The sequence below is a fragment of the Mauremys mutica genome, chromosome 2, assembly GCF_020497125.1.
Source record: "Mauremys mutica isolate MM-2020 ecotype Southern chromosome 2, ASM2049712v1, whole genome shotgun sequence".
NCBI classification, from domain to species: domain Eukaryota; kingdom Metazoa; phylum Chordata; order Testudines; family Geoemydidae; genus Mauremys; species Mauremys mutica.
Window position 1 is genome coordinate 170154647 of NC_059073.1, and position 288358 is coordinate 170443004.

Below are 288358 nucleotides of genomic sequence, written 5' to 3' on the forward strand. Positions count from 1 at the left end.
TACTGAATGACACGCCCTGGGAGCAAGTCACCGGTGACCCAGGGCTGGGGCAGAAGGAGGGTGCAGGTGTGGGAGGGTGGGGAAGAAAGCCCAGGGCTGGGGCGGCAGGGGGTGCAGGTGGAGGGGGCAGAGCCCAGGGCTGGGGTGGCAGGAGGTGGGGGGACACTGGTGGGGGAGAAGGGGGGTGCCCAGAGCTGGTGCAGCACGAGGTGTGTGTGATCCCAGGCCTGGGTGTCAGGGGGTATGGGGGAGAGCCCAGGGCTGGGGCAGCAGCGGGGTGTGGGAGGGAGCCCAGGACTGGGGTGGGGGCAGCCAAATTTTATTTTGCTTGGGGTGGCAAAAAAGCTAGAGCCGGCCCTGCCCAGGACACTTGAAGGATGGCTGAATCAGCATCTCATCTCACTCAGCCTGTGACCCAGATTTTGAGAAGGAACTGTGTAACTGATCTCCTCGAGGGGAGCAATCACACAACTAACTTTTCAGGGATAGAGAAAGAGGTGGCGGAGGGTACCCCAATCCAGGTCCCATTTTTTCAGGATGCTATTTCTGGTAAGTTTTTGGAAAGTAATTGTCTCTTTAAATCAAGTTGCAGCTCCAATGCCTTTGACAACAGAGGAGCTGAGACCGGGAAATTGCCAGGTGGTAGTTTGTGAGAACACAAATGACCCAACTGACAAAGAAAGGGGTGTTCTCCCCCAGGCTGGTGAGAGACAGGGAGCAGTTATGGCAAAGCTGCTAGGAAAAGATGCATCTGATCAAAGGGTAAACACACCTAGCCCAGAGAGCACAGATCACAGCCCTCTAGGGGGCAGGGAAGGACTCAGTGCTGGGAGGGGGAGACACAGGGTAACCCCAAGAGGGGAGCTGGGTTTTCTGCATATGTACAGTCCTGGGGTTGGGAGACTGCTCCCGAAAGGGCCAGCCAACGTGCAGGATCCCCATGAACAATTATCTTGCCAGACCCTGAGATATCAAAATACCAGAAACATGATTAAATTAAGAGCCCATACAGAAGGGAACACTGGATGGAAAGAAAAGCCAGTGACTGATTACATGGGAGAGAATCAAAAGACACCATGAGTAATGAACAAACTTACCTCCTACTACACTATTTGAACAGAGAGCATGGTATCATAGAGATACTTGTAAACACCCATCTGTGATAAATTTTTTTGGTATTAATGACAAGTTTTGGGATAAGAATTTTGTTACTTATGTTAAACCTTATAATAATGCTACTTTTCAATTAATATCTATAAACAGGTTTAAAGCTTATCATAGCAGAGAAACCATAAAAAAAACTGGTTTGCTGTGTGTGAATGGGGAAACTGAGGCACACCACCTATTAGCCTTAATGGCTGGATGCCAAAAGAACCATAACACAAACTGCCTTCAAGATAGTCAGTGGCTAACCCTCTTGCAGTAAACTAAGGGGGGATATGTGACGTCTGTACCTCGGGGGAACACCCAGAACCCACATGTTCATCCTTGTAATATGATTGTGTGATATCTAATGCAAAGGTTGTCATGTCGGGTGTCTTTGGAAGACTCATGATGCACTGAGCATTGTTGTTATAATGATGTTATAGTAATTGTTGTTACAGTAATGTTATAGGTTATAATTTCATGTATATAGTTATGAAGCTCAGAATGTATCCTCATGATTTAAAGCAAGGCCAGACAAAAATCTATCAGAGGGGTAGCCGTAAAAGCAGCAGAGTCCTGTGGCACCTTATAGACTAACAGACGTTTTGGAGCATGAGCTTTCGTGGGTGAATACCCACTTCGTGGGATGCAAAAGTATGGGGCAGTTTACACCTCATCAGGGCATGTATAGAACAAACCCAGCTCAGCCTCACAGGAACAAAGGACGCTGGCCTAGGCAGCAACAAAAGGATTTGTTGGACTCTCAGAGTGAGTCACCTCCCTTCCTTTGGTCAGTTTGGGACTGACTCGGGGGGGGGGGGGGCAAAGCCAAGAGGGAAGAAAGAACATGATAAAAGGGAGAGATGTTTGCCATGCTCTTCCTCTCTCTTCCACCTCTATCTACAGACATCACCACCAAGTGACTGAAGCACTGATCAAAGGGGAGAGCCTGGCTGAAGGACAACTAGCCAGCTTGTGGTGAGAAGCATCTAAGTTTGTAGTTAATAAAGCTGTTTGTTTATTCTACCTGAAGCAGTGCATTTGGTTTGAAGCATGTCAGAGACTCTCCTTGGGATAACAAGCCTGGTGCATATCAATTTCTTTGTTAAATCAACAAACTCATATAAGCTTGCAGCATCCAGCGGGCATAACTGGACACTGCAAGATGGAGGTTCCTAGGGTTGTGTCTGGGACCGGAGATATTGTCTAGTATAATTTGGTTGCACAATCCAAGGAGCAGCTTACATGTCAGAGGGTTTGTGTGAACAGTCTAGAAGTGGGGGTTCTAACAGCAGAGCAGGGTAAGCCTGGCTCCCAGAGTCAAGGACTGGAGGGACCTAGCAGATCACCAGTCCAGATAACACCAGAGGGAAATGTCACACACACATTGAGGAATGGAGAGGAGCCAATCATGAGGAGATTCCGAGACGATGACCCCAGCACACACACGATTTGAACCTGCAAGGCTGGCAGCCTAACCCCCTTTATCTACACCTGCTGGGTGTAGTTCTACCTGGCAGGGGGAAGGGAGATCAACACACACACACAAAGGGAGAGAAGCGACCCATGAGGATATTCTGAGATGATGGCTATCCCAGCACACACGTGATATGAACTCGTGAGGCCAGCTGCCTGATCCCTGTGCTGCGACACCTTGACCTACGCCTGCAAGGTCTAATTCTACCTTGCAGAAGGGGGAGGAAGGGAGGTCTATAAACACACACACTGAGAAAGGGAGAGGAGCCACCCGTGAGGAGATTCTGAGACTATGGCTAACCCAGCACACAAAACCATTTGAACCTATGAGGCTGGCAGCCTGAAGCCACTGCTGTAACCCCTTAACCTATACCGGCAGGGATAGTTCTACCTAGCGGAGGTGGAGGGGGGAGGAGTACTAGTACATGCACAGACACACACGAAGGGAGAGGAAAGCCACCCATGAAGAGATTCAGAGACAATGGCTATCCCAGCACAGACTATTAGAATCCGAGAGGATGGCAGCTTGACCCTGTGCTGCGACCCATTGACCTAGTTGACCCATTGAACTGCAGGGCCTAGTTCTACCTGGCAGAGAGGAGAGGGAGGTCAACAAACACACAGACACAAACAAACACACTGTGAGGAAGGTTGAGGAGCCACCTGTGAGGAGATTCTGAGATGATGGCTACCCCAGCACACAGATGATTTGAACTTTCAAGGTCGGCAATCTGAGCACACTGCTGTGACATCCATTGACGTATGCCTGCAGGGCCTAGTTCTACCTGGCAGAGGGGGGAGTGAGGGAGGTCAACAAATACACACACACACACAGAGGAAGGGAGAGGAGCCACCCATGAGTAGATTCTGAGATGATGGCTACCCCAGCACACAGACAATTTTAAGCTACAAGGCTGCGACTACTTGACTTATGCCGGCAGAGCCAAGTTCTACCTGTCTGAGGGGGACAGGAGGCAGGGAGGGAAGTCAACACACACAAACACACACTTTGGAAGGGAGTGGAGCCTCTCGTGAGGAGATTCTGAAACGATGGCTACCCTGGCACACGCGATTTGAAGCAGTGAGGCTGGGAGCCTGACTCCACTTTTGTGACATCTTGACCTATGACTGCAGGGCGTAGTTCTACCTGGCAGAAAGGGGAGGGCGGGAGGGAGGTTCACACACACACACGAGCCACCGGCAAGGAGATTCTGAGATGATAACTAATTGGGCACACACACGATTTGAACCCACGAGGCCGGCAGTCTGACCTCACTGCTGTGACCCCTTGACCTACACCTAAATGGCCTAGTTTTACTGGGCAGAGAAGGGAGGGAGGGAGGAAGGTCAGTGAACACACACACACATACACAGACACACCCATGGAAGAAGGGAGATGAGACACCCGTGAGGAGATTCTGAGATGATGGCTACCCCAGCACACAGATGATTTGAACCCACAAGGTCAGCATCCTGATCACACTGCTTCGACCCATTTAATTGCGCCTGCAGGGCCTAGTTCTACCTGGCAGATGGGGGAGGGAGAGAAGGAGGGAGGTCAACAAACACACACACAGACACAGCCATTGAAGAAGGGAGACAAGAAGCCTGCAAGGAGATTCTAAGACGATGGCTACCCATGCACACACACAATTTGAAGGCACAAGGCTGGTAGCCTGATCCCACTCCTGGCACCCCTTGACCTATGCCTGAAGGGCCTAGTTCTACCTGGCAGAGGGGGGAGCTAGAGCAGGAGGCAGTGGCGACCCCGTCCTCTGCTGTCCAGGCAGGGCCACGCTACCGGTTCCTGCCTGGAGGGTGTGGGGGGGGAGGTGGCCGCTGCCCACGGGATTGCGGCGCGAACAAGCTGAGGAGCGGCCTCTCCTCTGCAGCCGGGGAAGGGCCGCGCTACCAGCTCGCGCCGCTCTTCCGCAGTAAGCGGCCACCCCCCGCCCTCAGGCGGAGCTGGTAGCGCGGCCCTGCCCCGGCTGCAAAGGAGGGGCCGCTTCTCGGAGTGCACCGGCCGGGACAAGCGGAGGAGAAGCGGCCCGTCCTCTGCAGCCCGGGCAGGGCTGCGCTACCGGCTCCCGCCTGAGGGGGTGGCCGCGGCGCGAACAAGCTGAGGAGCGGCCCGTCCTCTGCAGCCGAGGAAGGGTCGCGCTACCAGTTCCCGCCTTTCCGCGGTAAGCGGCAACCCCCCTCCCTCCCCCCGACCCAGGCGGAGCTGGTACCGCGGCCCTGTCCCGGCTGTAGAGGACGGGCCGCTCCTCAGCTTGTTAACTTCGGGCTGCACTCCCGCGGTCAGCAGCCACCCCACTCCCACACCCCAGGCGGGAGCTGGTACCACGGCCCTGCCCCGGCTGCAGAGCAGAGGCCGCTTCTTGGCGTGCACCGGCGGGGACAAGCCGAGGAGCGGCCTGTCCTCTGCAGCTGGGGAGGGGCCACGCTACCAGCTCCCGCCGGTTTAGCTGGTGCCTGGAGCCGCCCCTGGCGTAGTCAGGTGGAGGGAAGAGGGGGAGCAAAAAAAGACGCTTTTACTGACGGGGCAGTGCTACGGGTCTTTGGCGGCACCTCAGCGGTGGGACCTTCACTCACTCCGCAGGTCTTTGGCGGCATTTCGGCAATGAAGCTTCAGTGCTGCCAAAGACACCTGAAGCGAGTGAAGGTCCCACCACCAAAGTGCTGCCGAAGATCCAGAGTGCCTCCCCATCAGTAAAAGCGCCGCAGTGGGTGGCGCCTTTTTTTTCCCGCTCCCAGGTGAGTAAAATTAAAAAGGTGCCACTTGTGCTGGGAGGGGCCGCTCCTCCACTAGCTATGCTACTGGGAGGAGGTCAACAAACACGCATACTCACACACTGAGGAAGGGAGAGGAGCTATCTGTGAGGAGATTCTGAGACGATGGCTAACCAAGTACACATATGATTTGAACCTGCGAAGTCAGCAGCATGACCCGACAGATGTGTTTCCTTGACCTACACCTGCAGGGCCTAGTTCTACCTGGCATAGAAGGAAGGGAGGTCAACGAACACACGCACACACACACTAAGGAAGGGAGGGGAGCCACCCGTAAGGAGATTCTGAGATGGTGGCTACCATGGGATACACAGAATTTGAAAACATGAGGCCAGAAGACTGACCCCACTGCTGCCACCCCTCGATGTACACCTGCAGGGCTTAGGTCTACCTGGCAGAGAGGGAAGGGAGGGAAGAAAGAGGGTCAAGAAGCACACACGCACACATACACTCAGGAAGGGAGCAGAGCCACCTGTGAGTAGATTCTGAGACAATGGTTACTCCGGCACACACAATTTGAACCCATCCTGCATCCTGACCCCACTGCTGCTAACCCTTGACCTATGCCTGCAGGGCCTAGTTCCATCTGGCAGAGGGGGAGGGAGGGAGGCAGGGAAAGAGGAGGTCAACAAACACATACACACACAAAATGAGGAAAGGAGATGATCCCCCGGAAGAGAGGCTTAGACAATGGCTACCCCGGTACACACATGATTTGAACCTGTGATGCCGGCAGTCTGACACGCTGCTTTGACGCCTTGACATATGTCTGCAGGGTCTAGTCTACCTGGCAGGGGGAGGAGGTGAACAAACACTTTAAAAATAACACAAGAAATAGTTAGGGTACAAACAAAACAAGGGTTTTATTTATAAAATACTTGGTGGTTAACACCCAAATAGGCATGGAGCCCAGACCCAGAACTTAACACATGTGGGTTACAAAAGGTATTAAGCAAATAGTTTACTTCACCAATCTTTTGCATAAACTATAGGGAGCCAAAACCGGAACCAGGGAAACACACAGGACCAGTGAAACAGGAACCACAGTGAGGAGCACCGTGAAGACGACAGGGACAAAGTAGGTGTCAGGAACAGGTATTGTATAAATAATTAAACAGGCATTGGAGCAGGGGCATTGGAACATATATCTCAGGTGAGTTCCCTAATCACTAGGGTGCAGTCACTCTCCCTCTCCCTGGACCAGTGTATATTTAATTAGTTATAAAAAAGTGGAACAGCTTCAGCAGAAGAGATTGAAAAAGACCTGCCCCAGAATACTCCACTGCCCAGTGGTTATGGCACTCTTCTGAGAGGTGGGAAACAAGTTCACATCCTTTTTCCACTTAGGAAGAGAGGGGAATTGATCCTGGAAGACTGCCCTAACAACCGGGCTAAAAGTTGAAAGGGACAGAATGGGGGACAAGGGCACCTGCTCTTCCTGCATTTTTTGTGAGAATTGGCTTAGGCACCTAACTCTGAGAGTTCACAGCTGAGAAAAGACAGGCACTTCCATCTGGCTCACACTTACGCATCTAACTCCCTCTGAAGGGTGGGGGTTAGGACCCACCCCTCACTTTGGCATATCCTATTAGCTATCTTAGGTGGGTTCCTCCCTTAGTATTCTGGCTTTTGTGGATCCCATTCGTATGCAACTGACTCCTCACACCCTACATGTATTGTATGAGGAGCCTGGGGCGCCTAACCCTGAACAGTGGATTCCACTGCATGGCAAGATGGCTAAAAGTTAGGCATTACAATGCTGAGCCCAGATCCTCAGAAGGTACTTAGGCACCTAACCCCCATTGATCTGGATCTTAGACTTCTCCCTCCATTTGGAAGTCTGAACCATGAACCCTCTCCAGGAGTTAGATGCCTAAGACAGGCAGGGCCAGATTTACACCATGGATGCCCCTAAGCACAGCATCTTCAGCTCCCCTGCCTACAGCTGACCTTTGTGTTTTCCAGAAAAAATGACACGAAAAGAAATATAAATGATAATTTAAATATTTATACAATTAAATAACAAAAAATACATGTAATTAAAACAATCCCATAGGTAGCAGGTAGGGTCCCCTGCCATCTGCAGCTTGGAGTTGCAGGGTATCCCCACCACTGGGCCGGGAGCTGCAGGGTGCCCACGCCGCCTGAAGCCCTGCCCCATGTGAGTTCCTTGATAACTAGGGGCTAGATTTACAAAAAGACTTACATCTGTATCCTCTTTAACCATGTACATCCAACATTTAGGTGCCACTGACATTCTCAAAACCCCTTCTCAGCTGCCACCTAAACCTGTTGGCTCCTAAAGTTGCAGTGCAGTCTAGGTATCTGCTGGTAGGCATGCACAATGCCAGATAAGTAGTGATGTTGCCTCACAGCTAAGAAGTTGCTTAGAGTGCCAGCCAAAGCCCCAGTGGGATTCTGAAACTAGGCATTCCTTTGCCTATCTCACCTGCAGGGCTGATATGATTTTGGTTCTGCACATAAAACAGCCAAGGGACAGCATATCAGGAAAAAAATTAATGGGTGCTTAGCACCAGCTCCTCCCCCTCCTTCCTTCCCTCCCAGCACTTCCTGCCCGCCACGATCAGCTGTTCCGCAGCATGCAGGTGGCACTGGGGAAAGAGGAGGAGCGGGGATGGGGCATAATCAGAGGAGTAGGTGGAACTGGGAGGAAAGAAGTGGGGCAGAGCACGGGTAGAGTGGGGTCAGGATTTAGGGTGGAATGGGGGCAGGAAGAGGCAGGACAGGGCCTGTGGCAGAGCAGGGGGTTGAGCAACCCCAAAGCAAGGAGGAAACTGGTGCCTGTGGTCTGTACCTGGCCAAGGTTGTCACGCAGTGTTAGGGAGAAGATTTAGTTTGGGATAAGATGAGACAAGTTTGGAGTGAGCTGTTGTATCTCCTTCCTAGGTGAATGCTGTAGAGGAGCCTATGAACTTCTCCCCCACATGGAGCACCTTTCCTCCTTAGCCCTCAGCAGTGCTGCACAGGCCATTTATACCAACTAGCAGCTTCTGCAGGATCTCCTGAAAGGAAGCATAAATATAAGTTAATTTTGGTAGCAAACCTCTAATAAGCTCTCCTATGCATGTGCAAACTTTTGTGTGGGGGGAGGGATAGCTCAGTGGTTTGAGCATTGGCCTGCTAAACCCAGGGTTGTGAGTTCAATCCTTGAGGGGGCCATTTAGGGATCTGGGGCAAAAATTGGTCTGCTAGTGAAGGCAGGGGGCTGGACTCAATGACCTTTCAAGGTTCCTTCCAGCTCTAGGAGATTGGTATATCTCTAATTATTACCTTTACCTTTGTGTCTTGTAACATAGCCAAATGGATTTTCATGGAGAAGGCAGAAGGAAGCATGTTGAGTTTAAGACTCTCACTGATTTTGAAGTTTCTAACCCAACTCTGGAGCTCTTTACAAATTGGTTAACATTAGCAAAACTACATACTTCCCTAACCTCATTCTCCAAAGTAACTGAAACATTCATGCTGATACTCTCCAAAAGAGCCCCGCCTGACCCAAAGACCAAACAGAAAGCTTCAGCTCAAGTCTTGGAAGTCTGGCAAAAGCATAAGCAGTTGAAAGATAGTGGTTAGAAAAGCAAATGTTTGATAGTTTTTATGTGGAGTCACCACCACCAGTTCCCCCAGTGGGGTCAGGCTAACATATAGATACCTCTCTCATTGAGTCCAGCCCCCTGCCTTCACTAGCAAGACCAAGTACTGATTTTGCCCCAGATCCCTAAGTGGCCCCCTCAAGGACTGAGCTCACAACCCTGGGTTTTGCAGGCTAATGCTCAAACCACTGAGCTATCCCTCCTCCCACCTCACAGACTTCTAGCCCTCCCACAAAGCCAGGGGTCACCCTGTGCAGATATAAGGGTGGCGTTTACATTCTGGGTGGTGAAAAGACAACACAATATTGTTGAACTGCCACGTGAGTCCCCGGAAAGACGGGAGACCGCGGGGCAGGAAAGCTGGGAACGGCACCAAGTAGCTCCAGTAAAGTTGTCATGAGCATTTATTTGGTGAAAAGTGGTAAAAGTCACATGACATCAGTCAAAAGAAAAACAACAGGGTAAGTAAAGAAGAAACCACCAGGCGGAGGGGCTCCCGGGGGAAGGAGTCCCAGCCAGGCCTCCGCCCGGCACAGAATACTCCCCACGACAGCGGATCAGGCCACGGGGAGTGGTTGTTTCCGTTTGCGCGGGTGCCGGCCGGGTCGGGGCTCGCGCACACAGAGCTGGCAGCGGCAGAGAGGAGGCGGGAAGCTGACGTCGCGGCGCCTTCCCCCGCGTGAGGACTGTGAGCGCGAGAACTTTCCTCTCCATTTCAGCTGTGAAGCAAGGCCAGTGCGTGGGCGGCAGGTATCACAGGCAGCGGGAGGCTGAGCCAACCCCAGCGAGCAGGTGTCGCCCCACCCACACTCCGCCACTAGTCCCCCTCTTGCGTCTGTGTCTCTTCCTCTGTGCCCTGGCCCTGCACGCCAGGGCCGCCACGCTCGCTCAGCCCTCCGAGTTTGGGGGCTGGGGCCGTGCCTCCGGGGCTGAGGGGGGAGGGCTGGGACCGTGCTGCCCACCCTTCCGGGACTCTGGGGCACTAGCCTAGGAAGGGGCCGGCGGCTGTTGTGTGTGGTGCCAGGGGCGGCTCTAGCCATTTCGCCGCCCCAAGCGCGTGCTTGGGGCTGCATGCCGCGGGGGGCGCTCTGCTGGTTGCCGGTACCGCGGCTCCGGTGGACCTCCCGCAGGGAGGTGCCTGCGGGAGGTCCACCAGAGCCGCCTGCCACTGGACCGGTGACCGGCAGAGCGCCCCCCGCGGCATGCGGCCCCAAGCACGCGCTTGGCGTGCTGGGGCCTGGAGCCGCCCCTGTGTGGCGCCCATGGCTGGTTGGTCTGATTTGACTGGCGCCACTGCAGTTGTAATGTAGGAAACTGCTCCCTGTAGGAATGTGCAACCTGTAGCAGTTACTAATATGTAATGGCGTGTAAGAAACTGCTATTGTAAAAAAAATGATGTAACAAATTCCTACAGATAGCAGTTTGTCCCCTGCACTCATGGCAAGACAAAATTGTCTAGACCATTCCTGACATGTGTTTGTCCACCCTGTTCTTAAAAATCTCCAATGATGGAGATTCCCTTCCCTGGGCAATTTATTCCAGTGCTTAACCACCCTGACAGGAAGCTTTTCCTAATGTCCAACCTAAACCTCCCTTGTTGCAATTTAAGCTCATTGCTTCTTGTCCTCTCCTCAGAGGTTAAGAAGAACAATTCTTTTCCTTTTTCCTTGTAACAACCTTTTATGTACTTGAAAATGGTTATCATGTTTCAGTCTTCCCTCACAGGTCACGTTTTTTAGATCTTTAATCATTTTTGTTGCTCTTCTCTGGACTTTCTCCAATTTGTCCACATCTTTCCTGAAATGTGGCGCCAGAACTGAACACAACACTCCACTTGAGGCCTAGTCAGCACGGAGTAGAGCGGAAGAATTACTTCTCGTGTCTTGCTTACAATACTCCTGTTAATATATCCCAGAATGATGTTCCCTTTTTTTGAAGCAGTGTTACACTGTTGACTTATATTTAGCTTGTGATCCACTATGACCTCCAGATCCCTTTCTGCAGTACTCCTTCCTAGGCAGTCATTTCCCATTTTGTATATGTGCAACTGATTGTTCCTTCCTAAGTGGAGTACTTTACATTTGTCCTTATTGAATTTCATCCTGTTTACTTCAGACCGTTTCTCCAGTTTGTCCAGATCATTTTGAATAATAATCCTGTACTCCAAAGCATTTGCAACCCCTCCCAGCTTGGTATCATCTGCAAACTTTATGAGTGTGCTCTCAATGCTGTTGTCTAAATCATTGATATTGAATTGGTATTGAATAGAAACTTATCCAAAACTGATCCCTGCAGGACCCCACTCATTATGCCCTTCCAGCATGACCGTGAACCACTGATAACTACTCTCTGGGAATGGTTTTCCAACCAGCTTTTCATTCACTTTATTGTAGCTCCAGCTAAGTTGCATTTCAGTAGTTTGTTTATGAGAAGGTCATGCAACACAGTATCAAAAACTTTACAAAAGTCAAGATATACCATGTCTACCACTCCCCCCCCATCCACAAGGCTTGTTACCCTGTCAAAGAAAGCTATCAGCTTGGTTTGACTCAATTTGTTCTTGACAAATCCATGCTGATTGTTACTTATCACCTTATTTTCTTCTAGATGTTTGCGAACTGATTGCTTAATTATTTGCTCCATTATCTTTTTGGGTACACAAGTTAAGCTGACTGGTTTGTAATTCCCAGGGTTGTCCTTATTTCCCTTTTTATATCTTGGCACTATATTTGCCCTTGTCCAGTCTTCTGGAAGCTCTCCCGTCTTCCATGACTTCTCAAAGATAATTGTTAATGGCTCAGATATCTTCTCAGTCAGCTCCTTGAGTATTATAGGATGCATTTCATCAGGCCCTAGTAACTTGAAGACATCTAATTTGTCTAAGTAATTTTTAACTTGTTCTTTTTCTATTTTTGTCTCTAATCCTACCTCATTTTTATTGGCATTCACTATGTTAGACGTCCAGTCATCACTAACCTTCTTAGAGAAAACCAAAACAAAGACGTCATTAAGCATGAATGAAGAGGGGTAACTAGTGGTGTTCCCCAAGGGTCAGTCCTCGGACCAATCCTATTCAACTTATTCATAAATGATCTGGAGAAAGGGGTAAACAGTGAGGTGGCAAAGTTTGCAGGTGATACTAAACTGCTCAAGATAGTTAAGACCAAAGCAGACTGTGACAAACTTCAAAAAAGATCTCACAAAACTAAGTGATTGGGCAACAAAATGGCAAATGAAATTTAATGTGCATAAATGTAAAGTAATGCACATTGGAAAAAATAACCCTAACTATACATACAATATGCTGGGGGCTAATTTAGCTACAACAAGTCAGGAAAAAGATCTTGGAGTCATCGTGGATAGTTCTCTGAAGATGTCCACGCAGTGTGCCGAGGCGGTCAAAAAAGCAAACAGGATGTTAGGAATCATTAAAAAGAGGATAGAGAATAAGACTGGGAATATATTATTGCTCTTATATAAATCGATGGTATGCCCACATCTCGAATACTGCGTACAGATGTGGTCTCCTCATCTCAAAAAAGATATACTGGCACTAGAAAAGGTTCAGAAAAGGGGTTTGGAATGGGTCCTGTACGAGGAGAGATTAGAGGCCAGGACTGTTCAGCTTGGAAAAGAGGAGACTAAGGGGGGATACGATAGAGGTATATAAAATCATGAGTGATGTGGAGAAAGTGGATAAGGAAAAGTTATTTCCTTATTCCCATAATACAAGAACTAGGGGTCACCAAATGAAATTAATAGGCAGCAGGTTTAAAACAAATACAAGGAAGTTCTTCACGCCACGCACAATCAACTTATGGAACTCCTTACCTGAGGAGGTTTTGAAGGCTAGGACTATAACAGCATTTAAAAGAGAACTGGATAAATTCATGGTGGTTAAGTCCATAAATGGCTATTAGCCAGGATGGGTAAAGAATGGTGTCCCTAGCCTCTGTTTGTCAGAGGATGGAGATGGATGGCAGGAGAGAGATCACTTGATCATTGCTTGTTAGGTCCACTCCCTCTGGGGCACCTGGCATTGGTAGACAGGATACTGGGCTAGATGGACCTTTGGTCTGACCCAGTACGGCCGTTCTTATGTAACTCTTCCCTTTCCACATTTTCTGTTATCCCCCCACCACGTTGAGTAATGGGACCACCCTGTCCTTTGTCTACCACTTGCTTCTAATGTATTTGTAGAATGTTTTCTTGTTACCCTTTATGTCTCTAGCTAGTTTGATCTCATTTTGTGCCTTGGCCTTTCTTATTTTGTCCCTACATACTTATGTGATTTGTTTATAATCATCCTTTGTAACTTGACCTAGTTTCCACTTTTTGTAGGTCTCTTTCTTGATTTTTAGATCATTGAAGATCTCCTGGTTAAGCCAGGGTGGTCTTTTGCCGGACTTCCTACTCAGTGGTATAGATCGCTCTTGCATCCTTAATAATGTCTCTTTGAAAAACTGTCAGTTGTCTTCAATTGCTTTTCCCCTTAGACTTGCTGACTTGTCCTAATTTGCTAAAAACTGCTATATGATGTAGCTAATTGCTACAGACAGCAGTTTCTTACAGTCTAGGGTGTGTGAAACTGCTACCAGTAGGAAGTTGCTACCTGTAGCAGGGAGAGGTAATGAATTGTTACCATTATCAGTTACTGATACATATGGTTGTATCGTGCTGTTCTTACGTGCTGACTTGTCCTAATTTGCTAAAACTTGACAGTGGTATGGGATGGAAGCATAAAGTGTTCAGCTTCCAGATGACCCTGCCTGGATTCATGTTAGTGGGATGGTGAACATGGAGGATAATTTAAACTCTTAATTTCCTTAGAGTTCGCCTTCAGTATACTTCTGTGTTGGTGCGATCTCTGACCATTTCAGTTCATCAACTCAGCAGGTAGGCAGAGGCAGCAATGCACTTGTCCTGTTTCCTTGACTGAGAAAGGTTTCTGATCAAAGAGAGCATAGATTCCAGCAAGCTCTTGTGTTAATATCTCATTGGAGATGAAAGGGCTTGTTCAGAAATAGATTTTGAAGTCTGTAGGGTAAAGATGAGCCAGATGGGTTTGTCTCCATGCAGCTATATTTTATTCTCTGGGGGCTGGGTAGAAAGGAGAGAGAAGTATTTTGGGTTTCCTATTTCCCTTACTGAGGACCAGCCATGCTCACCTGAAATTTTTCCTGGCTGAAGCAGTTCCTATCTGTTTATTACAGGGTCAAAATATGGCTGCCATCACACAGAGACATTAGTGGCGGTGGAGGTGAGATGAGGGCCAAAAAGTCCTTTCCTTCCCCCAAACACTCCCATGCATGTTGCTGCTGCCTAAATACCCTCATGGCAAATGGGTAGAGGAAGAAGGGATGGCCAGAAGGGATGGGTACTCCTCTTGAGTACCCCAGAGGAGCATTGTGTAGTGTATATGCTGCTACATTTATTCTGTACTAGTGAGGGCAACGCTCACTACAGAGTGATCACCAGGGTCCCAGGGCTTCCCCTGACTTCCACCAGCACAAACACTGCTCCTACCACCATTGCTTGAAGATGTACCACCTTCTCTTCCTCCCCACCATTGCTCAAGCTTTAGAGCCATAACTGAGCCTGCCGTTGGTAAAGTGCTCATGATCTCTTTAAAGCATGACATAGGTTGATTATAACTGTTGTTACTGAGGGTCTCAAACTCAGACAAACCTTAGTGGGGAGGCAAAGAGTTCTATTGAAAACCTGACGTGATGTTTTTGGTGAGGTGAATAGCTCTTTAGAGGTTCAGGCTTCTCCCACGAACAAATGAGCCAGTGAAGCAGCCTAGCAAAATAAACAAACCTACCCTAGTATTTACATTAGGAGGATAGTTGATGTTGAATCCTGTAGCTGACAGAATGTGATATAAACAAGTATCCCACAGAAAAAAATTTTCACTGGTGTTTTTTCCACAGAAATTGAGGGCTTGGCTACACTAGAGAGTTACAGCGCTGGTGGTGGCTTTACAGCGCTGTAACTTACTCCCCGTCCACACTGGCAAGGCACATACAGCGCTGTATCTCCCTGGCTACAGCGCTGGCTGTACTCCACCTCAGCCTGGGGAATAACGACTATAGCGCTGCTCTTGCAGCGCTGGGGTGCCAGTGTAAACAGTGATTAATCTTACTACTCTGGAACCTTCCCACAATGCTTTTTAAGTAAAGATAACACTCTTTGTTTTGTTGTGATGCCTCTCTTTGTTTTGTTGTGAACTCAGTAACACAGTGTCAGCTCCAAAAATCCACTCTCTCTGTCTCCCCCATGCTCCCGGTCACACTCCATCCCACCCCCCTCTTTTGAAAAGCACGTTGCAGCCACTTGAACGCTGGGATAGCTGCCCATAATGCACCACTCCCAACACCACTGCAAATGCTGCAAATGTGGCCACACTGCAGCGCTGGTAGCTGTCAGTGTGGCCATACTGCTGCGCTTTCCCTACACAGCTGTACGAAGACAGCTTTAACTCCCAGCGCTGTACAGCTGCAAGTGTAGCCAAACCCTGTGATGGGGCGGTGTTCAAAAATACAGGGGAGGGGTGAGGACCGATGAGGTGTGAGACCGTTAGGGCAAAGGTGGGCTGTATGGCACCATTATAAAAACTGAAATATGTTTCATGACCATTTTATTAGATTTAACTCATGTTTTTAAATCATCACACAAATTAAAGTTGGCTATACAAGCCTATATGAAGCACTGTATCTACATCCTTGGTTTCTTGATGAAAGTTTGCACAACTCTGTTAATAAACTTTTTGAATGCGGTGCATTCATTTTTGGTGGCTTCTCATTTGTCAGATACTTCCAGTCCTTCATGATATGCTCCTGATCAGGCAGAAGGCAACTTCTTTGAGAACACAAAATTCTATTCAGCGAGGAAAAAGATTGCTTAATTGTAGCTGTTGAGACAGGGAGTAGAAAGAGATGAATTCCTACTTCTTTCATCCCAGGAAACATAGCACAAAAATTGGGTTGAATCATTAGTGATGATAAAGAAGAAGTTGAAATCAAATCTACATTTGTTCATCGTATGATATTCCACTCTGGGTAGGTCTACACTACGGGATTATTCCGATTTTACATAAACCGGTTTAGTAAAACAGATTGTATAAAGTCGAGTGCACGCGGCCACAGCAAGCACAGTAATTTGGCGGTGTGCGTCCACGGTCCGAGGCTAGCATCGATTTCTGGAGTGTTGCACTGTGGGTAGCTATTCCGTAGCTATCCCATAGTTCCCGCAGTCTCCCCCGCCCCTTGGAATTCTGGGTTGAGATCCCAGTGCCTGATGGGGCAAAAATCATTGTCGCGGGCGGTTCTGGGTAAATGTCGTCAGTCACTCCTTCCTCTGGGAAAGCAACGGCAGACAATCATTTCGCACCCTTTTTCCCTGGATTGCCCTGGCAGACGCCATAGCATGGCAACCATGGAGCCTGTTTTGCCTTTTGTCACTGTCACCATATGTGTACTAGATGCCGCTGACAGAGGCGATTCAGCAGCGCTACACAGCAGCATTCAATTGCTTTTGCATGATAGCAGAGACGGTTATCAGCCGTTCTGTACCATCTGCTGCCATTGTAAATTGGCAATGAGATGACGGTTACCAGTCCTTCTATACTGTACTGTCTGCTGCTGTCATGGGTGACCCTGGCTGAGGTCGGCTGGGGGCGCAAAAGACAAAAATGGGAATGACTCCCCGAGTCAATCCCTCCTTTATGGTATCTAAAAATAGAATCAGTCCTGCCTAGAATATGGGGCAAGTGTACTAGAGAACCAGTGTATCAGGGAACCAGAGAGCACAGCCGCTCCATGTCAGATCCCACAGAAATGATGAGCTGCATGCCATTCACGGGGGGTGCCCCTGCAACAACACCACCTGTTGCTTCCCTCCTCCCCCAGCCTTCCTGGGCTACCGTTGCAGTGTCCCCCCATTTGTGTGATGAAGTAATAAAGAATGCAGGAATAAGAAACAGTGACTTGTTAGTGAGATAAAATGAGGGGAAGGCAGCCTCCAGCTGCTATGATAGTCCAGACCGGACATTAAGCAGTGTGGGGGAGAGGAGCCCAGCATTCCGCTGCTATGATAGTCCAGGCAGTACAGAATCTTTTCTTTACACATGAAGGGTGGGGGCTGATGGAGCTCAGCCCCCTGTTGCTATGGTGAAGACGGTTACCAGCCGTTCTGTACCATCTACTGGGAATGACCGGGAGTCATTCCTATTTTTACCCAGGCGCCCCCGGCCGACCTCAACGGAGGCCAGCCAGGAGCACTCACGGGCTGATGATGAGGATGGATACCAGTCCTACTGCACTGTACCATCTGCCACAAGGCTGATGATGACGATGGATATCAGTCATATTGTACCATCTGCCATCAGGGAGGGGGAAAGAGGATGCTGCAGGTCACTGCCGCAGCATCGCGTCTACCAGCAGCATTCAGTACACATAGGGTGACATTTAAAAAAGTCAAGAGATGATTTTTTTTCCTTTTACTTCTGGGGGTGGGGGGTGGGGGTAAATTGATGAGCTATGCCCTGAACCACCCCGGACAATGTGTTTTACCCTACAGGCACTGGGAGCTCAGCCAAGAATGCAAATACTTTTCGGAGACTGCAGGAACTCTGGGATAGCTTGAGTCCTCAGACCCCCTCCCTCCCTCCATGAGCGTCCATTTGATTCTTTGGCTTTCCATTACGCTTGTCATGCAGCAGTGTGCTGAGTCCCTGCTGTGGCCTCTGTCTGGAGATTTTTTTAAAATGCTTTGGAATTTCGTCTTCTGTAACGGATCTCTGATAGAACAGATTTGTCTGCCCATACAGCGATCACATCCGTACGGTCCATGCTGGAGCTCTTTTTGGATTTGGATTTGGGATTGCATCGCCACCCGTGCTGATCGGAGCTCCACACTGGGCAAACAGGAAATGATATTCAAAAGTTCGCGGGGCTTTTCCTGTCTACCTGGCCACTGCATCCGAATTCAGATTGCTGTCCAGAGCGGTCACAGTGGTGCACTGTGGGATACCGCACAGAGGCCAATACCGTCGATTTGCGGTCACACTAACCCTAATCCGATATGGTAATACCGATATTAGCGTTACTCCTCTCGTTAGGGAGGAGTACAGAAACCGGTTTAAAGAGCCCTTTATATCGATATAAAGGGCCTCTTAGTGTGGACGGGTGCAGCGTTAAATCAGTTTAACGCTCCTAAAATCGGTTTAAACGCGTAGTGTAGACCAGGCATCTGTATTCAAATTCTCTATTCTGTCTTGATCACATGGCATCCCCATTGCTGGTAGTGCCTCCACTCAATTGTCTGTTTTATAAGACAGGCATCTGTAAAACCTCGTACTCCACTATGTCTTCCAGAGAAGTTTGCAGCTCCATCAAATGCACAAGCAGCCATCTGTTTGGGGTTCAGCTGACAAGCATTTACTCTTCTAAGGTGTGGGTTTCAGAGATGCAGTGTCTTCTATAACCGTGTAACGGGTCGGACTCACCCCTGTGGCGCCTCCTGCTGGTGACTCTGGGAATTAGCTCTTTTCCAGCGCTGGAGCGCCCCCTGCAGGCCGGTGATCCACCTGTCCTCAGGCCCCCCGTGTCCCTCCCTGGACCCGCCCTTTCACATGGGTTGCTGCCCCCTAGCAGTAACCCCTTTCTCTTAGGGTCTCCCCTCCTCAGGGAACCCCCACCCTCTATCCCCACCTTGCCTCAGTATTGGCTTCTGCCAGTCATTGTCTAACCCCACACTCTGGGGCAGACTGCAGTATCAGCCTACTCATCACAGGCAAAGGAGGGTTTGGACCTGCTGCCTTGGCCTACCCCGTTGCCCTCTGCAACCCCTAGTACCTGTTAGCCCTCTGCTAGGCTGCAGCCTGGGGCTTTCCAGGCTGGAGCTCCCCAGCTCCTCAGCCTTTCCCCAGCCCTGCTTCACCCTAGGTACCTTGCCTATAGCCCCTGCAGCCAGGCCCTTCTTCCTCCTCAGGCAGAGGAAGACTGTCTGGGCTTCTGGCTTCCCTGGCCTTCTTATAAGGCCCTGTTCAGTTTGGGGCGTGGCCCCAGCTGCAGCCACTTCCCTAATCAGCCCAGCTTTTAGAGCCACTGCTCTCAAGCCCTGCCAGGCCACTTTTAAACCCCACACAGCAGGAGCAGAGGTTCACCCTGCTACAAACCTGAACATCTAGAAATTTATCTTCTGACCTACCACTGAAATCAAGATAATATAGGTAGTGACTTAATACTTGACACTCATTTGCATCGGTGCATTCATCAACCCTGTATGTACGTTTTCTGAATGCAGTGAGAGAGTTCTTTACTTTTTCAACTGCTGAGTCTTTCACTGTTGCACTGGATGCTTCTAACCAGTCAGTTGAGTTTCTTGCAGAAAAATAGTGAGCATTGCTGGTCTTGGGCTGAACCAGTGTCCAATTTCCGGATTAACAAATGACAATGCACTTAACATTGGCCTCCAGTTTGTAGTGTATAGTATCTCTTGCTTAAAGAGAAAGTATTATGTGACAGCCATGTTTGTTTGCATAAACTATGTTGTGTCTCCAGCATTCTTAACAGCCTCATTAAGTACTTCTAAAATCAGCTTTGACAATGACTGGCTTATAAGGCTTTCTGCTTGTTGATGCAGTCCAGAGGATTGGTGTTTTGCAGCCTTTTCACATAGTTTGTCAGCATTGCCTTTGCTGATCAGTCTGGCAAACCAAGATCCTCCACTTTTACTATATAAATCCCTGGTATGCTCACATCTTGAATACTGCGTGCAGTCCTGATTGCCCCTGTCAAGGTTCCTTCCCCACTCTGAACTTTAGGGTACAGATGTGGGGGACCTGCATGAGAAGCTCTAAGCTCAATTACCATCTTAGATCTGGTCTGGCTGCCACCATTCACAAGCACTCCCTTCCTTGGGTAGCCTTGAGAAACTTCACCAATTTCCTGGTGAACACAGATCCAAACCCCTTGGATCTTAAAACAAGGAGAAATTAACCATCCCCTTCATTTCTCCCACCAACTCCTGGTGGATCCAGATCCAACCCACTTGGATCTAAAAACAAGGAAAAATCAATCAGGTATTAAGAAAAAGGCTTTTAATTAAAGAAAAGAAAGGTAAAAGAAAACCCTCTGGGAGAGATTAGCATACCAGCTACTCTCACAGACAACAGATTCAAAACACAGAGGATGTTCCCCTGGGCAAAAATCTAGTACACCAATGAAAATACCCAAATACCCAATTTGATTCTACCTCTAATTGCCCAAGACAGGTTACAAAGAAATAAACATAAACATATTTATTCCTTTCTATAACTTACTACTCTGATAAGAGGCTGGTTCCTTGATCTTTTTCACTCCGGCTGAAACTGAGACTCTAAACAAAGGAAAACTTCCCTCCTTCCTTTTGAACCATCTTGTTCCCCCATTGGTTCCTCTGGTCAGGTGTCAGATAGGCTAGGTGAACTTCTTAACCCTTTACAGGTAAAAGAGGCATTAACCCTTAACTATCTGTTTATGACACGCCCCCCAAATCTCAGACAGTGTTGGACCGCACTGGCTGTGATTTTTTCCTAGAACTTTAGAGTAAATAGATTAATAAAACACATTCACCTTTACACATACTACTAGTTATGTAAAAACGACAAGATTTTTTACATTTTAAGGACAATTTTAACCAGTTAACTCTGGGAAACTTTCATGGAGAGTGCATTAGCTCCTTGATCTGCTGTCGCTGCAGACGTCCAAGGGTCGTGGAAAGGTTCACCTCTTCCATTCCACCGTCACTTTTCCCTTTGTAGTAGACAACTTCAGGCCACTCCGCGTCATCTGTTCCCTGGGCTGTAAACTGGGAAGCTTTTAATTCTCTGGAATAAAAGGGCTTAAGAGAATTAACATGGTATACCTTAGGCTTTAGTTTGGAGGTGGGGGATGCTATGAGATAGTTAACAGCTCCTAGGCGCTCCTGAACCATGAAGGGCCCTTCCCATGAGGCCTTTAAGATCACGACTTGGTCTCCTACTTTGAAGGACCGTTCTCTGGACTGTTTATCATACCAGGCCTTTTTCTCTTTTTGGAAAAGGGCTGAAGGGCTAAAGAGTTTCGGAGGGTGCTTTGTAGGCTGCTTACAAAGTCTAGAATGTTAGTTTCTGGAGAAGGCGTAAACCCCTCCCATTGCTGCTTCACCAACTGTAATGACCCCTTAACCTCAGGGCCATACACAAGTTCAAATGGTGAAAACCCTAAACTGGGATGTGGTACAGCCCTGTAGGCAAAAAGCAACTGCTGCAACACTAGGTCCCAATCATTGGAGTGTTCATTTACGAATTTACGTATCATGGCCCCCAAAGTTTCATTAAACTTCTCCACCAGGCCATTGGTTTGATGGTGGTAAGGGGTGGCAACCAAGTGATTCACCCCATGAGCTTCTCACAGGTTTTTCATGGTCCCTGCCAGGAAATTAGTTTCTGAATTGGTAAGGGTGTCGGAGGGTCACCCTACCCAGGCAAAAATGTCTGCTAATGCCTGGCGCTCACTTTTAGCCCTGGTATTGCTTAAGGGTACTGCTTCCGGCCATCGGGTGGCAAAATCGATGAAAGTTAGTACGTATTGTTTTCCTTTGGGTGTTTTTTTTGGGAAAGGACCCAGAATCATAGAATCATAGAATCTCAGGGTTGGAAGGGACCTCAGGAGGTCATCTAGTCCAACCCCCTGCTCAAAGCAGGACCAAACCCAACTAAATCATCCCAGCCAGGGCTTTGTCTAGCCTGACCTTAAAAACCTCTAAGGAAGGAGATTCCACTACCTCCCTAGTGGAATGGTAACCCATTCCAGTTCTTCACCACCCTACTAGTGAAAAAGTTTTTCCTAATATCCAACCTAAACCTCCCCCTCTGCAACTTGAGACCATTACTCCTTGTTCTGTCATCTTCTACCACTGAGAACAGTCTAGATCCATCCTCTTTGGAACCCCCTTTCAGGTAGTTGAAAGCAGCTATCAAATCCCCCCTCATTCTTCTCTTCTGCAGACTAAACAATCCCAGTTCCCTCAGCCTCTCCTCAGAAGTCATGTGCTCCAGCCCCCTAATCATTTTTGTTGCCCTCCGCTGGACTCTCTCCAATTTATCCTTCTTGTCGTGTGGGGCCCAAAACTGGACACAGTGCTCCAAATGAGGCCTCACCAGTGCTGAGTAGAGGGGAATGATCACATCCCTTGATCTGCTGGAAATGCCCCTACTTATACAACCCAAAATGCCATTAGCCTTCTTAGCAACAAGGGCACACTGTTGACTCATATTCAGCTTTTCGTCCACCGTAACCCCTAGGTCCTTTTCTGCAGAACTGCTGCCCAGCCATTCGGTCCCTAGTCTGTAGCAGTGCATGGGATTCTTCCGTCCTAAGTGCAGGACTCTGCACTTGTCCTTGTTGAACCTCATCATATTTCTTTTGGCCCAATCCTCTAATTTGTTTAGGTCCCTCTGTATCCTATCCCTACCCTCCAGTGTATCAACCACTCCTCCCAGTTTAGTGTCATCTGCAAACTTGCTAAGGGTGCAGTCCACACCATCCTCCAGATCGTTAATGAAGATATTGAGTAAAACCGGCCCCAGCTCCGACCCTTGGGGCACTCCACTTGATACCGGCTGCCAACTAGACATGGAACCATTGATCACTACCCGTTGAGCCCGACCATCTAGCCAGTTTTCTATCCACCTTACCGTCCATTCATCCAGCCCAGACTTCTTTAACTTGCTGGCAAGAATACTGTGGGAGACTGTATCAAAAGCTTTGCTAAAGTCCAGAAATAGCACATCCACTGCTTTCCCCTCATCCACAGAGCCGGTTATCTCGTCATAGAAGGCAATTAGGTTAGTCAGGCATAACTTGCCCTTGGTGAATCCATGCTGACTGTTCCTGATCACTTTCCCCTCCTTTAAGTGGTTCAGGATTGATTCCTTGAGGACCTGTTCCATGATTTTTCCAGGGACTGAGGTGAGACTGACTGGCCTGTAGTTCCCTGGATCTTCCTTCTTCCCTTTTTTAAAGGTGGGCACTACATTAGCTTTTTTCCAGTCATCCGGGACCTCCCCCGATCGCCATGATTTTTCAAAGATAATGGCCAATGGCTCTGCAATCTCATCGGCCAACTCCTTTAGCACCCTCGGATGCAGTGCATCCGGCCCCATGGACTTGTGCTCGTCCAGCTTTCCTAAATAGCCCCGAACTACTTCTTTCTCCACAGAGAGCTGGTCACCTCTTCCCCATACCGTGCTGCAGAGTGCAGCTGTCTGGGAGCTGACCTTGTCTGTGAAGACAGAGGCAAAAAAAGCATTGAGTACACTAGCTTTCTCCACATCCTCTGTCACTAGGTTCCCTCCCTCATTCAGCAAGGGGCCCACACTTTCCTTGACTTTCTTCCTGTTGCTAACGTACCTAAAGAAACCCTTCTTGTTACTCCTAACATCTCCGGCTAGCTGCAACTCCAAGTGTGATTTGGCCTTCCTGATTTCACACCTGCATGCCTGAACAATACTTTTATACTCCTCCCTGGTTATTTGCCCAATATCCACAGCTACTCGCTGAAAGGGAACCTCAATTATGGGGAGTGGCTGGAGAGGGGCTTTGACCTAGTCTTGGGGCTGTCCCACTCATTGGTACACCTCACAAGACCGGACATAATTAGCAATGTCCTTGCCCATTCCCTCCCAGTGGAGGACTTCCCCAAACGGTCTTTGGTTCTGTTCACCCCAGAATGGCCACTAGGATGATCATGGGCTAAGCTCAAGAGCTTTACCTGGTATTTAGTTGGAACTACCACAGTGGGGTGAGAGGGTTCTGTGTGGGGCAATCTGGGTGCAGGCAGCTCAGCAGGGGGTCTAGGTGCAGAGGGGGGGAAGATCTGGATGCACAGAGGTGACCTATGACAGAGAGGGGCTGCTGAATCAGTACACTCAGCCAGAAAGTGTACCTACCACAGTTGGGACTGGATCACCCAGGCAACAGAAGTCAGGGACGCTTTGTGTTCTCACATTATGAACTTGCATGGCCCAATGGAAGAGAAGATATAGTACCTCTAAGAATGTGCTTTTGGAGGGGGGTAGGATCAATTAAATTGGGGCGTTCAGTGCTTGGGAGGTCTGGGGGCTTGCGTGCCATCCATACAATATGCTTATGAAAGACTTGATAAATTATGATATGGCAGGGAGAGGAGTCAGAGTATGGGTTCATATAAGGAAGTGATTGAAGTGTGATTTGCTATACATAACTTTATAGAGCAATAGTGTTTGCTTAGTAATGTCTAATTGCTCCTGATCATGTGTTTAACTTTATTATTTCAAATCAAAATTGTATGATTGTCACACTGTCTGGAGTGACTCACAGTGCCTCAGGGCAGACTGTCAGAAAACAGGGCCGATACCTCAAACTGGTGGTATGTTCTATAATTAGATTTCACCAAGCTAGTGACAAATGTGAATTTCTGGATCATTGTACCAGTCTTACCATGGAGTCACAGACAGTCTCCTTAGACTCTCCAGTCTACCTTATCATAGAATCATAGAATCATAGAATCTCAGGGTTGGAAGGGACCTCAGGAGGTCATCTAGTCCAACCCCCTGCTCAAAGCAGGACCAAACCCAACTAAATCATCCCAGCCAGGGCTTTGTCAAGCCTGACCTTAAAAACCTCTAAGGAAGGAGATTCCACTACCTCCCTAGGTAACCCATTCCAGTTCTTCACCACCCTCCTAGTGAAAAAGTTTTTCCTAATATCCAACCTAAACCTCCCCCTCTGCAACTTGAGACCATTACTCCTTGTTCTGTCATCTTCTACCACTGAGAACAGTCTAGATCCATCCTCTTTGGAACCCCCTTTCAGGTAGTTGAAAGCAGCTATCAAATCCCCCCTCATTCTTCTCTTCTGCAGACTAAACAATCCCAGTTCCCTCGGCCTCTCCTCATAAGTCATGTGCTCCAGCCCCCTAATCATTTTTGTTGCCCTCCGCTGGACTCTCTCCAATGTATCCACATCCTTCTTGTAGTGTGGGGCCCAAAACTGGACACAGTACTCCAAATCCATTTATCACCCAGACAAACTGGACTTTGTGATAAAAGGTCACTTAAACCAAAAAATCACACCACATCAGCTTGTGCCCTGTCCCAAGAGACTAGTCACCCCAGATGAAATTGGTACTCTGATCAGCGGTTCTCAAACTGTGGGTTGGGACCGCAAAGTGGTCCACAACCCTGTTTTAATGGCTGGCATTAACTTGCTGGGGCTCAGGCTTTGGCTTCAACCTTGGGCAGCAGGGATGAAGCCCTTCAGCTTCAGGTCTGGCCCCCCCCCTCCGCCCGGAACGGGCTCAGGATTTGCCTGGCACCTTGGGGTCACATCGTAATTTTTTTTGTCAGAATGGGGTCACGATGCAAAGATGTTTGAGAACCCCTGCTTTAGATCTTACACCAAAGACAATGCCTGGAGCCAATTCTATAGTAAACTAACTAAAGGTTTATTATCTAAGAAAAGAAAATGAGAGTTATTGAGAGGTTAAAGCAGCAAAGAGTCTTGTGGCACCTTATAGACTAACAGATGTTTGGGAGCATGAGCTTTCGTGGGTGAATACCCACTTTGTCAGATGCATGTAGTGGAAATTTCCAGGGGCAGGTATATATATGAGCAAGCAAGAAGCAGGCTAGAGATAACGAGGTTAGTTCAATCAGGGAGGATGAGGCCCTCTTCTAGCAGCTGAGGTGTGAAAACCAAGAGAGGAGAAACTGGTTTTGTAGTTGGCAAGCCATTCACAGTCTTTGTTTAATCCTGAGCTGATGGTGTCAAATTTGCAGATGAACTGAAGCTCAGCAGTTTCTCTTTGAAGTCTGGTCCTGAAGTTTTTTTGCTGCAGGATGGCCACCTTAAGATCTGCTATTGTGTGGCCAGGGAGGTTGAAGTGTTCTCCTACAGGTTTTTGTATATTGCCATTCCTAATATCTGATTTATGTCCATTTATCCTTTTCCGTAGAGACTGTCCAGTTTGGCCGATGTACATAGCAGAGAGGCATTGCTGGCATATGATGGCGTATATTACATTGGTGGACGTGCAGGTGAATGAGCTGGTGATGGTGTGGCTGATCTGGTTAGGTCCTGTGATGGTTTCGCTGGTGTAGATATGTGGGCAGAGTTGGCATCGAGGCTTGTTGCATGGATTGGTTCCTGAGCTAGAGTTACTATGGTGCTATAGTGCAGTGTGCAGTTACTGGTGAGAATATGCTTCAGGTTGGCAGGTTGTCTGTGGGCGAGGACTGGCCTGCCACCCAAGGCCTGTGAAAGTGTGGGATCATTGTCCAGGATGGGTTGTAGATCCCTGATGATGCGTTGGAGGGGTTTTAGCTGGGGACTGTATGTGATGGCCAGTGGAGTCCTGTTGGTTTCTTTCTTGGGTTTGTCTTGCAGTAGGAGGCTTCTGGGTACACGTCTGGCTCTGTTGATCTGTTTCCTTATTTCCTCGTGCGGGTATTGTAGTTTTGAGAATGCTTGATGGAGATTTTGTAGGTGTTGGTCTCTGTCTGAGGGGTTAGAGCAGATGCGGTTGTACCTCAGTCCTTGGCTGTAGACAATGGATCGTGTGGTGTGCCCAGGATGGAAGCTGGAGGCATGAAGGTAGGCATAGCAGTCGGTAGGTTTTCGGTATAAGGTGGTGTTAATGTGACCATCACTTATTTGCACTGTGGTGTCTAGGAAGTGGACCTCCCGTGTAGATTGGTCCAGGCTCAGGTTGATGGTGGGGTGGAAGCTGTTGAAATCATGGTGGAATTTTTCCAGAGTCTCCTTCCTATGGGTCCAGATGATGAAGATGTCATCAATGTAGCGTAGGTAGAGAAGGGGCGTGAGTGGACAAGAGCTGAGGAAGCGTTGTTCCAGGTCAGCCATAAAAATGTTGGCATATTGTGGGGCCATGTGGGCGCCCATAGCGGTGCCACTGATCTGGAGAAACTTCCAGTTTCCCAAACGTCAGGGTACCCAGATTGTCTCTGGGATCTCTGGTGTGCATTTGGTACACTTCTCTGTAGGAGTCCAAGCAGTCCAGAGATGAAGGATCTTTCCCTGAATCCGACTTGTAGCTTCTTTTCACAGAAAACAAGATCATGGTTTCACTACTCACATGGGCTTTTCCTCTGATGATGGAGAGTGAGGAATGCATTTTGAGGCTTTGACCTCCAGTCATCATACACAATGACCGCTTCCTTTGAAATTAGCACTTTTCGGTTAAAGTTCTTCATTTGCATTTCACAAATCTTGCTTGGTGGCTTGTATGACCATGAAGCAGCTTGCTTTTCAAAAGCCTTGTTCTGGCTGGTCTCCATTGCAAACACAGAAGGCTTTCTCATGGAGTGTTTGCAGCATGGTGGTCACAAGACAATGGAAGGATTAATGCTGATTCACTGAATTAGTGCTATGCGGGAGGGAGTGGGGTAGCTTCCATTTTCAGTTGAGTCAGCTGGAAATTTTTGGGCTAGAGAGGACAAAGGAAGTTGGCTGATAGGATTGTGGGATATCTTTGACAGACTCCTGGGACACATGCCAAAAGGGGCTGTGTCTATACTGTAAAGCAATAGGGCTCAAATCCTGGGTCATGGCTTGACACGGGCTTGGACCCTCCACCCATAGGCTCCTGGGACCCTAGCTTCTGAGCCCGAGTCTGAGAGATTTGTGTGTAGACAGAAGGGAGGTTTGGGCACATGCCTGAGTCTGGGCCCAGGTTTACATCGCACTGTAGGCAAACTCAAAGGCTTGGTATATCCCCAGCTCCAAGTGTGGACATAGCCTTAAGTAAATAAATTGAAGATAGTAAAATCTGAAATCAGTTTGATGCTTTCAGTGAGGTAAATTATTTTTTTTGAAGTTGAATTTGTTGGTAGCTTAACAGAAAATGTTTAGGGGGGGCATTTCAGATTAGACAGTTTAAAGTAAACAACTTTAGGTAGAAAGTTCAAATTAGTTTTGGGATTAAGGTAACTTTTTTGAAGGGGAATTTAGGTGGTTTGAGTGATTTAACTGATGTGACAAAAAGGGGTGTCAAATTCCAAAAACATGCCACTGAAAATAAGATGAATGTAGGCAGAAAAATGGCCAACAAGTTCAGTGGTTTAACTGAAGTGAACAAGTTTAATCAAGAAAAATTTAAATTGACTGGCATTTTAAGGAAAACAAATGCAGATTGCGAACCAGCAGGCATTGCTGTCCATGTATGACTTTGTAAATTGGACAGCTATCAACTATTCTCCTTGCACTGACTCAGAACAACTGGTTTCCTGCTCTGGGGCTTCAAAATGCTTACTTCCATTTGGTGATTCTCCCAAGTCACAGAAGATTTCTCTGGTTTGTTGTGGCAAACTATCACTTTCAGTACACAGTCCTTCCCTTTGGTCTGTCTCTTGACCCCTGAGTTTTTACTAAATGTATAGTTGTGGTGACAGCATACCTCAGGAAGAAGGGAATCCACGTCTTCTCATATCTGCATGACTGGCTACTCAGGGGCATGTCCAGGGAAAGAGTCCTTTCTCACATACTCATTACACTGTGTTTACTCGACTGTCTGGGACTCATCCCAAACACCAGAAAGTCAGTGCTGGTCCCCACACAGAAAATTGAGTTCACTGGGTTCCTAATAGACTGTACGATTTCATGAGCGTTTCTGCCAACTGACGAAATGCAGAGATAAAATTTCTCGATACTTTAAATGACTGCTTCATGGAGCAGCTGGTACAGGAACCCACAAGGGGAGAGGCGACTCTAGATTTAATCCTGAGTGGAGCGCAGGAGCTGGTCCAAGAGGTAACTATAGCAGGACCGCTTGGAAATAGTGACCATAATACAATAGCATTCAACATCCCTGTGGTGGGAAGAACATCTCAACTGCCCAACACTGTGGCCTTTAATTTCAAAAGGGGGAACTATACAAAAATGAGGGGGTTAGTTAGACAAAAGTTAAAAGGTACAGTGACTAAAGTGAAATCCCTGCAAGTTGCGTGGGCCCTTTTTAAAGACACCATAATAGAGGCCCAACTTCAATGTATACCCCAAATTAAGAAAAACAGTAAAAGAACTAAAAAAGAGCCACCGTGGCTTAACAACCATGTAAAAGAAGCAGTGAGAGATAAAAAGACTTCCTTTAAAAAGTGGAAGTCAAATCCTAGTGAGGCAAATAGAAAGGAGCACAAACACTGCCAACTTAAGTGCAAGAGTGTAATAAGAAAAGCCAGAGAGGAATTTGAAGAACGGCTAGCCAAAAACTCCAAAGGTAATAACAAAATGTTTTTTAAGTACATCAGAAGCAGGAAGCCTGCTAAACAACCAGTGGGGCCCCTTGATGATCAAAATTCAAAAGGAGCGCTTAAAGATGATAAAGTCATTGCGGAGAAACTAAATGGATTCTTTGCTTCAGTCTTCACAGCTGAGGATGTTAGGGAGATTCCCAAACCTGAGCTGGCTTTTGTAGGTGACAAATCTGAGGAACTGTCACAGATTGAAGTGTCACTAGAGGAGGTTTTGGAATTAATTGATAAACTCAACATTAACAAGTCACCGGGACCAGATGGCATTCACCCAAGAGTTCTGAAAGAACTCAAATGTGAAGTTGCGGAACTATTAACTAAGGTTTGTAACCTGTCCTTTAAATCGGCTTCGGTACCCAATGACTGGAAGTTAGCTAATGTAACGCCAATATTTAAAAAGGGCTCTAGGGGTGATCCCGGCAATTACAGACCGGTAAGTCTAACGTCGGTACCGGGCAAATTAGTTGAAACAATAGTAAAGAATAAAATTGTCAGACACATAGAAAAACATAAACTCTTGAGCAATAGTCAACATGGTTTCTGTAAAGGGAAATCGTGTCTTACTAATCTATTAGAGTTCTTTGAAGGGGTCAACAAACATGTGGACAAGGGGGATCCGGTGGACATAGTGTACTTAGATTTCCAGAAAGCCTTTGACAAGGTCCCTCACCAAAGGCTCTTACGTAAATTAAGCTGTCATGGGATAAAAGGAAAGGTCCTTTCATGGATTGAGAACTGGTTAATGGACAGGGAACAAAGGGTAGGAATTAATGGTAAATTCTCAGAATGGAGAGGGGTAACTAGTGGTGTTCCCCAAGGGTCAGTCCTAGGACCAATCCTATTCAATTTATTCATAAATGATCTGGAGAAAGGGGTAAACAGTGAGGTGGCAAAGTTTGCAGATGATACTAAACTACTCAAGATAGTTAAGACCAAAGCAGATTGTGAAGAACTTCAAAAAGATCTCACAAAACTAAGTGATTGGGCAACAAAATGGCAAATGAAATTTAATGTGGATAAATGTAAAGTAATGCACATTGGAAAAAATAACCCCAACTATACATACAACATGATGGGGGCTAATTTAGCTACAACGAGTCAGGAAAACGATCTTGGAGTTATCGTGGATAGTTCTCTGAAGATGTCCACGCAGTGTGCAGAGGCGGTCAAAAAAGCAAACAGGATGTTAGGAATCATTAAAAAGGGTATAGAGAATAAGACTGAGAATATATTATTGCCATTATATAAATCCATGGTACGCCCACATCTCGAATACTGTGTACAGATGTGGTCTCCTCACCTCAAAAAAGATATTCTAGCACTAGAAAAGGTTCAGAAAAGAGCAACTAAAATGATTAGGGGTTTAGAGAGGGTCCCATATGAGGAAAGATTAAAGAGGCTAGGACTCTTCAGTTTGGAAAAGGGAAGACTAAGGGGGGACATGATAGAGGTATATAAAATCATGAGTGATGTTGAGAAAGTGGATAAGGAAAAGTTATTTACTTATTCCCATAATACAAGAACTAGGGGTCACCAAATGAAATGAATAGGCAGCAGGTTTAAAACAAATAAAAGGAAGTTCTTTTCACGCAGCGCACAGTCAACTTGTGGAACTCCTTACCTGAGGAGGTTGTGAAGGCTAGGACTATAACAATGTTTAAAAGGGGACTGGATAAATTCATGGTGGCTAAGTCCATAAATGGCTATTCGCCAGGATGGGTAAGAATGGTGTCCCTAGCCTCTGTTCGTCAGAGGATGGAGATGGATGGCAGGAGAGAGATCACTTGATCATTGCCTGTTAGGTTCACTCCCTCAGGGGCACCTGGCATTGGCCACTGTCGGTAGACAGATACTGGGCTAGATGGACCTTTGGTCTGACCCGGTACGGCCTTTCTTATGTTCTATGTTCTTATGACCATTTCCAGACAATTCACTGCTTTTGTCTCAATCTGCATTCTCAGCTTTCCATGACAGTTTGTATGTGCCTCTCTACCAAGATGGACTATTCAGCAAAGTGGAAGCTTTTTTTCAATGTGGTCCTTGCCCTGCAGAGTTCAGCTTGACACTGGCTAGTATTATAGAGTATTTGCTGCATCATAGAGTATTTGCTGCATCTTCAGTTGTCAGCCTTAAGCTTAGCTCAGTGAGGATGCATCCAGTGGTGATCTCAGCCTTTCATCCACCCATTCATGGAAGATTGGTGTTTTCCAATGCGATGATGGTGAGATTCTCCATTCACTGGCATGGGAACTGGTGGGACCTTAATATGATGTTAAGAGCTCTCATGGGACCTCTGTTTGAGCCTCTAGCATCTTGCCCCTTTTCTCTGTTATGTAAAAAAATTCTGCATTCCTTGTGGCAATAATACCTACGAGGAGAGTGCATTAATTGCAGGCTTTGATGTCAGAGCCTTGTTACACACCATTCTCCAAAGACAAAGTGATGGTGGAGCTGCACCCAAAATTTGTGTCTAAAGTGGTCTCTCTATTTCATTTAAACCAGATTTGCCTGTGTTTTTTCCTAAGCCACATTCATCTCCCAAGGAGCAAGTGTCTTCACCCTTTGGACATCAGATGATGTTTGGTCTTTTATCTGGAAAGGACTAAGTCCTTTCAGTCTTCACCTCATCTGTTTGTGTCATTTCCAGACCATATGAAAGGACAGGCAGTCTCCTCAGAGATGATCTCTAAGTGGATAACTTCCTGCATCAAGACTGCATACGAAACAGCTTCGGCTACACCCCCTTCTATGGGTACAAGCTCATTCTATGAGAATGCAGTCTACGTCAATAACATTCTTAAGTGACGTCTCAATATTGGATATTTTCAGGGCTGCCACATGGCCATTGATGCATAGGTTTATGAATCATTATGCCATTACTGTGGCATCAAGAGTAGATGCAAACTTTAGGAAGGCAGTCCTGCAGTCCTTGTTTAAATAGACTCCAAGCCCTACCCCCGGTGGGTACTGCTTGTGAGTCACCTAAGAGGAATAAACAGCTGCATCTACTCAAAGAAGAAAAGATAACTTTCTATAACTGTGTTTTTTCTTGATGTGATACAGACGTGTATTCCATGATCACCCTCTGTCCATCCGTTGGAGTCTAGTGCAGGCCTGCACAACTCGTAAAGCAGCAAGGGCCATATTACTCCAAAGAAAACAGCTGAGGGCCGAACCTCCTGGCCCCACCGAAACACCCCCCCTAGCGCTGCCCAGCCCCCCCATTCCTCGCCCCAGCGCTGCCCGGCCCTGCGGAAACAACACCCCCCCAAGTATAAAGCCTCACCGCCACTGCCCGCCCGTGTGCTCATCATCCCCCCATGAAATAAGGGGAGGGGAAAGGGGGGCAGTGTGAAGGAATTGGATGTGACTGTCCAACACACAAACAGGAGCTGCAGGGAGCCTGGAGGGGGGGCAGTGTGAAAAGGGCCAGGGAGGGGGAAGATCTCTGGACCAGGGAAGGGGGCAGCAGTCGGAGCGGGGCAGGGCAGGTGCAACACACACACACAGACACACACACTCGTCTCCCCTGGAGATTTCCCGGCCGCCCACAGACAATTCAACCCCTGCCCCTCTGATCACTACGGAGGCTGCCCTGGGACCAACCAGTGCAGTAGCCACCCCGCCCCCAACCAAAGGGGGGAGTTTGGAGGGAGGGGGTCTCGGCCCAGTCACCCCCCACCCACCCGAGCTGCGGCTCGAGCCCAGGCCAGGCACCCCTCCCCTTACTCGGCACTTATTGGCTCTGCCTCATGCCCAGCACTTCCCGCCTCAGCAGGCCCCGGAAGTGATGGACCCGCTGTATGCCAGGCGGGGGGAGTGGGAGACGGAGATACGTGCGGTGCTGGCCGTTAGGGCGGTTGGAGCGCGGCACGCGGGGCTGTGAGGTGCCCCTCTGCCCCCCGCCGGGCAGGGGGCGAACCCAGCAGCCCCACCTTGCCGCTTGCCCGCGGGCCGCACAGTGAGCCCACACGGGCCGCATGTTGTGCAGGCCTGGTTTAGTCTCTGAGTGTTCACTGTGAAGGGACTGAGGGGGCTTGGGGTGGTGCCGCCTAATTAGCCAGGGGAGGGGCTATGGCCATGAGGCAGGCACAAGCCCCACTCCTCTGCAAGTATTACTAGGCAAAATTGTCTGGCTCTGGTGTGCTGGGTGTGCACACACCTAAGTGGAATACACATCTGCATCATAGAATCATAGAAGACTAGGCTTGGAAGAGACCTCAGGAGGTCATCTATTCCAACCCCCTGCTCAAAGCAGGACTAACCCAAACTAAATCATCCCAGCCAGGACTTTGTCAAGCTTTGTCACATCTCAAAGAACCACAGTTACAGTAAGTAACCATTTCTTTCTGACTATATGCCACTTTTATGCCTCCAGCTTATAGGGAATGCTGGGCCAAAATTGGTCACTAGTCCTTGCTTGCACCAGAAAATAATGCCCTGTGCCTGCTCAAGATTCCACCATGACAGGGGAATACTTCTCTACTGCCCAGTCCTCTTTGTGCTGCTGACTTACCAGGGGTTAAGGATCTGGTCTTATGTCTAATTAGTAGGGCTGCAGATTTGTCACAGTGGAGAAAATGTCACGGATACCATGATTTTTCTGTTTGTGTGGGAAGGCTCTAGGTGGGCCACCAGCACTGTATGGAGGACAGATCCCAGGGGGGCTGTTTGGAGGGTGAGTCTGGTGTGCACTTATCCTGCAGCGGTGGGTGGCTCCTGTGTCCTGCAGGGCTTGGGGTTTGCAACTTGGCACATGGGGTTGCGGTGCCTTTCAGGTTTGGCCTGACAAAGGGGTAGGAAGGTGTGACACAGAAGCTCCTAGGAGAAAGGTCCCTTGTTCTTTGCAAATAACTCTTACTTAGACTGGACAAACTCACTATACCAAACATGTCTTACAGGATATTTATCCATAAAGGGTAACATGTAAGATATCTATGAGAAAGCTTGTAACTTGTCAAGATTCATAATCATTATGAGGTGTATGTATGGGGTAATATATAAGGAATAATGTGTATATATATATATATTAAAAAAAGAGTTGTCCGGTGGCACCTTAAGACTAACAGATTTATTTGGGCGTAAGCTTTCATGGGTAAAAAACCATTCATCTGAAGAAGTGGGATTTTTTACCCACAAAAGCTTATGCACAAATAAATCTGTTAGTCTTTAAGGTGCCACCAGACTCCTCGTTGATTTTGTGGATACAGACTAACACAGCTACCCCTCTGATACTTTGTATTTATATTGAAAGTATGCTTTATGGATTTGGAATAACTCCTGGTCACCAGGGGATAATACGTCTCAGCAATGGTTCATTCAGGGTACGTCTACACTACGGGATTATTCCGATTTTACATAAACCGGTTTAGCAAAACAGATTGTATAAAATCGAGTGCGCGCGGCCACACTAAACACATTAAATCGGTGGTATGCGTCCACAGTCCGAGGCTAGCGTCGATTTCTGGAGCGTTGCACTGTGGGTAGCTATCCCGTAGCTATCCCATAGTTCCCGCAGCCTCCCCCGCCCCTTGGAATTTCCGGGTTGAGATCCCAGTGCCTGATGGGGCAAAAATCATTGTCGCGGGTGGTTCTGGGTACAGCCTCAGCCCTCCTTCCCTGAAAGCAGCAGACAACCGTTTCGCGCCTTTTTTGCTTGGTGAAGCAGACGCCATAACACAGCAAGCATAGACCCTGCTCAGCTCAATACCACAATCGTGGATGTTTTAAACACCTCGCGCACTCTCTTGCAGTATATGGTGAACCAGGACCTTCAAACCGAGGCGAGGAGGAGGCGGATACGGCAGCGCGGCGATGACAGTGATGAGGACGTAGACACAGGATTCTCTCAAACCGCGGGCCCCTGCGCTTTGGAGATCCTGATGGTAATGGGGCAGATTCTATCCATTGAACGCCGATTTTGGGCCCGGGAAACAAGCACTGACTGGTGGGACCGCATTGTGTTGCAGGTGTGGGACGATTCCCAGTGGCTGCGAAACTTTCGCATGCGTAAGGGCACTTTCATGGAACTTTGTGACTTGCTTGCCTCTGCCCTGAAACGCCATAATACCAAGATGAGAGCAGCCCTCACAGTAGAGAAGCGAGTGGCCATAGCCCTGTGGAAGCTTGCAACCCCAGACAGCTACCGGTCAGTCGGGAATCAATTTGGAGTGGGCAAATCTACTGTGGGGGCTGCTGTGATGCAAGTAGCCAAAGCAATCACTAAGCTTTCAATGGTGCTGCAAGCACTGGTGGATCACAAGGGACGTTTCACCAACATCCACGTGGGATGGCCAGGGAGGGTTCATGACGCTCGCGTATTCAGAAGCACTACACTGTTTAAACGGCTGCAGCAAGGGAATTACTTCTCAGACCAGAAATTAACAGTTGGGGATGTTGAAATGCCTGTCGTTATCCTGGGGGACCCAGCCTACCCCTTGATGCCATGGCTCATGAAGCCATACACAGGCAGCCTGGACAGTGGTCAGGATCTGTTCAATTACAGGCTGAGCAAGTGCAGAATGGTGGTGGAATGTGCATTTGGCCGTTTAAAGGCGCGCTGGCGCACATTACTGACTCGCTCAGACCTCAGCCAAACCAATGTCCCCTATGTTATTGCTGCTTGCTGTATTCTCCACAATCTCTGTGAGAGTAAGGGTGAGACCTTTATGGCGGGGTGGGAGGCTGAGGCAAATCACCTGGCCGCTGATTACGCACAGCCAGACACCAGGGAGATTAGAAGAGCACACCAGGAAGCGGTGCGCATCAGAGAAGCTTTGAAAACGAGCTTCATCAATGGCCAGGGTACAGTGTGACTGCTGTGTTTGTTGATGAACACCCACCCCCCTTGATTGACTCATTCCCTGTAAGCAACTCCCCCTCCCCCTTCGAGTACAGCTTACTTATGCAAATAAAGGCACTATATTTTAAAAATCATGATTTATTTATTAATTCATTATAAAAAGAGGGAGAGAAGTAAGGGTGTGGTTTGGGAGGAGGATAGGAGGGATGGAGAAGGGCAGTAAAAAAATTTCACATTAATGACAGCCTTCTGGTTGGGCTGTCCACGGGGGTGGAGTGGGCGGGTGCACGGAGCCTCCCCCCACGCATTCGTACACATCTGGGTGAGGAGGATGTGGAACATGGTGAGGGTTGAGGGTGGTTATACAGGGGCTGCAGCGGCACTCTGTGATCCTGCTGCCGTTCCTGAAGCTCCACCAGATGCCAGAGCATGTCAGTTTGATCACGCAGCAGCCCCAGAGTTGCATCCCGCCACCGCTGATCTTCCTGCCGCCACCTCTGATTTTCCTGCCGGTCTTCCTGACGCCACCTCTCATCTCGGGTGTCTCTCCTGTCCTCACGTTCACTGGCATCTTTCCTGTAATTTGATACCACGTCCTTCCACTCATTCAGATGAGCTCTTTCCTTGCGTGTAACTTCCATAATATCCGAGAACATTTCATCTCGCATCTTCTTTTTCCTCCGCCTTATCTGGGCTAGCCTTTGGGATGGAGTAGGGAGGCTTGAAAAATTTGCAGCTGCATGAGGGAGAGAAGTATTTAAAAAGATACATTTTACAGAACAATGGTTATACTCTTTCACAGTGAACAGCACTATTCACCTTACATAGCACATGTGATTTCCCTACAAGGTCGCATTTTTCATCTTAATACTGAGTGCCTGCAGCTCTGGGGTTACAGATCTCACAGACACAGGTCCGGGCATCAGAATTCACCTTGCATGCGGCCATGGTAAGCCACTGTCTTTCGGCTTCTGCAGTGATTTACCCCTCCCCCCAACACATGGCTAATACCATGCTAGCTCCCTGCTAATCAACACCCTCCCCCGCCCCCGCACTGCCTGTCTGGTAGCTTGGGGAAGATCCCCGCTGACCAAACACGAAAAAGATCATCGGCATTTCACTCCTCCCCTCCCCCTGCTTGGCTACGTGCAGAAAAGGATTTTTTTTAAGCTGCTGCAGTCCACGAACCCAGTAGGAAAATGGCCATCCCCCTTACTTAAATTCCTGATTTTCAACCGGTTACCCTGAATGATATCACTTTGCTGAGGATAACACAGCGAGATAAAGAACGGATGCTTCTTGAATGCCAGCAATCACTGGGACCATATGCAGCTATGCTTTGCCATGCAATGATACCTGATTACTTGCTACATGCATGGCGTGGTAAAGTGTCCTACCATGGTGGACGGAACAAGGCTGCCTTGCCCAGAAACCTTCTGCAAAGGCTTCTGGAGTACCTCCAGGAGCGCTTCATCGAGATGTCCCTGGAGGATTTCCGCTCAATCCTCAGACATGTTAACAAACTTTTCTAATTAACTATACTGTCAGCGAATGCATCCCAAGTCCTCAGGGCAAATTAATCATTAAAAAACGCTTGCTTAAAAAACAATCTTTGATATTTGCAAAGGTACACTCACCAGAGGTCCCTTCCATGGCTTCATTGTCTGGGGTAGTGGGTTGGGAGGGTAATTCCGTCAGGGTGAGAAAAAGCTCCTGGCTGTTGGGGCTCACGGAGTGCGGTGTGCTCTCTGCAAGGTCGTCCTCCTCACTTTCTTCATCGTCATCTTCCCCGTCTGCATAATCCTCAGCCATGGCAGAGATTACAACCCCCACCTCGGAATCCACGGACAGGGGTGGGGTACTTGTGGCGCAGCCCCCTAAAATTGCATGCAGCTCAGCGTAGAAGTGGCATGTTTTTGGCCCTGTCCCGGACCTTCCGTTTGCTTCTTTGGTTTTCTGGTAGGCTTGTCTGAGCTCCTTGACTTTCACTCTGCACTGCAGTGAGTCCCTGGTGTGGCCTTTATCTGTCATAGACCTTGCAATTCTTTCAAATACTTTTTCATTTCGTCTTTTTGAACGCAGTTCTGTTAGCACTGAATCCTCTCCCCAGATAGCGATCAGATTCAGTACCTCCCGTGCAGTCCATGCTGGGGCTCTTTTTCGATTCTTAGGAGACTGCATTGTTACCTGTGCAGATGAGCTGTGCGTGGTCACCTGTGCTGATGAGCTCTCCATGCTGGGGAAGCAGGAAATGAATTTCAAAAGTTCGCGGGGCTTTTCCTGTTTATCTGGCCAGTGCATCAGAGTTCAGAATGCTGTCCAGAGCGGTCACAGTAGTGCACTGTGGGATACCGCCCGGAGGCCAATACCGTCGATTTGCGGCCACACTAACCCTATTCCGATATGTTAATCCCGATATTAGCGCTACTCCTCTCGTCGGGGAGGAGTACAGAAACCAATTTAAAGAGCCATTAAAATCGATATACGGGGCCTCTTAGTGTGGACGGGTGTGGCTTTAAATCGGTTTAACGCTCCTAAAACCGGTTTAAACGCGTAGTGTAGACCAGGCCTCAGGCAGGAAGAAATTGTCATCCTGCCCTGTTTAGCTGGTGGTGCAATGCATGGCTCAATTGTTTAGCCTTTTACCCAATCCTAAGAAGTTCATTGGAAAACCATCAGAGACAACTGCAAACAATCAAAATCTCCTGAAGGTATATATAAAAAAGGAACATTACAACAAGACAGAGGTTTGCCCTGTCTATGAACAGCAACAAAAGACTATTTAATGAAAACATAAGCTGGGGAAAGACCCACTGCATCCTTTTTATTGAGGCGACATCCTGAGGAGAAGGGGTGTTCTAATGAAAAATTGGATTCCTGTGAAGCCAGCTCTGCAGCATACTGAACTTTGGGGCGGGGAACCTACTTTATTAGATAGGAAAGGTACTTATTAATAAGTATAGAGACAGGTTTGCATTTTATAGTTTTGTTGTGTATTTTAGCCATTTGTTTCTACTACACCTTCCTGTTTTTGTAGAATGTCTGTTTTTTCTTTTGTTTTATTGCAAGTGCTGTTACACAAGAAAGGGGGTTTAAAGTAAAACTAGTAAGCTGGGGCACAGTGTTCCTCTGGGGACAGAGGATCTGGGATTTCTGTGAATATCCAGTGTCAGGGGCTGGATATCCCAGAGGAATGATTCAAAGGGACTCGGTGACAGGCTTGCATCTCTTGTTTAATCTACAAGACAAAGATAGGGCTGGTATAACCCAGAGGAAAGTGCTGAGTATCTGAAAGGCTGGTGTTAGGGCACAGACACCCAGTCAGGCACAGGCAAGATTTCCTCAAATTGACCCAAGAACCATCATAGTGGGCCAAACCTGAGTGGCACTGCAATCCTGTGTGCCAGATCACAGTGCCTGGGGTGAGTGTTTGTGTGGGGAGCTTGCTCTCCATCTCTGGACCCAGCCTCCTGGGACACAGGAGCCACCACAGTAGGGTGAACGGAGGGTGGGCTTTCCAGCCCCTTGGCCACATGGGGGCTTTCTCATTTCCCTGGCCAGGTATTAGGGTTGTGGTGCTGGGGCAGGGGGTGTTACTGTAGCTGGTTGCTGTCCCTTTGGCTGTGGTGAGAAGGACACTATAGTTGAATTTCATATGTCATGGCTTTTTTTAATAAAAAATTATGGAGCGATAAACCTGTTACTTTTACTAGATTTACTGTGACTGCTTTGTGATTTGTGATTTCTTAAAAAAAAAATACTGTGACAAATTTGCAGCACTACTAATTAGCCATGTATTTTACTCACTGAAGTGTGTGTTTATTGATGGATGTTTTGAGTTGCTTCCAATTCTTATGTGATGCTGGCAAACTAGATGCCAACTCATGCCAAGGACCCATGCCTCACTTGGATATTGTCAAATATATAGTTGGAATCAGTCTTGTGCACCTGTATGTTAGTATTGTTAAAATAGATATTAGAGTTATAAAAATGTGCTGAACGTTTACTTCATTGAATGCTTTTAAATTGCTGCATGCTCTAATCTCTTAAAACATCTGTATCCCATATTTTAAGGTAATATTTGAGCATTTGCATTGTAAGGCTGTATAACTGTGTAAGGTCTGGTCTACACTACAGAGTTAGGTCGATGCAAGGTAGCTTATGTCAACCTAATTATGGAAGTGTCTACACTTAAATTTCACTCCTGCCAATGTAACTGCCCCCCTATGATGACTTAATAACTCCACCTCCAAGAGTGGCGTAGAACCAAGGTCGGTGTTGTTTTGTCAACACAGTATCGGTGTAGACACTGCCTTGCTTATGTTGACTGTTACTGGCTTTCTGGAGCTGTCCCACAATGCTCCACACTGGCAGTACAATTGATACAAGTGCTCCTGGTTAGGACATGCACCACTGACACAAGGAGCAAAGTGTAGACACACACAAGCGATGTAATTTCTGCTGTGGCTGTATGCCGATGTAAGTTAGGTTGATTTAATTTTATAATGTAGCCGTGGCTTAAATCACCAGACAGAAGAGAGACATTAATTAGTGTGAAATGTTGGCCTCCAACAGAAGGTGTTGTGTCCTGCCTCACAAGGAAGATCAAGCAACAGCAGACAAACTATTGTGGCACATCAAAATGGACTTTCTCCCCTCTTCCCCCACCATGAAGAGGAGATGTGCAAGTGAATTCTTCCCATCAGCTGAATTTGCAATTTGAAGCAGAAGGAGGGAAGGGATAAAAACCTCTAACAAGGAGGAACTATATCTTTATGCTGCTTGGACTATGAGGGGCAAGGATTATGAAGCATAAGCAAAAGATCCACAGTGCTTAGCCTGGGTTAGCCCTAAAGGACACGCAGAGGTTGCTTATTTAAAGAACTTCTTTTGAAACTTCAAATTGGAACTCATTTGTGTATGTATATATGTTTACTTGATTTAATCTTGTAAATCTATTTCTTTTTCCTATATAATAAATCTTTAGATAGTTTATTATAGGATTGGCTACAAGTGTTGTTTTTGGCGTGAAATCTAAGGTGCACTTGACCTGGGACTAATCTGAATGTTGCTGTGTTCTTCGGTGTAAGGGACCATCTATCATAAAGACAAGCCTACCTGGGTGGCAAGACAGATTGGAGTATCCAAGGGGACTATCTGTGACTCCGTGTTAAGGCTGTTTTAGTGCCCGAGGAGTTTACAGTTGATAATTGGCTGGTAAAATCTAAGTATAGAACTCTCAGCCAATTTGGGTTTTTTTGCTGTTTCCTAACAGTCTACCCTGAGATTGGTACCCACAGTCTTCAGCCACTGCAGGACAGACTGACATCTTAATTTTGTGGGGAGACCTTATCTTGGTGGGGCTGTGTTGCAGAGGCTGCAATATTTGTGAAGCTCATATGGAGCACAGACCATACGGATGCTCAGAAACTGACAGTAAGTGTTGGTGGGCAAAGCAAATGAAACTTCTTGTCCAATGGGAGGAGCAGAGCCCACTTGAGATACTCACCAGGGGCTGCATAGATGGATGGTAGATGCAGTGTTGAAGAGAGGGACGTCAATGCAGAATTAGGATCCTGAAGATTAAAAATGATGGGATTTGCAGGCAGATCTTGCAAAATATCTCAATGCAAAACCCACAGATTCCTATCTACAGGCACAGTGACTGAAGGTACCATTTGAAATAGGTATACTGAGTGGAGTCACCTATGGTTTCCTTTAGAAACCTTTATATTTTCAGAATTGTTCTTTGAAAATTGGCAGTGCTCAAGACAGCACATGAAACCTTAATGTTAAGGACAACCTTTTCAGACATGATCATTAGACATTCAGACATTAGGTGCCTCCTTTTGTGGGTTCTCAATTTGAGATGCATTGGGCCTAATATTTTAGAGGTGACGAGCAACTTCAACTCCCATTGATTTCATGTGTATTTGTGGTTGCTCAGTGCCTCTGATAATCAGATCCAAGCTATCCCAGGTTTTAAAACTGTCTGAAGGAAATTAAATCCAGCATATCAGTTCCACTCACTTAATAATTAAGGAGTAGAAGTTGGCTACAGATTTATGCTGGGAAAAAAGCCTCCAAATTTTTTGAATAGGCGTGAAAGTACTTTAATGTGGCTACCTAAGTTTAGTATTTTTAAATACAATAGTTCATTTTGTGTGTGCAGTAAGTAATGATAGAAACACAAGCCTAAACTCTAAGAGGAATTTTTTTTTCCTTTCAACAGTCAGCTGTGGTAGCACTAAATTGTTTTCATCTTATACATACACCAAATGTCCCTTTTACTACCAATTTTACTACTCTCAGCAATTAAATCTCCAGTTAGTAGCAAAATGTGCAGAATTATGGGGTTAGGTTCAAGGGAGATCCAGGGTACAGGTCTGACAGGCAAACTTGCTCTAGAATAAAAGTTGTATGTATAATACTCTTGTCTTCTACTATGAAAGATACAGACATGGATTGGGATGGATTTAATATTTTTAACATCTGATTTCTCTTGCTTACCTAGGTTGGTATTCTGAAAAAAGATGTTTTTAAAACCTTTTACATATCCACTACCCGAAACAAGGTTTCTTCATGCAGGCAGAAGTGTATATAAACTTAAAATCAGATATGGCAACTTCCTCAGGTAAGCAAGTTTCTTACTCCTAGGTATGAACCAAACCCATACTTTCAGCCCACAACAGCATGAGGCTACAGTAAGAATGTATTGTACTCAGTGGTTTCCCCAGGAATTGAAATTAGGGGGGGTGTTCGAATTTACAGGGGGGGGGTGTAAGGACCAATAAGAGATATGAATAAAGTAAATGTTTTGTTAGGATTATGCAAATTGAACATAAGAATAATGCAAGTTACACCAAAACACATAACAGGTCTAGATTTTTAAAAAAATATAATTTAAAAAAAAAAAGGATTTAATTTAAATTGACTTTTGAAAAGTAAGCCATCATGGGGAAAGTCCTCTCATGGATCAGTAACTGGTTAAAAGATGGGAAACAAAGGATAGGAATAAATTATCAGTTTTCAGAATGGAGAGAGATAAATAGTGGTATCCCTGAGGGGTCAGTACTGGGACCAGTGCTGTTCAACATATTCATAAATGATCTGGAAAAATGGGTAAACAGTGAGGTGGCAACATTTGCAGATGATACAAAACTATTCAAGATAGGTAAGTCCCAGGCAGACTGCGAAGAATTACAAAGGGATCTCATAAAACTGGGTGACTGGGCAACAAAAATGGCAGATGAAATTTAATGTTGATAAATGCAAAGTAATGTACATTGGAAAACAATCTCAACTATACATACAAAATGAAGGAGTCTGAATTAGCTGTTAACACTCAAGAAAGATCTTGCAGTCATTGTGGATAGTTCTCTGAAAACATCCTCTCAGTGTGCAGCGGCAGTCAGTGATTCCCAACATTCTGTTTGCTTTTTAAAAAAGAACAGGAGCACTTGTGGCACCTTAGAGACTAACAAATTTATTTGAGCATAAGCTTTCGTGGGCTACAGTCCACTTCATCGGATGTAGCCCACGAAAGCTTATGTTCTTTTTGCAGTACAGACTAACACGGCTGCTACTCTGAAACCTTCGCTTTTTTAAGAAAGGGGAGGCAGTGACCATGAGATGGTCGAGTTCAGGATCCTGATACAAGGAAGAAAGGAGAGCAGTAGAACAGAGACCCTGGACTTCAGAAAAGCAGACTTCAACTCCCTCAGGGAACTGATGGGCAAGGTCCCCTGGGAGAATAACATGATGGGGAAAGGAGTCGAGGAAAGCTGGCTGTATTTTAAAGAAACCTTATTGAGGTTGCAGGAACAAACCATCCCGATATGTAGGAAGAAAAGTAAATATGGCAGGCGACCAGCTTGGCTTAACAGTGAAATCCTTGCTCGTCTTAAACACAAAAGAACAGCTTACAAGAAGTGGAAGATTGGACAAATAACCAAGGAGGAGTATAAAAGTATTGCTCAGGCATGCAGGAGTGAAATTAGGAAGGCCAAATCACACTTGGAGTTGCAGCTAGCCGGAGATGTTAGGAGTAACAAGAAGGGTTTCTTCAGGTATGTTAGCAACAAGAAGAAAGTCAAGGAAAGTGTGGGCCCCTTGCTGAATGAGGGAGGGAACCTAGTGACAGAGGATGTGGAGAAAGCTAGTGTACTCAATGCTTTTTTTGCCTCTGTCTTCACAGACAAGGTCAGCTCCCAGACAGCTGCACTCTGCAGCACGGTATGGGGAGGAGGTGACCAGCTCTCTGTGGAGAAAGAAGTAGTTCGGGACTATTTAGAAAAGCTGGACGAGCACAAGTCCATGGGGCCAGATGCACTGCATCTGAGGGTGCTAAAGGAGTTGGCCGATGAGATTGCAGAGCCATTGGCCATTATCTTTGAAAAATCATGGCGATCGGGGGAGGTCCCGGATGACTGGAAAAGAGCTAATGTAGTGCCCATCTTTAAAAAAGGGAAGAAGGAAGATCCAGGGAACTACAGGCCAGTCAGTCTCACCTCAGTCCCTGGAAAAATCATGGAACAGGTCCTCAAGGAATCAATTCTGAACCACTTAAAGGAGGGGAAAGTGATCAGGAACAGTCAGCATGGATTCACCAAGGGCAAGTCATGCCTGACTAACCTAATTGCCTTCTATGATGAGATAACCGGCTCTGTGGATGAGGGGAAAGCAGTGGATGTGCTATTTCTGGACTTTAGCAAAGCTTTTGATACAGTCTCCCACAGTATTCTTGCCAGCAAGTTAAAGAGGTATGGGCTGGATGAATGGACGGTAAGGTGGATAGAAAACTGGCTAGATGGTCGGGCTCAATGGGTAGTGATCAATGGTTCCATGTCTAGTTGGCAGCCGGTATCAAGTGGAGTGCCCCAAGGGTCGGTGCTGGGGCTGGTTTTATTCAATATCTTCATCAATGATCTGGAGGATGGTGTGGACTGCACCCTCAGCAAGTTTGCAGATGACACTAAACTGGGAGGAGTGGTTGATACGTTGGAGGGTAGGGATAGGATACAGAGGGATCTAGACAAATTAGAGGATTGGGCCAAAAAAAATATGATGAGGTTCAACAAGGACAAGTGCAGAGTCCTGCACTTAGGACGGAAGAATCCCATGCACTGCTACAGACTGGGGACCGAGTGGCTAGGCAGCAGTTCTGCAGAAAAGGACCTAGGGGTTACGGTGGACGAAAAGCTGAATATGCGTCAACAATGTGCCCTTGTTGCCAAGAAGGCTAATGGCATTTTGGGTTGTATAAGTAGGGGCATTTCCAGCAGATCGAGGGATGTGATCATTCCATTCTACTCAGCACTGGTGAGGCCTCATTTGGAGTACTGTGTCCAGTTTTGGGCCCCACACGACAAGAAGGATGTGGATAAATTGGAGAGTGTCCAGCGGAGGGCAACAAAAATGATTAGGGGGCTGGAGCACATGACTTATGAGGAGAGGCTGAGGGAACTGGGATTGTTTAGCCTGCAGAAGAGAAGAATGAGGGGGGATTTGATAGCTGCTTTCAACTACCTGAAAATGGGTTCCAAAGAGGATGGATCTAGACTGTTCTCAGTGGTAGAAGATGACAGAACAAGGAGTAATGGTCTCAAGTTGCAGAGGGGGAGGTTTAGGTTGGACATTAGGAAAAACTTTTTCACTAGTAGGGTGGTGAAGCACTGGAATGGGTTACCTAGGGAGGTGGTGGCATCTCCTTCCTTAGAGGTTTTTAAGGTCAGGCTTGACAAAGCCCTGGCTGGGATGATTTAGTTGGGTTTGGTCGTGCTTTGAGCAGGGGGTTGGACTAGATGACCTCCTGAGGTCCCTTCCAACCCTGAGATTCTATGATTCTATGATAATAAGACAGAAAATATCATATTGCCTCTATATAAATCTATGGTACATGCACACCCTGAATAGTGTGTGCAGATCTGGTCACCCATCATAAAAAATATATATTGGAATTGGAAAAGGTACAGAGATGGGCAACTAAAATGATGAGGGGTATGAAACCGGAGGAGAGATTAAAGTGACTGGGAATTTTCAGCTTAGAAAAGAGATGACTAATGGGGATATGATAGAGGTCTATAAAATCTTGACTGGTGCGAACAAAGTGAATAAGGAAATTTTATTTAATCCTTCACATAACACAAGAACTAGCAGTCACCCAATGAAATTAATAGGCAGCAGATTTAAAAAAAACAAAAGGAAGTATTTCTTCACACAATATAAAGTCAACCCAGGGAACTCTTTGCCAGGGGATGCTGTGAAGACCAAAACTATAACAGGATTTTAAAAAGAACTAGATAAATTCCTAGAGAACAGATCCATCTGTGGCTATTAACCAGGATGAGAGGGATGCAACGCCATGCTCTGAGTGTCCCTAGCCTGTTTGCCAGAAGCTGGGAATGGGCAACAGGGGATGGATCACTTGATGATTCCCTGTTCTATTCATTCCCTCTGAAGCACCTGGCCTTGACCATTGTTGTAAAACAGGGTACTGGGCTATATGGACCATGGGTCTGACCCAGTATGACCAGTCTTATGTAAAAAATTAATTATAATAAAAATGTTTAGTACAGAAACTCCCCAACATAATGACCTCCCAAGATAGCAACAATGTGAGATAACAACCTTGGCAAATACTGCATTTTAAAAATCTTGGCCTACTGGGAAACATATTTATATAAGTTTCCATTCCCAGTCACAAATCTAGCATTCTGGAGCAAAGTGACTAAAATATAGTCCAACAAACAAATGTTTATTTAACGTGCCCCTCACTTTTCCCTCCACCGCACTCCACTCACCGGTGTTGTCCTTGGTCAGTGGAGACTCAGAGTTCAGAGGTGCTTTCACGTGAGTACACCTTCCAGGTGGGGGACAAAAAGGCACAGTTTGCTCTGGCCACGGCTGTTCATTGTGCCACCGTTCACTCCACCACTCTGTTGCCAATGGCCCTGCACAGTCACATTCTGCTGTCACCTACCACTGTGACCTCTGCGATTTGGTCTCTTGAGGTTCCACCAGCTCTCAGTGATTTCAGCTGAGCCCTCAGTGCAGGAACCTCGCTGCTAGTGCAGTCTGGGCTGTCTCTTACACGAAAACACTGTCCCCACAGGAACACTGTCCCCACAACAGGACTAAGCACTTAGACCTGATTGTCAGTGATTTCAGCTGCAGTGGTCACTTAACAGAACAAAAGTATCTATTGGAGCCTAATCAGCTCTGTCTTTAAACAGTGGAGAGGGACAGGTCCCCACCCTCTCTCTCGATGCCTTCAAATCATCAGACTAAGCACAGTTCTACTGCCCTTTACTCATATAATAAGAACAACATTTCATCCCCCCTTCCCCCCACATTCAAGTGGTTTGTAACCCAACCCCAGCCAAAATCTATCACTTGAACAACACAGCTGTCTGCTGGATACCTAGGTAGATTAAGTGTGAATGTAAATATAATCTGGCCCTGAAGCCTTAGCCCCCAGCTCATCACTAGCTGTCAGGGAGAGCTCATTTAGACTTTGCTTACAAATCATCATTTGAAATTATTAGGTTGGCCAACATCACCGAAATGAATGCACTGACATCATAAAAAACAGCTGTATAAGGAAGCTAGTCTATGTTCATACTTTTCAAATTATTATACTTTTTCAGATACACATATTTTATCATACACTGTATAAGCTTTTAAAGTGTGTATTAATGTTTCAGTTTAAATTCAGATTTCCAAACAGTCACTAAATTGGTATGTAACTAGCTCACAAAACTGGGGTGGGGTGTTGGGAAAATTCAGGGGGGGTGTAGGGAAATCACTGATTGTACTGCTATCTCAAAATGAGGATTTTGGGAGATTCTTCATTTACTAAGCACTAGCACCACTTCTGAAGGTTCCAAACTGCAACAGTTCTATTTTTGGTCATGTAGGACTGGATATTTCATCTTCAAAGTTAATTAACACCAGACTGAGCATGGCCAGAGGGAGTCATCCGAGACTATGAAATGGTCTTCATGCTCTCTCTTCCAGATGAGTTGAGGACACTGCCCTTTTATTATTATTGGTGGAGCTCATACCTATTACTGTAGTTAAGATTGCCTAACACTTTCCATTATAAGGCCTTGTTTTCAGTTGCTTATAACTTTAAAGATTAGCAGATGTTTTTCTGAAATTTTCCTGTTGAGTATCTGCCTCAGACTTTTTTGAAACTTTCATCAAGTAGTTCAGCTATTTACAAGAATGAAGTTAAGGAGAAAGACGTTAATTCATGTTAAAATAGTCTTACAAATGTTTAACTGAGAAGCTCTAGTGCCTCCATTGTTTGGAGCAGGGATTTGATAGGTTGCCCTAGTGTTAAGGATGTGCCTTTTGCTGTCTCTAGATAAGTTACAAGCCTCTGAAAATCTATTGGTACATGTTTAGTAGAGGTTTGCTTGCTATATTGACAGCCTTATTCCACAGAAGATTCCATTTGCACTGCAAGTGCTCCATCTCTATAGAGATGGAGCACTCTATAGAGCTCCCCATAGAGCAACAGCATGCCTCATTCTGGGGCTGCAGGGGCCAAGAAGGACTTCTTCTGTAATTGCTCATCTCCACTGACAGATGATGTTGTGGTGTCAGGCACTGGAACTGAGAACAATGAGACTGTTCTTGGATTCTCAGAGCTTCCACTGCTGTCACCTAAGCAGCAAGGAGGAGAAATCAGTATATTTTCTTTTAGGGCCTGATCCAGAGTAGACTCAAGTTAATATGTCTTTCCATTTAGGTCAAGGGCCTTGGGATCTGGCCCTTTCTGAATTGGGATTTTAAAAATGTATTTTATTTATGAAGATTTTCTGTTCAAGTGATTATGCATATGGATTCCATTCTTCATGCGCATGTGCCCCATGCATGTGAGATCAGATTCTGTTGGCCAGCGGTGTCTATTTCAGTTGCAACTGTGCCGTATATGTCCTTGTGACCTTCCCCAAGACATAAAGGGCAGAGCAGGCCCAACCATCGCTTAGTTCCTCCTTATCACTCATGACAGTGAGATGCCTGCCTTTTCTCTATGCTCGGTGCTGGAGTTATTTAGGGTTATTGTTAATCAGTTTATTTATTTTGTTTAGCTAATTAACTATATAAATATAGGAATTTGATTCTTTGTTATGTATTAGAGGGGTAGCCGTGTTAGTCTGGATCTGTAAAAAGAAACAAAGAGTCCTGTGGCACCTTAAAGACTAACAGATTTATTGGAGCATGAGCTTTCGTGGGTGAATGCCCACTTCGTCAAGACCCCATCCTGTGCTCCTGGGGCACTCTACTCAAAGGCCCCATTGATCTACTATTATTCAAGCATTTGTATCTTCTGACAAAGGCAGAAAGAAGCACCACCCAAAGGATAAGTGAAGGATCAGGTTATAGCCTCTGGCACCTAGAAAGCTAAGACACAAGAATCATCAGACTTCTAACTCGTCTCAGGTTCAACCTTCCAAGGGCCAGAAGACTGAGAAGGCCTCTTCTGGTGCCCTGATACAAATCACTAAAATGACACAAGTGGTGTGACTATATCTGCAGATTGTGTTTCTCTTGGTACTGACCTCTCAGCATCAGGTGTCTTAATTCTGCTGGCCATATATTTGGCCTTGTGTTCCTTGGCTTCCCTTATCAATTTTCTATAATTCCTGATTTCTGGTTTATATTCATTACTATCAACTTCCCCCTTTTTTACTTGCTATGTATTATTTATATCTGCATTCACTTTCCTTCTAAACCAGGTTGTTTTTTAGCCAGCAGGGCATTCTTCCTCAGTTGTGAGGATATGGCTTCTTTGGCATCTAGTAAGGTTTTCTTAAATGATTTGCAATTATCATTCAAATGTTTATGATTAAATTCTTCCTCCCAACTGATTTGGCTCATAATTGTTTTCAGCTTTGTGAAACTGATCTTATTAAAGCATTAAGTATATGTATTACTGGTATGGAGTTTATTCTGATTGCACATGATAAATGTGATCAAGTCATGATCACTTGTACCTAAGCTACTATTAATTTTTAGATCTCTGATCAGTTCCTCTTTGTCTGTTAGGGTGAGGTCTAATAAAGAATTCACTTGTGTTGACTGCAACATGTTTTGAATTAGGAAATTATCATCTATAATGTTTAGAAATTCCAAGGATGTTTTTAGTACTGGCAACATGAAACCTCAAGCTGAAGTTCCCCCATTATCACACTGCTTCCCCCCCCATAAAACTACATATAGGTGCACAGTGAGGTAGTTTCCCTAGTGTGATTTGGTGGTTTATAGCAGACACCAACTAATGGCCTGTCTTGGTTTTTATCTGTTAGGATATTGATCCATAAGCATTTAAGATAATTTTCATCTGAGTTATCAACCAACTTTATGACCACCCAAGAACATTAGTGAGAATATGACTCAGACTTTTGGGACCTATGATCCCATGCACCTATGTGATGCTGTTTGGCTTTTTTCTCCTGTGCCCTATGGAACGGTGGTTGAAATCAGTGTATCTACCCAGCAAGCAGCACATGGACATGTTGGTCATGGTCCCACAACAAGTCCTGACCTCATTAAACTGATGGAAAGACTCTCTTAAAGTGCGTACCTCCTCCTACCAACATTCTGGTGATGGATACCTCCAGTCAGGGATCAGGGCTCATCTAGATTACCTTCAGATTTAGGGCCTATGGTTCTCTGAAGAGGCTTGCCTCCCCATAAACGTTGTTGTGCTCAGAGCCATCGGTCTGACATGCATCTGATTCTTGCCTCTTCTCCAGCAATCTGCAGCACATGTGCTGACCGACAACACCACAGCAAGGTCATCTCCACTCTCTCAGGAAACCATGTGACTATTGAATTGGTGCATTCCAAAGCAAATCACACCGGTGGCTTTGCACCTTCTCTTCCTTATAAAGACCTAAGCTGATCAACTCACCAGGCACTTCTTAGACAACCAGGAGTGGTCTAACAATCAAACCTTCAGAACATCTTTTGCAAGTGTGGATGCCCAGAAATAGACTTGTACCACAGACCATAACAAGAAGTGTCAACATTCTGTTCCGGAGAGAGTGCAAGCCCAGGCTTCCTGATAAATGCCTTTTTCATTCCTTGGATATCAAGGTTGGTATATGCCTTTCTACTGATCTCCATGATGCTGAGGGTTCTGAGGAAATAGAGATAAGATGCAGGATAGATGATTATGATAACCACAGTATAGGCCAACCAGTTCTGGTATTGGGATCTGACAAACCTTTTAGCACAGCCTTCCATCACCCTACTAGTTCTGCCTGACAGTCTCCCAGAACAACAGTTGGATCTTGCATCAGGACCCAGCTTCCTTACAACTGAAAGACTGGATATTGGCTGGATGACAAACTAAAAGAAGCTGTTCCGCTGAAGTTTGGAACATTCTGCTCCAAAACAAGAAACCCTGAACCAAACTGACTTATAAAGCTAAGTTGGAAGAGGTATTCTATTTAAGCATCTCAATACTTTTCCCTTGACATCAAACAATCTCCCTTTGAGACCTTAGCAATATGTTCCCTAATCATCTGTCTATACCACCTATCAATGAATAATGCTTTTTTAGTAGCCATTGCATCAGCTAGAATGGTAGGGCAGATGCAGGCCCTCCTGGCCCTTTCTACAGTGCTTTGTAAAGACAGGGTTACTCTCAGGACACATCCCAAATTCTTGTCCAAAGTTGTTTTAACATTTCAAAGGAACTAATCCATCCATCTCCCAGTTTTCTCCCCAAAACTCACTTAACAGCAAGGGAAACTAAACTTCATACACTTGATGTATAAGGGCATTGTCGGACAACTTTATCAAGACAAAATCATTCAGGAACACACCTAGATTTTTCATGGCCTTTGCTGATAAAGCTAAGGGTCAAGCAGTATTATCTCAGAGGTTATCAAAGAGAGTCTCCACCTGTATAAGAACATGCTACAAGCTAGTAAGAATAGATTCCGTTAGCCACATTAGAGCTCATTCCACTAGAGCACAGGTAGCCTCTGTTGCCTGTTTGAAAAATGCCCGTGTCTGAAATCTGCTGGGTAGCTACATGTATTTCAGTCCACACCTTTACAAGACAATGTTTCTTGGCAGAAGCTTACAGATTGGATGCCTCTTTTGGTATGGCTGTCCTGCAGGCATTGTTTAAGTAGGACTCCTAGAACCCACCTGCAAGCAAACAGATAACTGTTAGTCAACAAGAGTGAAATCCATGTGGATGGACATTCACTTGAAGAACAAACAAACAGTTACTTATCCTTCAGTAACTGTGGTTCTTTGATATATGTTGTATATATGGGTTCCATGATACCCCCCTCCTTCTCTGCTACTTTGGAGTCCTATTCCTCTCAGATTCTGTGTTGGCAAAGGAACTGAGGGTGGTTGGACCCACTCTGAATTTTATGCCCTCAGTTGGGGAGGGGTTGTGGTCCCAGTGGACACTAGTGGCCAAAAAAAAAAAAGCGCCAACCTTGTGCGCATTGGGTGCAGTCATGCCAAGAGTGAAATCCTTGAGAACATAGTATTTTGAAGAACCAGAGTTACTGAGAGGTAAATAACTGTTCTTTCACCTTTTAAGAATTCATTTGTCTCTGCTTCATATTTTCCATGTGAAATCAGATTCCTCTGAGACATTTTATCACTATGGAAATAATTACAGTGCTCCATCTTGTCTTTCATTTTGTGAGGCTAAATATATTTTTTGTTTGTGTCACAGCAGTGATGATATAGACAACAATGAAAATACTGCCAAGGAACTAGAGGTAGGTTATCTAAATTTTACACTGGGTGCTCCTCTCAATAAATATTTTGTTCATTACAGGGTAATAGTATTCTGAAAAATGAAATATTCCCAGAGAAAAACACGTTTTTGGTCTACAGATTGAGGTTGACAAATATATTACCAGCTAAGAAACTTTATACTGTAGTTTTCATCCAAACCACAAGTGTCAGCTGTAAATGCAAAGTTTTAAGATTCCACCTTAAATATAGAAATATACCTAATAAATACCAAATCTAAAAAATAGAAATTGTCATGTTCATGGAGCTAGCTGCACCTCTCTTCCCTTTCTGGTCTCTCTCAGTGAGCCCACCTCAGATTCTGGGCCTCTTTTGGGGTGGAATCTCAGTTGTTTTATTCTTTGATAAGGAACTGGTTGTGCTATTGTGTGTATATCAGCTGCTTATTATCCTGCAGGTCTGATGGGCTTTTGGGCATCTGCAGGAACCTGTGACCAGTGATATTGACTAACAGACTCTTAAAACAAAAATGTCCCCACACTGTTAAAATTATTTCAACAGTATAAATTTGCATATGCTGTTAATATTTAATATTTCTCTCTAATTTTTTTAATCTTTCAGGAAGCCATTCGAGTAATCATTGGAAATCTTGATAATTTACATCCATTTGCTACAGAACACTTGACTATATTTCCATGTATCCTTTGCTCAGTGTGAAAGTAAATAAATTCAGTGAGCCAGTCTGTGGGAAATGGTTTATATTATTGCGCTGTGGAATTTATGGGCCAGATCCTCAGCTGGCATAAATGAATATTGAAGTCAATAGATCTATGCAGTTTACATCAGCTGTCCCTATGTTTGTCTTCAGTTGCAGAATTATTATTTGAGTGCACGCAGTGCTTTTCAATCTTTTTCGAGGGTGGTGGCCCCTTATTTGAAATCAATAATTTTCATAACTTTACATTTTAAAGTAAAAATATACCATGCTGAATGAGGGAGGGACCCTAGTGACAGAGGATGTGGAGAAAGCTAGTGTGCTCAATGCTTTTTTTGCCTCTGTCTTCACAGACAAGGTCAGCTCCCAGACAGCTGCACTCTGCAGCACGGTATGGGGAGGAGGTGACCAGCTCTCTGTGGAGAAAGAAGTAGTTCGGGACTATTTAGGAAAGCTGGACGAGCACAAGTCCATGGGGCCGGATGCGCTGCATCCAAGGGTGCTAAAGGAGTTGGCCGATGAGATTGCAGAGCCATTGGCCATTATCTTTGAAAAATCATGGCGATCGGGGGAGGTCCCGGATGACTGGAAAAAAGCTAATGTAGTGCCAATCTTTAAAAAAGGGAAGAAGGAAGATCCAGGGAACTACAGGCCAGTCAGTCTCACCTCAGTCCCTGGAAAAATCATGGAACAGGTCCTCAAGGAATCAATCCTGAACCACTTAAAGGAGGGGAAAGTGATCAGGAACAGTCAGCATGGATTCACCAAGGGCAAGTCATGCCTGACTAACCTAATTGCCTTCTATGACGAGATAACCGGCTCTGTGGATGAGGGGAAAGCAGTGGATGTACTATTTCTGGACTTTAGCAAAGCTTTTGATACAGTCTCCCACAGTATTCTTGCCAGCAAGTTAAAGAAGTATGGGCTGGATGAATGGACGGTAAGGTGGATAGAAAACTGGCTAGATGGTCGGGCTCAACGGGTAGTGATCAATGGTTCCATGTCTAGTTGGCAGCCAGTATCAAGTGGAGTGCCCCAAGGGTCGGTGCTGGGGCCGGTTTTATTCAATATCTTCATTAACGATCTGGAGGATGGTGTGGACTGCACCCTTAGCAAGTTTGCAGATGACACTAAACTGGGAGGAGTGGTTGATACGCTGGAGGGTAGGGCTAGGATACAGAGGGACCTAGACAAATTAGAGGATTGGGCCAAAAGAAATATGATGAGGTTCAACAAGGACAAGTGCAGAGTCCTGCACTTAGGACGGAAGAATCCCATGCACTGCTACAGACTAGGGACCGAATGGCTAGGCAGCAGTTCTGCAGAAAAGGACCTAGGGGTTACGGTGGACGAAAAGCTGAATATGAGTCAACAGTGTGCCCTTGTTGCCAAGAAGGCTAATGGCATTTTGGGTTGTATAAGTAGGGGCATTTCCAGCAGATCGAGGGATGTGATCATTCCCCTCTACTCAGCACTGGTGAGGCCTCATTTGGAGTACTGTGTCCAGTTTTGGGCCCCACACTACAAGAAGGATGTGGATAAATTGGAGAGAGTCCAGCGGAGGGCAACAAAAATGATTAGGGGGCTGGAGCACATGACTTATGAGAGAGGCTGAGGGAACTGGGATTGTTTAGCCTGCCGAAGAGAAGAATGAGGGGGGATTTGATAGCTGCTTTCAACTACCTGAAAGGGGGTTCCAAAGAGGATGGATCTAGACTGTTCTCAGTGGTAGAAGATGACAGAACAAGGAGTAATGGTCTCAAGTTGCAGAGGGGGAGGTTTAGGTTGGATACTAGGAAAAACTTTTTCACTAGTAGGGTGGTGAAGAACTGGAATGGGTTACCTAGGGAGGTAGTGGAATCTCCTTCCTTAGAGGTTTTTAAGGTCAGGCTTGACAAAGCCCTGGCTGGGATGATTTAGTTGGGTTTGGTCGTGCTTTGAGCAGGGGGTTGGACTAGATGACCTCCTGAGGTCCCTTCCAACCCTGAGATTCTATGATTCTATGATTCATGTAATAGAATGCAACCTCTACTAATACATTTGACCTCACAAACTTTTAAGGTTTTGACCACCTAAAGTTATTCTCAAAATTTTATTTTCTTTGTTTTAGAATTATAATGAAAACTTCCATTACCTTTTGTGATCTCACTGGGGGGAAGAGGATGTCAGGCCACAACCCCAATGATTGAGAAACACTGAAATGCACAAAAGTAAATATTAGCAACACCTGAAATTGCACTGTTCTTTGAGTATTTATCCATATGGATTCTGCTTCTGTTGTGCCTCTGCTCCATGCTTTTGAGGTTGAATTTTCTTGGCCAGCAGCTTTGGTTGAGGCATCACCTGTGCTTTGCACTACCTTGTACCTTTCTTTGGAGGGCATAAAAGGTAGAGCAGCCCTCAGTTTCTTCTTACCACCCATGGCAGAGAGATGGAACTTCAATAGCTTCATAGAGTTTAGGGCCAGAAAGGATCATCAAATCATCTAATCTGACCTGCATATCGTTGAGTGGAATTTAATGCCCTAACACTCTTATGCTGAGCCCAATGTCTTTAGTTTAACTAAAGCATTTCGGTCCTCTGGTAGTGCCATATGCCAGATGTTCTGCCTCGGCCTGGTTTGAGGACTCAAATCTGAGCCCCACCTACCTCCAGCTGCAAAAAATAAATAAATAAACAAATCCTACACTCACATAGACATTTGCATATACTGTTAATATTGTAATATCCCTCCCTATTTTTTAAAAATCTTTTAGAAAGCCATTCGAATAATGATTGGAAATCTTGATAATTTACATCTGTTTGCTACAGAACACTTTACTATATTTCCCTGTATCCTTTGCTTGGTGTCAAAATAAATTCAGTGAGCCCATTTATGGGAGCTTGTTTAATTTATATTATTGGTATGTGGAATTTATGAGCCAGATTCTCAGCTGGCATAAATCAATATTGAAGTCAAGAGAGCTATGCAGCTTACATCAACTGAGGATCTGTCCCTATGTTTGTCTTCTGTTGCAGAATTTTTATTTGAGAATTTAGTCTTACAAAGAGACTTTCCTAGCCTTCTCTGAAACAATATCATGCCTTGTTTCCTAATTCTCTATAGAAACCAGCTGCCAGATAGTTTGGCCTTTCCTGTCCCCATGGATGTTCTTAGGTAGGTCCTGATTAATTTTAGCTTGCTGAAACTCCTTTCATTAGCAGCCATGGTTATAGGAAGATGGCAAAAAATATGCAGTGCTGTTTCCCTTTTTAGGGAAACTCATTTAAAAGCCTTTTGTGAATGTAGCTAAGAGCTCAGTCTCATCCTTTCCACTTTCAGAATTTAAATCCTTAGGGCAGCTGCTTGCTATGTTTTGAGCATGCCTCTTTAGACCTTTGCTGCTTGTCCATTTAAAAAGCAAATCTTTCTCTCACTCTATCTTACTTACACATCCTATTGTCCAGTTGTGATTAATATTGTGTTTAAGAGGGAGTTGAAAACCTTGTGTTCAGAAACTTTTTCAGGATCAGGTGACCTTTTTTCTTTTGCAAGTTCACCTGGCATTACTTCCCTTCTCTGAAATGGTTTTTCTTTGGACTGTGTGGATATTCTTAATGTTTCAGCCTGTGAAGCAGTAGCTTCCTTACTTGCAATGAACCCAGAAGACTGTAATTCTGATAAAGCATCTCAAAAGCCACCAAGTAAACTGCAAGCTGTTTAACTGTGAAGAACTGGACTCTGCAATTTTTTTCTCACAACATTTTTTTTTATGATATAGTTACCATATCTTGTCCAAAAAAAGAAACACAAACTCTGAAATGTTCATTTGCAAGCTATCTGCTTTCAGCATAAATTCTGGCATATGATTGTATGCCAGATCTTGTCTAAAGTATCAAACACCTGATTTCTACCTTTTCAGACCATCTTATTGTGCTTAGGCATTTTAATGTAAATGCACATTTGCTTTTTTAACACACCCTAATGATTAATAGAAGTGGAAAACAGGGTACACAATCTTTGAACAATTCCAAAAAGTAGAACAATTTGGAACAATCATTGCAGCAGCTTCTCCAAAAACATTCAGTGAGTGGGCAGCACATGAGACAAAATATGTGTGCTGATTTACCTGCTCAATTTGATTTTGAACACCTTTTGTGTCGTGCTGGCATGTTATCGCAGTTGTCATAGCTTTGTTCCTTGCAGTGAGCCATGTCCAAGCCATCTTTTTTCATCTTCTCTAAAATAACCTCCATAATATTGTCAAAGTTAGACTCAGGACTCACAGTTTGTCAGACCACTCTGTTTTATTAGCACAGCGCTCTGCTAATAACACCCCGATAATGTGAACACCGTGCAAGACACAAACTATCTTATTTATGCAGATAAATGGGCGAGAACTTAACAAGATAACAAAGGAAGCAGAATCTGATAAGTTTACTTGGGCTAGGCATGCATATCTTATTTCCTTACTAACTATTACCGATCTTCTGTTAATGTTTCGCCATTAGCACCATTGTTTATGCCTAATGTTTCTTTTCCTGGCACCTGTATTTTAACATTTCTTATTTCTGCTTAAAGGTACATACAACATTTGTTTAATCCATTCTTATTTTTACAATATAATTCATTCTACTTTCACAATATCCTCCCTGGTTTTGGTGTGGATATCACAGGAGCTGACTTATTTTTCCCAGTGGATGCTCCACCCTCTTCTCTGAACCCCACCCTTGCTCCACCTCTTCCCGCTCTGCTCTGCCCCCTCCCCAGAGGACCTTCCCCTGCTGTGCCCCTTCCCCTGAAAACTCCCGCTCCATCCCTCGAGCGCCTCCTGCCAGCCACCAAATAGCTGATTGGAGGGCCTGCTGAACAGCTGTGGCTGGTGGGTGTTGAACACCCCTTATTTTTTTTCCATGGGTACTTTGTGCTCCAGAGCACCCATGGAATCAGTGCCTATGGTGGATATTAGTGAAATCTATAAAGCTCTCAACAACCTTCTCTCTGAGCTTACCAAAATCTGAGGGGAATCAAGACTGAGGGGAAAAACAACTGAGGAGAGTTGGCAGTATTTCAAAGGGACACTATTAAGGGCCCAAAAGCAAGCTATTCTGCTGGGTAGGAAAGATAGAAAATGTGGCAAAAGACCAGCTTGGCTTAACCACAAGATCTTGCATGATCTAAAAAATAAAAAGGAGTCCTATAAAAAATAGGAACTAGGACAAATTACAAAGGATGGATATAGGCAAACAACACAGGAATGCAGGGGCAAGAGTAGAAAGGTAGAGGCACAAAATGAGCTCAAACTAGCTACAGGAATAAAGAGAAACAAGAAGACTTTTTATCAATACATCAATACAAGAGGAAGACCAAGGATAGGGTAGGCCTACTGCTCAGTGAGGAGGGAGAAACAGTAACAGGAAGCTTGGACATGGCAGAGATGCTCAATGACTTTTTTGTTTCGGTCTTCACCGAGAAGTCTGAAAGAATGCCTAATATAGTGAATGCGGGTAGGTTTGGAAGATAAAATAAAAAAAGAACAAGTTAAAAATCACTTAGAAAAGTTAGATGCCTGCAAGTCACCAGGGCCTGATGAAATGCATCCTAGAATACTCGAGCTAATAGAGGAGGTATCTGAGCCTCTAGCTGTTATCTTTGGAAATACATGGGAGACAGGAGAGATTCCAGAAGACTGGAAAAGGGCAAATATAGTGCCCATCTATAAAAAGGGAAATAAAAACAACCCAGGAAACTACAGACCACTTAGTTTAACTTCTGTGCCAGAGAAGATAATGGAGCAAGTAATTAAGGAAATCATCTGCAAACACTTGGAAGGTGGTAAGGTGATAGGGAATAGCCGGCATGGATTTGTAAAGAACAAATCATATCAAACCAATCTGATAGCGTTCTTTGATAGGATAACGAGCCTTGTGGATAAGGGAGAAGCGGTGAATGTGGTATACCTAGACTTTAGTAAGGCATTTGATACGGTCTCGCATGATATTCTTATCGATAAACTAGGCAAATACATTTCAGATGGGGCTACTATAAGGTGGGTGCATAACTGGCTGGATAACCATACTCAGAGAGTAGTTATTAATGGTTCCCAATCCGGCTGGAAAGGTATAACAAGTGGGGTTCCGCAGGGGTCTGTTTTGGGATTGGCTCTGTTCAATATATTCATCAACAACTTAGATATTGGTATAGAAAGTACGCTTATTAAGTTTGCAGATGATACCAAATTAGGAGGGATTGCAACTGCTTTGGAGGATAGGGTCATAATTCAAAATGATCTGGACAAATTGGAGAAATGGTCTGAGGTAAACAGGATGAAGTTTAACAAAGACAAATGCAAAGTGCTCCACTTAGGAAGGAACAGTCAGTTTCACACATACAGAGACTGTCTAGGAAGAAGTACGGCAGAAAGGGATCTAAGGGTTATAGTGGACCACAAGCTAAATATGAGTCACCAGAGTGATGGTGTTGCAAAAAAAGCAAACGTGATTCTGGGATGTATTAGCAGGTGTGTTGTGAGCAAGACATGAGAAGTCATTCTTCTGCTCTACTCTGCACTGGTTAGGCCTCAACTGGAGTATTGTGTCCTGTTCTGGGCACCACATTTCAAGAAAGATGTGGAGAAATTGGAGAGGGTCCAGAGAAGAGCAACAAGAATGATTAAAGGTCTAGAGAACATGACCTATGAAGGAAGGCTGAAAGAATTGGGTTTGTTTAGTTTAGAAAAGAGAAGACTGAGGGTATGTCTACACTACCAGAGTAGTTCGATTTTACTTAACTCGAATTTGTGGAACCGACCTTACAAAGTCGAACGTGTGTATCCACACTAAGGACAGTAATTTGACTTTGTGAGTCCACACTAATGGGGCAAGCGTCGACATTGGAAGCAGTGCACTGTGGGCAGCTTTCCCACAGTTCCCGCAGTCCCCGCTGCCCATTGGAATTCTGGGTCGAGCCCCCAATGCCTGCTGGGGGAAAATATGTGTCGACTGTCATCATTCAACCGTCACTCCCGCCCTCCCTCCATGAAAGCGCCGGCGGGAAATCTGTTCGCGCACTTTTCTGGTCAGTGACAGCGCGGATGCCACAGCACTGCGAGCATGGAGCCCGCTGCGATCATCGCTGCAGTTATGGCCGTTGTCAACTCCTCGCACCTTATCGTCCACCTTTTTCACAGTCAGATGCTGAGAAATCGGGCGAGGAGGCTCCGGCAGCGCGGTGAGGACATGAAGTGTGAGAGTGGCACAGACCTCTCACAAAGCACAGGACCCCGCGCCGTGGACATCATGGTGGCAATGGGTCATGTTCATGCTGTGGAACGGAGATTCTTGGCCCGGGAAACAAGCACAGTCTGGTGGGACCGCATAGTGCTGCAGGTCTGGGATGAATCACAGTGGCTGCAAAACTTTCGCATGCATAAGGGCAATTTCCTTGAACTGTGTGACTTCCTGTCCCCTGCCCTGAAGCGCAAGGACACCCGGATGCGAGCAGCCCTGACTGTGCAGAAGCGAGTGGCCATAGCACTCTCGGAAACTTGCAACGCCAGACAGCTACCGGTCAGTAGCGAACCACTTTGGCGTGGGCAAATCTACCGTAGGGGTTGCTGTGATGCAAGTTGCCAACGTAATCGTTGAGCTACTGCTCTCAAAGGTAGTGACCCTGGGAAATGTTCAGGTCATCATAGATGGCTTCGCCGCGATGGGATTCCCAAACTGCGGTGGGGCTATAGATGGAACTCACATCCCTATCCTGGGACCGGACCACCAGGCCAGCCAGTATATTAACCAAAAGGGCTACTTTTCAATGGTGCTGCAAGCACTGGTGGACCATAGGGGACGTTTTACCAACATCAACGTCGGATGGCCGGGCAAGGTTCATGACGCGCGTGTTTTCAGGAACTCTGGTCTGTTTAGACGCTTGCAGGAAGGTACTTTCTTCCCGGACCAGAAAATAACTGTTGGGGATGTGGAGATGCCTACAGTGATCCTCGGGGACCCAGCCTACCCGCTAATGCCCTGGCTCATGAAGCCCTATACAGGCGCCCTGGACAGTGACAAAGAACTCTTCAACTACCGGCTGAGCAAGTGCAGAATGGTGGTGGAGTGTGCTTTCGGACGTCTCAAGGGGAGATGGAGAAGCTTACTGACTCGCTCAGATCTCAGCGAAACCAATATCCCCATTGTTATTGCAGCTTGCTGTGTGCTCCACAATCTCTGTGAGAGCAAGGGGGAGACCTCTATGGCGGGATGGGAGGTTGAGGCACATAGCCTGGCTGCTGATTACGCCCAGCCAGACAGCCGTGCGATTAGAAGAGCCCAGCAGGAAGCGCTGTGCATCCGGGAGGCTTTGAAAGCTAGGTTCCTCAGTGAGCAGGGTAACCTGTGACTATTAAGTTTGTTTACAGAGAAGCTGAACCTGCCCCCGTTTCTTTACCCAGTTAATGTTGACTATCCTCTGCAGTTACATACCCCGTTCACCCCGTTCCCCCACTTCCAACACACGTTTGAAAATAAAATACATGGAACTTTGTTAATAAACACCGTTTTCTTTAGTACTGATTTCGCGGTAAAGGGTTAAAACTGGGACGCAGACTGTGGTGGGTAGGGTGTATAGTGCTGCAAAGACCGCTTCTAAACTCAAGGAATGACAGGCTCCTGCTCCTAGAGCGGTGCGCAGTGGCGGACTGGTTGTTTCAACGGAGCCTGCCACCCCTCCTTCTCAGGACTCTGTGTGTGGGGGCTATGTGACTTTGTGGTGGGGGAGGACGGTTACAGATCAGCTGCTGCGTGGCTCTGTGATCCAGGATAAGGACCGCTGCATAAGATCTCTAACCACCCTCCCCCGCCACAAAGTCACATAACACCCCCAAAGCAGAACATGAAAACAACCTCCCAGACTGACCAGGGTGCCTAGAGACTGCACTGTGTGTGTGACCTGCTGCTGAACCTGCCCCTGTGTCTGTACCCTGGTAAAGGTGACTGACCTGTCCAATTACCAACTCCCTTCCCCCCTTGAAACACAGCCTCCTCTAAAAGAACATGACAGAAACAGTAATTAACAGAAAAGTCTTTTTTATTATCACCTAGACAGTTAGGGGATGAAACTGGGATGGGGGCTTGGGTGAGGCAGGAAGGAAAGGACTTCTCAAAATTTAGGGAATGAGAGCTTTTTGTTAATTGAGCACTGTGCAGGGGTGGAGTGACAGTTTTCATGGCCCCTGGCGCCCCTCCTTCTTGTTACTTTGGGTGAGGGGGGTATGGGACTTTGTGGCGGGGGAGGGCGGTTACAGATACACTGCAGTGGGGCTCTGTCCTCCTGCCTGCGGTCCTGCAGAACATCCACAAGGCGCCGGAGCGTGTCCGTTTGCTCCCTCATTAGTCCAAGCAGTGTTTGAGTCGCCTGCTGGTCCTCCTGCCGCCACCTGTCCTCCCGTTCACTGTGTGAGCGCTGGTACTGAGACATGTTCTCCCTCCACTGGGTCTGCTGTGCCGCCACAGAGAACATCTCGTCCCGTGTCCTTTTCTTTCGCCGCCTAATCTGCACCAGCCTCTGTGAGGGGGCCGGGGCAGGTCGGGAAACAGTCGCAGCTGTGTGATGGGAAAAAGGGAGTGAATTCCTTACAAAGATACATTTTTGCGAAGAATGAACATAGTCTAGTTTGTCTCTGTGAACAAGACCATGCACAGCACCTATTTCATGTGCACTCAGGACAAGTTCGAATTTTCGGCCTTCGCATTCATTGCCTGGGGTCTTGCACTGGAGATCAGACAAGCGGGGCAGGACAGCAGAATTCGTGGAGCAGGCACACATGGTAAGCCGTAGACTTTTGGCTGCTTAAACCTTAATGTATAGTAGTGCCCTCCTTTCACGCTCAAAGCAATGGTCATAGCGTTTGCAAGTTCCTGCTGCCGGCAATCCGGAAAGCATGAACTCTGCCCCTGTTCCACCCCCTCGCGGCTGTCCCCGGGAAAGATCCCTGTATGCTGCCCCTCTACCGCCTCCACCACATGGCTGTAAACCGACGCTTATTGTAATGTAAAGGAACAGTCAAGCATTCCCAATACTAACATTCCCCTAATTCAAAGCAGGACGTCCTGAGCGAGATCACCCTGAGGAGGATCACTGACAGAGATAGAGACCGCATGCTGCCTGAAAGCCAGCACAAACCAGGGGCCTATGCCGCCATGCTCGTCGAGGCAATGCTCCCAGAGTACCTGCTGATAGCCTGGTGCGGAAAAGTGTCCTACCACAGAGGACCCAATAAGGCCGCTCTCCCCAGGAACCTCCTGCGGAGGCTTTTCGATTACCTCCAGGAGAGCTTCGTGGAGATCTCCCAAGAGGATTTCTGTTCTATCCCCATATATATTGACCTTCTTTTCACATAGTTAATATTCCTGCTCTGTTAAAAATAAATGTTTACATGTTTAAAGCATGTACCGACTGATCCTTCCCCTGATTCAGGGTCCAGGTTAACGGCTGGGGAGGGTTGGTAGGGGATCTCAGTGAGGGTGATGAGGAGATCCCGGGGAAATCAGCGTTGTAAGCGCTGTCGACTGCCTCGTCCTCCTCATCTGCTTCCTCATCTTCCCCGTCCGCGAACATCTCCGAGGAACCGGCCGTCGACACTATCCCATCGTCAGAGTCCACGGTCAGTGGTGGGGTAGTGGTGGCGGCCGCACCTAGAATGGAATGCAGTGCCTCGTAGAAGCGGCATGTCTGGGGCTGGGATCCGGAGCGTCCGTTTGCCGCTTTGATCTTTTGGTAGCCTTGTCTCAGGTCCTTGATTTTCACGCGGCACTGCGTTGTATCCCGGCTGTATCCTCTGTCTGTCATGGCTTTGGAGACCTTCTCGTAGGTCTTTGCATTCCGTTTTTTGGAGCGCAGCTCCGAAAGCACAGACTCATCGCCCCACACAGCGATCAGATCCAAGACTTCCCGGTCAGTCCATGCTGGGGCCCTCTTTCTATTCTGAGATTGCATGGACACCTCTGCTGGAGAGTTCTGCATCACTGCCAGTGCTGCTGAGCTCTCCATGATGTCCAAACAGGAAATGAGATTCAAACTGGCCAGACAGGAAAAGGAATTCAAATTTTCACGGGGCATTTCCTGTGTGGCTGGTCAGAGCATCCGAGCTCGGACTGCTGTCCAGAGCGTCAACAGAGTGGTGCACTGTGGGATAGCTCCCGGAACTATTAACGTCGAATTCCATCCACACCTAGCCTAATTCGACATGGCCATGTCGAATTTAGCGCTACTCCCCTTGTCGGGGAGGAGTACAGAAATCGAACTAAAGAGACCTGTATGTCGAACTAAATAGCTTAGTTGTGTGGACGGGTGCAGGGTTAATTCGATTTAACGCTGCTAAATTCGACATAACCTCCTAGTGTAGACCAGGCCTGAGAGGGGCCCTGATAGCAGTTTTCAGGTATCTAAAAGGGTGTCATAAGGAGGAGGGAGAAAACTTGTTCATCTTAGCCTCTAAGGATAGAACAAGAAGCAATGGGCTTAAACTGCAGCAAGGGAGGTTTAGGTTGGACATTAGGGAAAAGTTCCTAACTGTCAGGGTGCTTAAACACTGGAATAAACTGCCTAGGGAGGTTGTGGAATCTCCATCTCTGGAAATATTTAAGAGTGGGTTAGGTAAATGTCTATCAGGGATGGTCTAGACAGTATTTGGTCCTGCCATGAGGGCAGGGGACTGGACTCGATGACCTCTTGAGGTCCCTTCCAGCCCTAGAATCTATGAATTTCACCCTCTGTGTTAAAGCCCGCTCACCTGGAGTCAAAGCAGCTAAATTTGCATGCTTGAGGAATGTTCCAATCTCAGAGATTTGTAGGGGAGCAATGTGGAATTCAGTACGTGTGTTTATCCAACACTGCTCCATGGTTGGGGTTGCTAGATCTGACTTCTAGCTAATCACTAGATGTGTGATCCACATGAACAAGTACTTGAAGACCAGTTCAAGTCTTCACTTTACTCACCGTAAAGTAAAAAGTGGTTCTTTTAGATGTTTTGTCCATGTGAATCCCATGACCCTACCTCCTTCGTCACTACCACAGAGTCCTATATAGCATGGAGAGTCTGTGCTGGTGAAGTAACTAAGTGATGTTTAGGCCCAGTGCCTTTTTCACCCTGGGATGAGGAGGTATGTGGACACTTCTGGCTAAAATCCCATCTCGCATGACTGGGGCACATGCACAACCAGAGCGGGATTCACATGGACAAACATCTTGAAGAACCAGTTGTTATAAGGTAAATAACTATTTTAAATCACATTTTGAACAAGTCAATTCTGTACATTTGATACTATACTTATGAAAGGTACTTTAATTTAAAATGCAAATGTGTTACTTTCAATGAAGAACATTCAAGGGTTTATTCTGATTGTCTTCATGGAGATGCCGGGTATATTACTTTGAGTGAGGATTTCAGGACTAGGGCCTAGTAAAGAAGCTGCTTGAATCTAGGGTGAAAACACAAACCACTGATAAAAGAAAAAAATGCTGATTGTATAGAATTTTTCTTATAAATACACATATAAATTAATGTACAAGAGTATGGTACATACGTTTATATAGTGTGACAAAGTTCCTCCTCTACCTTGGTGGGTCTTGTGCTTATTGGCAGATTTGCTCACCTCAGTGATCTTCCCCACAGTCTGGATCAACTCCTCCTGTGTCTAATCAGGAGTTGGGAGGTTTGGGGGGAACCCGGGCCCGCCCTCTACTCTGGGTTCCAGCCCAGGGCCCTGTGAATTGCAGCTGTCTATAGTGCCTCTTGTAACAGCTGCATGACAGCTACAACTCCCTGGGCTATTTCCCCATGGCCTCCTCCAAACACCTTCTTTATCCTCACCATAGGACCTTCCTCCTGGTGTCTGATAACGCTTGTACTCCTTAGTCCTCCAGCAGCACACCCTCTCACTCTCAGCTCCTTGTGCCTCTTGCTCCCAGCTCCTCACACGCACTTCCTCTCCTCTGGCTCTCCCTCCCTGACTGGAGTGAGTGCCTTTTTAAACCCAGGTGCCCTGATTAGCCTGCCTTGATTGGCTGCAGGTGATCTAATCAGCCTGTCTGCCTTAATTGGTTCTAGCAGGTTCCTGATTACTCTAGTGCAGCCCCTGCTCTGGTCACTCAGGGAACAGAAAACTACTCATCCAGTGACCAGTATATTTGCCCTCTACCAGACTCCTGTACCCCACTGGCCTGGGTCTGTCACAATAGGTTTATAAAGGTACACTTTTGAAGCAGTGAATGGAGATTTAGCCAAATGATTTTTATTCATCTTATATCATTTTAATGTTACATTTTAAAGCCTTAACTCCACTATCCAGATTTAAGTAAATGGGAGAGAGTATCAAAACTGAGATTCAAACATGGGGATACATTTCTTGCTCCATATCCTCATGTTTGCACTATGTATGTTGAACTCAATTCATTTCAGCAAAGTATATTTGTTGGTAAGTTTGTAAGGTTACGGTTAAAGAAATACTGAAAAGAAATGTATACCATTATAGCATGACACAATTGTCACATGTGAAACCAACTGACTTTTCCTATTCTAAGGTGGCTTTCCCATGAAATACTAGTTGAGACAGTTGCTGCTTTTTCCTGACCTTGCCTTCCACCTAGCCACTGTGTAGGAGTTGGGTGTCTAGGTGTATAACAGTTTACTCCTGAGGGTGTTCTGCATCAAAAAAATTAAAATTCTGCGCACAGTATTTTAAAATTCTGCAAATTTTATTTGTCAAAGAAATGTGGAGGCTCCAGCATGGCATTGGGGAGCACAGGCCACTGGCTGCACAGAGGTGGGAGATCACTGTGCAGCTACCTGCCCCACCCCCAACATGGACTCAGTGGGGAGGCTGCACCCAACCCTGACATAGTGCAAGGATGGGGCCTGCCCCAGAAGCACTCCAGGGCCCTGCCCCTCTGTGCCAGGTGCACCAGGTAGGTTCAGCAAGGCAGGATCCAAATGTGGAGGGGCTTAGTGTGGGGGGATCCAGGTGTGGGTTGCGAGGGTTCTGTGTGGGGCAGTCTGGATGCAGGCACCTCAGTGGGGGATCCAGATGCAGAGGGGATCTGGATGCACAGGGGGTTGGAGGGATCTGGGTGCAATGGTAATGGGACTCCGGGGTGGGGATCCAGGTGCAAATGGTTGGGGCTTGGTAGGGTGGGGATCTGGGTGCAGGTGGCTGGTCCAGGTGCAGAGGGAGTGGGGCTCATTGGGGCGGGGGTTGAGTGTGGGGGATGAGGCTCAGCAGGAGCCTTCACACCTCTCCCCCGTACTCTGACTCCTGCCCCAGCCTTGATCCCCCTCCTGCCCTCTGAACCCCTTGGTCCCAGCCTGGAGCCCCAGCCTGCACCCCAAACCCTTCATCTCCAGCCCCACTCCAGAGCCCGTACCCCAACTTGGAGCCCCCTCCCACAGTGTGAACTCCTCATTTCTAGCCCCATCTCAGAGTCCGCACCACCATCCAGAGCCCTCACCCCCTCCCACACTCCTACCCTCAATTTCGTGAGCATTCATGGTCCGCCATACAATTTCCATACCCCGATGTGGCCCTCAGACCAAAAAGTTTGCCCACCCCTGCTTTATCGGCTAGAGTTCTAATTCCAAAAGACTGCTTTCACCCAGACTATATGCCAATTTATCAGTTTCAGCATGTAGTACGTAAATCCCACATTTACTCTAAATTGCTTGTTTAATTCCATGAAATTAAGCTGTGCTGCAGTAAATATATTTTAAAATTAAGTAATGAAGTTCTTTCCTAAATATTTACTGTATTATATATTACAGGAAAAGAAGTAAATATGGATGCTTGTAACTTTGTAAGTAATGTTTTCTTTGTGTTTTATGGTACATGGGCCAGAGAAGGGAATGTAGAAAAACATACTGCTTGAAATTATTACATTGCAACCTCCTGACCCCAACAACTCCATATCTCTCCCCTGTCAGTTCAACAAGACAGCATGTGTTTACCTTTTTAAGCAAATCAGGCCTGATCCTAAATCCATTGTCTTCAATGGTCTGATATTCTGGGTTGTAATCCAGACCAGTGCGGGACTGGGTTGCCCCTGCTCTGCAACCTCGGGTGCCTCACAATGCTTTGCTCTTGTAAATTCCAGCTTGGGTTGCTCACAGTCAGCCTGCCAGCAAGTCACACCCTGAGTGTTTGTGTATAGCCACAGCCCTGGTCCAGCAACTCTGACTCCAGCAGCTTGTCAGCAGCACACCATCCACACTCCGGCTTCCAGCAGCTTTGGTTACTACTTGCAGGTTGACTGCAACATACTCCTAGAAACAAATTTTCCCTCCCCCGAAAAATGTATGTTCTGCACTGTCCAGCCCTATCTTGGACAGTTCAGGTATTTGAGGTCTGTTGCCCCTCAGTATCTAACAGTTTGCTACTTTAAATGTAGTTACCCGTGCAATTCAGTGTAGACACACCATGGGATTATTTTTGATTAAAGAATAAAACAAGTTTGTTTAACTACAAAGATATGGGTTTTTAATGAGTACAAGTATAAGGCACTAAAACCAGAAGTATTTGCAAGAGAAAAAAAGATAAAATGTTTTTTAGTACTAAAATTTAAACTAGATTTGATTCAAGGTGCAGTCCCTTACCATATGCTCCCAGTAACTTTGCTGACTAAATTCTCAGGCCAGGATCTGCTCCCATAGTCCAACAGCTGTTTCTTTTGTTGTTTTAGGTGATAAGGAGAGTTACGAGGGGTGTTTTTGCTCTTCCTTTTATAGTCCAGTCCCCTTTTGACATGCATTTTACAGAGGGTTACCCCTAACACTTCATTCCTGCTGTGAGGACAGAGACAAGGAGTTTAGTGGTGAAAGAGGTTCCATGCTGTTGTTTGCTAAAATGCAGATCTGTTTGTTCCTGCCCCCCATTTCTTGCCAAAGAATAGCTTATCAACTTTGACATCTGGTTAGAGGTATAAGCTTGTCCTTTGTCTTTGAAAAGCTGGTTTATTCAGACTTGTCTGGTAAACACGTCAGACCTAATTTCAGTTTATGTTTATAACTTTACACATACATTTCACTATGACATTATTGACCAGTGAGTTATTAATTTTAAATGATATCTCACAAGGCATATTTTGTACAAAGATTACTACACAAGTCCAACATTGACTCTAAATTGATCTGTTTAATGGTTTTCTGTGAGTTGAATCTGCCTTTCATTAATATTTTTAAAATAAAGTAATGAAGTTCTTTCCTAAATACTAAATATGTTGTACATTAGAGGAAAAAATTAAGCTAATTCTGAAGTGCTTTGTAGGAGTGGGGCCTTAGGGACAGATTTTTAAAGGTAATTAGGTGCCTAAAGATGCAGAAACATGCCTAGTGGGATTTTCAGAAGTATTTAGGCACCTAACTCATGTTGAAATCAATGCATATGTGCTTTTGAAAATCCCACTAGGTGCTTGTCTGCATCTTTAGGCACCTGAAAGACTTTAAAAGTCAGGCCCTTACTCTCTGTCCCCACCATCTCTAAAATCCCATATTGTAGCAACTCCCTGTGTTAAGCAGATTTGAGCATGGTTGTCTAGAGTGTCTTGTCTTTTGTTTGGCTAGAGAGTTTAGTATTTTGTACATTAATGGTTTCTGGGTTTTCATCATGTATTATATTTTGAAAGTTCTGTGAAATAATATAAGTATATAATCACTCCATTGACATTTAAATTTAAATTAATATTTCTATTTAAAGATAAAGAGCCAGACATTTATAAAAAATACAAAGCTGAATCAGTAAAGGTAAAATGATAAGCTTATATTTATATTTTTCTTGAAAAATGAGTTTTTATATTAAAAATAAAAGGAACAGAAACATTTAAAGTTTAATATATTTTAAAGGTCAAGGATAGAATTGAAATGATAGAAAATATTGAAACGGAAGCAACAGTGAAGTGGAGAAGAGTGGAAGATCCAGCAGAAATTTCACATGCAAAGCCATGTATGGATAGGTTAGTTGACTAAAAAAGCTTGTTAGTATTCCTCAAGTGTTAACATTTACAGTTTTAATATATCATTAGATTTCCCATGATTCCATTGTTGTGCAAGCTGTTGTTCCAGTTGATCTTTAACCTTCCACCCACATTTAATTGGATTTGTCAGTATTTAGGGCAAGATTGTTACTTCTTTATGTTTCTCTGCAGGAGAGTAAGGGGACATAAGGCTCCTCTTTTATTCCTCTGCACTAGCAACCCATGTTATAAGTAGCACTTCAGAGGGGAGAAGGAGCCACTACTGCCCCTTCTATGCAGATGGTGTGTAGAGCTAACCAGCCAGCACAGCTGGGTCAATGCAGAAGGAGAAGCATTCTTCACAGTGTAAAGGACTGGTAAAGATTACTTCTCTGCCAGAGCAAAGGAGAAATTAGGGACATGTTGTGGCTCTGAGTTCCAGTCTGCTTCATGGTCTGCTTCTGGGGCAGCACAACTAAACGCTGCCACTTACTGAAGGATTATGGCATATCTCCAATTTGAATGTATAGTTTTCAAAGTAATTTGGGGTCTTTTAAGGTGTGTGTGTGTGTGTCTGTCTGTCTGTCTATTACCACAGCTCCATATTTCTAAGTCAGGAAGATTCACACTCTGTTCGGGATGAAAAAAAATAACCTGTAACCTTTGTTCTTCATCAAGTGATTACACACATCAGTTCCACTTCAGGGATGTGTACTCCCAGTGCACTGAAGCTGGAGAGATTTTTTCCTATAATAGTACCTATAGGGTGGCATACGTACCCACCGCATTCTCATGCTGCCAGCTCATGGTATAAAGGGACTGCCAGACCCTCTGTCAGTTCTTCAAGTGATTGCGCATGTCCATTCCACCTCAGGCATGTGCATGTCCTGTGCTCCAGAGTCAGAATTTTTTCACTTAGCAGTACCTGTCAGGATGGAACATTCACTCTCCACTGCCTTATGCTGCTGCATGATGGTAAAAAGGGCGGAGTTACCCAGATCCTCCTCAGTTCCTTTTTACCAACTGTGATTGGTGCTTGGAGCATGGTAGCTTGCTTCTGCAAATGTTCTCCCTTTCCAGGGAATTTGTTTCTCTCTTGTATATTGTTAGAGGTACTCATTTTCATATTTAGTACTTTGGTGTAAGTGTAAGTGTAAGGGGACTGTTGCCCCCTTGCTAACGTTCAGTGGGGGTGTTTTGGTTGCTAGCTCCCAGCACTAAAAGGGGAGGGATCGATGGCAAATCAGGACCCTGAGACTGACAGTCCCCAGGAACAATGGCAAGAGGCCAATGCTCCAGGTCAGCCTGATTGACAGGGCGGGCCGGCTAATCAAGGAGACAGAAGGCCAGGGTGGGTCCCGTCCTCCGTGTGAACAGGAATTTGCCTGAGTCAGACAGAGTGGGGCCGAGCTAAGAAGAAAGCAGGGGCCCAAGCTGAGCTGGAGAGCAGAGCTGTGCCAGATCCAGAGGGGCCAGAGCTGCAGCCAGAGAGCCAGAGGCACAGCCCAGAGAGAGCAGCCCTGCCCTGGGAGGAGAGCTGCAGCAACCAGAGCCAGAGGGGCCAGACAAGCAGCCCAGGAAGCAGGTGAGAGCTCAGAGCAGAGTCACAGAAGCAGCCTGCAGAGCAGCCCTGCCCTGGGAGCAGAGCGGTAGCAACTGGAGCCAGAGAGGCCAGAGAAGCAGCCCAGGGAGCTGAAGGCAGAGCAGCAGCAGCAGCCATGCGGAGGCAGAGTGGAGCTGGAGCTGGGGCTGGAGCAGTCCAGAGCCGGGTGCAGTGAGCAGCTGGAGAGAGCGAGGGGGACCCCGGGCAGTGGGCCCAGCGCAGGGAGATACCTCAACCAAGAGGCCCTGCAGGCCAGACTGGGAGAGGGATCGTAACCCTGACAGGGCGGGGGTGACGCTGGGGAGAAAGGTCCTGCCACCCAGAGCCTGAGAGTGTGTGGCCACCGCCAGAGCAAGTGTCCAACCCGCAGCGTCCCTGCAGCACAGCCAGGGCCTGAGAAGGAGGCCTGGGACCTACAAGGAACAGACTGTGAACTGCCCTGACGTTCCAGAGACACTGTTTGTGATGTTCCCTGCCACAGAGCAGCGTGATGTGTTTTCCTTTAACCTTTCCCATTTTTCCTTATTCTTTTTTTTAAATTAAGTGTTAATTAAATAACTTGTATTTGCTTTAAATTGTATAATGTGATCAGTGGGTCAGGGAGGTGCGCAGTGCAAAGAGAGTACCCCGGAGTGGGGACACCCTAGCCCCTGTCCTAGGTGACCACAGCAGGGTTGGGGGTCGAGCCCCCCAGGAATCCTGGGCCCAGCCTTGTTGGGGTTACGAGGACTCTGCCAGACAGAAGAGTGGAAGGGGAGTCCTCAAGGGCAGGGAGGCCTCTGGGTAAAGGAAGTGGGAGCGAGGACTCAGATCCTTTCGCTAGCCCACTTCACCGGGGTAGTGCAGAAGCCAGGAAAGTTCCCCACAATAGCGGGACCATTCCCCCGCTTACATAAGTTTCATTTGTTATGTTTTCTTAGAGTGTCGGTTCCTGCTTGTTCTGGTACCTGGCATATGATGTGTAACGGTTGCAAGAAGTCTGTGCCAGTAAGCGACCCTCATTCCATGTGCCTAAGGTATCTTAATGAGGGTCTTGTCAGATCTGCGGAGACTACAAGCCCCAGAAGAAAAATGATATGGAGGTGAGACTGCAACAACTTCTTATGAAGGCCGCCCTGCATCCATGTTCTGAATCGTCCTGCTCAGGTATCAAGTACTTCTGTCTTGTTAGAAGTGCATTGGAAAACTTGGCAATAATCCCCTTCTTCAGTATCAAGGCAGAAGCAGAGACAATTCCTCAAAGGAGCCTCCAAAAGATTGAGATCCCAATACCATGCATGAGCAAACAAGATGGAGGACAAGCAGAGTGTCCTGGGAAGAGACATTCCTCACTACTGACTTCATCTCATCCAGGGATGCTGACTCTGGCAGTGGTGCCTGCGTTATTGAGGCTGGCCCACTGTGATCCTGGACCCTTTGATGCAACAACAATAGCAGCATCAGGGAAAATTTTCAGTACCAATGATACCAGAAACATATGCTGCAGCACAGGGTCTGCTCTCTGTCTGTCTGTTCCAGATTCTCCAGCAGTGCAGGAGACAAACTGTCTAATACTGCCTGATCCTCAGGCTTCATCTTTGGACTTACCTGCAAGATGGGTCCAACTCTCAGTACTGTGGCTGACTTCTTCAGACCATCCAGAACTTCCTCACAGCCTAGTGTCCCTGGAGACACAGTACCAGATTTTGGCACTGTACCTCAGTGGTCTGGCAACTCAGAGTCCTCCCTGGAGTTGGAGGTCGGCATCAGAGCCTCTCGCTCTTGGGATAGAAGACTACCTTTACCTTCATCACAAAGATTTCACTCCTAGTATCCAGCAGATGTCCCACGGTGGTCCAGGAACCCAGATCCGTGGACTGGTAGAGGGTGGGGTCCAGTGGCCATACTGGAACCCATGGGGTTTCATCACCACCACCAGATCTTCCTGGTTCCTTCTCTGACTAGATCCTCAAGCAGACACCAGGCTAGTTCTTATGAAGAGGTTCAGGTGGCTCTGGGGACTGCTGGAGCAGTCCTGCAGCCAGCCACAGGGATAGCTGCACGAGCTGCTGCTCAGCGGCCTCCAGCTGCTGACTCCAGGGACTGCCTGAGTAGTGATTGGTGCTGCTGGCCCCATGAACAGCCTGAGCAGTGACTGGTGGGGCTGGCCCCATGAACAGCCTGAGCAGTGACTGGTGGGGCTGGCCTTGGGACCCTCCCCAGAGTAGCCACAGCCCCGGGCCCCCCAGCTAAGATTTAGTCAGGAGTATTTATAGAAAAAGTCATGGACAGGTCATGGGTTGTGAAATTTTTGTTTATTGCCTGTGACCTGTCCATGACTTTTACTAAAAATGACTAAATCGTAGCCTTAACAATGAGCAGGAGTTGATGACTTCAGTTGTTGGGTTTCCTACATGAAGTCCAGCAGACTATCTTCCTTTTGAGAATCCTACCCTCTTCTCACATCAGGCTGACAAGAAGCTTCACAGTCTCAAAGACTCAAGGGCCATGCTGAAATCACTGGGAATTTACACTCCTTTCCCTAAGAAGAAAGGAAATAATTCCGCCTTCAGTTTTACTAACGTTACCTGCTTTTCCAGCTTAGAAAGCCTGATCATTCCACACAAAAAGGGGAAAAATAACAGGAGACCTCTACTTCTTCAGTTTTCTTCTGCAACAGGTTCTTCCAGACACCTGGGAAATTCCAAGCAGTCTGTTTTTATTGTGTTGTCGAGGACAGAGTACCAGTTTGTTTTGTGCCAGTTTATCCTGACTGTTTTTTCCAACAGTTTATCCCAATTCCTATGAGTTCAGGCCCATATTACCATGGATTGATGTGTTCTAAGTATTGTGGAACAGGAAACACCTTACAGTTAATTTCTATCACTCCATCCCACTCCCCATTGTCAGGGACCACTCTTGCAAGGCTGGTCTCTTCCAGGAGGCCAATCTCTCTTCCATTTGAGAGCTATAGAGGAGGTTTCCCCTCTCCAGTGAGGGAAGAGGTTTTATTCACTTACAGATTCCTGAGGCAAAAGAAGGTCTCAGTCCCATTTTAGATCTGAGATATCTGAACAAATATATAAAGACAATAAGATTTCACAGGGTCACCCTGGCCTCAGTTATCCTCATCCTGGAGATTAGTATGCTGCCCTTGACTTGAAGATGCATATTCCCATGTGCCTATGCTTCAAAATCATAGGAGATTCCTAAAATTTCTGGTTAACAATAGCCATTATCAGTTTACAGTCCTGCCCTTTGGCTTCTCTGCAGCCTCAAGAGTATTTACAACATGCATGGCAATGGTATCTGCTTTCCTAAGAAAAGCAGTTGTGCAAATATTTCCATACCTGGACAATCAGTCTTCTCTCTAGTTCAGAGGATAAAGTTTATAGGGGCAGTCTTGGATTCTACAGTAGCCAGCACGTTCCTACCTTAAGACAAATTTCAGTGTTAACCATTTCCACAGACCTAAAAACCCATCTAACCACAACAATAAGAAACTGCCTCAGACTTCTGGGACACATGGCCTACTGCATGTATGTGGTTCAGAATGCCAGACTTCATCTTAGAAAGTTATAAAGCTGGTTAAAGTCAGTATACTCCCTAGCTCGTCACCCATTGGATATGCTGATTCGAGTACCTGCAGGAGTATTAGCCTCCTTCGACTGGTGGGTGGATCCAACTAATGTATGTATGGAAATTTCCTTTGCCCCTTTTTTACCCATATTGACTCTGGTTATGGACACTTCTTTTGTAGTTTGAGAAGCTCGCTTAGGGAACCTATGTACTCAAGTTCTGTAGTCGTGTCAAAATTTAGTACTCTGCATAAATGTGTGGTAGTTGTGAGTCATTCGTCTGGCCTATTGGGCTTTTTTCCCTCACATCAAGGGAGAGTCCCTACATGTCCTCATGGAGAATGCTGCAGCAATGTTGTATGTGAATAGATAGGGAGGGGCCAAGTAGAACTCTCTTGGTCAAGAGGTGATACAGCTTTGAGAGTTTTGGATCACCAATGCAATTAATCTCAAAGCATCCAATCTGCCTGGTGTTCAGCTTAGTGGATCACCTGAGCAGATCATTCAGCAGAGCTCACGAGTGGTCTTTCACGCAGATATTGTGAGATTTGTTTTTCAAAACTGGAGGCCCTTACATAGACTTATTTGCTGCTCACCACAACAGGAAATACCCACTCTTTTGTTCAAGGGCAAGTCATTCAGGGATCTCTTATGTACACCTTCCTGCTGTCTTGGAAAGACAATCTGCTGTAAGCTTACCTTCTCATTCCACTCATTCCCTTGGTGTTGCTCAAACTCAAGCAGGATCAGATTCACATTATCCTCATAGTACTGGTGTGGCCTCTCCAGCATTGCTTCTCCAGTCTGCAGAGCCTCTGCACCAGGGTCCTATGATACCACCTCCAGAACCTGACTTGAATTCCCAGGACCACAGTCACCTATTACATTCCAATATGACTACTCTCCATTTTATGGTCTGGGTGCTCCATAATTAATGCCTCAGGAAGGTCCAGTGTTTGGGGAAATGTACAAAACATTCTCCTGAATATCAGAAAACTTTCTACTAGATACACATAATTGTTAAAGTAGAAATGATTCTCTTTATGGTCACAGCAAAAAAGTGTTTAGACAGTCTAAGCATGTTTTGGACTACTTGTTCCACCTGAAACAACAAAGCCTGTCTATTAGTTCCCTCTGAGTTCACCTGCTAGTTATCTCCACTTTCTATCCTACAATTGCTGGCTGCTCGGTATTTTAAATTCTGATATCAATCAGGTTCTTAAAATGTCTGGTGAGTTTTTACCCTTAATTTGTGGATCCCATCACTGCCTGGGTCTTGAATCTGGTACTAGCAAGATTGATGAGCCCTTTGAACCCGCTCTTCACTATCTATGAAAGCAGCATTTTGGTAGCTATTATCTCTATGGGAAGAGTGGTGGAGTTAGTAGCATTGGTAGCTGACCCTCCTTACAGTCTTTTATAAGGACAAAAGTCTACTTATTTTCACATCTAAAACTTTTGACTAAAGTAGTATCAGAATTCCACCTCAGTCAAGTGATATACTTACCAACTTTCTTTCCCAAGTTCCTTTCTCATAAAGATGAAGAGACTCCATGTCTTGTATGTTAGAGTGTTAGCTTTTCACTTGGACAGAACTGGGTCATTTAGATCGTCATCCCAACTGTTCATGGCAATTGCAGACAGGATGAAAGGCCTTCCGGTCTGTACCCAGAGAATCTTATCCTGGATTTCCTCCTGCATATGTCTGTGCTAGGACATTGCCAATGTACCACCTCCAAGCAGAGTAGGAGAACACTCTACAAGATCTCAATCAGCTTCTGCAGCTTTTTCTGGCTCCTGTACCTAGAATACATATTTGTAAAGCTGTAACTTGGTCATCAGTACATATAGCATAATGAATTGTAACAGTATCTCAGCATTCCAGAGATGAAGTCAGGTTTGGATCAGTAGTCTTTCAGTTATTGTTCTGGTAGACTCCAAAATCCTCCACCTTATTTAACTGCTTATGAGCTGCCTGAAGTGGAATGGACATGTGCAACCACTTGAAGAAAAAAATGGTAACTAACCTTCTCTGTAATTGTTGTTCTTCTAGATGTGTTGCACATGTCCATTCCTTGATCCACCCTCCTTTCCCTCTATTTTGGAGTCTGTCCAGTAAGAAGGCACTGAGGCAGGAGATGGGTTTGACAGCTCTACTCTTTATACCATCATGCAGCGGCATGAGGCAGCAGAGGGTGCATGCACTTCCTCAACAGGTATTGCTAAGAGAAAAAAAATTCAAATTCTGGTGTACTCAGCATGCACACACCTGAAATGGAATGGATATGTGCAAAGAAAAACAGTTACAAAATAGGTTAGTAACATTTTTTTCTCCTCACCACCCATGGTTGATAGTCCATATGTGTGTGCCTACTCACATAAATCTCTTTATTTCCTCTTAGAGAAAACTTTATAAAACATTGTAAATAGTTAGATCAGTGGTTTAGTATCAGTTTAGAGAGTAGTACTCATTTCTTAGAAGTTTTTTGTTTTGATTTTTGGACTCGAAACTTTGCATTATAGATGCTTGGTACTGGGGCATGCCTAAATCATTGGGATTTCAGCACTGTTCTGTCTGTAATTAGTCTAGAATCATATAATCACAGAATATTAGGGTTGGAAAAGACCTCATGAGGTCATCTAGTTCAACCCCCTGCTCAAAGCAGGACCAACCCCAACTAAATCATCCCAGCCAGGCTTTGTCAAGCTGGGCCTTAAAAACCTCTAAGGATGGAGATTCTACCACCTCCCTAGGTAACCCATTCCAGTGCTTCACCACCCTCCTAGTGAAATAGTGTTTCCTAATATCCAACCTAGACTTCCCCTACTGCAACTTGAGACCATTGCTCCTTGTTCTGTCATCTGCCACCACTGAGAACAGCTGAGCTCCATCCTCTTTGGAACCCCCCTTCAGGTAATTGAAGGGTGCTATCAAATCCCCCCTCACTCTTCTCTTCTGTAGATTAAACAAACCCAGTTCCCTCAGTCTCTCCTCGTAAGTCATATGCCCCAGCCCCCTGATCATTTTAGTTGCCCGCCGCTGGACTCTCTCCAATGTGTCCACATCCATCCTTTCCCAAACTGGATGCAATATGCCAGATGTGGCCTCAACAGTGCTGAATAGGGGGGAATAATCACTTACCTCGATCAGCTGAGAAATGCTCCTACTAATGCAGCCCAATATGCAATTAGCCGTCGGGGCAACAAGGGCACTGCTGAATCATATTCAGCTTCTCATCCACTGTAATCCTCAGGTCTTTTTCTGCAGAACTGTTGCTTAGCCAGTCAGTTCCCAGCCTGTAGCAGTGCTGTCATGAACAGGTAGTTAAGGGTTAATGCCTCTTTTACCTGTAAAAGGTTCAGAAGTTCACCTAGCCTAGCTGACACCTGACCAGAGGAACCAATGGGAGGACAAGATGGTTCAAAAGGAAGGAGGGAAGTTCCCTTTGTCTGGGTCACTTTCAGTTTCAGCCAGAGTGAAAAAGATCAAGGAACCAGCCTCTTATCAGAGTAGTAAGTTTTAGAAAGGAATAAATAGGTTTATGTTTATTTTCTTTGTAACTTGTCTTGGTGCTATTAAGGGAATTAGTAAATTGGGTATTCTTGTGTATATTAAGATTTTTGCCCAGGGGAACATCCTGTGTTTTCAATCTATTGTCTGTGAGATTAGCTGATATGCTGTCTCCCAGAGGTTTTTTTCTTTCTTTCTTTTACCTTTCTTTTCTTTAATTAAAAGCCTTCTTTTTAAGAACCTGATTGATTTTTTCCCCTGTTTTTTTAGATCTAAGGGAATTGGATCTGGACTCACCAGGGATTGGTAGGGGGAAAAAGGGAGGGGGAAGGAGTAATTCTTCCTTATTTTTAAGATCCAAGGGAATTGGATCTGGACTCACCAGGGAATTGGTGGAGGAGTCTCTCAAGGCTACCCAGGGAGGGGAAGGTTTTGGGGGAAAAGGGAGTAATCCACGTACTCAAAAATTCTGGATAGTGGCAGCGAAACCAGATCTAAGCTGGTAATTAAGCTTAGAAGTGTCCAGGCAAGTCCCCACATCTGTACCCTAAAGTTCAAAGTGGGGGTGAGACCTATGACAGGTGCATGTAATTCTTCCGTCCTAAGTGCAGGACTCTATACTTGTCCTTGTTGAACCTCATCAATTTCTTTTGTCCCAATCCTCCGATTTGTCTAGGTCACTCTGGACCCTATCCCTACCCTCTAAAGTATCTACCTCTCCCCCCCAACTTAGTGTCATCCATGAACTTGCTGAGGGTGCAATCTAGCGCATCATCCAGATCATTAATAAAAATGTTGAACAAAACCTATGCCAGGTAGTGACCCTCACTCCTATTGTCTGGAGTGTTTTGGTGAGGGGCACAATTGTGATAAGTGCCCGATTTTCAGGGGTTTCAAGAATAGGACCAAAAATCTAGACAGGTGAGGCTTCATCATAAACTGATGGAAGTTGCCTTGCATCCTCCTTTGGAACCTAGCCACTTGGTACACAGATCCATGGACTCTACTCCATTGTGAAGCGTAACTTTGAGCATTGCTGTTTCCCCACATCAGCGGGATAAGAACATAAGAACGCCCATATTGAGTCAGACCAATAGTCCATCTAGCCCAGGATCCTGTCTTCTGATAGTAGCTAATGCCAGGTGCTTCAGAGGGAATGAACAGAACAGGTAATCATCAAGTGCTCCATCCCTTGTTGCCCATTCCTAGCTTCTGGCAAATAGAGGCTAGGGATGCTTCAGAGCATAATTTTGCATCCCTGCCCATCCTGGTTAATAGCCATTAATGGACCGTATCTGCCATTAACTTATCTGGTTCTTTGTTGAACCATGTTATAGTCTTGGCCCTTCACAGCATCTCTGGCATAGAGTTCCACAGGTTGACTATGTGTTGTGTGAAGAAATACTTCCTTTTGTTTGTTTTAAACCTGCTGCCTATTCATTTCATTTGGTGACCCCTAGTTCTTGTGTTCTGAGAAGGAGTAAATAACACTTGCTTATTTACTTTCTCCATAAAAGTCATGATTTTGTAGACCAATATCATTTCCCCCTTAGTCGTCTCTTTTCCAAGCTGAAAAGTCCCAGTCTTATTAATCTCTCCTCAGTCACCCAGTTTTATGAGATCTCTTTGTAACTCTTCGCAGTCTGCTTTGGACTTAACTATCATGAGTAGTTTTGTATCATCTGCAAATTTCACCACCTCACTTTTTACCCCTTTTTCCAGATCACTTATAAATATGTTGAACAGTACTGATCCCATTACAGACCCCTGGAGGACACCACTATTTACTTCTCTCCATTCTGAAAACTGACCATTTATTCCTACCCTTTGTTTCCCATCTTTTAACTAGTTATTGATCCATCAGAGGATTTTCTCTGTTATCCCATAACAGCTTACTTTGCTTAAGAGCCTTTAAGAGAGACCTTGTGAAAGGCTTTCTGAAAATCTAAGTACACTATATCCACTGGATCACCCTTTCCGCATGCTTGTTAACTCCCTCAAAGAATTCTAGTAGATTGGTGAGGCATGGTTTCCCTTTACAAAAACCATGTTTACTCTTCCCCAATAAATTATGTTCATCTGTGTGTCTGACAATTTTCTTCTTTACTCTAGTTTCAACCACTTTGCCTGATATTGGCTGACTGGCCTGTAATTGCTGAGATCATCGCTGGAGCCTTTTTAAAAAATTGACATCACTTTAGTTATCCTCCAGTCATCTGATATAGAAGCTGATTGAAATGTTAGGTTGCACACCAGGTTAGTAGTTCTGCAATTTAACTTTTGAGTTCCTTCAGAACTCTTGGGTGAATATCGTCTGGTCCTGGTGACTCATTACTATTTAATTTATCAATTTGTTCCAAAACCTCCTCCTTTGACATCTGAATCTGGGACAGTTCCTCAGATTTGTCACCTAGAAGGAATGGCTCAGGTTTGGGAATCTCCCTCACCTCCTCAGCCATGAAGCCTGATGCAAAGAATTCATTTAGCTTATCCGCAATAGCCTTATTTTCCTTGAGTGCATCTTTAGCATCTCAGTTGTCCAGTGGCCCACTGGTTGTTAAGCAGGCTTCCTGCTTCTGGTGTACTTAAAATTTTTTTTGCTGTTACTTTTTGTGTCTTTGGCTAGCTGTTCTTCACATTCTTTTTTGGGTTTCATAATTATATTTTTACACGTCACTTGCCAGAGTTTATAGTCCTTTCTATTTTCCTCAATAGGATTTAACTTCCAATTTTTGAAGGATTCCTTTTTGCTTCTAACTTCTTTTTTTACTTTATGATTTAGCCACGGTGGCACTTTTTGGGTCCTCTTATTATGTTTTTTTAATTTGAGGTATACATTTAAATTGAGCTTCTATTATGGTGTCTTTAAAAAGTTTCCATGCTGCTTGCAGGAATTTCACTTTTCACACATACCTTTTAATTTCTGTTTAACTAACTTCCTCAAATTTGTTTAGCTCCCTTTTCTGAAATTAAATGGTACTGTGGTGGGCTGCTTTGGTGTCCCCTCCCCCCAGAGATGTTAAATTTTATTATGTTATGATCACTATTGCCAAGTGTTTCAGTTGTATTCACCTCTTGGACTAGATCCTGTGCTCCACTTAGGACTAAATTGAGAATGGCTGCTTACCTTGTGGGTTCCAGGACTAGCTGCTCCAAGAAGCAGTCATTTAAGGTGTCAAGAAACTGTATCTCTGCATCCCGTCCTGAGGTGACATGTACCCAGTCAATATAGGGATAATTGAAATCCCCCATTATTGAATTTTTTATTTTTATAGCCTCTCTAATCTCTAATCTCTAATGCTCTCTGAGCATTTCACATTCACTATCACCATCCTGGTCAGGTGGTCAGTAATATATCTCTACTGCCATATTCTCATTATTCAAGCATGGAATTACTATCCATGGAGATTCTATGGTACAGCTTGGTTCATTTAAGGTTTTTATACTTCATTTGACTTTATGCTTTCTTTCACATATAGTGTCACCCCCTGCCCCATGACCTTCCAATATATGTTCAAGTTTGGCTTCTACCTCAGATATGGTAATATCTACCTCCATATCCTCATTCCCATTTGTCATCCTACCATTATCCCTAAGCTCCTCATTAGCCTCATTGAAGACTGAGGCAAAGTATTTATTTAGATATTGGGCCATGCCTAGATTATCCTTAACCTCCACTCCATCCTCAGTGTTTAGAGATCCCACTTGTTCTTTCTTTGTTTTCTTCTTATTTATATGGCTATAGAACCTTTTACTGTTGGTTTTAATTCCCTCTGCAAGATCCAATTCTACATGGCTTTTGGCCTTTCTCACTTTATCCCTACATGCTTTGACTTCAATAAGTGACTTTCCTTGCTGATCCCTCTCATCTTTCACTCCTTGTAGGCTTCTGCTTTTTCTTAATCACCTCTCTGAGATGCTTGCTCATCCAGCTTGGTCTACAACTCTTGCCTATGACTTTTTTCCCCTTTCTTGGGATCCAGGCTTCCTCCACGTTTAGATCCACAAGTTCTTCAGTCCAATTCACTTCCCTATCTAATTTCCTTAATTTTTTTAAAGTTAGCCTTTTTGAAACAAAAAACTCTAGTCTATTTTTGTTTATCCTTCCATTTAGTTTGAACTAAATGATCACTCAAATCAAGGTTATCTCCTACAACCATTTCTTCTATGAGGTCTTACCTACTCACCAAAACCAAATCTAAAATGGCATCCCTTCTTTTTGGTTCAGCAACTACTTGGTGAAGGAATCCATCAGCTATTGCATCCAGGAAAATCTGAGCCCTATTATTATTACTAGCTCTTGTCCTCCAGTCTATATCTGGGAAGTTAAAGTCTCCCATGATCACACTGTTCCCATTAGTATTTACTTCATTAAAAACATTAAAGAGGTCTCTATACATATCCAAATCAGATCCCAGTGATCTATAGCACACCCCAAGCACTATTTCAGGGGAGGCTCTAGTAGCTTTCTTCTCCAGTGTGATTTTTGCCCAGACAGACCTGTCTTATCCATTCCATCACTTCTTATTTCTTTACGGTCTATCTCATCATTGATATACAATTGTACTCTGCCACCTTTGCCTTTATTTGTCTTTCCTAAACAGCACATACCCTTCAATAACTGTACTCCAGTCATGACTACTGTTCCACCATGTTTCTGTTATTTGACTGTTTCTTATCAGATCCTATTTTATCTTCCATCCTCTCCTTCTTACAAGGATATAGAGACTTTCCATTAATAGATCCAGCCCTAAGGGATGTTGCTGTCCAAACCATGTGCTCCTCTGTACCCGTCACCTTTCCCCCACCCCTTAGTTTGAAAACTGCTCTATGACCTTTTTAATTTTACGTGCCAGCAATCTGGTTCCATTTTGATTTAGGTGGAGACCATCCTTCCTGTATAGGCTCCTCCTTTCCCAAAAGTTTCCTCAGATCCTAATAAATCTAAACCCTTCTTCCTCACCATCATCTCATCCATGCAATGAGACCCAGCGGTTCTGCCTGTCTAACTGGCCATGCACATGGAACTGGAAGCATTTCAGAGAATCCTATCATGGAGGTCCTGGACTTCAATCTCTTACCTAGCAGTTTAAATTTGGCCTCCAGGACCTCTCTCCTGTCCTTCCCTATGTCATTGGTACCTACATGTACCATGACTACTAGCTTCTCCCCAGCAGTACACATAAGTCTCTCTAGATGTCTCGAGATATCCTCAACCTTTGCACCCGGTAGGCAAGTCACCATTCAATTCTCCCGGTGATCACAAACCCAGCTTTCTATGTTTTCCCCATTATTATTCAGAAAGGATTCAGAAAAGAGTTATCATTCTCTGTCCCCAGTACCATTCAGGAGAGAAAAAAATGTCAGGGAACTCACATTCTTCTAAATCTAAAAGATCTTCCTCATTAAGGAAATCTCAGTCCCCTTCTGTACTTGACTTATTCCTGAAAGATCCTGCCTAAAATGCTGGGGGGAGTCCCATATTAGTGACAAATGTCACATCTGTAAGGTATTCAAGCCTTGCTTTAGGAAGGCTAGAGCAGCCATGCTGAAGTATGTCCTTAGGGAGGCAGCCCACTATCAGAGTTATCGCATTTGGAACAGATGCCGAGTACCAAAGCTTCAATATGGAGTGCCCTATCAGGGATGTTTATGGCACCACATTCTCTATCACTGGTGCCAAAGAAAAGACAGAGGCCTTTCAAAGACTCGGTACTCCATTTGGCAAGGATAAAGTTTACCTCCACTGTCACCCTAAGTTCCTAACGAATTTTCACGTTAACCAGGCAATTTGTTTGCCGATTTTCTTACTGAAGCCTCATTCTTATAGAGATGAGGAGAAACTTCATTCATTAGACATGAGAAGAACTTCAGCTTTCTGCCTGGACTGTACTAACTCCTTTAGGTCCTCAACACAGTTGTTTGTCATGGTCGCAGATAGAATGAAAGACCAGCCAATTTCTATTCAGAGGATTTCATCCTGGATTTCTTCATGTATTTGTGTGTGTTATCAGTTAGCTAATGTGACTTCACCATCTAGAATGTTGGCCCATTCAACTAGAGTCCATGCAGCATCAGCAGCCTTCCTGGTGCAAGTGCCTCTTCTGAACATTTACAAAGCGGCAGTGTGGTTGTCAGTGCACACGTTTGCTTCTCATTATGCTATAGCAGTCAGTCCAGAAGTGATGCCACTTTTGGATGTGTTGTTCTACAATCTCTGTTCAAGTAGACTCCAAGCCCACCTCCAGGTTAATCCGTTCCTGAGTCACCTACAGTGGAGTAGACATGTGCAATCACTCATAAAGATGAAATTTATCTACCTTTCCGTAACTACTGTTCTTCTAGATGTGTTGTACATATCCATTCCACAATCTGCCCTTTGTCCCCTCTCTGTCGGAGTCTAGCTGGTAGAAAGGAACTGAGGTTTCAGGGGTGGCCTCAACCTTTTATACCTACAGTGGCATGTGATGGCAGAGGGCACTCATGTTGCTCCTATGATTATTGCTTGAGGGAAAAAGTTCTCCAAGAATTGTGCATGGGGCACTCACACACCTGTAGTGGAATGGACGTGTGCAATACAATTAGAAGAACAAGTCACACAAAAGTAAGTAAAATTTTTTTATACACGAAGTAGACTTATCAGTACCCATCTACTTCACAAGTTCTGGTACTGTCTACATCCTTGGCACTCAATACAGGTTTTGATGCAGCAAATGTTAGTACCTACGATGAGAGAAGCTCCATGCAGCTATGACCTATATGTTCGGTACTGTCACTGGGAAACCTCAGATGCTTCATCAGTACCTACTACATCTCATAGTAGAGCTTGATTGCTGGTCCCTCCTACACTTTCTGTTACCATACCTTCATGGTTCTCTGACTATTCCTGTTCTTCTTTGGAGTTGGAGGTGGGATCTTATGAGGTCACAAAATTCACTGTCCTCTCCACAGAGATCCAGCTCTCAGCACTGATGATTACAGGAGCAGTTCTAGGAACAAAGAGCCATGGGATATTTTTGGAACCCATGGGGCATGGCACTAGCTTCCTGTGCTTCTCTGGTACCTTGCCCAGCTAAATCACCTCCAAGGCAATGTCAATCCTGATATTGGTTTCAAAGCTAAATCTAGACCCAGCCTACCAGTTCAGAATCTTTCTATGCAGCCACCCCGGATACATCTTCATCCTCTCTTGATGAGGCAATAGTCTCAAAATCATTGTACCTGACTCAGGATGATTATATACCAAGAATTATTTGAAATATTGGCTAGTTTCTTTGGTATATAAGATGGTGTAGGAGAAGCCACATAAATTGGTGGATATCCTGCATACCTCAGAATCTTGAAGAGTAGCTCTACCAATTAGTTAAAAAACCCAATTATTAGAGATTGTGCAAACAGTATAAAATCCAGACCAGTGATATATATGTAGTGCTTTAAATGGGCCAGTTTCACAAAGCTGAAGACAATTATGAACCAAATGAGCTGGGAAGAAAAATTAGAAAAATGTGAATGATAATTGTGAATTGTTTAAGAACACTTTAGTAGATGCCCAAAAGGCCACAATTGAACAAGAAGGCAGTATTGATTAAAAAAAAAGTCTGGTTTAGAGGGGAAGCAAAAACAGCTATACAAATAAAATATTACAAATCGCCGAAAGGGGAAGTTGATAGTCATAAATATAAATCTGAAGTTAAGAATTGTAAAAAATTGATAATGGAAGTGAAGTCCCACAAGGAGAAATCTATGGCTAGTTGAGTTAAGGACAATTAGATGGAGTTTTAAAGTACATTAAGAACAAAAAGAATCCTGAAAATGGTATTGGTCCATTACTAGATGGAAACGATAAAATTATCAATAATAATGCAGAAAAGGCAGAAGTGTTAAATAAATATTTTTGTTCTGGGTTTTGGGGGAAAAAACAGATGATATAGTCAGATCATATGATAACACATTTTCCATTCCCCTAGTATCCTTGAAGGATGTTAAACACCACCTACTGAAGTTAGACATTTTTAAAATCACAGGTCTACATAAATTGCATACAAGAGTTTTAAAAGATCTGGCTGACCAGCTTGCTGGACCCTTAATGATGATTTTCAATAAGTCTTGGAACACTGAGGAAGTTCCAGAAGACTGGAAGAAAGCTATTGTTATGTTAATATTTAAAAACGGTAAACAGGATGACCTGGATAATTATAGGCCTGTCAGTCTGACATTGACCCTGGCCAAGATAATGGAATATCTGATATGAGACTCGATTAATAAAGAATCAATGTGGGCTTATGGAAAATAGATCCTGTCAAACTTACTTGATATCTTTTATTGATGAGATTACAAGTGTGGTTGATAAAGGTAATAGTGTTGATATAATCTACTTAGACAACATTTGACTTGGTACCACATGAAATTTTGATTAAAAAACTAGAAAGATATAACATTAACACGGCACACATTAAATGGATTAAGAGATGACTAACTGATCGCTCTCAAAATGTAAATAAACAGAGAATCATCAAGTGTGTTTCTAGTGGGTTCCCATAGGGATTGGGTTTTGGCCTTATGCTGTTCAGCATTTTTATCGATGACCTGGCAGAAAACATAAGATCAGAATTAATACAATTTACAGATTACCCAAAAATTGGGAGAATGGTAAACAAATAAGAGGGCAGGTCATTGATTCAGAGTGATCTGGATTCCTTAGTGTGCAAGCAAAAAATATATGGCTAAATATAAATGTATATATCTTGGAACTAAGAACATTGGCCATACTTACAGGATGGGGACTGTATCCTGGGAAGCAGAGACTCTGAAAAACATTTGAGGTCATGTATAATCAGCAGAACATAACATAAGAACGGCTGTACCAGGTCAGACCAAAGGTCCATCTAGCCCAGCATCTGTCTACCGACAGTGGCCAATGCCAAGTGCCCCAGAGGGAGTGAACCTAACAGGCAATGATCAAGTGATCTCTCTCCTGCCATCCATTTCCATCCTCTGACAGAGGCTAGGGACACCATTCTTACCCATCCTGGCTAATAGCTATTTATGCACTTAATCATCATGAATTTATCCAGTTCTCTTTTATAAACGTTGTTATAGTCCTAGCCTTCACAACCTCCTCAGGTAAGGAGTTCCACAAGTTGACTGTGTGCTGAGTGAAGAAGAACTTCCTTTTATTTGTTTTAAACCTACTGCCTATTAATTTCATTTAGTGACCCCTAGTTCTTGTATTATGGGAATAAGTAAATAACTTTTCCTTATCCACTTTCTCCACATCACTCATGATTTTATATACCTCTATCATATCCCCCACTTAGTCTCCTCTTTTCCAAGCTGGAGTCCTAGCCTCTTTAATCTTTCCTCTCCAAACCCCTAATCATTTTAGTTGCCCTTTTCTAAACCTTTTCTAGTGCCAGTATATCTTTTTTGAGGTGAGAAGACCACATCTGTACACAGTATTTGAGATGTGGGCGTACCATGGATTTACATAAAGGCAATAATATATTCTCAGTCTTATTCTCTATCCCCTTTTTAATGATTCCTAACATCCTGTTCGCTTTTTTGACCACCTCTGCACACTGCGTGGACATCTTCCAAGAACTGTCCACGATGACTCCAAGATCTTTTTCCTGATTAGTTGTAGCTAAATTAGCCCCCATCATGTTGTATGTATAGTTGGGGTTATTTTTTCCAATGTGCATTACTTTACATTTATCCACATTAAATTTCATTTGCCATTTTGTTGCCCAATCACTTAGTTTTGTGAGATCTTTTTGAAGTTCTTCACAGTCTGCTTTGGTCTTAACTATCTTGAGCAATTTAGTATCATCTGCAAACTTTGCCACCTCACTGTTTACCCCTTTCTCCAGATCATTTATGAATAAATTGAATAGGATTGGTCCGAGGACTGACCCTTGGGGAACACCACTAGTTACCCCTCTCCATTCTGAGAATTTACCATTAATTCCTACCCTTTGTTCCCTGTCTTTTAACCAGTTCTCAATCCATGAAAGGACCTTCCCTTTTATCCCATGACAGCTTAATTTACGTAAGAGCCTTTGGTGAGGGACCTTGTCAAAGGCTTTCTGGAAATCTAAGTATACTATGTCCACTGGATCCCCCCTGTCCACATGTTTGTTGACCCCTTCAAAGAACTCTAATAGATTAGTAAGACACGATTTCCCTTTACAGAAAGCATGTTGACTATTGCTCAACAGTTTATGTTTTTCTATGTGTCTGACAATTTTATTCTTAACGATTGTTTCGACTAATTTGCCCGGTACTGATGTTAGACTTACCGGTCTGTAATTGCCGGGATCACTTCTAGAGTCCTTTTTAAATATTGGCATTACATTAGCTAACTTCCAGTCATTGGGTACCGAAGCCGATATAAAGGATAGGTTACAAATCTTAGTTAATAGTTCCGCAACTTCACATTTGAGTTCTTTCAGAACTCTTGGGTGAATGCCATCTGGTCCCGGTGACTTGTTAATGTTGAGTTTATCAATTAATTCCAAAACCTCCTCTAGTGACACCTCAATCTGTTACAGTTCCTCAGATTTGTCACCTACAAAAGCCGGCTCAGCTTTTGGAATCTCCCTTACATCCTCAGCCGTGAAGACTGAAAGAATCCATTTAGTTTCTCCGCAATGACTTTATCATCTTTAAGTGCTCCTTTCGTATCTCGATCATCAAGGGGCCCCACTGATTCTTTAGCAGGCTTCCTGCTTCTGATGTACTTAAAAAACATTTTGTTATTACCTTTGCATTTTTTTGGCTAGCCATTCTTCAAACTGCTCTTTGGCTTTTCTTATTATACGCTTGCACTTAATTTGGCAGTGTTTATGCTCCTTACTATTTGCCTCACTAGGATTTGACTTCCACTTTTTAAAGGAAGTCTTTTTATCTCGGACTGCTTCTTTTATATGGTTGTTAAACCACGGTGGCTCTTTTTTAGTTCGTTTACTGTGTTTCTTAATTTGGGGTATACATTGAAGTTGGGCCTCTATTATGGTGTCTTTAAAAAACGCCCATGCAGCTTGCAGGGATTTCACTTTAGTCACTGTACCTTTTAACTTCTGTTTAACTAACCCCCTCATTTTTGCATAGTTCCCCCTTTTGAAATTAAATGCCACAGTGTTGGGCTGTTGAGATGTTCTTCCCACCAGAGGGATGTTGAATGCTATTGTATTATGGTCACTATTTCCAAGCGGTCCTGCTATAGTTACCTTTTGGACCAGCTCCTGCACGCCAATCATGATTAAATCTAGAGTTGCCTCTCCCCTTGTGGGTTCCCGTACCAGCTGCTCCATGAAGCAGTCATTTAAAGTATCGAGAAATTTTATCTCTGCATTTCGTCCTGAAGTGAAATGTTCCCAGTCAATATGGGGATAATTGAAATCCCTCACTATTATTGGGTTCTTAATTTTGATAGCCTCTCTAATTTCCCTTAGCATTTCATCATCACTATTACTGTCCTGGTCAGGTGGTCGATAATAGATCCCTAATGTTATATTTTTATTAGAGCATGACATTTCTATCCATAGAGATTCTATGGAGCATGTGGATTCGCTTAAGATTTTTACTTCGTTTGAATATACATTTTCTTTCACATATAGTGCCACTCCCCCCACCTCCCCACACGACCTGTTCTGTCCTTCCGATATATTTTGTACCCTGGAATGATTGTGTCCCATTGATTGCTCTCGGTCCACCAGGTTTCTGTGATGCCTATTATATCAATATTCTCCTTTATCACAAAGCACTCTAGTTCACCCATCTTATTATTTAGACTTCTATCATTTGTGTACAGGCACTTTAAAAACTTGTCACTGTTTGTCTGCCCTTTTCTGATGTGCCAGATTCTTTTTTATGTGAATGTTTATCATCTGATCTGGCCCTTATATTATCCTCTTCCATTCTCTGCTCCTGACTATAACCTGGAGATTCTCTATCATTAGACTCTCCCCTAAGAGAAGTCTGTGTCCGATCCACATGCTCCTCTGCAGCAGTTGGCTTTCCCCCATCTCCTAGTTTAAAAACTGCTCTACAACCTTTTTAATGTTTAGTGCCAGCAGTCTGGTTCCACTTTGGTTTAGGTGGAGCTCATCTCTCCTGTATAGGCTCCCCCCATCCCAAAAGTTTCCCCAGTTCCTAATGAATGTAAACCTTTCCTCTCTACACCATCATCTCATCCACGCATTGAGACTCTGAAGCTCTGCCTGCCTACCTGGCCCTGTGCGTGGAACTGGGAGCATTTCTGAGAATGCCACCATAGCGGTCCTGGATTTCAGTCTCTTCCCTAGCAGCCTAAATTTGGCATGAGTTTCCCATGCAACGCTGTAGCCAAAAGGGCTAAAGCAATCTTTGGATGCATAAACTGGGGAATCTCAAGCAGAAGCAGAAAGGTTATTTTTCCCTCTATATTTGGCACTGGTACAACTGTTGCTGGAGTACTGTGTCCAGTTCTGGTGCCCACAGTTCAAGAAGGATGTTAACAGGAAGCGGTCCAGAGAAAAGCCACAAGAATGACTGAAGGATTAGAAAACGTGCCTTATAGAAATAGATTGAGCTCTCAATCTATTTTACTTAAAAAAGAAAAGGATAAAGAGTGAATTGATTACAATATACACCTCTACCCCGCTATAATGCTGTCCTCGGGAGCCAAAAAATCTTACCACGTTATAGGTGAAACCGCGTTATATTGAACTTGCTTTGATCTGCCGGAGCATGCAGCCCTGCCTCACTGAACCGCTGCTTTACCGCTTTGTATCCAAATTTTTATTATATCAGGTTACAGGTGTGTAAAATATTAGCTTTGGATGCTTTTCTAAAAGATATGCTCTAAGAATTATTTTGAGGAAGTTCTGTGGCCCATGATATGCAGGAGGTCAGACTAGATGATCACAATGGTCCCTTGTGGCCTTGGAATCTATGAATTTATATCAGACAATTTATTGCTGTCATGGAAAGAAACTACTATATACTTTTTTCCTCCCATTCCTCTGAGTAATATGCAAATTAAGGTACAATCATGACATTATAATCCCAATAGCATCAACCTGGTCTCATCAGCATTGGGTCTTAGATCTCATGAGTCTCTCTGTCTGGGATCCCATATCTCAACCTCAGACCTCAAATATAGTTTCACAAAACCACAATCAGTGGTCCAGAGAATCAGTGGTCACATCCCAAACCATCCAGCCTACACCTGATAGCATTGAATGCTCAGTGGTTAAAATCCTAGGAAACCTTAGAGGTTCACAAAAAACAACAAGGAGTCTGGTGGCACCTTAAAGACTAACAGATTTATTTGGGCATAAGCTTTCGTGGGTAAAAAGCCCACTTCAGAATGTTCTCTTAAACAGGAGAAAACCATCCACTAGATACTTTTACCTGCTGGAAGGGAGGAGTTTCTCTATGTGGTGTCAGAAGAGGGGCATTCCTTCCTCACAGTTTTCACTTCACCTTATTTTCTATTATTCTCTACCAGTTCACTCAGAGTTCACTTGGTTGCTATTTCTGCTTTCCATCCCCCTATAGAAGGGAAGTCTGTTTTTCTTATCCCTCGACTGTGTGATTTTTGAAGGGTTTGGACAGACTTTTTCCACCTGTGAGGGAGCCTATGTCTCCATGGGATTTAAATCTAGTTTTGTTGGCTCTAATGGGTCCATTTATTGAGCCTATGGCTTTGTGTTCCTTTTTACGTCTCTGCATGAAAGTGGCATTTCTGGGGGCTATTACTTTGGCCAGGAGAATAGCAGAACTACTTGCATTAATTGCTAACTCTTCATACTGACAATTTTAAAATCAAAATAAGATGTTTTTCGTAAAACTACACTTCAGGTATTATTTTTGGGAAGTTCCATGGCCTGTGATATATAGGAGGTCAGACTAGATGATCACAGTAGTCCTTTCTGGCCTTAGAATCTATTAATATGATTTTGTATATCCTTTTGTTTGCATCCTTATCCAGTGATGAGCTGTCAAAATCATAACAACCGGTTCCCTCCTCACCCCAGGAGGGATCATGACCCCTCCCCCGACTCCTGCCCCATTCAACCCCCCACATTCCTTGACACCTCCCCCCCACCCCAGGGACCCCTGCCCCATCCAACCACCCCTTCTCTTTGTCCCCTGACAGCCCCATGAACCCTTGCCCCTGACTGCCTCCCACTACCCCATCCAACCCCTGATCCTTTCTAACTGCCCCACCAGGACCCTTGCCCCTATTCAATCCCCCTGTTCCCTGCCCTCTGACCCCCCCAACTCCTATCCACCCCCCACCCCTGAACTCCCCTGCCCTCTCTCCAACACCCCCTCCCTGCCCCCTTACTGCGCTGCCGGGATGTGGCTGGCGGCACTACAGTCCAGGCGAGGCTGGAGCCGGGAGCCCGGGGATGCGGGGCTGGGGCAGGAGTCACGCTGCCGGAGCTGGAGGATGTGGCGGGAGCCGAAGGGCCGGAGCCAGGTAGCTGGCCGGCCGGAGTAGGGCGGCCGGGAAGGGACGCGGGGCCAGGCGGTGGGGGACGCGGGGACGGAGCCGGGTGGCGGGGCTGGGCGGCAGGGCACGCGGGGACGTGCAGCAGGGGACGCGGGGACGGGCGGCGGGGCCGGGCAGTGGGGGACGCGGGGACGGAGCCGGGCAGCGGGGCACGCGGAGACGCAGGGCCGGGCGGCGGGGCTGGGTGGCGGGGGACACGGGGCCAGAGCCGGGTGGCGGGGCATGTGGGGATGGAGCCAGGAGGCGGGGCCGGGCGGCGGGGGACGCGGAGCCGGGTGGTGGGGGATGCGGAGCCTGGCGGCTGGGGACGCGGGGCTGGAGCCGGGGACCCGGGCGGCCGGGGAGGGACGCGGGGCCGGAGCCGGGGACCCGGGCGGCCGGGGAGGGACGCGGGGCTGGGGAGGGCCACGGTCGGAGACACGGGGCCGGGGAGGGACACGGCCGGGCCAGGCGTTGGGAGATGCGGGGCCAGGGAGGGACGCAGCCTGGGCGCACGGCCCTCCGGCTCCTCCTACCTCAGCTCCGTCTTCCTGTTCCTGAGCGGGAAGCCTGCATGTTTCTCAGCCCTCCCAGGCTTCCTCGCGGGAAGCAGGGCGGGAGGAGAAGCAGGGAGGAACATTTATGGGAGGAGGTGGAGGCAGAGCTGAGGTAAGGTGGGGCCACAGCAGGGAGCGCTTGTTAAATTTAAATGCCCTTTTAGAACCAGTTGTCCCATGCGGGACAACCAGTTCTAAAAGGGCTTCTAAATTTAACAACTGGTTTGCGTGAACCGGTGCGAACCGGCTGCAGCTCACCACTGTCCTTATCCTACATTTCTGACTGAAGTAGTGTCACACTTCCATCTTAATCAGGCTATCTACTTGCCAACCTTTCTTCTGAGCTTCACTGTCATAAGGATGATGAAGTGAGGCTACGTATTTTGGATGTTGGCAACTCACTGGCTTTTTACACATACGGGACTAAACAAGTGGTCTCCTTAGCTATTCATTTTCTTCACTGACAAAATGAAGGGTCATCCAGTCTCTTCACAAAGAATACTTCCCTGGATTTCATTTTGTATTCTGTTTATATAATGGCATGCATCGCTAAGGTTTCTCCACTTGAGAGAGTGTCAACATTCTACAAGAGCAAAAGCAGCATCAGCTTCGTTCTTGGTTCAGACACGCATCCAGTGACATTTGTAGAGCTGCAACCTGGTCATCAGTACACATTTTCACTGGGCATTTGCTGTCTCCCAAGCCTCAGGAGATGATGCTAGATGGGAGAGCTGTGTTGCAGTCCTTGTTCAGGCAGATGCTAAAACCCTCCACCATGTCAAACTGTAAGTCATCTGAAGTGAATGGATATGTAAATCATGTAAGGAAGAAAAAACTTACCTATTCTGTAACTGTTGTTCTTTGAGATGTTTTGCACATGTCCATTCCATGACCCACCCTCCTTCTCTTTTACATTGGAATGTAACTTACTGGATTCTGGTGAGAAGGAACTGAGTGGAGGGTTGGGGCAATACCATCTCTTTATACCATAGGCTAGTAGCATGAGTATGTGGAGGGTGCGTGTGTTGCCACAACAGATACTGCAATGGGGAAAAGCTCCAGCTTCAGTGCACTGGGGGCACACACCCCTGAAGTGGAAAGGATATGTGCAATGTATCTCTAAGAACCACAGTCATAGAACATTCAAACCAAATCTTTTGTTTTGCCACTTTTTGGTTTCAGCCGAATCTTGAATCAGAAGTGCCAAAATAGCAAGAACTTGTAGTTCTTTCTTGTAGTATATATTTGGTCCAGTTGGAAGCTAAAAGAATTATAGTTCTTTTGAAAGCCCGTTTCCATGAGAGCCTTAATTCAGCAAAGCACTTAAGTATGTGCATAACTTTAAGCTTGTTTAAATCCTTCTCTGCTCAGTGTAAATCCCATTTACTTCAATGGAACTTAAGTCCATACTGAATCGCTTTGTTGAACTGGGGCCCAGATATCCTGGCCTTGCATATTCGTGAATTTTTAATATTATTTAGAATAGCATCTGAACCATTTGAGTTTCATCAGTTACTAATAACTAATGCGTATTTGTTTTGCTATTGTGACAAAGTTCCTCCTCTACCTTGGTGGGTCCTGCACTTATTGGCAGATTTGCTCACCTCAGTGATCTTCCCCACAGTCTGGGTCAACTTCTCCTGTGTCTGATCAGAAGTTGGGAGCTTTGGGGAGAACCCGGGCCCACCCTCTACTCCGGGTTCCAGCCCAGGGCCCTGTGGATTGCAGTTGTCTATAGTGCCTCCTGTAGCAGCTGCATGACAGCTACAACTCCCTGGGCTACTTCCCCATGGCTTCCTCCAAACACCTTCTTTATCCTCACCACAGGACCTTCCTCCTGGTGTCTGATAACGCTTGTACTCCTTAGTGGCGAGTGATGTCTGAGGCAGAAGCACACCAGAAGTCTGCATTGACTCATAGACTTCAAGGTCAGAAGGGGGACAATTGTGATCATTGAGTTTGACCTCCTGCCACAGACAACTCCCAGAAACGGCTTCCTGGTTTATATGGAGAGTGTCAGGGAATCATGGAGGACTGTCACTCATGCCCCTTAGGGTGGGACTTCCTGCAGGGCGTAGCCTCTGAGTACTTCTTTGTGGTGACCTCACGTGGGCTCCTGGTGGGAATGAGGGAAGCGGTGCCTGCTTCAGACCTTGCAGTTCTTCTTCAAGTGCTGTCTCTGTGGGTGCTCCACTTAGGTGTTTGTGCGCCCCTGCACTCGTAATCGGAGATTTTTGGTAGTAATGCCCGGTTGGGTCGCACATGTGCAGTCCCTGTCTCACGCCGCTTCAGGCAGTTAACTAGTGCTGTGCAACTAACCCCCCCCTCAGTTCCGGGCAGTTAACTTGAGGCAATGAGTTAACTTCTCTACTGCCCTTGGCTACGAGTCGGTGCACTTAGCAGCACCTTGCTACTTAGTTCTTTTAACTGTTATTAGTTTAGATAGTTAGTTGATTTGTTTTTTTCTTTGTTCCTGTTGCCTCTTCTCAATTTTTTTTATTTTTTTAAATTATTGTTTAAATTTATGTTTCAGTTGACCCTTTAGGATAGTCAGCCTCTCTGAGGGCAAAAGCCTCCCCTGACAGGAATTCCCAGTTCCCTGGGCTTTAAACGTTGCCTCACCTGCAAGCTTTTGATACCCGTTTTGGATGGGTATGCTCAGTGTGTTCACTGCCTAGGCAAAACACACATAACACAGAAGTATCCTCATTGCCTCAAGTTAACTGCCCAAACAAGAAAGGCTTGCAGTTCAAACTCCATTGCATGGAGAAGTCTCTCAGACATGTGTCTGAACCAGAAGCCCAGACCCTGCCTAGATGAGCCTCGCCAACCATGGCTTCTGTCAAGGGTCCCTCCTCCACCCAGACTTCTGATCAACCTGCTAAAAAAGTATTTTAAAAGTGGGTAACTACATCCCCAATGCAGGAATCAGCCAAGAAGAGGTGTTCCATGAATGGGCAAACAGCATTGGCACCGACCACATCATCAGTGCCTGTAGCCAAGATAGCAAGACCATCCAGCATTGCTGGTACCGTAAGAGCTAAGGATTCTAAAAGAGCCAGCTCAGACACAGGCACTAAGAGGAAATTGAAACCCCATGCCTCTGTACTGACTGAGCCAAAACCGCGATCAACACACAGTGGCGTGGCACTGGTACAGACTGTCTCTCACTCCTCGAACCTCAATGCACGCTCGATGCACACACCGGCACAGCCTATGGTGCTGACATATATGCCATGGCTCCCGGCACTGACAATCACACGCCCCGGTGCATATCATGCAGACATCACAGCAGTTCTTATGGTACATAGATCTCTTAGTCAGATCTACGCCTGACTCTCCCATCCTGAGCACCGATGTGGTCCTGGCATGTTTGGCACTGAGTCTTCTTGCAATCCACTGCTCCACCCTTTTTGAGCAGTGATGAAGACAGCGAGGAAGGACAAATAGATTGTCCTTCACAGTCTCCTGCCCACCATGTGTCACCAAAATCAGGACCTCCCTCAGGGGCATATTACACTGATCCTAGACATCTACAATGGTATGGCCAACCCTGGGGTCCACCTATGCCTCTCCTACCCCAATGGGCATACTGGAACCCACAGGGAACTTACCCCACACAACAGGGACTGCCCACCACATCTAGACTCAGCATGCAGCAATCGCCTGCACCGTTGGTACCTGGACCTTTGGAACCAGCAGGTGAAGGAGAGGAAGAGGAGGAAGAACCCCCAGACCAGGAAGGGGCACCACCTACCCACCTCTCATCATCCTCCCCAGCATGCCTCCTCCCGCTAATATGAGGGATGATTTCAAACAATTCAAGGACCTATTCAGAAGGGTGGCTAGCTCTCTGGACATCTTTCTGGAAGAGGTCCAGGTGACACAACATAAACTAGTGGACATCTTGAATACCACCTCTTCGTCCAAAATTGCTTTGCCTGTGAACAATGCAATAATGTAACCTGTCAAGACCATTTGGCAGATCCCTGCAACTGCTCCTCCAACCTGCAAGAAGTCTGACAAAAAATATTATGTGCCAGCGAAGGACACAGAGTCTTCTCCCATCTGGCACCCAATTCACTGGTGCTCGACGCAGTCCATGAACATGGCAGACAACAGCAGCCCAAGAACACACCTCATGGTAAGGACTGGAAAAGGCTTGACCTTTTTGGCCACAAGGCTTATTATTTGGCTACACTACACTTTCGCATAGCCAATTACGAGGCCTGATTACAATAACTACACAAAGTTTTCTGAATGTATTGACTTCATTCCTAATGACAAGAAAGAACAATTGTGGCAAGGCACCTGCTCAGTCTCCCCAGCTTCTGCTGCTTTTATCCTTGGTGAGACAGGCTTGGGTAATGCAGTCCCCCTTAGGACACAGGGGAAGTCTGCTCCCCGTCTCTCCACCAGTCCTTTTTAAAGTATTTTTACTCCCTTGTGGGAGAGAGTACTGCCTCTCCTCCTGGTGAGGCTCGCTGTCTTGCTGCTCCAGCACTCCTGGCAGCAGGGCTCCTTCTCTCTCTGCTCCCCCCCTTCCTCCCAGGGAGGGGTTTAAAAAGGTCTCAGGCAGCCCCAAGTTGGAATCAGCTGATCCTAATTACCCTCAGGTAGCTCCCCCTCAGCTGATTCTAATTTGCTACCTTGGTAACCCTTTCTCAGCTGAACCTGATTGCCCTGTAGTTGCCTCTCAGTTGATAAGGAGGAGGGCCTTTTAACCCTCTGGGACTGGCTCCTACCGCTTCCTTGCAGATGTCTGTCCTGAGTTTATCACACAATTTACAGTGCTTGTATCAGAGGGACAACTCATCTCCAGAATAGCTCTCCAGGCTGCACTGGACTCTGCAGACACAGCTGCAAAATCATTGGTGACCGCAGTAGTGATGCGGAGGACTTCATGGCTCCATCTCTCCAGCTCCAGTCTCCATGGTTAAAGACTTACCATTCAAGGGGCCCAAACTCTTTGCCAAAAAGACCAATGACTCTCTTCACATGTTCAAAGATTCACGAGCAACACTCCGATCTCTGGAGATCTATATGCCTAGACCCAAGAAAAGACAGAGGGGTTATGTCCCTCAAAGTTACCACCATGCTCCGTATTCACAACAATGGCAGTATGAGTCACAGGGTTGCAAAGAGAGGCCATCGAAGAGACGACAGCCTACTCCTCCTGTAGCTGAGTCTCAGCCATCAACATCCAGGCAACACATTTGAAGTCTTGGTTGAGGGCCTGAGAACCCCATGTCTGTCTGTGTTGGAGTCATCTACTCTCTCCGACTATTCGGAGATCGCCTAGTTCCATTTTATCTAAACTGGAAAACTATCGCATTTGACAAATGGGTGCTAGAAATCATACAAACTGATTACTTCATCCCCTTTCTTTTTCAACCCTCCTACCCATCCTCCCTCCCCATCCCTCTCTTCAGGGACTCCTCTCACGAGCATCTACTGCATCAGGAGGTAATCCACCTCATACAGCTAGGAGCAGTACAACCGGTTCCAACAAAACACAGAGAGAGGGGCTTTTATTCACACTATTTTCTCATGAAGAAAAAGTTGGGTGGGTGGAGACGAGTACTCGACCTACGGCGACTCAAGTTGGTCAGTACACAATGATTCAAGATGGTCACACTAGGGCACCATAATCCCAGCAATAGAAAGAGGGGATTGGTTCTTGGCCCTCGATCTCCAGGATGTGTATCTTCATAGAATGATCCTTCCTTCCCATCGGAGGTTTCTCTGATTTACTATTGGACAGGAACATTTCCTATACAAGGTTCTTCCTTTTGGTTTATTCAGTGCCCCTTGGGTTTTTTCTAAGGTACTAGCAATGGTTGCGGCCTACCTCTGCAGAAATGGAATCATGATATTCTCGTACTTGGATGACTGCCTGCTGAAAGCACCAACATGGCAAGCAGCTTTACAAGCCACTGAACAGATGGTGACCCTCTTCATGAGATTAGGTCTCCAAATAAAAGCAGAAAAGTCTACTCTAACACGCGTGCAAGAGTTGCAATTCATTGGGGCCCATCTCAATTCTCCCGAGGCCATAGCCTCTCTACCAAGACCACACTTTCTCACTCTAACCAACCTCATATCCATGACATGAAGCAGTCCATAGGTATCTGCTAGGACTTGCCTACAATTTCTCGGACGCATGGCCGAGACAACTTTCGTCGTCAGACACGGAAGATTACATATGCGTTGCCTGCCAGGGTGACTCCGTATAAATTATGTCCAACACAAACACAGCATAAACAAACGCCTCACAATGCCTAACAAAATAAAAGACACTCTAGTCTGATGGACAGAACCAGACACCGTCTGCACGGGGGTGCCATTCCTTCAGAAGACGCCAACGCTAACCATCACCATAGATGCTTCTCTCTTGGGATGGGGGGCACACCTGCATCCACATTCTGTCCAGGGCCACTGGTCCCCTGCAGAAACCCTTCTCCATATAAATCTGTTAGAACTGTGAGCCGTCCACAATGCCTGCTCCCACTTCCTGCCAATCATCAAAGGCAAGGCCATTCAGATCCTTACGGACAATGTAGCTTTTATGTTTTACATAAACAGACCATAGCCTGTTTATGTAAAACAGACAAGGGGGAGCACGATCACACTCCCTATGCATGGAGGCCGTGAGACTCTGACAATGGTGCATCAGACACAATATCAACATCTCGGCTTCATAACTACCCAGATGCCAGAACACCACACTGGATACCCTAAGCAGGCACTTTTTTCAGGACCATGAGTGGGAGCTTGACAACCACGTACTCCAACACATATTTCAACAGTGGGGGTTCCCAATGATAGACCTCGTTGCAACCACACAAAATATCAAATGCCCATATTTTTGCTCCAGGGCAGGTCTTGGCACACATTCCTTAGGTGATGCCTTTCTTATTGAGTGGAACTCTCCCCTCCTATATGCCTTCCCTCCCATCCCCCTCCTGACCCAAGTAATCCACAAAATCAAGCAGGATAGAGCCACAGTAATCCTAATAGCCCCTGCATAGTCCCGACAAACCTGGTAACCTTACCTTCTCAGGGTGGCGCTGCATCCACCAATCATGCTCCCCCTTGTGCCTCATCTGCTGTCCCAGGACTCAGATTCAGAGGCTGTAGTCAGCAGTGTTTGAGGCTTTGAGCAATCCATCTACCATGCCGAGTATTCCTTTTGCACATCAAAGGATGTGCCATGCAGGTACTCATTGATGGGACTGCTGCTATATTATACTTGAACAGGAAGGAAGGTATCAGATCAGGCCCTGTCATATTAATTTAGATGGAATATGTGGGCCCGAAGAGTCAAAGGTATTAATATGAACCCGAAACTGTCCAACATTAAACAGCTTTAAACAAGGTTCAAATTTTAGTATACAGAGACCTCAGCCTGCTTAGTATTGTGGCAAACACACTATTAAAAACTTTTTAACCTATTATTAAAGTAATAGAAAAGAAAGAAAAACAGTTAAAGCATTTGAAATGTAAAGCATTAAATAAGATTTTTATTTTAACTGCATCACTTGTTCCCTTTCCCTTTAGCTGTAGAGAGTCTTTAGAAGGAACTCTCCCCACTTGTTTGACAATCACTTAGATGGTAATTAATTGTTCTTTTTGAGAAAAAGTGAGTTGACATGGGCAGGAGCTGCTGTTGCTGCTGCTATTATTAAAATCTGATTCCGTTTCCTAGAAGACAAACACACAAAAGAGGAGGGCGAAAAGAACAGTAGAGACAAAAGCAGCTTCTGTATCTGGTGTTGACTTTCACTTGCAACCTCACTGCTGGAGAAATACAGGCATGGCACATGGTTTTATTAGCCACTTTGAGACCTGGAAAACTAATTAATCTAGAGTAACCTCTGATCAGTTGCCAAGGGAAAAGGGACCTGCTTATCCTGGGGCTAATATATCTGCCTTCCACCACAGCTCGTATAAATCTTTCACCTTTTACTAAAGGTTTCGGTAGAGAGGAACATTTATGAGTTTCTACTCAATTTTTTGAGGCTTCACCACTTTCTTCTAGCCAGACCCTGTCATACCAGCTTTGCCTCCCACAATTTTTTATGGGGGCCTCAATGTGCAGCAGCTGTCAAAAAAGCAAACAGTGTTAGGAACCATTAGGATAGAGATCGGATAATAGGACAGAAAATATCACAATGCCACTATATAAATCCATGGTATGCCCACACCTTGAATACTGTGTGCAGTTCTGGTCACTCCTTCCGAAAAAAGGTATATTAAAATTGGAAAAGGTACAGAGAAGGGCAACAAAAATGATTACAGGTATGGAATAGCTTCCAAGTGAGGAGAGGTTAAAAAGACTGGGAATTTTCAATTTGGAAAAAAGATGATTAAGGGGGGATATGATAGAGGTCTATAAAATCATGAATGGTGTGAAAGAAGTGTTGTTTACTCCTTCAGATAACACAAGAACCAGGGGTCACCCAAGGAAATTAATAGGCGGCGGCAGGTTTAAAACAAACAAATTCTTTACACAATGCACAGTCAACCTGTGGAACTTGTTGCCGGGGATGTTGTGAAGGTCAAAAGAGTTAGATAAGTTGATGGAGGATAGGTCCATCAATGGCTATTAGCCAAGATGGTCAGGGATTCAACCCCATGCTCTGGGTATCCCTAGCCTCTGACTGTCAGAAGCTGTGAGTGGACGAGAGGAGATGGATGACTTGATAATTGCCTGTTCTGTTCATTCTCTCTGAAGCACCTGGCAGTGGCCACTGTTGGAAGACAGGACGGACCATTAATCTCACCCAGTAGAGCCATTCTTATGAGTGATGGGCAGAATAGCTCAGCCTCTTATTATTTTGCCTATCAGTTGAGCCTAATTTCCCACACACCATTTTTGGTTAGTTGATTTCTGGTCCCACATTTCTCTTATCATGTATAATCTTAGTACAGTCCTTGAATTATATCATAGCCCTGTCCATTGGCACTCAGGGTATAACACACAAAAGTCTCACATCTGTGAATGGACGCCAGCCCGTAGAACTGCATAGCCATTCTGTCAAGTGTCATTTCTCTCACCAGGTGCCCCCCCATGTGGTATTACCTTGGCCAGCTGGAACAGTGGCTTTTGGAACTTTCTTGGTTCTTAGCAGCAGCATTCTATCTTCCTCCATCTTGGAATCCCTTATGACATGATATGCCCTTTTCTCAACCAGCTCAAAATGGGACCACTGTTTCAATAGCTGAGGATCTAGTATTGTGTTGTCTGCACAGACGAGCTGTTCATAAACCTGGTCCCCAGTTTGGTTACTGAGGGGTGGAGTCAGACCCTTACTGTTCTGATTAGGCCCTGTTGTGTGGTCATTCATTTGTAAGGAGGGTCCTTCACCCAGGACTTCGTCCTGTGCTCAAGCACTGTCCTCATGGTGTCCTTTCCTAGCCACCATGGTTATCTCATGCCTTCCAGGGTCTTTAGGCCTTTGCCTCCATTAAGGATACGCCATCCTGTCTCTGAACAACCTCCAGTGTCTTTCCAGGATGACCGGATAGGCCAAATCTTTGGCCTGCACCATCTTGGTGTGGTTTTGCACAATCAACCTCACCCCTCTCATTAAGTAGGGTCATATGTCTGTGTGGATACAATGGAGGTATATTATACCTCTGTGCTTTCCCTGCCCACCAAACCAGTTGTTCCCTGATCAAGATCTGGTTTCAGTCAGAGTCTATCAGACTTTGTACAGTTACTCCATCCACTTGTATGGGGATGAACATTTTCCCTGGGCTTCTCTTCTGAGCCTGGCTGTCTGCCGTCTATGCTTGCCTGTAATTACAGTCCATGAACTGGTAGTCCTGCTGGAAATGGCCTTGTTGCCCACAGCTGAAGCAAGCCCATGTAGTTAAAATAAAATAAAATAATGGAAATATCCTATCTCCTAGAGCTGGAAGGGACTTTGAAAGTTCATTGAGTCCAGCCCCCTGCCTCCACTAGCAGGACCAAGTACTGATTTTGCCCCACATCCCTAACTGGCCCCCTCAAGGATTGAACTCACAACCCTGGATTTAGCAGGCCAATGCTCAAACCACCAACCTATCCTTCCTCCTCATTAATTCTCCTGAGGGGATAAGGTTGCCCCACTAGGTTTGGATCTCTCCTTATCAGGCTGGGGGTGGGCTTCTGGACCACTCTCAATGTGAATGTACTCCCCGTACTGGGGTTTGATGTCCCAGTTCCCCAGGATCCATTCAGTTGGATTCAGGGATTGGTAGTGCATGGGCCCCAGGGGTACACTGGACCAAACTTTGCTGTTTTTGCTTCAGGACATCAGATAGCTCTCCATCAGGGCAACAGCCTCTGCGAGAGTTTTGGGATGGTGCCTCACCACTCATTTATGCCTCCACCCACCCACCCATGGGGAGGATCTGCATGAACTGCTCCCATTATGACCTTCTCTGGCACCTGAACACCTGTGCAGCCCTCTGGCTGGAGCCACCGCCAGCAATGTTCTTTCAGACTCTAGGCGACAGCCCAGGGCCAAGCCCCAAGCGAGAATTTCTTATGGCAGAACCACTGCTGGTAGGTTTCAGGAGAGATGCTAAGGGCATCTAGGATGGCTGACTTGACTTGGATGTAGTCCTGGTTGGCCATCCTGTCAAGGTCTCAATACATGACCTGAGCCAGACTTATCAATTAGGGGGCCAATAGGGCCCAGCTTTCCATGAGCCATTGAACTTCCATGCTGACCCTCTTGAATGTGATGAGCGTCATCCGTGGGTCCCTTCTTAGCTTCACCAGGATGGATGGCTTTGGGATGGAACCTCCCCCTCACGTGATGAGACTTGCTGCCACGGGTGGTTGTAGGAGCATTGTCACCTGCTAGATGAGCTGCTACTCCCGCTTCTGCTGCTGCAACACTATTTCTTTAATCAGCTACTGTTGCTGCTGCTGTTGATGGTCTGCCTGCCGCTGATGCTGATGCCCCTATAGTCCAAACAGTCAATCACTTAAAAAGGAATGCAAATGAGCAGAGTCCTACAGGTGTGCCTTGAAGATAAATACAAACTGGAAAATGACTTAGAACTATGGAGGGCTGCATTAGAAAAAATGGTTTAATCAGCCAACAAGAGACACAACACGTGATACTTCATTGACAGAAATAACAAGAAGCCAGTAAAACTAGATCATGTATAGTTAACATCTGTGCAACAATTTAAATATCTCAGTTCAATGTCGAGCCATGATGTGGATGTTAGAAGCCGCAGGAAGAGTGCTTGGATAAATGGAGGAGGTTGACAGGAATTTTCTATTGTAAGAAAATTTCAAAGAAACTGAAGAGCAAAGTGTTTAAGACCATAATTAAATGAGCCATGATGTGTGGGTCAGAATGCTGGCCAATGAGGAAAAAGAATTACTTCATACTGCTAAAATGAGAATGCTCAGGTAGACCTGGGTAAGACAAGAGCTGATAGGCTATGCAATGAAATTGTATGAGCCATGATGTGAGTTAGCCCTCTTCTGGGAAAAGCTGAAGGAGTATCTACTGAGACTGGATCATGTAAGATGACAAGATGTGGAATACATTGGCCAGAGAATAAAATAGTCATGGGACAAAGACCATGAGGAAGACCTAGAAAAAGGTGGGTTGAGACACTGAAGGAGAACATGAAGAATGTAGGTATCATAAATATAAAGGGAAGGGTAACAACCTTTATGTATGCAGTAACATAAAATCCTTCCTGGCTAGAGGTACAGAATCACTTTACCTGTAAAGGGTTAAGAAGCTCAAATTATCTGGTTGGCACCTGACCAAAATGACCAATAAGGAAATAAGATACTTTCAAATCTGAGTGGGGTTGGGGGTGAGAGGTTTTGTTTGTGCTCTCTTTGTTTTTTCCCTCTCTGCAGAGAGAGAGAGAGAGACCAAGCCGGTAAACCATCTTTTGAAAAGATACCTGAAATGATAATCTAAAGTTACAGAAATTGTAAGTAAAGGCAAGAAATGCGTTAGATTATCTTTTGTTTTAGCCTGTGAATTTTCTCTGTGTTAAGAGATAATTTCATTCCTGTTTTGTAACTGGAAAGCAAAGTCAGAAGGGAATCCTCTGTGTTTTAAATCTTTTTATTTACTCTGTACAGTTACCTTCCATCCTGATTTTATAGGTGTGATTCTTTTTTTTAAAATAAAATTATTCTTTTAAGAATCTGATTGATTTTCAGTGCTCTAAACACCCAGGGGGTTGGTCTGTGCTCATGTTGTAATCAATTGGTTAGTATATTATTCTCAAGCCTCCCCAGGAAAGGGGGTGAATGGACTTGGGGGAATATTTTGGGGAAACAGGGACTCCAAGTGGCCCTGTTTCCTGGATTTTTATAAAAAATCACTTGGTGGTGGCAGCAATACCATCCAAGGACAAGGAAAGGATTTGTGCCTTGGGGAAGTTTTAACCTAAACTGGTACAAATAAGCTTCAGGGGTCTTTCACGCAGGTTCCCACAACTGTACCCCAGAGTTCAGAATGGGGAGGGAACCCTGACAGTAGGTGTCAGCTTGCAAGGTGCACTTGTCAAAAATGCTTGGAGATTAGCAACAAGAATCGCTGACACACTTGATATGACAAGTCAAAAGCAAAGAAAAAGAGGTAATCCAGAATAAAGTGTATGGAAATCTGCGAAGGTGTACTTTTCTTTTAGAACCATATAGAATAATCTTCTCCATTTCATTAAAGTAAATATATCTGGTGGATGGCTTTCTGCTATTCAAAAGAATGCTTTGAGCCATTAGGGGACACTCCATTTCCTGAGAAGATAGCCACTGAGCATCCATAACAGATGGAGGATGAGGGTCAGGCTGTGTCATCTGGTCTATGTTCGAAACCTGAAGCAGAAATATGGGATCCCAAATGAAAAGATTTAAAAGGTCCCAGAGCCAACACTGATGAGGCCAGGCTGGTGTTATCATAATTAGCATGATGTGAACCTGTCTGAGTTTGCATGAAACTCTTCAAACCGGAGGAATGGTAGGGAAAGCATATAGAAGTTTGCTCTTCCAGTACAGTAGAAAGGTGTCTGATATGCATCTTGGGCAGTGATCTGCTTTGGAACATGCTTCCTTTTGTCATGTAGCCAAGAGGATGACTATGAGCTGCCAATGTGATATGGCTGTTAAAAAAGCTAATGCGGTTTTAGGATGCATCAGGCGAGGTATTTCCAGCAAAGATAAGGAGGTGTTAGTACCGTTATACAAGGCACTGGTGAGACCTCATCTGGAATACTGTGTGCAGTTCTGGTCTCCCATGTTTAAGAAGGATGAATTCAAACTGGAACAGGTACAGAGAAGGGCTACTAGGATGATCCGAGGAATGGAAAACCTATCTTATGAAAGGAGACTCAAAGAGCTTGGCTTGTTTAGCCTAACCAAAAGAAGGTTGAGGGGGGATATGATTGCTCTTTATAAATATATCAGAGGGATAAATATTAGGGAGGGAGAGGAATTATTTAAGCTTAGTACCAATGTGGACACAAGAAGAAATGGATATAAACTGGACACTAGGAAGTTTAGACTTGAAATTAGATGAAGGTTTCTAACCATTAGAGGAGTGAAGTTCTGGAACAGCCTTCCAAGGGGAGTAGTGGGGTCAAAAGACATATCTGGCTTTAAGACTAAGCTTGATAAGTTTATGGAGGGGATGTTATGATGGGATAGCCTAATTTTGGCAATTAATTTGGCAATTGATCTTTGATTATCAGCCGGTAAGTATGGCCAGTGGTCTGTGATGGGATGGGATCTGAGTTACTACAGAGAATTCTTTCCTGGGTGCTGGCTGGTGAGTCTTGCCCACATGCTCAGGGTTTAACTGATCACCATATTTGGGGTCAGGAAGGAATTTTCCTCCAGGGCAGATTGGCAGAGGCCCTGGAGGTTTTTCGCCTTCCTCTGCAGCATGGGTCACTTGCTGGAGGATTCTCTGCAGCTTGAGGTCTTCAAACCACAATTTGAGGACTTCAGTAACTCAGACATAGGTTAGGAGTTTGTTACAGGAGTGGGTGGGTGAGATTCTGTGGCCTGCATTATGCAGGAGGTCAGACTAGATGATCATAATGGTCCTTTCTGACCTTAAAGTCTATGAGTCTAAGAGGTCCATTTCCTCCATTCCCTGGGTCTGAAAAATGCACCTTACTATGTACGTTATGAGGAACCATTCATGATCTTTGCTGACTGCCCTGTTGAGATGGTCTGACACAGTTCTGAACCCCTGGGAAGTGAGAGGCCTTGAGTATGATCATATTCTTTGTGAAGAAACTACAGTGGTCTGTTGCCTATTGACAGAGTGTTGTTGTGTTAATTGAACCTACAAATTCTGGACCTTCTCCTGAGATGAATGAAGAACAGGATTCGAGGGCAACTAGCATGGTGTGATGCATTATCCAGCTCAGAAAGAAGTTGAAGATCCTGGGGAGATTTGCAAGGGAAAACCTACACAACCATGAACAGGCTTATTATAAGGAGGCCCATCTACGTGAGTTCCAGCGAGGAGACTGATCATTGTTTCTGCTGCCAATATTGGAATCCAAGCTATTGGCCTGATGACAGTGTCATTTTGAGGTATTGAGACGTTTTGGGGAGTATGATTATGAGATCTGGCAACCTATGAAGTAGAATCAGAATATTAGGGACTATGGGTCACAAACCCAGGACCACAGGTCTTATAAGAGTTGGTAAGCTCTAACCTGCCACCCACTAACAGCTGCTAGGGCAGAAGCTGACCCCCAAAGAGGACTCCGGTCTTGGAACCTGATTGACAGAAGGCTGGGGCAATCCTGATTGGTCCACAGCTTCTATATAAGCCTAGCACAGGAACAGGAATTTGTCCATGCAACTGGGATCCACCTTGCTCTGGACTGTGTGTCTTGAGGTTCTGTTCCTGCTCCCCTGGCTTGACTTTCTGGTGGCCTGACTCTGCTCTCATGGTTGTCTCCTGGTAACCTGACCCTGCCTGCTTACCAACACTCAACTCTCAGTTTGCCTTCTGACCTGTCTCAGACTCTGACCTCCTGGTATCAGACTTGGCTTGACTCCTCTTTGACCACTAGGTCAGACAGCCCACATCCCAATCCTGACACAGACCGAGGTATATCGCATCAACTTATTGAAGGCGTGGAATGGCCAGGAGGGTCTCCTCATCACTCCACTATCCCGCCCCACCCAACCCCAAAGTCAGCCCTTAGACTTCTGTGTTGCATGTTATATGAGAAGCAGCCCTGCTAGGGTGCTCCCTGCAGAGTCTAAGGCCTTGTCTACACTACAGGGGAAATTTGATCTAAGCTATGCAATTTGAGTTATGTGAATAGTGTAACTCAAATTGATGTAGATCTGCTTACCGTGGGGTGCATACTATGTGCATCTCCTGTCAACTCCCCCTACTCTTCTTGATCCAGTGCTGTACAGGAATCAACGGGAGAGTGATCTGCGGTTGAAGCCATAAATTAAAGAATGTCTGGGCTTTATAAAAGTTTATGAAGGCTCAGGTTGGAGCCCAGAGGAAGCTGCTAGGGAGATAGCTCCTCAGAGGAGCTGGCTAGGAAGCTACTCCCAGTGATGTCTCCCTGGAGAGCAAAAGCTCCTGGACAGAGAAGCAACCCCCAAACACAAAGAAACTACAGAGGAGTCTCCAGAGGAGAGAGACTATAAAGGTCTCTAGGCAGGGCGTGCCAGAGAGTTACCCTGAGTCAGCAGGGAAGAGACTGCAGAGCTCTAAGCCAGTGGTTCTCAACCAGGGGTACGTGTACCCCTAAGGATGCATAGAGATCTTCCAGGGGGTACATCAACTCATCTAGATATTTGCCTAGATTTACAACATGCTACATAAAAAGCACAAGCAAAGGCATTACAAACTAAAATTTCATTCAGACTATGACTTTTTTATACTGCTCAATATACTATACACTGAAATGTAAGTACAATATTTATATTCCGATTGACTTATTTTATAATTATATGGTAAAATGAGAAGGTAAGCAATTTTTCAGTAATAGTGTGCTGTGACACTTTTGTATTTTTATGTCTGATTTTGTAAGCAAGTAGTTTTTAAGTTAGGTGAAACTTGGGGGTACACAAGACAAATCAGACTTCTTAAAGGGGTGCAGTAGTCTGGAAAGGTTGAGAGCTACTGCGATAAGCAGTAGAGAATCCTTGTTTTGTAGTTGATTAAATAAATTAGACCTCTGAGGACAATGTTCCCTATATACAAGCTTTACTGAACTTATTAAAAGCTGACTCAGAGAAACTGAGGCACAGATGTACCGTGATTCCGCACCAGGCCACCAGGGTCACTCCAAAGGTGAGTGCCCACCATTATATTATGATATACAGGAGGACCAACTAAATGATCTATAACGGTTCCTTCTGGCCTTCGACTGTAGAGCTGGTTGGTAAATGTTTTTTTGTTCCCATGAACAATTTCAGTAAAAGCACAAATTTGTGTTTTCCTTAATATTTTTCTTTAAAAAAAGTAAGGTTTTGCTCAAAAGCTGGTTTTCAAGCTTTCACTTTTTGAAGAAAACCTGTAAGTTTAAATCAAAATCAGACCTAAGAGTTAAACCCTAAGTTATGATATATATTTTGAAAGTCACAAGTACACCTCTACCCCGATATAATACAGTCCTTGGGAGCCAAAAAATCTCACCTCCTTATAAGTGAGACCATGTTATATTGGATTTGGTCTGGTACGGCGTACCGGCAAGAGCCGGTATGGCATGCCGGACTGGACTGGCTCTCCCGGCAGTGATTTAAAGGGCCCGGTACTCTAGCCGCTGTGGGGAGCCCTGGGCCCTTTAAATCACTGTCGGAGCTCCAGCAGCGGGGCTCAGGTGGGGATTTAAAGGGCCCGGGGCTCCCCACAGCGGCTGGAGCCTCTGGCCCTTTAAATCACTGTCTGAGCCTGGCTGCCAGAGCCCCGGCAGGGATTTAAAGGGCCTAGTGCTCCAGCCACTGTGCGGAGCCCCGGTCCCTTTAAATTACTGTTAGAGCTCTGGCAGCGGGGTTTAGGTGGGCATTTAAAGGGCCTGGGGCTCCACACGAATTCGGATATAACGCAGTAAAGCAGCGTGGCTCGGGTGGCGCTTTAAAGGGCCTGGGATTCCCCGCTGATTTACTGTGTTATATCCAAATTTGTGTTATATCAGGTCGTGTTCTATCGAGGTAGAAGTGTAATATAAAAATTGAATGAAACATTTAAAGTAGTTGCTGGTTATATAATTGCTTCTAGTGACTTTTCATTGACTTTTCATAGACTTCACTCCCTATATATTTGGTTTGTTTTTAGAACTGAAACTGAAAATATTCACACTGGAAGCAAGTCAAAAGGTGACTTCAGAATGGTAAGCCACAGAAAATACCTTCTTTTACAGCCAGGTTTTCAGAATTGCAAGTGTAAAAGCACATATTAGGGCTGTCAAGCAGTTAAAAAATTAATTGTGATTAATCACAAGATTAAAAATTAATGGCAGTTTTAATCGCACTGTTAAACAATAATAGAATACCATTTAAATATTTTTGGATGTTTACTACATTTTCAAATATATTAATTACAATTACAACACAGAATACAAAGTGTACAGTGCTCACATTATATTATTATTTTTATTACAAATATTTGCTATGTAAAAAAGATAAAAGAAGTAGTACTTAAGTTCACCTCATACAAGTATTGTAGTGCAATCTCTTTATTATGAAAGTTGAACTTATAAATGTAGAATTATTATTGTTATTTTTGTACATAACTGCACTCAAAAATAAAACAGTGTAAAATTTTAGAGTCTACAAGTCAATTCAGAAAGTCGGTATTCCGGAGATGGGAGGGCTGTGAGTTGTGCAGGAGAAGGGTCAATTGTGCAGGAGAAAGATGAATTCTTGATGCTGCTCCTGTTGGGCTGGGTTTCTGAGCTCACCAGGCTTGCCTCTGACCAAAGAGGAAGAGTTTCATCATAGAAATCTGCATTAACTGTTATGGGAGGATGTGTGGGGAGGAGGTGGGGACAAGCAATTACTTGTGCAGGAGGAGGGTGAGGGAGGTGTCTTGCTGCTGCTTTCTGGAAGGGTGGTTTCTGGTACTGGGTTTGCCAGGCTCGCTTCCTTTTACTGAGCTAGGTGGGCTCCCTTCAGCTGAGTGAGCTCTTGTTTGCAATGGAGGGTGGGGAGGAGGGGTTGGTGCAGGGAGGCTGAGCTCACCAGGCTCCAGTTCTCTCTGGGGTATCCCCCCACAGCAAGGAGGAAGCCAGGGACAATGAGACCCGGCATCAGGGGAAGGGTCAGTCCCCGGAGTGAGAGGCTGGCTGGAGAAAATATGGCATGACAGGAAATAGGGCTTCCTCTCCACTGGAGCTGGGATGGGAGCTACTTCCTCTTCTCTTCCGGCCCTCCAGAGGTGTATTGGGTTACTGTGCCCCACTGGACACTGTCAGGTCCCTTCGCAACTGATGCTTCCCTCCCCACCCAGTGTTTTCAGTTAATCACAGGCATTAACTGAGATTGACAGCCCTAGTACATATACATAATGTTGATATTCCTTTCCACCAGAAACTCTAATAGCAAATGTGCTAAGTATCTCTGGTCAGAATTTTTCAAATCAAAATATTTAATTGAAAACTGCTCTTTTTACTGAAATATGTAATGAAAGTACAGTATTTGATATTTTCAAATTTTCTATGCACGCACAGACTTCTCTAGCTTAGTCACTCTGAAAGGCACAGTATATAGTGAATCTAACTGAAATTTAGGTTTGTCATGTTGGAGAACTGGGTTCTCTGCCTGTTAATATCTTTTTAAAAAATGGGAGGAATTGTTCAATGGCTGTTCCCAAACTCTCTTCTAGGTTAGGGATCATGCCTGTCCTCAGTAAGTATAGTGAATTTGAATTCCTTGTCTCCTCTTTTCCAACTCAGGGAACTCTTTCCTAGGCTACAGAGTGTTTGATAAATCGGTCTTTCTCTCTCTTATGTTAAGACTCTCTAGAAGTGACTGATTGTGATCTCACAGCAACATGTATTTTGTTATCAAATTATAATTTGGCACTTTCAGGTGGGCACACAAACTTGCCTTTAACAATTTAAAACACTTTTAAAAATAAGCCACACATGTACCTAAAATAATATTTTAGGAATCCTTGTCACAGAAATTATATCTATGCAAATTTGAACCATAATCATACCATTATGTTAGAGGAGTACAAAAAAAAGTGAGACTTTCCTCTGAACAAAATAAAATGGAAGTTCATAAAGGAAGCTTAATTATGATGCAGTTGCCACAGCACCATAATATGTAAATAGTTAATAATTAATATAAGCATAATTAAGTTGCCAGTATATGTAGATCAAGGATATTTAGCATAGATCTTGGGTTTTGTCAGAGCAATACAACTAGTTCACTATAAATGGCTTTCTTGGCATAGCCCTCTACATCAGCTCGTAACATGGTGTCAGAAGTAAAGGAGTTTTTACTCCTTTCTTTGTTGTAGCTGACGAGCACTGAATCATTTTTGGCAATACCTGTGAACAACTTTCCACTCCATGCTATATTGCAAATGTATGGAGAGATCTGTGAAAACTGTAGTTTATTCTGGGGCTCATATATAAAATGCAAAGTGGCTGCAAAACTGGATTATGAGACCGTAGTAATCTGAATGGCTACACTGAATACTGTAATGGGTAAGGCCTGCTTCCTAATTAGTCAGCACAGATAGCCAGTAGATGCAAAACAAAAACATAAAAAACTAAAAACTCAATGTGACAGTGCACCCCAGAAGGCTTTATGGGAATATGCTTAGGAATGTATATATATGACATAACTGGAATATGTTTTATGCTCCATATTCCATGTGACATATCTCTGTAAAGGTTATGATCTACTGAATCTATTCATCCTATTTATATGTATGCATTGTTTTTGTATTCGAAGTTATGAATATTGTCTGTGTACTTGCTTGATTTCTAAGTAGCCTTAGTAAAGCATTTGGTCAGCTTCTTGAGAAAGGAAAGTGCCCAATCAAGAAACCCTCAAAGGACAATGAATCTTGGAAGGCTCCAATCCACATAAGAAGTCTAATTGAGGACATTCAGGGTAGCATGTAAACAATGGCTGCTGCCTGTAAAAACTGAGTCATGCATGGACATGTGACTTGCCCATGTGACTCCAAAAACTCCATCTTGGAGCTGGACTTTGCATAGTCCATAGTCATAGATGAGGGGGTCTCCGCCCACAAGAGAAAGTCTATTTAAGCCCCTGGGAGATCCCTCCATTTTGTCTTCAGCTGGCTAAAGAGATAGCCACTCCACCCTCAAGGTTACCTGAAAGAAACTGGAACAAAGGACAGTAACTACAGGGCGGGGGGGTGAGTGATTGCTGGATCCAGACTAGAAGGAGACTAGTCTATAAAAGGAAGCTTACCGGAACATCTCTGAGGATGAGATTTTATCTGTATTCAGTTTTATTACTGTATTAGGCTTAAACTTGTGTGTTTTATTTTACTTGGTAATTCACTTTGTTCTGTCTGTCACTACTTGGAACCACTTAAATCCTACTTTCTGTATTTAATAAAATCACTTTTTACTTATTAATTAACCCAGAGTATGTATTAATACCTGGACGGGGGGGGGGGGGTTGCAAACAGCTGTGCATATCTCTCTATCAGTGTTATAAAAGGCGAATAATTTATGAGTTTACCCTGTATAAGCTTTATACAAGGTAAAATGGATTTATTTTGGGTTTGGACCCCATTGGGAGTTGGGCATCTGAGTGCTTAAGACAGGAACACTTCTTAAGTTGCTTTCAATTAAGTGTGCAGCTTTGGAGCATGTGGTTCAGACCCTGGGTCTCTCTTGAAGCAGACTGGCATGACAAGGTGCTGGAGTCAACAAGACAAGGTGCTGGAGTCCTAAATTGGCAGGGCAGAAAAGCAGGGGCAGAAGTAGTCTTGGCACATCAGTTGGCAGTTCTCAAGGGGGTTTCTATGATCCAACCCCCCAAATTTTGTGCTTAAAAGAAATGTAATATTGTAGTGTACTCCCTGAGAGTGTGGGCTGCAGCAGGCCAGTGCACCTGTGCAGACAGGCAGCCAATTAGAGAAGGGCTTATTGGGAGCCAATTAAAGCCAAGATTGGAGACAGCCAAACAGGGCTCAACTTGGCCCTATATAAAGGCTGCCCAGGAAGGGAGCAGGGAGTCTGTCCCACACCTTCGACAGGGGAAGGTCAGTCTTCAGAGCTGGGAGACTAGCACCGTGGACAGCGCAATGCTGGCTGGGCTTGGGGAGCAGCAGGGAGCTCTAGCCCAAAGCCTGCCAGGCTGTAGGCCCTGAAGGGAAGGGCTTAGTGGGTGCAAGGGGCCATAGGGGAAGCGGCCCCGGGAAGTAGACAGGTGAGGAGAGAGAAGGAGGACAGCAAGGTTGCCGGCAGAGGGTCCCTGGGCCAGGATCCAGAGTAGAGGGCAAGCCTGGGTCCCTCCCCCTTGCCCCCCGGCAGTACACACAGCCATCGGTCGAGGTGAGCGGCCATCATAGACTATGCCACATCCCTGACAGGAGGGATTAGACTTTGGAGTGTGTGGTTGAACATTGTGGCTGGGGTGCAGAGAGACTGCTGATCAACCCCCTTCTTCCCCCCTGGAAGGGGCTGTGGATGGACTGAGGGGCAGTGACTGAGGGCAGTGGTCCTGAAGAAGACGCCGCGAGCTGGTGAGCGATGCGAGCTGAGACACCAAGCAAGGGTGGGACACCACCAGGAGAGGGCGCGCCACTGGACTAAGCTAATTCCCAGAGACAAACAGGAGGAGGCGCTGCGGTGGTGAGTCCCAACCTTGTCACATGGAGGTATATTTTTAATACATCTGATCAGACAACCTGAAATCAATCTGCAGCCAGGCTGTGCCAGTTAGTCTCATCATGCAAATTTGTCATACATTCGCAGAAGAACTTCAGATCATATTGTTTTAGGCTCCACAGATACAGATGCCAGAGTATACATGTTGCAGCTAAACTGGAATTAAATCAGTCTTTTGATATATGCCACAGTAGCAAACAAGTAGACAAACAGCTACAAAGATTGAAAACATTAGAACTAATGCCAGATATACTTTACATGCAATACAAAATAATGAAATTGAAAACTACTGTGGTCTGCAAAGAAGGGCAAACAAAAGCACTTATTATAGGAGAAGACATTGGAAAAGGCAAATGCCCAGCTTTTGGCGTGCTTATTGCAAAAAAACAAATCATGTTGCAAAAGTATGAAACAGTCTTATAATGCACTCCAGGTAGAGAATGACAGTGACAGCTCCTCAGATGAGTTTGTTTTTAGCACTATTCACTGTGTGGGGGCGGTAAGGAGTGCAGAATAAAAGGAGGTTGCACAACTAAAAATTCCAAGCGTCACTAAGAGACCCAACTCAGACATTTAAATTTCAAACGAACAGTGGGGCTTCCTGCAAGGTCATGAGCTTTAAAGATTACTGCGAAATTGTACGGAATAAATCCCTATGTAAATAAATAAATAAAACTACTGGAAAACAACTCTGTGCTAAAGTTCTACAATGGCGTATGAATATAACCCATGGATGATGAAAAAGTGATTACTTGCAGTTGGTGAGTGCATGCCCAGTGCACACACACAGAATTTTCTAGTCAACAATATTCACTGGAGCAGCACATGACCCTTTCTCTCCTTATGTGCCACCCCACCACACTTCAGTTCCTTCTCTACTGTGAGAGCTGTGACATCAGGACTCTGAGGTAGAAGGTTGTCTGGTGGGTTGTGGAATGTGTATAGAGACTGCACATCTCAAAGATCATCAGTTACTGTATAAGTGAGTAATCCTTTACTTCAGTGGTTCTCAAACTAGGGCCGCCGCTTGTTTAGGGAAAGCCCCTGGTGGGGTGGGCCGGTTTGTTTACCTGCCATCCAGTCCAGGCCAACAAGGGCTGTAGGAAGGGCGGTCAACATATCCCTTGGCCCGTGCCGCTTCCTGCAGCCCCCATTGGCCTGGAGTGGCAAACCGCGGCCAATGAGAGCCGCGATCGGCCGAACTGGAGGACGCGGCAGATAAACAAACCGGCCTGGCCTGCCAGGAGCTTTCCCTGAACAAGGCTTTCCCTAGTTTGAGAATCACTGCTTTACTTCATCAAGTGCTAGTCCATATCTAAGTCCACTGCTGGTGACTTCCAAGCAGTAGTCCTCCCTGGGCATCGATACAAGGAATTTCTCTGACTGTGGACTGCAATATGGATATTCCAAGTATTGCATCAGGTCTAGCCACTTGCACCAACATGTGTATGGATTACTAAATCACTGCTTTGCAAATATCCTGAACAGGCAGGTTTGCTAAGAAGGCCACCGAGATAGACTGTGACTTGGTGAAGTGGGTTCATACTCCTGCCAGGCGCCTACCTGACCACTAGCTGGTAACATATCTTGATGCACTGGGCAATCCAGTTGATGTCCTGTCTGTAGATATGGCCTGTCCCTTGATTCTTTTTGTATACTACAGAAACAGCGAGGGAGGCTTCCAGAATTATTTTGTTCTGTCCAGGTAGAAAAATATGTGCATATGGCTTCCAGTGTATGCAACCTCTGCTACTTTCTCCCAGCATGAAGCTTTGGGAAGAACACAGGCAGGTGGGTGAGCTCATTGCTATAGAATTCTGACACTACTTCAAAAAGAAATATAGGATGTGTCCTCATGGGTACTTTGTCCTTGTAGATAACTAGCTCCCTGATTCTCCTGACAGGTGTGTTTTTATGGAGAGATTGGATAGCAAGCATGTAGCCATGGGTTCAAGTGGCCTCTGCTATTTCCATTCATCGAATGTGCCAGCGAAATGCAGTTCAGACAGTGGAACTTTAGTTATCAGTGCCTGCTGGAGTGCTCAGGCACCTCTTCACATGTCTCCTCAGGATTCATGAAGGTTCTGAGACGAGGCTATAAAAGGGGGCGTGGCCCTCAAATGCCTCAGTTCCTTCCAACCACATCCATCCGATGGATTCAGGAACAAGTCAGGAAGATTGTTTTCTTCAGTGCCCTAGATAGTTAAATAGAATGGTAGTGCTTGAATAATCTTTTCTATAGTTTTAATAATTAATTGGTTTTGTGAAGTTTTAGAATACTACAGTTAGAGAGTCTTATTGTCTTTTTATTCCATTATGGCAGTTCCAAAAGTGAAGAGGCCAGGCTTCAAGAGGTTTGCTTCTTGTTCCTCTGTTTTCTCAACTTTGGATGCATACAATATACTTGGCTTCCCTTGGAGAGGATCTTGGCTTGCCTTGGAGATAGACATTAACTAACCTTCAAGATGCTCTATTTGCTTGACACTCATGCAAGGAAGGAGAGGCAGAACAGACTGCAAGCTCTATTACTGCAGCAATGGTTGGCAGTCAAGCCATCCAGATCCAGAATGGTAAAGGTATCCTCCACTGCCCCTAGGGTTAAGAGACAATAAAATCTAGTACAGGCTGTGGCAGTTGGTGAGTTGGGATCTAAAAAGGTACCCAACCAGAGGAAAGATCCAAAGCCTGCTATGGATCCATAGCCTAAACACTAGGAATCTTCAGTGTTATTGGCCTCTGTATCTAGATAGAGGTTCTTCGGTTCCAGGGGCATAAACTCCAAAGGACTGATCAGAGAGAAGAGTTGGTGCCAAGAGCCTTGAATCCAATGGATGTTATTTCCTATGGATCCAAAGGTTTGACTCCAGATGGAAGTACAACAGGGACGAAGGCTCCTAAACCATAGGGACTGTGTGTTAGTTCTGACCCATCCAACAATATTATTACAGTCGTGGCCGAAGTTCATTACAGAAAGATGGTGACTTTTATGTACCACCAGTTTGGAGTCAGTTAAGAGACCTCTCTCCATCTGGCATAAGGAAACACGTATCTGACCTTAGGATCTCAACTGTCACCCACAGAATTTAGGCTCCTACCTCCTATCCTTGCTAGGCCTGGGGTCCACTGGCCCTCTACAGGTTGGTGGGGCCTTTTCCCAATGACAGAGCTTCACACAATGATACCTAAGCTACTATTTATTAACTATACACAATGGAATACACACACCAACCTTGCAATGCTCACCACTCCCAATATACAAATGAATTTCACCCAAGGCCAGCCGGGATCCGCTCGTCTGGGGCTCTGGTGCCTCTGCACGTCACGGTTGTGCGAGGGCTAAGAGTCCTGCCAGCTCAATCTTAAACTGAAGTCCAGAGTTGGTTCCAAAGAGCTTTACATTTTACACATATTATATAGGTAAAACCACTACTACTTTCTCTATACCTCAATCTATCACCTTTCTAAAAACCTTTAAAATAACATATTTTAACCAATCATACAAATTCCCCTATGTTTATTTATTGCTTTACGTATTACAGCTTAACTTTATGACTTTGTTTTGCCAGATGGTCAGCACGAGAGGTTTTCTTCCAAGGTTTATCTAATCTATGACCAGTGGTTCTTGGGTTTCTCTGGTCCCTCCCAAAAATTCCTCAGCATCGGTTTATCTTTTGGTATGACTGTTGGTGAGTGCATTCCTGAGGTGAGAGTGCTTTATCAGCAGTGGAACGTTCTGTTTTAGTGACTTAGTGCACTACCATCCGATTTTACTTGATCACAGGTGGGCTGAGGGGTGAGTAAGTTGGTAACACATCATGGTAACACAATGATCCATTGAGCTCCTCTGTCCCCATTTTTTATTGTATCTCTGTTGCCTGGGATTCTTTCAACCCAAAGCTCTTGGTAACTTTTACTCTGTGCAATGTGGTGTCAGGAAATAAATCAATGGAGACATGGACGTCCGACTGATAGATGGTTGGCACAAACCGTACAATACAAGAGTGCTCTCACTTAAAGCTATACTTTATTTAATCTCAAGCACTTATACACATCTGCCAGAGATTAGTAAAATGCCCCAAAAATCCAACATTCAGATTTACCCAGGGTCTTGAAGAGGTCTCAAGTGGATAACTGCAAGTTCAGTGGTTGGCCTTCCATATGCAGGGGAACTTTAGAGGTGTGCAAGCGTTCAAGTGTCCATCAAGCTCATATTTCTTCCTCTTTTTATAGCTAACTTGTTAGTATTACATAGCTTGTTCATCAAAAAAAACTGCTGAGGAGTAGCTAAATTAAGTGTGGAGATTTCCAGCCTGTTAGATAGGGAATTTTCCATCAGTTAACCAGCTATATAGCAATAGTTAACTATTGCCAAACTTTCCATCTTGCAAAAATCACATGCTTCAGAAAAAACAACTCAAGTCAGGAGGGCAGAAGGTCACATTTACTCCTTGATCACTTCATCCTCTCCTCCTGTCTGTTAGTTGTGCTGAAGTTTTAGAAAGGCCTCCTTTTAGCTGCTTTCAGAAATAAGCATAACAGTTGGTATTACAGCTGCTGGCAGCCACATGTTCCTGGGCTCCAGGCTATCAAAAATCACATCTCTTGGAACACTCTTATTTCCAGCACCATCAATTGCAGATTCAAGGTTGATCTGCAGTCTAACTCCTATCAGGAACTGCATTGCATAGTAAGACCTTCTTTTAGAGGATGGTATGAAGATGATTCATATCACTAAAGGTCATACTATCTGGATCTGGGTATAGATTGCTGGCAGGACTGGAAATCCTACTATGGACCAGGTGAATCCCTACCATTATCACATTTGGGCTGGATGCCCGCTTAAGATCATCTGGACTGCCTCCTGGTATCAAGTCAAAATTAGAGGACTCTCCCTTTGAATATGAAGTTTTATTTAGCTCCAAAACTGATGAAATCCTGGAGAGGATGATGAGGTGTTCAGATCTTCTTAATGAATGAATGTACTGAACTCTGGGAATGGAAATGGGCTGTTAGTTGTGGGTGTAGACAAAGTGGATCCATGCTGTTTGAGAAGGCTTTAATGAGTGTGCATGCTCTTTTCAGAGAAGTAGGATACTGAGCACTTGGTGCTCAGCTCTGATGCAGGTTATAGGCATTCAGGCTTGATTAAACGGTTTACCACCGAGATAGCTTCTTGGGGCACAATTTGGCAGCCTCAATGGAAAGCGATAGGAAGGTCCTCTTGGCCTACAATATAGCCTCAGCATAGGCTTTTAGAAATTTATTATTTATCATTGTCATAAACAGTTCAGGGTTAAGGTTTTTTTTTTCTACCCGTGAACACCTGACCAGAGGACCAATCAGGGACAAGATAATTTAAAATCCCTGTAGAGGGAAGTTTTTTTTCCTGTGTCCTTTGGTTGAGTGACTCGCTAGTTGGAATTAAAGGAGTCCAGACGTCTTAATCAAGTCCTCTCAGAGTTCTGCAATAATTTCTTCTATTCAAGCTAGTGAGTATTAGAAAGGGAACTAGTATTTTTATATTGTTATTTCTGTATTTGCAATTGTGTGTTTTGCTATAGAATTTCTTTAATTCTGTACTGTTATTTCTTTTACTGAGAAAGAAAGGAGGGGGGATTCTCTCCAGAGATTGATAAGTTTAGACCCTCTGTATTGTTCCATCTTGGTATTACAGAGACAGTTTACTTTCTTTTTATTCTTTAATAAATCTTTTCTGTTAAGGACTTGGTTGATCTTTCCTTGGGTGAATTCTCAAGGAAAGGGGAGGAGGGAGGAGGAAGGCATCCCTCTGTAGTTGAATCCCAGTATCTCTCCTAGGAGAAGGGAGGGGGAGGAAGCAGGGGAGAATGGTTTACTTCTCCTAGGTGTAAGAACTCCATGGATTTGGGGCTCTTGGGATCCCCAAGGATTTTGGGGAAGGACTGTGTCCCAATACACGTACATTATTGGGTGGTGGCAGCTTTTACCATATCTAAACTAGGATTTTAGTTTAGGGGAGTCCATGCAGGTCCCCATCTTGGAATCCAACAGCTCTAAGTGGGGGTGAGACCTATGACAATCATCCAGTCTGAATCAGCCTTTTCTGCCTGTCATTGGTGCTTGTGTTTCCACCCTTCTCTCTCCATCTGTCGCAGGGTGTCAGAAAACCAAGGAGATCTGTGTGGGTAATGGCGAAGAAGAGTCCGTTTGGAGGCTAGCATGCTAGTTTATAATGGCAATGATGCACCAGATCCTTGACTCCTCATCCTTTAGATGGGGTGCTGTTGTCCTACAGCAAGCAAGGAATTTGTTGACGTCCAAGAGTCTTCCTGGTGAATCAGGATCAATGGTCTTTCTTGTTGCCTGGACCAGTGCCTTAATGAACTGGAGGTCTGTCCAAGACAGTGTCTGGGTTGGGATGTCCTCTATTTTGATATCTAGGCTGTAGATCAGGGCCAAGCTGTGACCAGCTGTGTGATTTGGACCAGAGATGATCTCTGAAAGTGCTAAGGAGGCAAGTGAGGAGATGAGTGTTGGGGCTTGTGCATCTGCAGCCTTGTCAATATGCATTTTAAAATCTCCAGGATGATAAGTCTGGGGCATTTCACCACTATCATTAACAAGGTATTAGCAAGCTCCTGTATGACTCCTTTTGTCTGTATTGGTCTGTAAATGAGCATAAAGTCTGTTAGCTTTGGCTGTGGTTTCTGCTGTCAGATGAATGAATTTGAATGAAATTGCCTTACCTGCATTTGATGTCTGCAGAGAATTTGAATGCTGTGCTGCCTTTCTTCTTGTCTTATATGTCTGTGATGTTCTGAATATCTTGGAGGGGACGAGGTGGGCTAACATGGGACCTGCAGTGTCATCTAGGCTGGTCTTAGTGATACAGACTATATTGGATGCTTCATAACTGATGAGCTCATATACTGTTGTTTGTTAGCAGCAGATCTTGCATTGATAAGCATCACGTTTAGTTTCATACTGTCTACTTCCAGTCCCTTTTTAGGTAGTGGTCCTTTGCAGTATATAGGTGTTAGACGTCTGGAACCTGGCTTCTTATTTCTGCTTTTCTGTTTCCTGGGACAGTTCCTCCCAATTTGAACTGTGATAGGAGATGAAATGGATGTTGCCATGGGATGGTCCAAACGGACTTTTGGGATCTATAACCTGAAAACAGTGTTTTAAGTGTAGTGAAGATGTCTGGCCTGATAAGAGTTGCTGTTTTATAGAGTAGTGAACCACCTATGGGTCTGTGTCGTGCAATACTTTGCCCAGTTCTGGTGTCTACACTTCTAAAAGTTGGAAAAATTGGAGAGGATTCAGAGAAGAGCTACAAGAATGATTCAAGATGTGGAAGCCTGCCTTACGGCGAGAGAGACTTAAGGAGTTCAATCTATGTAGTTTATCAAAGAGAAGATTAAGATGTGACTTAATCATGGTCTAGAAGTCCCTGCATGGGAAGAAGATGTTTGATTCTAGAGATGTCTTTTATCTACCAGACAAAAGCATAATAAGATCCAGTGGAAAGAACCATCAAATTTTTTAATAGTGAAAGTAATTAACCATTGGAACATCTTACCAAGGGATGTAGTGGATTCTTCATCTCATTAACTACTTAAATCAAGATTGGATGTATTTCTAAAATATATACTCTAGCTCAACCAGCAGCTATGGACTGGATGCAAGAATCAGAAGGTCAGATTAGATGATCGTAATGGTTGTTTCTGGACTTAAAATCTTTGATTTTGTATTTTATAACTCTGATTATTATTGACTGTCTCATTTTCCCTCCCCTTTTCACATTTGTGGTTATGCTGATGGTATGTCTACATTGCAGTCATAAATTGGGATTAATGTAGCTATCTGAGGTACCAGTAGCAATGAAGCTGCAGCAGCATGGGCTTCAGTGCAGCCTAGCTGCCCAAGTAATTACCATGAGTTCCAGGTGATCTTGTACAGCCTCCATTGAAGCCCATGCTACTGTAGTGTCACTCCTGTTAGTGCTAGATTAAAGCTAGTTTGGGTATGTTTACTAAGATGCATTCAGGGGGAGGGATAGCTCAGTGGTTTAAGCGTTGGCCTGTTAAACCCAGGGTTGTGAGTTCAATCCTTGAGGGGGCCATTTAGGGAACTGGGGTAAAATTCTGCTTGGGGATTGGTCCTGCTTTGAGCAGGGGGTTGGACTAGATGACCTTCTGAGGTCCCTTCCAACCCTGATATTCTATGATTCACACCTTGCAGATAGACATGCCCATATGGGTACTGGAGCAAAGTCCCAGTAGAGGTGTGCTGTCATGGTATAATCAGTGACTACAGTGGTATAGCATACTCTAGTTTGAAATTGGTGTAAGGGGGATTAGCATTAGTCACAGTTTACATTGGTATTGTACAACTAGTTTAAGAATGTGAACCAAGTCTTCCATGATTTCTTGCTACTCATCCTTTCAGGAACTGACTGGAAGTTTCTAGTGAGGGATTGAAGCACTAATGGATAGAGTGGGTTGGGGTTTGTGTTCAATTATCAGCACCAGAGGACCACAACTTTAAAAGCCAGGATGAGTTCTCATTCTGTCTTGTGCTGAAAGCTCAAGAACTGGGAATGGGAATCTCTTGTGAAGATCAATCCTGTCTATGTTGGTGCAGTGAAAAATCTGAGGGGAAAAATGCATATAATTTATATTTGCATAACATCTTTCCTCTCAACTCTCTCAATTATCCTACCACACAAATACCTCGATTCCTCCCTGCACATGCTGGTCACCAATATTCCCTTTTGGCTCTTCCATGTTGCACCAGTATTCTTTCTGTCTCCCCTAATTCACCAATACATCAACATACTATGCAATGAAAATTTAGCTTATATGAGCATTTTAATCATTCAAATTTATGTGTTTTAAGGATTGAAATGACAGATTCTGTAAAATGATAGATAAAACTACAATGCACAACAGAAATTCCTAAAACCTCTATTGTAAAAATGCAGGCTGGTAGTAACAATAAAAAAAAAATCATAAATGAGAGAATAGATTTTTTCACTGTTTATTTTTTTTAAAATGTAAAACACAATTTAGCAAATTTAACAATGTAGATTTCTTCCCTTACCCCGCCTCCCCCAAATCAGTCAGAAGATATTCAGCAGAAATATCAGGATCCTGCAGCCCTTAGGAAGGACTATGGCCATATGAGTGCATGTAAGTATGAAATTATCAGCATGTTTACTGTGTTTGAACTGGTCACATTGATTATTTGAAGACTGCACTGATTAAATTGGTTCAGCTTTTCTTTTAAAAACAATTTTGGTGTGACCATAGCATGAAAGGTCTAGAATCTCAGCTGCTCTAAATCAGCATGCACCGATTTACACCAGCTAAGTATCTGGGCCAAAGTAACTTCTCTGCTCCTCTAATCAAACTGTCTCTTCTTGCTCTTATTTGTTGTAGGGGAACCTGTGGAATATAACATTGACCAAAGCACAGAAACCACCCAGAAAGAAGGTAAAATGCAACTGCAACAGCAAATCAGCCCCATTAGAAATGAAGGAAATGTGGAGTCAAAAGGAAGAGGTTTTCTGGAGTTAGTGAAAAGGTACTATAGTAGCTTTAAACCATCTAGAGACACATTTATCCATGGCAGGGAATAGGGGCAATGTCCATTCATGAATTTATTATAGCTGAATGGTAGTTGAGGTTGGGACTTGCTTACTGTTTAACAGCTGTTTTTTCCAGTGCTCTATAATCCACATGCTTAATGGATGGTCTTGGAAATTGCTGTTTGCCGAGGGGGTTTTGGGGCAGGGCTAGTGATCCAAATTTGGGTTCAGTTGGGTTCCCAAGCTACAGCTTCCACTAAAAGTCCAATGATATGAAAACATTACATGTATTTGTATGGGGATTAAACTGTATAACTCTAATACTTCCAAAACTAATATCATCCACTTGGAATTAACCTCAGCTAGCGCCGGGCAACCACTGGCTCTTTGGAGACACAATATTTCAAAAGTTCTTCAGGATAAAGTTTGAAACTACAGTATAAGTTGAATGAAAGTGATATGCCAAAGAGAGTGAAGTGTGCATGGGCAACAGGACTAGGGTTCTGCTGTAAGCCAGAACCCAAGCACAACCCATGTATTTTGAGGTTTAATCCTCAAAAGCTTTCTGATAATAGATATTATGCATATCAGTTGCATTCTTCATGTGTTTTTTCTAGAATTTTTTCCCTGACAGCAAAGCTTCTTGTTCAAGAGCTGAGATTTCAAAGTGCTCTAAAATGCATATGCTTACTCAAATTTTACTTTAGAAGTATTGTCATAGAAAATAATATTAACTAAATAAAGGGAAGGTGAAAGATTCTAGTAAGCAGCTGCATTACAGTAATGTAATCATAAGTCATGCTGTTCCCTAGTTTTCAGAAGTATTCAGTGTGAGTGTGATCAAAGAAAAACAAATAGCTATGACTCATCAATGTCAACATGATCAAAGCTGTTCCTGCATCAGGAAACACATCCATAATAGAGAGTCCTGTTCTAAGGACTGGTGTAAAGTCCACAGTGACTAATGTACCAAAATACTGTCATCAGTCAAAGCAGTAACTTAGGTTTATCATGAAAAATAAGCATATAAAACAAACTTAAACTTCTTCTTCGAGTGCTCACTCATATCAATTCCAATTAGGTGTGGGCGTGCCGTGTGCACGATCATCAGAAGATTTTTACCCTAGCAACACTCGGTGGGTTGGCTGAGGCACCCCTTGGAGTGGCGCCGTTATGGTGCCAGATATATGCCCCTGCCGACCCAACGCCCCCTCAGTTCCTTCTTACCGCCTGTGACGATGGTTGGAACTGTGGAGCGCGGCATAGCTGATCTCCACCTCCCTAGCTTTACTCGTTGTAGATAGTTGTTTAGTGTAGTTGTTAATAGTTTAGCAGTTATAGTTTAGTTAATAGTAAGTTTGTATATAGTGTAGATAGTACTTGGAGGGAATGGGGTTCATCCCCTTCTCTCCTCCCCGGTACCAGGGTCCATGCCCAGGTCCCCGCGTTTCAAACCTTGCTCGGCCTGTCTCAAGCCGATGCCTATGGGAGACCCCCACGACTCCTGCTTTGAAGTGCCTGGGGGAAATCTCTTTAACCAGGTAAGTGTCGCATTTGCAAGGCTTTCAAGCCTCGAACAAAAAAGGAGTGGGACTTTCATTTAAAACAGCTCCTAATGGAAGCAGCACTTAGCTCGGTGCCTTCAGAACCATGTGCAGACCGGACGCCATCGGTCCGAAGCGCATTTCCGGCACCGGAATGACCTGGCACCAGCAAAGACTCTCGGCACTGGACGTGTCCGGCACTGGTACAGTTGCGACATCGTTCACTGTCTCCACGGCCCAAGATGCAGCACAAACCACCTGCTGCTTCTGTATAGTTGCAGACACCGCCTGTGGCCCCTTTGGAGCAACAGCCTGGACTGGACCGTCCCACTAAGGCTCCAACTCCGGCACCGCCAACTTTGGCACTGTCGATTCCGGTGCCACAAGGGCCATTGAGTCCGGTGCACACAAGCTCCCTGGTGCGCACTGTGATTGAACTCGGCCTGCCGTCTACTCCGGAGACCTTCTCCACCGCTCGCGACTTAATGATGCTGATGGAGCCTGGACCGCCTCAGCCCCCGGCACCGCTGGTGCGGACTGTCCAATCTATAGGCAAACCTGCCTTCATGTGACCCTTCTCGCAGAGAGAGACAGGTCGGCACCGATCTTGGTCCTGGTCCAGGTCATGGTCCCGATCCCGCTGATGGTCCCGGACCCGGCACCGCTCGCAGTCCTGGCACCAATCTCCATCTCGGCGCTGGTCGTACTTGTGGCACCGCTCCGCTTCACATAGGTCTCCCTCCCAGTACCGATCCAGTCACCTCACAGCTGATCCCAACACCGTAGATCCTCGTCGAGATCTAGATCTAAATCGGCCTCTCGGCACCGTTATGACCATCGGTCCCGATCCTGATCATGGTACCGCTGAAGGTCCCGGCACTGGTCTCCAGCTCCCAGGCACGAACTGACAGAGTGGGATGGTGCAACGCCACATGGGCGTGTGGCCCCTCCTTGGCCTTCACGACCGTCATCATCCCAAGCAGGGAGTGGCTACCACACCCAGGGCCACGACGCTGATGGTGCTAGCCAGGGGCAATATGAAGGACAGGATCCTGATCAGGGACACCCACAATGGTCCTTCTGGACTCCTTGGGCATACCACCAAACCCAAGGTGCCCCCTCTGGTGCTTCTCGATCCGCCCATTCAGAGCATCGGATGCCTGAGGCCACTGTGAGCTGTCCTCCCCTGGTAGACTTGGAGGCGACTGTCCTGCCACCAGATCAGGCCCATGCCACAACCATAGTGGACCTAGGGCAGCAGGAGCACCCTCTTCAGGCTGGTGTCTTGCCTGCCACTGGCCCCCGTGTCCCTCCCAGACCCTGATGCCCCTCTACATCAGGATTCTGCCCCCAGCTGTAACCCACAATATGGGTCTCCCCACCCAGGGGAACCCCCAACCCTCTATTCCCACCTTGCCTCAGTGGCTACTGCCAGTCACCATCTAGCCCTCGCTCACTGGGGCAGGCTGCAGTCTGTAAATCACTCATCATTGGCAAGGGGGGGGTTGGACCAGCTGCCTTTGCCTATTCCCAGGCTACACTTCTGTGGCGCCAGTACCTTTCCTGGCCTTTAGCAAGGCCTACAGCCTGGGGATTTTTCAGGCCGGAGCTCCCCAGCTCCTCTGGCCTTCCCCCAGCCCTGTTCCACACTAGGTACCCTGCTCAGCTCCCAGGCAGCAAAGACCTTCTCTCTCTACAGCTAGAGACTTCTGAGCTCCTGGCTCACAGCCCTTTTATAGGGCCTGCTGTGCTCTGATTGGGGTGTGGCCCCAGCTGTGGTTATTTCCCCAATCAGCCTAGCATTTTCTCTCAGCCTCAGCCCTCTCCAAGGGCTGGCTTTTAACCCCTTCAGAGCCAGAGCAGAGTGACCGCCCTGCTACACACCCTTTACCTTTCTCTTTATTAAGCTAACTAGATAGACTTAAAGAGCACTATCACTATAAGGCATGTTTTCAAATCCTTTAATTATTCTCATGGGATTTCTCTGAACCTTCTCCAATTTATTAACAACCTTCTTGAACTGTTGACACCAGAACTGGACATAGTATTCCAGCAGTGGTTGTACCATTGCCAAATATAGAAGTATTCTTTTTTATTCCTCCTCGAGATTCTTCTGTTTATGCATCCCCGGATCACATTATCGCCTTTGGTCACAGTGTCATATTGGGAGCTCATGTTCAGCTGATGATCCATCACAACCCCCAAAAAAATTTTCGGAGTCACTGCTTCCTGAGATAAGAGTACCCAATCCTGTAAGTAAGGCATACATTCTTTCTTTCTAGTTGTATCCATTTACATTTAGCCATATTAAAACACATATTGTTTGCTTGCGTCCAGTTTACCAAGTGATCCAGATTGCTTTGAATCAGTGACCTGACCTCTTCTTTATTTGTCACTGCCCCAATTTTTGTGTCATCTCTAAACTTTATCAGTGGTGATTTTATGTTTTCTTCCAGGTTATTGATAAAGATGATGAAATAGAATAGGGTCAAGAACCAACCCCCATGGGATCCCACTGAAAACACACCCGGTCGATAATAATTTTCATTTACAACTACATTTTGAGACCTATGAGTTAGACTTTTTTTAATTAATTTTATGTGTACCATTATAATTTTATATCATTCTAGTTTTTTAATAAAAATATTGTAAGGCATTTGACATGGTGCCACACAGAATTTGAGATATACTATGTCAACACTATTACTTTTATCAACCAAACTTGTAATCTCATAAAAAAAAAAGATATTGAGCTAATTTGACAGGATCTATTTTCCCTGTTGATTGACATTTCCCTTGTTGATTGACATTAATTACATTACCCTCCTTTAATTCTGTATCAGTCGTGTCCCATGTCAGCTGCTGCATTATCTTGCCCAAGATCAATATGAGGCTGACAAGCCTATAATTACCCAGGTTATCCCATTTACCATATTTAAATATTGACACAACATTAGCTTTCTTCAAGTCTTCTGTCATTTGTCCAGTGTTCCAAGATGTATTTAAAATCAACAAGCAGTGTAGCCCACTCTTTTAAAACTCTTGGATGCAAGTCATGTGGACATGCTGATTTAAAAAATGCCTCACTTTAGTAGCTTCTCTTTAATATCTTCCTGAGTGGAATGGAAAGAGTGTTATCACCAAATGATGAGACTATATCATCAGTTTCCCCGCCAGGGGCGGCTCCAGGCCCCAGCACGCCAAGTGCGTGCTTGGGGCGGCATGCCGCGGGGGGTGCTATGTCGGCTGCCGGGAGGGCGGCAGGGGGCTCTGGTGGACCTCCCGCAGGCGTACCTGCGGAGGGTCCGCTGGTCCCGCGGCTCCGGTGGACCTCCCGCAGGCGTGCCTGCGGAGGGTCCGCTGGTCCCGTGGCTCCGGTGGACCTCCAGCAGGCGTGCCTGCGGAGGGTCCGCTGGTCCCGCGGCTCCGGTGGACCTCCAGCAGGCGTGCCTGCGGAGGGTCCGCTGGTCCCGTGGCTCCGGTGGACCTCCCACAGGCACGCCTGCGGGAGGTCCACCAAAGCCGCAGGTCCAGCGGACTGTGGGACCAGCGGACCCTCTGCAGGCATGCCTGCGGGAGGTCCACTGGAGCCACCTGCCGCCTTCCCGGCAGCCGGCATAGCGCCCCCCGCGGCATGCCACTGTGCTTGGGGTGGTGAAATGTCTAGAGCCGCCCCTGTTCCCCCCCTAAATACAGAACAGAAATATTTATGAACATTTCTGTCTGTTCTGCATTATTATTGAGAATTCTACTTATCTATTTTTATCTAATAATGGACCATTACTATTGTCAGGATTCATTTTGTTCCTTATATATTTAAAAAAATTCCTTCTTATTGTCTTTAACTCTGCTGGCCATAGATTTCTCCTTGTGTCCCTTTGTTTCCCTTTTCAGTTTTCAATAATTCCTAATTTTTTATTTATATTCATTACTATCAACTGCCCTTTTCTTCCATTTTATTTATTTATTTATTATAGCTTCCTTCACCATGGCTAAAAACCATGTCGAGTTTTTAGCCAATATGGCCATGTCAGGGTTTCCCCCCACTCTGAACTCTGGGGTACAGATGTGGGGACCGACATGAAAGACACCCTAAGTTTATATTCTACCAGCTTAGGTTAAAAACTTCCCCAAGGCACAAATTCCTTTCCTTGTCCTTGGACGGTATTACTGCCACCACCAAGTGATTTACACAAAAATTCAAAGGAGAGTCACTTGGAATCCCTGTCCCCCCAAAGCCCCTTCACCCCCTTTCCTGGGGAGGCATGAGAATAATATACCAACTAATTGCCTTAGCAGTGTGAGTACGGACCAGACCCTTTATCTTTAGGACACTAAAATCAATCAGGTTCTTAAAAGAAGAACTTTATAATAAAGAAAAAAGTAAAAGAATTACACCTGCTGTCATAAACAGATAGTTAAGGGTTAACAAGCTCAGTGAACCTGGCAAACATCTGACCAAAGGACCAATCAGAGGACAAGATACTTTCAAATCTCAGTGGAGGGAAGTCTTTGTTTGGGTTCTTTGTTTGGAGGGGTGTTCTCTCTTGGGATTAAGAGAGGCCAGACATACATCCCGGCTCTCCAAGCTTCCTGAAATATTCTCTTCTATTCAGTATAGTGAGTATTAGAAAGGTCTTTTGATTAATTTCTGTATTTGCAAATGTGTGTTTGCTCCGGGGGTATTTGAGAGATATCTGGGTCTGGGGATCTTTGGTGTGATGGTAGTGTAATGAACTGTACTCGATTGGGGTTCTTGGGGCAGTTGGCCTTTATATGTCCCAGTTCATTACATTTAAAACATTGCCCAGCTGACTGGTCACTGGGCCGGGGTGGGTTGCTGGAGACTGGTGAGGTGGGACAATAGGTAGTCTGGGGCTTTCCTTGGGTTTTAGGTGGGGTCGTGGGTGGTCCCCGGTGGTAGGGTTTATTTTCGGTTTGCCCTTTGTTATATTCACTCCCCTTGATAGTAGCTTTTTTCTTTTCTGTTATTTCCACCCATCTGGCTCCAATCTCCCCTGCCTCGGTTACATCTTTGGGCTTCCCATCTAGGATGTACCGTTCTATTTCCTCAGGAACACCATCTAAGAACTGTTCCATTTGCATCAGGTGGGCCAGGTCTTCTAGAGATTGAATCTTTATTCCTGATATCCATGCATTCCAATTCTTTCTAATGTAGTAGGCGTGTCTGGGGAATGACACATCTGGTTTCCACCTTAGGGCTCTGAACCGCCGACGGGCATGCTCAGGTGTTAGCCCCATTCTGATTCTGGCCTTTGTTTGAAACAGTTTATAATCGTTCATGTTTTCCTTAGGCATTTCAGCCGCCACTTCTGCTAAGGGTCCACTGAGCTGTCGCCTCAGCTCTATCATGTACTGGTCTTCAGGGATGCTGTACCCATGGCAGGTCCTTTCAAAATTTTCTAAGAAGGCCTCAGTGTCATCACCTGCCTTGTAGGTGGGAAATTTCCTGGGATGGGAAACAGTACCTGGAGAAGGATTGTTAGGGTTGGCAGGAACATCTGGCTTAGCCTTCGCTAATTCCAGGGCCTGCTTCTGGATTTCCAGCTCTTTTTGTTTAAGTTCTAGTTCTTTTTCCTGCTTCTCCATCTTTCTCCTGTGGGCAGCTTCTTCCCTGGCCATTTCTGCATTAATTAGTTCTATCCGTCTCCTATGTTCGTTGTCTTTCTCTGCTGCTTCCAGCTTAGCCAGTTCTAGTTGAGATGCTCTCCTGGCACTCATGTTTCCTGCTTTCTGGTGCTGGCCACACCCCTCTGCAGTTTACTGAACTGGGATGCCTCAGCTCAGGCTGTTTGGTTTACAGTTTCCTAATCTTTCTATTCCCGACTGAATTAAAACAAAACAAAACTTTTCATTTGCAAATGTCTCTTGCTGGTGTTTGCTGGCTGACAAGGGACCAGAAAAACTGGTTTGTAACCTGTCTCTTGCAAACTGCTAATTACCTTCCAGCTAAGCACAGCTGTAAATCTTTCCCAACAAAGCTTTGTTATAAAAACCTTTATCTGTTTGCCCTCAGGGTATGTTTCCTCACTGCATCCGCAGCATCTCAAAGGAGGAAAAAAAAAATCTGGCTTTTGGTTCCTAAAAAATCCCAACCGCTGCCTACAATGTCATAGGTTTATTCCCCACTTTGAACTTTAGCGTCCAAAAGATGGGGACCTGCATGGACCCTTCTAAACTTAAATTTTAGTTTAGATCCGGTAATGCTGCCGCCAACCAAAAATATAGTGTTTTGGTACACTTTCCACTCCTCCCAAACCTTCCTTGGGAAATCCAAGACCCAAACCCCTTGGGTCTTAACACAAAGGGAAATAAACCATTCCCCCACCTTTCTCCCTCCCTTAGTCGTTGGGAGAGATTACCTTGATTCAACTCCTTGAATCTAAATAAAGAGGGATTCACCTCCCCCCCTCCTTTCTTTCCCCCACCTAGTCAAACTAATCCCCTGAGGTTTCAAACAAGAAAAAAAAATCAATCAGGTTCTTAAAAAGAAAAGTTTTTATTAAAAGAAAGAAAAGAAAGTAAACTCTATCTCTGTAACACCAGGATGAAAAATATTACAGGGACTAGCCTTAAAACCTAGAGGAACTCCCGCCCCCACTTCTAACATAACACAAATAACAGCAAACAGAAATAAAGTATTGTTCCAGCAAACACACATTTGCAAATACAGAAATTAATCAAAAGACTAATCCGCCTTTCTAATACTCACTATACTGAATAGAAGAGAATATTTCAGGAAGCTTGGAGAGCCGGGATGTACATCTGGCCTCTCTTAATCCCAAGAGAGAACACCCCTCCAAACAAAGAACCCAAACAAAGACTTCCCTCCACTGAGATTTGAAAGTATCTTGTCCCCTGATTGGTCCTTTGGTCAGGTGTTTGCCAGGTTCACTGAGCTTGTTAACCCTTAACTATCTGTTTATGACACCTGTAAAATCAGGATGGAAGGTAACTTTATAGGGTAATAAAAAGATTTAAAACACAGAGGACTCCCCCCTGGACTCAGCTTCACAGTTACAAAAACAGGAATAAAACTACCTTTGTAGCATAGGAAAATGTACAAGCCAAAACAAAAGATAAACTAACACATTTCCTTGCCTTACTTACAATTTCTGTAATTTTAGATAGATCATTTCAGGAGATGTTGTACCTGCTTGATCTCTCCCTCTATCTGGAGAGGGAACAAAACAAAGAGACACAACAAATTCTCCCTCCCTCCCCCAGATTTGAAAATATCTTCTTTCTTCATTGGTTCTTCTGGTCAGGTGCCAACTAGGTGATTTGAGCTACTTAATTCCTTACAGGTAAAGCGATTCAGTACTGCTGCCAAGTAGGGATTTTATGCTACTCTTTTCTTTATATTTATGGCAGGCCATCTTCCTCATTTGTGGTATTTAGTGGCTTTTTGAGCATCTAGTAAGGTGTTCTTAAATGATTGCCAATTATCATTCACATTTTCTGATTAAATTCTTCCTCCCTGCTGATTTGTCTCATAATTGTTTTCAGCTTCCTGGACCAAGGCAAAAACACAAGTAGTAAAGGAGATCCCCATTATCTGCCTCAGTTGTTGCTTCATCCAAACAGCCCCAGGCCTCGAAGCAGCCTGTTTGACTCCTGAATCAAGGATAGCATACCGACCATACTGGGTCTCAGCAAAAATCTCCTCCGTCCCGACACAGGAGCAAGTTATCACAGTTTTTGAGCATGTCCATCACCTAAAACAAGTGTGTTCTGAGCATGGTGGAATTGGAATATACCCTGCAGTTCCTGGCTGTGTCTACATGGCAGCTGGGAGTGTGATTCCCATCACAGGTCATGCTAGTTGTGTTCAAGCCAGCATGGTAAGTATAGGAGGGTAGCTGTGGTTATACAGACAGTAGCTTGGTCTAGCTTCCTGAGTATGTACCCACCCAGACCCTCTTGATACGTATTCAGGTGGCTAATGTGACCTGCTGCCTGTGCTAGCCTGGCTACACTACTATTTTTAGCGCACTAGCATGAGTAGTGCTGCCAGCTGCAGTGTAGAAGTAGTAGTACTTCCCCATTCCTAACTTCCTTCCTTATTCCTTTTCAGAGACCCATCTCATGAATCTGCACTAAGACAATAAATGCAGTCTCTTCATTTTTGGGGAGCTACAGAAGAAGTGCCACCTCAGTATCAGAGCAGGGTGTTCTATTCCCACTACTTCCTAATACCCAAAGCAAAAGAAGGTCTCAGGCCCATTCTAGACCGAACTTGAACAAATTCATGAAGAAACTGTGGTTCTGTATGGATTCCCTTGCAACTATTATCCCTTCATTAGATCTGGAAGATTGGTATGTGGATTTTGAGTTGAGGGATGCTTATATCCACATGGTGATCCACCCTAGCCACAGAAGGGTTGTAATTTTTAAGGGTTGTAAGGAGGAGACCACTTCCAGTTCCCAGTCTTGCCCTTCAGACTATCATCTGTGCCAAGGGTTTTCACCAAGTGTGTGGTTATGGTAGAAGCCTACCTTCACCATTAGGATGTCCAGATGTACTCTTACTTGGATGATTGGTTGGTGTTGATTGATTGATTGATTGATTTGGTGATTGATTGGTCACAGGATCACTCCTGTAAGCAACTGGAAAGAAGTATCCAGGGGATGCTCCATCTGCTTTGTTGAGGTTAGGCCTGGAAGTGAGCAAAGACAAATTGATCTTAACACCCCTACATAGAGTAGAATTAGTTGGGACAGTCCTGGTCTCAACCCTAGCCATGGGATCTCAAGGTATATTAGACCTCTGCAAAGGTCATTCCCAAACCTCAGTGAGAAACTGCCTCATGCTCCTGGGGCATATGGCTGCACACACTTATGTGATTTCCCCCATACGAGACTGTATTGTTGAAGTTTACAGGCATGGCTTAGGTCAGTGTACCATCCTAAGGACAGACGCATGTATATTTCAGACAAGATCCTGTTGTTGTTGGGTTGGTGGATGAATCAGGACAACATTGGCACACAGCTCCATTGCACCTGGCTGCAATCTCAGTGTTTCACCCCCATACTATATATTCACCCCCATACTATAGGACTGTATTTGCTAACCCTATGACTGCCAGGCTCCTAAAAGGCTTAGAAAGATTGTTTCCGCCTGTCAGAGACCCTACTGCACAATGGGATTTGAACTTGTCATTATCAGTCCTTATGGGTCTCTCTTTCAATCTGTTAGCCATTGTTATATCTCTTGACAAGGTGGCCTTTTTAATAGCCATCACCTCCACAAAGAGAGTTGGGGGAACTACATACTGTGGTACACAGTGTTTTACAAGGAGAAGGTGCAGCTTTAGGCCACACCCTAGGTTACTCTCCAAAATGATATCTGAGTTTCACCTCAATCAGTCAATATATTTACTGGTCCTCTTTCCAAAGCCAGATGCTTACAAAGATGAACAAAAGCTCCATATTTTGGATGTTCATTGAGCCTTGGTCTTTTTCCTAGATAGAAAGTCCTTTTAGGGGTCTTCTCAACTGTTTCTCTCCTATGCAGAACAAATAAGAGGGCTTCCTGTAACAGCGCAACAGCTTTCCGAATGGATCACCAGGTGCATTGCCATGTGCTACAGGGACAAAAGTCATCACGCCTCCAGAGAAACTGTGCATTCAACCAGAGCACACTCAGCCTCCACAGCATTAATGGGAAACATCCCTATTGTGTACAGCTGTAGAGTGGTGTTATGGTCTTCAGTCCACATATTTGCTAGGTATTATGCAATTACTACTCCTTCAGGGAAAGACATGAATATGGGGAAAGTGGTCCTGAAGTTCCTCTTCCAATGAGACTTCTAACCCCACCTCCATCAATAACACCTTGGGAGTCACCTAGTGAGGAAAAGAGCTTCAACTTCTCCCCTCAAAGAGCCGCCAAAAAAGAAGCTGTCTCTGGCCTGCTCCTTATCCTCAGTACTGATCACATTGCAGCTGAGTACTTACAAGGCCCCAGGATCTTCTGGTACCATGTGTATCATTAAAGCTAGTGACTCTAAGTGGGCAGGCACAGAAACCTATCTCCTCCACTGTGGCACTGACAGACCTGCCTAAAGATGCGGCACCGAAACGCTCCACTCAGGTTGTTGCACCATCTCCTGTCCCAATAGTGCAGAGCACTCTGATGTTGGCACCAACAACTACGATTACATCAGCACTGCCAGCACCAACCACCTTGGTACCACAGCCATTGGCACTACACCCTTTTCTATATCATGTGGAGCTGCAGATCTCATCGATGCTGGAATCACTTCTCTTCAGCACTGATACTTCTCTGGCATGTACGGCACCGTGTCAGCCCACTTCACCCCTGACTTGTCCATTCTGTAGTGAGGAAGAAGATTCTGAAGAGGAGGATTCTTTCTTATCTCACCACTCCTCTCCCATTGAATCCACTGCAGCGTTGGGTCCAACTGTACAGCCTATGGCTCACCACAGAGTTGACACCCATGAATGCCACTGCCTATGCCATTCCCCACTCAGTGGCCCTACTGGGACCTCTTGGGGCATACAGGAGGCAGTACACCAGACCCCCAAGCCGATACAGGGAGAGGCTTAGATCTCCCCCACCACCCTCAGTTGCTGCACCTTCACAGTCCCCTGAAGAAAGCTTTGAAGAACAGGAGGAGGCCCAGGAACAAGACACAACATCAACATCCGACAGTTCTTCCTCATCCTCAGACAAGGCCATAATACCACTGCCACCCACAGCGGCAGACAATTTTAAACATTTTCAAGAACTCTTTAAAAGAATTGCAGATACCCTAGAGATCCCTCTGGAGAAGGTCTTGGAGTCCCAGCACAAATTACTGGACAGTCTCCATATATCCTCCTCATAAAAAATAGCACTTCCCATAAATGATGCACTCATGGAGCTGGCCAAAAACATATGGCAGACCCTGGCTACAATACCGCCCACCTGCAAGAGAGCAGATAAAAAGTACTTTGGTCCCTCTAAAGGACTAGCCTTCTTATTTTTTCACCCCACAGTGTACTCAGTGCTGTCAACCAGTGAGGCAGACAACAACCCTGATCCACTTCATATGACAAAGAGTATATTTCTTACGTCTCTTTGGCCACAAGGTCTATTCATCCACCATTCTTCAATTCTGGATTGCTAATCATGCTGCCCAAATAACAAAATACAACCACACGAATTATTCTAAACGCGGTGAATTTATTGACATCATACCAGAGGACAAAAGAGACCAATTTAAGTCCATCATTTTGGAGGGCCATCTCCTAGCTAGAACTGCCTTAGAGGCATCTCTACATGCAGCTGATACAACGGCACGCTCCATGGCCACTACCACAGTTATGTGCCAGGGTTTGTGGTTCCACCTGTCCTGCTTCCAAAGGGAGATACCATCTACTGGGCAGGACCTCCCATTAGATGTATGGAAGCTGTTCGCAGCAAAAACGGATGAGTCCCTTCATACCCTGAAAGACTCAAGGGCTACACTTCGCTCTCTGAGAGTAAATACTATCCCACTCAGAGTACAAGGTCTGTCCTGTATGCCTCACAACAGAGGCACTATGACACGCAAAGGTAAAGACAAAGGCCTCCAAAGTGTCACCAACCTCCAACTCAATCATCAACATCACATCAGCCCTCAGCAAAACAACAATTTTGAGAGTTTGGTCAAGGGCCAGAAAGATCTCCCTCATTCTTCAGTGCTGACACAATCATTGACCATCCCTCTTTTGGATACTGGTTGACCCCTTTCTACCAAGCATGGCAATCCATCACTATGGACAAATGAGTTCTGAAAATAATTCATTCAGGCTATATGATACAATTCATCTCTATCCCCCCATCCAACTCCCTCTCCATCCCTCTTCAGGGACCCCTCTCATGAAAAACTTTTATGGCAAGAAATAAACCACCTCCTACATGTGGGCACCGTGGAACACGTACCATCACAACACAGAGGGAAGGATTTTTACTCTCAATATTTCTTAACTCAGAAAAAGAATGGAGGCCTATTTTTGACCTCAGAAACTCAACAAATTCATAAGGGTGCAATGGTTCAGGATGGTCACATTAGCAACAATACCACCAGCACTGGAACAGGGGGACTGGTTTTTTGGCTGTCAACCACCAAGACACCTATTTTCACGTAACCATACCTCCCGCACACAGGAGGTTCCTCAGGTTTACTCTGAGAACAGAACACTATAAATACAAGGTTCTGCCATTTGGCCTTTCAACAGTGTTTTCCAAAGTGCTTGCAGTAGTGGCGGCACACCTCCACAAACAGAGAGTGACAATTTTTTCCTATCTGGACGATTGGCTCTTAAAAGCACCCACCTGGGAAGTTGCCGTAGAGATTACACACATGATGATTACCCTCTTCTCACAGCCGAGATGACAACTCAATGTACAAAAGTCAACACTGACACCCGTGCAGAAACTGGACTTCATCGGAGTGCATCTTGATGCTCTAGAGGCCAAACCAACCAGATTCCCGCACTACAGTCAATCTGATCTCCATGGTGTTGAACAGCCCACAGTTATCAGCATGGACCTGCCTCCAACTATTAGGTCTTATGATGGCAACTACATTCATGGCACAACACGCGCTGCCTTCAGGGCTGGCTAAGAACTATATGCATACTGTACAAACACAGTCTAAACAGATGCCTCATAATGCCACTCAGAGTCAAAGACTCGCTACTCTGGTGGACGCAACCCAACAATGTGTGCATGGGCGTGCCTTTCACACATACCACACCTTCAATGATTCTCACAACCAATGTCTCCTTGATAGGCTGGGGAGCCCATATACAGCACCACACAATTCAGGGCAGGTGGTTTCCCACCAAGACACTGCTACACATAAATCATAGAATCATAGAAGATTAGGGTTGGAAGAGACCTCAGGAGATCATCTAGTCCAACCCCCCGCTCAAAACAGGACTAACCCCAACTAAATCATCCCAGTCAGGGCTTTGTTGTCAAGCCAGGCCTTAAAAACCTCTAAGGATGGAGATTCTACCACCTCTCTAGGTAACCCATTTCAGTGCTTCACCACCCTCCTAGTGAAATAGTTTTTCCTAATATCCAACCTAGACCTCCCCGATTGCAACTTGAGACCATTACTCCATGTTCTATCATCTGCCTAGCTCCATCCTCTTTGGAACCCTCCTTTAAGGTAGTTGAAGGCTGCTATCAAATCCCCCCTCACTCTTCTCTTCTGAAGACTAAATAAGCCCATCTCCCTCAGCCTCTCCTCATACATCATGTGTCTCAGCCCCCTAATCATTTTTGTTGCCCTCTGCTGGACTTACCCCAATTTGTCCACACCTTTCTGAAGTGGAGGGCCCAAATTGGATGCAATACTCCAGATGTGGCCTCACCAGTGCCTAATAGAGGGGAATAATAATTTCCCTCGATCTGCTGGCAATGCTCCTACTAATGCAGCCCAATATGCCATTAGCCTTCTTGGTAACAAGGGCACACTCTTGACTCATATCCAGCTTCTCCTCTACTGTAATCCCCAGGTCCTTTTCTGCAGAACTGCTGCTTAGCCAGTCGTCCCCAGCCTGTAGCGGTGCATGAGATTCTTCCATCCTAAGTGCAGGACTCTGCACTTGTCTTCATGGAACCTCATGAGATTTCTTTTAGCCCAATCCTCCAATTTGTCTAGGCCATTCTAGACCCTATCCCTACCCTCCAGTGTATCTACCTCTCCCCACAGCTTAGTGTCATCTGCGACTTTGCTGAGGGTGCAATTCATCCCATCAGCCAGATCATTAATAAAGATGTTGAACAAAACCGGCCCCAGGACTGACCCCTGGGGCATTCCGCTTGATACCAGTTGCCAGCTAGACATCGAGCCATTGATCACTACCCATTGAGCCCAACAATCTAGCCAGCTTTCTATCCACCTTATAGTCCATTCATCCAATCCATATTTCTTTAACTTGCTGGCAAGAATACTACGGGAGACCATATCAAAAGCTTTGCTAAAGTTAAGATATATCACATCCATCCCTTTCCTCATATCCACAGAGCCAGTTATCTCATCATAGAAGGCAATGAGGTTCGTCAGGCGTGACTTGCCTTTGGTGAATCCATGTTGACTGTTCCTGATCACCTTCCTCTCCTCCAAGTGCTTCAAAATGGTTTCCTTGAGGATCTGCTCCATGATTTTGCCAGGGACTGAAGTGAGGCTGTAGTTCTCCATAATAGGGGCACTATATTTCTGTTTTTCCCATCATCCAGGACCTCCCTCGATCACCATGAATTTTCAAAGATAATGTCCAATGGCTCTGCAATCACATCAGCCAACTCCCTCAGCACCCTTGGATGCATTAGATCTGGACCCATGGATTTTCACCACTGAGGGCTGCTCATCTCCTCTCCATACTGTGTTGCCCAGTGCAGTGGTCTGGGAGCTGACCTTGTCTGTGAAGATAGAGGCAAAAAAAGCATTGAGTACGTCAGCTTTTTCCACATAGTCTGTCATAGTCTGCCTCCCCCATTCAGTAAGGGTCCCACATTTTCCCTGACGTTTTTTTTGTTTCTAACATACCTGTAGAAACCTTCTTGTTACCCTTCACATCCCTTGCTAACTGCAACTCCAGTTCTGTCTTGGCCTTCCTGCTTACACCCTTGCATGCTTGAGCAATATTCTTATTTTCCTTCCTAGTCATCTCTCCAAATTTCCACTTATTGTAAGCTTTTTTTTTGCATTTAAGCTCACCGAAGATTTCACTGTTAAGCCAAGCTGGTCGCCTGCCATATTTGCTATTCCAGTAGTTCTCAAACTTTTGTACTTTCTCATGGCAAGCCTTTGAGTGCGACCCCCCTTATAAATTAAAAACACTTTTTAATATATTTAACATCATTATAAATGCTGGAGGCAAAGTGGGGTTTGGGATGGAGGCTGACAGCTTGCGACCCCCCCCATGTAATAAGCTCACAACCCCCTGAGGGGTCCCAACACCCAATTTGAGAATCCCTCTGCTATTCTTTCTGCACATTGGGATGGTTTGTTCCTGCACCCTCAATAAGGCTTCTTTAAAATACAGACAGCTCTCTTGGACTTCTTTCCCACTCATATTAGCCTCCCAGGGAATCCTGCCCATCAGTTCCCTAAAGGAGTCAAAGTCTGCTTTTCTGAAGTCCAGGGTGCATATTTTGCTACTCTCCTTTCTTCCTTTTGTCAGGATCCTGAACTCAACCATCTCATGATCACTGCTGCCACCCAATTCTACTTTGTCTATCAATTCTTCCCTTTTTGTAAGCAGCAGGTCAAGAGGAGCACGGCCCCTAGTTGGTTCCTCCAGCACTTGTACCAGGAAGTTGTCCCCAACACTTTCCAAAAACTTCCTGCATTGTCTGTGCATTGCTGCATTGCTCTTCCAGCAGATGTCAGTGTGATTAAAGTCCCCCATTAGAACCAGGACCTGTGATCTGGAAACTTCAGTTAGTTGTCTGAAGAAAGCCTCATCTACCTCAGCCTTTTGATCTGGTGGTCTATAGCACACGCCCACCACGACATCACCCTTGTTGCCTCTAAATTTAACCAAAAGACTCTCAACAAGGCTTTTCTCCAGTTTCATACTGGAGCTCTGAGCAATCATACTGCTCTCTTCCATACAATGCAACTCCTCCACCTTTCCTCCTGTACCTGTCCTTCCTGAACAGTTTATACCCATCCATGACAGTACTCCAGTCATGTGAACCACCCCACCAAGTTTCTGTTGTTCCAATCACATCATAGTTCCTTGATTGTGCCAGGACTTCCAAACCTTCCTGATTGTTTCCCAGGCTTCTTGAGTTCATGTACATGCAGCTAAGATAACTAGCCAATTACCCTGCTTTCTCAGTATGAATCAGGAGGTTTCCCGTCTTGTACCCTCCTCCTTGTGTTTCCTCCTGGTATCCTACTTCCCCACTTACCTCTGGGCTTAGGTCACCATCCCCCAGTGAACCTCCTCACTAGGTTAGCAAGACTGCCTGTGAACATGCTCTTCCCTCTCTTCTTTAGGTGGATCCCATCTCTTCATGGCAATCCTTCTTCCTGGAACAACATCCCATGGACGAAGAATCCAAAATCCTCTCTCTGACACCACCGGCATAACCACGCATTCACCTTCACAATTCGACAGTTCCTACCTGGGTCTTTTCCTTCAACAGGGAGGATGGATGAGAACATGACTTGCACCTCAAACCCCTTTATCCTTCTTCCCAGAGCCACGTAGTCTGCAGTGATCTGCACGGTCATTCTTGGCAGTATCATTGGTGTCCACGTGGAGAAGTAGGAAGGGGTAGCAGTCCAAGGTCTTGATCAGCCTTGGCACATCCTGGATTCTAGCTCCAGGCAAGCAGCACACTTCTCGAGTCTCCCGGTCTGATTGGCAGATGGATGACTCTGTCCACCTTAGAAGGGAGTCCCGGACCACCATCACCTCTTTCCTCCTCTTGGGAGTGGTGGTCATGGAACCCCCATCCCTAGGACAATGCATCCCATGCCTTCTGGCTGATGGAGTCTCCTTCTGATCCTTTCCCTCAGAGGGCTCTTCCAAATCCTTCTCCACAGTAGTACTTGGGCAGAGAGCCTGAAAATGGTTTTGCACCTCTATCTGCATTGCGGATACATAGGTTCTCCTCTTCCTTCTTCTGGAGGCCACAGGCTGCCACTGTTTTTCTCCATTCTGCACTGCACTCTCTGATTTTTCAGCAAGTTGTGCTTCCAGCACCAAACACTGACTTCTATCCGGACAATCTTCATGTTCTCTGATGCAACTCAGGGTTGATGCTTGGTTCTCTAGTCCTTTAACCTTCTCTTCCAATACACAGACCAGCTTGCATTTCGTACAGACGAAGTTGCTTCTGTCCTCTGGGAGACAAATATGGCACATTCTGAGCAGGTCACAACAGCTGATGGCTCACTATCCATGTCTTCTAAGAGGCTCCACTGATGTTGTATGTACTGGTCACAGGAGCCTGAAAGGCAAAAAACACTCTGTGTGAAATCCCAGGCAAACTCCCTCTTTGCCTGTCCTCTGTTTGCTTCCAGCATCAGAAGGCGCCATAGAGCCTCAGCTGCTCTGCAGGATAGAAAAAAAACAAAACTCAATTTTGCTTCTGACCAAGAGGAGTGCAGCTGACCTGAAGCATCCAACTTCATAAAAACTCAGCCACCATAGGCATTGGGCATAAAGAAAAGCTAGTCCCCAGGCCAAACAATCCCCCACTACAAGCTGTAACAACCAGATAGGCAGGAGAACCAGCCTATCCAAATCTGGACAAAAGAGGGAAGAGAGAAACTCTGTAGTTCGTTATCCAGGGGGAGAGACCTGACTGCCAATCTCATCCTCCTGGAATATTAAAGTCAGTGATTATAACCTATTTAGGAAGGGTCAAATTGGCAAAATGAGAGGGGGAATGACACTCTGTCAAAAATGGCATTATCTGAGTCACTGATAATTTTCTTCTGAGTTATCTTGAATGCTTATGGATCAATGTTCTAACTGATAAAGCACAAGATGAGGTATTAGTTGGTATCTGCTACAGACCACTAAATTGCCCGAGGGAAAAGGGTGACTGCCTCCTTATGCATCTAGCTATAATGTGTAGGGGGGAAAGTTTGTGATCATGGGGATCTTCAGTTTGAGTGACATATGTTGGTGGTCTCATGCTACCAATATTAAAACATTGATAGAATATCTAAACAATAAATGACAATTTCCTAATTCAAACTGTTGCAGCCAATATGGGGCACTTCTTTATTAGACCTTGTCCTAACAGATAAAGAGGAACTGATCATAGAACTAAAAGTAGGTACAAGTGATCATGATTTGATCACATTTATCATGTGCAAGCAGAATAAAGTCCAGACTAGTAATTTATATACTTGGTCCTTTAATAGGGCCAGTTTCACAGACCTGAAAACCAATTATGAGCCAAATCAGCTGGGAGGAAGAATTTAAATCAGAAAAATGTGAATAATTGGAAATTGCCCAAAAAGCCACAACCCCACAATTGAGGAAGAAGGCCGTGCTGGTTAAAAAACTAATCTTGTGTAGAGGAGAAGTGAAGGCAGCTTTGAAAAATAAAAATTAATACATAAAAAATAGAAGAAAGGGGAAGCTGATAATAATCTAAATTAGAAGTTAGGAAGTGTAGAAAATTGTTAAGGGAAGCCAAGGGACACAAAGAAATCTATAGCCAGCAGAGTTAAGGACAATAAGAAAGTTTTTTCTAAATATATTAGGAACAAAAAGAATTCTGACAGTAGTATTGGTCCATTACTAGATGGAAATGATAGAATTATCAATAATCATGCAAAAAAGGCAGAAGTGTTCTGTTTTCCAGGTCATGTTTTCTAGACCTGTAATCATTTTTGTTGCTCTTCTCTGGACTTTCTGCAAATCTTTCCTGAAATGTGATGCCCAGGACTGGCAAGGACTGGCACCCCAAGGCCAATAACAAGGCCCTCAGAGTGAGGGTAGGGAAAGATATTCCCCTTTGTTTTGTGTTGGAGTTGGTTTCTTTCTTTTGTTTGGCTGAGGGGCACTCCTTTGGGCCTGCCCTGTGGCCTGCCTGGAAAGTATAGCGAAATACCCTCCTGCCCACACAAGAGCAATATTAAATACTGTGCAGAATGGGGCTGACAAACATATCAAGTTAGTTTGACAGGATCTGTTTTCCATAAACCCATGTTAATTGGGATTAATTATATTACCCTCCTTTAATCAAATCCTGATGCATTATCTTGCCCGGGATTGATGTCAGACTGACAGGCCTATAATTACTCGGGTCTCATGTGATGCCCAGAACTGCACACAATATTTCTGTTCTGTATTTGAGGAAAAAACAGATGACATAGTCTTATCATATGGTGATGATAACACTCTTTCCATTCCGCTGCTATCTCAAGAAAATGTCAGAAAGAAGCTACGAAGGTTAGACATTTTAAAATCAGTAAGTCCAAATAACTTGCATCTGAGAGTTTTAAGAGAGCTGGCTGAGGAGTTCACTGAATTGTTAATGTTGATTTTCAATAAGCCTTGATGCATTCAGGGAGTTCCAGAAGACTGAAAGAAAACAAATAATAGAATCATAGGACGGGAAGGGACCTTGAGAGGTCATCTAGTTCAGTGTCCTGCACTCGTGGCAGGACTAAGTATTATCTAGACAATCCCTGACAGGTGTTTGTCTAACCTGATCTTAAAAATCTCCACTGATGTAGATTCCATATCCTCCTTGGACAATTTATTCCAATGCTTAACCACCCTGACAGGAAGTTTTTCCTAATGTACGGCCTAAACTGCCCTTGCTGCAGTTTAAGACCATTGCTTCTTGTCCTATCCTTAGAGGTTAAGGAGAGTAATTTTTCTCCCTCCTCCTTATAACAACTTTTTATGTACTTGAAAACTGTTATCATGTCCCCTCTCAGTCTTCTCGAGACTAAACAAACCCATTTTTTTCAATCTTCCCTCATAGGTCATGTTTTCTAGACCTGTAATCATTTTTGTTGCTCTTCTCTGGACTTTCTGCAAATCTTTCCTGAAATGTGATGCCCAGAACTGCACACAATACTCCAGTTGAGGCCTAATTAGCGTGGAGTAGAGTGGAAGAATAACTGCTCGTGTCTTGCTCACAGCACTCCTGCTAATACATCCTAGAATGATGTTTGCTTTTTTTGCAACAGCATAACCTTGTTCACTCATGTTTAGCTTGTGATCCACTATGACCCCCAGATCCCTTTCCACAGTACTCCTTCCTAGGCAGTCATTTTGTAGGTGTGCAACTGATTATTCCTTCCTAAGTGGAGAACTTTGCATTTGTCCTTATTGAATTTCATCCTAATTTCTTCAGACCATTTCTCCAATTTCTCCAGATCATTTTTAATTTTAATCCTATCCTCCAAAGAACTTGCAATTTCTCCCAGCTTGGTATTGTCCGCAAACTTTATAAGTGTACTTTCTATGCCATTATCTTTAGATAATGCTTCCAGCATCAGAAGGCACCATAGAGCCTCAGTTGCTCTGCAGGAAAGAAAAAAAAACAAATTGATGAAGATATTGAACAGAACCAGGCCCAGAACTGATCCCTGTGAGACCCCATTCGATATGCCCTTCTAGTTTGAATGTTGTGACCATTTTTAAAAAGGGGCAATGGGTTGACCCGAGTAATTATAGGCCTGTCAGTCTGACATCAATCCCGAACAAGATAATGCATCAGGATTTGATTAAAGGAGGGTAATATAATTAATCCCAATTAACATGGGTTTATGGAAAACAGATCCTGTCAAACTAACTTGATATGTTTGTCAGCCCCATTCTGCACAGTATTTAATATTGCTCTTGTGTGGGCAGGAGGGTATTTCGCAATACTTTCCAGGCACGCCACAGGGCAGGCCCAAAGGAGTGCCCCTCAGCCAAACAAAAGAAAGAAACCAACTCCAACACAAAACAAAGGGGAATATCTTTCCCTACCCTCACTCTGAGGGCCTTGTTATTGGCCTTGGGGTGCCAGTCCTTCCCCTAAACATGCAGTCTGCTATGTAGCTTCCCCTGTAGGAAGAAGAGTAGCCCTCCACCCTGGAGAAGCCTATCTCCCTGCTGCCACTAGCCCTGGTGCAGCTTGTCTCTCCTCCCTGCTCTCACTGGAGGAGGAGTTTTTAAAGGTTTTGGGCAGCCCTTAATTGGACTCAGGTGTCTCTAATTGACCTGAGGTAATCACTTTTCAGCTTATAGGGAAAAGGGGCCTTTATTGTTCTTGGGCTAATATACCTGCCTTCCACTAGCCTTTTACAGCTGTCCAGCCTGATTTCGTCACAAATTGTAAATGGGGACTTCTCATCAAGTCGGTTTGTTTCTAGTGGGGTCCAACAGGGATCGATTCTACACTATTTAACATTTTTATCAATGAGCTGTAAAAAACCAAAATCACCGATAAAGTTTACAGATGCACAAAAATTGGGGGAGTGGTAAATAAGGAAGAGGACAGGTCACTGAATCAGAGTGATATGGATCATTTGGTAAACTCTGCACAAGCTAAAATATGTATTTTAATATGGCCTCTGGGAAGAAAAAATCTAGGCCATACTTATTTGATGGGGGACTTTATCTTGGGAAGCAGTGACCCTGTGGTGAATAATCAGCTGAACATGAGCTCCCAGTGTGACACTGTGGCTAAAAGAGCTAATGCAATCCTGGGATGCAATAAACAGTGTAATCTCGAGTAGGAGCAGAGAAGTTATTTTACCTCTATGCTTGGCATTTGTGTGACTTTTGCTGGAATACTGTGTCCAGTTCAATACTGTGTCCAATTCAAGAAGGATGGTGAGAAGTTGGAGAGGGTTGAGAGAAAAGTCATGAGGATGATTAAAGGATTAGAAAACATGCTGTATAGTGAGAGACTCAAAGAGCTCAATCTTTTCAGCTTGACAAAGAGAAGGTTCAGGGATGAATTGATTTCAGTCTCTAAGTATCTTCACAGGGAACAGATATTTAATAATGGGCTATTCAATCTAGTAGAGAACCAATGGCTAGAAGTTGAAGTTAGATACATTCAGATTGGAAATATGGCATAAATTTTAACAGTAGGGGGAATTACCCATTGGAACAATTTACCAAGGGGTATAGTGTATTCCCCATCACTGATGACTGTTAAATTAAGATTGGATGTTTTTTTCTGAAAGAGATGCTCTCAGAATTATTTTGGGGACATTCTATGCCTGTGTTTTACAGGACTTCAGTCTAGAGATGATCACAGTAGTTCCTTCTGGCCTCGGAATCCATATGTCTCTGAAATCTGCCAGGCCTCCTTTGCACTGGAAATCAAGGAACAGTCAGAGTCTGAGCAACCCAGGGACCTGCTCCACTTCAGAGTGATCTGATTGTCTTGCAGTGGGACTATCTATATTATGCTTCGGTATCTGAGAAAGGGTTCCAGACTTAATACTGGTTTGTGTATGCACACACTGGTGAAAGGTCACACTGAGAAGAAGAGAGTGAGTCATCACCACTGCTCACCAAAGTTAAGATCACACCTGGATCTTTTGTTCACTGGTAACTTACCTCTTTTCAGTAAGCACTAGTCTGACCTTCCTAAGAATTATGAAAAAATTGTTTGCTCTGTCAAGTTATAAATTAGTATTTAGATTTACTATATGTGTGAAAGGTGTGTGTGTGGGGGAGCTCAAGAGCTTTTTCTGTTTAGAGATTTTTGTTTTCTGATGAGTCTAGGGTCAAGGGTCTGGGTAAAAACAGGATCCTGCCAAATCCTGTCAGCTTTTATCTTCAATCCTACAAATTCCACAGTCTAAACAGAACAAATCAAAATGACTGAAAACCCAGATGCTCCCATTTACTTCAAAGAGACTAATCATAAGCATGAGTTACAGATTTGAGGACCAAGTACTGATTTTTGCCCCACATCACTAAGTGGCCCCCCTCAAGGATTGAGCTCACAACCCTGGGCTCTTCTTCAAGACATGTTCCTGTAGGTGCTCCACTCCAGGTGCTGGTCCCTGCACCTTTGATCAGAGATTTCTGTAGCAGTACTCGTACCGGCCACGCATGCACAGAGCCTGCCCCCCCCCCCCCGCTCTGAGTACATCTAGTTAGTGAGCATGCGCAGCTGGTCTCCTCAGTTCCTTCTCTACCGTCCCCGGCTTGAGATGGAGCTCAGCAGACTTGTTAAGAACTTCTTTCCTCCTCTTACAATAACTCTTCTAGTTAGCTAGTTTCTTGTTAGTTAGTAGCTAGTTATTATTAGTTACCCTTTTTTCTACCATTTAAAAAAATTTTTTTTTCTTCATTCCTGTCAGCCGCAGCCACTTCCGACATGCCTGGCTCCACAGGCTTTAAGCGCTGCTCTACCTGCAAGGAGCCTATTCCTCTCTCAGATGGACACTCACAATGTGTAAAATGTTTGGGGGAGACCCACATCCCCCAAAGATGTGCCCACTGCAGCAAACTTAGCTCCAGAGCAAGGAAAGACAGGGAACTTAAATTAAAACTGATCCTCCTTCAAAAATTCTTAGGATCAACCTCAGACCCTGGTGCTGAATCTGGCTCCACTGCCCGCCACAGCCCCTCCGCCTCAAAGAGGCACAAGAAAACTTCAAAAAGAGGGCACCTTTTGTCAACGTCAAAGGAAACCCTCCGACACAAGATCTCCCCAAGCAGATCCACAGTTTCTCTCCCTGTACTCCCTCGCTTGAGCACTTTTGACGAGCCGGGCTCTTCTGGCACCATGCGAAAACCGCCTGCGGCTGTGGCGGCAGCACGAAGCTCCGATGCCGAGGCTTCAGGCTTTCAGTTGCCTGCCTCTCTCCTGGCACCATTCGGCACCGTGACAGATGCGGTGCTGACATACCAAGACCTGCCTGAGCCACAGCAGGCTGATATTGATGACGTGGCACCGGCTCTGGCATCGACATCAGCTGCGCTATCTGCCAGTGAGCCCAGGCTCAGAACACCGGTGCAGACCCACGTTCCCCCGCAGCAGCTTCATCCTCCTCAGCCTTCACCTCATGCAGCTGCCTCAGCGCTGCAATTTACGCAGTCAAGTGACCTCCTAGTGTCACATATTCTACAGTCACCCCTTCTCAATGCCTGCTTCTCTCCTATGGATGAATCAGAGTCTGAACAGCCTTCCTCCAGTGAGGAGGAACCCGGACCATGGGGGGATTTTTCAATGTATCCAGATTCCCATCCTCATACCCCTGTCAACCATGGCCATAGGAAAATTACCACAGCCTATTCTCGGGATCCTGCCTCCTGGTGTGTGAACCCCTGGATGGCACCACCTATGCCTTTCTCACCACCATGGCAGTATTGGGCCCCATGGGCATCATTTCCCCGGCAACATACACGCTACTCCACCTCAATCAGGCGCAACACCTGCTTAGCACCACAACCTGATGGACCCCCAAGTGATATGAGACACCTGACAACACCATCACACTTGCAGGATCAATCAAGTCTTGCTCCTGTTCCAGTAGAGGCAGAAGTAACGCCTGAAGAAGCTTTACTTCCCCCTCCTCCAACATCCTTGGACGACTTCTCAAAGTTCCAGGACCTTTTTAAAAGAGTTGCCAGTGAACTGAGAATTAATTTGGAGGAAGTTCCTGAACAACAGCATGGATTAACGGACATCCTACAACCCTCTTCTTCCTCTAAGGTTGCATTACCAATCAACGTGGCCCTTTTAGAACCTGCTACGTCCATCTGACAGACTCCAGCCACAAGCCAGCCTACCTGCAAACAAGCGCACCGCAAATACTTCATTCTATCTAAGGGCTCCGAGTTCCTTTTCACCCATCCTGCGCCAAACTCCTTGGTAGTAGATGCAGCCAACCAAAGGAACAAACAGCAGTATTTCCGCTCCACCCCATCCAACAAGGAAAGTAAATGCTTGGACCTCTTCCGTCGCAAAGTATATGCATCTTCAATGCTACAATTTCGTATTGCTAATTATACTGTAGTTCTTGCAAAATACGACCACAAAAACTATAACAAATTCATGAACTTTATTGAAGACATTCCAGAACAAAAGAAACAACAATTCACAGCCCTAGTTTCCGAGGGACAGATCATATCACGTACAGCTCTTCAAGCAGCCCTCGGTGCAGCCAATACTGCAGCAAGATCCATCGCCACTGCAGTGGTCATGCACCGAAGTTCATGGCTCTCCTCCTCTTCTTTTCCTCAAGAGGTTCAGAGTACCATTGAAGACCTTCCCTTCAACGGTGACAAACTCTTTGCTTCCACCACGAATGACATACTTCATTCAATGAAGGACTCAAGGGCAACCCTCCAGTCCTTAGAGATCCAAACTCCTACAACCAGAAGGTGACAATATAGATATCAACCTTACCACCATCCATGCTACCTTGCATATACACAGCATTTCCATAGGTCTCAGGAACAACAACAACAGCAGCAACACCAGAGACCCAGATATCAGCGTTGTCGCCCCAATTCTTCGGGGGCGCCTCAACCCCCTCCAGCTAATAAGCAGATTTGAACCCTTGGTCGAGGGTCTTGAAAACAGCGTTCCCACTTCAGTGCATGCACCGCCTGCAACTATTTTTGGATACCGCCTACGACCATTTTCTTATCAATGGCAGAACATTACCACCGACAAGTGGGTTATAGAGGTCGTCACAGTTGGTTACTCTATCCCCTTCCTCTCCTTACCTCCCACCCACCCACCTTCCCGGTCCCTCTTCAGGGACCCCTCTCATGAGCAACCCCTCCGGCAAGAAGTGCAACATCTCCTTCAACTGGGGGCTATAGAATTCATGCCCGAATGTCACAAGGGGAAAGGTTTTTACTCCCATTATTTCTTAACAGAAAAGAAAACTGGAGGATGGCGACTGATCCTCGACCTCAGGCGGCTCAACAAATTTATCAAAAAGCAGAAATTCAAGAGGGTTACTCTCACCACCATAATCCCAGCGCTGGAGCAGGGCGATTGGTTTTCAGCCCTCGACCTACAAGATGCCTAATTTCATGTCACTATCCATCCGGCCCACAGATGTTTCCTTCATTTTCCCCTTGGCTCAATGCACTTCCAATACAGGGTTCTACCCTTCGGACTTTCCACCGCCCCCCGGGTTTTCTCCAAGCACCTAGCGGTAGTCACTGCCTACCTCAGGAAATAAGGGATCATAATATTCCCTTACCTCGACGATTTCCTTCTCAAAGCCTCCACGTTCGACGAAGCTCTCCACTTCACACAACTCACCATCGATTGTTTCTTATCTCTTGGCCTGCAAATAAACAAAAACAAAGCCACATTATGTCCTACCCAGCACGTGGAGTTTATAGGAGTCCCCTTTTTCCAGAGCACTCCACCTCTGATAATGACTACCGATGCATCCCTCACAGGCTGTGGTGCCCACATGTCTCACCACACAGTCTATGGTCTACCAGCTATGGTCTACCACTGAGACCTCCCTGCACATAAATGTCCTAGAACTTCGAGCCATACGCAATGCCTGCCATCACTTCCTCCCACTAATCAAGGATCAACGTGTACGCATAATGACAGACAACATTGCCTGCGTGTTCTGTGTGAACAGACAGGGAAGGGCTCCCTTCCACTCGCTTTGCACAGAGGCCATGAAGCTCTGGAATTGGTGCATTGCGAACCACATCCGAATATCAGCTGCATATCTTCCAGGAGTGATGAATACCACTGCGGATGAATTAAGCAGACACTTTCCCTGGGATCACGAATGGGAGATAGACGAGAGAATCATTTACAACATATTCCGCATTTGGGGTCACCCAACCATAGACCTTTTTGCAACTGCGAAAAACACGAAATGCCCCAACTTTTTGCTCCAGAGCAGGACTGGACAAACACTCCCTTGGAGACACATTCATAATCCCATGGCACTGGGACTTACTCTATGCGTTCCCCCCGATACCACTTCTCAACAGGATAAAGATATGGAGAGACCTTGCCAAGGTGATCCTAATTGCCTCCTCATGGCCCAGACAACCGTGGTTCCCTTTCTGCACCAAAATGTCAATTCGACCACCAATCTCGTTGCCTCTCATTCTGAACCTTTTGTCACAGCAACACGGCCGGTTTCTTCACCCCAATCTCTCCATGCTTCATCTCAAAGCCTGATACCTGCATGGTTCTCCCAAAACGAACTAGCTTGCTCTGACCAAGTTCAAAGAGTGCTCCTACACAGCAGAACACAATCTACTCATACCACTTATCTCCGAAAGTGGAAGTGATTCACAGAATGGTGTTCAACTAAACAACTTCCTCCTACGTCCGTACCTCTCCCGCGTATACTCAACTACCTATTGGACATTAAGCAATCTGGCCTTTCTTTCAGCTCCATCAGAGTCCACTTAGCTGCTATTACGACCTTTCATGACAGAATCGACAATACCTCGGTCTTTGCTCATCCGATCACCAAGCGCTTCCTTAAGGGACTCCAGACCCTATACCCAGACATTAAACCGCCTACCCCTCCGTGGGACCTTCATTTAGTATTGTCCTGCCTAACTCAACAACCCTTTGAGCCCTTAGCTACCTACTCTCTGTTACACCTCTCTATGAAAACAGCTTTTTTGGTGGTGATTACCTCTGCCAGACGGGCAGGAGAAATAGCAGCCCTTATGGCAGATCCACCATATACGCTCTTTTTCAAGGACAAGGTTACCCTTAGGTTACACCCCAAATTTCTTCCAAAAGTTCACTCTTCATTCCACATTAATGAGCCAATACACCTACCAACCTTCTTCCCGAAACCACATGCAAACTCTTTCGAAGCCACAATGCATATGCTAGATGTGTGCAGGACCTTGTCCTTCTATTTGGATAGGACCAAACCTTTTAGAAACTCTTCTAGACTTTTTGTCTCCATCGCGGAGCATTCCAAAGGCCTGTCTCTCTCTACCCAGAAACTTTCAAACTGGATCTCTGACTGTATCCGACTCTGCTATCAGATAAAACAAGTTACACCTCCAGCATCCATCAGAACTCATTTCACTAGATCTGTAGCTACCTCTGTAGCTTTCTTATGTAAAGTTCCCTTGGCTGACATTTGTAAAGCAGCCACTTGGTCCTCCGAACACACATTTGTTAAACACTATGCCCTTACTCAGGGCCCTCTCTCTGATACATGATTAGGCAGAGCTGTACTATTTACTGCATTCCTATCAGATCCGAAGTCCCTACCTCCTTGAGACACACTGCTTTTAAGTCACCTGGAGTGGAGCACCCACAGGGACATCTCTCGAAGAAGAAGAAGAAAAAGAAGAGGAGGTTACTCACCCTGTGCAGTAACTGACATTCTTCTAGATGAGTGTCCCTGTGAGTGCTCCACTACCCATGCTCCTCCTCTCTACTTCGGAGTTGGGGTAGCTTCCGTTGTAGAGAAGGAACTGAGGAGACCGGCCGCACATGCTCACTAAATAGGTATACTCAGAGTGGGTGGGGCAGGCTCTGTGCGTGCGTGGCCAGTACGAGTACTGCTACAGAAATCTCCAATCAAAGGTGCAGGGACGCACCAGCACCTGGAGTGGAGCACCCACAGGGACACTCATCTCGAAGAATGTCAGTTACTGCACAGGGTGAGTAACCTCCTCTTTAGCAAGCCAGTGCTCAAACCAGTGAGCTATGAAACTACAGAAAAACCTGAGAATCTCTGGATTAAGTGTAGAAGTGTGAGCAACAAGGGTAATGTGATGGTGGGAGTCTGCTATAGACCACCAGACCAGGGGGATGAAGCGGATGAGGCTTTCTTCTGGCAACTAGTAGAAGTTACTTGATCACAGGCCCTAGTTCTCATGGGTGACTTTAATCACCCTGATATCTGCTGGGAGAGCAATATAGTGGTGCACAGACAATCCAGGAAGTTTTTGGAAAGTGTAGGGGACAATTTCCTGATGCAAGTGCTGGAGGAACCAACTAGGGGCAGAGCTCTTCTAGACCTGCTGCTCACAAACTGGGAAGAATTAGTAGGGGAAGCAAAAGTGGGTGGGAACCTGGGAGGCAGTGGCCATGAGATGTTCGAGTTCAGGATCCTGACACAAGGAAGAAAGGAGAACAGCAGAATATGGACCTTGGACTTCAGAAAAGCAGACTTTGACTCCCTCAGGGAACTGATGGGCAGGATCCCCTGGGAGAATAACATGATGGGGAAAGGAGTCCAGGGGAGCTGGCTGTATTTTAAAGAATCTTTTTGAGGTTGCAGGAAAAAAAAATCCCGATATGTAGAAAGAATAGTAAATACGGCAGGAGACCAGCTTGGCTTAACAGTGAAATCCTTGCTGATCTTAAACGCAAAAAAGAAGCTTACAAGAAGTGGAAGATTGAACAAATGACCAGGGAGGAGTATAAAAATATTGCTTGAGCATGCAGGAGTGAAATCAGGAGTTGCAGCTAGCAAGAGATGTTAAGAGTAACAAGAAGGATTTCTTCAGGTATGTTAGCAACAAGAAGAAAGTCAAGGAAAGTGTGAGCCCCTTACTGAATGAGGGAGTCAACCTAGTGACAGAGGATGTGGAAAAAGCTAAAGTACTCAATGCTTTTTTTGCCTCTGTCTTCACGAACAAGGTCAGCTCCCAGACTGCTGCACTGGGCAGCACAGCATGGGGAGGAGGTGACCAGCCCTCTGTGGAGAAAGAAGTGGTTCAGGACTATTTAGAAAAACTGGATGAGCACAAATCCATGGGGCCAGATGCACTGCATCTGAGAGTGCTAAAGGAATTGGCGAATGTGATTGCAGAGCCATTGGCTATTATCTTTGAAAACTCATGGCGATCGGGTGAGGTCCCGGATGACTGGAAAAAGGCTAATGTAGTACCCATCTTTAAAAAAGGGAAGAAGGAGGATCCGGGAAACTACAGGCCAGTCAGCCCTCCCCTCAGTCCCTGGAAAAATCATGGAGCAGGTCCTCAAGGAATCAATTCTGAAGCACTTAGAGGAGAGGAAAGTGATCAGAAACAGTCAGCATGGATTCACCAACGGCAAGTCATGCCTGACTAACCTAATTGCCTTCTGTGGATGAGGGGAAAGCAGTGAATGTGTTATTCCTTGGGCTGGATGACTGGAGTATAAGGTGGATAGAAAGCTGGCTAGATCTTCGGGCTCAATGGGTAGTAATCAATGGCTCCATGTCTAGTTGGCAGCTGATTTCAAGTGGAGTGCCCCAAGGGTCGGTCCTGGGGCCGGTTTTGTTCAATATCTTCATTAATGATCTGGAGGATGGCGTGGACTGCACCCTCAGCAAGTTGGCAGATGACGCTACACTGGGAGGAGTGGTAGATACGCTGGAGGGTAGGGATAGGATACAGAGGGCCCTAGACAAATTAGAGGATTGGAGCAAAAGAAACCTAATGAGGTTCAACAAGGAGAAGTGCAGAGTCCTGCACTTAGGATGGAACAATCCCATGCACTGTTACAGACTAGGGACTGAATGGCTAGGAAGCAGTTCTGCAGAAAAGGACCTAGGGGTTACAGTGGACAAGAAGCTGTATATGAGTCAACAGGATGCCCTTGTTGCCAAGAAGGCTAATGGCATTTTGGGCTGTATAAGTAGGGGCATTTCCAGCAGATCAAGGGACGTGATCATTCCCCTCTATTCGACATTGGTGAGGCCTCATCTGGAGTACTGTGTCCAGTTTTGGGCCCCACACTACAAGAAGGATGTGGAACAATTGGAAAGAGTCCAGCAGAGGGCAACAAAAATGATTAGGGAACTGGAGCACATAACTTATGAGGAGAGGCTGAGGGAACTGGGATTGTTTAGCCTGTAGAAGAGAAGAATGAGGGGGGATTTGATAGCTGCTTTCAACTACCTGAAAGGGGGTTCCAAAGAGGATGGATCTAGACTGTTCTCAGTGGTAGAAGATGACAGAACAAGGAGTAATGGTTTCAAGTTGCAGTGTAGGAGGTTTAGGTTGGATATTAGGAAAAAAACTTTTTCACTAGGAAGGTGGTGAAGCACTGGAATGGGTTACCTAGGGAGTTGGTGGAATCTCCTTCTTTAGAGGTTTTTAAGGTCAGGCTTGACAAAGCCCTGGCTGGGATGATTTAGTTGGAAATTGGTCCTGCTTTGAGCAGGGGGTGGAACTAGAGTCTATGATTAATTTCGTGCTTATCACATGATACCTAAGCATAATAATTGCACTGGTGGTTGGGAGGGGGAAAAGATCTGATATCTGTGTCAGGAAGGAGGGGTTGTGTCCAAGGCTGGCAGTGCTGCCTAGAGGCGATACTCTGGGCTATGCTGACCAGTGGCGAGAATCGGTGGCTGCCTTGCCTACTGGCTAGAGTCAGTGGCAATGTCACACAGTGGTGAGAGTCTATGGCCAACTTGCCAGCAGCTAGAATCAGTGGCAATGTCACCCAATGGCGAGTGTGTGGCCACCTTGCCTAGTGGCTAGAGCCAGTGGCAGTCTCTCTCATGGGGGTTGAAGAACCCGGGCCCATGCTGCTCCACCGGGTTCCAGCCCAGGTCCTTTCAAAATAATGGTCCAATACGTGGTCTAGAGGCAGGCGCCCTTATGCCTGTTCCCTGGGCCACTTCTGTTCCTCCTTCTGCACCACAGGTCTGCCTTGGATCTCCATTGGAATCCCCCCACCCATTTTCTCCTTTGTTTGAAGGGCTTGCGGCAGCTTCACTGTGAGGCCTAGTCCTGGCTGCTTGGAGCCCTGGTGGCTTGTCTGCAGGCGGCTATAGAGCCCAGCTGCTCTCTTGCTCAGCCAGCTCAGACTGAGCTGAGTTGTTCCCTTTTGAACCCTCTGTTCACTGGGAGCATGCCTAGCAGCGGCAAGGAGGCATGGCTTCCTGTGTCCAGAATAACTCATTAACCCTTACCTCACCAGTGTGGGTTGGTACACCCCGTCACAGTCTGGCGTATACAAGGAATTTTACTTCAATTCAGGTGGCACTGTGCCTTCTTAGGTGATCTACCAATTGGTGAAGAGAAAGCAAAAACTCAACAATAAATTTTTCAGCTTCACAACTGTGCAATATCTGTTTTGAGATTGGATTCTGGTCACCACATTCCAAAGGCTATTGCATTACTAGAGTGGGTTCAGACAATGCTGGTGAAAATGAGTAGGGATATGGAAAAAAATTCTCGTATAAAGAGATAGAGAATGTTGGGATTGTTTAGCAACAGGAGATGACTAAAGGAGACATACTAAAAGCATATAAAATAGAGAAAGGAGATAGGGAGAATGGATGCACCCAGTCTTATAACATAAGACCAAGGGACTTTAAATTAAAGGTGGCAAATTCAGAACTTGTGAAAGGAAAATACTTTTACATACAACGAATCATAAGAATGTGGAACTCATTGTCACAGATTGTCATTTAGACCAAAACTTAGCAAGATTCAAAAAGGGATTGGATATTTATAATGGATAACAAGAATACCCAAATTCTAAAAGTTAATGGAAGCAGTTCTTTTTTAAGTGATTATCCATGTATATTCCATTCTTGGTGCACGTGCCAGAGATTGGAATCTTTTGGCCAGCAATGTTCGTTGAGGCCACACAAGCACCCTGAATGTTCTTGTGTTCTGTACTGAGAGTTTAAAGGGCAGAGTAGGCCAAACCACCACTCAGTTCCTTCTTACTGCCTGGGCAGTGAGACAGAACCCCCAGCACTGTCTGCATTTCAGCACACTCACTAGACTTTTTATTGTACATATTTGTATATAGAGCTAGGATTATTTGTTAGTATAGTAAATGTAGTGTTTTGCTTGTTGTCAGATAGGCATAATTGTGATTTTTATTTTCTGATAAGGGGAAATATTTTTTGCTGATACCAGGCCTTAGTCATGACTGAACCTAAGTCTTCCAGGTTTAAGCACTGCCCTTCCTGTGAAGTGGCTATGCCACTCAATTATTGCCACAAGAGATGGCTTTTTTGTCTTGGTGGTGGGCACAGCTCCAGTAAATGCTCTATTTGTTGGGCGCTTTTTGAAAAGCACCTAAAGGCAAGAGAGGTTCAGCTCAAATTATTTCTCTTAGCTAGATCTATGAAGTCTTTATCAGACTCAGGCGAGCAAGAGCCCTCTTGTTCTTCGAGGCCTGTCCCTGTGGGTGCTCCACTTTAGGTATCTTGGTGCCCTGTGCTTCTAACTGGAGATTTGTAGTAGCAGTGCCCCAGTTGGATGCGCATGCACAGCATCCATCTCTCAACACTCTGAGCAGCTACCCCATGCACACAACCAACCGTCCCCCAGTTCCTTCTCTATTGGCTTAGGCTTCGGTCAGAATCTTTAACTCTAGAGATTCCTTATTTCAGCCCTTTCTCAGTTATTACCCTTCTTTTATTAATTTCTCCTTTCATTTTTCTTTACCATTTAAAAAAAAACACTTCTTTCTCCCCTTTTTCCCACCTCAGGCAGGCAGTGGCCTCATGACTAAAGAGGCATTAGAATGGGACTATTCCCATTCTATACTCAACATAGACTCTCAGACATGCCTGGTTCTCCAGGCTGTCTGACCTGCAGACTTTTCATACCAGTCACAGACTGCCATGCACAGTGTGTCCATTGTCTGGGGGAGACACACACTACCCAAAATTGTCCCCACTGCAAGAAACTGACAGCGAGGACAAGGAAGGCTAGGGGATCTCCAACTAAAACTTTTGATGATGGAGAAATCTCTCAGATCTGCATCCAATCCCAAGTCCCAAGATCCTGGCCAGCGCTCACCTGCAGCTGCCTCAGATATGGGATCCTCTTCAAAAATGGCTACTAAGGACCCTGTACCTAAGAAAGCCACAAAAAAGTGGCTTCACTCTTCACCACAGAGATTCGCCTCAAAAAAAGCGATCTCCGACTGCAAAGTCTGCCCTAGTTCCGACAGCACTGAGAGCATTCTTGGCTGAGCTCCCAATGCCTGAAGGGTCAAAAACATTGTCGCGGGTGATTCAGGGTATATGTTGTCAATCTCCCCCCCTCCCCCCCGTGAAAGAAAAGGGAAAAAATTGTTTCTCGCCTTTTTTCAATGTCACCGTATGTCTACTGGATGCTGCTGGTAGATGCGGTGCTGCAGCGCTAAACAGCAGCATCCCTTCCCCTTCCCTTCCTGATGGCAGACAGTGCAATAGGACTGGTAGCCATAGTCATCATCCTGTGAGTGCTCCTGGCTGGCCTTGGTGAGGTTGGCCGGGGGTGCCTGGGCAAAAATGGGAATGACTCCCGGTCATTACCTTCTTTAAGCTTTGTCTCCTGGAGATTCAGTCCTGCCTGGAATATCATAGCAGCTGCAGGCTGTGCTCCTCTCCCCGCCCCTTTAATGTCTAATGGAGATTCAGTCCTGCCTGGAATATCATAGCAGCTGGAGGCTGCCTCCCTCCCATTTTATCTCAATACAGTCAGTGTTTCTTATTCATGAATTCTTTATTACTTCATCACACAAATGGGGGGATAACTGCCACGGTAGCTCAGGAGGGGTGCGGGAGGAGGGAAGCAACGGGTGGGGTTGTTGCAGGGGCATCCCCCAGAATGGCATGCATGATTTCTGCAGGATGTCTGGGGCTCTGACCCGGAACGGCTGTTTGCCTCTCTGGTTCTTTAGTAGGCTTGCCCGATATTCTAGGCAGGACTGACTCTATCTTTAGACAAAACGTAAAGAAGGGGAGTCATTCCCATTTTTGTCCATGCGCCCCGGCCGACCTCACCGAGGCCAGCCAGGAGCACCCATGACAGCAGCAGATGGTACAATATGACTGGTAACCATCATGGCCAACTTGCAAAGCAGAAGACGGTACAATAGGACTGGTAACCGTCTCTGCTAACTTGCAAAGGCAAGTGAATGCTGCTGTGTAGCACTGCAGTACCGTGTCTGTCAGCAGCATCCAGTAGACATACGGTGACAGTGAAAAAAGGTTAAATGGGCTCCATGGTTGCCGTGCTATGGCGTCTGCCAGGGCAATCCAGGGAAAAGGACGTGAAATGATTGTCTGCCATTGCTTTCACGGAGGGAGGATTGACTGATGACATTTACCCAGAATCACCCGCCCCATCATGCATTGGGATCTCAACCCAGAATTCCAATGGGTGGGGGAGACTGTAGGAACTATGGGATCACTACCCACAGTGCAACACTCCGGAAATCAACTCTAGCCTCGGTACATGGACGCACACTGCCGAATTAATGTGCTTAGTGTGGCCGCGTGCACTCGACTTTATACAATCTGTTTCCAAATACTGGTTTCTGTAAAATTGGAATAATCCCGTAGTGTAGACATACCCTTACCTTAACAAACAGTAATTACAGCAGTAAGACACAGCCCACAAACATCCACCAGAACATGCCTACAACTTCTAGGGCTCATGTCAGCTACGACATTTGTCGTGAAATATGCCAGACTTCATATGAGATGTTTACAAACCTGGCTATGCACTGTCTATATTCCTCAGAGACACTCGATCAGACATCTTACAATGCCCAAAACAGTGAAAGACTCGCTCACATGGTGGAAGAAACAAACAAACATTTGCTTCAGTGTCCCCTTCCAACGGGAACCCCCATCAGTAACTATCACCATGGATGCCTTTCTAGTGGGATGGGGCGCACACTTGCCCAAAAATACCATCCAGGGCTGCAGCCCCTAGCAGAATCCAATCTTCACATAAATCTACTGGAGCTGCAAGCAGTCCAAAATGCCTCCTACCACTTTCTCCCCCTTATGCGCAACAAAACTGTCCAGATTCTCATGGATAACTTGGCAACTATGTTTTATATAAATTGCCAAGGAGGGGCCCAATCTTACCTGCTCTGGCAGTGGTGCATCTCCAACAACATAGACATCATGGCATCCTATCTACCTGGCAGCCAGAATACCACAGCAGACGACCTAAGCAGGAACTTCTCACAAATTCACGAGTGGCAGCTGGACCCAGGAATACTTCAAACTATATTCAAACAATGGGGATTTCCCTCAATAGACTTTTTTCACAAGGATCCACAATGCCAAATGCCTGCAATACTGCTCCCAAGGTGGACTGGGGCACACTCTCTGGGAGATGCCTTCCTTATCAAGTGGGAAGCCCTGCTCCTGTATGCCTTCCCCCCAATCCTCCTATTGAGCTGTGTCCTTCACAAGATCAGGAAAGACAAATCCAGAGTCATCCTAATTGCACCAACATGGCCCAGACAAACATGGTTCCCATACCTGGACCAGATGGCTGTGAGACTACCATGAACCCTTCCCCTCATGTCCCGTCTGCTGACACAGGACGCCTCCATCATCCCAACATTCCAATATTCCATCTCAAGGCTTGGCTAATCCATGGATGACAGAACTTGAAACATGCTGTCCAAGGAAGTACAGGACATTCTACTGAACAGCCGACGACTGTCCACATGAAAAACATCTGGTGCTGGGACAAGCAAATTACTCCACAATCGGCCTCACAACCCACTATCCTTGATTACATATTAACACTCAAAAAATCGGGCCTTTTCACTAGTTCACTCAGAGTGCACTTGTCAGCCACCACCTCCTTTCATGCTAAGATGAACAGACTCACTGTCTTCACCCACCCACTGACTAAGCGCTTTCTCAAGGGTAGAGAGAACACTTATCTCACACTAAAGGACCCGACCCCCATGTGGGACCTCAACCTTGTTCTCTGTGCCCTCATGGCCAAACCCTTTGAATCACTAGCGACCTGCTCACTCTTGCACTTATCCATGAAAGTCGCCTTTCTAGTAGCAATCACATCAGCAAGAAGGGTGAGAGAGTTGGGTGCTCTAGTGGCACACCCACCTTATGCCACATTCCTCACAGACAAAGTAATCCTACGACCACATCCTAAATTCATACCCAAGGTCGCCTCCCCCTTCCATCTCAACCAACCCATTTATTTACCTGTATTCTTCCCGTAGTGGGGCAGCTGCCCCACTCCCTAAGAATTTAGGCTGCAGCAGGCCAGTGGGCCTGCGAAGATGAACAGCCAATCAGAAAATGGCTTATTGGGAGCCAATCAGGGCCCAGATTGGAGACAGCCAATCAGGGCCAGGCTCAGCCATATATAAAGGCTGCCCAGAACAGCAGCAGGCAGTCAGCCCAGGCCTTCGACAGGGGAAGATCAGTCTCCAGAGCTGGAAGACTAGCACCGTGGACAGCGCAGTGCTGGCCAGGCTCAGGGAGCAGAAGGAAGCTCTAGCCCATAGCCTGCCAGGCTGCAGGCCCTGAAGGGAAGGGCCTAGCGGGTGCAAGGGGCTGTAGGGGAAGCGGCCCAGGGAAGTGGATAGATGAGGGGAGAGAAGGAGGACAGCAAGGCTGCTGTCAGAGGGTCCCTGGGCCGGGATCCAGAGTAGAGGGTGGGCCTGGGTCCCCCCCTTTGCCCCTTGCAGTACACCCAGCCATTGGCCTTAGGGAATGGCCATTATAGACTACGCGAGATCCCTGACAGGAGGGATTAGACTTTGGGGTGTGTGGTTGGACATGGTGGCTGGGGCATAGAGAGACTGCTGATTGACACACCCTCCCGGAAGGGGGTGTGGATGGACTAAGGGGCACTGCCAGAAGAGGACGCTGCAAGCTGGAGAGCGACACGGGTTCAGACGCCAACCAAGGGTGAGACAACAGACGGGACACCATCAGGATGGGACACCATCAGGAGGGGGCGCTCCACTGGACTGAGCTAATTCCCAGAGCAACCAGCGGGAGGCACTGTGGTGGTGAGTCCCAACCTTGTCACATTTCCCAAGCCACACGCCGACAACAGCCACATGCCCTTCACATGCTGGACATCCACAAAGCGTTCTATCTAGAGAGAACAAAAACATTCAGAAAATCATCCAGACTATTCATATCCACAACAGAATGGTCACAAGGTCAAACCATTTCCAAACAGAGACTTTCTAAATGGATCTCTAACTGTATCCAAGTATGTTACCAAAAATACAATCTGCAAGCTCCCTTCTGGACTTCGCACACACATTCCACTAGATCTATGTCCACATTGATAGCCTTTCTCAAAGATGTAACCATTACTGATATTTGTAAAGCAGCTACCTGGGCATCACCCCATACTTTCACCAAACACTATGCCCTAGAACAGCAGTGAGCTGCAAATGCGCACTTTGGACTCTAGGTGCTCTCCACTGTGTACATAAAATCAACTCCGAAGCCCCTCATCTCCACTGAGGGGCACTGCTCTACACTCACCTAAAGTGGAGCACCCACAGGGACACTCCTTGAAGAAGAGAAGGTTACTCACCTTGCGCAGTAACTGAGGTTCTTTGAGATGGTTGTCCCTGTGAGTGCTCCATTACCCCCCACATACACACTTCAGAGTTTCATGAACATCCTCTGGGGATAGAGAAGGAACTGGGGGATGGTTGGCTTCGTGCGAGGGGTAACCGCTTGGAGCAGTGCGAGATGGCTGCTGCATGTGCGTGGCCAACTGCAGCACTGCTACTACAAATCTCTGATTAGAAGCGCAGGGCGCCAAGACACCTAAAGTGGAGCACCCACAGGGACAACCATCTCAAAGAACCTCAGTTACTGCACAAGGCGAGTAACCTTCTCATCAGCACTGTCCGAGTCCAGAAGTGCCCTGGTGAGCTCTGGATTAACAACCAGCTAATGAGCCCCATCTTCTATGATTTAGTTGGGATGATTTAGGATGATTTAGTTGGGGATTGGTCCTGCTTTGAGCGGGGGTTGGACTAGATGATCTCCTGAAGTCTCTTCCAACCCTGATATTCTATGAGTCTAAGATGGCCCTGACTATGAACTCTGGTAGGGCTTTGAAATCTTCAGCTAAACCTTTGGACAGGGAGATAAAGGAGCACTGCTTTTCTCACAAGTGTAAGGACAGATTCTTTCATCTGACCTGAGTAAAAAGAGGTTGAAAATCACTTCAACACTTGCACTGTAAGGGGACTTCACAGCTTGAACCCAGGTAACGCTGGAGCTCTGAGGGAGCACAGTACCAGAATCTCGGCACTGTCTCGGGGCTGAGACTAACTACCCTTGGTACCAAGTCTGCAATACCAATGACTCATTTGACACCAATTACCTTGGCTTTGGCTGATCTGGCACATCAACCCCTGCACCAGTTTTCACAGCACTGTATCTCAGTACAAAAGTTGTATGTGGTACCAAGAGACCTCCAGATTACAGTGAAGCCAGAGTCTCCATTACTCTCTGTGGTGCTGAATAGCTTGATGATGGCACCAACTACTATACTACAACATTACCTGGCCCATATTCTGCAACAGATAAGACTCATTCTGTGTACTTCTAAGGCCCAGTAGGCCTTAGAAGACATGCTCTACCTTGGCTCCCAGCTCCTTTCCTTATAATGTGTGTGCATGGCCTTATAGTTTCATAGAGTTGAAGGCCAGAAGAGACCATTAGATCGTCTAGTCTGATTTGTATATCACAGTTAATTAATTTTCACACAGATACCCTTTTATTAAGCCCAAAGATTTTAGTTAGTGTTTTAGTCCTCAGGAGACTAAAGTGAATAGGCAGAGAATAGGCAAGACCAACGTGCCACTAATGCCGAAGTCCTCTGAAGTAGCAGGGAATTGATTAGGTGAGACATGCTCAGATTATCTCAGATGGCAATTCATGCTACAGAGGAGGGAGAAAAATCCCCCAAAGTCTCTGCCAGTCTAACACAGGAGAAAATTACTTCCTGACCTCAAATTTAGTCATCAGTTTGACTCTGAAGGTGGGAGCAAGACACACCTGCCAGTCATCTAGAAAGAGGATTCTATATATCACCTCTAAATCATCTGCCTCTCATGCTGTGACAATTCTGAAACAATTGTTTTGATATGATGATCAAGAATTATTCTTCAGTCAGTCCACAGGATCTTTCCCCACTCATCCCCACCATGTTTGGAGACTGCTTTTATTTCTTTTGGGACTTATAGAACCTCATAACACCAGATCACTGGATTCTGGACACTCACTGCAACTCAGCACCATTCCTAACCTCCACCCCCTTCCCCATCTCTATTTAGTGACCTCTCTCATGAGACACTATTACTTCATGAAGAGGAATCACTTCTCACTCTCAGGGCAACAGAGTAAGATCCACTACAGTACAGATAATTTCAATTATTTTCTAATCCTAAAGAAAAGAGAGGGATGACATCCTATTCTGGCTTTGAGGGGACTCAATGCCTTCATTTGCTACTTCAGGTTCTGAATAGTAGCTGTCACCTCCATAATTCCATCGCAAAATCCACAGGACCAGTTTGTGGCTTTCAAGCTGCTCACTTCCATATCTCCATTCATGCCACTTATAGATTCATAGACTTTAAGATCAGAAGGGACCATCATAATAATCACATTGCAGGCCACAGAACCTCACCCACCCACTCACAGGAAGAATCTGAGGTTTGGGGTAGAAGAGAGACACTAATGGTACAGGGTCCTGCCCTTTGGGCTGTTGATGACACTATGTTTTCACCAAATGCTTAAGAGTGGTGTCAGCTTGCTTCAGAAACTAAGGAATCATAGTGTACTCATACCTTAATGACTGGCTAGTCTGAGAGAAGTTGTCTTAGCAAGTGGAGGAGTCCATTGATGAAATTCTCCAGCTCTTCATTGGACTAGGCCCAGATATCAACAGAAAAGAATCCTCCTAACATGTACAGAAAGAACAGAATCCATTGCAGCAATGTTAGGCTTACAACCCGGGCTTATCTGTCCCCAGATAGATTTGGTGCCATGACTACCCTTATGTACCTGCTCCAGAATCCACCATGCACCTTGGCAAGAACTTGCCCAAGTCTGCTTAGTCACATGGCTTCCCACATATTTGTCATGCAACACTGTGTGCAGGGCTGACTGAAATTGGTGTACCTACCAAACCAATACCACTGAGATATGTCATTGCAATTTCTCCTTGAAGTCTTTTACCTGCTGAATTGGTGAAAGTGTGCAAGAGGGTACCATTCTCCCAACCTGTCCCAAATAAGACCCTAATGACAGATGCTTCCCACTTAGAGTGGGGAGCACATCTGGATTAACATCAAGTACAAGGGATAGGAACCCACGCATAGACTCTATTGCATGTAAACTTCTTAGAAATCAGGACGTGTTTCTATCCATATTTCAGGAACTGACAGTACAAATCATGACAGACAACACGACTGCCATATATAAATGGACAGGGAGGAGGTCTATCATTCCCCCTGTACCAGGAGGCAGTTTGGTTCTGGAATTTGTGTGTCCACCAGTGAGTTTCTCCCGTACCACTACAACTTGCATGACTACAAAATGCCCTGGCAGATTGTCTAAACAGACAGTTCTTCATGGATCATGAGAGGACCATCAAGGAGTCTTTTATACAAAACTTTCAAGAATGGGGCTGACCATTAATAATTTTTTTGGCAGCAGACACCAACAAGAAGTGTCCCAAGTTCTTTTCAAAGAAGAGGCCTGATCCCTGGATCACTATCAGACACATTCCTCACTGCATGATCATCAGTAGGACCGTATCAAATTCAGTTGATTCTTGTCAATTTCAGGGTCATAGGATTTTAAAAATAGTTAATTTCATGGTTTCAGCTACTTAAATCTGAAACTTCACAGTGTTGTAACTGGGGGGGGGTCTAAACCCAAAAGGGGATCATGGACGGTCACAAGGCTATTATGTGTGTGTCGGGGGGTGGGTCACAGTATTGCCACCATTCTGTTGCTGGCAGTGGCTCTGCTTTCAGAGTTGGGCAGCAGGAGAGCAGTGGCTACAGGCTGAGTGCCAGCTCTGAAGGCAGCACCACTGCTAGCTGCAGTGCAGAAATGAGGGTGGTATGGTATAGGGAGGGCCTCACTTTTGGGTGGAACAGGGCCGGCCTTATGGGTGGGTGATGTGGGCAACTGCCCACAGCACCATGGTTGAGGGGGAAAGGTTTCCATGGTCACCCCCACTCCCAGCCAGCCCAAGGCCCCTTTAATTTCTGAGTGCCAGGACACTAGGCCCAGAGCCGGGGAGGGGCAGGGCTGGGGGTACCCTGGCCAAGGAGCTCCTACCATACGCCGGGCTCCAGCTGCTGGTCCTGGCTGGGTTGGTGAGGGATGGGACTTTTTTTTTCCACTTCAAAGGCCACTCCCGGTCCAGGTCTGACCCACCTCCAGGAGCCTCCCCTGTTAGCAGGAAGCTCTGTGGCTCCTGACCAGGAGCCCAGCTCTGAAGGCAGCACCACTGCCAGCAGCAGTGCAGAAATAAGGGTGTCATAGTATGGTATTGCCACTTTTACTTCTGCACTGCTTCTGGCTGTGGCGCTCCCTTTAAAGCTGGGCAGCCAGCCAGCATCTGCCACGCTCCTGCTCTGAAGGTAGTGCAGAAGTAAAGGTGGCAATATCATGACCCCCTCTCCAATAACTTTGCAACCCCCCTGTAGACGGGTCGGACTCACCCCTACGGCGCCTCCTGCTGGTGACTCCGGGAATTAGCTCTGCCCATTGCTGGAGCGCCCTCTGCAGGCTGGTGATCCGCCTGTCTTCTAGCCCCCGTGTCCCTCCCTGGACCCGGTGCCCTTTCACATGGGGTGCTGCCCCTGGCAGTAACCCCTTTCTCTCTGGGTCTCACCTCCTTGGGGAACCCCCACTCTCTAGCCCCACCTTGCCTCAGTATTGGCTACTGCCAGTCATTGTCTAGCCCCACACTCTGGGGCAGACTGCAGTATCAGCCTACTCATCACAGGCAAAGGGGTTTGGACCTGCTGCCTTGGCCTACCCCTGGGCTGCCCTCTGCAACCCCCAGTACCAGTTGGCCCTTCGCTAGGCTGCAGCCTGGGGCTTTCTAGGCTGGAGCTCCCCAGCTCCTCAGCCTTTCCCCAGCCCTGCTTCACCCTAGGTACCTTGCCTATAGCCCCTGCAGCCAGGCCCTTCTTCCTCTTCAGGCAGAGGAAGACTGTCTGTGCTTCTGGCTTCCCTGGCCTTTTATAGGGGCCAGCTGTGGCTCAGTTTGGGGCGTGGCCCCAGCTGCAGCCACTTCCCCAATCAGCCCAGCTTTTAGAGCCACCGCTCTCAAGCCCTGCCAGGCTGCTTTTAAACCCCTCAGGGCAGGAGCAGGGTCCACCCTGCTACACACCCCCCACCTCAAGAACCCCTCCACCGGGGGGGGCGGGGTGCTCTACCGGCCCAGCTTTCTCCTCAGCTGGGCCCGCAGAGAATCCCTTTCTGCTCGCAGGCTCTCCATTGTTTGGAGCAGCCTGCTTCTCTCTTCTATTGTCTGGGTCCCCACCGTAGACCTCTCTGGTCCTACGTGGATCCCCACATCGGTTTGGGTTCCCACCTCGGCCCTCTTGGCCCTTAAGTGGGTTCCCTGGTTAAGGTGGGGCCTCTCGGCCCCAGCCTCCTTCTCTCTGGAGGCCTCAGTCCGGACTACCCCTTCCTGGCGGCTAGTCCCAGACCAAGCCTTAGTTTCGGACACTCCCCCTCTCTGCCTCAGGGGGCAATGCCTCTTTATGTGGCCCTTGGTGTGGCAGTGGAATCACCCTTGGCGCCTTCCCCCTGCCACAGCCCCAGTCTTGGTTGTTTGGGCCCTAGCCCTTTCTTCTGGGCTGGCCCGGGCCTTGGGAGCTCCATGAGGGCACTCTCTCTTTAGGTGTCCCTGCTCCCCACAATCCCAACAGGTTTGGAGCCCCCCTGTTAACTTCACAGGGGGCACTTGAGTCTGGTAGGGGCACTCCCTACTGAAGTGTCCCCTTCGCCCACAGGCGAAACAGTCTTTAGGCCCTGGCACTGGCCTCCAGCCCAAGGTGCCTGGCCCCCGTTGAGGTCCATGTGTCCACCCCCGCAGCAGCTGAAGCAGCCGTGCTTGCTGCTCGGCGAGCCGGGCCACACTGGCTCTCCAATAATAGTCTCTTTTCATTTTCTCCACTGTCTCAAAGTCCAGGCAATAGTCCCACAGTCCTTGCCCTGGGCCCTTGTATCAGGGGCGGTCCGCTATGCCCGCGTTCTCCACCACGTGTAGACAGGTCGGACTCACCCCTACGGCGCCTCCTGCTGGTGACTCTGGGAATTAGCTCTGTCCAGTGCTGGAGCGCCCTCTGCAGGCCGGTGATCCGCCTGTCTTCTGGCCCCCGTGTCCCTCCCTGGACCCGGTGCCCTTTCACATGGGGTGCTGCCCCTGGCAGTAACCCCTTTCTCTCTGGGTCTCCCCTCCTTGGGGAACCCCCACCCTCTATCCCCACCTTGCCTCAGTATTGGCTACTGCCAGTCATTGTCTAGCCCCACACTCTGGGGCAGACTGCAGTATCAGCCTACTCATCACAGGCAAAGGGGTTTGGACCTGCTGCCGTGGCCTACCCCTGGGCTGCCCTCTGCAACCCCCAGTACCAGTTGACCCTTCGCTAGGCTGCAGCCTGGGGCTTTCTAGGCTGGAGCTCCCCAGCTCCTCAGCCTTTCCCCAGCCCTGCTTCACCCTAGGTACCTTGCCTATAGCCCCTGCAGCCAGGCCCTTCTTCCTCTTTAGGCAGAGGAAGACTGTCTGTGCTTCTGGCTTCCCTGGCCTTTTATAGGGGCCAGCTGTGGCTCAGTTTGGGGCGTGGCCCCAACTGCAGCCACTTCCCCAATCAGCCCAGCTTTTAGAGCCACCGCTCTCAAGCCCTGCCAGGCTGCTTTTAAACCCCTCAGGGCAGGAGCAGGGTCCACCCTGCTACACCCCCACGTAACTCCCTAGTTTGAGAAATGCTGGTCTCCCCTTTGAAATCTGTATAACATAGGGTAAAAATACACAAAAGACCAGATTTCATGGGGGAGACCAAATTTCATGGTCCGTGATGTGTTCTTCATAGCCATGGATTTGGTGGGGCCCTAATTATCAGGTATGATGTACCCGTACCCTCTCATCCTTCTGATTTTGAGGATACTGAAGATCAGGAAGGACTCATCCAAAGTCATCATGATAGTGCCTACTTGGCCAAGATAGTTTTGGTACTCAGATGATATGGCCTTGGCAACTTGCCCTTCAAAACCTTTAGCTCTCCTGTTGGACTTAATCTCTTAGGACAATGGAAACATACTGCATCTGAATCCAACCTCTTTCCACCTGTGAGATTGGATGCTGACTGGATGACAGACTAGGAGAGATCCTTCCTTCTTTTTGGACATCCATAACATTTTAAGTCAAAGTAGAAAGGATTCCACCAGACTTACATTTACCGCTAAGTGGAACTGGTTCACAATATGGAGTACAATGTCATTTGTCTTCTATGGGCAGCCAAATTTCAGCTATCCTGCATTACTTGCTGATCTTAAAGAACTCAGGACTGTTTATTAGCTCTACTCAAGTACATTTAACATTCATATTAGGATATCACTTTCCCATCCAGGACTACTCAATTTTCTCCCACCAGACTATGGCTAGGTTCCTGAAGGGCCTTTCACAGGATTTTCCCCCAGTTAGGGAGCCTCTTCTTCCCCAGGACTGCAATGTGACCTATTTGAGTCCTTGGTAACTCGCTCTTTGTTACAATTTATCCATAAAGATGGCATTTTTAGTAGAAGTTATACCTGTACTGAGGCAGAGTGGCCTCCCTTCAGTACAGAGAAGGTTACTGCCCCTTGGTGGGCACCGCTAACTCCACCCCATGCCCTCACAGGAATTGTGAGGGCGAGACAGAAAGTATTAAAATAGAGTCCTGCAGCTCACATGTGGCTGGACCAGAGAAGGAGGCTGACATCCTTCCCATGGAACTGAGACCTCAGTGGAGCTCACGACTGGCAGCAGGGAGAAAAGGCAACCCACTGCCTCAGGAGACAGAAGACTCCAGTTAGAGATGGGAGGAAGTGTCATCTGACCATGAGACCGAGAGCCTGTACCCAGTGGTGATGGAGCAGCAACAGCAGGAACCGATAGGAAGTAGCCTAGGGAAACAAGATTTGGTTCAGCTGTGTTGCTGGAACATGAGGCAGCATGGACTCAACAGTGCATCCCAGACAGGAGGCTTGGGCTACCAGCTGATTGGTGGTATGTTGATTCCTCCTTTTTGAAGCCCTGAACTTATATCTGGGCAATTATGTGTTCACAAGGTAGAATGGCCAGTGGACATACCGACTCTCCGATGCTGCCAAGAGGGGGTGACCTGACCCCAAGAGGGAGGATGGGTACACACCAGACAGAAAAATTGCAGAGATACAGGTCCTCTTTATATGATATCCCATAAGAATACCCTTAGGCCCAACCCCAAATTCTTTCCTAGGGTAGTCACCAATTTTCATTTGAATCAAATAATCCATTTCCATGTTTTCTTTCTTAAATGGCATTCTAATCAGTGTTACATACTTTAGGTGTCCCTAGAGCACTATTGTTCTATCTACATAGGACTAGACCATTTAGGGTCTCTCAGAGACTCTTTATAGCATTTGTAGACATGTTAAAAGACCAAGCTAATTCAACTCAGAGACTATTGAAATGAGTGTCTAGTTGCATTAGAGTCCATTATGAGCTACCCAACTTAGATCCCACAATCCATATGAGGACTTGCTCCACTAATACTCAGACAGCTTCCATTGTACCCATCTCAGAATGTACCCATCTCAGAGATATGCAGAGCACTACTTGGGATTCAGTCCATAACTACAAAATATGACTCTGATTGAAGCATAGAGATCTGGTGCTTCTTTTGGCAGAGCTGTTGTGCAGTCTTTGTTTAAGTAAACTCATCAGGTTACTGCTTGTGAGTCACCAAGAATGGAATGTATGTGGACAATACATCTAGAAGAATCAGTTAGTGTAAAATAAGTAACCATTTCTTTTGGAAGGTGTAGCGGGGTGGACCCCCGCTCCTGCCCGCATTCTCCACCATGTATAGATGAGCGGACTCACCCCTGCGGTGCCTCCTGCTGGTCGTCCTTGGAAATTAGCTCTTTGACCCAGGAATGCCCTCTGCAGGCCAGTGATCCGCTTGTTGGCCACCGGGTCCCTCCCAGGACCTTGGTACCCTTATCCCAGGGTTCTGCCTCCTGCAGTACCCCACGGTCTTACTGGGTTTCACCACCCCAGGAGAACCCCCACTCCCTGTCCCTATGTCATCTCAGTCGTGGCTACTGCCAGTCTCTGTTTAGCCCCCACGCCCTGGGGCAGACTGCAGCGTATCAGCCGATCATCACAGGCAACAAGGGGTTTGGACTGGCTGCCTTTACCCACCCTCCGGGCTAAACAGAGACTGGCAGTAGCCACAACTGAGGTGACGTGGGGTTGGGGGGGGGTTCCCCTGGGATGGGGAAACCCAGTAAGACTGTGGGGTACTGTAGGAGGCAGAACCCTGGGATAAGGGCACCTGGGTCCTGGGAGGGACACGGTGGCCAACGACAAGCAGATCACTGGCCTGCAGAGGGCGGTCCTGGGTCAAAGAGCTAATTCCTGAGGATGACCAGCAGGAGGCGCCACAGGGGTGAGTCTGCTCATCTACAAAGGGATTAAGTCAATGTCTAATTCTTTGGAATTAGAATGAGACCTTGATGGGACTGATTATGCCCCATCAGCCTACTGTGGGTTCCTTGCACCTTTCTCTGAAGGTGACCACTGTTGGAAAGAGGACAGTTGACTAGATGGGCCATGAGTAATCCAGTCTGGCAATTCCTATATTCATAACACAAAGGTTTGTCTCCTTAGAAAGATCTTGTGATTTTACACTGCAGATAAGTATTTAAAGTACAATGTCTCTTTTTTCCCCCTCCAGCACACTCTTTCCTCCACTACAGCGTATTTTTGGTGGAAGCAGCTGACTTCTTGAGCTTGTGGAAAGGTGGACTTGTAGCTTAAACTTCAGAAGGTTTCACTACTCCCACTGAATTCAGCTTTTAAAATTGTTTGTGTCCAAATTAGTAAATGCAATTACTTAAGCTGTTTATGACTTTTAAAAATATGCTATATGTACAATGTTAGTTATTTTTTGCTTTAAAAATAAATATGTGAATAAATGACTAGTATTTTTTAAAATGGGACAAACATGAAACTTGAATTTAAAAAAACTCTTCAAATTATGTGGTCCTAATTAAAAACATCTTATTAATGAGCAAGTATCAATTACTTTTTACTGGGATAAAGAAACATTTGTAATATTAGATAAATTCCTATTCCTTGCTACATAGAATCAGAGAGAATAGAGATGAATAAAACATTTTAGATGTGATTTTTTTTTCCCCACTGCATTGCAACTTGCATAATTATTTAAACCTCTGCATGGTAGATGTAAAACACTACTATTCTGATTTCTAACATTTATGTGCCTCCTTCTTCAGAAGTTATTGGGCTTGAAGCAGGAATTATTAAGTGAACTTATATGGGGCCTGAACTATGCAAGAGGGTCAGAGTAGGAGCACAAATTTCAAAATTGCCCAAGTCACTGTGGTTCCTAAAAGCCAAATTTTAAAAGCTACTTAGATGCTATATAGATGCCTACTAGGAATTTCAAGTGAATGAGCAGGTGAGGCATCTTTGTACATCTGGTCTAATGGGTGTCCTACCTCTGAGGCAAGTGGTCTCACTATTGAGCTATGGGATATTCTCATGGACTTTAAGGCCAGAAGGGGCCATCATGATTATCTACACCAGGGGTAGGCAACCTATGGCACGAGTGCCGAAGGGGGCACACAAGCTGATTTTCAGCAGCACTCACACTGCCTGGGTCCTGGCCACCGGTCCGGGGGGCTCTGCATTTTAATTTAATTTTAAATGAAGCTTCTTAAACATTTTAAAAACCTTATTTACTTTACATACAACAATAGTTTAGTTATATATTATAGAATTATAGAAAGAGACCTTCTACAAACATTAAAATGTATTGCTGGCACGCAAAACCTTAAATTAGAGTGAATAACTGAAGACTTGGCACACCACTTCTGAAAAGTTGCCAGCCCCGATCTACACATTGCAGATCATAAAACCTTGCCCACCCACTCTGGTAATAGAGCCCTAACCTCTGACTGAGCTACTGAAGTCCTCAAATCATGATTTAAAGACTTCAAGTTACAGAGAATCTAGCAGTTACACAAATTTAAACCTGCAAGTGGTCTGTGTTCCATGCTGTTGAGGAAGGTGAAACCCCTACAGGATCTCTGCCAATCAGACCCAGGGAAAAAATCCTTCCTGACCCCAGATATGGCCATCAGTTAGACCCTGAGCATGTGGCAAGGCCCATCAGCCAGACACCTGGGAAAGAATTCTCTGTAGTAACTCAGAGCTCTTCCCATCTAGTGTCCCATCCCTGGCCATTGGAGATATTTGCTATTAGTAGTTGCAGTTTGGCTACATGCCATTGCAGGCAATCTCACCATACTATACCATACCATACCATACCCTCCATAAAATTATCAAGCTCAGTCTCGAAGCCAGTTAGGTTTTTTACCCTCCACTGCTCCCCTTGGAAGCTTGTTCCAGAACTACTTCTTCTGATGGTTAGAAACCTTTGTCTAATTTCAAGCCTAAATGTATTGATGGCCATCTTATATCCATTTGTTCTTGTGTCAACATTGGCACTTAACTTAAATAACTTTTCTCCCTCCCTAGTATTTATCTCTCTGATGTATTTATATCATATCGCCCCTCGGCTTTCTTTTTGTTAGATTAAACAAGTCAAATTCTTTGAGTCTCCTTTCATAAGGTAGGTTTTCCACTCCTCCGACCAACCTAGTAGTCCTTCTTTGCACCTGTTCCAGTGTGAATTCATCTTTCTTAAACATGGGAGACTAGAATTGCACACAATATTACAGATGAGGTTTCACCAGTGCCTTGTATAATGGTATTAACACTTCCCTGTCTTTACTGGAAATACCTTACATCATGCATCCTAGGACTGCATTAGCCTTTTTCACAACCATATCACATTGGCAGTTCATCAACCAATACCCCAGGTCTTTCTCCTCCTCTGTCGCTTCCAACTGATAAGTCCCAACTTACAGCAAAATTTTTTGTTGTTAGTCCCTAAATGCATGACCTTGCACTTAGCCCTATTAATTTTTATCCCCCTTCTATTACTCCAGTTTTCAAGGTCATCCAGATCTTCTTGTATGATATTCCAGCCCTCCTTCATATTGACAATATTTCCCATCTTTGTGTCATCCAAAATTTTATTAAAACACTCCCACTTTTTGTGCTGAGATCATGAATAAAAATGTTAAATAAGATAGGCCCCAAGACCGATTCCTCAGGAACTTCAGTGGTAACCTCCCTCCAGTCTGGCAGTTCACCTTTCATTATGACCCATTGTAGTCTTCCCTTTAACCAGTTTCTTATCCACCTTTCAACTGTCATATTAATCCCCATCTTCTCCACTTTAACTAACAATTTCTCAAGTGGAACTATATCAAAAGCCTTACTGAAATCCAGGTAGAATATATCTACCCCATTCCCTTTGTCTAAAAAAAGACCAAAGAAGGGGATCAGATTGGCTGGCATGATCTACTTGCTATAAAAACATGTTGTATTTTATCCCAATTACCATTTACCTCTATGTCGTTAACTATTTTCTCTTTCAAAATATGTTTCAAGACCTTGCATTCAATTGATGTCAAATTAACAGGCCTGTAGTTTCCCACGTCACTTCTTCCCCTTTCTAAACTATAGTAGCAATTCTCCTGTCATAGGGTACAACTCCTGAGTTTATAGATTAACTAAAAATCCTTGCTATTGGTCTTGCAATCTCATGTGCCAGTTCCTCTAATATTTTTGGCTAGAGGTTATCCGGGGGCCCTGATTTAGTCCTAGTAAACTGTTTGACTTTGACATCCACTTCAGATGTGCTAAGTTTTTACTTCTGTATCCTCAGTTCCATTAGCCATGCTACCACTGTCCCTAAACTCCTCATTTCCCTTATTAGAAACTGAGGCAAAACATTTGTTTAGGTGTTGGGCCATACCTAGATTATCTTTAATCTTCATCCCATCCTCTGTGTTTAGCAGTCCCACGTAATCTTTCCTTGTTTTCTTTATATTTACATGGCTATAGAACCTATTACCATTGGTTTTAATCTCCTTTGCAAGGTCCAACTCTGCTTGGCTTTTGGCAGTTCTTACTTTTCCCCTACATTTTATGACCTCCAAGAGTTAGCCTACAAAAGATTGATCAGCAAGGAAAGCTTTGTGCTATTTCTTAATAACCTGTCTGAGATGCTTGCTCATCCAGCTTGGTCTGCAACCATTCCCTGTTAATTTTTTCTTCTTGCTTGTGATGCAGACTTCAAATAGTTTCTGCAACTTTGACTTAAAGTAATTCCAAGCCTTCTCCACATTCAGATCCTTGAGTTCTTCAGTCCAGGCCACTTCCCTAACTAATTCCCTTAATATTTTAAACATCGCCCTTTTGAAATCAAGGACCCTAGTTGCAGATCTGTTTTTGTTTATGCTTCCATTTACTTTAAACCAAATTAGCACATGATCACTCAAACCAAGGTTGTCTCTTACAAGCAGCTCTTCTGTGAGGTCCTCATTACTCACCAATACCAAATCTAAAATGGCATCACCTCTTGTTTCAGGGACTGTTTGATGGAGAAATCTGTCAGCTATCACATCCAGGAAAATCTGGGCCCTACTGTTATTAGTAGAACTTGTCCAACTTTAACTTCCTATATCTAGCATCTATATCTAGGAAGTTAAAGTCTCTCATAATCACAATTCCCAGTAGTATTTATTTAATTTAAAATATTAAGGAGGTCTTTTCCCATATCCAAATTGGATCTTGGAGGTCTGAAACATACCCCAAGCACTATCCCAGGGGAACCTCTGTTAGCTTTCTTCCCCAAAGTAATTTTTACCCAAACAGACTCTGTTTTATCCATTCCATCTCTTCTAATCTCTTTATATTCTACCTCATCATTAACATACAATGCTACTCCATCATCTTTTCTTTTATTTCTGTCATTCCTCAACAGCACATACCCTTCATGTACTCCAGTCATGACTACTATTCCACTATGCTTCTGTTATCATTATAATATCTCATTTCACTTCTTGCACCAGTAGTTCTAGTTCTTCCTTTTCATTACCCAGGCTCGTTGCATAGGCATACAAACATCTGAGCTGTTTCTGCATGGCTTTGCCCAGATTCCTCACCTGATTGGGTACAGTCATTCTTCTTTGAGTGCTTGTTCATGTCCATTCCAATCAGGTGTGTGCACGCACACATGCACGGTAGCTGGAAGATTTTTCCCATGACAGCATCTGTCAGGTTGGTCTGGGCGCCCCGTGGAGTCGCACCTTTATGGCGCTCAATATAGAACCCTCCCGACCCACCAGTGACGGTAGTCTGGAACTTCCTGTAGCCCTTGCTTAGCAAGCGTGTTTGACAGTTCTTTGTATATAGTTAACTTAGTTGTTAATAATTAGAGTTGTTGGGGTTCCCCCCCCTGATTTTGGCTCCCCGGAGCTGTGGTATGCTGCAGTCCCTGGGGATTAAAAACTGTGTGGTCTGCGCGAAGTGCATGCTGAAGAGTAATCCACACTCCTTGTGCTTACGGTGCTTAGGGGATGATCACCAAAAGGATCGCTGTAAGAGTTCTGCCCTAGAACTCTTAAAGAAAGGGAACAGTGGCTTAAAGTGATCCTCATGGAGGCAGTTCTATCCCCCCATTCAGAACCAGGCTCAGGGAACCTGGCTCCTAACATGTCCTCATTGACACAGACCACTTCAGTGCCGTCGTCAGGCTTGGTGCTGAGAAAAGACTCGTCCTGAGACGCTCAGCACTGGCACAGCACCTCCCGAGGCCCAGTGCCTCAAAAGAAAAAGAAGCCGGATAGTTGGTCACCTACAGCTAAATCTACAGAAGTGAGACCCCAGGTGGGCCAGAGCTCCAGATCCCCTGTTCGGGCTGCGTCGACTCCTGCCCAGGTGAGGCAGTTGCGTCCTGGCCCCCTCCCCCCCAGTCACCGGTCCCTCTGGGCCAGCAGCTACAGTTCCCTTCTCTGCCAGAAGCTTTCAAAGCTGCTTCCCTGCTACACCTTATGGCAGTGGTCTCCAAACTTTTTTGATGGTGCACTCCATCAGTAAAAAAATTTTGAGCACGCACCCCCTGCTCCTGGCCGAACTGTCCAGGGAAGGGAAAAAAAAAGCCACTCGGACTCCCAGCCAAACTGCCGAGGGTGGGGGGGGGGAGGGAAAGTGGCGCTGCTCTGGCGGCGCTCCTCCTGCCGCGCACCCCGAAGGGTCCTCTTGTTTAGTTTAAAAAAAACAGAAAAATCTTAAGAATTTACGGTGGCTTTTTGTAAGTTCTTAAATTTATCTAATTAATTTTAATCAAAATTGAATACAAAACTATCATGCTGATGTTTATTGAGGATTAGATACTGATCCTCTTACTCAGCTCTTATATTTTGTAGCATCACTGATTGCAATGGGACTGTTCTTAGAGTATGGGATAAGCAACATGAGTGAGGGTGTCAAAATAAGGACACACTAGCTTTTGTTTTAACCATATCATTAACAAAAGGACAACAGAACAGATTTATGATGAATAGTTTACTTCTGAAATTCACCATTTTGTATTATCAAGTAGAATTGTATTCTTAGAAGCTGTGTTCCTTTCTCAGGTATTTCCTTTATCGGGTTTGAATCTAAATATACTGCATGATGTGGCAATAAATTGTCAGCACTGAAGAAATGTAGTCCAAATGTAGTCCAAACGTAGCCGAACTGCCAAGGGAGGAGGGGAAAAAAAAAGGCTGCTTGGACTCCCAGCCAAACTGCTGAAGGTAAAGAAAAAAAAATGTGGCGGTGCTCCGGCAGCGCTCTTCTTGCCGTGCACCCCGAAGGATCCTCTCTACTTTGGAGACCACTGCCTTATGGCACCATTCTCGCCCCCTAGGAGGGAGGAACCTTCAGCGCTGGAAGTCCCACCCCACCCCCCAGGTGCAGTCAAGAGGGAAGCCGGCAATGATGTCCAGGCACTCCCCCTCTCTATGTCTGTCATAGGTTTATTCCCCACTTGGAACTTTAGCGTCCACAAGATGGGGACCTGCATGGGCTCCTCTAAACTTAAATCCTAGTTTAGATCTGGTAATGCTGCCACCAGCTAGAAATTCCAGTGTCTAGCACACTCCCTGTTCCCCCAAAACTTTCCCGGGGGAACACCGATCCAAACTCCTTGGGTCTTAACACAAAGGGAAATAGCCCATTCCCCCACCTCCCCCTCCCTTAGCCGTCGGAAGAGATCGCCTTGATTCAAACTCCTTGAATCAAAACAAAGAGGGATTCATCTTCCCCCCTCCTCTTCCCCTGAGGTTCCAAACAAGGGAAGAAATCGATCAGGTTCTTAAAAGGAAAGATTTTATTAAAAGAAAGAAAGAAAGTAACACTATTTCTGTAACACCAGGATGAAAAATATTACAGGGTCTAGCTTATAAACCTAGAGGGAATCCCCCCCCCTTTCTCAGAATAATCAAAAGTAACAGCAAACAGAAATAAAGATATTTCTCCAGCAAACACACATTTGCAAATTCAGAAATTAATCACAAAACTAATCCGCCTTGCTAATACTCACTATACTGAATAGAAGGAAATATTTCAGGAAGCTTGGAGAGCCTGGATGTACGTCTGGCCTCTCTTAATCCCAAGAGAGAACAGCCCCCAAAACAAAGAACACAAACAAAGTCTTCCCTCCACAGAGATTTGAAATTATCTTGTCCCTTGATTGGTCCTCTGGTCAGGTGTCCATCAGGTTCACTGAGCTTGTTAACCCTTTACAGGTAAAAGAGACATTAACCCTTAACTATCTGTTTATGACACGCCCCCCAAATCGCAGACAGTGGGGGGACCACACTGGCGGTGATTTCTTCCTAGAACTGTAAAATAAACAGACTAATAAAACACATGCCCTGTTACATATACTACTAATTATGTAAACTACAACATTTTTCACATTTCAACAACAATTTTTAACCATTTGATTCTGGGAAACTTTCACGAGAGAGTGCATCAGCTACTTTGTTGGAAGCTTCTGAAATGTGTTGAATTTCAAAATCAAAATCTTGGAGAGCTAAACTCCATCGAAGAAGTTTTTTGTTGTTTCCCTTGGCAGTATGAAGCCACTTTAGCGCAGCATGGTCGGTTTGTAGCTGGAACTGCCGTCCCCAAACATATGTGCGTAGCTTTTCCAGGGCGTACACAATGGCGTAGCATTCCTTTTCACTGACTGACCAGTGGCTTTCCCTCTCAGACAGTTTCTTGCTGAGAAACACGACAGGATGGAAGTTGTGATCCGGTCCCTCCTGCATTAGAACTGCTCCTACACCACGCTCAGATGCATCAGTGGTTACTAGGAAGGGTTTGTCAAAGTCCGGGGCCCTTAGCATAGGGTCAGACATGAGCGTCGCCTTAAGCTGGGTAAAGGCTTTCTGACACTCATCAGTCCACTTAACTGCATTCAGCTGGGTCTTTTTGGTTAGGTCAGTTAGTGGGGCAGCGATTTGGCTGTAGTGTGGTACAAATCGCCTGTAATATCCGGCCAAGCCTAAGAAGGATTGGACCTGTTTCTTTGACCTTGGGACAGGCCACTTTTGGATAGCCTCCACCTTGGCCTGTAGGGGGTTTATTGTTCCTTGACCTACCTGGTGTCCTAGGTAAGTCACTCTGTTTTGGCCTATTTGACACTTTTTGGCCTTAACAGTTAGTCCTGCCTGCCTGATGCGCTGAAAGACCGTTTCCAGGTGTTCGGGCCATGAATCAGAAAAAATGGCCACATCATCGAAGTAGGCAATTGCATATTCTCCCAATCCTGCTAGTAGACCATCTACCAGCCTTTGGAAGGTGGCGGGTACATTTCGCAGTCCGAACGGAAGCACATTAAATTCATACACCCCTGCATGGGTGATAAAGGGAGGCTGACTTTTCTTTAGCGGGTTCATCTAATGGTACTTGCCAGTACCCCTTGGTTAAATCTAATGTAGAGATGAACTGGGCACGTCCCAGTTTCTCCAATAGCTCATCGGTGCGTGGCATTGGATAGTTGTCGGGGCGAGTTACAGCATTCAGCTTACGGTAGTCCATGCAAAAGCGTATTTCCCCATCTAGTTTGGGAACTAGAACCACTGGAGATGCCCATGCACTGGTAGAGGGGCGGATTATACCCATCTCTAGCATGTTTTGGATCTCCCGTTCAATAGCAACTTGGGCATGAGGAGACACCCGGTAGGGTGGGGTTCTAATTGGGTGAGCATTACCTGTGTCAATGGAGTGGTATGCTTGTTCAGTCCGTCCTGGGGTGGCTGAGAACAAGGGGGCAAAGCGAGTGCACAGCTCCTTGATCTGTTGCCGCTGTAGACGTTCCAGGGTTGTGGAGAGGTTCACTTCTTCCACACCACCATTACTTTTTCCTTCGTAGTAGACACCTTCAGGCCACTCAGCGTCATCTCCTCCCTGGGCTGTAAACTGACAAACCTGTAAGTCTCTGGAATAAAAGGGCTTTAGAGAGTTAACATGGTACACCTTAGGCTTTAAGGAGGAATTAGGAAATGCTATGAGGTAGTTAACAGCTCCCAGGCGCTCTTGGACCGTGAATGGTCCTTCCCATGATGCTTCCATCTTATGGGCCTGTTGCGCCTTTAAGACCATAACCTGGTCTCCTACCTTGAAGGAACGCTCTCTGGTATGTCTATCATACCAGGCCTTTTGCTCTGTTTGAGCATCCTTTAGGATTTTCTTTAGCAAAGGGCTAAAGAATGTCGGAGGGTGCTTTGTAGGTTGCTTACAAAGTCCAGAATGTTAGTTCCTGGAGAAGGCGTAAACCCCTCCCATCGCTGCTTCACCAACTGTAATGGCCCCTTAATCTCGTGGCCATACACAAGCTCGAATGGTGAGAACCCTAAACTGGGATGTGGTACAGCCCTGTAGGCAAAAAGCAACTGCTGCAACACTAGATCCCAATCATTGGAGTGTTCATTCACGAATTTACGTATCATGGCCCCCAAAGTTCCATTAAACCTCTCCACCAGGCCATTGGTTTGGTGGTGGTAAGGGGTTGCAACCAAGTGATGCACCCCATGAGTTTCCCACAGGTTTTTCATGGTCCCGGACAGGAAATTAGTTCCTGAATCTGTAAGGATGTCAGAGGGCCAACCTACCGTGGCAAAAATGTCAGTTAAGGCCTGGCACACAGTTTTAGCCCTGGTATTGCTTAGAGCTACTGCTTCCGGCCATCTGGTAGCAAAGTCCACAAAAGTCAGTATGTATTGTTTTCCTCTGGGGGTCTTTTTTGGGAAAGGACCCATAATATCCACAGCTACTCGCTGAAATGGGACCTCAATTATGGGGAGTGGCTGGAGAGGTGCCTTGACCTGGTCTTGGTGCTTTCCTACCTTTTGGCACACCTGACAAGACCGGACATAATTGGCAACGTCCTTGCCCATCCCCTCCCAGTGGAAGGACTTCCCCAACCTGTCTTTGGTTCTGTTTACCCCAGAATGGCCACTGGGATGATCATGGGCCAAGCTTAAGAGCTTTTTCCGGTACTTAGTTGGAACTACCAACTGTTTTTGAGGATGCCAGCCTTCCTGGTGTCCACCAGAAAGAGTCTCCTTGTATAAAAGTCCTTGTTCTACAACAAACCGGGATTGGTTAGAAGAGCTGAGAGGCAGTGGGGTGCTCTGTGCCGCCGCCCAAGCTTTCTTAAGGCTGTCATCTGCTTCCTGCTCAGTCTGGAACTGTTCCCTTGAGGCTGTAGACACCAGTTCCTCCTTAGACTGTGGACTTGGGCTTGGTCCCTCTGGAAGCGATGTAGGTTATGAGGTTGTTTCCGTTGACTGTGAACCGCTCTCCGCTGGTGCACTAGGTGATATTTCAGGCTCTGGCTGAGCCTCTTGGGTAGGGTTGTCTGCTGCTTCTGCCAGTTCAGGCCCGCTGGCGCCCTCTGGCGATGGGGTTGGAGACGGGTTTGCAAACGCTTGCGTCAGTGCTGGCAATGGTTCTGCCGCTGGTTGCTCTTCCAGTTCCGGTTCTGGGACTGGATGCACTATGGCGGTTTCAGTTGTTGGCATGGGATCCAGTTCCACCACCTCTGTCTGGGTCTCTGGTAACACAGACGGGGCCCTGGTGGACGGCTCAGGAACAGGGATGGGAGTGGAAGCTTGTTTGGCCTGGCTGCGGGTGACCACTCCCCCCCTCTTGGCCAGCTTCACATGATTGGCCAAGTCATCCCCCAGTAGCATGGGGATGGGATAATTGTCATAGACAGCAAAAGTCCACCTTCCCAGCCTGTAGCGGTGCATGGGATTCTTCCTTCCTAAGTGCAGGACTCTGCACTTGTCTTTGTTGAACCTCATCAGATTTTGTTTGGCCAAATCCTCCAATTTGTCTAGGTCACTCTGGACCCTATCCCTACATTCCAGCATATCACCTCTCCTCCAAGCTTAGTGTCATCTGTAAACTTGTTGAGGATCCAATGAATCCCATCATCCAGATCATTAATAAAGATGTTGAACAAAACCGGCCCCAGGACCGACCCCTGGGGCACTCTGCTTGAAACCAGCTGCCAACTAGACATCGAGCCACTGATCACTACCCAGTGAGCCCAATAATCTACCCAGCTTTCTATCCACTTTATAATCCATTCTTTCAATCCATACTTCTTGAACTTTGTGGCAAGAATACCGTGGGAGAACGTATCAAAAGCTTTACTAAAGTCAAGATATATCACATCCACTGCTTTCCCCATATCCACACAGCCAGTTATCTCATCATAGAAGGCAATCGGGTTGGTCAGGCATGACTTGCCCTTGGTGAATCCATGTTGAATCTGTCTTATCCATTCCAACACTTCTAATTTCTTTACAATCTATCTCAACATTAACATACAATGCTACTCTACCACCTTTTTTTCTGTCTTTCCTGAACAGCACATACCCTTCAATACCTGTACTCCAGTCATGACTACTATTCCACCACATTTCTGTTACCACTATAGTATCTGGTTTCACTTCCTCCATCAGTAGTTCTAGTTCCTCCATTTTGTTACCAAGGCTACTTGCATTGGTGTACAGACACTTCAGCTGTTTTGTCTTGTTTTCACACAGATTCCTCACCTGATTAGTCCCAGTCATCTACTGCCAGTATCACCTTCCTGCCAATGAGCTGGTACAAAGGGCATGAGCGACTTCCTCCACAAACCCCAGGGACAATTTCTACTCCCAGGGCACAGAGAGGTTTCATAGATTCATAGAATATCAGGGTTGGAAGGGACCTCAGGAGACCATCTAGTCCAACCCCCTGCTCAAAGCAGGACCAACCCCAACTAAATCATCCCAGCCAGGGCTTTGTCAAGCCTGACCTTAAAAACTTTAAGGAAGGAGATTCCACCACCTCCCTAGGTAACCCATTCCAGTGCTTCACCACTCTCTGAGTGAAAAAGTTTTTCCTAATATCCAACCTAAACCTCCCCCACTGCAACTTGAGACCATTACTCCTTGTTCTATCATCGGGTATCACTGAGAACAGTCTAGATCCATCCTCTTTGGAAACCCCCTTTCAAGTAGTTGAAAGCAGCTATCAAATCCCCACTCAGTCTTCTCTTCTGCAGACTAAACAATCCCAGTTCCCTCAGCCTCTCCTCATAAGTCATGTGCTCCAGCCCCCTAATCATTTTTGTTGCCCTCCGCTGGACTCTTTCCAATTTTTCTACATCCTTCTTGTAGTGTGGGCCCCAAAACTGGACATAGTACTCCAGATGAGGCCTCACCAATGTCGAATAGATGGGAATGATCACATCCCTCGATCTGCTGGCAATGCCCCTACTTATACAGCCCAAAATGCCATTAGCCTTCGTGGCAACAAGGGCACACTGTTGACTCATATCCAGCTTCTCGTCTACTGTAACACCTAGATTCTTTTCTGCAGAACTGCTTCCTAGCCATTCGGTCCCTAGTCTGTAACAGTGAATGGGATTCTTCCATCCTAAGTGCAGGCCTCTGCACTTGTCCTTGTTGAACCTCATCAGGTTTCTTTTGGCCCAGTCCTCTAATTTGTCTAGATCCCTCTGTATCCTATCCCTACCCTCCAGCGTATCTACTACTCCAAGTTTAGTGTCATCTGCAAACTTGCTGAGAGTGCAGTCCACGCCATCCTCCAGATCATTATTGAAGATATTGAACAAAACCGGCCCCAGGACCGACCCTTGGGGCACTTCACTTGAAACCAGCTGCAAACTAGACATGGAGCCTTTGATCACTACCTGTTGAGCCCGACCATCTAGCCAGCTTTCTAGCCACCTTATAGTCCAATCATCCAGCCCATACTTCTTTAACTTGCTGGCAATAATACTGTGGGACACCGTATCAAAAGCTTTTCTAAAGTCAAGGAATAACACATCCACTGCTTTCCCCTCATGCACAGACCCAGTTATCTCCTCATAGAAGGCAATTAGGTTAGTCAGGCATGACTTGCCATTGGTGAATCCATGCTGACTGTTCCTGATCACTTTCCTCTCCTCTAAGTGCTTCAGAATTGATTCCTTGAGGACCTGCTCCATGATTTTTCCAGGGACTGAGGGGAGGCTGACTGGCTTGTAGTTCCCCAGATCCTCCTTCTTCCCTTTTTTAAAGATGGGCACTACAGTAGCCTTTTTCCAGTCATCTGGGCCCTCCCCCGTTTGCCATGAGTTTTCAAAGATAATAGCCAATGGCTCTGCAATCACATCCGCCAACTCCTTTAGCACCCTCAGATGCAGTGCATCCGGCCCCATGGACTTGTGCTCATCCAGTTTTTCGAAATAGTCCTGAACCACTTCTTTCTCCACAGAGGGCTGGTCACCTTCTCCCCATGCTGTGCTGCCCAGGGCAGCAGTCTGGGAGATGACCTTGTCTGTGAAGACAGAGGCAAAAAAATCATTGAATACATTAGCTTTTTCCACATCCTCTGTCACTAGGTTGCCTCCCTCATTCAGTAAGGGGTCCACACTTTCCTTGACTTTCTTCTTGTTGCTAACATACCTGAAGAAACCTTTCCTGTTACTCTTAACATCTCTTGCTAGCTGCAACTCCAAGTGTGATTTGGTCTTCCTGATTTCACTCCTGCATGCCTGAGCAATATTTTTATACTCCTCCTTGGTCATTTGTCCAATCTTCCACTTCTTGTAAGCTTCTTTTTTGCGTTTCAGATCAGCAAGGATTTCACTGTTAAGCCAAGCTGGTCGCCTGCCATATTTACTATTCTTCCTACACATCGAGATGGTTTTTTTCCTGCAACCTCAATAAGGATTCTTTAAAATACAGCCAGCTCTCCTGGACTCCTTTCTCCCTCATGTTATTTTCCCAGGGGATCCTGCCCATCAGCTCCCTGAGGGAGTCAAAGTCTGCTTTTCTGAAGTCCAAGGTCTTTATTCTGCTGCTCTCCTTTCTTCCTTGTGTCAGGATCCTGAACTCGACCATCTCATGGTCCCTGCCTCCCAGGTTTCCATCTACTTTTGCTTCCCCTACTAACTCTTCTCTGTTTGTGAGCAGCAGGTCAAGAAGAGCTCTGCCCCTAGTTGGTTTCTCCAGCACTTGCACCAGGAAATTGTCCCCTACACGTTCCAAAAAACTTCCTGGATTGTCTGTGCACCGCTGTATTGCTCTCCCAGCAGATATCAGGGTGATTAAAGTCTCCCATGAGAACCAGGGCCTGTGATCTAGTAACTTCTGCTAGTTGCTGGAAGAAAGCCTCGTCCACCTCATCCCCCTGGTCTGGTGGTCTATAGCAGACTCCCACCACAACATCACCCTTGTTGCTCACACTTCTAAACTTAATCCAGAGACTCTCAGGTTTTTCTGCGGTTTCATACTGGAGCTCTGAGCAGTCATACTGCTCTCTTACATACAATGCAACTCCCCCATCTTTTCTGCCCTGCCTGTCCTTCCTGAACAGTTTATATCCATCCATTACAGTACTCCAGTCATATGAGTTATCCCACCAAGTCTCTGTTATTCCAATCACATCATACTTTCTTGACTGTGCCAGGACTTCCAGGTCTACCTGCTTATTTCCCATGCTTCTTGCATTTGTGTATTGGCACTTAAGATAACTCGCTGATTGTCCCGCTTTCTTGGTCTGAGACAGGAGTCCTCCCCTCTTGCACTCTCCTGCTCGTGCTTCCTCCCAGTATCCCATTTCCCCACTTCCTCTTGGGGAGGGATGTGGGTCTGGTTCAGTTTGATCTGGTGGGGGGGGGTCTGGTCCAATTCAGGGGGTTTAATCCAGGGAGGGATGCAGGTCGGGTCTATTTAGTCTGGGAAGGAATGCGGGTTGAGTCCAGTTTGATCTGGGGAGGGATGTGGGTCTGGCCCAAATTGGAGGGTTGGCCTGGTCTTTTGGGGGCACAGCTGGTCCTGAGCCTAGTCTCTGTGCCTCTCTGCCTGTGGGGGAAGGACTAGCAAGACTAGTGTGAATAATGACACTGTAAATAAACTGTATTAACGTTTTTCATATTTTTTATTTTTAAAATGTTTTAAACAGTTCTTAAATTTGCCCCAATTTCACACAAAAATTTAATTCAAGCCCTGGTAGTTCATATGAGAAATGTGAAGGCTGAGATAGTGTGATGGTTCCCTTCTAGTGGGAAGCAGCACATGGCTGGTGTTTTGGCCAGTTTTGGCTTTTGTTAGCTGTTTTTACCCACACACACACTCGCTCACACACAGTCTCCCTCACACAGTTTCCCCCTTTCTGCCCTCCCACCCCCGCGCAACACACACACCAGGGCTTCCAGCATCCAGGTCACTTTACCCACTTGGGCTGTGCTGTGAGGCATCAGGAGCTGCTGCTCTCGTGCCCTCTCCTTACGCAACCCAGGCGGGAAAAGTGACCTGGATGCAAGGAGTCCTGATGTTGCTCCTCACTCCCCACTCACAGCCCCTTAGGGGTATGTGGGGCAGAGGAGCAGCAGTCTGGGCTGGGGTAGTGAGCAGTAATGCCAGCTGCTTTGTGCATCCAGGTCAGTTTCCCCATGTGGGTGCAGGAGGAGGATGCAGGGGTTAGGAATGAAGGGGCGGGGGCGTTGCAGGCATTAATCATAGAATTCAAGATCAGAAAGGACCATTATGATCATCTAGTCTGACCTCTTGCAAGATGCAGGCCACATAAGTCGATCCACCCACTCCTTAAGCAAGCGACCCCTGCCCCATGCTTCGGAGGAAGGCGAAAAACCTCCAGGGCCACTGCCAATCTACCCTGGAGGAAAATTCCTTCCCGACCCCAAATATGGCGGTCAGCTGAACCCCGAGCATGCGGGCAAGACTCTCCAGCCATACCCTCTGGAAAAAGGCTAACAATATCCTATCATTGACCCATTGTACTAATTACCAGTGTGGCACTTAATTGACCTATTGACTAAGCCCGTTATCCTATCATACCATCTCCTCCATAAACTTATCTAGCTTAATCTTAAAGTCATGGAGGTCCTTCGCCCCCACTGTTTCCTTCGGTAGGCTGTTCCAGAATTGCACTCCTCTGATGGTTAGAAACCTTCGTCTAATTTCAAGCCTAAATTTCCTGACTGACAATTTATATCCGTTTGTCCTCGTGTCCACATTAGCACTGAGCTGAAATAATTCCTCTCCTTCCCTGGTATTTATCCCTCTGCTATATTTAAAGAGTGCAATCATATCTCCTCTTATACTTCTTTTGGTTAAGGAAAACAAACCGAGCTCCTCAAGTCTCCTTTCATACGACAGGCTTTCCATTGCTCGGATCATTCTAGTGGCCCTTCTTTGTACCCGTTCCAGTTTGAATTCATCCTTCTTAAACATGGGAGACCAAAACTGCACACAATACTCCAAATGAGGTCTTACCAACGCCTTATATAACAGGACTAGCACCTCCTTATCCCTACTAGAAATACCTCGCCTAATGCATCCCAAGACCGCATTAGCTTTTTTAACGGCCACATCACATTGCCTACTCATAGTCATCCTACGATCAACCAGGACTCCTAGGTCCTTCTCCTCCTCCGTTACTTCCAACTGGTGCATCCCCAGCTTATAACTAAAGTTCTTGTTAGTCATCCCTAAATGCATAACCTTACACTTCTCACTATTGAATTTCATCCTGTTACTAATACTCCAGTTTACAAGGTCATCCAAATCTCCCTGGAGGATATCCCGATCCTTTTCCGAATTTGCAATACCTCCCAACTTGGTGTCATCCGCAAACTTTATCAGCCCACTCCTACTCTTGGTTCCCAGGTCAGCGATAAATAGATTGAATAAAATTGGACCCAAAACCGAACCTTGAGGAACTCCACTGGTAACCCCCCTCCAACCCGACAGTTCCCCCTTCAATACGACCCTCTGCAGTCTCCCCTTTAACCAGCTCCTTATCCACCTCTGGATTTTAATTTCGATCCCCATCTTTTCCAATTTAACCAGTAATTCCTCGTGCGGTACCGTATCAAACGCCTTACTGAAATCAAGATATATTAGATCCACCGCATTTCCCTTATCTAAAAAATCTGTTACTTTCTCAAAGAAGGAGATCAGGTTGGTTTGGCACGATCTACCTTTCGTAAATCCATGCTGTAATTTGTCCCAGTTGCCATCGGCCTCAAGCTCCGTAACCACCCTCTCCTTTAAAAAATTTTCCATGACTTTGCATACTACAGATGTTAAACTAACAGGCCTGTAGTTACCCGGGTCACTTTTTTTCCTCTTCTTGAATATAGGAACTATATTAGCTAATCTCCAGTCAAACAGTACAACCCCCGAGTTTAGAGATTTATTAAAGATCATCGCTAACGGGCTTGCAATTTCACTTGCCAATTCCCTTAATATTCTAGGATGAAGATTATCCGGGCCCCCCGATTTACTTCCGTCTAGCTGTTCAAGTTTGGGGCTGTAATGATTCTGGCTTTGGTGGAACACAACTGAGAATACCTATTCAGGACAAATTGCTTAGAGCAGGTCAGCTACAGCCCAAGGCTGGGGTTTCTCCTCTTTTAAGGCACACGAAACCAGCCCAACAGAGAGGACTTTGGTTTTACCCCACTGGTTAATCATAAGTCATACAAGCAATTCCCTTAGACACCACAGTTTCCCTGTATCACCACCAGTGCCACTTGTTATGGGGGTGAATGGTTATGAAAACTAATACCCCAGTAAAAGAAAAAAGGTTCTCCCGATCCCAATGGACCAAGCTCCAGACCCAGGTCAATATACCAGTTAGATCTTACCCACAAAGCACACTGTTGCCGATCCTTTAGAATCTAAAGGTTTATTCATAAAAAGAAAGAAATATACATGAGAGCTAAAATTGGTTAAATGGAATCAATTACATACAGTAATGGCAAAGTTCTTGGTTTAAGCTTTTGTGATGGAATAAACTGCAGGTTCAAATCAAGTCTCTGGAGTACATCCACAGCTGGGATGAGTAATTCAGTCCTTTGTTCAGAGCTTCAGTTTGTAGCAAGGTTCCTCCAGAAGTAAGAAGCAGGATTGAAGACAAAATGGAGAAGTTTCCAGGGCCTTTTATATCCTCTGCCATGTGGCTTGTGCTTCCTTTGTCTCAAATACAAGCTGCCCAGCCATGGCTTGAAAGCCTTAGAGTTCTGTCCATTAGGCATGCCTTTGCATGCCTTGCTGAGTCACAAGGTGTATCTGCCTTCTCTCGATGGGTCAGTTGTATAGCCGATGGTCCTTAATGGGCCATCAAGCAGGTGAGGCCGTGCTGATGCCAACTTGTCTCGGGTCTCACCCAGAAGCATAGCACAAGTTTGAACTACAGACAGTATAGAGCCAATACTTGTAACTTTAAATACAAAACTGATGCATACAGCTAGCATAATCATAACCAGCAATCATAACCCTGTCATAGACACCTCACTCGACAACCTTTGTACAATATTTGCTGCAAATATATAACAGTGGTTGCAACAATGATCTATATGGTCACGGTTCAGGTCAACAACATCACAGGGGCACAGGAGGGGGAGCAGGCCTTTGGGGTGAAGGGAGGGAGAGGAGCCCCTGTGGACCAGAGGCAATGGGAGGGACACCATGTCCACGGGAGCCAGGAACACCAAAATACAGGTTCGCCCAGGTTGCCATTTTCCCTAAGGCTGGCCCTGGTGGTAGTCAGGGGAAAAGGTCTTTTTATCCACCCTTTGCACATACTAGGCCCAAGAAAAATCAGACCCATGTCAGTGGTAGACTGATGAGGCAAAAAAGACCTGGTTCTTGAGATTAAAGAGGAGAATTGTGTACAAGAGGGACAATGAGATCATTGTTCTGAGACAGATGGAGAGAAGGATGAGAAATGACTGGACTTGCAGACAGAGGAAGGAAAGAATGAAATAGGGATATAGTTGGGATGAATGACCAACAATGTAGGCACAGGAATCAGTATTTTAGCCCCAACTTAATCTTGTCTTCCTAATGGTTCTCCTCCTCAGAGGAGAAGGATGGGACTACCACTGGCCATTACTCCCCTAGGTGCTTTGCTGCAAAGGAAACCCAAGAAAGGAGGACCATGAGGAGCCTAAGGGCTAAACACACTAAAAAAGTGGAAAGTAAGTCACAGAGACTGTCTGAATTGGAGATTGAGCTGTCTGATTGCACTGTCCTGACTGTCCATATGACTCCTCAGGGCCACTGTTCCTCTACAACCATTTGTTAGGCGAACTACCTCTGGCTAGCGTGGGGGACTGGAGTCATGTACACAGGCTCAGACAGCCTGGAGCTGGACTTGTTCTGACTTTTCTCAGATTGTTTAGGCACTCTCACACCTTCAAAGATTGCAGGGGGCAGTCTCTGTGTCTGAGCCTGTCTGTGCTGCATTCTGAGACAGGACAGAGAGCAAGACAAACCTATAGGTGTAGTTTGACTTCTATATTTGGTGGGGGCAGCTCCAGTCAGGCCAATGGGGCTGTGCATGGCGGGGGTGGGGGGGAAGTTCCATGCCTTCCCATAGGGGTGCCATTTCAGATTTTTTTTGGGGGGGGCGGCAACTTTAATTGTGATTCTAGGGGCTGATTAGGCAACTGAAAACTCTAGATTTTTTTTTGCAGGTAATAATTTAGAAATTATCTGACAGGAGCACTGTATCTAATTCCTATATCAAGAAAGAAAATTAAATAAATATTAGACTAACTCAGCTCTCATACTAACACATACTGACATCTCGTAGCAAATCATTTAAGGGACACTGGTTAGGTTTAAAATTGTATATTCCTACTCAGATACATTTACTGAAGTCAGAAGGGACCATCGTGATCATCTAGTCTGACTTCCTGCACCTTGCAGGCCACAGAAGCTCACCCACTCACTCCTGTAATAGACCCCTAACCTCTGGCTGAGTTACTGAAGTCCTCAAATCATGGTTTGAAGATTTCAAGTTACAGTGAACTCACCATTTATATTAGTTTAAACCTGCAAGTGAACCATGCTGCAGAGGAAGGTGAAAAACCCCAGGGTCTCTGCCAATCTAACCCAGAGGAAATTCCTTCCTGGCCCCAAATATGATTATCAGTTAGACCCTGAGCATGTGGGCAAGACCCACCAGGAAGATACCTGGGAAAGAATTCTCTGTAGTAACTCAGAACCTCTCTGTTTAGTGTCCCATCTCCAGCTGTTGGGGATTTTTGCTACAGGCAGTTGCCAATAGGCTACACACCATTGTAGGCAGTCCCATCATACCATCCCCTCCATAAACTTATCAAGCTCAGTCCTGAAGCCAGTTAGGTTTTTTGCCCCCACTGCTCATCTTGGGATGCTACTCCAGACCTTCACTCCTCTGATGCTTAGAAATCTCTGCCTAATATCAAGCCTAAACTTGTTGATGGCCAGTTTATATCCATTTGCCCTGTGGTCTACATTGGTGGTTTACTTAAATAACTCCTCTCTCTCCCAGGTATTTGTCCTTCTGATGTATTTATAGACAGCAATTGTATCTCCCTTAACAGCTTCTTTCACCACCGAGGGCTGCTCACCTCCTCCCCATATTGTGCTGCCCAGTGCAGCAATCTGGGAGCTGACCTTGTCTGTGAAAACTCGTGGCAATCAGGGGAGGTCCTGGATGATTGTAAAAACGCAACTAGAGTGCCCATGTTTTAAAAAGGGAGACAGAGAATCTGGGGAACTATGGACCCGTCAACCTCACCTCACTCCCTGGAAAAATCATGGAGCAGGTCCTCAAGGAAACTATTTTGAAGCACTTGGAGGAGAGGAAGGTGATCAGGAACAGTCAACATGGATTCACGAAGGGCAAGTCATGCCTGACCAACCTGATTGCCTTCTATGATGAGATAACTGGTTCTGTGGCTATGGGGAAAGTGGTGGACATGATATACCTTGACTTTAGCAAAGCTTTTGATACAGACTCCCACAGTATTCTTGCTAGCAAGTTAAAGATGTATAGATTGGATGAATGGATTATAAGGTGGATAGAAAGCTGGCTAGATTGTCAGGCTCAATGGGTAGTGATCAACGGCTCAATGTCTAATTGGCAGCCGGAACCAAGTGGAGTGCCCTAGGGGTTGGTCCTGGGGCCAGTTTTGTTCAATATCTTCATTAATGATCTGGACGATGGGATGGATTGCACCCCAAATTCACGGATTACACTAAACTGGGGGGAGAGGTAGAAATGCTGGAGAGTAGGGATAGGGTCCAGAGTGACCTAGATAAATTGGAGGATTGGGCCAAATGAAATCTGATGAGTTTCAACAAGGACAAGTGCAGAGTCCTGCATTTAGGACGGAAGAATCCCATGCACTGCTACAGGCTGGGGACCAACTGGCTAAGTGGCAGTTCTGCAGGAAGGGACCTGGGGATTATAGTGGACAAGAAGCTGGATATGAGTCAGTAGTGTGCCCTTGTTGCCAAGAAGGCCAACGGCATATTGGGCTGTATTAGTAGGAGCATTGCCAGCAGATCGAGGGAAGATGACAGAACAAGGGGCAATGTCTCTAGTTGCAGTGGGGGAGTTCTAGGTTGGATATTAGGAAACACTATTTCACTAGGAGGGTGGTGAAGCACTGGAATGGGTTACCTAGGGAGATGATGGAATCTCCATCCTTAGAGATTTTTAATGCCCAGCTTGACAAAGCCCTGGCTGGGATTATTTAATTGGGGTTGGTCCTGCTTTGATCAGGGGGTTAACTAGATGATCACCTGAGGTCTCTTCCAATCCTAATCTTCTATGATTCTCACCTCAGCCTTCTTTTGGTTAGATTAAACAAGCCAAGCTCATTGAGTATCCTCTCATAAGGTAGGTTTTCCATGCCTCAGATCATCCTAGTAGCCTTTCTGTGCATCTGTTCCAGTTTGAATTAATCTTTCAAAACATGGGACAACAGAATTGCACTCAATACTCCAAATGAGGTCTCGCCAGTGCCTTGTACTAACATGTCCCTGTCTCTACTGGAAATACCTCACCTGATGCACCCCAGGACTGTGTTAGCCTCTTTCATGGCCACATCATAGTCATCCTGTGATCAACCAATACACCCATATCTTTCTCCTCCTCTGTCATTTCCAACTAAGTCCCCAATTTATAGCAAAAATTCTTGTTGTTAATCCCTAACACTTTTGACATAAACCTTGCACTTTGCCCTATTAAATTTCATCCCATTTCTATTACTCCAGTTTACAAGGTCATCCAGATCATCTTGTATGATATTCATGTCATCCTCCATATTGGCAATACCTCCCAACTTTGTGTCATCTGCAAATTTTATTAGCACACTCCCACTTTTTATGCCAAGGTCAGTAATAAAATTGTTAAATAAGTAATCTACAATTACTTTCTATAATTTAGGCTACTTACTTTTTGCAGTTTACCAAGTTTGGAACAGATCATTTAACTTTAGGAAACATCCCAACAACCCTTTCTTATCTTAATCACCTGCTAATCACTCTGTTTACAAACAAAATTCTGACTCCCTGCCTCAGGGACACAAGCTGGGAGCAGTAGTCTCCTGTGTCCTCTGAGAAACTCATTGCATTGCACGCTCGGGCTGCCTGCGTGATGCTTGCAATCTGGGGGGCAATGCCCTCCCATACCACCTATGGACTCCATCCGCCTATGGACAAACCTTGTCTTAAAAGATCCACAGATACAAACGTCTTTGTCCATATACTTTGAGGAATGGAGAGGAGTTGGGGTAGACCTCTGTCCAGAGGCAGATTAAGATTTATTGGGAACCTGGACATTAAGAACATTTGGGCCCCCCACGCCCCATTAAAAACACAAATGTATCAAAATGCATTAATACAAAGACTCCATGCATGCCCTTAAAGTTTCACATTCCTTTTAAAGAGATTACATATTATTATTTTGATTCTGTGACTTGTATCCCATCAAAAGTCCTTTTCACCACCATCTATTGAACTGAGTAGCAGCTTAGGAAACTAATTACAGCGAGACTTTGCTTATCATTCCTGTCCATAGCAATGGAAAAAATGTGCTACACTTAATATACTGCAAATGTCTCTCTTTACACTTACATTTTAATAATATCACATTATGTAACCAAAATACAGACATATAAAACATGGTATCATATAAGGGTTCAGAAGGGAGCAAGGAGGATGCAGTGGATGGAGGTGCTAGGCAGGAGGAGGTTATCACAAAGAGGGAATTGGAGAATATGAAGAAGTAGCAAGGTCATGGGGTTCTGCAGGGCAAGAGGAAGATTGAGGGGTGTGCTGAGGAATGTGGAGGAAAGCTGATAAATAAAGGGGGGATTGGGGAACTTGGGTGTGGGATGAGATAGAGGAGAATGAAAGAGAATGTGGGTGCAGAAGGGGAGCTGAGAGAGGCAAGGGAGAAGGAGTGGGACTGTTCAGGGGAAGGGAGCATAGGTGAGTGCAGAGGGTAGGTGGGAGACAGGAACCTCTGGGGGAGTAAAGAGGGAGAATGTGAGAGGCTGGCACCGAGAGGTGAGACAAGGCAGTGAGAAGAGTAGGGCTAGATAAGCCCAGGGGTTAGGGGAGAACAAGTAACATCGCCCCTCCAAGGACCAGCAGGAAGGGGGGAGCTGAATGAAAACTAGCTGGGTTCTTATGGGCTGGGGCATATCATTTCCTTCTCACACTTGACTGATAGCCTGAAAAGTTATCACAGTGAATCTGTGGACCTTAGTACAAGATAAAATGCAAATTTTACAGTGTGTTAACTTTATATTAGTATACAATAATGTTTGTCATTAGAAACACAGCATTTGAAAACAGTTACCCATAGTAATAACTGGGATGCCACAGTTTCACTCATAAAGAGAATAAGAAAAAACGGTGGCAACTGTCATACTTGTTGGCAAGTGTTTCTTTTTTAATGTTGAACAATCTACTATAGAATCATAAATGAGGCTAAGGAATCATTATTGACTTTAAGCCTATTAATAAAAAGGCATCTCCTTTCTTGAGACTTTATCATGTGATGATTAGATGTAAACACTTATGAACCTGAAGGCTATGGGTTTTTAAATCACTGTGCCTCTCCTTCCTTTCTGGTCACATTGTTCAGTGATATTATCTAGCCAAATAAGAGGTAAATGTATCAGTAAAAATTCCCCTTACTGGGATTTAGAGGTAAAAATAAGGTTTTATAAATGTTCTGTAGGAAATTATGCATGACACAGACTTTCATAAAATTTATTCTTCTGGAAGAAGTCTGGAACCCACTTATTAGCTCTGAATCTGCTGGAATCATTTTACTCTATAGCTGATAGTGCTAAATGTGTATTACAACTGAGTTTGCATAGGAGGAGTGGCAAGGAGTATTTCACAATCTGTTAGGTGATTAGAATTTTTAGGGCAAATTACCCCTTGAATGGCAGTAACTGGTAATGATGTTTTGTACTAACAGAACAAAGTGTTCAATGGAGCATTGGCAGATAAGGCATTAATAAGTACCAGAGCTGACTTGGTTAATGAAATGATTTGCTGACGCTTCTTTTTGTGACTCGTCTGCACTTTCAAGTTTAGTGCCAAAGGTTCACTATATATAGCTGAAGCCATCATTAAATGCTCCCATTTTGTCCAGACTTATAACCAGCTACTTGTTCCCTTAAATCTTTTCTAGGGCAGTAATTTCAGCCAAAATGGTGAAGCTTCAGCTGCCCAACCCAGGCCTGGACAATAGGATACCTTCCCACTCAGAACTTGAAACCATTGAGAAAGAAGAGGCTGATACAAGACCAAAATGGGATAACAAGGCTCAGTACATGCTAACCTGTATAGGGTTTTGTGTGGGATTAGGAAATGTATGGCGATTTCCTTATCTCTGCCAGAGCCATGGAGGAGGTATGTTTTTAATTATTTATTTGGGGAACAGAAGTCAGCCACTGTTATCATCTGGTGAAGCTTGTGTTTACTGAATATTACATTCCATATTACAGTAATATTGTCAATTTCTACACAAATTCTGTGTTTATTTCCATGTTCATAGCTTGTGAAATGACCATTTCATTTAGCTTTCTAAGTATATCTATTTTGGGTATATTGGTAATATCAAGAAAAATATTTTGTCTTTTGGAACCCATGCTTGATCAGATAAATTGCTTATAGGTAACAGTACAAAATTTTTCTGTTGTTCATATTAAAATACATGGTATATTAGAAATAATATAAATGCAATTTCTTACTTAACACATATATTGCAGTAACATATACACAGTAACCTGTATTAAGCAAACACTCAAGAGACTGATAAAAATCACTTGCTTGATGGAGGTGGTTTTCAAATAAAAGTGATGCCAATATGTACTCAGATATTTTGAGGCAGTCTCTTAAGATAAAAAGAACAGGAGTACTTGTGGCACCTTAGAAACTAACAAATTTATTTCAGCATAAGCTTTCGTGAGCTACAGCTCACTTCTTCGGCTGCATAGAATAGATCATGAAAGCTTACGCTGAAATAAATTTGTTAGTCTCTAAGGTGCCACAAGTACTCCTGTTCTTTTTGTGGATACAGACTAACACGGCTGCTACTCTGAAAGCTCTCTTAAGATAATAAGTTATCTAGTAAGGGGACAGATTTAATTGTTACTAAAATACTATAAATATAGTTTAATTTCACATTCATTGTTAAATATATTAAATATATTTTCATAAGTAGTATGTATTTTTAATACAGAAAGTGATCCAACAAACTGCACTTCAAGGGCATGATTCTGAGAGCGGCTGAGGGAAAGCTACTGTTGCCAGTATATAACACATCTCAAGGGGTTTACAGCTTAGAGGTCTTCATTAGCTTTGGACTGGTTTGCGGTATATCTATGATATCAGAATAAATACAAATTATGATAGTGGGGTGTAGCACCTCTACAGTTAAAGTTGAGAATAGTTTACTGTTTAACAGCCAGTTTTTCTAAGTGCTCCAAAATCCACAAGCATACTCAGATTACCTTGTAATTTACTATATCTCCTTGATTTCAGGATAGTGGTCCAAATGTGAGGTCATTTGAACAAGAGGTTCCTGAGATACAGCCCCCAGAAAATATGATATCAATTGTTAGAGCTCCCACTTGCCCTCCCTTGGCTCTTGTTATGCAGACAGAAAGCAAAAGACCAGAGTCCCAAGGCAATGTGATGTTTATTGGGTTACCAAGCAAGCATATTCACTGTTCTGTACACCAGCAGACCTTTCTCCCGTTTCCCCTCCTCTTTCTTAGAAGGCTCAATTATACCTTGAGTGCACATCCTTGGCACCACCGCTTAAAATTTATAGTCATATTCTGTTTTGGGTGGTCGTGAGTCTGAGGGCTTTGGTACCACCTCTTTTGTACCCCATGGGAGAAGTAGGGAGTGAGGTTGTGTCCTGGCCAAGGCCACCTTTTTCTTGTTTTTTAGTGTTTATCCCCCAGCCCTCAGCCCTTTGCCCTTCCCAACTGGTTGCTTGACCTTATCTCGAGAAAGGAGTTGTACGTTCATATATCAAAGTCCCACCATATCCAGCAATACTTTGACTCTATTCCTCATTTTTTCTCACTATACTAAAAACAATTGATGACTAGCCTCTTTATAACAACTTTGTACATATTTGAAGATTTATCATGGCTCCCCTCTAAACCAGAGATTCCGAAACTTTTTATTGCTGTGTGCCTCCCCACCCCTGGAGGAGATTTATATTCCATGTGCACCCCCCCATCCCACCAATATGGGAAACTGAAGAGACATAGCCCAGCCAGCTAAAATGGCAATACCTGGGAGAGCAGGAGGCAGGAGATAGTGGTTTGTGGGTGCCTGGGAGGATGCAGGGAGTAGTGGGTTCCTGAAGAAGGTACGGGGTTGGTGCTGGATGCCTGTGAGTGGTGGGGAGACAGGGGCATCTCTGATCACTGACTGCCTCCCTGTGCACACCCGTCAGGAGCAGGTATCAGCTGCCCAGCTGCCTCCACCTGCTGCTAAATGGAGCAAAACCACTTGCAGCTGGATGGGACACTCCACTTCCTCTGCACTGCTGCTTTCTGACAGCCTGAGGCTACAGCTACAGCGACTCCTATCCCTCTCACCAAATGTGATACCCGTGCAGTGTGCATGCTGCCTGCCTAATTTGAATTTAAGCGCACACACCCACACACCCCAGACACACAAGCAAGGGCAAAATTTCTAGTCAGGCAAAAGCAGCAGCTTCCTAACAGCATCACCAGGCAGGGCTCACAGGATGCAGCTTACTCCATGCTGCTCACTAACCCTCTGATGTCATTGCACTCCCTTCTCGGGGGGCCTGCCCACAGTTTGAAAACCAATGCCCTAGACCAGGGGTTCTCAATCTTTTTCTTTCTGAGGCCCTCCTAATATGCTATAAAAACTCCATGGCCCAACTGCCACCACAACTGTTTTTCTGCATATAAAAGCCAGGTCCGGAATTAGGGGGTAGCAAGCAGGCCAATTGCTTGGGGCCCACTCCACAGTGGGCCCTGCAAAGCTAAGTTGCTCAGGCTTCAACTTCAGCCCCAGAGGCAGGGCTCAGGGCCCCAGGCTTCAGCTCTGCACAGCGGGGCTTTCTGCCTTGGGCTCCAGTGAGTCTAACATTGGCCCTGCTTGGAGGACCCCATGAAACTTGCTCATGGCCCTCCAGGGGGCCCTGGACCTCTGGTTGAGAACTACTTCCCTAGACTAAACATGCCCAATTTTTTCAACTTCCCGTCATAGGGAGGTTTTCTAAATCTTTTATAATTTTTGATGCTTTCCTTTGGAGTCTCTCCAATTTGTCCACATCTTTCTTAGTACTCCAGTTGAGGTTTCACCAGTGCTGAATAGAGTGGGACAGTTACATCCCTTGTCTTTCCTGTTAAGTTACTATTAATACATCCCTGAATGCCATTTTTATGTGTATGTATGTTTAAAATCAGGAATTCAGGAATGCTGTCCCTGGGAAAATTCACCTAAATTTGACTGAGTTACAAGTTTTAAAAAAAAATCTCACTGCTGACAGGCTCAAAAGAAGTTTGTTAGAGGCTGGAAATATTATTCTCCAAAGATTCCAGCCCCACTGAGCATTCTCCATCCCCACATAGCTCCTACCTGTCATCAGATTGAGCATAAGCCATTCCCACAGAGCAATTGAGCACGTTACAGCCTAGGACTGCAGAGGCTGTGCAGGAATTTGCCTGCAATTGCTCCTCCTGGCACCAGAACTGAGAGAATAAAGACTGTCTCTCCTGTGGTCTCAATACTTCCCCCAGACAAGAAAGAGAAGAGGGAAGTACCTGACTCAAGAGGGGAAGAGAGAAGCAGAAACAGGCTTCAAGGGAGAAATGGGGCAGATGTGCTATGAGGGTGGAGAGGTAGGGACACAGATAAGCAGTCAAGTACATGCTAGGAGACAGGGACAGAAGAGAAATGAGGAATAGGGAAAGAAGGATCTGCATCCATTGTGGGGAGGGATAGCTCAGTGGTTTGAGCATTGGCCACCTAATCCCAAGGTTGTGAGTTTAATCCTTAAGGAGGCCACTTAGGGATCTAGGACAAAATCAGTACTTGGTCCTGCTAGTGAAGGCAGGGGGCTGGACTCAATGACATTTCAGGGTCCTTTCCAGCTCTATGAGATAGGTATATCTACATATTATAGACTCCTCTCTATAACCTAGAATTCCTAAGCTTCAAATTTCTCTGCTGTCAGCAAATAGCTGTGACACCCACTGGTAAAATGGGTCTTTCCTCTATCTCTTGTGGCTGGTCCACATAAAAGATTATTATTGCAATCAGTTGCTCCATTAGCTCAAGTAATAGAAATCTGTGGCTCTAAAGGTGCCTAATCTCTTTATAACCTGTGGGGACAATATGGTTCAGTGTGATGGAATATATTTTTTCAGTAGGCTTTTCAAAAATCATAGGAAATTAAACTAAAAAGAAAAAATGCATTAAAAGAAGTTAAGGTTACAAGGTCAAGAATTAGGAAATACTTTGCTGCTTTAAGTCAGCAGAGGGGTACATATCTTCAGTTACATGCTAACATTTTTTCCCACAGGACTCCTAACTCATTCAGTGCACAGGCTAGATTGTGTTATTGGAATGAATCAGGGTTGTGTAGTGAACAAGGTGGTTGTTGCAGAAGTTGGAAGGTGTGTAGTAAATGAGGCTGGGGATTGTAGGAAGAGAAAGGATGGTGTCATGGTTAAGGCATTTGTCTGCTGCCCTGAAGAACTAGATTCTAGCTCTGCCTCTGCCACAGAGTTCCAATGCAATACTGGTCAAGTCATATGAAACAAGATTTTCACAGATGGCCATTGACTCCCTTTCTGAGTGTATGACATGAGGCACCTAGCACCTGATTTGCAGAGCAGCTGAGCATTCTTAATTGCAACTAAGTCAACTGGAACTGTGCTTTGAACATATAAAATATCATAAAAATGCTAAGTATGCTGAAAAATCTGCAGATTTTTTAAGGTCCAGATTTTTAAAGGTATCTGAAGATAAAGATAGGCACTTTTGAAAATCCCAATGTGCCTAACTCTAATTGAAATCAAGCTACATAAATGCTGTTAAAAATCAGCTCGAGGTGTCTCAGTTTGGGCATCCAAAATTTGTGGGCACGTGGCAATTTTGATCTTAATCTCTGTGCCTCTTTTTCTTATCTGTAAAATGGAGATAATACCAACATTCTGCCCCAATGGGGTGTTGTGAAGATAAATTTATTATCAGTACCAGCAAACAGAGTAGTTTTGTGAGGGAGTTCTCCAGGTGAAGGAGGAGAAACTATGTGATCCTTGTCTCAGTTTGTCTGTTTGTTAGTGTGCTTACTATGTACTTGTTTGATTGAAGATTATAGTGTGGTCTGTTCTGGGGGCCGTGTGCTGAGCCAAGGAGCCTGCTAGGCAAGGCTGAGAGCTTACTAACGAGGCTCTAGTCTGCTATCCCTTGATCCTTAACCACTTTAGGATCCCTTGACAAGGAAGAGAGGCTAACTCAGGGAAAACATGGATTTAGAAAGTCAGTTCCTAAGTGATCAGCAGAGCTAGCAAACAGGAGTGGCAAACAGGAGTTATGCAAAGCAGTTCTCTGGGTGAAGGAGGAGAGTATGTGATCCTTGGGTGAGTTTATCTGTTAGCTAGCTGTTACCACTCAAGAAAGGAGTCAGCGTGCATAGTTCTCTGAAAACATCCACTCAATGTGAAGCAGCAGTCAAAAAAGCAAACAGAATGTTAGATAATAAGACAGAAAATATCATAATACCACTGTACAAATCCATGCACACCCTCAACTTGAATACTGTGTGCAGTGCTGGTCACCTCATCTCAAAAAAGATATTTTAGAATTTGAAAAAGTACAGAGAAGGGCAACAAAAATTATTAGGGGTATGGAACAACTTCCATAAAGGGCAAGATTAAGAAAACTGAGACTGTTCATCTTAGAAAAGATAAAACTAAGGGGTGATAGAGGTCTATAAATGACACATGGTGTGGAGAAAGTGAACAAGGAAGTGTTATTTACCCCTTCACCTAACACAGGGGGTCACCTGATAAAAGGCAGCAGGTTTAAAACAAAAGAAAGTACTACTTCACCCAACTCACAGTCAATCTGGGGAACTCATTGCCAGGCCAAAAGTATAACTGGGTTCAAAAATAATTAGATAGGTTAATGGAGGATAGGCCCATCAATGGCTCTTAGCTAAGAGAGTCAGGAACACAAACCCATTTACAGTGTCCCTAAACCTGTAACTGACAGAAGCAGGGACTGGATGACAGTGGATGGATCACTCAAAATTGCCCTGTTCTGTTTGTTCCCTCTGATGTATCTGACATTGGCCAAAATCAGAAGAGAGGATACAGGGCTAGATGGAATAGTGGTCTGTCCCAGTATGACAATGCTTTTGTTTTTATGTTTGTAAAGCAGTAAGGTACCATAAAGCCATGAGAAAAATGAATAATTCTGTATTCAGTGCAGGGTTTGGTTGGGGTGTGATAAATAAGGATCACACATTGAACAATGAGGTTAAAAAAAATGTATAGCTAGCCATGCAGTCCACCCAATGCACTGAATGAGACAGGAATCCCATGAAAAATATCACATTATTAAAAATTGTATCATAATTTATATACACAAAGAGGCAGAATCAAGGTTACATGGGTAATCTTAATTATTTGTTTAACATTTCCTAACTTTTGAGTTCTTGACTTTGCAACTTCAATGTCTTAACTTTTTTTATATAATTATACATATAAAGTGGGATTTTCATAAGTCAAGATTCACTATTGATTTCAATGTGAACAGAGCTAAGCCTATGCTGAGCACTTTAAAAAATCCTATCAATAAATTATGTTTATTTTGACAGACTCTGTTTGTTTTGTGCTACCTGAGCAATATAAAGGGACTGGAGTAGAGTATGATTTTTGGATTGTAATGAAATAGGGACTCTTAAAATCTAAATTCATTATATTAACTTGAAATAAGAATCAATATTTGAAGCTGATGGAGAACTTTTATCTTCCAGATATTTGACTAGGATAAAACTTAAATTTAGACTTGTTTGAGGGTTTCTCTCTCCTACACACAATGCCATGGCTGACCCTTTTTAAGGGCCAAACACTAAAACAGAAATTAGTGGTAATTGTTTTTCTTTTTCATTGGCCTTGTTTGTAGTTTCTTTTTTGAAAGTGGAATATTTACTGTGGCACAGTGGAATGATATTGTTTAACATGTTGTATCTCTTTAAAAAACTATTAAAAATTCTAATGTGACTACAAAAGATACACAATGTCACTATGAGCACAGTGTAATGGTTAGGAAATTTACACTGGCAGTTCAGCTAGCATAATTAGAATGATATTTACTTTCATTTGATAGATATTTCTAACATTAGACCTTTTTAAGATTAATCTTTATTGGGAAATATGCCATTTAATTGACTGTGTTAAACATTTGTGTTTCATCCATGACAGAGCACTGTGAAAAACAGGATGTAATGTTTAAGCTGACAACCCTAGTAAAATGTCCTAAATACACAATTACCATAAATCTACAGCAAACCTTGCTACTCTGTGGTACAGAACTTGTTGATTGTTGTGCCACTGTTATCAGATTGACTATGGTTCTGTCAGAGATGATACCATGTCAACAGTCAATACACTGCAGTTCCTCAGCTGGAACCAGTGGAGCTCAACCGCAGTTCATGCAAACACCCTAAAAATGTTTTAGACTAAATTTTGCATATGATGTTTATTGGAAATTAAGTGAAGGCAACACAATGTTTTCCATTTTCCATTAGAAATCAAATTATTCAATTAAGTTAGATTTATAAATCTACTTAAATGAAAAGGAATAATAATCCAGATGTCATCAAAACCAATGTTACAGTATTGAATTATAACACTAAAACAGGGATTAAAGTCCAGTTCCTCATTAAGGACTTTATGTTGTAAAGATTTCAAAGTGCAAATCCAATCTACTTATCATATATATATATATATATATATATATATACATATATACACATATATACATACATACACACACACACACACACACACACTTATATAAATAAATAACCAGGTTATTTGTCTGCTGTGCACATCTATAAAAGGGAGAGGGTTTAAATTATTCCCGTTTTACCTCCCAAACAGAAGCTATGCACAGCATAGTCCCTGTACTCCCAACCACAAAATTTCCCAGAAACGGAGAGAAACAGGAATAGGGTTTTGCCTGAATTTGGACTTCAAGACTGAATCCTAGTTCAACAAAGAAAAGCAATTATTGCCAGGACTGGAAATGGCCAATTACTATGTTGCTTTTAAAATATAATTATATTCATATTCATATAGCTAAATATATTGAGAGTTATTTATTCTCAAACACTGATACATCAAACTTTATATTCCATTTTTTTAAACTAGTGTCTATACATTTAGTTTGGAAGATTTACAATTTTGCATTTAAGAACTATTACACAAGAGAATTCCATTTGTAATCCTATTATCTTTCTAATGTAAATAATGTATACAAAGGTTTCTTCTTATAGTGTTGGTCCGTATGTGTGTCCTAAGAGCTGGAATCCCTTTCACTACACTCACACCCAATGTGACCATAATCACAGATGTATCTCTCATAGGCTGGGGAGCCCACGGTGCAATCACGTGGAACATGGCGTGTAGTCTCCTTGGGAGGCCAGGATGCTCATCAATTTCCTGGAATTAAGGGCAGTCCGACTTGCCTGCAAGGCATTCCTTCCACTCATACAATCCCAACATGTCCAGATAACACTCGAGAACATAATCACCATGTTCTATATAAACAAACAAGAAGAAGCAATTCTCTGAATAGAAGTGGTCAATTTATGGAACTGGTAAACCCAGAACTACATCACACTCCCAGCAATGTACTTCCCAAGTGTGCAAAACTCTCTGCAGACAATCTCAGCAGGCACTTCTCCACATACCACAAGTGGCAGATACACTTTATTCAGTGAGGAATGCCTTCCTGGGCCCTGCTCTCCAGACAGACGAACAAGAAGTTTGATCTATACTGCTACAGAGCAGCACTAGGTTGGGATTCCACGGATGATGCCCTTCTGCTAATTTAGTTGGGGATTAGGTCCTGCTTTGAGCAGGGGGCTGGACTAGATGACCTCCTGAGGTCCCTTCCAACCCTGCTAATCAATGATTCTATGATTCTATTCTGGACAGACCATCTGAGGAACACCTTTACTCCCATCCCACTTCTACCAGAGATTCTACAAAAGATCTGTCATGACAAAACACAAGTCATTCTCACTGCACCCAATTAGCTCACATAATTCTGGTTCTTCTTCTAGTGATTGTGCATGTCAATTCCAATTAGGTTTGTGCGCACCACATATACAGTCATCGGAAAGTTTTTTCCCTAGCAGCACCCTTTGGGACAGCTGTGGAGCCCCCTGGAGAGGCGCCTATATGGCGCTCAATATATGACCCTGCCGACCTGGCGCCTCTTCAGTTCCTTCTTACCGCCAGTGATGGTCATTGGAAGTGTGGCGTCCTGCTCAGCAAGTTCTACCATGTTTCCCTATCTTCGTTTGTTTGTTGTTCTCTATACACATTAGTTAGTTTAATTGTTAGTTAGTATTAGTAGTTAGCAGTTGGGCTGGAGGGTTTACCTTCTGTCCTTACTGCTTTTTCTTGGGCGGGCTTACATGCCCAAGTCCCAGGGGTTCAAGCCCTGCAAGTCCTGCAGCAAGCCTATGCCAACAGGTGACCCCCCACAATGCTTGTCTAAAGTGTCTGGGGGAGGCTCACCAAGCTGATCGGTGCAGAATTGGTAAGGGGTTTCACCCCAGAACCAAAAAGGAGTGAGACTTTTGCCTCAAGCAGCTCCTTATGGAGGTGGCACTTAGACCTCAGCCTCTGCCAGCACGGCAAGACCTGGCGCCGAGTTCATCAGTGCATAACTCCCTGGCAACAGTGGTGGAAGCAGCACAGCGGATGGACTCTGGCAGAGACTCCCCAGCCCAGGTCATCGAGGAGGTGGAGCTGCCATCCACCCCAGACACCTTTGAGACCGTGAATGACCTCATTGCCAGGACAGCGCCGAGGTCACCCACTCTTCGCTCCAAGCCTCCAATACCACATCATATGGCACCATCTCAAGGCAAACCGGTGATGCTCCATCCCTCGGCACCGCTGATAGAATCGTGGCATCACTGATAGAATTGTGGCGCTGCTCAGACTTGCTGCACCACTCCAGGTCACACCAGTGCTCCCGCTTGCAATGCTGATCCACACATTGATCTCCATGGCGCAGCAGGTCCTGGTTCTGGCACTGGTCCCGATGCTGCTCAGTGACCCCACGCAGCTCCAGATCATGGTACCGCTCCAGCCTCATGGCACCACTCTCCGGCATCAAGACACCGCTCCCCAGTGCAGCACCACTCGCTGGATCAGTTCCACTCAGCACCACCCTGGCCTTCGCAGTCCCAATCCTGGTCTTCGGACTCGGAGGCGAGATCTAGATACTCAGAGTGGGGCTGACCATGGAGTCAGGCCATGGACGCTCTGAGGTGGGGGCAGGGCCATGGCCTGTGCAGTGGCAGGGACCAGCACAGTGGCTATTTTTGACCCCGTTGGCATACTACCAGGAGCAGGGCGCCCAGTCTAAAGGCTCCCAATCAGCCGCCTCTGAACCGCGAGTGCTGGAGGCCTCCATCAGTTGCCCCACCCCTAGGGGTGCCAAGGAGGCACTGCACCACTGCCCCCCCACGAAACCAACGCCAACTCTGGTTTCTGAGCAGGACCCTGGTCTACCTGGTCCAGACAGCAAGACAGGACGAGAGGTTCCTGATGAGCAGGAGGGACAGGAGGACCCTGTTCCCCCTTTAGCCTCCTCATCCTCCTCCCGAGATGAGGCTATTACGGGCACTTCTATCTCTGGACCGCTCCCAATAGACAGCCATGCCCACCAGGCCCTCCTTTGCAGGGTGGCATGCAACATGGGTCTGCAGGCCAAGGAGGTGGTGGAGTCAGAGGACCCGGTGGTTGACATTTTGGCCCCAGAAGGTCCTTCGAGGGTGGCTCTACCCCTCATCAAAACCATATAGGCCAATGCCAAGACCATCTGGAAGACCCTAGGCCTCCATCCCTCCTACTGCCAATGGTGTTGAGAGGAAATACTTCATTCCATCAAAGGGGTATGAATACCTCTTATGCGCCTGCAGCCTTGTTCATTGGTGGTTGTGGCAGTAAATGAGGAGAGCCAGGGGCAACAAGCCCCAGTGCCTAAGTCCAAGGACGCCAAATGCCTGGACTTGTTTGGACGTAAGGTATACTTGACGGGGGTGCTACAGCTCAGGACTGTCAATCAGCAGGCAATTCTGAGCTGGTATATAATGTGGTCTTGGGATGCATCAGGCGAGGTATTTCCAGTAGAGATAAGGAGGTGTTAGTACTGTTATACAAGGCACTGGTGAGACCTCTGGAATATTGTGTGCAGTTCTGGTCTCCCATGTTTAAGAAGGATGAATTCAAACTGGAACAGGTACAGAGAAGGGCTACTAGGATGATCTGAGGAATGGAAAACCTACCTTATGAGAGGATAAGAGCTTGGCTTGGCTTGTTTAGCCTAAGAGCTTGGCTTGTTTAGCCTAACCAAAAGAAGGCTGAGGGGAGATATGATAGCTCTCTATATAAATACCAGGGAGGGAGAGGAATGATTTAAGCTTAGTACCAATGTGGACACAAGAACAAATGAATATAAATGGGCCATCAGGAAGTTTAGACTTGAAATTAGACAAAGGTTTTTAACCATCAGAGGAGTGAAGTTCTGGAACAGCCTTCCAAGGGGAGCAGTGAGGACAAAAGACATATCTGGCTTCAAGACTAAGCTTGATAAGTTTATGGAGGGGATGGTATAATGGGATAGCCTAATTTTGGCAATTAATTGATCTTTGACTATTAGTGGTAAGTATGCCCAGTGGTCTGTGATGGGATGTTAGATGGGGTGGGATCTGAGTTACTACAGAGAATTCTTTCCTGGGTGTCTGCCTGGTGAGTCTTGCCCACATGCTCAGGGTTTAGCTGATCGCCATATTTGGGGTCAGGAAGGAATTTTCCTCCAGGGCAGATTGGCAGAGACCCTGGAGGTTTTTCGTCTTCCTCTGCAGGGTGGGGCACGGTCACTTGCTGAAGGCTTCTCTGAACCTTGAAGTCTTTAAACCACGATTTGAGGACTTCAGTAGCTCAGACATAGGTTAGGGGTTTGTTACAGGAGTGGGTGGGTGAGATTCTGTGGCCTGTGTTGTGCCACAGTGATCATAATGGTCCCTTCTGACCTTAAAGTCTATGATTCTACTGAGCCCACATTTCTCCAGCTTACTTATGAGAATTTCATGTGGAGACTGTCAAAAGCTTTGCTAAAGTTCAAGTATATTATGTCCACGTTCCCCCTATCCACCAAACCAGTTATCTTGTCAAAGAAGGAAATCAAGCTGGCTTGTCATGATTTTTTCTTGGTAAATCCTTGCTGGCTGTTAGTGACCACCCCTTCATCCTCCAGGTATTTGCAAACTGAATGTTTCATACATTGCTTGAGTAGTTTCCTGGGTATCAAGGACAAGCTGATTGTTCTGTAGTTCCCTGATTCCTCCTTTTTCCCCTTTTAAAGATGGGCACTACATTAGCCCTTTCCCAGTCTTCCAGGACCTCACCTGTCCTCCATGAGTATACAAATGTTATTGTCAGTGGCTCAGAGATTTCTTCAGCCCCCTAGGGATCAGTAGCCTCAGGCCCTGCTGATTTGCATTCATTCAGATTACCCAGAAGATCTCTGACATATTCTTTACTTATCCTGATCTGCATCCCTTCCCCTTTATTGTCTATGATAATTTCACTAGTCATCCAGTCACGTTATTTTCTGTATGAAGACTGAAGCAAAGTAGGCCTTGAGCAACTCTGCCTTCTTATCTTCTTCTATTGTCAGCTCACCTTCCTCACACCATCCCTGATCTTTTTTGTCTGACATATTTGTAAAACCCCTTCTTGTTATCTCTATCATTTCTTTCCAGAAAGAGAAGGTGCTACAGTGAAATTCTTCACTTTTGAAGAAAAAACTGTCTAAAGTGAAAGAATGTAGGTGACACATGGGCACAAGAATTTATATTGTAATCTGCCCTTTGATAGTCAGGGATTTATAGTGGAGTTCACATATCAGTGTTTTTTGAGTAATATGGTCAGAGTTTCACCCATAGCTCTGAGCATATATCAGTTTGTATTTACACATTTTTATCTACCATGTGTCTCTTTTATTTCCAATCCAGAATCTATCAAATAACTATCAGGATAGTGATTATGCTTAAATCATGCAGTGTAGTTGTACCTGTTTCAGTCCCAGAATAGACAAGGTGGGTGAGGTAATATCTTTTATTGGACCAACTTCTGTTGATGAGAGAGACAAGCTTCCAAGCCACAGAGTGCTCTTCTTTAGTGCATTTTGCTGTGATGCTGGGAGTACCTTTCACAGACCTGAAGAAGAGCTCTGTGTGGCTTGAAAGCTTCATAGAGTCATAGAATAGAATATCAGGTTTGGAAGGGACCTCAGGAGGTCATCCAGTCCAACCCCCTGCTCAAAGCAGGACCAATCCCCAGACAGATTTTTGCCCCAGATCCCTAAATGGCCCCCTCAAGGATTGAACTCACAACTCTGGGTTTAGCAGGCCAATGCTCAAACTCCTGAGCTATCCCTAAAAATAAAAGATATGGCCTCTCTCACCTATGTTTAAATCATGTCATCCTGTGATAAAACCTGTAGAGGGGCTAATCTTCCTCAGTGTCCCCCAGGAATTGGGTCAATTTGGCAGATGCAATTAACTTCCTCCAGAAAGAACTGTGGGGTATTGAGACCTTGGAACTCTGTAAATTCACTGGGTTCTGCAGTAGCCAAGACCATCTACTCTGAGGCCATGAGCCTCAGTGCAGGGCCTGAGGAATGGCATTCACTGAGACCATTCCCCCTCTTCTCCGCACCTTAAAAAAGTTGTGTTTCCTTTCACATTTAGGCATTTATGAGGAAGACATATCCCTTGCCACTGCCCCAAACTGCCTGCACGCAATACAGGACTGCCCAGTCCTGCCAATATCCACCTGCATCCCAACCAGTCTCTACCACTTATGCCCATGCATTAATCCCAACCCCAAAGAGAATCTTCTACAGGGTCCCACAAAGACACTTCCACGGAGGCAGCTAACCACAATTCCTATACAATGCAACTGAGTTTTGTTATTGGGGGCACAGTTTAGGCCTGTTCATTACTGTAGGAAGAAATAGGTCTCACTTGGTTGAAGTCATAGATTTAATAAAGTTCTTCCATTGAACAATCTGGATATGAAATTGTTATGCACATAGATATTTAAGTCAAGTGTGTTAGTCTGAACATCTTAACCATCGACTCAATAGCTGAGGGAAGGGCACTCTGCAAGTCCTTGAGGGAACCAGACAGCCCTTGCCAATGGGTGCAGCTTGCAAGTATATGCCTACATCTTCTAACTAACCACAGCAGCAAAGGGGAGAGTCTTAAAGATGACAGTTACCATCATTTTGCAGAACTCTACATTGAAGTGATTGAGCTTTACACACAGGGGGATGGACTATTGGACCTGTCACAAGACAGGGATTGGCTATTTTTGATGCTTCTTCTTGTCACTTAGTATGCCTTCTGGAGGTGACATTGAATTTCTTTAGAAGAAATGTCTTACAGGGATTCCTGGAGCTGAAACAGTGGATGAGTGGATTAGGCACATCTTTAAATGGGGTAGATGTGGCATGTTTTGCACATTAAGGAGCAGATTCCACAGTGTGACTTATTGCCTGATGTCAAAAGGGGTGATATTGGACAGGACTGGCAGCCAAGCCAAATTGGTTGGTCTCATGGTATCAGTTATTATAAAAAATAAGATTAGTCAAAAACACTGTTCAGAGAAAAATGTTCTGTACAATGACTTTTACATCTTGTTTTCCTTCTGTATAATTTCCATATAGCTTCATCATTCCTCTGTAAAACTGAAATTCCTGCTTCATCATCATATTTCATCATGTTCATGTTCAACACAGTTCATCATGTATGAAATATTTTTATTTTTATTTCAGGAGCCTTTATGATCCCTTTTCTCATTTTGCTTGTCCTGGAAGGTATCCCACTGCTTCATCTTGAGTTTGCTATTGGTCAAAGACTGAGGAAAGGCAGTGTTGGAGTCTGGAGTTCTATCCATCCTACCCTGAAGGGAGTAGGTAAGTCTCAGGCAGCTTACAACTAAACCAAACAGAATGCACAAAAGCCCACCTTATTATTTTTGCCATTGAGGCTTTATTGTTTTACTTTGGAGCAGAGTGAATGTCTCAAGGGATGAATTATGAGTTCAGAGACTAATTTCTACATTGTCCACCTGAATGCAGCCCAGGTTAGTAGTGATCAAAAACTGTTACCATCTGATAACTATTTGATGTCCCATTCCCAGTGCACAGGAACAGTGGGCACACACAAAAACTGCACCCTGGTTTTAGAGAGATTACAGGCGACAGGGAATATCTCTGAAAATGGGGAATATATCTAGAACAATTTCTCTCTAGAATTGGAATTAACTTTTTTAAGTGTGCCAACAACCTGTGCTGTAGTTATTTTGAGTAAGATGGAGGAGTTCAATCTCCATGTCTGTCAGTCATAAGTAGTGATTGGTATACAACATTGTATACATTAATAATAGGGCTGTCAATTAGTTGCAGTTAATTCACACAATTAACTCAAAAAAATTAATTGCAATTAAAAAAATTAATCATGATTAATCGCACTGTTAAACAATAGAATATCAATTGAAATGTATTAAATATTTGTGGATGTTTTCTACATTTTCAAATATATTGATTTCAATTACAACACAGAATACAATGTGTACAGTGCTCACTTTATATTTATTTTTATTACAAATATTTGCACTGTAAAACCAAAAGAAATCGTATTTTTCAATTCATCTAATACAAGTACTGTAGTGCAATCTCTTTATTATGAAAGTTGAACTTACAGATGTAGAATTATGTACAAAAAACCCCTGTATTCAAAAATAAAACAATGTAAAACTTTAGAGCCTACAAGTCCACTCAATCCTACTTCAGCCAATCACTCAGACAAACAAGTTTGGTTAAAATTTGCAGGAGATAATGCTGCCCGCTTCTTGTTTGCAACGTCACCTGAAAGTGAGAACAGACGTTCGCATAGCACTTTTGTAGCTGGCATTGCAAGGTATTTACATGTCAGATATGCTAAACATTCATAAGCCCCTTCATTCGTCAGCCACCATTCCAGAGGACATGCTTCCATGCTGATGATGCTCGATAAAAAAATATGGCGTTAATTACATTTGTGACTGAACTCCTTGGGGGAGAATTGTATGTCTCCTGCTCTGTTTTACTTGCATTCTGCCATATATTTCATGTCATAGCAGTCTCGGATGATGACCCAGCACATGTTCATTTTAAGAACACTTTCACAGCAGATTTGACAAAACGCAAAGAAGGTGCCAATGTGAGATTTCCAAAAATAGCTACAGCACTCAACCCAAGGTCTAAGAATCTGAAGTGCCATCCAAAATCTGAGAGGGATGAGGCATGGAGCATGCTTTCAGAAGTCTTAGAAGAGCAACACTCAGATGTGGAAACTACAGAACCCAAACAACTAAAAAAAGAAAATCAACCTTCTGCTGGTGACATCTGACTCAGATGATGAAAATGAACATGCATCAGTCCTCTCTGCTTTGGATCGTTATCAAGCAGAACCCATCATCAGTATGGATGCGTGTCCTCTGAAATGGTAGTTGAAGCATGAAGGGGCATATACATGTTTAGCATATCTGGCAGGTAAATACTTTGCAATGCCGGCTACAACAGTGCCATGTGAACGCCTGTTCTCACTTTCAGGTGACATTGTAAACAAGAAGTGGGCAGCATTATCTCCTGCAAATTGTAACCAAACTTGTTTGTCTGAGCGATTGGCTGAAGTGGGACTGAATGGACTTGCAGGCTCTAAAATTTTGCATTGTGTTGTTTTTGGATGCAGTTTTTGTACCTAATTTGTAAGTTCAGCTTTCATGATAAAGAGATTGCACTATAGTACTTGTATTAGGTGAATTGAAAAATACTATTTCTTTTGTTTTTTAACATTGCAAATACTTGTAATAAAAAATAAATATAAAGTGAGCACTGTACACTTTTTATTCTGTGTTGTAATTGAAATAAATATATTTGAAAATATAGAAAACATCCAAAACTATTTAAATAAATGGTATTCTATTATTGTTTAATTGATTAATTTGTTTAATCGCTTGACAGCCTTAATTAATAAGCATACACATTTTTTCTCTCTCTTATTACTTGTGAAAAGCACTAGATTGACAGCCAGGGAGAATGAAGTCCAAATTAAAAAATGCCTGTGCAAGAGCTCTAGGTTCCCTGACAATCTTTTTACACAACAGTATAATACACCCAGGAGCATTAAAACCAACCAACCAACCAACCTCCCCTTTCAATTAAAAAAGGAACAAATTAATTCAGCTCATCCAGCCAATTATAAGCTATAAAAAAAGTTCCCTCCATTGTCTCTGGAAAAGTACCCTTAACCTTCTTCAAAACCCCTAGGAAATAAATGGCTTTTGTTTTGTGCCCAGGAAAAAAAAATCACCAAAACTGGGTTATGTTGGACCAAGAAAAAAGGGGGAGGGGTAAATTCTAGTGTCCCAGAGCCACTCAGAAACAATGTCCTGCTGGCAGCCTCCTCTCTTTAATCACAAGGGGAAAAAAATCCCTATTGACCTTGTGATGGGTTGGATCACAGAAACCCTCTTGGGAGCTGCCACCTGATGTGCCAAGACTACTTCTACCCCAGCTTTCCGTGCCAGCTCGGAACCCCAGCACCCCATCTTGCTGAGCCAGACATGCCCGTCTGCTCCAATGCAGAAAGTAGGATATAAGTGGTTCCAAATAGTGACAGACAGAACAAAGTGAATTACCAAGTAAAATAAAATAAAATATGCCAGTCTATGTCTAATCCAACTGAATACAGATAAAATCCTCACCAGTTCCAGAATGCTTCCTTTTACAGACTAAATCTCCTTTTAGTCTGGGTCCAGCAATCACTCACACCCCTTGCAGTCACTGTCCTTTCTTCCAGTTTCTTTCAGGTATTTTTGGGGGTGGAGAGGCTCTCTCTTTAGCCAGCTGAAAAAACAAATTGAGGGGTCTCTCCTGGGCTTAAATAGACTTTCTCTTGTGGGTGGAGACCCCCTCCTCTCTCCTATGCAAAGTCCAGCTACAAAATGGAGTTTTGGAGTCACCTGGGCAAGTCACATGTCCATGCATGACTGAGTTCCTTACCAGCCAAGCCACATTCCTGGGAAAGCCCAGATGTGGATTGGTGTCTCCAAGTTCATTGTTGGCGTAAGTGTTTCTTGATTGGGCACTTACTGAGAATAGTCTTTTCTCAGGAAACTGACCAATGGCTTCACTACAGCCTACTTAGAATCAAACAAGTATGCAGCCAATATTCCTAACATTGAATACAAAACTGATACATGCCTACAAACAGGATTAGTAGATTCAGTAGATCATAACCTTTACAGAGATATGTTACATGGCATCAAGTATCAGAGGGGTAGCCGTGTTAGTCTGGTTCTGTAAAAGCAGCAAAGAATCCTGTGGCACCTTATAGACTAACAGACGTTTTGCAGCATGAGCTTTCGTGGGTGAATACACACTTCTTCGGATGCATCCTTCTTCACTTGCATCCGAAGAAGTGGGTATTCACCCACGAAAGCTCATGCTGCAAAACGTCTGTTAGTCTATAAGGTGCCACAGGATTCTTTGCTGCTGTTACATGGCATATGTAGCATACCACACATTTTAGTTATGTTCATAGAATATCAGGGGTGGAAGGGACATCAGAAGATCATCTAGTCCAACCCCCTGCTCAAAGCAGGACCAATCCCCAGGCAGTTTTTTTTGCCAGTTTCCTAAATGGCCCCCTCCAGGATTGAGCTCACAACCCTGGGATTAGCAGGCTAATACTCAAACCACTGAGCTAACCCTCTCCCCATAATAGGAGGGTTGGAAGGGACATGTTATATATATACACATATATAAGCATATTTCCATAAAGCCTTATAGGGGGCATTGACAGTCACAAACCTCAGCTGTGGTAGTGTGGCATGGGGAGGCAGGTGGTCTCAGGTAGGCATGTCTCAGCCCATTTAGGGCTTTATAGGTCATGGCCAACAACTTAGACTCCATCAGAAACCAATAGGCAGCCAGTGCAGATCCTGGAGCACTGTGGTGGTGCGTTCCCAATGAGATGCCCTACTTAGTGAACTGCAGCATTCTGCACTAGCTTCAATCTCCAAACAGTTTTAAGGTGTAGCCCCATGTGTAGCTCATTACAATGGTCTAATCTTGAGGTGACCAATGAATAGGTAGTGGCACAGTCTGCATCTGAAAGGGAAAGTGGCAACCTTCTGGCCATGTGTCAATGGTAAAAAGCTGACTTGGTTATTCCTGTAATGTAATCCCCTAACAGCAGCTGGTGAGGGGGTGTCCAAAATTACCTTTCAGCTGTGACCCATGATAACTAAAGGTGGACACACTCTCTCTGTCAGAGGGTCTGATATTACCTCTCCCATCTCTTCTAGCTGCTTCTCCCAAACCCCCTCCTCACTTCAGACAGCTCGATCTCATCCATACCCCAATCTCAGCTAAATACTGTCTGAGACACTGAATGGCTTCTTGTGTGTTGGATGAGATAGAGACATACAATTGGATGTGGTCAGCATAATGAAATCACTGCACCTTATACCTCCTTATTACCCCTCCATGCAGCCTTGTATACACACTGAACAGGAGGGGTGGCAGAGGGGCTTCCTGTGGCAACCCACATTTGAGAGCTCTTCAGGAAGAGGAGCAATTGCTCACAACTACCCAGTGAGATGTCTGAGAAAAGAATGAACCCCCTGAAGAGCAGTCCTGTTCATTTCTGAAAAGGTCTGTAGACAAGTGAATAATGCCTTGTGATCAATGGTATTGAAGGCACTGGAGAGATCTTAATAATACCAGCATGGTCATCTGATCTTCATCCATCATCAGGAGAAGCTCACTGACCAGCATGACCCATATAGTCTCTGTGTCAAAACTTGGTCTGTACCCTGACTGACAAGGAGTAAGGAGATCCAGTACACCCAGATACTGTGAGGAGCGATCTTACTATAGCCTTATGCACAATCTTACTGAAAAATGGAAGAAGTGGACTGATTGTCATGAACAAGTGCTGGCCTCTTGGAAAGAGGCTGCACTAATGCTCCTTCAAAGCAATTGGCAGGCTACTGTCTTTAGTCTCCACCAGAAAATGACCCAGTACTTCCCCCTGACCTTCAACATCTCAGAAGGGCACAAGTCCAAAGCACAGGTGGTGGCACAAAGTTCTCTCACTGCTTCCAGTACCTCAATAAATATTAATAGCTAAAACTCTAGTAAAGGTGATGAGGCCCTTGTTTCCTCAAGTCTCTGTTTTATCATTATGACCCTTGTCTCATGAAAACTCAACTGCCTGATAAATAGTTCTGTTGGTTTCACCCACTGCTAAGATTAAACATCTCATTCCTGGTTTACCCTTCCTTCTTGCAAATGTCTTATTTTTATAGCCTTGTCAGTCACCTCAGGGATCAAAGAGCCCAAGCCCTCACAGCCATACCACCTTCTCCTCTTTTTCCCACCTCCTTTGGACTCCATATTCCCTGCATATGGCAACACTATCACCCTCTTGGCAACTTAATAGTGACCATTGAAAGGATGCAGCTGAGTTCCCAAAAAGTGATCCCTAAAGCTGGATGCAAAGCCATAATCAAACTCCTTTCTAAACCACTCACCCACTGATTCATACCAACTAGCTGTCTCACACCTTAGGGCCTCCCACACCCTACTGTTCTGTTCTTCTCAAAACAGGATTCCCCCCTTTTCTGTACCAATTATGTCTTTCTTCTCTCATTAGCCACCCTTCTACTGTGGCTAGATGAAGAAGGAAATCAAAGTTCCACCAACTCCCATAGTCTCTGCATCCCTATCATTTCCACTGTCCTGGAAGTGGCAGAGCGAAGAATTCAAGACTGTCCTCTAACCCCAAGGGGTGGTCATACAATAGTACAAACCCTTTCAATCCACCACCTATCAACTGTCACACTCTCACCCTCAAAAAGAATGGCTCTCACACCACAAACTGCTCACATTTCTAATCCTACTGTTACCTATAATCAGTCTGCCTGCCACAGAGACTAGCCCATAGGCACACACTCACCAGGTGATTCTTTAAATAATTTTTCCTTTGCCGGCCTCTCACCACAAAAAGAGAAACCACTTTAACCATAACTTACTCCTTCTCCCCATCTAAATCTCTCAGCACCATTAATCCACTGTCAGCACCACTTTATACTCATCCCATTAAAACACAAACATGACAATATTGAGCAAATCGACCCAGAAGTGTGAAGGTATGATCTCAGCCCAGGTGCTGAGGCCCAGCTGACCCTGGTTAAAGGCAGAGTTTGTGCAGTTGCAGGGGCAAAATGGCTGAGGAGACTCCCTGTTTAAAGTCATAGCCCCCTAATAGCAGTCCCTATTGGTGGTAAACAGGCAGAACTGCAGAGTTGGTAAAGAGCTACAATTAATATTTTCCAAATCCTCCTAGAAGTGCATATTTTTATTATTCTGTACATTTCCCATTCCATAATCGGTGAGAATGTCAACATACTCCAGCAATCACAACACAAATGTCAGTCCCAGTCATCTCAATCCTACAGCCATCCCACACTTGCCCTAATGACCCAGAAAAAAACTTTCATTGAAAGCCAAGCTAATACCCTAGCAGGACAAACTCCCTAACTGGTCACAAATTTAAAACAAGAAGTCATTTTAGGTGCTGGGTCTACAATTTCAACATTTCTTGTTCATTGGAACTAATGAAAAGGAAAGCAATCTGCTTCAACAGATATATCTTGGTAAACTTCCTGCAAGAGACGTCCTCTAAAGAGTGCAGTCAAAAAGCATTAAAAATATAGGGCCTAATTCTCATTGAGAATATTCTGGATGTCTTCAGAGAGTTCCTAACTTTTTTAAATAAAAGGCTACATTGTGACTTGGACCATGCACAGGGATGTAAGATCTCTGTGCATGCTACCAGGCACTTGGGTCTGGGTGTACAAGAGTTTTGCCCTCCTGCTTCTCATCTAAGCCAGTGCAGGGCTATCATAATTTGGTGTTAGCCTATATTGGCAGCAAATTTCTATGTCCCAGAAAGGTATCTGTTATGCACAATGACTCCTTGGATGGTGCAGCTTATGCACCACCCATTGCTCAGGACAGTGGCTAAATAGTCTCGCTCAAAACCTGCCATGAACAAAAGGACTGCAAATGCAAACCTTCTACAACAATCTGAAGATTTAGCGACATATGTTACTTTTTATGAGTGCATTAGTATGCTAATTTCTCACTAGTAGTGTGTGTTTACAGTGAGATACAATCCACAGGTAAATCTTCACACTTTATAGATGGTGACTTTTTACATAATAAATAACGTTGTAATGATATTCCCAGCTTCAAGGCTGGGTAATAAATACAGAGAAGCCTTTTATCTGTAGGTAACTGGTTTGAATCTAGCCCAGGCCAGTAGTGATCAAGTGTCACTAATTACTATCTGGCAGCTATCTGATGACCTAATAATTCTGTGGTGTCAATGTGGATACCAGTGGAGCAACAAAATACACACTCATAATTGGACTATTCTGCACCCATGCTGGTAGTCTCACGAAAAGCCAAAGATTGAATTCATGGAGTTAGAATTATTTGTTTAGCCCAGAAACTGTCAAAAATATTGATAAGACACATTGGTGAGGAAACTTGTACTACTGCTGTTATCCATGCTGTACATGTTCTCCAGGAAGAGGCTTTTAGTTCTCAGGGCTATCAGTATGGGACACACCACAGTCACTAAAGTAACTTCAATATCATATCTTTAATTTTTGTAAAAATGCAGTCAGTATAGCTAAGTGGAGTACAAAATTTTCCTTCTAAACTATTGCAGAGATACATCTCTGCTAATGAGAGTTGTATGCTCACCAAGGGAAGAATGTATTCTAAAGCTGCATATGCCCAGCATGCATTAAACACTGGATCTTGACATTCCAATGGATATTAACAAAAATCATTTCAGTTTAGTTACTTAAAATATTTGTTTTATATACAAAGTACTGAGTTCAAATCCTATTAAAAGTTATGATTTTAGTTTAAAAATTTCTGTAATTTCCTTAATGCCAAATGGTTCTCTTACTTTAGTTTGAAGTCAGTGAGCCCACTTGTGGAGTAAGGTATTAGTCAATATGAGTAAGATTATCAGAATCTGGCCCTATGTTTTCAATGTGTAGGGCTAGATTTTTGTTTTCAGGCAAAATCTTTAGACCTAAACCAGTGGTGGTGCATAAACTGCCTTACTCCGGGAGTAGCTTCAGGAGGTATTGTGACTCAGAGATACCTTGGAATTTTTCTCTCCTGCTTCCTCCTTGCTCCCAGAGGAGGGTGTAGAAAAATTATTGCTAGCCTGCATATCATCATTAAATTTCTACCCCATTCTGCTGTAGTAGGAAGAGAGCCTTAGACATAAACCCTTGTATTAGAGGCCTGGTATGAGGCAGGACCTGCTCACAGAATCTGGCAAGAACAGGGCTAATATTGCAGAAATGCACATTCCTAAGGCTGATACAAAAACATTCCCCAAGGATAACGGGGACCACACTGAAATCTTCTAAAAGATAAAGTCAGGATGACAATACGTAATAGAGATGTTTTGATTGAATCAACATGTACAAGGTAATGGGTGATAACTAGCCACATCAGGGAGCAATAACTAGCTATGTCAGAGGAAGCACGTAACTTGTTTGTCAGGATATAAAGATGTATCTCAGAGGGAGTATCTTTGTCTGGCCTAGGGAGGAATGGAAAGTCCCGCCATTCACTGAGCTGGTCCATTGTTATGAGCATACATTTATTAGTGGTCCAATAGAGTCCACAGGATACTAGTACCACGCTTCATTGACAATAAACCTGACTGGATGCCTTCATCCCTTACCATATCTTGTAGTCATTGGGTGGTTTGCTTGAGGTCTGCCATGCCTGCTGTCTGCATAGGGTTGGGGCAGCACACAGAGGGAACATATACACGCAGCCAAACATCTATCAACATCTAACCACATCTGCACTGGCTCAGCTACTCTTACCAGCAAGGTGGGTGTCAGAACCCAGGCTCCAACCACTCTGTCCATTTCCCACCCAGTCACGGCTCACCTACTCTAGGGCAGAGAATAAACAAGGAAATAACTTTGCTACTACTACTCACCTATACCCAAGGTCCTTTAAAAAGTGGAAGTCAAATCCTAGTGAGGCAAATAGAAAGGAGCACAAACACTGCCAACTTAAGTGCAAGAGTGTAATAAGAAAAGCCAAAGAGGAGTTTGAAGAAAGGCTAGCCAAAAACTCCAAAGGTAATAACAAAATGTTTTTTAAGTACATCAGAAGCAGGAAGCCTGCTAAACAACCAGTGGGGCCCCTTGACGATCGAAATACAAAAGGAGCGCTTAAAGACAATATAGTCATTGCGGAGAAACTAAATGGATTCTTTGCTTCAGTCTTCACGGCTGAGGATGTTAGGGAGATTCCCAAACCTGAGCCGGCTTTTGTAGGTGACAAATCTGAGGCACTGTCACAGATTGAAGTGTCACTAGAGGAGGTTTTGGAATTAATTGATAAACTCAACATTAACAAGTCACCGGGACCCGATGGCATTCACCCAAGAGTTCTGAAAGAACTCAAATGTGAAGTTGCGGAACTATTAACTAAGGTTTGTAACCTGTCCTTTAAATCGGCTTCTGTACCCAATGACTGGAGTTAGCTAATGTAACGCCAATATTTAAAAAGGGCTCTAGGGGTGATCCCGGCAATTACAGACCGGGAAGTCTAACGTCGGTACCAGGCAAATTAGTCGAAACAATAGTTAAGAATAAAATTGTCAGACACATAGAAAAACATAAACTGTTGAGCAATAGTCAACATGGTTTCTGTAAAGGGAAATCATGTCTTACTAATCTATTAGAGTTCTTTGAAGGGGTCAACAAACATGTGGACAAGGGGGATCCGGTGGACATAGTGTACTTAGATTTCCAGAAAGCCTTTGACAAGGTCCCTCACCAAAGGCTCTTACGTAAATTAAGCTGTCATAGGATAAAAGGGAAGGTCCTTTCATGGATTGAGAACTTGTTAAAGGACAGGGAACAAAGGGTAGGAATTAATGGTAAATTCTCAGAACTAGTGGTGTTCCCCAAGGATCAGTCCTCGGACCAATCCTATTCAATTTATTCATAAATGATCTGGAGAAAGGGGTAAACAGTGAGGTGGCCAAGTTTGCAGATGATACTAAACTACTCAAGAAAGTTAAGACCAAAGCAGATTGTGAAGAACTTCAAAAAGATCTCACAAAACTAAGTGATTGGTAAACAAAATGGCAAATGAAATTTAATGTGGATAAATGTAAAGTAATGCACATTGGAAAAAATAACCCCAACTATACATACAATATGATGGGGGCTAATTTAGCTACAACGAGTCAGGAAAAAGATGTTGGAGTCATTGTGGATAGTTCTCTGAAGATGTCCACGCAGTGTGCAGAGGCGGTCAAAAAAGCAAACAGGATGTTAGGAATCATTAAAAAGGGGATAAAGAATAAGACTGAGAATATATTATTGCCATTATATAAATCCATGGTACGCCCACATCTCGAATACTGTGTACAGATGTGGTCTCCTCACCTCAAAAAAGATATTCTAGCACTAGAAAAGGTTCAGAAAAGGGCAACTAAAATGATTAGGGGTTTGGAGAGGGTCCCATATGAGGAAAGATTAAAGAGGTTAGGACTCTTCAGCTTGGAAAAGAGGAGACTAAGGGGGGATATGATAGAGGTATATAAAATCATGAGTGATGTTGAGAAAGTGGATAAGGAAAAGTTATTTACTTATTCCCATAATACAAGAACTAGGGGACACCAAATGAAATTAATAGGCAGCAGGTTTAAAACAAATAAAAGGAAGTTCTTCTTCACGCAGCGCACAGTCAACTTGTGGAACTCCTTACCTGAGGAGGTTGTGAAGGCTAGGACTATAACAATGTTTAAAAGGGAACTGGATAAATTCATGGTGGTTAAGTCCATAAATGGCTATTAGCCAGGATGGGTAAGGAATGGTGTCCCTAGCCTCTGTCAGAGGATGGAGATGGATGGCAGGAGAGAGATCACTTGATCATTGCCTGTTAGGTTCACTCCTTCTGGGGCACCTTGCATTGGCCACTGTCAGTAGACAGATACTGGGCTAGATGGACCTTTGGTCTGACCCGTTACGGCCGTTCTTATGTTCTTATGTCCAGATGGCCCAAGAGTGAGTGTGAGCTGGGGATTACTCCCCTGAATGGGTATATAGTCTGAATCACAATCTACTCCTTAATTATCTTTGGGTGATAAAGAGGGTTAGACAAGTGTTTGGTGAAAATGCAACTTACAATGCTGCCATTTTCTAGATACAGAGGGACCTAGACAAATTATGCAGAGTCCTGTACTGCATGCAGATGTGGTTCCCCCATCTCAAAAAAGATATATTGGAATTGGAAAAGGTTCAGAAAAGGGCAACAAAAATGATTAGCGGTATAGAACGGCTTCCATATGAGGAGATATTAATAAGACTGGGACTTTTCAGCTTGGAAAAGAGGCAACAAAGGGGGGATATGATAGAGGTCTATAAAATCAGGAGTGGTATAGAGAAAGTAAATAACGAAGTGTTATTTACTCCTTCTCATAATACAAGAACAAGGGGCCACCAAATGAAATGAATAGGTAGCAGATTTAAAACAAACAGAAGAAAGTATTTTTTCACGTAATGCACTGTCAACCTCTGGAACTCCTTGCCAGAGGGTGTTGTGAAGGCCAAAACTATAACAGGGTTCAAAAGGGAGCTAGATAGATTCATGGAAGATAGATCCATCAATGGCTATTAGCCAGGATGGGCAGGAATGGTATCTGTAGCCTCTGTTTGCCAGAAGCTGGGATTAGGTGACAGGGCATGGATCACTTGATGATAACCTGTCTGTTTATTCCCTTTGGGGCACCTGCCATTGGCCACTGTCAGAGGACAGGATACTGGGATTGATGGACCTTTGGTTTGACCCAGTATGGCCATTCTTATGTTCACTCTTCCCTTGATCTCAGTGCTCTCCCTGCTGATGCCAGGCACCATGAAGGAGGAGACGTATGTTCTTGGACTCAAATTCAGAGGTGGTGAGGAGCAGAGGGGAAGATAGGGACATAAGCAAATAGACTAGGTTGGGAATGGTATAACAGCAGAGGAAGGTAGGAAGCAACTTGGGGACAGGGACAGAAGATTTATAACCATAAGAGCATATGCTCCTCCAGAACATGTAACTAAACCCAGGATACCCAAGTCTCAACATTCTTCTGCTGTCTAGCAAATACCTATAAACCTAAATGAGTATCTCACCTCTCCCCTACTAGCTGGCCGCATAGAGGATAACGGCCTAATTCTGCTAAAAGTTCTCCATTAGGTTGAGTGGCAGAAGACTGTGCTGTCCATCTAAATGTCCCAAATCTGCTGATTACCCATGTGTGATAAATATGATTAAAAAATAATGGAATTTGGTTTTTGTTTGCTTGTTAGAAAATTACATTTAGAAAACCCTAAGTTTATGTTAAAAGAATGTTAAGATTATAAAGTCAAGCATTCAAAAGTTAGGGAATGCCAAATTTATAGTTGCCTTTGTAACCCTAATGTTGTTTATATGGAGAGGTTGTATGTATAATATGTGTTACTTTGTGTCTAGAATACAAGAATTGTTGTGCTCATCTATCTCCATTAAAAAAACCTATTAATTTACATTGTCAAGATACAAATTTTCACAGCATTCACATAGTTGACTGAGATCAGTCTGGTGGCTTAGCTTTATAATGTCTTATATTTTTGTCGATATATTTTAACATTCCTTTAAAAACAACTAAAAGCTGCATATTATAATCTTTCTCCTTTTTCTTCAGGTATAGCAGCAATGCTTGTATCCTTCCTGGTGGGTTTATACTATAACACTATCATTGCCTGGGTGATGTGGTATTTCTTCAACTCTTTCCAGGAGCCATTGCCTTGGAGTGACTGCCCACTCAATGCTAACAGAACTGGTACAGATTATGAAATAGTATTTTAATTTGCAAAGCACTTTTTGTCATTAGCAATTAATTCAATAAGAACTTTTTTGTATAAAAATAACATATCATACCAACTATGTCAGGGTTGTATGAAGTGTAGTTGCAGCCATGTTGGTCCCAGGATGTTAGAGAGACAAGGTAGGTGTGAGGTAATATCTTTTATTGGATCAACTTCTCTTGGTGAGAGGGACAAGCTTGTCTCTCTTACCATCAGAAGTTGGTCCAATAAAATATACTAACTCACCCACCCAGTCTCTCTACTTTATCATGGAGCATTTTGATATTTTAATACTTCAGTTTTGCAGAAGAGTATTCACTATACACAAAATCTGTGTTGTGGAGTTATTATAGAATAGACTATCAGGGTTGGAAGGGACCTCAGGAGATTATGTAGGACAACCCCCTGCTCAAAGCAGGGCCCATCTCCAGACAGATTTTTGCTTCACATCCCTAAATAGCCCCCTCAAGGATTGAATTCACAACCCTGGGTTTAGCAGGCCAATGCGCAAACCACTGAGCTATCCCTCTGGCTTAAATTTCAGCCTTTAGATGAAATAACTGACACACTGTAACCTCTTTAGAACTGGCGCCACTAAGAGAGAGTTGATACCGTTGATAGGAAAATACACGTATTTGCAAAAGTACAAGATCCAGTGCAAATATTAGCATTCAGGAGCACTTTGTAGATTATTGGCACCATAAAAAAATCTTGATAGGTTAAAAAAGATACAGTTCAATAATGCTTTTGTATGTTTCATGGTCTGTAAAGATAGAGTGTACCCATTTCCCTCACACTAGCACAATCAAATTTTAAAGTTATAAAGAGCTCCACTCAGTATAAACAAACTCAGAAACATATTAAATTAATTAAGCATCATCTTTGAAACTTCAGATTTCTATCACAAGTGAAATTGATAGCTTTCTTTTAATAACTTTTAACACTGTGTCTGAGATTTTCAAAGGTACCTAGGAGTTTTCAAATGGGAAATGATCATCTAAAACCTTTAGGAAGCTTTGAACATTCCAGTCTGTGTCAGATAAGAGAACAGGTTGGAAATTATTTATCTAAAATATGAGATGAGGCTGTAACATTTTGTGACATATAAATACATCTAAGTGAGGTGAGACATGTTAGATATAACTTTTCAACTGCACTATTTCAGAAAATAGTAACTACTAATGACAAAATGTATGAGGCACAAATATAAAAGAGCTGCATATTCTGATAGTCCAGACCAGAATGATATTTAGGTTAGACAATTATAAAAGATCCGATTCTGGGTGTTGATCTCAGAACAGATTGCCTTGAATCAACAAACAAATGCTTAAATATTGCCCTACAACATGGAAAGACTAATGTCTGATGAACACTGATCATGAATGTATGAAGTAGTACAGAGGTGGAAGCACCCCCCTTGCAGGCAGGCATGGTGTCGCAGGTGAGACCTTGCCTCAGTTTCTCCCCATCTGGGTATAAGATCAACCAGGCCTTTTTTTTTTATTAAGTATTAAGGAGCAACCTCTTCTGATGGTCTCATTTATTGTAACGGAAAAAGGAAAACATAAATGAAAGCTTCAGTCAGCTGCTCCACTGGGAACTCTTCACCTCTGGTTTAATCAATCTTATGTCTTGCCTTTCTAGCCATAGAGCACTCTCAGGATGAATTTCCTGCCTGAAGCTTGGGTCTCTGCTGGGTTTTCAGCTGGCTTCCACTCTTTCTCCTTTGTTGAGCAAGTCATTGGTAGCTCCCAAGGAGGTGCCACACTCAGTTTGTTCTCTGGGGCTGTTCCTATCCCTTGCCTGTTCCTCTCTCCATAAGCCTCTGCTCTCCAGGTAGACATCACTTGGAATAGCTTCCTAACCAGCTCCCCTGAGAAGTCTCTCACCTCAGGAGCTTCTGCTGTCCTGGCTTCTTGACTAAGCCCTCATGAGCCTTTATTAGACCCAAATATTTCTTACCAAATTAACTGCTTCCCAGCTACTTCAGCAATTAACTAGCTGCAGGTGGATCTGGGTTGGGTCACTCTCCTTAGCAGATCCTGTCACAGGTAAGCTGGGTGCCTGACCCCCAGCCCCCTAGGGACCAGCTACCCTGTGATGTATTCCCCTTCCCCCCCATTTTAAAAAATGAACATTGCCCTTCCCAAGGCAAGGTTAAGTATTTGCATATGTCTAAATGGGCTCAACCATTAAGCACCTTCTCCAGGACTGCTGACATAGGTCACCTCTCAATCATTTCTTCCAGCCAGGGAGGTCCTTCTTGTTTTTCTTGTTTGACTGCCTCAAGGAAGTCTGCAAATCGTTTAACCATTCTTCTATTCTCATCACTGAAGTACAACAATATTGCAAGTCATATTCACAAAGTCCTATGTTGGTTGTTTGGCAAACAAACTCCCCTATAGTCTTTGGTACATCATAATTCAAAACAAGTTGTACATTTTGTATTGCCAGAGATAATTAACAGCATTAGTCTCTGACCATTGGCAAACCTGAGTCAGGCTTCTTCTTGATCTTCTCAGACAAAGCCTTCCAGGATACATTTTCAGGCACATCCTTTGGAGTTAAGGTTGTCTTACATCGAGCCTAATTCTCCCTTGGGGTTTCTCATTATTACCAATCTAATCTTTTTTCCTACAGCCTTCAGTAACAGCTTAGCCCATTTCTGAGTCTCTTGGATCCACATCACTTCATGTGTGATGTTATCCATTGGAGAATCACTTTTACTCTCCTCCCTTGAAGGATCCCAGTTTACCTTTAAATTAGACTTCTTTTTAGACGGCTTTAAGATAGACTTCTTTTTAGCTCCACTTTGATTAGGGTCTTGTACTGCTGTTTCCAAAATCTCTGTCTCAGTCCTTCCTCTTGTACTTCAGCTCCTTTCTGGGGATGACTTTCTTCCTCACCAGCCTGGCAGCTTCCCCTTTCAAGGGTTTGAGGCACTACCTCACCCCATCTGTCCTCTGTTGTCTGACATTTCCTGGGACTCAATCCCCTCTTAAGGGCTGCCTTCTCACCCTCTAGGAGTTCAGTTCTCTTACCTTGGGTCTTGATACCATGGGACTGTTGAAAGATTTTTCATGGGGCTTCCACAGATTCTTCAATAACAGCAAGTGCTGTCATTACCTGTCACTTGCTTTTATCATCAGGCCAGCTAACTCTTGCTTTTGTTTCATGGCTTGGGCCAGGGTACAGTCTCTTGAGAACAGTTTTTTCTCTAGTTCCTTCAAAGGTATCCACATTTTGGTCCTGTAGTGCACTGAGGTGTGCCATGATCAGAAGGAGACCCCGTTGACCGGAAGGTATGCGATGCATTGTCCTAGGGATGAGGGTGATGTCGTGGTGGGCGTGTGCTATAGAACACTGGATCAGAAGGATGAGGTAGACGAGGCTTTCTTCGGACAACTAACTGAAGTTTCCAGATCACAGGCCCTGGTTCTAATGGGGGACTTCAATCACACTGACATCTGCTGGAAGAGTAATACAGCAATGCACAGACAATGCAGGAAGTTTTTGGAGAGTGTTGGGGACAACTTCCTGGTACAAGTGCTGGAGGAACCAACTAGGGGCCGTGCTCCTCTTGACCTGCTGCTCACAAACAGGGAAGAATTGGTAGGGGAAGTAGAAGTGAGTCGCAGCCTGGGCAGCAGTGACCATGAGATGGTTGAGTTCAGGATCCTGATAAAAGGAAGAAAAGAGAGCAGCAGAATACGGACTCTGGACTTCAGAAAAGCAGACTTTGACTCCCTCAGGGAACTGATGGGCAGGATCCCCTGGGAGGGTAATATGAGGGGGAAAGGAGTCCAGGAGAGCTGGCTGTATTTTAAAGAAGCCTTATTGAGGGTGCAGGAACAAACCATCCCAATGTGCAGAAAGAACAGCAAATATGACAGGTGACCAGAGAAATCTTCAGTGAGCTTAGACACAAAATGGAAGCTTACAAGATGCAGAAACTTGGACAGATGACTAGGGATGAGTATAAAAATATTGCTTGAGCATGCAGGGGTGTAATCAGGAAGTCCAAATCACAATTGAAGTTGCAGCTAGCAAGGAATATGAAGGGTAACAAGAAGAGTTTCTACAGGTATGGTAGCAAAAAGAAGGTGGTCAGGGAAAGTGTGGGACCTTTACTGAATGGGGCAGGCAACCTAGTGACAGATGAGGTGGAAAAAGCTGAAGTACTCAATGTTTTTTTGCCTCTGTCTTCACAGACAAGGTCAGCTCCCAAACTGCTGCACTGGGCAGCACAGTATGGGAAGGAGGTGAGTAGCCCTCAGTGGTGAAAGAACAGGTTAAGGACTATTTAGAAAAGCTGCACATGCCCAAGTCCATGGGGCTGGATGCAATGCATCTGAGGGAGGCTGATGTGATCGCAGAGCCATTGGCCATTATCTTTGAAAACTCGTGGTGATTGGGGGAAGTCCCGCACGACTGGAAAAAGTCAAATATAGGCCCATCTTTTAAAAAGGGAAGAAGGAGAATCCGGTCAGCCTTACCTCAGTCCCTGAAAAAATCATAGAGTAGGTCCTTAAGGAGTCCATTTTGAAGCACTTGGAGGAGAGGAAGATGATCAGGAACAGTCAACATGGATTCACCAAGGGCAAGTCATGCCTGATCACCCACTATGATGAGATAACTGGCTTTGTGGATATGGGAAAAGCAGTGGATGTGATATAACTTGACGTTTCCAAAGCTTTTGATAATGGTCTCCCACAGTAGTCTTGCCAACAAGCTATAGAAGTATGGATTGGATGAATGGACTATAAGGTGGATAGAAAGCTGGCTAGATTATTGGTCTCAATGATCAACAGCTTGATGTCTAGTTGGCAGCCAGGACCAAGTGGAGTGCCCCATGGATCAGTCCTGGGAACAGTTTTGTTCAACATCTTCATTAATGATCTGGATGATGGGATGGATTGCACCCTCAGTAAGTTTGCGGATGACACTAAGATTGGGGGAGAGGCAGGGCCGGCTCCAGACCCCAGCACGCCATTTTGGGGGCGGCATTTTGCCGAGAGGACAGCAGGCGGCTCCGGTGGACCTCCCACAGGCATGCCTGCGGAGGGTCCGCTGGTCCCATGGCTCCGGTGGACCTCCCGCAGACGTGCCTGCGGAGGGTCCGCTGGTCCCGCGGCTCCGGTGGACCTCCCGCAGACGTGCCTGCGGAGGGTCCGCTGGTCCCGCGGCTCCGGTGGACCTCCCGCAGACGTGCCTGCGGAGGGTCCGCTGGTCCCGCGGCTCCGGTGGAGCATCTCACCAGAGTGAGATGATATAGCTGTAGCAGTTTCTGATTGTGGAGTTGCAGAGGTTTCAGCTCGCCATCTGTCTTTTGTTGAAGCTCAGTTGATTTTGGTCCTGCTATCATTGTAAAAAGCTTCCTTCTCCAACTGTAGCTGCTTATGCTTATGCTTCAGTTTATTGGTGAGCTTATTCAGCTCTTCCTGAAGCTGGGAGGTCTTGAGTTGCTTCGCCATCTTCAGACTCCCAAGTTGCTTCTTTAGCAGCCTCTTTCTCTTCTTTCTTCATCTTCCATTTTAACTCATCCTCCAACAGCTGTTGCTGGACTTGGTGGGTATGTTGCTATTGGCCCAGATCTCCTGCAGTTGCTCCTGCAGCTTTTCTGTTTGCTGAAGGATTTTAAGTGGCAGTTGAACCTGAAGTGGAAGCAAAGTGCTGCCTTTCTGCTCCAGTATGTGTTGTCCATCCACAGTGACTTTCGGCTCCTGTAACTTCCTGATTGTCCATTACATTAATCTAGAGCGTCTGTTTTAGAAAAACATTTAATCTTGATTTTAAAATGTTCCATGAGAGAGAATCCACCACAACCATTGCTAAATTGTTCCAATGATTAATTACTCTAACCATTAAAAATGTATGCCTTATTTCCGGTCTGAATTTGTCTAGCTTCAATTTCCTGCCATTGGATCGTATTATACCTTTCTCTGCTAGACAGAAGAGCCCATTATTAAATATTTTTCCCCAAATAGATGCTTATAGACTGTAATCGTCACCCTTTATTCTCTTTATTAAGCTAAATCTTGAGCTCCTTCAGTCTATGACTATAAAGCATATTTTCTAATCCTTTAATCATTCCCTGAACCTTTCTCAACATCATTCTTGAACTGTGGACACCAAAACTGGACACAATATTCCAGCAGCTGATGCACCAGTGCCAAATACAAATACAAACCTCTCTACTCCTCCTCAGGATTCCCCTGTGTTTGCGTCCAAGGATTGCATTAATCTTTCTGGCCACAGTGTTGCACTGGGAGCTCATGTTCAGCTGATTATCCACCATGACCCCCAAATCTTTATCAGAGTCACTACTTCCCAGGATAGAGTCCCCCTATCATATCACTATTTTCTTAGTTCCTAGATGTATACATTAACATTTAGCCAAACGTACCTGTTCATGCAGAGAGATCAACAACCAGTAGATCCACCTGTATATTGCTCCAACTCTAGAATTGTGCCCTTTATATTATAAGAAAGAGGACAATTAATGGCAATAGGGACTCTTGCTTCAAGGACATTCCAGAAGGGAATTCTCAGACAAGATCTCTTGCAAGATAAAAACAATGGAAGGCCCAAAGATTTTTTTTTTAAATTGAGTTTGGAGAGGGAAGCTCTCCCTGAAGAACACCCACACATACATCTCTTTTACTTGGGGAGAAAAAAAAGCCAAAATACATACTGTAGAAATTGTACCTGTTTTCATAACTTCCCTCCCCATTTTATTCTTCACAAGCCACCATAACTCCCTCATAGCTAGTCAATAAAAGATGGGAAAGGAAACTCATATACAAGAGTCTTCCTCCCGTTCAGCTTCACAGATTTCATATATAGGGTGGGTTTAATAAAACAACAAATTCTCCATGAGAATTGCCATTAGGCTGGCCTCCTTCTGTAAGAAGCTATCAGTTTCCCATGAAACCAGGTACTAAGAGGTTCTGAGACTTACCAAACAAATTTCAGTGGGATTATAGTTCTGTAATTTAGGATAGAATTGGTTTATAATTATTTTACATATCTATAATAAATTTACTGAATGACCATCTTTTTATGGTTACAGGTTATGTAGAAGAGTGTGCCAAGAGTTCTCCTGTAGATTATTTCTGGTATAGAGAAACTTTAAATATTTCCACTTCCATTGATGATTCAGGCACCATACAGTGGTGGCTTTTACTGTGTTTAACATGTGCCTGGGGAGTACTGTATGTGTGCACAATCAGAGGCATTGAAACAACAGGAAAGGTACTACATTTTGTTTTATATGAGAGTGAGATATACAAATTCTATTGTGATTCCCTATTTATACAGGAGGATATGTGAAACTAGTCATATTATAAAAGCTACATATTTCATAAGCAAAAGTAATCCTATTGCCAATATCAATTTTTAAAAAAATGTCATATCTCAGTAATCTTTTTGAACAGGGAATCAGGATGAATGGGGATTCAATGTATGTGTGGATTCAGTAGGATCCAGCTCCATGATCTCAACAAGCCTTTCTCTCATTCTGTATCTTACTTACCTTTAAGATGTCTTAATGAATGATCCAATAGACTGATCTTTTTGGTATGACCATTCTCAAATCATGTGTGTCTATCCTTATTGGGATTTGTGCTCATCCCTCAATACTTACTATCTAAATACCAAATCCAAGGTTTTCAAAAATGAGTACCGGTACCTAAAGTTAGGTTCCTAAGGGTACGTCTTCACTACCCACCATATCGGCGGGTAGCAATCGATTTCTCGGAGTTCGATATATCGCGTCTCATCTAGACGCGATATATCGAACTCCGAACGCGCTCCCGTCGACTCCGGAACTCCACCACCGCGAACGGCGGTGGCGGAGTCGATGGGGGAGCCACGGACGTCGATCCCGTGCCGTGAGGATGGGTAAGTAATTCGAACTAAGGTACTTCGACTTCAGCTATGCTATTCGCGTAGCTGAAGTTGCATACCTTATATCAAACCCCCCCCGCAGTGTAGACCAGGCCTAAGTGCATAGTTAAGCACTTAAATAAATACCCTTATTTTTAAAAATGTTGAGCATTCAGCAGCTCCCAAATTTTTGTAATAGCAACAGTAATAATCAGACAACAGGTTGTAGATTTTTTTTTCATAGTTAGCAGTCATGAATTGAATGCTGAAGAGTTACAACTTGCCTTAAATTGAGCACTGACTCAATATATATATATATATATTAATAACTCAAAATATACTTGTGTACTGCATTTGTCAAACACAAGCGTTCCAACAGTATGTTAATCATGACCAGTTTGACACTCTTTTCTATTGTTTAGCTGTTGTTTCACATTTAATTGTTTTCTCCTCTCATTTCTTTATTTTTCATGAAACAGTATTTATGTCATACTTTTAAATATTTATATGTTCCTTCTCCAGGCAGTGTATGTAACATCAACTCTTCCTTATGTTGTGCTTACCATTTTCCTGATCCGTGGCTTGACATTGAAAGGATCAGTCAATGGAATTGTATATCTATTCACTCCCAATGTAAGTGATTGGATTCTTTTGTCTGTGAATGAGGCCATTAAGTAGATATCTGTATCATTAAGGAAAAGTAGAAAATAAACCCCTTCCATCAGTATGTATTCTGACTATCCTTCAGGCATCCTACAAGCCATTTCCTTAAGGCTTGAGTTGGATGGTGGAGCCCTTCTTTGCATTAGAGCAGTGGTTCCCAAACTTGGTTTGCGGTTTGTTCAGGGTAAGCCCCTGGCAGGCTGCAAGACGCTTTGTTTATCTGAGCGTCCGCAGGTAGAGCTGCTTGCAGCTCCCAGTGGAACACATTAGGAAATTGTTAATAATTGCATGCTAGCCATTTGGGTCTTCTGTTGTAGTGGTGATTAGGGTCTCAAACCTATCACCATATCATGCTGATTATTCTTTCAGCCATGAAAGAATACATGCTCCCCTCAAATTATGTTGTTGAACTCCTGAATGGGCCAGAGGGATCATTCCAGAACAATGTGAACTGTTTTCTCACCTCCTACTACATTCTGCTTCTAGAATGCTTCCATACTCTACCAGTAGAAAGCACTCAGCCTGAGTTTGAAACATAAATGGTGGATTTAGAATGGGATTATAGTCCTATCTTGGAATTTTCTGACCAGATATCTGTATTAAAATGGTTTATTTTCAGAACAGTTTCTCACTGAAAGAAGTGTTCAGCTGCCATGGGAAGCCAAGATATCAGGGTTTATCTGTTGATCAATCAGTGTTAAGTGGTACAACTTAAACACTTTTTGGAGGAAAGAGATAAGGAACCTACTGTCACCTAAAGGAAGACAATTATTTGCATAATCTTGTCTTTTTATATATTTGTTTAAAAAACTACTTATATTTAATTTTAACACATAAGAAACACAAAGAAAAGAAGTTTATAAAAGCACTCATTTTGTTTCCTGTCCATGTTTTAAGAGTGAGAATTAACTATGTACCATCATCTCCAATGATCTTGTTCAAGATTCAGCATAAGCTGTAATATTATACAACATAAGATGTCATATTATACATTCATGAAGCTTTTTGTCTTATACCTCAGGTTACTGAATTGGCTAACCCAGTCACATGGCTGGATGCTGGAGCCCAGGTGTTCTACTCTTTCTCCCTTGCCTTCGGAGGCCTCATCTCCTTCTCTAGTTACAATTCCATTCAGTAAGTAGCAAGCACAAAAATACAATTTGATATCAGTATTTCATTATTTGAGATAAAGTGTTGCAGTTAGATTCTGCCCTTTAATTGCATAATTATTTAGGGCTGGATAGTTCTCAGCTCCAAAAGTTGAGGAGACTCAGACTCAGACCCAGTACATCTTCTTTGGAGGGATAAAAGAGTACAACTTCAACACCCTTTTCACTGCATCCTTTGAAAGCACTTGTTCTTTTCTCATATCCTAGCAGAGCACACCAATGCACTATAATACTAATGAATTCAGCATAATAAAGCTGTATGATGTAAGTCACTACATACTGAATGTCTCCTCCCCGTTTCCCTCCCTCACCCTTTGGAGCAAAGCTATAAAGCAGGGGAGGAAATGGCAAAATAGGCCAGTCTGTGGGAACTTGTTTTTTCCAGAACTCATCATGTCATGGGGTTCAGAAGCAGTGTAGAGTCAAAAGGCTCCTGGATAGATAGCCAGAGCCTCTGTAGGGCTCAACAACTCTGTAAATTTAAGGAGCAGAATCCAAATCAAGTCTGCAGCTGGGTAATCCCTGATCCCTAAATAGGACAATTCCAAAGAAATTCCATCTTTGGGCAGTTCATGGCATTTCACATACTATACCTGGGTTTTCTCCACACATACTGGACAATAACAACAAGGAGTCCGGTGGCACCTTAAAGACTAACATATATTTTGGCATAAGCTTTTGTGGGTAAAAAACATACTTCTTCAGATGCATGGAGTGAAAATTGCAGAGGAAAATTCCTTCCCGACCCCAAATATGGCGATCAGTTAAACCCTGAGCATGTGGGCAAGACTCACCAGCCAGCACCCAGGAAAGAATTCTCTGTAGTAACTCAGATCCCATCCCATCACAGACCACTGGCCATACTTCCCGGCTGATAATCAAAGATCAATTGCCAAATTAATTGCCAATATTAGGCTATCCCATCATACTCTCCCCTCCATAAACTTATCAAGCTTAGTCTTGAAGCCAGATATGTCTTTTGTCCCCACTACTCCCCTTGGAAGGCTGTTTCAGAACTTCAGTCCTCTAATGGTTAGAAACCTTCATCTAATTTCAAGTCTAAACTTCCTAGTGTCCAGTTTATATCCATTTCTTCTTGTGTCCATATTGGTACTAAGCTTAAATAATTCCTCTCCCTCCCTGATATTTATCCCTCTGATATATTTATAAAGAGCAATCATATCCCCCCTCAGCCTTCTTTTGGTTAGGCTAAATAAGCCAAACTCTTTCAGTCTCCTTTCATAAGACAAGTTTTCCATTCCTCTGATCATCCTAGTAGCCCTTCTCTGTACCTGTTCCAGTTTGAATTTATCTTTCTTAGGGCTAGTCTACACTTACCGTCCGGGTCGACGCGGTGAGTTCGACTTCTCGGAGTTCGAACTATCGCGTCTGATCTAGACGCGATAGTTCGAACTCTGGAAGCGCCGCGGTCGACTCCGGTACTCCACCACTGCAAAAGGCGGTGGCGGAGTCGACCTTGGAGCCGCGGACTTCGATCCCGCGGCGTCTGGACGGGTAAGTAGTTCGAACTAGGGTACTTCGAGTTCAGCTACGCTATTCACGTAGCTGAACTTGCGTACCCTAGTTCGACTCCCGCCCTTAGTGTAGACCTGCCCTTAAACATGGAAGACCAGAACTGCACACAGTATTCCAGATGAGGTCTCACCAGTCCCTTGTATAACGGTACTAACACCTCCTTATCTTTACTGGAAATACCTCGCCTGATGCATCCTAAAACCACATTAGCTTTTTTAACAGCCATATCACATTGGCGGCTCATAGTCATCCTGTGATCAACCAATACTCCAAGGTCCTTCTCCTCCTCTGTTACTGATGTGTCCCCAATTTATAACCAAAATTCTTGTTATTAATCCCTAAATGCATGACCTTGCACTTTTCACTATTAAATTTCATCCTATTACTATTACTCCAGTTTACAAGGTCATCCAGATCTTCCTGTATGAAATCCCGGTCCTTCTCTGTGTTAGCAATACCTCCCAGCTTTGTGTTATCCACAAACTTTATTACCACATTCCCACTTTTTGTGCCAAGGTCAGTAATAAAAAGATTAAATAAGATTGGTCCCAAAACCAATCCCTGAGGAACTCCACTAGTAACCTCCTTCCAGCCTGACAGTTCACCTTTCAGCATGACCCATTGTAGTCTCCCCTTTAACCAATTCCTTATCCACCTTTCAATTTTCATATTGATCCCCATCTTTTCCAATTTAGCTAATAATTCCCCATGTGGCACCATATCAAATGCCTTACTGAAATCGAGGTAAATTAGATCCACTGCATTTCCTTTGACTAGAAAAATCTGTTACCTTCTCAAAGAAGGAGATCAGGTTGGTTTGACATGATCTACCTTTTGTAAAACCATGTTGTATTTCGTACCAATTACCATTGACCTCAATGTCCTTAACTACTTTCTCCTTCAAAATTTTTTCCAAGACCTTGCATACTACAGATGTTAAACTAACAGGCCTATAGTTACTCGGATCACTTTTTTCCCCTTTCTTAAAAATAGGAACTATGTTAGCAATTCTCCAGTCGTACGGTACAACCCCTGAGTTTACCGATTCATTAAAAATTCTTGCTAATGGGCTTTCAGTTTCATGTGCCAGTTCTTTTAATATTTTTGGATGAAGATTATCTGGGCCCTCCGATTTCATCCCATTAAGCTATTCGAGTTTAGCTTCTACCTTGGATGTGGTAATATCTACCTCCATATCCTCATTCCCATTTGTCATCCTACCATTATCCCTAAGCTCCTCATTAAAGACTGAGGCAAAATATTTGTTTAGATATTGGGCCATGCCTAGATTATCCTTAATTTCCACTCCATCCTCAGTGTTTAGCGGTCCCACTTCTTTTTTCTTTGTTTTCTTCTTATTTATATGGCTATAGAGCCTTTTACTATTGGTTTTAATTCCCTTTGCAAGGTCCAACTCTACATGGCTTTTGGCCTTTCTCACTTTATCGCTACATGTTCTGACCTCAATAAGGTAGCTTTCCTTGCTAATCCCTCCCATCTTCCACTCCTTGTAGGCTTTCTGCGTTTTCTTAATCACCTCTCTGAGATGCCTGCTCATCCAGCTTGGTCTACAACTCCTACCTCTGAATTTTTTCCCCTTTCTTGGGATGCAGGCTTCTGATAGTTTCTGCAACTTTGACTTGAAGTAATTCCAGGCCTCCTCTGCCTTTAGATACACAAGTTCTTCAGTCCAATTCACTTCCCTAACTAATTTCCTTAATTCTTTTAAGTTAGCCCTTTTGAAATCAAAAACCCTAGACCCAGATCTATTTTTGTTTATCCTTCCATCTAATTTGAACGGAATTAGCTCATGATCACTCGAACCAAGGTTGTCCCCTACAACTATGTCTTCTATGAGGTCCTCACTACTCATCAAAACCAAATCTAAAATGGCATCCCCTCTTGTTGGTTCAGCAACTATTTGGTGAAGGACTCCATCAGCTATCGCATCCAGAAAAATCTGAGCCCTATTATTATTACTAGCACTTGTCCTCCAGTCTATATCTGGGAAGTTAAAGTCTCCCATGATCACACAATTCCCATTAGTGTTTACTTCATTAAAAACATTAAAGACGTCTCTATCCATATCCAAATTGGATCCCAGCGGTCTGTAGCACACCCCAAGCACTATCCCAGGGGAGGCTCTAGTAGCTTTCTTTCCCAATGTGATTTTTGCCCAGACAGACTCTGTCTTATCCATTCCATCACTTATTTCTTTACAGTTTACCTCATCATTGATATATAATGCTACTCCACCACTTTTGCCTTTATTTCTGTCTTTCCTAAACAGCACATAGCCTTCAATACCTGTACTCCAGTCATGACTACTATTCCACTATGTTTCTTTTATCCCTATAATATCCGGTTTCACTTCCTGCACCAGTAGCTCTAGTTCCTCCATTTTGTTTCCTAGGCTCCTCGCATTAGTGTACAAACAACTTAATTTTTGCTGTTTGGCTTCACTGACATTTACCCGATTAGGCACAGACATTCTACCACCAGTATCACTTATTAGACTGGTATCTACACTACCCTTCCTCCTTATGTCCATTCTCCTACCCACGGCCGTATCCTTTCTTGCTTTGTTTTCTTCCCTCTCAATGTTAAATTCTGGCATGGAGATTACCTGGACATCTCCCAACTATCTCCCCCAAATTCCTAGTTTAAAGCTTTCTTAATCAGTTGTGCCAGCCTCCATCCTAGAAGTCTATTTCCCTCCTTACTCAGGTGAAGTCCATCCCGAGAGAACAGTCCTCTGTCCATGAATGCTTCCCAGTGGCCATACATCCCAAAGCCCTCTTTATAGCACCACTGTCTTAGCCATCTGTTGATCACCGTAATCTTGTCACACCTTTGTCGCCCTTCTCTAGGAACAGGCAGAATCCCACTGAAGATCACCTGAGCCTCAATTTCCTTAAGCGTCTTCCCCAGTCTGGCATAGTCTCCCTTGATACGTTCCAGCGAGAATCTAGCCGTATCATTCGTTCCCACATGAAGGACAATCAGCGGATTCTTTCCCGCTCCCGTTAGGATCCTTTTCAGCCTCAGGTCCACATCCCGTATCTTAGCACCCGGCAGACAGCACACCCTTCTGTTCTCCGGATCATCTCTAGTTACAGGCCTGTCTATTCTTCTCAGTAAGGAGTCCCCAATCACGTAGACCTGCCTTTTCCTGGTGACAGTGTGATTCTCCGGTCTATCCCCTGTTCCCTCTGGCTTCAAGTCCTCTTAATTTCTATTGTCCCTTGCAATCCTCCGCAACCCATCCCGTATCCTCCTGGGGCTCATATTTGGTGTTGTCTCCATTGACTCTTCGCCTCTTCATATAGGACTAGCTGCTCTTCTCTTCTTCCTTGCCCTCTCACCTTCAGCGACCACCTGCTGTGCCCCTTCTTCATTTTCCAACTCTGCAAACCTGTTCCTGAGCTCTATTTCTCCTTCACTGGCCCGTCTTTTCCTCTACCTGGTTCTCTTAGTCACATGCTTCCACCGTCCACTTTTCTCACCCAGCAGTCTCCCCTCAGAATTCTTTGGTCCTGCTTCCATCTGCAAGTCTGAGCTTTTCCCTTCAGCCTCATGTCTTTGCTCCATCATCCGCTTGAACCCCCTTCTAAACTCGACCAGAGTTTCCACCTGCATCTCCAGTCCTCGGATCTTTTCTTCCATCAGCTCTATCAGGTGGCACTTCATGCAGACGAAACTCTTTTCAGGTACTCCCTCCAGGATCATGTACATGTTGCAACTTCCACATCCAGTCATCCTCATTGTGTCTGTCACTGTTGCTTCTGTATTGGTCATAGCCTTCCCACCTAAAACCTGTTAGTCCAGGAAACACAACCCAAAGCAAACCACCACCACCTACAGCAAACCAAACCCCCAACAGGCACCAGAACACCAGCAGAACACCACCCCCTCCCTTCACTAGTCTGTCAATTCCTCTGCCTAGGTCTCTTAGTCTCCCCCGCAAACTCCCCCTGTCAACTCCCACTAAAACTCCCTTGTTTACAGCTCTGTTTGCTGGCTCCTGTGCCACTGCAGCTGTCTATGCCGCTGCCTGACTGTCTGGCTACCTTTATAGGACCCCTACGCAGAGAAGCTCCGCCCCCAATCAGAGCTCAGCTGCTCTCCCAGCATACTGCCCCTACCAGCCTCCACACATATAAACTACAAAATACAATACACAAAATACAAAAACCTTCTCCTCCAACAGAACTCCCACTGAAACTCCCCTGTTTACAGCTCTGTTTGCTGGCTCCTGTGCCACTGCAGCTGTCTATGCTCCCTTCTGATCAGGACATTTTAAGGTGGCTCAGCTCCCTGTGATGTCCCCAGCAAGCCAGTCTTCCTATCAACCAGTGCCTGTATGTTGCTTTCTCTCCAAGGGCTATGAACTGTGTACTGCCAGCAGTTACAGGTTACCTCACAGCTTTTTCTCAGCAAGAACATTTATTCTTAAAGTAAAAGCATACAGAGAAGACATAACAAAACAATAAACAGATTTAAACACACTAAACTTATCAGGTGTTTGTTTTCTGGATGAGAAAGTAGTCCCTGAGTCAGTTTAAACCCAGTCTTTTTATATCAAAAATCCCTTTCTTTGTCTCTTAGAAACCCAGTTTGAACCAGAATATGCAAGCCTCCCAGGGAGCGATACCTCTCTGGAGGTGTTTACAAAGTGATTCACTTTAATCACTCCCACTGTTTTGGTTCATGGAGGAGCTGTGATACCTCTCTTCCTTGGAATTGCATATAATTTATGGCCCACAGTGATATGTAAACTTAATACAGTATGGTCCCCAAAGGGTTGCAATCTCTGTCACAGTGTATATGATGCATCTTGCCTTATTTGAGCACACTATCCTAGATGTGAATCATAGAATATTAGGGTTGGAGGGGACCTCAGGAGGTCATCTAGTCCAACCCCCTGCTCAAAGCAGGACCAATCCCCAGATTTTTACCCCAGTTCCCCAAATGGCCTTCTCAAGGATTGAACTCACAACCCTGGGTTTAGCAGGCTTATGCTCAAGCCACTGAGCTATCCCTCCCTGACTGCACAAAACTGCTCATTGTTTCATGATTGTTGTGAGTATCTCTCATCCAAGGTGACGTTTTCAAATACAGGTGAAATACACCTCAAAAATGTAGGTTTGCTCTTTGTGTAAGCTTTCATTTACACACACAGACAACTGGCATTTGAGGCCCTCAGGGCCTCTAGCTGCAGAGCCCCCATGATTTGGGGGGATAGATACAAGTCAAGGATAATTTTTAAAAAAAATGTTTCTAGCCTTTTTTATTGTATAGAAAACTTTAAAACAAATATAAGCTATGCAAGAGTTCTTGATTTGTAAGGGGTAAAATATAAACTGGCCACTAGGGCTGACACTCTGTCACAGTGATTAGGAAAAGTCACATTATTCCTATCCTTTTCCCCTTCCCCCAACAAAACCATCTTGCAAGCATGGGAATGAGAGCGATACTCTTACATTCTATATTCTTATATTAACATAACACAAGAACTAGGGGTCACCAAATGAAATTAATGGGAAACAGGTTTAAAACAAACAAAAGGAAGTATTTCTTCACACAATGCACAGACAACCTGTGGAACTCTTTGCCAGAGTATGTTATGAAGTCCAAGACTGTAACACAGTTCAAAAAAGAGCTAGATAAGTTCATGTTGGATAGGTCCATTGATGGCTATTTGCCAGGATGGCATCCCTAGCCTCCATTTGCCAGAAGCTGGGAACAGGTGACAGGATGGATCACTTGATGATTATCTGTTCTTTCCCTTTGGGGCAACTGGCATTGGCCACTATCGGAAGACAGGATACTGGGCTAGGTGGAGCTTTGGTCTGACCCAGTATGGCCGTTCTTATGTTCTTATTCTAATTCATCTTCTGACACATAATAATTTAACTTAATTACAACTTTATTTCTTCAAGTATAACTTTTGCACGTGATTGATTCATTTTAACTGTTTTGAAAATTTGATGTAGCTGTGTTATTCCTTCAGTCTAACTAAAGACAAAAATGACTGTTTTTTTAAGGATACAGTTTTTAATTAATTTTATCTCAATCTAGTTAACAGATTTGTTTCTAAACTCTCAAAAAAAATTTATATACATATAAATTAGTGTCCTGATCCTGTGATAATTCCAATAACCAATTTTTAATATTATATATATATATATATATATATATATATACACACACACTGGTGAAAATTCATTGATGTTTCTGTCTTTTGATTTACAGCAACAACTGTGAGAAAGATGCTGTGATTATCTCTATAATCAATGGTTTCACATCCATTTATGCAGCAACTGTCATATACTCCATCATTGGGTTCAGGGCAACAGAGAGATATGATGACTGTTTCGGCAGGTAAATTGTAATAAAACCTAATTATACAGACTTTTGTTTGGCATGAGTGGAAGCAGCCTGACTTTCCACACCATTAGTTCAGTTAGAATTATTCTGTTATTCATGTGAATAGCACTTGCTTGCACAAGGAGCCCTATGGACCAGTTACAGGATCTGGTCTCATACTGCTGACTGTAACTTAAAAAAAAATCATGATTGTGTCCAAGATCAATAACTTTTGATCATCTGATTTTCTAAGATGTGTTTATTTAATTGTAAATGAAAAGTAAATAAACCAAAATGATGGTACCATAATGAGTGCCAGTTGTTTGACCTGTCCTCCTCTTCCACCTATAGGCACCCTAGCCTTGGAAGGTTCTGAACAGTGATGTTTTAGGGAGCTAAAACCGTCCAGTCATTGATATTCCATTTTGTGAGATAATTTTGTCAAAACAGTTCTTTCAGAAATAGCTATTAAGGAGGCAATTCCCATTGGCACAGAGGTAGATCAAATTGGCAAAATACCCACCACTACCCATGAATACTGAAATAAGTATAGTTTTACATGTAATGGGACAATTTACCACTAGCATAATCAGGTATAAACCACTGAATTCAGCAGAACGGTGTATTCTTACTAGGGCTGATCAAATAGTTCAGTGAAAATATTTTTGCAGAAAATTGGGTTTTCCACCAAACTTTTTTTTTATGTGTGTATGTGAAAAGGAATTGTTTTCCACTGAATTCTTATTTATTTTTTGTCAAAAAACTAAATGCCTGAAAACCAAAAATAAATTAGCCAAAACCCAAGATATTTTGATTCAGATATCCTGCTATGGTTTGTCATGAGAGTTGTAGTTTGGTTTCCTCATGTCCCCATTCTCCTGTATAAACTAGGCTCCTCAACTGGACTATATCTCCCATGATGCACCAAAGCTGGGGACTCCCATGATGCAACCATTTCTCTTCACTGTAAGGTGAGACCATGCTGCATCACAGGAGAGATAATCCATCCATAGAACCCAGGCTATAAAGGTGAATGGTAGCATGAGAAACCATAACTACAACTCTCATGAGGCCCTGGCATAATTTCTGAATTGTAGAATTTCAGTTTTTGATTTTTTTGAAAGAAAATTTGAACTTTTCCATGGAAAAGTTAGACAAAAAAAATTTTTTTTTAAAGTCCACATCCAACTATCTCTAAAGCTCACACTAGCAATGAATATGTCCCAACTATTTTGTGGAACCAATTCTGCTGATACCTAGTTATGAAAGTAATTTCTTTAATTGTAAAAGTTAACATAATTTTGAATATATTTATATTCACTATTACATGTAAGTATTGTAAAAAGAGTAATTAAAATCCTTATTTGACCTAAAATGTCTGCATAATAAATGCAAGAATAGCTGGTATACCATATTACACACTTCTACATGACACAAGCAGGAACAGGTGAGTAATTTTTGTTTGGTTTATTTGAGCAGGATTTAGATAATTTTTCTTTATCATAATTTAGGGACAGATTTTCAGCCCTGGGTCTCCAGATGTCTGTGTGCAGATTTGAGTATGCACATACCAGTACAAGTACTTTGCGGGAGCAAACAATTTGGGGCACATCCTCAGCCAAGTAGCCAGACCGAGTAGTTGAGCTGGGCAATGATGCGATGTGTTTAGAAAAAGGTGAGAATCATCTCCCCTCCTCAGGTATGTGGATTGGCTGTGCAGCTGCTCCACATAAGGTACTTCATGGCCAAAATAGCCCTTAAGACATCCTCACTGCAAAATGGAGAACCACAAGATCTGTACAGCATTTGATCCTCTGGACCTCTCCCAGACATCTATGTCTTTCCCCAGCCTGTCTCTGAATGATGCTGTGCAGAGAATTCCTATGAAGCTGGATTCCATGGAGCTGGAATCCAGTTGCCATTCTTGCATAGTAGGATGAGATTGGATCTGTAGAATGAGAAACCTATACAATCCATATGGGCTGGATTTACCTCTTTGTGTGGAATTTTTAATGTGGTGGGGCCATCCCAGTTTGCTAAGCTAGCCCCAAATTCAAATTTAGTACATGCCTTGTGGTGGGAGAATCTATTTGCTTCTCACTAGGCTCAAATCTCTTGGTTCACTTGCATAACCATTGGGAAGCTGAGAATCAACTAAGAAATAAATACCACTATCAGATACGTACCAGATTTTATCAATTAGTTAAAAAAGGACTATTAATGTACTCCTATGACAGGGCGGGCAAACTTTTTGGCCTGAGGGTTGCATCGGGTTTCGTAAATTGTATGGAGGGCCGGTTAGGGGAGGGGGTTGTGGCCTGGCCCCCACCTCCTATCTCCCCCCCAGACTCCTGCCCCATCAAACCCCCCCTGTTCTCTGACAGACTCCTGCCCCATCCACACACACCCGCTCCCTGTCCTGTGACCACCCCCGGACCCCTGCCGCCCCATCCAATCCCTCCTCTCATTCCTGACGGCCCCCCAGGGACCCCTGCCCCATCCAACCACCTCTTCTCCCTGTCCCCTGTCTGCCCCTGGAACCCCTTCCCCTGACTTTCCCCCACCGCCCCATCCAACCCCCTATCCTTCCTGACAGCCCCCCCGGGACCCCTGCCCCCATTCAACCCCCTGTCCGCCCCCGACCGCCCAACCCCTATCCACACCTCTGCCCCCTGACCACCATCCTGAACTCCCCTGCCCTCTATCCAACCCCCCCTACTCCCTGTCCCCTTACTGCACTGCCTGGAGCTGCCGCTGCCACCATGCAGCTCAGATCACTGGGTCAGGCTGGGCTCTGCAGCTGCGCTGTCCCAGGAGCTCACAGCCCCGCCGCCCAAAGCATTGCGCTGGCGGCAGAGCAAGCAAGCTGAGGCTGGGGGGGAGAGCGGACAGCAGGGGATAGGATGGGGGCGAGCCTCCCAGGCCAGGAGCTCAGGGGCTGGGCAGGACGGTCCTGTGGGCTGGATGTGGCCTGCGGGCTGTAGTTTGCCCACCTCTGTCCTATGAGAAGTCATACATATTAAAAGCATCTGGGGGTTATAGTGGATCACAGACTGAATGAGAGTCAATAGTGTGATTCAATTGTGAAGTATCATTTTGAAGTGTATTAACAGGAATGTTGTGTGTAAGACATTGGAGGTAATTGTCTCACTCTACTCAATACTGGTGAGTCCTCAGCTGGAGCACTGCATCCAGTTCTGGGCACCACAGTTTAGGAAAGATGTGGACAAATTGGAGGAGAGCAACAAAAATGATAAAGGTTTAGAAAACCTGAACTATGACAAAAGGTCAAAAATACTGAGCATGTTTAGGCTTGAGAAAAGCAGAGTGAGAGGATACTTGAAAACAGCTTTCAACATGTTAAGGGACCTTACAAAGAGGATGGTGATCAGTATGTCTGTTCACATGGTCATCGTGCTGGTCAGGGCTTCTTCACTGAATCTGGACTACTCTTCCAGCCTGACTGCAGCTGTGCACCTGCCAACTTCCTGAGTTGGTTTTCTGCCCCTGGTTTCAGGCTGATCTGACAGTGATGTCCCTGAAGCACTGTCAGCTAGAAACTTTATTTAGTTATTTACAATGATCAGGATGAAGGATGACACACTTTTGCTTGATTTCACCTTCAAGTGGAAGAGCTAACAACTCTAAACATGAGTTGATCTCTGTTGGGTTGAGGGAGGTCCTTTTCCCTGGTACTGGTTTCCTCTTATAGGTACAGATCTTACAGTCCTCACACTACTCCTGCATGTCCTTGGGTCAGGTCCGCACAGTAAAACCACCTGCGGACATCCATCACAGTCTTTTTAGCTTTTAAGTGGCTGGAAGCATTGTGGTAGGCTTGGAGAACCATCTCAGCTCCTGGTGGAGGCAGTACAGCCTGGGCAATTTCTTCATTTGTCCTGGGATCACAAGTGCTACATACCAGTCTTCACCTCAGCTCCTATAAATGGATACACTGCCTCAGCTTCCAGCTGTCTGGTGGCTTCCAGGATAACCTTTTGCACTCAGCGCCAGAGAGCACTGCTATCCTGAAATATTTCTAACACTTCCATCATCTCTAAAGCTTTATGCTTTGGGGCATTTCTGGCATAAGTATAGATAGGCAGCCTTGAGGTCCAACATTCCTCCAGTGTTCTCAGTTTGGCAGAGTTCATGTATGTGATCTGTATATATAGTGATGTGAGCAGCTGTTAAGTAGCCCTTCTTAGTTATGGCTTTGTCCAGAGGCAGGAATTCTAGCTTGGAAGAGCTGTAGCATTTGTCATTCTACTCTGATACAATCATTCCTCAGATGGCATATGCAATTGGCATCTCCTGTACATCCTGGTCCTAGTAGAAGACAGTGCCCAGTCCTTTGTTGCTAGTATCTGTATAAAGTTTGAAAATATGGATGTGTTCCAGGTAAACTAGTACTGGTGTTCCTACCATGGCAAACTTTAAGCACTCAAAGACCTCCTGACATTCCTCAGTCCAATCCATGAGACTCCTGTTGGCCTCCCTGCCTTTTAATCCTCATAATGGGGCATGTTGGTGAACCCAGCTTTGGCAAAGTCCTTTATGAAAGTCTTTGGTAGTAACTAACAAACCCTAGGCATGTATATAAAATGGTTGTCCATATCTTAACAACTCTGATCTTTTCTGCGTCAGAGAAGATCCTATCTGCTGTCTCATTATGGTTGAGGTATGCCACTTCCTCCTTTAACAGGTGGTACTTCGAAGATTTAATCTTCAGCCCATATTGGATTAGTTTGGTGAATGCAACATCTAGATAGTTCATGTGACTTTCATAAACCTTTGACAACACAATGATGTCATCCAGGTACAGAAGGACAGTCTGGAAATACTTGTTTCCTAGGCAGTGCTCTACCAGTCACTGGAACATCTCCATCTCATTGCAAAGCCTGAATGGCATGCATGAAAATTCGCAGAATGTCATTGGCGTGATAAATGCTATCTTCTCCTGGTCCTCTAGGGCAGTGGTCTCCAAAGTGGGGTGCGCGCACCCCAGGGGGTGTGCAAGAGGATCCTTCGGGATGCACGGCAGGAGGAGCCCCACTTTTTTTTTCTTTTGGCAGTTTGGCCGGGAGTCCGAGCAGCATTTTTTTTCCCCTCCCTCAGCAGTTCGGCTACATTTGGACTACATTTCTGCAGTGCTGACAATTTATTGCCACATCATGCAGTATATTTTGATTCAAACCCCATAAAGGAAATACCTGAGAAAGGAAAACAGCTTCTAAGAATACAATTCTACTTGATAGTACAAAATGGTGAATTTCAGAAGTAAACTATTCATCATAAATCTGTTCTGTTGTCCTTTTGTTAATGATATGGTTAAAACAAAAGCTAGTGTGTCCTAATTTTGACACCCTCACTCATAGAATCATAGAATATCAGGGTTGGAAGGGACCTCAGGAGGTCATCTAGTCCAACCCCCTTCTCAAAGCAGGACCAATCCCCAACTAAATTATCCCAGCCAGGGCTTTGTCAAGCCTGACCTTAAAAATCTCTGTTGCTTATCACCTTTCTCTAAGAACAGTCCCATTGCAATCAGTGATGCTACAAAACATAAGAGCTGAGTAAGGGGATCAGTATCTAATCCTCAATAAACATCAGTATGATAGTTTTGTATTCAATTTTGATTAAAATTAATTAGATAAATTTAAGAACTTATAAAAAGCCATCATAAATTCTTAAGATTTTTCTGTTTTATTTTTAAACTAAACAAGAGGATCCTTCAGGGTGCGTGGCAGGAGGAGCACCGCTGGAGCAGCGCCACTTTTTTTTCCCCCTCCCTCGGCAGTTCGGCCAGGAGTCCGAGCGGCTTTTTTTTTCCTTCCCTGGAAAGTTCGGCCGGGAGCAGGGGGTGCGTGCTCAAAAATTTTTTACTGATGGGGTGCACGATCAAAAAAGTTTGGAGACCACTGCTCTAAGGCCATCTGTATCTGCCAACATCTGCTAGCCATATCATTAGGGAGGCAGATTGAAGAGCAGCTTCGTTGAGGAAGGGGATGTGCATCTTTACGTGTAAATTGGTTGAGTTTCCAATAGTCCACGCAGAATTGGATTTTCATGCTTTCTCATGACCAGGATGATGGGGGCTGCCCAAGTGCTGTAACTTTCTTTGATAATGTCTGTGTCCTTCATTTCATTAAAGATCTCATTCATTGGTTTATACAAAACCAGCAGATTTTTTTCCATAATGTCTCCTGAACTGAGGCATGGAATACAATGGATGATTCAGTGCTGGATGTGGGTTGCATACACCCTGTTCCCTGGATCAGTTCCCTAGCCCTGGGTTCAGGCTGCATTTAGGCCTGCCCCTCCCAGTAGCAGCATGTGCTCTCTTTTTGACTTATGAGGGCTTTTCTTTGCACTCTGGCAGCCAGTTTACTCCAGAGCCAGTCAGGTGGCCTGTAGCCTGTACCCAGATGGGCAGGACTGCTCTGGAACAGCATTCCCCTTCTCCAGTGAAAGAAGAGCTGGTAGCCGAAGCCAGGAGTGGGATTTCCTCCTTGTCCTCTAGCCAGCTAGGGCTCTGAGAGCAGAGGGGTCAGCTGTCTTCTCTGCCTATCCCCTTCCTACTCAATCACTGTGGGTTGGGCTGACCCTTTCATAGTGACACATAGTAGGGGCCCCCACATTAGCATTTGTACCTGCAAAACTCAGTGAGCTTCCTGGCTCTCAGTCCTGTACACAGACAACTAGACAGATACAACACCTTTCTTTATTGTGTCTTCTTTATGACTATGAGACATGGAATTAATGATAATTTATTTGATGATGAATATGAAATCTAGGTTGCTTATATACAAACATTAATTTCCAATTATTTATATTTCACTTTTACAGAAATATTCTTACCCTGACAAATGCTTTCGATTTGCCAGAAGGTAATGTAACCCAGGAAAACTTTGAACAGATGCAGAAGTGGTATAACATGACTGATCCAGGGACTTTTGTAGGCCTTAAGTTTGAGACCTGTAACCTCGAAAGTTTCTTAACTGACGTAAGTTGACACTATAGGTGAGCTGGTAACAACCCTGATATTTAAGTTTCTTAATGCTTTCCATTATAAAGGATTCGTGCAACCTTTTCTATGAGATGCTTTTACATCTATTCCGTTTACAGCATGCTTTTGATATTTGGTAGAAGGAATGCCCTTGGACTAGGGAAGTGCTTTTTCTTTGGCTCAAGAAAATCTATTCAGCTTTTGCTGAGCTATAAACTGTTAAACATTGACATTTCCCTCCTCTCACTTTCATTCCTCAGGAAACTTTTAGCAGCCAGCCAGAATAATAACTAAACACACAAATATTCTAAGTCCAGGTTCACTGTACTGTTAAAGTGGTGGCAGACAACACCACACTTGAAAAGCCTATGAGCTGCCGGAGTAGCAATAGTGGGAGAAAAGAAAGAAAGGCTGGATTCCCAGCCTGGACCCAAAACATGGCCCATGTCTCCCTCTGGGGAACAATGTGGGGAAGGATTTCCCTCAGCTCCCAAGGTGAGGAGAGAGAATTGGGCCAAGTTCCCCACTCCAACCAACCACAGCCAACCCTGGACCCATCCAGCCCCACTCTGGGACAACAACCTTCTCCTGCTGCCAGCTAACCCTGTAATTCAGTTAGTTGCAGACACTGATAACATGCTAAAGGTTTAGGTTTCAAACCCTGCTTATGATTGGTTGGTGGGAAGGGGTTGTTACAGTTGTATATAACAGAATTTTATTTTTACCTTTCTCTTTTAGAAAAGTTAGGAAAATACATATGAAAAAAACTTTGAGGTAATTATTTAGGTTGCAAAAGACAAGCACTCAAAAGTTAGGGAATGTCAGATTTACAGTTCTCTGGACATCTTAATTTAGACCCTTTGTATATATGCATTAGGATACTGTCTTTAATTTCATGATCACATACTATATTTTTGACAGGATTTTCACATACTATATTTTCCTTATTCAGTGCACAGGATGGCTGCACAAATTGGGGAAATCAAGATTGCTCTTGGATTTGTAAATCTGGTATTTTCAGGCTTTTGAGTGCTTGACTTTGCAAACTAAATAACATTTAACATATATTTAAAAACTGTGGATATTTTTAAAAGTTTGTATTTGGGTTTATTGCCCATGAAATAGAAGTGGTTTCAGAGCATAATTCAAACTGTCTTACTGAATTGCAATGTGTAAACTGCACTTCTAGTTATAGTGATGCTCTGTTTAGGATTGGTGTTGTTCTATGAAAAAGTGAGTTCACAAAAAGAGTACCTCTAAAGACTGCCTCCAACTAAATTAGCTTGTTGGGCTTGTTATAATCTGATATAATGCCTTCATCTGCACAGTGGCTTATTACCAAAGTCCTTTTCGACCAGAACTCCCAGTGTTTTCAGTGAGCATTCTATTCACGGCACAATTGTGGGACAGTGATAAGGAGGAAACTATAGGGAAAAAATTGGTTACATAGTTTGATTATATTTTATGTTATTGTCCATTCTGGAAATGTTATCTCAGTAACAGACTTTATATATGTTACAGTAAACATAATGCAGAATTAGGGTTGATTTATGAAAATAAATAGAAAAGTATAACTATAGTACAGTATAATTCATTACCATCTACAGTATACATGGAAGTATTTTTAAATGCTAAATAGTATCTGTTGCTTCTAAATTTTGAGTCTGCTGTCATTTCTCTACAGGGAGTTGAAGGAACTGGCTTGGCTTTTATAGTCTTCACTGAAGCTATCACCAAAATGCCTGTCTCACCTTTGTGGTCTATTCTCTTCTTTATCATGCTGTTCTGCTTAGGCTTGTCATCTATGTTTGGAAACATGGAAGGTGTTCTTGTACCTTTGCAAGATCTTAATATCGTACCTAAAAAATGGCCTAAGGAACTTGTTACAGGTAGGTATTGTATGGCTCTTCAGTATCTATTATCTTTAAAGAAATTTGGAATTGTCTTCAGTCTTAAAATTAGTTAGAAGTGAACATTTCTGATTAGTTTTTATGCTTTACTCTATGCTTAAAATATTTGACTTTGCTCTTTATTTACAGGTTTGATTTGTGCAGGGTCTTATTTGCTTGCCTTTATTTTTGTGCTGAATTCTGGTAACTACTGGCTGGCACTATTTGACAGTTTTGCTGGATCCATTCCCTTGCTGATAATTGCTTTTTGCGAGATGTTTTCAGTCGTCTACATTTATGGGATAGACAGGTATGAAATAAACATAGGCTTAAGTGTTGTAGAAACTATGCAGGAATGAATGAAGACCATAGCTGCAATCTTACTATATCCCAGTGCATGTCTACTCTCTAATGGAATTCACAGGAATTACACAAACGTAATTTAGCCTTTGTAATATAATCTTTTTTTAAAAACTCTCTCAACGAACAGAGAAAAATATCTGTTAAGATTTAATGTTCTTGATTTATACTGTAGATTACAGCTACTCAGCTTTTCTGCCAACAGGTAATAGTAATCCGTAACTGATAACTGACTACACACCTAAAACAAAAACTAAATAATTTTCAGAAGGGTTGCAAGAGAATAATATACTTAGCCAGTGTTCAAGGGTAGAGTATTCTGCACATGAATTCCTAGTTTTTTAAAATGAGTATCAGACAGTGTAATGCAAATATGCAATAATTGGTTCATGTGAATCTTAAGTGTGGTGCCTACGGTTATGCTAAACCATCAGTGGAAATATACTTGTATTTTAAAGTATTGATTCATTGTAAATACACTTAGACTTCTTTACTTCTTAACTTTCTGATTTAGTTAATTATTTCTGGTAATAATGATGAGATGATAGCAGCAATTGAGGTGTCAGAAGATGATGGTCCTGGAGCAAATTGATAATTTATAAAGTCACCAGGCCTAGATTCATATTCAAAAGACTTCTTCTTTGAGTAGAGTCCCTATGGGTGTTCCACTGTGGGTGTATCTGTGCCCTGAGCCTCTAATCAGAGATTTTAGGTAGCAGTGTCCATTCGGCCCGCACATGCACTCTCCCTCACCTGTTGTTTGCCTTGAGTCTATCTAGTGCTGCGCATGTGAATCGCCCCCAGTTCCTTCTCAACCGCCTTTGGCCTCAAATGGAGCGAGAAGTTGTCTCTTCCTTCTCTGCATCATTAGTTTAAGTAGTAGTTATTTTTAGTCATTTTATTGTCTTTAATAGTTAGAGTTTCTATTTACCCTGTTGGGATTTTTAAAGGTTCCCCCACCCCCTTCTGGGGGGGGGGGGTGTCACCCCCACAGGGGCATATAGTAGTCTAGACTTTCTGTTTTTCTCAGTTACAAACAATAAACAAAAAAGAAAAAAATGCATGTATTAATTGTGGAAAACTCAGTGTGTTTATTGAATATCTACCAGAGATGCAAAAAGAAGAGTTTCAGGCCATTTCCAAAGAGGGCCAGTTAGTAGCCAGAACTGCACTACAGATGGCATTGGACACAGCAGATACAACAGCCCACTCAGTCTCCACAGCAGTGGTAATGAGATGGCCTCCTGATTACAGCTTTCCAAGTTGCCCAAAAAAGTACAGCCAATGGTTGAGAATCTCCTGTTCAAAGGCCCCAAAGCTCTTCACTGATAAGACTGACACCTATCTTCATACTCTGAAGGATTCCCAGGCATGCTATGATCCCTGGACATCTATGCTGCTGGACAAAAGAGAAAAATATGGCTCTCAACCACAGCACAGTTCATGACCACCTCAGTACCCACCATCACACCGCTCTTACGAGCCACAATGATCCAAGGTAAAAAAATGGAAGCAATTAGCCCCCCCTCTCCCCCAGTCCATGACCTCCCAGCCCTCCTTCCCTAAGCACCTTTGACAGGTTTGTCATGGTCTCAAACAGCAGTTCTTTGGAACATTAGCTGCCCTCTATGCACCTGTCATGGCCCTTCGGACGTCACCTGACCATCTTTCTCAGCGGTTGGCAGAATATCACCTCTGACAGATGGGTCTTGAAGATTATTTTGAATGGTTATGCCATTCAATTCACATCCCTCCCCCATAGCCACCCTCCTTCCTTGTTCCTTTTTAGGGACTCTTCTCATGAGAACCTACTTTTCCAGAAAACAGATCATATGTTATTTTTAGGGGCCAGAGAATCAGTCCTGATGCAACTCAGAGGCAAGGGGTTTTACTCCCACTATTTCCTGATCCCCAAGACGAAGGGAGGTTGGAGGCCCTTTCTAGATCTAAGGGCATTAAACAGATATGTGAAGGCGCAGCTATAATGCAAGGAGATTGGTTTCTAGCCTTGGACCTATAAGATGCCTACTTCCACATCTCGATACAGCTGTCACACAGGAAGTTCCTACGGTTCACCTTTGGCCAGAGCCATTATTAATACAGGGTGCTCCCATTCGGCTTCTCATCTGCACCCAGGGTATTCTCCAAGGTTCTCTCTGTCATAGCAGCACACCTGTGAACATTAGGCATTGTTATATACCCATACCTTGACGACTGCCTCCTCAGGGATCCCTCATTTAAGGATGCCATACAAGCCACTCAGATGACCATGCGCACATTTTCGCAATTGGGCCTACAGCTCAACACCCAGAAATCAGCACTCACCCAAGTACAGCGACTGGAGTTTATTGGTGCTGAACTTGACACAGTACAAATGAGAGCATTCCTCCTGCTATACAGGTTCAGCACCCTCACAAGTCTCATCAAGACAGTCCAGGCCAGTCCACAAACATTGGCTAGGAATTGTCTACAGCTGCTTGGTCATAAGGCAGCATGCACCTTCATCACGCCACATGCTCAGTTGTTCATGAGGTGTCTACAGATGTGGCTCCAATCTGTCTATTCCCCAAACAAGGACAGACTAAGCAAACCACTATCATTGCCCTACACTGCAAAGCACTCCCTGGACTAGTGGAAAGACCCATCCAATGTCTGAGCAGGTGTTCCGTTCGTACAACCATCACCAACTCTGATGAAGGATGCCTCCCTAATAGGCTGGGAGCATTAAGAGTTGTCTGGAATGCCTGTGCACACTTTCTCCCATTCATCAAGAACACCCATACAAAGGTCATGACAGACAATATGACCTGTATGTTTTACATAAATCGCCAAGGAGGCTTCGGATCTCTCTCCCCCTGTACAGAAGCACTCAAACTCATCTAAGCTGTCTACCTACCAGGCATACAGAACATGACAGCCAACAGTGTCAGTGTGACAAAGTTCCTCCTCTACCTTAGTGCGTCCTGCGCTTATTGGCAGATTTGCTCACCTCAGTGATCTTCCCCACAGTCTGGATCAACTCCTCCTGTGTCTGACCAGGAGTTGGGAGGTTTGGGGGGAACCCGGGCCCGCCTTCTACTCCGGGTTCCAGCCCAGGGCCCTGTGGATCGCAGCTGTCTATAGTGCCTCCTGTAACAGCTGCATGACAGCTACAACTCCCTGGGCTACTTCCCCATGGCCTCCTCCAAACACCTTCTTTATCCTCACCACAGGACCTTCCTCCTGGTGTCTGATAACGCTTGTACTCCTTAGTCCTCCAGCAGCACACTCTCTCAGGCCTGGTCTACACTACGCATTTAAACCGAATTTAGCAGCATTAAACCAATTTAACCCTGCACCCGTCTACACAATGAGGCCCTTTATATCAATATAAAGGGCTCTTTAAACCGATTTCTGTACTCCTCCCCAACGAGAGGAGTAGCGCTGAAATCAGTATTGCCATGTTGTATTAGGGTTAGTGTGGCCGCAAATCGACGGTATTGGCCTCCGGGCAGTATCCCACAGTGCACCATTGTGACTGCTCTGGAAAGCAATCTGAACTCGGATGCACTGGCCAGGTAGACAGGAAAAACCCCGCAAACTTTTGAATTTCATTTCCTGTTTGCCCAGCGTGGAGCTCTGATCAGCACGGGTGGAGATGCAGTCCCAAATCCAAAAAGAGCTCCAGCATGGACCGTACGGACAGCCTACAGGTTGTTTCAGCTTGTCTTACTCATGTCAAATATTTGGTTCCAGTGTTCCCTCTAATTTTTCCCATACATGTGGAGAAAAAATTGGTGCACATAACCTCCATATTGGTGCACATAACAAAATTCATGAGGTGGGGGTGGGACTGAGGGGTTCGGAGTGTGGGAGGGGGCTCAGGGCTGGGGCAGAGGGTTGGGGTTCAGGAGGGGGTGAGGGCTCCTTCTGGGAGTTCAGACTGGGATGAGGGGTTTGGGGTGCAGCCTGCCCTGACAGCTCCTGGGCTGGGCTGGGCTGGGGCGCCTCTTCCCTGTCAGCAGCAGGTCCAGGGACTGGGGGCTAGGCTGGGTTGGGGCCAGAGGAGGGTCACCTCTCCCCTCATCCACGGCAGGTCCAGGGACCAGGGGTGCTGGGCTGGAGGGCCTCTCCCCCCATCTGTGGAAAGTCTAGGAGGGGGGCTGGGTTGGGGCCGGGGCACCTCTCCCTCTGGGCCGCGGCAGGTCCGTCCACAGTCTGGGTCGCCAGTGAGGGTCTGCTGCTTCGGGCTCCCCAGGGGCAGCAGATGTGGGCTCCTTTTCGCCCTCCCTCTCCACCCGAGGCAGGCAGCCTGCTGGTGATGGAGGGCAGAGGCAGAGAGAGGAGCGGGCGGAGGGAGGTTAAGAGAAGCCCTGGGACGGCGGGCCCATAGGAGCATGGAGCAGGGTCCAGAGAGGAGCCCAGTGAAGTGAAGCACCGGGCCAGGCTGCAGGGCCTCTGCTGAGTGTGGGCCCAGTGGCATTATATGTCCGGTACTATCAGGGCCGGGGGAGGGGTGCTGCAGCAGGTACAGGGCTGGGGGAAGGCATCTCTCCCCACTGCAGCCCTGAGCGCCTGCACGGTACTTAATAGGCTGCTGCGCGGCCATGCAGCTTAGAGGGAATTTAGCTTGGTTCTGATAAATACTGATCAATCTTATACTTTTATAATCCTACAAATTAATTCTAATTAACATACAATGAATATATGTAATAATACATATTGATTAATCTTTACATCATACAGTAAATGGATAATAAACTAAAATCACTGGCTACAGAAAGATCCAAAGGTTCCACAATATCGGTTCAAAAATTTCCAAATGGGTCTCCAGTTACATTACTCACTGTGCCAGGGGCTCAAGCTCTTGCCTCCATCCAGACTCTGCACACACTCTACTAGGTCAGTTTCTACCTCAGTCAATTTCTACCTTAAGGATGTCCCCATCTCGAAAACTTGCAGAGCTGTAACTTGGGCCTCAACCCATACTTTTGCAGAGCACTATGTGATCACTGGAGACTCAGCCTCCGATGCCATCTTTGGCTCCACATTACTCTCTTTAATAACAGACTCCACCCTGAAGCCCCAGGGCTTCATCGGGGATACTGATGTCCCCTACAGTCACCTACAGTGGAGCACCCATAGGGACACTGCTTGAAGAAGAAGTGGAAGTTACTCATCCTGTATAGTAACTATGATTTTTTGAGATATGTGTCCCTATGGGTGCTCCACAACCCACCCGCCTCCCCTCTACTTCAGAGTTCCCAATATGGGCTTTGTGGTAGAGAAGAAACTGGGAGCAGTTTGCCTGAATGGCACTAGATAGCCTTGAGGCAAACCACAAGGGAGGGAGAGCCAGGGCCGGCTCCAGGCACCAGTTTACCAAGCAGGTGCTTGGGGCAGCAACTCCGGAGGGAGGCGGCACTTTAAGATATTCGGCGGCAATTCGGCAGAGGGTCCCTCACTCCTGCTCGGAGCGAAGCACCTCCCGCCGAATTGCCGCAGATCGCGATCTGCTTGGGGTGGCAAAACCCCTGGAGCCGGCCCTGGGGAGAGCACATATGCAGGCCAAATGGACACTGCTACCTAAAATCTCTGATTAGCGGCACAGAGGCGCAGATACATCTACAGTGGAGCACTCACAGGGACACACATCTTCTTCTGAAGAAGCTTAAATATGAAATGGCTGAGCTGCTAACAAAAATATGCAATCTCATTAAAAACAACCACAGTTATAGAATATTTGAGGGTAGTAAATGTTGCAACTATGTTTTAAAGAGGTTCTAGGGATGATCTGAGGAAATATAGCCAGATACATATGTAAGGCTTACTAGTCAAATTGGTTGAAACAGAACAACAACAATTCTTGGAAGATTGTGATATAAACACATCTAACCAGCACAGTTAAAGGTAAATTGTGTCTTGCTATTCTCTTAGAAATATTGAATGTGCCAGTAAAGTAGTAGTAAAGAAGCCTTGATCACTGTCTAAAAATACTTACATGGGGAACAGAAATCTCAGAATAGTTGATATTAGCTGAAGTTAGACACATTTAGACTGGAAATAAGCACAGATTTTTAGAGTAACTGACCACTGGAAGAATTTACCCAGAATTGTTGCTCTGTATGTAAGAGAGCAGTATGATTGGTCAGAGCGCCAGTAGAAAACTGGAGAAAAGCATAAGTGTCTTTGAGTTGAGTTTAGAGTTCATTGAGAGCAACAAAGGCGATGTTGTGGTGGGTGTCTGCTATAGACCACCAGACCAAGAGGATGAGGTAGACAAGGCTTTCTTCGGACCACTAACAGAAGTTTCTAGATCACAGGCCCTGGTTCTGGATTGCTCAATCCCGGAAGTTTTTGGAAAGTGTAGGGGACAATTTCCTGGTGCAAGTGCTGGAGGAACCAACTAGAGGCCATGCTCCTCTTGACCTGCTGCTCACAAATAGGGAAGAATTGGTAGGGGAAGTAGAAGTGGGTCACAGCCTGGGCAGCAGTGACCATGAGATGGTCGAGTTCAGGATCCTGACACAAGGAAGAAAGGAGAGCAGCAGAATACGGACCCTGGACTTCAGAAAAGCAGATTTTGACTCCATCAGGGAACTGATTTGCAGGATCCCCTCGGAGAATAACATGAGGGGGAAAGGAGTCCAGGAGAGCTGGCTGTATTGTAAAGAAGCCTTATTTTGGGTGCAGGAACAAACCATCCTGATGTGCAGAAAGAATAGCAAATATGGCAGGTGACTGGTTTAGCTTAACAGAGAAATCTTCGGTGAACTTAAACACAACAAGGAAGCCTACAAGAAGTGGAAACTTGGACAGATGACTAGGGAGGAGTATAAAAATATTGCTTGAGCATGCAGGGGTGTAATCAGGAAGGCCAAAGCTCAATTGGAGTTGCAGCTAGCATGAGTCAAGAGTGTGTCCTTCTTGCCAAGAAGGCTAATGGCATATTGGGCTGCATTAGTAGGAGCATTGCCAGCAGATTGAGGGAAGTGATTATTCCCTACTTCAAGAAGGATGTCGAAATACTGAAGAGTCCAGCAGAGGGCAACAAAAATGATTAGGGGGCTGGAGCACATGACTTACGAGGAGAGGCTGAGGGAACTGGGATTGTTTAGTCTGCAGAAGAGAAGAATGAAGGGGGATTTGATAGCTGCTTTCAACTACCTGAAAGGTCTAGACTGTTCTCAGTGGTACCCGATGACAGAACAAGGAGTAATGGTCTCTAGTTGCAGTGGGGGAGGTTTAGGATGGATATTAGGAAAAACTTTTTAACTAGGAGGGTGGTGAAGCACTGGAATGGGTTACCTAGGGAGGTGGTGGAATCTCCTTCCTTAGAGGTTTTTAAGGTCAGGCTTGAAAAAGCCCTGGCTGGGATGATTTAGTTGGGAATTGGTCCTGCTTTGAGCAGGGGGTTGGACTAGATGACCTCCGGAGGTCTCTTCCACCCCTAATCTTCTATGAGTCTATGATTGTAGTGGGTTCTCTATCACTGGCAGTTTTTAAAATCAAGATTGGACCTTTTCTAAAAGATATACTCTAGTTCAAACAGGAATTAATTCAGGGAAGTTCTATGGTCTGCATTATGCAGGAGGTCAGATTACATGACCACAATGGTCCCTTCTGGGCTTGGAATCTATGAGAACTGGTTGACATAATTTTAGACATAAAAAGGTCTTTGACAAGGTCTAGCACAAAAGCCCACTAAGAAGCTAAAGAGTCATGGGGTGAGAGGCAAAGTATTTTCATGGATCAAGAACTGACTAGGAGACAAAACAAAGAGAAAAATTAAATTGTCAATTTTCAGATTAAATGGTCAATTTTCATCATAGCAAAAGTGCCTCAAGGTTTAGTACTAGGTCCAGTGTTATTTAATATATGTACTAATTATCTGAAAAGGGCATGAATAATGAAGTAGCAACATTTGCAGATGATACAAAGTTATTTAGGTGAGTGATGCCCAGAGGGGACTTGTGAGGAACTAGAGAGAGTGAACAGGAGCGGCTAACAGGGGAGGTGTGAGAGGGTGGAGTGTGAGGGGGGCTAGATACATTCTTTAAACTTAAAGCCAAAAAAAAACCCTGATAAAAACAAAACATCAACAAAGGACCTAACTTCAGGAGTAAAAAGGAATGCAGGCAGAAGTCCAGCAACATAGTGAGGGCTATCCAGTTTATTGCACCCAATGCAGCATGTATGATTAGCTGCCCTATGGGCAGGTGGTGTATGTGTGTGTTCAGTGCAAAGAGCTCCTGGCCCTAAGAGACCATGTATAGGCTTTGGAGACCAGAGTGGCTGAACTGGAGGAGCTAAAGGAGACAGAGAGGTACATAGATGAGTCTTTCTTGGACACAGTAGAATGGTCCCACCCCCAGTCTGACAGCTTCTATGTTGTTGAGGAGGACGAAAGTCTCAGGGAAGGAGAACATCCAACTGGAGCAGAGGGAAACAATCCCATAGTTGGGACTCTCCTTCCAGATGATGGTGTGGTATCCTCTTGCACTGAGGATACCTCTCTGGGAGAGGGAATTCTGGTTATTAGAAGAGACAGGTATTAGCAATGGGCAATTTGACCATTAGAAACATAGATAGCTGGGTTTGCGATGACTGGAAAAACTGCATGGTGTCTTGCCTGCTTGCTGCAAAGTTTGTGGCTCTCTCAAGATATCTACATAGCCTTATGTGTAGTGCTGAGGAGGAGTCGGTGCCATGGTACATGTAGGGAAAGCTATGAGAGAGGTCCTAGAGGCCAAATTTAAGTTGCTAGGTAAGAGATTGAAGTCCAAGACCTCCATGGTGGCGTTCTCTTAAATGCTTCCAGTCTACGTGCAGGGCCAGGTAGACAGGCAAAATTGCAGGGTCTCAATGTACAGATGAGATGATGGTGTAGGGAGGAGGGGTTTAGATTTATTAGAAACTGGGGAAATTTTTGGGAAAGGAGAAGCCTATACAGGAAGGATGGGCTCCACCTAAACCAGAATGGAACCAGATTGCTGGCACTTAAAATTAAAAAGGTCATAGAGCAGTTTTTAAACTAAGGGCTGGGGGAAAGCAGACAGGAGCATGTAGTTTGAACAGAGACATACCTTAGGGGAAAATCTATTCATGGAGATTCTCTATGTCCTAATAAAGAGGAGAGGATGGAAGATGATAAAATACAGGTAGGATCTGATGAGAAACAGTCAAATGAAAAAAGTCCCATTCAATTACATCATGTAATTTCAGACAGCTAAAAAGTGACAAGTTTTTAAAGTGCTTATATAACAGTGGCAGAAGTCTAAATAATAAGATGGGTGAAGTAGAGTGCCTAGTATTAAATGAGGATATTGATATAATAGGCATTAAAGAAACTTGATTGAATGACGATAATCAATGGGACACAGTAATACCAGGGTACAAAATATATTGGCAGGACAGAACAGATCGTGCTGGTGGGGCAGTGGCATTATATGTGAAAGAAAGTGTAGAATCAAATGAAGTAAAAATTTTAAATGAACCAAAGTGTACCATAGACTCTCTATGGATAGTCATTCCATGCTCTAATAATAAAAATATAGCAGTAGGGATCTATTACCGACCACCTGACCAGGATGGAGATAGTAACTGTGAAATGCTTAGGGAGATTAGAGAGGCTATTAAAATAAAAAAACTTAGTAATAATGGAGGATTTCAACAATCCCTATATTGACTGGGTATATGTCACCTCAGGATGGCATGCAGAGAGAAAGTTTCTTGACACCTTAAATGACTGCTTCTTAGAGCAGCTAGCCCTGGAACGCACAAGAGGAGAGGTAATTCTTGATTTAGTCCTAAGTGGAGCACAGGATCTGGTCCAAGAGGTGAATATAGCTGGACCTCTTGGTAATAGTGACCATAATATAAATAAATTTAACCTCCCTGTGGCGGGGAAAACACCACAGCAACCCAATACTGTAACATTTAATTTCAGAAAGGGCAACTACAAAAAATGAGGAGATTAGTGAAACAGAGATTAAAAGGTACAATGCCAAAAGTGAAATCCCTGCAAGCTGCATGGAAACTTTTTAAAGACACCATAAAAGAGGCTTAACTTAAATGTATACCCCAAACTTAAAAACATAATGAGAGAACCAAAAAAGTGCCACTGTGGCTAAACAACAAAGTAAAAGAAGCAGCAAGAGGCAAAAAGGCATCATTTAAAAAGTGGAAGTTAAATCCTAGTGAGGAAAATAGAAAGGAGCATAAGCTCTGGAAAGTGAAGTGTAAAAATATAATTAGAAAGACCAAAAAAGAATTTGAAGAACAGCTAGCCAAAGACTAAAAAAAAATAGCAAAAAAATTTCTTTTAATCCATCAGAAGCAGAAAGCCTGCTAAACAACCAGTGGGGCCACTGGACGATCGAGATGCTGAAGGAGCACTCAAGGAAGATAAGGCCATTGCAGAGAAACTAAATGAATTCTTTGCATCAATCTTCACGGCTGAGGATGTGAGGGAGATTCCCAAACCTGAGCCATTCTTTTTAGGTGACAAATCTGAGGAACTGTCCCAGATTGAGGTGTCATTGGAGGAGGTTTGGGAACAAATTGATAAACTAAACAGTAATACATCACCAGGACCAGATGGTATTTACCTAAGAGTTCTGAAGGAACTCAAATTTGAAATTGCAGAACTACTAACTGTAGTCTTTAACCTATCGTTTAAATCAGCTTCTGTACCAAATGACTGGAGGATAGCTAATGTGAAGTCAATTTTTTAAAAGGGCTTCAGAGGTGATCCTGGTTGAAACTATAGTAAAGAACAACATTGTCAGACATATAGATGAACATCATTTGTTGGGGAACAGTCAACATGGTTTTTGGTGAGGCATGATTTCCCTGTACAATCCGCTAGAATTCTTTGAGGGGGTCAACAAACATGTAGACAAGGGGGATCCAGTGGATATAGTGTGCTTAGATTTTCAGAAAGTCTTTGACAAGGTCCATCACCAAAGGCTCTTAAGCAAAGTAAGCTGTCATGGGATATGAGGAAAGGTCCTCTCATGGATTGGTTAAAAGACAGGAAACAAAGGATCGGAATAAATGGTCAGTTTTCAGAATGGAGAGAAGTAAATAGTGGTGTCCTCAGGGGATCTGTACTGGGGGGCCAGTCCTAGTCAACATATTCATAAATGATCTGGGGAAAAGGGTAAATAGTGAGGTGGCAAAATTTGCACATGATACAAAACTATTCAAGATAGTTAAGTCCCAGGCAGACTGCAAAGAGCTACAAAAGGTTCTCACAAAACTGGGTGACTGGGCAACAAAATGGCAGATGAAATTCAGTGTTGATAAATGCAAAGTAATGCACATTAGAAAACATAATCTGAACTATACCTATAAAATGATGGGGTCTAAATAAGCTGTTACCGTTCAAGAAAGAGATCTTGGAGTCATTGTGGATAGTTCTCTGAAAACATCCACTCAATGTGCAGCGGCAGTCAAAAAAGTGAACAGAATATTGGGAATAATTAAGAAAGGGATAGATAATAAGACAAAATATCATATTGCCACTATATAAATCCATGTCACGCCACATCTTCAATACTGCATGCAGATGTGGTCACCCCGTCTCAAAAAAGATATATTGGAATTGGAAAAGGTTCAAAAAAGGGCAACAAAAATGATTAGGGGTATGGAATGGCTTCCATATGAGGAGAGATTAATAAAATTGGGACTTTTCAGCTTGTAAAAGAGATGACTAAGGGGGGGGGATATAATAGAGGTCTATAAAATCATGACTGGTGTGGAGAAAGTAAATAAGGAAGTGTTATTTACTCCTTCTCATAACACAAGAACTAGGGGTCACCAAATGAAATGAATAGGCAGCAGGTTTAAAACAAACAAAAGGAAGTATTTCTTCACACAATGCATAGTCAACCTGTGGAACTCTTTGCCAGGGGATGTTGTGAAAAAAAGAACCAGATAAGTTCATGGAGAATAGGTCCATCAATGGCTATTAGCCAGGATGGGCAGGGATGGTGTCCTTAGCCTCTGTTGCCAGAAGCTGGGAATGAGCAACAGGGAATTGATCACTTGATGATTACCTGTCTATTCCCTCTGGAGCACCTGGCATTGGCCAGTGTTGGAAGACAGGATACTGGGCTAGATGGACCTTTGGTCTGACCCAGTATGGCCGTTCTTTTGTTATGTTCTTATGTTAAACAAACTAGGTAAATGATCAACATGAATGCAAATTAAATGGTATCAACAAATGCAGATTGAGTTGTTTAAATTTTTCCTTCCATACACCTTACAGGGTTCCAAATTAACTGTATGTACTCTGGAAAGGGACCCAAGCATTGTTGTGGACAGCTCTGCTCATCAATGTGCAGCTGCAATCGAAAAAGCAAATAAGATTTTAAGAGGCATAAGGAGTGGGATGGGATAGACAGTAAGACAGAGAATATTGTAATTAGGATGAGCATACAGCAAGTATGAAAAATTGGGATAGGAGGTGGCCTATATAAGAAAAAGCCCCCAAAATCGGGACTGTTCCTATAAAATTGGGACATCTGGTCACCCTAATTGTCATGCCTTTATATGAAAGAATTGTATTATCTCATGTGTAATATTGTGTGGAAGTACCGGTCACCCCATCTCAGAAAGGATATAAGTTGGAGGAACAGTGAAAAGGATGATTCAGGAGCATGGAAAAATTCTCATGTGAAGAGCTATTAAAAAAATAAAGGATTTAGGATTAGGATGTGGGGACATGATAAAAGTATATGAAATAATGAATGTTATAGAGAAGTGAGATCAAGAGCTTCTATTTTCCCTTTTTCACAACACATGACAAAGAAACATTTGATGCAGTTAAAGGTGACAAATTCAAAACTGATTAAAGAAATATTTTTCACATGATGTGTAATTAGACTGTGGAATTTATTGCCACAGGAAGTTATTCAGGCTAAGAATTTAGCAATATTCAAAAAAGGATTGGACATTTACATAACAAGAATAAGCAAAATTATAGTTAATGATAAAATTTTTTGAAAGGATATAAAATGTCATGCTTTAGGGTATAAGCCATTCTCTAAATACTAAAGACCAGGATGAGACCTAATACTGGGGCAGATTATCCCACATCCACCTACGATAGGGTTCTTACACCATCCTCTGCGGCATCAAGTGCTGGCTACAGCTGGAGACAAGATACTGGACTAGATGGACCTCAGGTCTGACCCACTGTGGCAATGCCTATGTTCCTAACTATGAAAGACAAAATCTTTAGGTTTTTTAAAAAAGATTTCTACACAACAGCCATTCCTGAACAGTGTACAGTTTATTCCTGCATGTTTTGCAGAATCTGCTAGTGCCTGCTGTGCAGTGCTTAAGTGACATTGTACTGAATTGGGCAGCTCTAAATATTAAAAACAAACTGCACAAGCTTAATGTGATATGGAAGCTTCTACTCTTGTGGGCAACAGACTGTGCAATCCTTCCAGTAACTTTGTGTCCGGGTCCTTTCATCCCTTATTCCCTGTTTTTTCTCAGCTACTGCTGGCCCAGCTTCCTGGGCCACTGTGGAGGCCACTATATCTCAGCACTAATTCTGCTGGTGACACCACTTAATTCTCAGCGGCTCCCCAGCATTTCCCAGCACCACAATGTGGTTGCACAGCTACCTCCCTGCTGGACTGCTCTCCAATTCACAGCCTTAGTGAAACAGTTGCATTAGACAAGCTTTTTCTTTAGGAATCCCTTGCTGACTGCCTGTTCAATACTCAGGGTACGTCTACACTACGGGACTATTCCGAATTTGCATAAACCGGTTTTGTAAAACAGATTGTATAAAATCGAGTGCGCGCGGCCACACTAAACACATTAAATCGGTGGTGTGCGTCCACGGTCCGAGGCTAGCATCGACTTCTGGAGCGTTGCACTGTGGGTAGCTATTCCGTAGCTATCCCATAGTTCCCGCAGCCTCCCCCGCCCCTTGGAATTTCCGGGTTGAGATCCCAGTGCCTGATGAGGCAAAAATCATTGTCATTGTCGCGGGTGGTTCTGGGTAAATGTCGTCAGTCACTCCTTCCTCTGGGAAAGCAACGGCAGACAAGCATTTCGTGGCTTTTTTCCCTGGATTGCCCTGGCAGATGCCATAGCATGGCAATCATGGAGCCTGTTTTGCCTTTTGTGACTGTCACCGTATGTGTACTAGATGCCGCTGACAGAGGCGATTCAGCAGCGCTACACAGCAGCATGCTTTTGCTTTTGCATGACAGCAGAGATGGTTACCAGCCATACTGCACCATCTACCAATCCATAAATTGGTAAAAAGATGATCATGGCTACCAGTCGTTTTGCACCATTTGCTGCTGTCATAAGTGCCCCTGGCTGCTCTTAGCCAGGGGCGCAAAAGCCAAAATTGGGAATGACTCCCTGAGTCAATCCCTCCTTTTTGGTATCTAAAAATAGAATCAGTCCTGCCTAGAATATGGGCAAGTGTACTAGAGAACCACTGTATCAGAGAGCACAGCTGCTCTGTGTCAGATCCTGCAGAAATTATGAGCTGTATGCTATTCACAGGGGTTGCTCCTGCAACAACCCCACCTGTTGATTCCGTTCTTCCCCCAGCCTTCCTGGGCTACCGTAGCATTGTCCCCCCACTTGTGTGATGAAGTAATAAAGAATGCAGGAATAAGACACACTGACTTGTTAGTGAGAAATGAGTGGAAGACAGCCTCCAGCTGCTATGATAGTCCAGACAGGACAGTAAGGAGTGTGGAGGAGAGGAGCCCAGCATCCCTCTGCTAGTCCAGGGGCAATTGAATCTTTTTTTTACACATGAAGGGTGGGGGCTGAGCTCTGTCAGCCCCCACCCTTCATGTGTAAAAAAAAGATTCAATTGCCCCTGTCAGCCCCCTGTTGCTATGATGACGATGGTTACCAGCCATACTGCACCATCTACCAGGAAAAATTAGGGCCAGGCGCCCTTGATCGACCTGACGGATGCTAGTCAGCATGGTTACCAGCCCTTTTGCACTGCCCCATGTGCCAATAGGCTGATGATGAGAACGGGTACCAGTTGTTTTGCACCATCAGCCACCCATGGCGGGGGGGGGGGGGAGCAAGGATGTTGGTGTTCAGTGCTGCAGCATCGCGTCTATCTGCAGCATTCAGTAAAGATAGGGTGACATGTAAAGGAGTCAAGAGAGGATTGTTTTCCCTTTCACTTCTGGGGGTGGGTGGGGGGGTGCGTAAATTGCCAAGCTATGCCCTGACCCACCGCGGACACTGTGTTTGACCCTAGAAGCATTTGGAGCTCAGCCAAGAATGCAAATGCTTTTCAGAGAGACTGCAGGAACTGTGGGATAGCTTGAGTCCTCCAGTCCATGAGCGTCCATTTGATTCCTTGGCTTTCCGTTACGCTTGTCACGCAGCAGTGCGCTGAGTCCCTGCTACGGCGTCTGTCTGGAGATTTTTTAAAAATGTTTTTTAATTCATCTTCTGTAACGGAGCGCTGATAGAACAGATTTGCCTGCCCTTACAGCGATCACGTCCGCATGGTCCATGCGGGAGCTCTTTCTTTATTTTGATTTTTAACTGCATCGCCACACGTGCTGATCGGAGCTCCACGCTGGGCAAACAGGAAATATTCAAAAGTTTGTGGGGCTTTTCCTGTCTACCTGGCCACTGCATCCGAGTTCAGATTGCTGTCCAGAGCGGTCAGTGGTGCACTGTGGGATACCGCCTGGAGGCCAATACCGTCGATCTGCGGCCACACTAACCCTAATCCGATATGGTAATACCAATGTTAGCGCTACTCCTCTCGTTAGGGAGGAGTACAGAAACCGGTTTAAAGAGCCCTTTATACCGATATAAAGGGCCTCTTAGTGTGGACGGGTGTGGTGTTAAATCGGTTTAACGCTCCTAAAACCGGTTTAAACGCGTAGTGTAGACCAGGCCTCACTGTCTTCAGAACATTTTTCCCAGAATGTATTTTTGGAGCTGGCCCTTTAAATTTGATAGAGCCAAGCAGGTGGAGCCTAAAAATGCCCATTTTCCTACTAGCTGCTGCTTGGTGCATCTCCACCTCTCCCATCCTATAAGCATTAATAGCTTCTGTTTATGGCGTGTTTTCCCCCAGTTTTTTTCTTTCTAACGCCTGAAAGAAGGGCACACTTCACATACTTTCCGAATCAAGAAGGAACCTGTTTCCTCAGTTCCTTTTCCATCCCACACAGAGACATTAAATCCACATTTTAATTTTCACTTCTGTTGCTGGTGTATTAATTTGTACCCATAAGGATGGAGTGTTAAACACCAAGTAATTGGGGCATTTTATCTTTCATGTTGACCATCCAGATTACCAGATGGTCAATCAATAATAAAAATTCTCATCCTAAAAGGCAGTAATATAACCCCTCACTAGCCCATTTGATAGGTAAATAGATTAAGGCCACAAAGGACCATTATGATCATCTAATCAGACTTCCTACATAACACAGGCAATGGAATTTCACAAAGTGATTTCTGCATCAAATCCATAACTTCTGGTTGAGCTACAGCATGTTTTTTATGAAGACATCCAGTCTTGATTTAAAGACTTCAGGTAACTAAGAATCCAGCACATACCAATACAAGTTGTTCCAATTGTTAATTGCCATCATTTTAAAAAATATATACCTTATTTCTAGTCTGAATTCATCTAGCTTTGGCTTCCAGACATAGGATCTTGTGCTTTTGTCTGTCAGCAGTCAGAAGATTTTCATTGATGCATAACTTCCAAGGCCGGAAGAGACCACTGTAATCATGTATAATACCGACCATAGAACTTCCCCAAATTATTCCTTTTTGAACCAGAGCATATCTTTTTTTTAAAAATCACCCTCGATTTAAAAATTGCCAGTGATGGTGAATCTGCCATGAACCTTGGTAAATTGTTCCAATGACTAATTATCCTCACTGTTAAAAATGTATGCCTTATTTGTAATCTGAATTTGTCTAGCTGAATTTGTCTAGACTGTGATCAAGACATCTCTTAACCTCCTCTTGGATACACTAAATAGCTTAGTTTCTTTAATGTCTCACTGTGAGGCAAGTTTTCCAACCTCAAAGCATTTCTGTAACTTCTGCACATTTTCCAATTTGTCAACTGCTTTTTAAACTGTTGACATCAGAATTGGTCATGGTATTCTAGCAATGGTGTCAGTAATGCTGAATAAAGTAGCAATAAAATTCCTTACTTCCACTTGATATAGTCCTACTTATACATCCAAGGATTGCATTTGATCTTTGCCACCACATAGCAGTGGGACCTCATGTTTAGTTGGTAATCCACCAGGACCCTTTCAGAGTCACCGCTTTCCAAAATATAATCCACCAGCCCGTAAGGGTGATCTGCATTCTTGGTATTAACTTATTTGGGTCAACTGCCATGCACTCCTAGAAGTGCTAGTGGGGAGTAAGGGAGGGAGGAGATACTCTTTTTCTTAGGGGGTTGCTTCACAATAGTATCTAAGGCAGGGGTTCTCAAACTGGGAGTCGGGACCCTTCCAGGGGTCACAAGGCTATTACATGGGGGGTCGCGAGCTGTCAGCCTCCATCCCAAACCCTGCTTTGCCTCCAACATTTATAATAGTGTTAAATATATAAAAACACGTTTTTAATTTATAAGAGGGGTCGCACTCACAGGCTTGCTGTGTGAAAGGGGTCACCAGTAAAAAAGTTTGAGAACCACTGATCTAAGGTAAATTACCCCAGGTAAATTATCATAATATAGCATACAGTGGTCCCTAGTGAACTTCATGGAATCGCCTTCTTTTTTCCTTTCCCTGGAAATAGGAAGCTCTACTTTGGGTAATTTTTCTTTTTAGATCCCAAAACACTTTACAAGGGAAGATAAACATCATTATCCCCATTTTTCAGATTTGGAAACTGGGTCATAGAGAGGTAAAGGCCAACATTTTCAAAAGTGGCTTCTGATTTTGACTACTAAACTGAGACCCATTGGGCTGGATTTTCAGAAGTGCCAATCACCCACACAAATCCAGTTGAACTGAATGTGTGCTGTAACTATTCAGCACTCTAAAAAAACAGGCCTAAGGTGTCCCAGAATGCCTCAAATATTATTATAGATTTTAAGAGAAAAAATAATATATCCCATCAAAACTGAAAGTGTTTGCAAATAGAAACCTTTACTTCCATTTAGGCACATCCCCCGCCTTGATACCATATTTTTAAGACTTAGCAGCTTTAGAACGGCAGCTGGGGCTCTGTCCCACTCATATAAAAGGAGAAAATATATGTGATAGTTTATCTTCATCCTGATCATAGGTACTGACTTTGAGGCTGGAGCATCCACAGAAAAAATAGTGGGTGCTCAGCACCCACCAGCCCCCCGCCGATCAGCTGTTCAACGGGCCTTGACGATCAGCTCCTCTCCTTCCCCTAGTGCCTCCCACCTGCTTCTGATCTGCTGCTGGGCAGTGGGGGAGGACGGATAGCTCAGTGAATTGAGCGTTAGCCTGCTAAACCCAGGATTGTGAGTTCAGCCCTTGAGGGGGCTGTTTAGGGATATAGGGCAAAAATCTGTTGGATGATTTAATTGGGGATTAGTCCTGCTTTGAGCACAGGGTTGGACTAGATGATCTCCTGAGGTCCTTTCCAACCCTGATGTTCTATAACTTTGACAGGGGCAGGAAGAAGAAGAGTGAGGAGTGGGACAGAGGCAGAGCCTTCAGGAAGGGACAAAGTTGGGGCAGGAAGAAGCAGATCAAGAGTGGGGCCTTGGGGAAAGGGGTGGAGTGGGGGTGGAGCACTTCTGGGGAAAGCTGAAAGTGGGCACCTGATTCTTTGCACCATTCACAGCTATGAAGGCAATCAGTAGCTCAATCAGATCCACCCCCAAGCAATCTACTAGACAGTCACAAAAGAGGACTGAAGGACACTTTCAAAAATGGCTATTATTAAGTAGCATGTGTGTGGTTAAAACAAGTCACAGTACTCAACACTCCAAAATACAGTTGCTATGACTATCTAAGTGAACCTTACACATAAAAGCCATATTTTAAAATGCCTTCAATTTGCCTTCTCTCCTTTCAGTAATAAATGATGTTACACTTTAAAAGAAACAGTTCTGAGGCACAAACAGAAAAACCTTGAGAAGTTTTACAATACATCAGCGGGAAACTCAATTTACACTCAGTCATCCTATGGATGAAATCAATTCACACCTGTTCTTACTTTTTGAAGGCACCATGCCATAACGTGATATCTTTGATCTTTTTGCTTTTCTTGATAATTACAAGCAGTGTGAAATCAGAAGCAATCACACAATTATTGAAACAATGCATGTATTTTTCCTGGCATGCTTTTGGGAAATTTGATTCAAACTTATAGGATAATTCAAACATAGGATAATTATATTATATTGATAATTATATTGATATTATATTGATATTTGCCTGAATTTTGTTTTTACCAATTTATAGTTTACGGTGGCATTGGAAAGTTCTGAGAAGTACAATTGGGGCATTTTACTTTGCATTTGTGCATGTGATTGGACAGTCTCTGAATGTGCTTTGTAAACAACTGCAGTGGAGTGAATTTCCCGAACTTGCTACCTTTGCTTTTAGGTTTAACAAGGATATTGAGTTCATGATTGGACACAAACCCAACATTTTCTGGCAGGCCACATGGAGAGTCATCAGTCCTCTCATTATGTTAGTTATCTTCCTCTTTTACTTTGTGGTGAAAGTCAATGAAGAACTGCTCTATATCATTTGGGATCCTAATTATGTAAGTACATAATGTCAAAACACATATCTTGAATTTTTTTATGTATTCCTCCTTTTTTCTGTGCCTGTACTAATTACATCCATCTTCCCCACATTGCCTGTTCAACAGTGTTCTAATGAATACTGTGCTACAATGCATAAAATGGAATATAAAAAATTAAATGTTAGACCTTAGAACTTGCTATTCTAAATTCAGCCACAAATTAATGGGAATTGTTAGAGGATGAATGTCTTAGTAAGGATCCTGCTGAGAGACAGGATCACAGGCTGAAGGCTGTGAACTTAGTCTTTTATAGAGTAGGGATTGCATAACAGTTTGAAATGTAGAGAGCTGTCACTGTTAACAAAAGACTAGTGGGTCAGATTCTGAACCCATTTATAGCCATGAAAATCCTTAAGAGCTGCAATGTGGTTGTGATGGGTTTTCCCAGTGTGCAACCTGGAACTGGGGTACAACTGACCTTATTAACTGGCTTACTAACCTGGGCTCCCTCTCCCACTGTGATATTGTGACAAGCTGCAAACCTCTCCAGGTACACCACTTACACAGACAGCCATGGGCAGGGACACACCCAGCTGAGTTACATGAATGCTTCTTCCACCCACACATGCTGAGCTGTACTGTCTGGCTCTGGTCAGAAGCCTGGCCAGTGTAAATTTATAACCCAGTCCGCCCCTCCCTCAAAGTAGAGAGGACATGCACCAGCTTTTGTTCCTGAGCATATTTCCCAAGCACTTCAACCAAAATGCACTGTTTTAGGTAAAATATAAAATGGATTAATTAATTAGAGAAAAATAGGTTTTAAGGGATGATAAGTGGTAGGCATAAAGGACAGAGATGGTTACCAAAGAAAATAAAAATAAGTGCACAATCTAAGTTCTATATACTAAAGAGAATGTGAATGTTTGTCTTTGGGGGTTACTTGCTGTGTGCTGAGCTTGTGTTTGTCAGTCTGTTTGGTTGGTTGGTTGGTTGGTTGAAGGACTGTGTGCTGTGGCTGGCAGTTGGAGGCTGTGAGCTTCAAAGGAAGGTTTGAAAGCTAGAAGCCTCTGGTAATTGGCTGAGCCTTAATCAGTGGGCGGGGCGTTCACTCGGGCCAGGGCTTTATAAAGCTGAGCACAAGCGACCAGGGAGCTTTGCGAACAGGGAGTTTGGCAGGGGAGTGGGAAGGGAGCGGGGGTCCCTTGTCGGTCCTATCTATGCCCCTTTAGTCCCCTTAAAACCTATAAACCAAACTACATTAGAAACCTTTTTCTTTAAACCACCCGTTCAATAACTAGGAGACAATGCAGGCAGAAGCCCAGCAGCAGAGTGGGGGCTATCCAGTTTATTGCACTGAGTGTAGCATGTATGATTACCTGCCCTGTGGGCGGGTGGTGTATGTGTGCAGTCGGTGCAAGGAGCTCCTGGCCCTCAGAGACCACGTACGGGCTTTGGAGGCCAGGGTGGCGGAACTGGAGGAGCTAAGAGAGGCAGAGAGGTATGTTGATGAGGCTTTCCGGGACACTGTAGAATTGTCCCACCTCCGTTCAGACAGCCCCTGCATTGTTGAGGAGGAAGAAAGGCCCAGGGAAGCAGAGCAGTCAATGGGAGCAGAGGGAAACCTTCCCATAGTTGGGACCCTCCTTCCAGATGGTGCTGGGGTTGCCTCTCACACTGAGGTTACCTCCACGGGGGAGGGAACTCCAGTTTCTAGGAAAAGGCAGGTCTTCATAATGGGAGATTCGATCATTAGAAACATAGATAGCTGGTTTTGTGATGACTGGGAGAACCGTATGGTGACTTGCCTGCCTGGTGCGAAGGTTGCGGATCTCTCAAGGCATCTAGACAGACTTATGTGTAGTGCTGGGGAGGAGCCGGTGGTCGTGGTACATGTAGGTACCAATGACATAGGGAAGGGTAGGAGAGATGTCCTGGAAGCCAAATTTAGGCTGCTAAGGAAGAGACTGAAATCCAGGACCTCTATGGTGGCATTCTCAGAAATGCTCCCAGTTCCACGCGCAGGGCCAGGTAGGCAGGCAGAGCTTCAGAGTCTCCATGCATGGATGAGACGATGGTGTAGAGAGGAGGGGTTTACGTTCATTAGGAACTGGGGAAACTTTTGGGGTGGGGAGAGCCTATACAGGAGAGATGGGCTCCACCTAAACCAAAGTGGAACCAGACTTCTGGCACTAAACGTTAAAAAGGTTGTAGAGCAGTTTTTAAACTAGGAGATGGGGGAAAGCCGACTGCTGCAGAGGAGCATGTGGATCGGACACAGACTTCTCTTAGGGGAGAGTCTGATGATAGAGAATCTCCAGGTTATAGTCAGGAGCAGAGGACGGAAGAGGATAATGTAAGGGCCAGATCAGATGATAAACAGTCACATAAAAAAGAATCTGGCACATCAGAAAAGGGCAGACAAATAAAGAGGGACAAGTTTTTAAAGTGCTTGTACACAAATGCTAGAAGTCTAAATAATAAAATGGGTGAACTAGAGTGCTTTGTGATAAAGGAGGATATTGATATAATAGGCATCACAGAAACCTGGTGGACTGAGAGCAATCAATGGGGCACTATCATTCCAGGGTACAAAATATATCGGAAGGACAGAATAGGTCGTGCAGGGGGAGGAGTGGCACTATACATGAAAGAAAATATAGATTCAAATGAAGTAAAAATCTTAAGCGAATCCACATGTTCCATAGAATCTCTATGGATAGAAATGTCATCCTCTAATAAAAATATAACATTAGGGATCTATTATCGACCACCTGACCAGGACAGTAATAGTGATGATGAAATGCTAAGGGAAATTAGAGAGGCTATCAAAATTAAGAACCCAATAATAGTGGGGGATTTCAATTATCCCCATATTGACTGGGAATATTTCACTTCAGGACGAAATGCAGAGATCAAATTTCTTGATACTTTAAATGACTGCTTCATGGAGCAGCTGGTACGGGAACCCACAAGGGGAGAGGCAACTTTAGATTTAATCCTGAGTGGAGCGCAGGAGCTGGTCCAAGAGATAACTATAGCAGGACCGCTTGTAAATAGTGTCCATAATATAATAACATTTAACTTCCCTGTGGTGGAAAGAACATCTCAACAGCCCAACACTGTGGCATTTAATTTCAAAAGGGGGAACTATACAAAAATGAGGGGATTAGTTAAACAGAAGTTAAAAGGTACAGTGGCTAAAGTGAAATCCCTGCAAGCTGCATGGGTGCTTTTTAAAGACACCATAATAGAGGCCCAACTTCAATGTATACCCCAAATTAAGAAACACAGAACTAAAAAAGAGCCACCGTGGCTTAACAATCATGTAAAAGAAGCAGTGAGAGAGAAAAAGACTTCCTTTAAAAAGTGGAAGTCAAATCCTAGTGAGGCAAATAGAAAGGAGCATAAACACTGCCAAATTAAGTGCAAAAGTGTAATAAGAAAAGCCAAAGAGGAGTTTGAAGAACGGCTAGCCAAAAACTCCAAAGGTAATAACAAAATGTTTTTTAAGTACATCAGAAGCAGGAAGCCTGCTAAACAACCAGAGGGGCCCCTTGACGATCGAAATACAAAAGGAGCACTTAAAGATGATAAAGTCATTGCGGAGAAACTAAATGGATTCTTTGCTTCAGTCTTCATGGCTGAGGATGTTAGGGAGATTCCCAAACCTGAGCTGGCTTTTGTAGGTGACAAATCTGAGGAACTGTCACAGATTGAAGTGTCACTGGAGGAGGTTTTGGAATTAATTGATAAACTCAACATTAACAAGTCACCGGGACCAGATGGCATTCACCCAAGAGTTCTGAAAGAACTCAAATGTGAAGTTGCGGAACTATTAACTAACATTTGTAACCTATCCTTTATATTGGCTTCGGTACCCAATGACTGGAAGTTAGCTAATGTAACACCAATATTTAAAAAGGGCTCTAGAGGTGATCCCAGCAATTACAGACCGGTAGGTCTGTAATTAGTCGAAACAATAGTTAAGAATAAAATTGTCAGACACATAGAAAAACATAAACTGTTGAGCAACAGTCAACATGGTTTCTGTAAAGGGAAATTGTGTCTTACTAATCTATTAGAGTTCTTTGAAGGGGTCAACAAACATGTGGACAAGGGGGATCCAGTGGACATAGTGTACTTAGATTTCCAGAAAGCCTTTGACAAGGTCCCTCACCAAAGGCTCTTACATAAATTAAGCTGTCATGGGATAAAAGGGAAGGTCCTTTCATGGACTGAGAACTGGTTAAAAGACAGGGAACAAAGGGTAGGAATTAATGGTAAATTCTCAGAATGGAGAGGGTAACTAGTGGTGTTCCCCAAGGATCAGTCCTCGGACCAATCCTATTCAATTTATTCATAAATGATCTGGAGAAAGGGGTAAACAGTGAGGTGGCAAAGTTTGCAGATGATACTAAACTACTCAAGATAGTTAAGACCAAAGCAGATTGTGAAGAACTTCAAAAAGATCTCACAAAACAAAGTGATTGGTAAACAAAATGGCAAATGAAATTTAATGTGGATAAATGTAAAGTAATGCACATTGGAAAAAATAACCCCAACTATACATACAATATGATGGGGGCTAATTTAGCTACAACGGGTCAGGAAAAAGATGTTGGAGTCATCGTGGATAGTTCTCTGAAGATGTCCACGCAGTGTGCAGAGGCGGTCAAAAAAGCAAACAGGATGTTAGGAATCATTAAAAAGGGGATAGAGAATAAGACTGAGAGTATATTATTGCCCTTATATAAATCCATGGTACGCTCACATCTTGAATACTGTGTACAGATCTGGTCTCCTCACCTCAAAAAAGATATTCTAGCACTAGAAAAGGTTCAGAAAAGGGCAACTAAAATGGTTAGGTGTTTGGAGAGGGTCCCATATGAGGAAAGATTAAAGAGGCTAGGTCTCTTCAGCTTGGAAAAGAGGAGACAAGGGGGGATATGATAGAGGTGTATAAAATCATGAGTGATGTTGAGAAAGTGGATAAGGAAAAGTTATTTACTTATTCCCATAATACAAGAACTAGGGGTCACCAAATGAAATTAATGGGCAGCAGATTTAAAACAAATAAAAGGAAGTTCTTCTTCACGCAGCGCACAGTCAACTTGTGGAACTCCTTATCTGAGGAGGTTGTGAAGGCTAGGACTATAACAGTGTTTAAAAGAGAACTGGATAAATTCATGGTGGTGAAGTCCATAAATGGCTATTAGCCAGGATGGGTAAAGAATGGTGTGCCTAGCCTCTGTTCGTCAGAGGATGGAGATGGATGGCAGGAGAGAGATCACTTGATCATTGCCTGTTAGGTTCACTCCCTCTGGGGCACTTGGCATTGGCCACTGTCGGTAGACAGATACTGGACTAGATGGACCTTTGGTCTGACCCGGTATGGCCGTTCTTATGTTCTTATCAAGCAATATGTCACCCTGATAGATAATACAAGCAGGTTACAGATCTTCAGTACACAGGATAGAATTCTCCTTCAGCCTGGGACCACGTCCCCAGTTCAAGAGTTTTTGTCCTTCAGATGTGTTTCCAGGTGTTGAGTTGTGGGGGAAATGAGGTCCAGTGATGATGTCACTTCTCTTTTATAGCTTCTTCCAGCTTGACATGGGTCAAGCAGTCTCCACTGTCTACATGCTCTGAGAAGTCTCCATTGTATACAGTTCCTAGGATAGTTGTGAGTGTGGACTCACTTTAATGGGCCATCAGGAGCATCTGGCAGCTCCATTATTGTACCTGAAAGGCTGCTGGTGGGTGTTCCCAACCTCACAACACATTTCAGTAACACACACATAAAACTTTATCATAGAATATCAGGGTTGGAAGGGACCTCAGGACGTCATCTAGTCCACCCCCTGTTCAAAACAGGACCAATCCCCTGGCACATTTTTACCCCAGTTCCCTAAATGGCCCCCTCAAGGCTTGCATGCACAACCCTGGGTTTAGCAGGCCAATGTTCAAACCACTGAGCTATTCCCCACCCCCCTGTCAACTTTATAACTTCACATACAATTATAGCACATACAATACAGCAGAATTTTAATGTTCAGCAGATTAAGACTTTTAAAACGATACTTCACAAGGCATACTTTGTACAAAATATATCATAACTATCTGATGGGGGTGAATATGAGGGTCTCAGGGTGCTGCTTTAAGGCACAGTGTGCCACAGTGGTTATTAAGATTTTCACTTGTATAACTAGAATCAGAATCTACCTCTGTAGTCTCTGGGTCAGTCTTGTGTTTATTATACATAAATATTTTCTCCCAGAGAAAGGTTTACAAGGTACTGTGTATGGACAATGAATTTTACATGAGCTTCATCAGGCTAAGAATATATGGAATCTAGTTGCCTTATGCCACACTGTGTGCTATTTTTGTACTATATTTTATATAAAAAACCTCAGCTCAGATTCAGCAAATGTCTTGCAATGCAGTTTCAACTTGTTATGCAAGTTTTGGTTGAACTGGCTGAGGTACATGTGCAACCAACATGACAGGAAAGACAATAAATTAAAAATAATTGTAAATGTGCCCCCAAGGTATTTTAACATCCTTCCACTACATTTTCATCTCCCCCACCCAGGCATTTAATTGCCCCTTCACTCATTCCCACCGCTGGGCATTTTACCTTACTCCCCAATACACACTCTCTCCTCATGTGAGGGCATTTCACTTTAAGCTCCCCTCAAAGCACTGCTTTTTGTTCTCCCTCCCCCGTTACTTTTAGAAACCTCAGAGGGGGTAGCAATGTGAGTCTCTTCTTAGTGTCCTCCCAGTTCAGGAGACCAGTGGTAAAAGCAAGAGCAGGAGCTGCAGAGCCAAGATAAGCAGCTGTTCCCTGCCTTCTCGGCAGAGTCCCATCTGTTTCTGGCTCCTCTTGCCTCACCACCCTCAGCAATGAAACTTCTGAAACCTGACAATGCTAAACTCAGAACATACACAAAACCCTCTGGGCTCAGAAAACCTAGCTGCATCTACTGCACTAAAAAATAGGTTGATAGAATTTGCAGTAACAAAGAAGTCACTGTAGTCTAGTGCATAGATCAGCTGACACCACCAGTGAACTCCTATGGTCTAGCCCCAGCTATGCCACAATGACTTAATCTGTGAATTTGGACAGATCACTCAATCTCTCCTTTTTCTCATTATCTGAAACACTTACTGTACCTATCTTACAGTGATGTTGTGAAGATTACTTAGTCAATGTGCATACAGTGCTTTTAAGACATTAAGTGCTAAATAGTATTATTGTGGCACTCAGTTTAAATTATAAAAACTATTTTTTAAAAATCTTGTTTTATATCTTTTAATGCATCAACTACAAATATTTCCTTATCCTTTCAGAGTTAAAATACTGTTATGGAGGAATTAATGTTATGGTTCTGGGTTTTCTCTGTATTACTGTTTAATATATCTAGTAATGGGGACAAACAACCTAATTAGTTTTAGGATGGATCTTGATACATTTATGAATGGGATTATATAACAAGGTTGTTTGCATTATCTGGGAACTCGACTCAGTAATCGAGGAGAGTCCCTTCCAGGACTATATTACTGTGTTTAATATATTTATATATTTTGCCCACCACAAGTCCTTGAAACTTGATTGTTTATTCTCACAGGATCAGTTCCCCAAATCAGAGAGAGTTGGATATCCTGGCTGGGTGTATGCCATCATTGTGATCTTGGCTGGAGTGCCTTGTTTGGTCATCCCTGTCTTTGCCATCTACAAAGTCATCAGAAATTGCTGTCAAGAACAAGATGGACATCAGGGCCTTGTCATCTCAGTTTCTGAACCCTCTGTGAATGGAGACCTGAAGAATCATGCATAAAAACATATTTCAAAGAGATTGAAAAAAGACCTTGTTAGTGAGGGAAGGAAAAACAAACCAAAAAATTTAAATGAAATCCATAGTTAGTTCCATTGTCATAAAGGGGCAATGATGTGAGGTTCCCAGGGAAACAATGAAACTAAGTGAATCCTATAGTAACTGATTTCAGGCAGAAGAAATAATGTGAACATTAATTTTATGCTGACTTGTGTCTTGCACACTCAATTGTTTTTAACCACATATATCACTGTGTTGCACAGAGTCACAAATACTTTTCCTGAAGCAAAAGTTTTAAATATTTAATTATTAAAACATTTCTAAATATGAAAAAGATTTCTTGATTTATTTATACCATCTGGATATTTCACTAACTTCCCCTTTACTTTCTAATCGCCAGCAGATAGTTCTTTCCCCTGCTGACAACATAGGAGAGTAGCAGCAGCAGCTCAGGGAATGACACAATCTACCTTCTTTAGCTCCTGTTTAACAAACAGTAGAAGGAGAAGTGGTCTCACGCAAACCCGTTGTCCAAGACTCCCTTGGTGCCAGGGGGAGCTGACGGGGGACAAGTTAGGGTTGCCAACCCTCCCGGTTTTGCCGGGGGTCTCCCGGAGGCTACTAAAGCCAAACTGGGAGATTATAGGCACTAAAAGTCCAGCAGCACAGTGGAGCTAAGGCAGGCTCCCTGTCTGCCCTAGCTCCACGCCACTCTCGAAAGCGGCTGGCATGTCCCTATGGCCCTGCGGGGAGACAGGAGGCTCCAAGCGCTGCCCCTGCCCTCCCCACCACCAACTCCACAGCTCCCAGCACTGAACTTCCTGTTAACCCCCTACCAGGCCAACTACAACAAACAAGACCACAACTTAATACTAAGATAAAGTTATGGCACCATCTATTGGTGGACGTGCTGGCTACACTAATAATTACATAAGAACATAAGAACGGCCGTACCGGGTCAGACCAAAGGTCCATCTAGCCCAGTATCTGTCTACTGACAGTGGCCAATGCCAGGTGCCCCAGAGGGAGTGAACCTAACAGGCAATGATCAAGTGATCTCTCTCTTGCCATCCATCTCCATCCCTTTTTTAAAGGAAGTCTTTTTATCTCTCACTGCTTCTTTTACATGGTTGTTAAGCCACGGTGGCTCTTTTTTAGTTCTTTTACTGTGTTTCTTAATTTATCCCCTCAAGTTAAATAAGGATTTAAAACAGTAACTCCTAGGAACCCAGGTAGTCTGCCATCCACACAATCTTCAGTGTAAGTCTGCCAGCTCAAGTCTTATATTTAACAATGGAGCTATTGCTCATAGTTGGATCTAGATTATTAGCAATTTGGAAGGTTTATATCCTCCAGGTTAGGCATAGTTGTTGTGGACAGACTGTGCATTGAAGACTGCAGTGTGCTGAGGTCCTGAAAACACTCTGGCAATTCTTCCTGCAAACTTGTCTCCCACTCTAAGGAACAGAAATCTGCTGGGGTACCTCAAATCCTGTTCTGCATCCCTCTGGGACAGTTGATGTGCATCCTCCTTATTTACTCTCCATTTTCTTTGAATAAATCTGTTCATCAGGTTTCAATGGACTACAGAAAGGCAGTGGCAAATCTGCCAATGGGCCCACAGGGCCCATGCCCAGGGGTCCCAGCCCCAGAAAAATGAACTCCCCAGAAGAAATCTGCCATGGGGCAGTGGAAGCCTGGAGCCCTGGCAGAAGCCGTGGGTGGGGCAGGGCAGGGGAAGCCCCAGTGTCCCAACCCCAGTCTCTAGCAGAAGCTCCTGGCAGGCAGGTGGGGCTGGGGAAGCTCCAGTGCCCTGACCCTGGTCCCCGGCACAAGTGCTGGGCGGGCGGGTGAAGCAGGAGAACCGCCAGCGCCCCAACCCTGGTCCCCTTCAGAAGTTCCAGGCAGCAGGGGAAGCCCCAGCGCCCTGACCCCGGCTCTGGCCCCAGGACTGCAGGAGCTCTCACAGCTGCAGGATGGGGCCATGGGATAAGGGTCAGAAAGGGCTGGTGTTGTGAGTTGGGCCACAGGTGGAAGGGGTGGAATGGGGGTAGAACCACAGGCAGAAGGGGTGGGGTGGGTCCCTCCATTTGCTCTGGCCCAAGGCAGGAAACCTTAATCTGCCCTCTGCAGAAAGGCTAGCTCTTCCTTTTTCTAGGACCAAGAATACATTATTTAGTTTCTTAATTACTGTATACGAGTCCCTCTAAAAAGGAGTAAGTCTGGGATATTTTCCAGACTGCCTTTTCCAGATGCATAACCACATTTTCTCGCCTTCCTGGAGGGGAATTTAATGTTCCTCTTTCCTGGCATCTTGTGTGGCATGCTCACTTCTGGCTCCTTTATTCCGCTACCTTCTGGAATGCTGTCCTAGATTGATATAAGAATCTGCCATGTCACACACCTATGTAGGTACAGGAACAAGCAAGGCCCTGCTGCCTGAACATCATCACAGGGAAGCATATTTTGCAGAGTCCAAGAATAATCTTATAGGGATAGTAATAGCTAGCTGAGTGCTGTCTAGTTTTATATACAAAGATGACAAAACATTGCTTTGTATCCCAGTCTTGCTGGACTCAAAGCATGAAACCAATGGTGCAGTTTACTCTCTCCACTTCCCCATTACTTGCAGGTGGGCAACGCTGGTCCTCACATGGTTACCTGGAGTTGTTGGCAAACCTCATGTAGTAACTGTGATTCAAATTCCTTCCTCTGATCACTGTATATACAAGTTGGAGGGCCAAACTGCTATGCTACATGGTTCATTAATGCATTTGTAACTGTATCATTCCTTCTATCTTTCAGTGACTGCACCATCACATACATTACCAGCAGCTATCGATCGCCACCTGGTGTTTCTGGCACTGGTCAGTGTGTGTGCTTCGTAGGTTGGGGCATTTCCCCTAAAGGAGTCCTGCCTCTCCTTGCGGCAGCTTTCCTTTCTGGACAGGCAAGACAGGCAAGTACCAAGTCCTTAACATCTGCAACCATGCCCAGTCAAAACAATCTGCCAAAAATACCCTGCTCAGTTATACCGCAAATGGACTTCCGTTTCATGATTATGAAGGCACTCTAGTACTGTTCTCTGTAAGCTGGCTGGCAAGACAATTCTTTTACCTTCATGCACCAGTAGTTTGGTAGCCAGATCAAAGGATAATCATTTCTGGTACTGTGTTGGACCTCCCCAGTCTTGGTCTCCTTTGATAGATCTGTTGGCGCACCGAACATAACTTAGGGTCCTTAGATTGTTCTTGCCAGATGTCCTCACAAGACCAGGCTGAATTTAGTCTCGCCGCCCCTCACTTAGCTGAGAGCATCCACAACCACATTTTGCTTTCTAGGTTTATGGTGTATTGTGAATGTACATTCAGACAGTTTGTGAATCCATTTCCACAGGTGTCCTTCCGGGAATGGGCAACAGGGGATGGATCACTTGACGATTACATGTTCTGTTCATTCCCTCTGAAGCACCTGGCATTGGCTACTCTCAGAAGACAGGCTACTTGCCACTCTTTCTCCTATTTCAAAAAGGCCAATCCCTCCTCACAGCAGTTGTGTAAATGTTTGCATAGCTCTCTATAGGAACCACAATCTGCATTGGCAAGCTGCTAGTAAAAGGTTTTGGGATTGCCATCCAAAACCACTACTAGGTATTGTACTGCTTTCTCATCTACCAACTCATTCACAGAGAGCAACAGCTCAGTCTGTCAGCTACTCACAGATTCCAAACTCATCTGCGTGACCATAAACTACTTCTCAGGCAAAAGTCCTTTTGCCATTTTGAAGTTGTTGCCACTAGTTGTAATACTCACTTATAGAATCACAGGGATGTATTGGGACGCAGCAAGCATCAATTCCAGCACACAGAGTCAGGACGCAGCTTCCTGCTAACCTCTACCTACCCTACCATCCCAGGTCAAATATAACAACATAACAATACAAGACTTAACACTAAGATAAAGATACTGCACCATTTATTGATGAAGCTACAGGAATCATTAAAGTATTAAGCACCAGAACACTCAGGGCTCACACTGTAAGTCTCATTTATCCAGGCATCCCCTTTCTCCACATGTATCACTTTGCACATTTTTCAAAGAAAAGATCAAGTCTAAGCCGATCCATCCCCTGACTTTCCATCATAACAAAGATAGCCCGTTGCAAAAAAGCAGCCAAGTGAGTTAGTGTGTGGAGAAATGTAACTACTTGAATTACTAAATTCTCACAAGTCCTCACTTGTAAGATAGACACTAAAGGGACTTGTAAGATAGACATTAAAATGAGGGAGGTTAATTTTCTTATTGAAAGGAAAATAATTTAATTGGCATTCTTTCATAGAAATGATCCCCTCAGTTTCATATATTCCACAGCCAGAAGAGGCCATTGTGAATATGTTGGTTAAGAGAATCTTAACCAATTAACGTGATAGAGATGTCCCACTCTAAACTGGAAGAAATTAGGATATGACATAGAAGATGCCAAATAAAGTGATAAAGTTCCTGACCCAGAAGTTGTAATGTGGTTGGCTGTGAATGCAGCTACTCTTTGGATCAGTCAGAGGATGAAGTGACTGTATCTTACATAGTCAGTAGAGGAATAGAAGAGTTGTTGTAGTTTAATTAACACTGCACTATTCTACAGTAGTGGACCAGGACTCTTCATCTTAAGCTACTGCTGCTGCAATGTTTTGACTAAAGCTTTTTAAACAAAATATGAGCAGGGGGAATTAATTCTGGAGCCTGTAAAATTTGATGAGTTCTTGCACCGTGGCCCAGAGTTTTAAAGGATTTAAGTGTTGCTTAGCTCAGCATTGCAAGGCATATGTGACTTAGGAACCTAAGTCTCAGTGAAAATGAATTGGACTTAGGCTCTGAAGTACATCAATTTCTTTTGAAAATGTGATTTAAGCTCCTAGACAAATTGAGACTGGAAATAATGTGTAATTTTTTAATAGTGAAGGTAATTTAAATCAAGAATGGATGTGTTTCTAAAAGACATGCTTTTAGAACAAACAGGAATTATCTGAAGGAAGTATGTGTTATACAGGACATCAGATGAGAAGATCACAGTAATCCCTTCTGGCCTTATAATATATAAGCATGGAAAACATCAGGTGACTTGATCACAGACTACAATACTTGTACATGAGGAAGAGATTTCTGATAGTACACAGCTCTTTAATATAGCAGGAAAGGGCATAAATGAGATCCAGAGCATGGAAGCTGAAGCTGGACAAAATCAGACTAGAAATAAAGTGCAAAGTTTTACAGTGATGTGACACTTTCTCAGGGTGTCCTGGACTGTGGGTCACCATGCTACCTTCCTGCCTCCAGTGAGAGGGAGTCTTTCTTGTGGTGGCTGGATGTCAACTCCCTGATATTGCCAGCCCTTCAGCCATTAAAGCACTCTCCTCTACGCTCTGCCAGTTTCTACTTTGTCTTGCAGTTAAACACTTAATGAACCCCAGTCCTGAATGTCTCAGAAGTGCCCCCCCCCATCCCAAGTGTCCAGCCCTGTTGCTGGACACTCACAATAGTTACCAGGTTCGCTACTCCCACAGGCATAGTAACACAACAACTTGTGTGATTCAGCTGAGTATCAGCTTCAATAAGCACATAGCACTGTAATCTATTTATGGTGAAAACCAATGTAAGTCTGTTAACAAAGGTAAAGATTTTAAGGGAAGGTGAGCAAGGGTAATAAGAACAATGGGTTACAAATAAAACGAGAGTATAACTTGCTTTTACTAAAAAGCTAAAACTTAACTTTAGCAGGCTAAAAAATCTCTCACCTAAATTTTTCTGCAAAGCTTGCTGGTTTTCAGTCAAACCAGGATCAAAAAGGGTTAATGAATCACTCCACTTTGCCAAGGATGTTCCTCAGTAAAATGGATACGAAAATGTCCTTTTGCTTCTCCTTATATTTCCTAGAGGTCATTGTCTTTGTTTCCAGAGTCAGGATGACCCTGCCCCAAGGGCTCAGACTCCAGTGTGCTTTCCTCTGTTGAATTCACATCCCCTCGTTGAGTTCCTCTGCAAATGTTGATTTCCTCCATTGTATCGACGTATAATGCTTAATTTACACATGAATCTAAGCAGACAGGTAAATCAACATTCCCTTGTCTAGGAACAACTTGTTTGTCAACTCTGGCTGGGACACAGATCCTAAAATGTATTTTCAATATATATATACAACTTTTAAAATATTACCTGTACATACATCACATAGCAATTATGAATCAGTATGACATAAGCTTCCACTAGACATCTACTCCTGGGGGAATTCTGTGCCACTGTGCATGTGCAGAATTTATGTCCACCACAGATTTCGTTGCTTCCCTGCAGAAAAATGACTTTCTGATGGGGAAGCAAAGGGACGCCACAAGACCAGTCATATGACCCTCCCCAGCAGTATGTTTTGGGTGCCCAGGGCATCCAGTAGAGAGGTAAATCACTCTGGGGCAGGGGGGCGGGACTGGGAAAGACCTGGCTGATGCATCCTACCTGGCTCATCTGCTAGTCCCAGCTGGGCTGGGGAGGACAGGACTTCCTCTTCCCCTGCATGGCATCCAGGACTGTGTCAGACTCACCTCCAGATTTCTCCCCCAGTTGTAGGAAGCTCTGAAAACTCCCCGCTCCTTCATCACTCCTCAGCTGCATAAGGAGGGATCACTGTACAGAGACCTGCTCCCCATCCACCCAACACCCGTGCATCCAGACCTTCTCATACCCAGACCCTCCTGCTGAGTCTCATCCCCCCAAACACCCAGAACCCCCCCGACAAGCCCCACTCCCCCTGCACCTGAACCACTCCAATGGGCCACCTGCACCCAGATCCCCACCCTACCGAGACCCAACCAGCTGCACCTGAATCCCCACCCCACTGATCCACACTCCCCAGTATCTGGACACCCCACCACTGAGATCACCAGCATCTGAACTCCCTCCGCCAAGCTCTATCCCCTCCACACCCAGACCCCCCC

General features: G+C 44.7%; 2 protein-coding genes, 1 long non-coding RNA gene and 1 other non-coding gene across 9 annotated transcripts in view; 3 read left to right on the top strand and 1 right to left on the bottom strand.

Annotated features, from left to right (window-relative positions):
• Nucleotides 1–4669: 4669 nt before the first annotated feature.
• On the top strand, nt 4670–174630 carry MAJIN (membrane anchored junction protein). Of its 6 annotated transcripts, none has more exons than XM_045007060.1 (13): nt 4670–4805; nt 6408–6493; nt 41439–41599; nt 42678–42797; nt 52887–52932; nt 53531–53606; nt 66951–67076; nt 68417–68448; nt 70490–70599; nt 111610–111664; nt 125262–125331; nt 125581–125725; nt 174447–174630. In XM_045007060.1, exons 4-13 carry the CDS (start codon nt 42697–42699, stop codon nt 174490–174492), a joined length of 807 nt encoding a protein of 268 aa, XP_044862995.1. In that variant the 5' UTR covers nt 4670–4805; nt 6408–6493; nt 41439–41599; nt 42678–42696; the 3' UTR covers nt 174493–174630. The 6 variants fall into 6 exon arrangements, with proteins under 6 accessions (XP_044862995.1, XP_044862996.1, XP_044862990.1 ...); XM_045007061.1 differs by lacking the exon at nt 174447–174630 and adding an exon at nt 149021–149115; XM_045007055.1 differs by lacking the exon at nt 174447–174630 and adding an exon at nt 134804–134962.
• Nucleotides 102234–102352, top strand: LOC123365453. The gene has a single exon (XR_006577591.1). It is a non-coding gene; the product is annotated as a U5 spliceosomal RNA (small nuclear RNA).
• A 24066-nt stretch (nt 174631–198696) lies between the features above and the next one.
• On the top strand, nt 198697–281656 carry SLC6A19 (solute carrier family 6 member 19). The gene is made up of 12 exons (XM_045007053.1): nt 198697–198951; nt 213700–213840; nt 226775–226912; nt 234010–234191; nt 235347–235457; nt 236509–236621; nt 244448–244576; nt 251411–251567; nt 253255–253459; nt 253610–253769; nt 273394–273556; nt 281170–281656. The coding sequence occupies exons 1-12, from the start codon at nt 198750–198752 to the stop codon at nt 281377–281379; spliced, it is 1911 nt and encodes a 636-aa protein (XP_044862988.1). The 5' UTR covers nt 198697–198749; the 3' UTR covers nt 281380–281656.
• LOC123364721 overlaps nt 254974–288358 on the bottom strand; it is a 78493-nt gene continuing 45108 nt past the window's right edge. Inside the window, exon 3 of the long non-coding RNA XR_006577242.1 lies at nt 254974–255215. This is a non-coding gene — a long non-coding RNA (uncharacterized LOC123364721). The remainder of the gene's footprint in view (nt 255216–288358) is intronic.

Excerpts from the sequence above, each read along its gene's own strand:
- SLC6A19 (XM_045007053.1), top strand. The coding sequence starts at position 198,750 with ATGGTGAAGCTTCAGCTGCCCAACCCAGGCCTGGACAATAGGATACCT. Across the intron at positions 213,841-226,774 it reads TCCTACCCTGAAGGGAGTAG|GTATAGCAGCAATGCTTGTA; the intron begins GTAAGTCTCAGG and ends CTTTTTCTTCAG. Across the intron at positions 234,192-235,346 it reads GCATTGAAACAACAGGAAAG|GCAGTGTATGTAACATCAAC; the intron begins GTACTACATTTT and ends TTCCTTCTCCAG.
- MAJIN (XM_045007055.1), top strand. The coding sequence starts at position 42,697 with ATGTTTTTAAAACCTTTTACATATCCACTACCCGAAACAAGGTTTCTT. Across the intron at positions 67,077-68,416 it reads TCAGCAAAGTATATTTGTTG|GAAAAGAAGTAAATATGGAT; the intron begins GTAAGTTTGTAA and ends TATATATTACAG. Across the intron at positions 68,449-70,489 it reads ATATGGATGCTTGTAACTTT|GTCAAGGATAGAATTGAAAT; the intron begins GTAAGTAATGTT and ends TATATTTTAAAG.